General features: G+C 40.4%; 1 protein-coding gene across 2 annotated transcripts; it reads right to left on the reverse strand.

The window, feature by feature from the left end:
* Nucleotides 1-13,409: 13,409 nt before the first annotated feature.
* FBN2 (fibrillin 2) lies at nt 13,410-204,521 on the reverse strand. 2 transcript variants are annotated; one of them, XM_068422045.1, is made up of 66 exons: nt 204,301-204,521; nt 203,370-203,452; nt 199,481-199,579; nt 198,800-198,895; nt 196,314-196,409; nt 157,461-157,658; nt 147,417-147,542; nt 136,367-136,492; nt 134,165-134,317; nt 133,202-133,435; nt 131,556-131,693; nt 121,625-121,744; nt 120,929-121,054; nt 120,144-120,266; nt 118,929-119,051; nt 111,992-112,144; nt 111,039-111,092; nt 108,185-108,310; nt 105,638-105,763; nt 96,316-96,435; nt 91,045-91,182; nt 89,755-89,805; nt 87,986-88,111; nt 84,821-85,048; nt 83,809-83,934; nt 81,320-81,448; nt 79,050-79,175; nt 78,212-78,337; nt 77,275-77,397; nt 77,031-77,156; nt 74,274-74,399; nt 73,127-73,249; nt 71,507-71,629; nt 69,737-69,862; nt 66,874-66,996; nt 66,366-66,488; nt 61,544-61,705; nt 60,410-60,478; nt 59,643-59,768; nt 58,382-58,507; nt 57,671-57,823; nt 52,921-52,989; nt 52,240-52,365; nt 51,292-51,417; nt 50,743-50,868; nt 49,069-49,185; nt 40,440-40,568; nt 40,014-40,133; nt 36,601-36,726; nt 36,211-36,363; nt 35,592-35,657; nt 35,184-35,309; nt 34,956-35,075; nt 33,937-34,059; nt 33,375-33,506; nt 27,125-27,250; nt 23,433-23,639; nt 22,624-22,749; nt 21,888-22,010; nt 21,623-21,739; nt 20,822-20,950; nt 19,039-19,158; nt 17,109-17,340; nt 16,242-16,405; nt 15,386-15,393; nt 13,410-13,784 (listed from the first exon to the last, which is right to left on the reverse strand). In XM_068422045.1, the coding sequence occupies exons 1-66, from the start codon at nt 204,519-204,521 to the stop codon at nt 13,410-13,412; spliced, it is 8,706 nt and encodes a 2,901-aa protein (XP_068278146.1). The 2 variants fall into 2 exon arrangements, with proteins under 2 accessions (XP_068278146.1, XP_068278145.1); XM_068422044.1 differs by lacking the exon at nt 15,386-15,393 and having other exon boundaries at nt 16,246-16,405.
* Nucleotides 204,522-288,358: the final 83,837 nt, after the last annotated feature.

The raw sequence follows: 288,358 nt of genomic DNA on the forward strand, positions 1-288,358 counted from the left end.
AGTGCTCTGGTCTTTGCTTATGCATGGTGTTGTGTGCTGGAAATGTACGTTTATTACGCTTCAGTGAAATCTTGCAAAATAGGCTCCTAACAGGAATCGAATGGCAGTAGCACCTGGACGTGAGAGGAGAAGGGCTGCAACTCTGCTCCTGCCCAGTGGGGATCTGGGGGAAAACTGGCCCTGACGAGCTGTAGCCAAAACGAATCCTAGTGTGAGGTTGTGGGTCTAGGTACCTCGTCTTCACAGTCCCTCAGTTCCCGTCCGCAGTAATAATTACAAAATCCTGCTGCTAAAACACGATTTTTAGTGAAAGAAATGGGAAATCCTTTGTCCGCGCGGTTTTCCGGGCGTTTCACCGACCACAGCAGCGGCAGGTGGCGCTGTTGCCCTTCAGCATCGCCGGTAGCGCCTGGCACGGCGCTGCCCGGCACGGCGCTGCCCGGTGCACTGTGCTCGCGCTGTCCCTTCGGCTTCGTGGGCTAAGCGACTTAGTGCCTTGGATAAACTTAATGCGTATCAGCAAAATAATGATACGGGGCCATCCCAAGCACAAATAGAGGCTGGGCAGAGAATGGACTGAGAGCAGCCCTGAGGAGAAGGACTTGGGGTGATGGTTGACGAGAAAGTCAACATGAGCCGGCAATGTGCGCTTGCAGCCCAGGCGGCCAGCCATATCCTGGGCTGCATCAAAAGCAGCGTGGCCAGCAGGTCGGGGGAGGGGACTCTGCCCCTCTACTCCGCTCTCATGAGACCCCAGCTGGAGTACTGTGTCCAGCTCTGGGGCCCCCAACATAAGAAGGACATGGAGCTGCTGGAGCGAGGTCAGAGGTGGGCCACGAAGATGATGAGAGGCATGGAGCCCCTCTCCTATGAAGACAGGCTAAGAGAGTTGGGCTTGTTCAGCCTGGAGCAGAGAAGGCTCCAGGGAGACCTCATAGCAGCCTTCCAGTACCTGAAGGGGGCCTACAGGAAAGCGGGAGAGGGACTTTTTACAAGGACATGTAGTGACAGGACGAGGGGGAATGGTTTTAAACTGAGAGAGGGTAGATTTAGATTAAATCTTAGGAAGAAATTCTTTCCTGTGAGGGCAGTGAGACACTGGAACAGGTTTCCCAGAGAAGTTGTGGCTGCCTCCTCCCTGGCAGTGTTTAAGGCCAGGTTGGACTCAATGATCCCAGAGGTCTCTTCCAACCTGGTTGATTCTGTGGATGAGGCTTTGAGCAACCTGTCCTGTCCAATTTCAGAGTGATCCATAAGATTTCAACAAGGTATTTTTGCTTCATAAGTAACAAACAAGACAAACATCCACCACCTTCTGCAAGTACAGAGGTAGGAGCAAGATGATAAAAGCTTTACATCATCCCAAAATATTCAGGTACTGGGTATTTATAGTATTTGAGGAAACTGAATAGTGAAGCACTAGGCATTTCCAAGCTTACTAAACTTGAGAATAACTTTATCACTCTGTTGAAGTGTTTTACAACTAATAACTAAATCTTGGAACATCTCTCTGCAACTAAATTTATCTCTGCAAAACAGATGGTAAAATGGAGTCACAAGCAATAGGATTTCCACAGGCTCTGGCTGAAAATTGGAGAGCTGAGATTAGCCTTCAAGTATCCTCATCCCAGCCCTGTATGGTCATTCATTCTTTCAGACCAAGATGCCTGGATGGATGGTTTAACCACAGTGTTGCAAATTATAGGGGCTCTTGAACAATTCCTTTGTACTACTGTTACCAATTACTAGAAGGACATTTAGAACAGTATTTAAAAAAACTATACATGAAGCAGGGGATGGAATATATGTGCAAAAGAATACGCCAGATAATCTAATGTTAGCCTATGTGTTTTATAAATATTTTGGTCAGTTTAATGCAACTCATCTCTGATGAAAAGTGAGGGTAAAGAAAAAAAAATCAAAACAGATGTAAAGTGCAAAAATATAAGCACAAAAGTTAAGCATTGTTACTTGTAAACAGTAAGTAACATAGTAGTAAAACATAGTAGTTTAAGAACTGGTAACCTAGAAATCATAGCAGATCAGAGCACAGTGGCTGCCAAGAGGAGCTTGCACCTCAAAGGAAATGACATTTTATGGAGTCGACCAAAAACAGCCATTCACAGTATTAACATATGAAATCAAGGCTAACCACAGAATAGTGTGGGCTTTCACATGGGATTTTGGCTAACCTCATATAGAATTTCATTTTACTTTTGATTGCACAGTTGAGCTTTGTTAATTTGAAGAGTCTTTATTCTCATTAAAATCTTTCTGTATCCTTCAACCAGCAATAGTAGTATTTTGGACATGGTATGATTTATTCAGAAAACTCAAGCTTTGGCAAATACATGCCAAACATTACTAAGCACTCTTTATCCATTATATTTTTATTTTAATTGTATTGCAGAGTTTGGAGGTTGCTGCTTTCTTATTCTTGCCATGTTTGTAAGCACCTAGAAAAATGAGGCTTGATTCTCAGCTGGGACTTGGAAGTCACCATGATGCAAGTAATACCAATGGGTAAAAAAAAAAACAGGTTATGATTACTTGGCAACTCTGGGAACGAGCATCTTCTCTAGCCAGAAAACAGATCTTTTTCCATCCTGTACTATTGGCCAGCCCTAAAACTCTTAGGTCATTCTAGAAAACTCATTCTGTCCGAGACACAAAACATTCCAGTATTAACTTATGATTTGGAGTCTGTCTTTGCACATGTATCTGTGTGCTGTCACTCCAAGTGCATCACAATCAAATTTTCACTTTCCCAGGATGAAGCAAGGTTAGTAATAAAAAGCATCTTCTCCTACTGTAGCTTTGACTATAGGTAGTCAGCCTCTAAATAAAGGGCAACAGCTTATGAGTTTGTAGTCCTGTCCTTGTTCTGACAGTAATTAACCACACTCTATGGCAGTTTTTATGCCAGGAAGTGACTTAGTGGCAGATTTGGAATTCAGATCAAATCCTGATTTCTAGGTTTTGCTGTGAATACTAGGAATATTGTCTCTTCCCTTTAATGGGAAACACTTCTAAATTAATTCTTTGTAATTGCTTCTAACTTTAACACATTCCTGTGTTGTGGGATAATTGTTACTGATAAAGACAAAACAAATAACGTAACACAGGTTGTTCATTCAATCCATAAACATAAGGTAAGATCCAAGCTATCTACTTCCCAAAGCTAACCAAAAGCAGCAAAAGATATTATGTAGTTTCACTGGCTTCACTACAATATATGTATGGATTGTTGAAATTAGTCTGTGGTGTATGGAGCTTGAAGGAATTACAAGGTTCTTCCTAAGACTTAAGACTGTCACGATGGCAATCTTAAGTAGTAGTAATGGTGGGGCTGGTCAGGTCACACTGGTTGACAGATTTTTGAAGTTTGTATTGTTCGTCCTCCACTGAGGTGAGCCACTCATGAGTAGTTATTTATGGATAGGGTGCAATTTCTTTTTCTTAACTTTAAAAAGCATTAGAGAAATTCTTTTACTCTTCCACCTGCCCTCCTGGCCCTGTGTTAGTAAAAGAGCTGTGATCTTAAGAAAAGCTATGTGCATTGTTTGTTCTTGCTGTTTTTTTAAGAACTGTTCATAAAACAAAGCTCCAGGTTCTTTTCCAGGAGTAAGTAACACATAAAAGGTTTTAAGATATCTGGCTCTATTTTTCAGGAGTTTTCACACTTGTAAACTAAATCATTTTGAGAGAGGCCTGTGGAGGCTGTCTATCCCAACCCCCCTTCTCAAAGCAGCTCCAGGTATATCTGATTGCTCAGGGCCTTGTCAGGTTGAGTTTTTAGTATCTCCAGGCCTCTCTGGGCATCTGTTCTAGTGTTCAAATTACAAGTTTTCATCATAAGAATGGTCAAATCAGACTTTTCCATGTTGCAACTTGTCTGTTGCTTCTCATCCTATTTAGAACCAGGAAGAATGCATCCCCATTAGGTTAATGAAGACATGAGAAAGATCTCCCTACTGCCTTCTTGTCTTAAGCTGAAAAAACTCAGTTTTCTGAATCTCTTCTTACATGTTGCATGATCCAGCCCAGTCACCAGGCATCTGGGTGACTGTGCTGGACTTGCTTATTTCCTTGGTATTTTGCTTCAAGTCGACTGAAGCCCATTTTATTGTTCTTCACGTGTCTCACTAGTTTCGATTCCATCTGAGCTTTGGATTTCTAAACTTCATCCCTGTACACTCGGTCACTGTACTGGTATTCTTCATGGGCAGCCAGTCCCTGCATCCACCTTCTGTGTACTTGTGTTTGATTGCATGTGGAGGTTGTTTCATCTGTGCTGGCCTTCTGCCATGCTTGCTCAACTTTCTGCACATCTGATTGGAAGGTTCTTGTGCTTTTAAAAGGTTGTTGATCAGCTGGCTTTTCTAGGTCTCTTTGCCCTGCAGAACAGTCTCTTGTGGGAACCTGCTACACAGATCTTAAAAGAAGCTGAAGTCTGCTTTGCTGGAATCCAGGACTGTAATTCTACCTTTTTTCTTGCTTACGTCTCTCAGGATTTTAAACTTCGCTTTTTGTCATAGTGGCTGCGGCCAAGAGTGATCTTTGCTGTCACATCCCTAGCCAATTCTTTCTTGTGAGAAAACAGATTCAGCAGAGTTTGTCTCTGAAAGGTGGCTTTTTGAGCAACTGCATCAAGAAATTATCACCAAGACACTCAAGAAATCTCTTGAATTTCTTTCCCAGCTGTATTGCCCCTCCAACAGATACTGCTGTGTTTAAAATACCCTGTAAGTACCAGACCTTGTGATCAGGTGGCTTCTTCCAGTTGTCTATTTCAAATACGTTCTGAGACATTTATATGTATGCTCTTAGGAGAATAGAAAGGAATATAAGGTCACCTGCAAAAATGTTAAGAAGCATCCCATGTCTCGACTTAGGAGTTAAGAGTCAAGAAAATTTAGATCAGTCTGCCACTACAGTAGCTGCGAAATTTGTCGAAGCCAACTGACAGAAGATGAATGCCTGTGAATGAGATCCTGTGTTTCTGAGTTTTGTTTTGGAGAGGACATCATAAGTGTTGTAAGGGAATTTTAAGAGGATGGGAATTTAAATGGAAACCATTAACTGGCACATTCAATTCACCTAAGGATGAAAGAAAGAACATGGATTAGAGAGATTAGTGGAGTGTGTGTTTGGGGTATGAGAAGAAAACTGGGAACTCAGAGAGTAAGGACACAAGGGATAGACTGAGAAGATGCGTGAACCATGGAATAGAATTGAGGGTAAATAGATGAGTGCTGGGAAGAGGAGGAAGGCCACATCTTTGTCACCTGTTTTTCTCTCAGTCTTCTGGAGGGAAATTAAGGTCTTGTGTGGAAAGGTAAGTTGACATAAAAAGTCATTGGAAAAGTGTTACAGGATACCTGGAAGTGCAGATGTGGGGTCTTACTCAAATGAGGCTGCATCTGAAGGAAAAACTTTGCAGTGAAGGTAATCATCTTAACATTTTGAATTATTTTTCCTGTTATTTCCATTTTCTATCGGAGCCAGTGTGTAAAGTGTATGAATGCCCTCTGTGCATACTAAATTTTTTTGGAAAAGCACAGTCTACTATGGAAGTGCTTAAAGCATTTTGCTATTTTTTTCTCACTGTTTTCCATTTCTTTTTTCTTCATAATTAACCATTTAGTTATGAAATACTTTATATTCTTTGCATCATTGAAAATTTGGGGTTTTGACAGCTTACGTGGACCATATTCTGGACTCTGCTTCCTGTTGCTTTTTAACAAATCTTGCTTTTTTTCTTGGTCACTTTAAAGCATTTGGTTTTGGTTGCTTTCATGACTACCTTTCATCCTTGTGTGCTTGTTTGATGTAGACTGCATTCTACATCTGAATGCATAGTTCTTTGACATGCACTACAGTAGCATGTGACAGAGTCTCTGTGTATTTATGAGGATTGGTGACGGGTGTGCTGCTTTTGGAGATGAGACTTCTGAATGTTACGGAGAAAAATAGGGGAGAAGTTCTGACACTAGGAAACTGAGAGGCAATTTTTTTTAAAAAATTGATGGCTGAAAGTGAAAAATTAAGAATATCAGAGTGCTTAATTAGGTAGCAATTCTAAACAAAAGCAAAAGTAAGCAGCTTTCCTAACCAGGTGATGGTTGTTTCACAAAAGAATTATATAGTATTAACCAATGGTGTTAGTCTGAAGAGAGACAAAGGACTGAGAGAATTAAGAGTGATTCCTTCTCATGCCTAAAAGACATTTCTGTTATATCCATTTTGGAAAGTATCGTCTGAGCGATAGAGAAGATAAATCTGGCACTGTAACTGTAACATTTTTGCATGTTCTGTGGATAAGTAGGTATGACCCAATTTTCTGTGGATGTCGGTCTTGAAACTTCAGAAATATTAAAACAAAAATACTGCTTTCCACAAAGAATGGGTTTGTTTGGTTTTTTTTTAATTAACCATACCAAGTTATATATGTATTTGAGGCCCAATTCATGTTCTCTTTTACCGGCTTTTTGTCTCGCAAACAACAATGTTTTGGTGGGTTTTTGATGTGACTTTATGGGAACAAGACCTTTTCAATTATTTGCTTTGCTGGTCCTCAATTCAAGCGTTGGTTACTGTGGTTTGTTTTTCTTGGCTGTTTCCTCTGGACTGTGCTTTCCTTAAGAACACATGTCCTGATGAAGGATAGCTTATTTTTCCTTTCACTGAAAGAAGCTGGGGAACATATAGAAGTAGACAGGAAGTTAAATACAAACACAAATACACAAGAGCCAGTTCAGCCCATTTAAAAAGGAAAGGATAGAGTGGGAAGACACTGAAGTGCCTTACACCATGTTGGATTCACATCAGTAATGTGACTGACTAATGCTATCATATTCTGTCCAGTGTTGCAAGTGTTGCGCCTCTTCACAGGCGAGGAGGCTAGACTGAGGAAGTGGTGGATGTAACTCGCTCCATTCAGAAGGAAACAAGGCTCATCTGTGGTTAGCTCCATATTCCACTAACTCTTGTATTTTGAAGTGGGCACATTTATAAAATTTACATCTGTGTTCTCAGCAGCTGAAAAATTACTTATGACTATGAAATTTCCTTTCAAACAGTCGTCTTTGACTTTCATCTTGGCTTTAAAACTGGATTCCAGGACAGCTACCATTTAGCCAAAAACCAGCTGTTTTGAGACTGAATGGATCCTATTATTCTGTAGGATACTTAGAAATTGTGTTACTTTGCATCATATGGTAAGTAGGCAAAGGAATTTCAATCCATTGAGTTAACAGCATGTCTGGTATGCTTGGTATTTTCCATAGAGTAATATTAATAGATGGGCTACATCAGGAGCTATCCCAATGGAAGCTGAGCTCTGATTCAAGAGCAGCTATTTAAGACCATCTTTCTGTGCTTGATCAGTGTAACAATAGCACACATTGTAAGGATTTCACTGAATTTTAGGCATACTGAGATCAAAGGCTTAAAATACTGTGCATTATGTGTCCAATAATTAAATGGATGATTCAGAAAAGTGTTTTTCTACAAAGTTCAGAGGCCTGTTGAGAAACACACCGCACTTTGCAGAGATGGGGCTACTGTTGACTAAACTGTCTGGTGATGTTAGTCTTACTGATCAAGAGTGAGAGGCACAGAGCTGAGGTATCTCAGTAGTGAGTTTGGCCTTAAAAATACTGTAGTTGGTTGTTTGTTTTTAACTTGTTTTTTCTACACTCTGTGCACCAATTGGTAAATTTAGTAACAGGCATTTCAAGCTGAATCTTGATTCTTAACTATCAATTTTCAGTCTCTCAGCTAACAAATGTCAGATCTTCTCAGGTTTTTACATTTCACTTTTGGTTTATGACTTAAAACTCCTGGAAGAGAAAAAGCCTGTTGTTTTATATCTAATTGAATTCCATTCCTTTAGATAAATCGCTTAGCAGTGTCATATGTTATTAACTTTGTACATGGCTGGAAGATAATTTGGAAAAATGTTCGTTGTTGTGGAAATAGACAACTTGTGGCCATTTAAAAAATAATTTTTCTAAAACCTATTTTATATAAACAGTTGGATCAGCTATGTTATCCAGTTTGTTTTCTTTTAAATTGATCTTTGTCTCAGTGCATTATTCATAAGTACTAGTTTACTTTTTTTGATAAACAATAGACATTTGATGAAATATATGAACAAGCACATACAGTTCCACATCAGCCTTACACACTCATTTTGGAGCATTATTACAACTGTGTAACAAGACTGAATATAGGATTTTACTTGAGAAATGCTGACAGGGGCTTCAATTACTATGGTAGCAATGGCGCCATTATGACCTATTCTAATCAACACCTGTATAAAGATATGAAAGCAATAAAAGTCAATGCCAGGAGTGAAGCATATAGGCTGGTAAATTCTAAAGTAATTTATTTTTTAACCCTCCCCTCCAAAGTGGGAATGACTGCATGAGTTTACATAAGCATAGATGATATAAACCCTAAGTATTATTTTCATTGTTAATGAAAACAGTAAGAGACAGGGACATGCATGGAAATTATAGAGGGAACCAATTCAAAACAGATGCCAGAAAGAGTGATTTGTACAGAAAAAATAAATGTTGGGCAATTCAGCACACAAGGCTGATGATATTAGTGTACCTAAGTTTATAGTAGAAACAATTAGATGAAACATCTGGTATGGTGCGAGATGTGACTGTCTACTAAAATGCAAGTTCTGAGGGAAGGTGTTTTATTTATAACTTCCCCTTTCCTTTCTTCCACTCCTTGTTGGGAACTTCATAAAAGGTTTTTAGACTAGATAGGAAATGTGGGCCATAGGGTAGATTGTTTTGTTTGGTTAATGTTGCAAAATGGACAAAAATATGATTACAGTGCGAAGTGTTCAAATCATAGTGTTTAAAGTTATTGGCTAGATTTTAGGTTCACCTTTACATGAGCTGTTAAGAATTCTTCCTTTGAGCTGAAGATACTAAGCCAAACACTAAAACAGGACATGTGGTGCTTGTCATATTGGAAGTTCTATGGAAGCTGAGACTTTGCCTCACCTGTGTGCCTGTGTGTTTTCTGAAGACATGGAAATTTTGTGGCTCTTGTAGGCTTATTGAAAAATGAGGAAAGTTTAACTGAAAGAAACTGAAAATGTAACTGAAGATCATATGCTTTTTTCATTAAAATGTCAGGATAATGCTATTAGTAGAGCTGAAATTTTCCTGCAAATTTATTAGTTGATTTTCTACCATAGTTTGACTATCCAGGTGAATAAATTTTAATTTAGAAAAAGTCTTCATTAAAAGAATCAATCTTAATATGTGCAGTGACCTAGTCTATCGGAGGCCTTGTCTAAAACTTAGAAAGGGATTTGAGAAGACATACTTAGGGAAAATAAAGACTGCAGCAAACTCATGAATGAATGTATTAGGTTCTTCAGCTGCATATTTGAATCAATGCCATGAAAATAAGGCATTCAGCAACACTGCGCCAAATAATCGCAGTCATTTTACAGTATAATGGCCTTCAAAAATGTTTCACAAATGTTTAAGTCTAGAGCTGAGGAGCTGAATCCTTGCAGTAAAGCTGGAAAGAATTAAAATACTTTCCTCAAAAAGAAATTTTAGGTTATCAATGATTTTTTTATATATATATATATAGAAAAAAAATATATATATAAAAAAATTATTTTTTTGTGGAAGTATCATAGACTTGCTAGAATAGCTGGAGTGTACTGGTGAAGTCCCCACTGCCTAGGCCTAGCTTAGATGTTACCTTCACTCACTACAATCTTGCTTCAAGTTGCCAAGAGATTTATACTGCAGCCTCTCTTAAATAGCAAGACAATTTTCATTTTACTGTTAGCAACAGATTTTGCTTTTTTGTAGCTTTCTGGAACACTAGTCTTTCTGTGCATGTGTAGTCAGCTTTCTCATTAAATGTTTAGAAATTAAAAGGCTAGAGGCTAATAAAGGGTAGAGTTTGGAGAAATGGGTACACAAATACATACTATGAAAGGTCAGGTGGAAAGGAAGTGGGTCTGTTTTGGATTTCTTGCTTGGGTTTTATTTTTTGTACTTTGTACTTACTGTATGACTAGTTAGCACATGCATTCTCTGATGATTATTTTTTTGTTTAGAAAAAAGGCTCTAAATCTACTAAGTGTGCCTACCACATGCAAATAATCTGTCTACCAATAAAATCCTCCAGAACTTACAGCCTCACAGGAGTCATTAGTAAGAGTGCTGCCACTATTTTCTTTTTTTTTGAGAGTTGGCAACAAAGGATAAAGCTCTGCTGGGTTCAGTCTGTTGGCTTTTCTTAAAGTGTTTCCTGGAAAGCTCCCATTTTGGACAAAGAGCAGCCTTCTTGGAAACTAGCTATTAAGAGTTGTTAAGCCTTAAGTCAGTGCCGTACTGGATGTATTTACCAGACCTCTAGAGGTCTTTTTATTTCTGTAGACATCAGTCATTTTACCCAGAAGCAGCTTTGAATCATAATGAAACTTGCATGACCATATCTGAAAGTAATGTCAAGTAAGTCTGGTTCCAGGCAATTTCATATTGTCTTGTTTCAATTGATGCACTATTAAATGTCAGATAATCTGAATACATATGTAGGCTTCAAGGAATACCCAAGGCAAATAACTCCCATCAAATAAATCAGTAATTATGTAAACAATTACAATGTCATAATTCCTGTTTTCTTTCTTGGGTGAAATTTAAGCGTATGATTCCTGATTACTTTCTTTCTTGAGTGAAATGTAAGTGTATGACTCCTTTAAAAACTTGTATTTATTAGTTTATGAACATTTTAGGGAAGAAGAGAGGGACATCAGGGTGGCAGGAGAAGTATGTTAACGTGGATCTTTGAAAGCATGGGGAAGAGCAGTTTTATGCTGAAAAATGTTCTCAAACACTAGGGAAAGTCATTGTTACTGTATCCAGTAATTAGAACTTTAGACCTGCAACCTGGCTTTTAATGCAATCAACTTGTGAAGTGCCACTCCTCCAGAAGAACATCAATAGAATATGTAGGGCTAATTCTGCTGGTGCAGACTAAGTCTTATATTCAGAAACTAAAAAGTACACCTAAACCAAGCATTTTGCATCTTAATTCAATGCTTAACCCAATGTGTCTGGTTTCCCATTCTCTGGCTGTTATTGCTGTGATAAAAACATACAGTCAGTATTGGCTATTACTTAAAAAACAATCACCAATTTAACTCTGAATGGAATAAAAATACAGTAGCTTATGTAATGAGGTCTGTGCGGAAACCTTGCATACATTAAAGAAAAACATTTTTTGCACTGTTGGGTTTGACTGTGTACCTCATGAAGGGCATTCAAGGAAGGGACTGCCAGCAAGCAGAAGAACCTTAATTGATGGTCTTACCAGCTTTTTGCAATTCAGGTAGAATGGAGGTTTCACAATCCTAGTCTTACAGGTATGGGGATTTTTTTTTAGAGCTGAATTATCAAACTTAAATTGTGATGGTCCTTCAGCCCTCATTACACAGATAAGCAAAACCTTCTGCAAGGCCAGCCCACTTGAACCTAATATATGACAGATTTTGAGAGAGTTGAGGCAGAGTTTTAGCTTTCTAAGGACTGTTTAATTCCTGTTTCAGCTTTTCATCTCTGTCACGATAGAGAAACTAAGTCAGCAGATGCTGTACAACCTTAAATGTGAGTGAAGAAGAATTTGCACTGTACCAGCTTTTTTTCTGCTCTGAAATCCTTCAGATTTACAATTAGATGCTTATTTTGTGTAAAGAACACAGACATTTCAAAGAAAAAAACTAACCCAAAATAAGCTTTATTGCAAGAAAAGTGTTGTCTTACTAACACAGACCTTCAAACAAAACTTTTTTTTCTTACAAACATTGGATTAAAAATGTACAAAGTTTCTTTTTCTTTTCAAAATCCCCAAACTCGAAAAGAAAAGAAAAGAAAAGAAAAGAAAAGAAAAGAAAAGAAAAGAAAAGAAAAGAAAAGAAAAATCACTGAGTATAACTTCATATAATCTTTGGTCAGCACTGATATGTGACTGAAACAATCCTGGAGTCAGCATGTGCTTTGGCTGTTTTCACGTATGAGATTCTGTTACATGACTAGTTACAGGCACCAGCTGTCAAAAAGAGCACCATTGAGACATACACTTAACACATAATGGTACGACATTAAGAAAAAAATTACTAAAGTAAACTAAATGTCAACTCATTGTACAAAAATCTCTTACAAAATAAGCTATGATAAAATGAGGCGTATGGTGTATAACTACAGTATTAATGAAACGTCTAACAAATGGGTTTCAAATACACATTTTCCTTGTCTGCACTGCATAATTAGCTTGCACATATGGCAGTCCTGATACAGCTCTCAGTTTTTTAGTAAATGCACCATTAATTCAAGCCAGCACCAAACAGTATGAAACATGACGTGTTCCCTTCAGAGAGATATCTTCTTCAGCTGCCTACAGTAATGCAAGTTTGTAGAGCACCCTTTCTGAGAATGAGGTGTGGTTGCATGTGTGGTTCCTTGAGGTTATTGGAAGGAAGTACAGTACAGTTTGGTTCTGCAATTCTAATCGAATTAAAAGCAGTCAAGGTATTTTGCTACAGTGGTTGTGCCTTTTCTTCCATTATTTGATGTGGCTGATTCAGAATATAATCCTATTGAGCTGCTGTGAAATACGATCTCTGCAGAAACCAATATTGTAATTCTTGTCCTTTAAGACTCTCTCTTTTTTTTTTCCTCTTTTTTGAATACTCAGTTTTGCAAGAGCACTTCAGAATATCCAGAAGATGTACCACCTTGCTCTTTCAGCTCTGATACATTTTAAAATTACCTATATAGTATTTCGATGACTGGCCCAAATACAAAATGAAACATCTTTCAAATCTATTTTTTTTTAAGAAAGTACCTCTAAAATGTTATAGCTCAAATTTATAAATCTAAAGAAAAACAAGCAAATTTCCCTTTTTGTTTACATAATTTGTTATTTTCTCCATATATTACTGCATTAAAAATAAATAAACTTCTATATTTTTTTTTTAATTAGGAACTATAGCAAAATACCCAAAGTGTTACAGACTGCTAACAGGAAAAAAATAGCTCACATTTTTGTACCATTTAGTGACATATGATGACTTCTTGAACTTTAGCTTTTTAATATACTTTAAATTGAGGTTATATAAAAGATACAGTAACCATGATCGCCATTGTAATCGAAGTTTGGCAGTGGCAGAGTTTAAGTTACGCCCCTGTGAGGGTGGTTCTGCAGTCTCGGCAGGATGGAAAGCGAGAGGTCTTCCCCTCTCCCTTCCTTCCCCAAAAGTCAGAGACTGTTTCAAAGCCTCTGAAAAGCAGATATGCTCAGGTGGGTAGATAGGTGAGCAGAAGTGACTGAAGAACTGGACTCAGTGTGGAAGATGGCTAGTAGAGGTCTAGCCACAGCCTCATTCTGAGAGCTTCCCTGAGCTCCCCTAGGAGGTAGCTGTCCTCATTGCTGTCTTCCAGTTTCTTTAGCTCCTTTTTCTTATATAGAGGAATGCTAGTGATTTCCAGTGTGTGAGTTCCAGGCACTGACTTTTTCTTAACTGTGTGCAAATAACTCAGTCCATCCCTCTGATGGATTCGAAAGATGCCATCATCATTGCCATGTGAGATGATGTAGCGCACGTGGTTGGTAAGGGGCTCAATGGCTGGCATGAGTTCTAGGATGTGCTCCTTGTTGTCAAGCCTGGAAATGTTGACTCTCATCTTCAAAGGACTATCCATGTCTAGACTTTCCAAGCTAATCTGCTCAACCTGAAGTAAAGGAGGAAAGATTGTTTAGAGCAGAAGAGAAACAGATATTCACTTGCACTGAGAGAAGAGTAATATGTTATTATTAACAGTTTCTGCATTTGTCAAACTCTTGCTATTAAAAGAAGCAATTGTAAATCCTTTCCACCTGGAAGAACTGCTTGATTGCATATAATACACCCTGTAAATCTTAAAGGCTTCTCACAGAGGCTTAACACAGTAATTAAAGTTACAGCATCAGGTCTACAGAGGGGGCTCAGATTTCACATTCTTTTCAGAATCTGTTTAACTTCTTCACATGGACTTTTTGCAAGCATGATGAGACCTATGTTTACTACTGCAGTAAAGACTGTATGTGAGGCACAGACTTGTTCTTATGATCAACTTCAGTGAGTAACATTATAGAAACACATACCACAACACTGAAACTTCTGGTGAAACTGTTCTAGTGAATCCTGGCTTCTAAAAATAAGCAGGCTCAGCATTTGGTGATGAGGACAACAGTGATTATAAAAGCTCTTGAAGTAAGGAGAGAACTGCTGTATTGTTAGCTTTCTACAGAAAGAGCTAGCATGTCACATTGTTCAGTTACATCCTATTTGGACCACTGAAAAGAGTGTGGAAAAAAGTCCTGGAATTGTTTTTCTGACAAATTAGTCACGTGTTCTTTTTTTAATTTGAGCTTCAGTATAGTTATGCTGCAGGTGTAAATCTGTCCAGAGGTGTTAGCTGTGAGCATACTTGGGGGCAGGGGGCAAGAACAAGTGCATTCCTAAGAAAGCCATCTTAACAAGCAACAGTTTCTGAAAGTGCTTCTACAAAAATATATAGGCTGTAGTCTTCTTTAGGAAACATGATATTAGTTAGGTACCTAGCCTACATGTCAAAATCCTTTCACGCTTGTAAAGATAGCAAAGTATTTCTCTCTCTGAGGGAACTCCAATCACGTGTGAGTACATATGCGTACTAATATTTAATGTAATTAAAAACACATGGTGAAAACAAGGAAAATTTCTGGACAGGAGCAAGTACTGTAGTGTTTTAAAATACCGCACCCCACAGATGTCATTAGTGATGAGATTTTTTTTTCTTTTTTCATGCAGTTTTATGGATGTGAAACCTTTCACTTTTACTGCTCAGTTAGTTCTAGTACTCGAAACTGAAAAGGTTGATGCTATAAAAAAAACCCCATAGTAACAAGATATAACAACTATAAGCTAGATATGAAATTAACTGTGCAATAGAAAAAATAGTTTTCAAAACATGCATGTATTTCTGTGGTGGGCTGACCACAGAATTCAGACTGGAACAGGTCCAATGGGAGTGGCGGTAGGGAGGGAAAAGGGATGTTTGTGGGAAGTGTGGATGTGTGTGGGGAAATCAAACATTTAGATTTTAAGTGCCAACACTGTATTACTTAGAGCAGAAATTACAGGATTACTGACTTCTTTAGAAACTTTGCCAATACAAGAACTGTCTTTGATGGCATCATGCAAAGCAGTGTGGAGTAAGGCATCATGCAAAGTAAGGCTGGAGCTTCTGGATCATTTTATGTCCTTACCCTTTTAGAACGGAGACTTGTTTCTCCATTCCTTCAGTGTAACTTGTGTGGCTAGCACACCTTACCATTTTGGTTGAGGGTTTGCATTTTGCCTGTTTGCATTACACAGCTCTTGTACTATAGAAGGAAAATCTGTGTGCGTCCCCACCTCTAAACTGAGTCAGTTTCCTATTACTGCAGTCTTCAAGACCAGCGACAATGCTCCAAGACAACATCCTATCATACACATAATGCAGAAAACAGATATATAGGTATATTCTTCTAATCTTTGAAAAGAAACATCTAAAAGATGTAAATAGTAGGGCTGTCCTTTCATGAATATCCCGTAACTTATTTTTATAAGACCACAAAATGTAGTAAGAAAAAAATTAAGTGTAATTCTCTAATACCCTCAGCAATTCTACAAATATTGGACTTAAGTGTATCAGCTAGGTCATGGACTTTAGTCTCCCACAATTGTGAACAACCATGGAATAGACACTTTTAGACTAAAACTATCTGCAAGAAGATATATTTAACTGTCCCAGACCATAAAATGCTGTCCATTCTCCTCCTGACAGCAAAACAGACTGCAGACATGACCAGTTCCCTACCTCTCTGTAATTATAGGAAAATTATTTCCCTGAATGTATTTTGAGGAACTAGACCACATCTCTTAGTACAAAGGATTCTTTACAAGCTTTAAAAACTTCATCCATTCATAGTTGTTGATGTCTTTCTACTTGTCACACCGTTCCTGCAAATAGAACCCAAGCGTGAAAACCACTGAGGCAGGGGAAGAAAGATTTTCGCCATTAAATGTGGCCTGTTAAAAAATTCCCTCCATTTACTTGTAGTGTTGAGTATGGTATCTCTGAAAATACCTCAAAGTATGTTATAGTGCTTATTTATCCTGGTACGTACAGTGTCATTAGCACTTCTCCTCTTCCTGCTGTCTTTTTTGGAATAGCCATTGATTTTGCACTCATAACATGCTTCAGGGGACAAAGCATTCTCTTCAGCAGTGTCTCCATCCAGTGGCAGATACTGGCCTTTGTTAAATCCCATCCCTGAGACACAGTGGCTGTTGAATAAAAACATCTGTTGTAGTTACTTCTTGCAGTTTTATGAACTGTCCTGGTAAATGGAAGGTGAGTGTATGTAATCTGTACCACCGTGTCTGTATCCCCTTCCTTTCCCTTCCCTCAGGAGGAGGTCTGTGCATTAATTTTCTTCACACTAGTGTGGCGTACTGAATGAAATACAACCACTGGCTGAAGACCTGTAGGCTTTTCTAATTTTCATTTACAAGTTTTACAAAGAAACAGAACAAAACTAGCCTACCCTGAACTTTGTAACTAAAGAATTTAGCCATTGTCATGTACTAGAACAATGTTAAATTGTATTTTATGTTCTGGGTTGATCAGTGTGGCTTTAAACCCTTAATTATCTGCTACTGCATAAGTACCATTATACGGATGGTACTTATGCAGTAACAGTCCTCATTAAGCAGGTTTGTGAAGGAGTTCTTGTGCTGATACTGGGGGAGAAAGCAGAAATAATTGGTTTTTGTTGCTAATATACTAGATTTAAAATTAGTGTCACGCTGCATGTACAGACATGTCTTTTTTTTTCTAGCTTATGGCAATTGTGTGCAAAGGGAGCAGAAAGAATGACTTAGTAGCCTGTCCTTCATTTGCATCTCTGCTCTTCAGTCTGACTAGGGTCCAGCCTTTTTATAGCCTTCTGAATGTGTCTTTAATGAATGACTGTGTGGAGATACTCACCCTTGTCCAACTCTGTAATAGCCAGGTGGACAGCCACAAAGATATCCACCTTCAGTGTTGGAACAACCATAACTGCAGGGGTTCTTGGTAGAAGAACACTCATTTACATCATGGCATGCACTGGAGAATTGGTCATAAGAAAATCCAGATGGGCAGGCACACTTGTAACTTCCAAGTGTGTTGTAGCAAGAAGCAGAGCCACATGCGTTAGGATTGGAGCATTCATTTTCATCTAGTAAGCAAACAAAAGTATATGGGTATCTTCTAATCTGATAGACATCAGGCAAGCATGATGTAGCTAACAAATCTGCAAGTCCTAGGGCTCTGCTACATCCTTGACCTCATTACCCCACAGAGACTTGGTCTTTGAAAAAAAAAGTACATTGGCAAAGGTCCCAGACACATACAGCTGGGCCTTAGAAGTATTTTAGGATACTGTTACTGTTAACCTTATATTGACTCAGTGTTTCCCCTTTCTTCAAGGTATGTCTCCTGTATTACTTAGGGGTCCTCTTTTCCCTGGCAGGGTACACTCCTACCATATAAGGGTCACACAGGACAAATGAGCTGGAACTCCAGTCATACTCCAACCATGACAGTGTTCCTGGGCACCTACCAATGGGGTGAAGTTAGCACATACTTGTAGTGGAAACCTGCAGCTCTGTGAGGGGAAAGATAATCTAAATAGCCAACGAAAATGAAAGAGAAAAGCAAGTGTTGTCTTCACCTTGTGGGTTTTGAATTAAGATACAGAAAAGATGACTCCTCCAGTCAGTGGGACTGATGAGGTTTCAAGCTGTATTGTGAAAAATCAGTGAGGAAAGTAGCTTGTTGTATGGAAGATCATTCTTTTCATAGCTGGCATGTGATGCTTAATTTATTTACCTTACCAAGGTACTGTTTCCCTCTCCAATACCATTAGTGCATGCTTTACCATTCTTGCCTGCAATTACTAGGAGACACATTCTTTTGAGGACTATCTATAACATTCAGAGACTGTAGCTGGTTTGGAGTTTTATGGGAGTTGTTCGTTCCTGTCACTCCCACCCCAGTCCTTTGCTTTCTGTGCTGTAAAGCAGCATTAAGTAAGGAGTGATGATGGTGGTTGGGACCTATAAAAAATGTATGGCAGTGCTCACAGCCATCCTCTGATTATGAAACCATTGACAGAGAACCATGAAAGCAAATTTGAAAAGGTAAATATGTTGTTATGGTGCCTTGTGAACAGTATAGGATGGGGTTTTGCGTGGGGGTTGGTTTTTATTAAAAAAAGAATTCCCACATTTCATTTGGTGTGGGAGTTAGCTTAGTTCATGAAACACAGAAAAGAATTGATGGATTGAATAGCTAAACCTACAATAAAACTGCTGAGCTGATTAATTTGTCCCTGTTCCCTGACCAAAGAACTAATGTTGGCCTTAAGACTGTATTTTGGAAGTAGGAAACCCTTAATGGTTATGTTGGTATTTTTTCTCCGCATTCACTAAAGGTGCTATTCTGTAGTATTCTCAAATTGCTAATGATGGTGAGTGATTCTTATTGATGAACGGTGGGATTTTTTTTTCCTTTTTTTTTTCCTCCCCCCACAGCAGAGGTATTTACAATGATGCTTTCAGGAATTCAATGAACATTTTTCCACCCTTCTAAGATGGGCATTTTTCTGAGGAGAAGGGAGTCAGAATTTAGGCCTTATTAGGAAAACTCCTTGTCACACAGAGTTTCAACAGGATGAGTGTGTTTTCTTGTTACCTCATGTTATTGATTTATATTGGGAGTAATAAGTGTATGGAAGGAGGGAGAGAGAGGAAAAACAGATTTGTGTCTGCATACCCTTTGTCCTGCCCATTCTTGTCCTCGCCTGGCAGTTCTCACTATAAACATTATGACACCTTTGCTGTTTAAATGTATTCTGTGCTGTTTGTTTCCTTACCAACACACTGATTCCACTGGTAATGCTGAATATATCCTTGTGGGCATCCACATCTGTACCCACCCAGGATGTTTTGACAGCCATGCTGGCACCTATGGTTTCCATCACATTCATCCACATCTTTGCAATCAGGAGAAAAGTAGAACATGAAAGAATACACAGTTATACACATTGCCAAACACATTACTCACTTTGATCATAATAATTGAAACACCAGTATTTATGACAGAAGAGTACTGCTTAAGATGAAAGCACTGTTCAGGTTGGTCTTTTGGAAAGCCTGAAAGTCAATTAATGTAGTGTTCCTTCTATCTATCAATAATCTGACTGGAGCTTTTGAGCCTTTCCATTACTCAGATTTGGAGAAGAAACACTGTTCCTGGTAATCTCACATGATGTTGCTTTGATGTAATGTTTAGAATCTGAATGTTTTTTTTATTTCAGTTTTCAAACCAACTGTGTAGGAAGCTTTCAGTTTCCTGGAACATACTGAAGTGTTCAAATATGAGGAATACATATGAAATTTGGATGTAAGTGCTTACCTGTGCAATTAAGAAGAAAAAAGCATCTAAAAAGTTTCTGAGGTATGTGTAAATAAAGGAGAAAGCCACAAAGAAAAAACAAAATGTAAAAACTCAGTCATCTGAAATAGTGTCTGCTGTAAGAAATAAGTAGATTGTAAGCAGCCTAATGTATAAGGTACAGTATGCAGTTCTAGTAGAAAAGAAAAAATCATGCATGATATCACAGATTCTAAGTTATACTCTAGTTGTCCACAGTTTGAAACAAACTTAATGGAATTGTGATGTCCCAAAGCCTGAGGTGCAGAAAACCATTGTGCCAGGAACTGAAAGCTGTCATATAGAGCAGTTCTGATGTGCTAGTTGTGTACATATCTTGTGAATGCTTTGATATGTATAATTTAGTGTTTTGTTTCATAGGTGCTGGGTAAAGCACACAATAAGGATGCACCTACTTTATGAGAACAAAGTAATCTGATAGAAGATAATGCTTTCTAAAGCTTCTGGTTGGGTACATTCTGCGCTGTGACTCTAGAAACAGGCTCTAAATATCAATTCCTGTTTTAAATGCTGTATCAAGGTAGCTGACATTTTGAGATGTCATAAATTTGTCCATGTATACCTCCGCATTTCTAATTCTCGGCAGCCAGATGGCCTACTACTGCCTTTTAATTTCTTCTTTGCTCAATACCTGAGGCTCCCTGAAGAGTCAAGAGATCTCAAATAGAGATTTCCTGACTGGGGCTCCCTTTTGGGCCAACAGAGAGAGATGAAGCTCAACAATATCATTTGTAGTTTAACTGTCGTGAATTACCCTTCTGAATGTGTATCTCTATAGTAGAAGACTTAAAGTACAGAATTTAGAATCTGATCTTAGATACCCTCAGGCTGATTACAATTAGCTGTAACAAAAATTGTAGAGAGATTCTGTTTAGACTGTATGAAAATTAAAATGAAAAAGAGGAAACAACTAGACTTTTAGATGCATAAACCTATGTGAAGTTGAAATGGCAGCCTGGATACAATTGTTCAAGAGTTCAGCTAAAAAGTCACTTTTTATTCTGATTTGTGTAAAAATTACTCATGCGGTACGTTCTTACAGACAATTATGCTGAAAATTACTCAAATACATTCCTATTTCTTTTTGATATTTTCTTTTACTGTGGCTGGTGCTCTGTTTTATGTGTCTTTGACATCACAGGATTCACTAGACACAGAAGTAAGGATCTGCACCATAAAACAAGTTGACTTTTGCTAGTTACCTTCACAGTTTAATCCAGTAGAATCCAGAGAAAATCCTCTTTGACATTCACAGGTAAAACTTCCAGGGGTGTTTTGGCAAATTCCTCTTGATCCACAAAGCAATGGCTGAGAACCACATTCATTGTTATCTTACAAATGCAAAGAAGAGAGAAGGTGGTTGGTCTACTTTGTGGCATGATTTTAGATAGGTTCATATAACATTTCTTAGGAGGCTGAAATCCACAGAGGTGCAAGTTTATTTTGAAAATGTAGCTTTTCATATTTAAATGTCGGATGACCTGATGACTCATGCAGAGCTATGAGTAATTAATAAATTGGAAGTGCAAGTTGTGTTCAGTTACGAGTGTGAAAGACCCAGGTATGTAATTGCTGACAGTGGAAAAATGCTGCACTTCTGTATTAGCTGAACTAAAACAGTTTCAGGTGGCAAGATTCATACATATACTGAAGATCTAAAGACATCTGTATCTATTAAAACAGCAAATGTGGTCTGTTTTTGTTTAACTACATTTTAAATCAGATTTTAATACCTCGCCCCTTTGTCTTCATGTGGTTATACTTAGAATATAATATCATGTATTAAATATGTTCAACTGTTTACTAAGCAAGAAAATACAAATGGTGGATAGACTGATTTTTCTTTAGCTATAATTGTTGCTTTTCAAAATCTGTTTTGTGGACTGCTGACATTACTGCTCTGTATTATTACTGTTTATACAGAGCAAAAAAAAAATGAATGAGAATTGGGAATGTTGTTCTTACAGAAAAAAATGATGCAAAAATACTGATGTTTTTCCTACCAATACAAGCTGTGTGATGTTGCGTAAAACCAGGTGGACATTTGCAGGTGAAGCCTCCAAGGGTGTTGACACAGAGAAACTGACAGTTGTGTTGTTTGGTATGACATTCATCAAGATCTGAAAGTAAGAGATGTTGTCTTAAGAAAAGTCAACACAAAAAGAGGTACATTTAGTCTAACTTGATAAAAATACCACACTTCAAAACTGTTTCATTTTAAGTCAAGGTGCAACAAAATTAAAAGTTACTGTGTATAGCTTTCTTTACCTTTACATGTCTTTCCATCTTCTTGAAGGATATAACCCCGGGGACACGAGCACTGATAGCTCCCTTCTGAGTTCTTGCAGATAAAATTGCATGGTTTAGGAGACTGGGAGCACTCATCAAGATCTAAAGAGAGAAACTGTGAAGTATCTGTTGTACTGATTTCTTTGTCTGTCTTTGAAAGATGTTTTCTAAACAGCATTATATTTAAGAGAAAAATGTTTGTAGAAAAAGTCCCCAGTTTACATTTGTTCAGAATTCCTGTTTCTTTCTCTATGGATGTGTTGCTGTGGGGTTTCTATGTGGAAGTTGCCACTACAATGACAAACCGAGTGTCTTCAAAGAGTAATACACTGGAGTGACAGTGGCATTAGTATTTTCATCTAAGGACTAAGTATTTATTTTTGGGCATACTATAGTATACTTATATGGGTTAATCAACAGGAAAGTCGGAAAATGTAGACTACAAATAAGCTGGTTTGTCAGTCAAAATGGTTATACAGCTGAAACGTGTAACCTCAGTGCTCATTCTACTGCAGGAATATTGCCAGTACAGCTTGTTTCTCAATTTCCCCAAATGAAATACAAAAACAGAAGTGTGTATTAAGAAAAGAAAGAGAGAAAATAGATGAAAGAGATAAAGAGAAAAAAACTGCTTTGATACAAAGGTTTACAGAGTTTGATAGATCATTATGTACCAACTAAAAATATAACTGAGGATTAAGATGCTGAATCTTACCAATACAAGATGTGCCACTTATGTCAGTGGTATAGCCAACTTTGCAAAAGCATTGTAAGGAGCCCAGAGTGTTGATACACTGTCCATTTCTGCATAGGTTTGGCATGACCTTACATTCATCAATATCTGTACAGAAAATATTAAATATGTCATCTTTCAGTTTTAAATTTGACTTTTTTCTTCTCTTCCATTTTTTGCACAGTTCCTCATCATCATGCTTCTGATAGGAATTTTATCCTTTCTTTCTCTTTAAAAATGGATCTGAATTCAAAGTCAAACATCCTTCAAACTTTCATTATTGTTTTTTTATAAAAACCTTCCTGCTATTTGATTGGGTAATCAGGTTCCAGTTTAGCTAACTCAAAATATAAAGCCCACAGAAGTGAATTTTCTTATGACCAGTTAGATGATGTCAAAAATTTTTCACCACAATTTAACAATGTACGTTAGCTGCTCCTTCCTGTGTGGAAATAGTAACTGCAAACATTCAGTGAGACTGTTGTTAGAACAACTGTTGTCGCCTTTGCCATGTATGCAACTTTTCAGCATACAAAAGCTTTGGGATCATTTCTAGCTTTTAGTTACTGGTTGGTACCTCCTGTTTTAGATCCCAACCCTGAAAATTCTGCACAGCTGTGAGTATTCTGTTTGCAGCTGCTGTTTAAAGGTGGTTTTAAATTTTGGTCTCTCAGCAGCATTTGAAAAATCAAACACTTGTTTTGCAGGAAACATCAGAGAATTCTGCATTTTCTTAAATACGTGAGCAGCTTCTTTTACCCTTTCCTGCCTCTTTTCAGACCTGCAAATACCTCTTCCATCTGTAGTATAGCCTGGTCCGTGTGGACAGAGCTTCTTATATTGGCTGGTTCCAGGAAGCGGACAGAGCTCACACTGGTTACCCCAGCCCCGGCCTCCATCACAGCAGCACTCAGATTTAGCAACAAGATTCTGGCTGCTTGAAGCCATCTGACACATTGTCTGTAGAACTTCAGCAAAGCAAAACCCTTGGCGATTATCTGTAATGAAGAAGTAGAGAGATCAAGAAAGAGCAGGAGACAGATAAACATCTGATCCATTAAGAATCTGATGTATTATTCTGGCTCTCTGTCAACACATGCAAGCACTAGAAGATTATTAGCAACCAGTGTGTGAAGTCTATCTTGACTTAGCCTTTCAGATTTGTGTCTTCTGATAATCTGCTGCCATTCCAAGTGTATATCCCAGACACCCCTAAAGTTCAGTACCTGCATGACTTGGATATAAGTTTTACTTCTAGGAAAATTGTGCCCTTGTTACCAGAAAAGAGTAACCAAAAAAACTCTCCAAACCAAATTATAGTTTAGAAAGCTGACATTGGTTTATTACAGCTGGGTGCATGGGGGATATCTCCTCCTATCATGCACACCTAAGAACAAAAGCTTGCCCCTTATATACAGTTCCAAGGGAAAAACCCACCCAATTAAAAAACAACTTATACATAACAAATTATGTAATGCATTACGTAATTCCTTTACACATGCGTACTGAATTGGGGAGGGGGTCTTTGGTGGTCTCTGGGGGTCGCTGGTGGTCCCAATCCCCCTTAAATCGTGCTTGTGCGCAAGCGTGGTTGTGGCCTTCTTGTTTACAAGTACATGTGTTCCCGAGAAGAAGATATCGTTTTGGACTTATCTCTCCTCTGACACAAGAGTTTATGAATCAAATTAATTTAGACATCACAAAGTTATTCTTTACAGTTTTGTTTTGTCTTTTGGCCTTATATAATTAGCAGAGACCTTTGTTTATCTAAGAGTAAGTGTAAACAGCATGAATCTTTGTTTACTATATCCTTGTTATCAATCCCATAAACAAACTTTATCTACAAAACATGTAGATACTTCAGAACCTATTATTATTATTCTATATTATTCTTAGCTAAAAGGAAGATTATTGACAGGAAAGTTTGTTCTGTATAAAGGTAACACAAAGCAAGCCTTTAGAGCCTACTCTGAGGCTTACTCTTGCTAAACTGTTGCTAACTCTGAGGCCTACTCTTGCTAACTTGAACCGTCTGGTATCACTCTGGGGCGTATCTGATGAACTTGCTTGATAGTAAAACAGGCTATGGGCCAAACTGAGCTTCCACTTAAGCTGCCTATGTTTGGCTTGCATTTGAATGATTTACTTGGAGTGGGGTTAGAAGTTTGTTTTGTTCGTTTGTTTTACTGGCCAAAATAGCATGTCTGATCATCTATAATTGTCCTGATGTGGTTTAAATGACAAAATCCTTAGCACTTAAAAGTGTCTACGCAACTCAGTACTTTTTCAGTGGCACTCCTAGTTTTTGTTGGAAAAAAAAGAAAGATTTATATGGCCTTACTGTTGATCTGTCCCTTTCTAATTCTGTTTTTCTTAATTTTTAAGCCTCTTGGTTAATACCTGTCAATCATGAAAGAGGAGCAAAACTTCAGAGTCATTAAGCTCCTACAAGTTTCCTTCAAACAAGCAGCTGAGGAGAGCAGAGATCCCAGCTTCCAGTGCTAATGGAAATCAATTTTGCAGAGGTGATATCTTCTAAATAGGCTACATCACCTGTCTTACTTGTTAATTAAAATGGAGACATTGTCAACTATGGTCTGACAGATGCTTATGGTTTTAAATGAAAGATTTTATTTTTTTCCCTTTAAGCTAAAAGTTAAAATACTTCAGATCTCTCAGAATGTGTATATGTATCAACACCCAGCTGACCTTCTCTTTTACAAGTATGAGGAATAGAATCTGTACATTTCTTACCTGAATCAGGTACCATGTGAACTCTGGCTTTAGGCAAAACTTACTTTGGGTGCCCGGTAACTGTTAACATTAAAGCTGTCCTCACTGAAAGTGTCTGTTGTGTGAGACAGCACATTTGCTGTAGTAATTCGCAAGACTCAGCAGATTTCTGTTCTCCTAGATAGCTATATTGTGCAGGTCTTTATGCACATTATGACTTGAAGAATGTATAATGTTTTGTCCCCAATTTGAGATGTGGAATAAATCTTAATGTGAACAGAATATCATAGAATCAGAGAATCATTTTGGTTGAAAAGGACCTTTAAGATCATAAAGCCCAGCCGTTAACCTCCCACTGCCAAGTCCACCACTAAACCAAACCAAATATAAAGGTTTGCACAATATATTTAAAATAATGTAATCTAAGACTTAATGTTTGTGCTTTAATTCTGAAGAAATACTTTGTTTCTTCCAAACTCATTTTTCATTGTAATTTCCGATGCAGGAAAACCTAAAGGAAAAGCAGCAATGAGCAAACTAATGCAAAGCACAGCTTCCACAAAATAATAAGAAAATCATATATTAAATATAAGAAAGCAATAATGACCTCAAAGCAGGGTATTTCCTTGGCATTAATGACTGGCTGGAGTTAACAGACTGCGGCAACCTCTTCCCATCTGGTCTTAATCCTTAGGAAATAACCCGCACTTCCAATGTTATTGCTTTGCCATGAAGTCAGCACACTACTGATGACACTTTACAGGAAGCTGGTTTTCTAATACTTACATAAGATAATATAAAAATATTTTTGATGCAAGAATACTAATAAATACTCATACAGTTTCAGTATTGTAAAACACTTTGAAGTATCTACACTTGAACACTGATCATGAAAAAGTAAGGTTTTGCAGTTCTGTTTGATTTCTAAAAAGGGAACAATTAATTTCACAGTGCAAACGAGAAGTCTGAATATATTGAAAAGGAAATGGGCTTGCCCAGGAGGCAATGCCCAAGCCATTACAGCTTGGAATGGGCTGCCCAGGGAGGTGGTGGAGTCACCATCTCCGGATGTGCTTAAGAAAAGACTGGACATGGCACTTAGTGCCATGGTCTAGTTGACATGGTGGTGTCAGGGCAATGGTTGGACTCGATGATCCCAGAGGTCTCTTCCAACCTGGTTGATTCTGTGATTCTGTGAAATAGAGGTTGATGAAAATAAAATCCCTCATGAGCATTTAATGTGCAGGCCTGCCTCAAAACTTTTTAATATATCTTGCAATTTTTTTGTGAAATCCTAGTACTTTGTATTTGTAATCACCGTTTGAATTAAAGGTACAGAAAATTCAGATGCCTAGCTGCAGTATTGTGGGGCTTAAGATCGCTTTCTGAATATGCAAACACTTAATTTTGCTCTGCATCCCAGTTTTTGATAATCTAAGGTAACTAAATTCTGCTGCTTCTTTAAAAATACATGTATTTTGTCTGGATAGTGTTGCTCAGCACCGTATTTCTGTCCTTTGGAATTTAGACACTTCTATGTGCGGCCCCTGATTGCTAGACTCAGCTGACATTCTCAAGATGGTCCTCATTCCTATCATTATTTAATATAATATCATTATTTAATTAATAAGGACCATTATTTAACTTCTGTAGATAGGAGAGCAGTTAGATACTCAGAAGCCTAATTAATTACACTTTGCATCCTTTATACTTTAATGTAAGATGAAATGTATACAAAAGAGGCATTTACCAAGACACTCAATGCCTGATGGACTTGACAGGAATCCTTCATTACATTCACATCGGTAGCTCCCAATAACGTTCATGCAACGACCATTTTCACAGATACCTGGCTTGGTGCGGCATTCATTTTCATCTTTACAAAAATATAATAAAAAAATTAAATAAATTGTTACAAGAAAATATATCAGACTCATGAATGCATTGATTATTCTGTGTAATATTTGCAAAATATTTGCAAGAAGTGGAAAACCAACAACTGATCAAGCCTGGAAAGGACTTTCCTAATAACACTATCCTATTCCATTCCTTACGTACTGCATCCTAGGATGAAAGGTTTAATCCTTGTACGCTCTTTGCAACTTATAACAAGAAGCAGAAAACACTTGCAGCAGAAAAAGTCGGCAGCAGCAGCAGCAGCAGCAGCAGCGGCAGCGGCGGCAGCAACTGAGGTGAGTGCGGGGCGAGGGTGAGATCGGGCTGTAGCGGCGGTTTCCGTGCTCTGGCCCCGCCCCGAGCAGCAGCCCCGAGACCCAGAAGTTCCCGGCAACGAATCAGGAGAGGAGGGGGCGTAGCACCACCCCCTGTGATTGGGTGATAAAGAGCCTCTGGGTGGGCAGGGAGTCCCTCCCCAGAGGGGAGAGGGGGAGTCAGCAGTGACTGTGTGTGTCCCAGGGCGGGGGAGGGCACAGCCATTTGCAGCTCTCTGGGCAGGGCACTGACTCCCTCCCAGTGCACAAGGCGAGGAAGGCGCCAAGGAGCCGTGAATCTTCTGCTGCCAGTCGGCAGCAGCGGTGGCAGCGATAGCGACTGAGGTGAGTGTGGGTGAGGGTGAGATCGGGCTGTACTGGGCGGGTTCTGTACTCAGGGCCACCCGAGCAGCAGCCCCCGAGTCCCGTCCCAGGAGAGGAGGGGGCGTAGCCGGAGGCACCATGGGAGATTTGAAGGGCCCCCTGGGGAGCGCGAGCGACCCGGAGCGTGGTGAACAGGAGCACGCAAACAGGGGCGTGGCAGTTTGCGCAGCAGTTCTCGCAGGCAGGGCGGGCGAGCAGGGTAGGCGGGCAGGCAGGTATGGTTTCCACTCGGCGGGGCCCTAAGTCCCTTGCGGGTGCCAGAAAAGACATGGCAACCCAAACGGACCTGCCACGGAAGCATGCGGAGGTGCAGGTGGCAGGCTGCAGGGAGTGCCAGAGCCTGGCCCTGGCACTCGAGGGTAACGGAGACCTCACCTGTGTGAGGTGCGAACAGGTCGACGACCTGATCTCCTTGGTGGCCCAACTCAAGGAGGAGGTGGAAAGGTTAAGGAGTACAAGAGCATCCCAGGAAGAGGATGGCAAGCAGTGCTATTCCCTGCCTGCCCTGGGGAAAACGGACAGGCCTAATGCTCCCCGGGTAGTGCAGGATCCTCTTCCTCCTCCACAAGGAGCAGGAGAAGACCTAGGGGATGGGGGACAATGGAGGCAGGTCCCTGCTCGGGGTGGCACGCGAATCCCGTCCCGACCTTCCTCCCCTCCCCACGTCCCTCTGCAGAATAGGTATGAGGTGCTGGAGCCTGAGCGTCTTCCTGAGTGTCAGGAAGACACAAATCTAGGTGAAAGACCCTCTAGGGGCTACATAAACAGAAGCAACCAAGTAAGAGGGTCGCAACCAGCTCCAAAAAGGAGAAAAGTAATTGTTGTAGGTGACTCCCTGCTAAGGGGAACGGAGAGCCCCATATGCAGGCCAGACCCAGCTCACAGGGAAGTCTGCTGCCTCCCTCGGGCTCAGGTAAGGGATGTTGCCAGGAGGATTCCTGAACTGGTGAGGCCCTCTGACTACTACCCACTATTAGTATTCCAGGTGGGTAGGGATGAGATTGAAGGGAGAAGTCCCAGGGCAATCAAAAGGGACTTCAGGGCCCTGGGGCGTTTGGTAAAGGGGCTAGGTGAACAGGTGATATTCTCTTCAATTCCTGCGGTGTTTGGTGAAAATAGGGAAAAGACTATGAAAGTACAACAGATGAATAAGTGGCTAAGAGACTGCTGCTGTAGGTGGGATTTTGGGTTCTTTGACCACGGGGCAGCTTTCATGGCACCGGGCCTGCTTATGCCGGATGGGGAACAGCTGAATCAGAAGGGGAAAAGGGTTATGGCCCAGAAGTTGGCAGGGCTGGTCAAGAGGTCTTTAAACTAGGTTCGATGGGGGAGGGGGATAAGACCAGGGCAGCCGCAAATGAACCTAGGGGCGACAGGCCTGCGTCGGGGGCAAGGCCGCTAGCCCAGCTGAAGTGCGTTTACACCAATGCACGCAGTATGGGCAACAAACAGGAAGAGCTAGAGGCCACTGTACAGCAGGAAGGTTATGATGTGGTTGCCATCACAGAAACATGGCGGGATGACTCTCATGACTGGAGTGCAACTATGGATGGCTATAAGCTCTTTAAGAGGGAAAGGCGAAGCAGGAGAGGCGGTGGGGTAGCGCTGTATGTTAGGGAGTGCTTGGACTGTGTCGAAATTGAGGAAGATGGTGAGGATGACAAGGTTGAATGTTTATGGGTGAAGATGAGGGGGAAGGTCGGCAGGGCGGACATTACGGTGGGAGTCTGTTATAGACCACCCAACCAGGATGAGCAGGCGGACGAGGCGTTTTACAAGCGGCTGTCAGAAGCCGCCCGGTCACCGGCCCCTGTACTCGTGGGCGACTTCAACTTGCCGGATGTCTGCTGGAAATACAACATGGCAGAGAGGAAGCAATCTAAGAGATTCCTTGAATGTGTGGAGGACAACTTCCTCATGCAAGTGGTAAATGAGCCCACTAGAGGAGGGGCCCTGCTTGACCTGTTGTTTGTGAACAGAGAAGGACTAGTGAGAGATGTGAGGGTCGGTGGCCGTCTTGGGAATAGCGACCACGAAATGTTAGAGTTTTCGATAGTGGGGGAAGTAAGGAGGGGCAAGAGCAGAACTTCTGCCTTAGATTTCCGCCGGGCAGACTTTAGCCTGTTTAAGAGGCTGGTGGACCGAGTCCCTTGGCAATCGGTTCTGAAGGGCAAAGGAGTCCAGGAAGGCTGGACATGCTTCAAAAGGGAATTGCTAAATATTCAGGAGCAGGCTGTCCCAGTGTGTAGGAAGACAAGCCGTCGGGGAAAAAGACCGGCCTGGTTAAACAGGGAACTTAGGCTAGAACTTAAGGAAAAAAAGAGAGGCTATTTGCTCTGGAAGAAGGGTCGGGTAACTTGGGAGGTCTATAGGGATGTGGCCAGGTCGTGTAGGGAGAAGAGTAGAAGGGCCAAAGCTCAATTAGAGCTTGATTTGGCTGCTACAGTCAAAGATAACAAAAAAAAGCTTTTACAAATACATCAACAGCAAAAGGAGGGTCAAGGAGAGCCTCCACCACTTGCTGAATGAGGAGGGTAGTGTAGTGTCAGGGGATGAGGAAAAGGCAGAGGTGCTCAATGCCTTCTTTGCCTCAGTCTTTAATGTCGAGACCGGTTGTCCTCAGGAGGCTTGGCCCCCAGAGCCTGAAGTTAGGGACGGGGGGCTGTGTGAACCCCCTGTAATCCAGGAGGAGACGGTTAGTGACCTGCTGTGCCAGTTGGACACCCACAAGGCTATGGGCCCGGATGGGATTCACCCCAGAGTAATGAAGGAACTGGCAAATGAACTTGCCAAACCACTCTCGATTATCTACCGGCAGTCCTGGTCAACTGGAGAAGTTCCAGCTGACTGGAAATTAGCAAATGTAACGCCCATCTACAAGAAGGGTCGGAAGGATGATCCGGGGAACTATAGACCTGTCAGCCTGACCTCGGTGCCAGGCAAGGTGATGGAACAGATCATCCTGAGTGCCATTACACGGCACATGCAGGACAATCGGGGCATCGGGGCCAGCCAACATGGATTCATGAAAGGCAGGTCCTGCTCGACCAACCTGGTCTCCTTCTATGACCAAGTGACCCGCTTAGTAGATGAGGGCAGGGCTGTGGATGTAGTCTATCTAGACTTCAGTAAGGCATTCGACACTGTCTCCCACAGCATCCTCCAAGACAAACTGGCTGCCCGGGGCTTGGATGGGTGGACTCTTAAATGGGTTAAAAACTGGCTGCATGGCCGAGCCCAGAGAGTGGTGGTGAATGGGGCAAAGTCCAACTGGCGGCCGGTCACTAGCGGTGTCCCCCAGGGCTCAGTTCTGGGGCCGGTGCTGGTCAATATCTTTATAGATGATCTAGACATAGGGATTGAGTGCACCCTCAGCAAATATGCAGATGACACCAAGCTGGGTGGGAGTGTCGATCTGCTGGAGGGTAGGAAGGACCTACAGAGGGATTTGGACAGGTTAGATAGATGGGCCGAGACCAACAGCATGAGGTTCAACAAGAACAAGTGCCGGGTCTTACACTTTGACCACAACAACCCCATGCAGCGCTACAGACTGGGGGAAGAGTGGTTAGAAAGCGGCCCGGTGGAAAGAGACCTGGGGGTGCTGATCGACAGCCGGCTAAACATGAGCCAGCAGTGTGCCCAGGTGGCCAAGAAGGCCAATAGCATCCTGGCCTCTATTAGGAATAGTGTAGCCAGCTGGTCTAGGGAAGTGATTGTCCCTCCGTACTCGGCACTGGTGAGGCCGCATCTTGAGTAGGTCAGACCCTCCAGACCGCATCTTGAGTACTGTGTCCAGTTCTGGGCCCCGCACTTCAAGAAAGATGTTGAGGTGTTGGAGCGAGTCCAGAGGAGGGCGACCAAGCTGGTGAAGGGTCTGGAGGGTCTGACCTACGAGGAACGGCTGAGGGAGCTGGCATTGTATAGCCTGGAGAAGAGAAGGCTCAGGGGTGACCTTATTGCAGTCTACAACTACCTGAAGGGAGGTTGTAGTGAAGTGGGAGTTGGCCTCTTCTCCCGGGCAGCTAGCGATAGGACAAGAGGACACAGCCTCAAGCTTCGCCAGGGGAGGTTCAGGTTGGACATCAGGAAGAATTTCTTTTCAGAAAGGGTTATTAGACATTGGAATGGGCTGCCCAGGGAGGTGGTGGAGTCACCATCTCTGGATGTGTTTAAGAAAAGACTGGACATGGCACTTAGTGCCATGGTCTAGTTGACAGGGTGGTGTCAGGGCAACGGTTGGACTCGATGATCCCTGAGGTCTCTTCCAACCTGGTTGATTCTGTGATTCTGTGAAGTTTTAGTCATAACTTTCACCTGGCAAGTAACATTTAACTAAAATTGGAATACATGCATGATTTGCATAACAAATTTTCACTTTATAATCATTAAGAGTCTCTGAATACATCTGATCTCTTCTGCAATCAGTCCATTTCCATCTGCACATCATTTCCCTTAAACAGTTTACAATCTTAAGTGTATTTTCTTCCATAGCCAATGGCACAATTACACACCTTTATAAATGCTTAAAATAAAACCTCAGAAAAACCTCACATGATTTAAAGACAGTATTACATGGCAAAAAAAAAGGCAAAATTGTTGATAATACAGATTACTTCCCCTGAAAAAAATCATAAAGATCTGTAAAGGAGAGTAGTCATTCTCTTGCTGAAGGAACACTGTTTTAAAATATTTTCATTTAAAGCATTCACTGAGATGGATGTTTAATTTTTTTTTCCTTCTGAGCCAACGACAGCCTCAGCTACTTCTGTCTACAGAGAACTTTGGAACAGTCTTGGGTTTTTTTATGTACCAGAAGAAAGTATAATTTGCCAAAATGTAGCTATCATTTCCCACTCAACTAATAGAGAAAACGATGGAGGAAAGCTGTTTGCTTACTTACAGCATGAAGAATTATTCTGAACTATGGCAGTTTCCACATCTTTTGCTCTTCATGGCTTTTATATGTTGTTTCAGAATCTTACAATTTTAATTCTTTAAGGAACTGCCATATTATTTCTAAACAGTATTAATGCTAAAGGAAATGTAACTTTTTACTTACAATAATTTTGCTTCCTACTCATGAGATGAGGTCTCGTTTTGTTTGGCAACTTGATTTTTTAAATCTAACAAGTGTCTGAAAAACTTTCTGATTTTGTTGTACAACAGAAGAAACAAAAACAGAGTTTTTCTTCTGAAATACTTATTAGTCATGTAGGACTACTTTCAGATAAGGCTCAAACCTTGAAACAAAAAAGAAAGTTTAGGATGTGGGCATCATTAGCTATCTTAAGTGTCCTTTATGAACTGCTATTTTCTAGTTTACTATATACAAATACAGAGAATTTTTCATTTGTTTCCTTTTTTTAATGCCAGTAGATGTCCTCTTCCCTTTCTAAGCTTTACCTGTGCAGCCTTCTCCATCAGGTCTCCGTGTCATTCCAGGAGGACAAATGCACATGAAGGTACCAATCAAATTTTTGCATATCATGCCTCTTGATTCGCAGTCATGGACACCTTCACCACACTCATCTAGATCTGGAAAAAAATATACATTTTGTGTTTGCACTTCCTTCCAGTAGCTTCTGTTACTGAAGACAACTAGCACTTTCTCAAGAAACAGGACATACAGACTTCCCTAACTAACAAGCACTGAAGAAAAATCTGAGCACTATGCTTAACTGCAGTTGTCTTAATCTTTGTAAGCCGTAGCATCTTGTCATGTTAAAGATGAACTTCACTACTGTGACCGTCTTGGCTTTACAATCCCTATCAAGGGGTACATTTGATAACAGAAACACTATATACCGGTCTTACATGAGTTCTGAAAGAGTAAATAATCATCTGTTGGGCTGTTTGCTATATTCCACTGAGAGGGAGAATGCAAGATGCACAGAAATATTTGGATTATGCTTTGGCCAGTACAGGGTGATGGAAGCTGGGTAAAAGTTTATAAGTCAGTCATTACCTTTGCACATCTTTTGGTCTTCTCTTAGTTCATAGCCGACTGGACACGTGCATTCATAGAAACCGTAAGTGTTGATACAACGAAAAGCACACAGCAAGGGATTCTGAGCACACTCGTTTATATCTGAACAGAAAGGAACAAAATAATCATTCTCCACTAAGTTTTAAAACAATCACCAGGAAGGTTTTCTTATACCTGTGCTTCTCTTGTCAGGTAAAAAGTATCAGAAATGTAATAATTCAAATCAGAAACTTGTGGATGTTTGGTTTTGAGTAGCCAGAGAAAAATGAATAAAGCTCTGCTTAAAAATAATGGCATAATAAATATGGAACTACTTAAGCTTAGAACGACAAGTTGGGACAGGTCTATTTCAGATTTTTATTATATGATCATTTTTTAATGTATTTTTGTGTGATGAGAGATGTCAGCTTACATCCTATTTTCCCTATATCCTCAGCTCTTGTATTAGAGGAGTGAACTGCAGAAAGTTAGTCATGCTTGTATGCTGAATTAGCATTTCAACTGTGAGGGATGAAATAAGGGACTAGATGGAGCAGTGGTCTGACTTCAGTTTATTACATTCAGTATAACTCACTTGTTACTATAACTGTGATGAGTGGGTCAGTTCATAACTGCTCTGTCTCAGTTATGAAAAATGCTCTGCAAATTCAAGCAGTTTTGCCATGGTTAGCTATACCATTTGTGAAGATATTTTGGGGGCTCAACAGTTTCAACAGTTACTTCTCGTGCCGTCCGCTCCACACCCCCCTCACCCCTGCCTCCTTCCAACAAACAGCTGAATAATATAACATACCACAACATGCAGTTCAGTAAATCCTGTGAGAAACTAAAAATACTGCTTAAATCAATTCAGGACTTCTTTTTTCAATGATATATTTCAAGCAGAGAAACTTTTTTCCCTCTTAGTTATTATAGCACCGCAGGCCTGGTTAATAAAATAATTTGAATACTGAGGACTGGACAAACATTAAAGGAAAAAAATAAAGAGGACAAGTTACCTTCACAATTCATCATTGGGCCTGGCTCAAATCCTTCATGACAGTTGCACTCAAAACTGCCGATCGCATTAGTGCACGTACCGTTTCCACAGGGGTTGCCAATTGAACATTCATCAGTATCTGTATATAATGAATAAATGCAAACTGAAGAGAACTGGGACAATTTTCAAACGGTGTTTTAAATTCAAGTGTTACCATTCTTATAATTCATATTTAATATGGACACACCGATGCAATGTACTCCAGTGTAATCTAAGTTGTATCCCATGGGGCACTCACAGCGGAACGATCCATCAGTATTGATGCAGTGTCCATTTGAGCAAATCCCTGGGTTTTCAAGGCATTCATTGACATCTAAAAAGCAGGAAGATATTAGAACCACTTAGCTGATGCACTTCTGTATCAAGTCTTAAAAAAGCATTTAAAAAAAACCTAAGCGCCCTATTCTGTTGGTCTCCAGCCAGGCAATTTCAAAGGTAATCTTTTAACTATCATTTCATAATGGTCCACATTATTAAAGGCTAGCCTCTTGTCACCTGGGGCTGTAAGGAGCAGGCCATCACATACTATAATATCCAAGTCTAGTTTTAAGTATAAATAATTTTTCTTTGAATTATGAGGAAAAAGAATACCTACCTTCACGTGTATCATCAATTCCAGGAATAGTTCCATGACCATATGGACACAGGTCCTGAAAAGCAACTGTAGAGGTATGTTTTTGAAAAAAAGTGCGAGTGAGAGAGACCATGACAGATGGTTAAAGCCATCAAAAAATCTCCTATATCACATTTTTCAAAACTGTCAACTGTTTAAATCACGGTCATTACACTGTCTTGCCAGGTGCAAAAGTAACACTGTCTCTAGGTCAGAGAAGCAGCACTAGAAGTCGTTGAGCTTGGTGCCTTCCCCTTTCTGTACCTGGAGAAAACCAAGAACCGAAAACTTGATTACTCCAGGGATTCTTGGCACTGTCCCATTTTGCTCTTCCCTTTTACCTAAAGCAGGCTACATCTACAGATGAAGCTACTAGTTCATTTCTCTACAGAGCAAAACCAACAACTCAGTATTTCTCTTTTTCTGTGGTTTCTTCTAATTAATTTTGTTCCTTTTGTTGACCTGAAAATGATCCTAGAAAAGGTTGTTAAGAGAGAATGCCAAAAAGATCTCTCCTTCTAATGATGAAAAAGCTACAACATAAATGTGCTTCTCCTTTTCTCACACCTAAAAAGGCTTTATTTTAAATCTTTATGTGTACCTTCTTCCTCCTTTGGACAGAGCTCACAGGGATCACCCCATCCTTCTCCTGGCATTTTACTGCAGCAACACTTTGCCTTTGTGGTGTTGAAAGCCTTTGGCACTGAGCATTTCCCATGCTCAAAGTTAGTGAAACAGAAGCTCTGGCGAGTATCTAAAAAAGAAAATACAGTTACATGGAGCTAGCACCTCATACCTGGTTAGATGATGACTGTCTAGCCCTGAAAGGAATAATGTTAGGCCTGTATTTTTCATACTATTTTGAAAGCACTTCCCAACCCTCTTAAGGGCATAGTTTGGAAGGGACCTGCAATTGTCCTTCTTTACTCATTCTGCAGAGTAGCTGTTATCTGTTAGAATAAGTCAGTACATTCCTTAATCATTAACTTACCAAAACATCTACGTCCATTATCAGATAGCACAAAACCTGTAGGACAGATGCACTGGAAACCTCCTGGAGTGTTCGTGCAAGAGCCAAAGAGACAGATGTTGGGATCCTCGTTACACTCATTAATATCTGTAAATTAAAGGAGAAAAGGTTCACCATAACCCCATTGGCTGTGTATTCCTTTGTTAAGAAAGATTGCTTATTTATTTATTTAACTTCACCTGGAGGTGCTCCTCCAATAAAGCACACAAGAGATAAAGCAGCCTGAAGGTTCCATAACTCTTTCAAATTAGTGTTACACTGGCATGCACTTCCCTCTCCAAATAGCATTCTTTGTTCTTTGTCATATTTATAATATAAACATTAAATAAATACTTTCAGACTGAAACAGAGGATAAGATATATTTCTGATACAAAAAATATTTTTCTGTAAACATAAAACATCCAAAGATGAATTTTTAAAAATCTGTATTTTGGGAGTTCTTTTTAATTAAAGGTGGGCTTTTTTTTCATGCTGATTGACTCATTCTTGAACTGAAACTATAGCTAATTATTAGTAGAGGGAGGCCTATGATTATATTTATAGATTCAGATTTATATTTACCAGTCTTCCATAGCCACTCTTGATGTTATTTAAATTTTTTCCTGTTCAGCTGCATAATTTAGAATATATTGCTATTACCATTTATCTGTGAGATTTAAATTTTTTTAAAATAGAGATCTTTGTATAATTATTAAAAACTTAAACCAAAATAAAAGAGTACTTAATATAAACACCAAGTGCCTGTAAAATTGTGCAGCTCAAACAGTATCAGGCAGAGTAAGAAAAGTAATACATTAATAGACCTTTAATTTTTCATATCTATTATTTTAAACTATAGTTTAATTTATTCTATTCTGCAAATACTGACAGAAGATATAAGCCTCCATGCTAAATTTGTAAAGGTAATTATAATTTAGTAAATTCTGAACTGTATTTTAATAATCTCCAAAGCTATACCTGCAGTACAAGCCCTCCTGAGTCTTTCAGTACAGGATATTAAAAGAATCATCACAGAGACCTATGGCTGTATAAGCGTTTTACAATAATATCCATATTGATCTTAATCAAAGTGTAGGCAGGAACAGGTATTCTCCATGAAAGTAAGCCTCATGGACACTGAGTCACAAATTTGTAGTGCCATTTTTCCTGATAGTTGTTAGACTCTCTACTATACTGAGTCTTAGAAAACTGATCTGTATTTAGCAGATAAGGGAACAATGGAAATATAGTCTTTATCACTAGGAAAATGTAAGTGCAGTGATGGAAGAACTCAGGTAGGAATAGCTTCTGTAACATTACTTCAGAAAAATATTCCCTTGAGTCCCATTTTCAGAAGTTACTGTCAGGTATAGCACATAAACAAACCAGTGTAGCATAATCTGGCATATGACCAAACTCTGCAGTAGCTTCCCATGGACAGGCTCTTACTATGTGAAGCATTTTAAATCAGCTTATTTCAGTGAAAAAAAGGTAACTAATTTCCCACTTAGTGTGGCCATTGCTAATAAACAAAGCCCAGCAATTCAGCTGCATTAACGGGATGGAAAAACTGCTCTTTTGAAGTACTGATCATTACTGTAATGAATGGCTTGGGACTAGTGGAAGAAATTATTTTTGTGGCCATGATGAACAGGTGACTAGCTAGACTGTGGAAGTATATGAGTCCTCTCCCTTTCATTCCCATAAAATGAAAGGAAACATATTAAACGGGTAGGTGAAAACTAAGAATTTTTCTGTGGCTCCCATCTGTTTTGGTTTCTCCTGCATATAATCACCCTCGGCTCAAAAAGTAATTTAGCCATTGCTGACCTTCACGTTACAGACAGAAGTAATGAATTTTTATAAAGCTGTTTGTATATAATATCAATAGAAAGTAATGGGGAACGTATGTTGCAAGAGCTGTCGTAATATTAATCAAAGTATTAGTACAATCACATGTGAATATCTGGGCATTTTCTTGGAACTTTAGCTGAAAATTTTCTAGACACATGGCAGAATGAAGAAAAAGAATGCAATTAAGTCCCTTTTACTCAGTTCAGGCAAAAATCTGTTTGGCAGTCACTGATGCTGTCAAAAACACCCAGAGATTCTGTCAGGATACTGACAGTGATTTTCCTGGAAAACCAAAAGTTTTCATTTTAAATTCATGATTTCACAATTGTAGGTGATTTGAATTCCTCTCAAACATAATTGCTAATATGGAAACAGCAGCTGCCAAAAGAAACCATGAAGCTGGCAGGCAAACTGAATATGGTGGCAGGATACAAAAGGATGAGAGGACACTGAGGCTTAGAAAATATATCTTATTGTTCAAGACAAAAATTCAGAAAGGTTCCTGTGATCAATTTCCTGCACCCATACAGATTAGGTGGCTATAAGCCAAATCTTTATGTCCTCGCTAGTGTTTTCTTCAGTCCATACAAGGCCAAGCTGCTCATTTATTTGTGGGAGTTATTTGGATGAATGTGTGTCTAGGGTGCCACACCAGCTAACCAGTCATTCAAGCGGAAAACCGGGTTTCCTAATATAGTCACAGTGGAGAGACAGGTGCTTACTCTGTCCTTTCACCATGCAGAAACCTAAGGCTTCTAGGTTAGTTACTTAAAACTAGTTGTGTGAACCTTCCTTGCCAGGTGCCCCACATAGTTAATTCACTGTAGTCCTGTGATTTGCTCTGCTGGAAAAGGGAGTTGTAACTTGGATTTATTTCTCATTCCTTGCCACACCAGATCTTCATGAATTTTGTGACATTCAGCTCGTGAATGATATTCAAGGCTTTAAATGAGACTTATATGAATGAACATGGAAACTGATGAAAGGTCTGCTCTACCCTCTTCCTCCTCCTATGAATCTCAGCACTTGAATGGCATTATACAAAACACAAAATCAGAAAACAGTTGTTAGAAGAAATCAGTTTAAGCAAATGTTCCCATCAGCTCCACGATTTTATCAAGATTTTTAAACGTCATAGCCCTCTGAAGCTTAGTTCATGCATTGATTGCCAATAATTACGTTTCTGTAAACATAATATAAATCCAGTACACGGGTTGGTTTGTTTTATGAATGACATTTAAAAAAAAAAGTCAATGAAACATAAAATACCATCTTTTTGAAAATTAAATATTTTTGTTTGCATTAATGAAGAAGTTAATGTACAAAATACATTACAATACTGTACAAAATATCTTGCCTTCTATTTTTAAAAACTCTTCCTAAAGACTTTTCCTACTTATTTATTCTGTCACCATGATTTTAAGTAAGTCAGGCAACATTCACAAACATTAGCGTGTACAACTACTTTCCACCAAATTAGAACCAGATACTTTTTCTAATTTTTAAATTGTGCAGAAGCAACAATTACAACTTGCCTTACCAATACAACTTTCACTTTTTACTTCATATCCTGGTGGACAGATGCATCTGAACGATCCTTCCAGATTCTGACAGGTACCAGGAGAGCATGAACTGGGTAGTGCCACACACTCGTTAGTATCTTTGGGGAGTAGATGGAATTAAGAAAGGTTTAGAATCATGGAATTCTTATGGTAACAAAACAGGCTTATTCATGAAAAAGATTGTAGGGTTCTTTTCTGATTTTCTTTTTCTAAGGCATTTAAATGCTTGAAGATCAACAACCATTCCAAAACCCAGTTACTTCTACTGTGTTTTCGTTAAAGTAATTGTCTTTATTAATATACTTAGATACTCAGACTGTGGTGATTCCCTTTAGATGGGAGCTAATAGTTTGATTATTTCAGCTCATCAGTACTTTAACATCTCCATGTGGTATCATACATACCAATACAATTCTTGCCATCTAGAGTAAGTTCATATCCCTCATTACATAAACATTTGAAGGAACCAATTTCATTGAAACACTGTCCGTTTCTGCACACCTGACCAAAGAAGGAACTGCATTCATCGATATCTGTAAAAAAAATAAAATAAAATCCCAAAAGTGAGAGCTGAGTCCCAGCACAGTATATACAGTATGTTATAAACACACTCAAGTTGCAATATGTATTTCTGAGGAAAAGGTAAATCTTGCAGCAACAGGGAAACAGCTGACAGCTAGTGGAAACTAACTCACTCAAGTGCATTAAGGTATATGTTCTATGTAAACAACACTCTTTTTTATATGGTATCATAATTTTCAAACTTGCAGCATTACCTCAGCTACTGCATCTGGACATTCAATGACTGCCAAGTGACTGTATGATACTAATTCCAGAAACAGAAAAGAAAATGTTACATGGAGTGGATTTACATGCGCTTCAGTTTCCTCCTAAAACCTGCCTTGTCATTTTCAAATTTTGTAATATATCATTTGCTTTCCACAGGATGATTTTTCTGCTTCGTAACAGTTCTGAAAATGAGGTTTGAAAATGCTTATTAGTTTGTAGTTACTTTAATAATACAGACTTAAAGGAGCACTGCATAACGAAAAAAAACAGATAAGAAAGTGTCAGAATCAATGAAAAGGAGATCAGATAAGCATCATGGCGTAAGAACAACTTACACTCTCCTGTTTTACAATACTTGAATTTGAATGATGAAGACTAACATCATGTTACTGAAGAGATTTTAGTCTTCTTCAGAAGCATTAAGAACCAGATCCTGAAAAAGATGTACCTTCTGCTTCAGCCACTACAGCTGCGCCTGTGTTACTGGTTTATTCCATAGCGTTTCTTCTGTGTTACACTTCTATGAGCAGAAATACCTCCAAAGTATTATACTGGGATGGGTTAAATTGCCTTTGAATGACTAGGATAGTTTGGAAGAAAGCCCTGAGGCTCTCCAAGCTGTCAAGAGGAGTGCTAACAAAAGGCCAAGCCTCTGAGTCATCTTGGGCTCCTTGGCCTCCTTGAAATCACAGACTGGAGCAGAGGCACTGGATGCTCCTGACAGTGGATTGGCTGCTATACTGCCAAGGGAAAGAACCTCCTTGGTAAATAGTGCCATTCACAGAATCACAGAATCACAGAATGTTAGGGATTGGAAGGGACCTCGAAAGATCATCTAGTCCAATCCCCCTGCCGGAGCAGGATTACCTAGACCATATCACACAGGAACGCGTCCAGGCGGGTTTTGAATGTCTCCAGAGAAGGAGACTCTACAACCTCTCTGGGCAGCCTGTTCCAGTGTTCGGTCACCCTCACTGTAAAGAAGTTTTTCCTCATATTTATGTGGAACCTCCTGTGTTCCAGCTTGCACCCATTGCCCCTTGTCCTGTCAAGGGATGTCACTGAGAAGAGCCTGGCTCCATCCTCATGACACTTGCCCTTTACATATTATAAACATTAATGAGGTCACCCCTCAGTCTCCTCTTCTCTAAGCTAAAGAGACCCAGCTCCCTCAGCCTCTCCTCATAAGGGAGATGTTCCACTCCCTTAATCATCTTCGTGGCTCTGCGCTGGACTCTCTCTAGCAGTTCCCTGTCCTTCTTGAACTGAGGGGCCCAGAACTGGACACCAAATTCCAGATGCGGCCTCACCAGGGCAGAGGAGAGGGGGAGGAGAACCTCTCTCGACCTGCTAACCACACCCCTTCTAATACACCCCACGACGCCATTGGCCTTCTTGGCCACAAGGGCACATTGCTGGCTCATGGTCATCCTGTTGTCCACTAGGACCCCCAGGTCCCTTTCCCCTACGCTGCTCTCCAACAGGTCTGCCCCCAACTTGTACTTGTACATGGGGTTGTTCTTGCCCAGATGCAGGACTCTACACTTGCCCTTGTTATATTTCATTAAATTTCTCCCCGCCCAACTCTCCAGCCTGTCCAGGTCTCTCTGAATGGCTGCGCAGCCTTCTGGTGTGTCAGCCACTCCTCCCAGTTTTGTGTCATCAGCGAACTTACTGACAGTGCACTCTAATCCCTCATCCAAGTCATTAATGAATATATTGAATAGAACTGGTCCCAGTACCGACCCTTGAGGGACTCCGCTAGACACAGGCCTCCAACTGGACTCTGTCCCATTGACCACCACTCTCTGGCTTCTTTCCTTCAGCCAGTTTACAATCCACCTCACTACCCGATCATCCAGACCACACTTCCTCAGTTTAGCTGCGAGGATGCTGTGGGAGACTGTGTCAAACGCTTTACTGAAATCGAGATAGACCACATCCACAGCTTTACCATCATCTATCCACCGGGTTACGTCCTCATAAAAGGCTATCAAGTTGGTTAAGCATGACTTCCCCTTGGTGAAGCCATGCTGCGTGCCCCTAATGATCCCCCTATCCTTGATGTGCCTAGAGACAGCACCAAGGACAAGTTGTTCCATCACCTTTCCGGGGATGGAGGTGAGGCTGACCGGTCTATAGTTACCCGGGTCCTCCTTCTTGCCCTTTTTGAAGACTGGAGTGACATTCGCTTTCCTCCAGTCCTCAGGCACCTACTCCCGTTCCCCACGACTTAGCAAAGATGATGGAGAGTGGCCTAGCAATGACTTCTGCCAGCTCCCTCAGCACCCGCGGGTGCATCCCATCAGGGCCCATGGATTTATGGACGTCCAGATTGTTTAATTGGTCCCTGACCCAGCCCTCATCTACCAAGACAGATTCCTCCTCTATCCTGACTTCTTCTGGGGCCTCAGGGGTCCGGGGCTCCTCAGGACAGCCTCCAGCACTATAGACAGAGGCAAAGAAGGCATTCAGTAACTCCGCCTTCTCTTTATCCTCTGTCTCCAGGGCCCCCACCTCATTCATCAGTGGGCCTACATTACCTCTAGTGTTGGCTTTACCTGCAATGTATTTGAAGAAGCCCTTTCTGTTGTCCTTGACCTCTCTTGCAAGGTTTAATTCCAAGGAGGCCTTAGCTTTCCTAGTTGCCTCCCTACATCCTCTGACAACAGACTTATATTCCTCCCGAGTGGCCAGCCCCTCCTTCCATGATCTGTACACCCTCTTCTTCCACTTGAGTTTGCCCAGCAGTTTCCTGCTTAACCATGCAGGTCTCCTGCTACCCTTCCTTGACTTCCTACCTGTTGGGATGCTCTGATCTTGAGCTCAGAAGAAGCAGTCCTTGAATGCTAACCAACTATCTTGGGCCCCCTTACCTTCTAGTACCCTGTCCCATGGGATTTCCCCTAGCAATTGCTTGAAAAGGCCAAAGTTGTCCCTCCTGAAGTTCAGGGTTGTGATTCTGCTAGCTATTCTGTTCCTGCCACATGAGATCCTGAACTCTACCATCTCATGGTCACTACAACCAAGGCTGCCCTCAACCTTCACCTCTTCAACCAGACCCTGCTTGTTAGTGAGGATAAGATCCAGCAGCGCTCCTCTCCTAGTTGGCTCATCCACCATTTGCATCAGAAAGTTATCATCAATGCACTGGAGGAACCTCCTGGACTGAGGATGGCTGGCTGAGTAGGCCTCCCAGCAAATATCAGGGTAGTTGAAATCCCCCATGACAACCAGGCCCTGTAATTGCGAGACTGCTCTCAGCTGCCTGTAGAAGGCCTCATCACCCTCCTCATCCTGATCTGGTGGCCTGTAATAGACACGCACAACAGTATCACCCCTGCCAGCCTGCCCCTTAATTCGCACCCACAAACTCTCAACTCGCTCCTGATCCGCCCCTGGACAGAACTCAAGACATTCTAGCTGCTCACTCACATAAAGAGCAACTCCACCACCTCTCCTTAGTGGCCTGTCTTTCCTGAACAGGACATAGCCATCCATGACCACATTCCAGTCATGCAAGGCATGACTTTGGCAGCCTCATTCTTTGGCAGCAGACTCTTCTTACTTCACAGAATCACAGAATCAACCAGGTTGGAAGAAACCTCAGGGATCATCGAGTCCAACCGTTGCCCTGACACCACCATGTCAACTAGACCATGGCACTAAAAGTGCCATGTCCAGTCTTTTCTTAAACACATCCAGAGATGGTGACTCCACCACCTCCCTGGGCAGCCCATTCCAATGTCTAATAACCCTTTCTGAAAAGAAATTCTTCCTGATGTCCAACCTGAACCTCCCCTGGCGAAGCTTGAGGCTGTGTCCTCTTGTCCTATCGCTAGTTGCCCGGGAGAAGAGGCCGACTCCCACTTCACTACAACCTCCCTTCAGGTAGTTGTAGACTGCAATAAGGTCACCTCTGAGCCTCCTCTTCTCCAGGCTAAACAATGCCAGCTCCCTCAGCCGTTCCTCGTAGGTCAGACCCTCCAGACCCTTCACCAGCTTGGTCGCCCTCCTCTGCACTCGCTCCAACACCTCAACATCTTTCTTGAAGTGCGGGGCCCAGAACTGGACACAGGATTCAAGGTGCGGCCTCACCAGTGCCGAGTACAGAGGGACGATCACTTCCCTAGACCGGCTGGCTACACTATTCTTAATAGAGGCCAGGATGCCATTGGCCTTCTTGGCCACCTGGGCACACTGCTGGCTCATGTTTAGCCGGCTGTCGATCAGCACCCCCAGGTCTCTTTCCACCGGGCCGCTTTCTAACCACTCTTCCCCCAGTCTGTAGCGCTGCATGGGGTTGTTGTGGTCAAAGTGTAAGACCCGGCACTTGTTCTTGTTGAACCTCATGCTGTTGGTCTCGGCCCATCTATCTAACCTGTCCAAATCCCTCTGTAGGTCCTTCCCACCCTCCAGCAGATCGACACTCCCACCCAGCTTGGTGTCATCTGCATATTTACTGAGGGTGCACTCAATCCCTATGTCTAGATCATCTATAAAGATATTGAACAGCACCGGCCCCAGAACTGAGCCCTGGGGGACACCGCTAGTGACCGGCCGCCAGTTGCACTTTGCCCCATTCACCACCACTCTCTGGGCTCGGCCATCCAGCCAGTTTTTAACCCATTGAAGAGTCCACCCATCCAAGCCCCGGGCAGCCAGTTTGTCCAGGAGGATGCTGTGGGAGACAGTGTCAAATGCCTTACTGAAGTCTAGATAGACTACATCCACAGCCCTGCCCTCATCTACTAAGCGGGTCACTTGGTCATAGAAGGAGACCAGGTTGGTCGAGCAGGACCTGCCTTTCATGAATCCATGTTGGCTGGCCCCGATGCCCCGATTGTCCTGCATGTGCCGTGTAATGGCACTCAGGATGATCTGTTCCATCACCTTGCCTGGCACCGAGGTCAGGCTGACAGGCCTATAGTTCCCCGGATCATCCTTCTGACCCTTCTTGTAGACGGGCGTTACATTTGCTAATTTCCAGTCAGCTGGAACTTCTCCAGTTGACCAGGACTGCCGGTAGATAATCGAGAGTGGTTTGGCAAGTTCATTTGCCAGTTCCTTCATTACTCTGGGGTGAATCCCATCTGGGACCATAGCCTTGTGGGTGTCCAATTGGCACAGCAGGTCACGAACCATCTCCTCCTGGATTACAGGGGGTTCACACAGCCCCCCGTCCCTAACTTCAGGCTCTGGGGGCCGAGTCTCCTGAGGACAACCGGTCTTGACATTAAAGACCGAGGCAAAGAAGGCATTGAGCACCTCTGCCTTTTCCTCATCCCCTGACACTACACTACCCTCCTCATTCAGCAAGTGGTGGAGGCTCTCCTTGACCCTCCTTTTGCTGTTGATGTATTTGTAAAAGCTCTTTTTGTTATTTTTGACTGTAGCAGCCAAATCAAGCTCTAATTGAGCTTTGGCCCTTCTAATCTTCTCCCTACACGACCTGGCCACGTCCCTATAGACCTTCAAGTTACCCGACCCTTCTTCCAGAGCAAATAGCCTCTCTTTTTTTCCTTAAGTTCTAGTCTAAGTTCCCTGTTTAACCAGGCCGGTCTTTTTCCCCGACGCTTGTCTTCCTACACACTGGGACAGCCTGCTCCTGAATATTTAGCAATTCCCTTTTGAAGCATGTCCAGCCTTCCTGGACTCCTTTGCCCTTCAGGACCAATTCGATTGCCAAGGGACTCGGTCCACCAGCCTCTTAAACAGGCTAAAGTCTGCCCGGCGGAAATCTAAGGCAGAAGTTCTGCTCTTGCCCCTCCTTACTTCACCCACTATCGAAAACTCTAACATTTCGTGGTCGCTATTCCCAAGACGGCCACCGACCCTCACCCTCTCACTAGTCCCTCCCTGTTCACAAACAACAGGTCAAGCAGGGCCCCTCCTCTAGTGGGCTCATTTACCACTTGCATGAGGAAGTTGTCCTCCACACATTCGAGGAATCTCTTAGATTGCTTCCTCTCTGCCATGTTGTATTTCCAGCAGACATCCGGCAAGTTGAAGTCGCCCACGAGTACAGGGGCCGGTGACCGGGCGGCTTCTGACAGCCGCTTGTAAAACGCCTCGTCCGCCTGCTCATCCTGGTTGGGTGGTCTATAACAGACTCCCACCGTAATGTCCGCCCTGCCGACCTTCCCCCTCATCTTCACCCATAAACATTCAACCTTGTCATCCTCACCATCTTCCTCAATTTCGACACAGTCCAAGCACTCCCTAACATACAGTGCCACCCCGCCGCTTCTCCTGCTTCGCCTGTCCCTCTTAAAGAGCTTATAGCCATCCACAGCAGCACTCCAGTCATGAGAGTCATCCCACCACGTTTCTGTGATGGCAACCACATCATAACCTTCCTGCTGTACAGTGTCTTCTAGCTCTTCCTGTTTGTTGCCCATACTGCGCGCATTGGTGTAAATGCACTTCAGCTGGGCTAGCGGCCTTGCCCCCGACGCAGGCCTGTCGCCCCTAGGTTCATTTGCGGCTGCCCTGGTCTTATCCCCCTCCCCCATCGAACCTAGTTTAAAGACCTCTTGACCAGCCCTGCCAACTTCTGGGCCATAACCCTTTTCCCCTTCTGACTCAGCTGTTCCCCATCCAGCATAAGCAGGCCCGGTGCCATGAAAGCTGCCCCGTGGTCAAAGAACCCAAAATCCCACCTCCGGCACCAGTCTTTTAGCCACTTATTCATCTGTTGTATTTTCATAGTCCTTTCCCTATTTTCACCTAACACCAAAGGAATTGAGGAGAATATAACCTGTGCACCTACCCCCTTCACCAAACACCCCAGGGCCCTGAAGTCCCTTTTGATAGCCCTGGGACTTCTCCCTTCAATCTCATACCTACCCACCTGCAATACTAATAGTGGGTAGTAGTCAGAGGGCCTCACCAGTTCAGGAATCCTCCTGGCAACATCCCTTACCCGAGCCCGAGGGAGGCAGCAGACTTCCCTGTGAGCTGGGTCTGGCCTGCATATGGGGCTCTCCGTTCCCCTTAGCAGGGAGTCACCTACAACAATTACTTTTCTCGTTTTTGGAGCTGGTTGCAGCCCTCCTAGTTGGTTGCTTCTGTTTACGTAGCCTCTTAGAAGGTCCTTCACCTAGATTCGTGCCTTCCTGACGCTCAGGAGACGCTCAGGTTCCAGCACCTCATACCTATTCTGCAGGGGGACGCGAGGAGGGGAGGAAGGTCGGGATGGGATTTGCCTGCCACCCCGAGCAGGGACCTGCCTCCATTGTCCCCCATCCCCTAGGTCTCCTCCTGCTCCTTGTGGAGGAGGAAGAGGATCCTCCACTACCTGGGGAGCATTAGGCCCGTCCGTTTTCCCCATGGCAGGCAGGAAACAGCACTGCCCGCGAACCTCTTCTGCCCGCCAAACTACTTGAACAAGTTTTAAATTTTCTCTTTCCTGGAAAAGGAGAGGATTTAAAACACTTATTTAAGATGTTTTAGTTCTTTCCTGAACCAGAAAGGAACCAGTAGACTTTGTCCAGTCTTCTTTCTGCAGCAGGAAGGAATATAAAGCCTTGCTCTCTTTTGGCTTATACTCTGTGCAAGGGAGAGGATCTCCAGAGACTGACAAGGCTGTTCTTCAGCCCAGGAAGATTTTAGTTGCTTTATCAAAAGTATCCAGGAATTTAAATTGTCCAAAACCATCATATATTCTGGTGTCCTGTGCTTTAGGGAATAGGAAATAGCAATGCCTGTGTAAACTCTGTATAAGTAGAGTTCATCTTCGGAGAGCACATTTGGTAGATTAGTTGTCCTGGCTTTCTTACTGCTGGTCTGCTTCCTCTTTCACACTGTGTGCAAGTGTCAAGTAACATGGGGAAATAAATAAATGATTTTAAGTTCATGAGGCAACACTGGTGGTATGATACAATATATGCTTATTGCAAGTGGTGCCTATAGACTGTGCCAGAAGTCAAGAATGTGTGCTGTAATTACCCAGGAAATCTAATGGAGGTGAGGGCTGAATTAAAAAGTCAGTGAACTGTAAGGTTGCCCCAGTGGTCCAGAGACTTAGGGTTTACATTATCTCAAGCTGGCCAGTAAAAAATATTTTTAATTAGTTTAAAAAATGATAGTAATGATTAACCTCTAGGGCTCGTAACAGTATCAGTTACTGCACTCAGTTAACTTTCTTAGCACCCTGACCTGTCTTCTGTTTAAGTATATACCATCCTTCTTGGCATACCAAGCCAGCAGCAATGAAAATAAAGTTTGGATTACATTACCTACCCATACAATCATTATTATGAGTTAATTCAAACCCTGGATAACACAGGCAGTTATATGATCCAACTGTGTTTTTACAAGTTCCATTTCCACATGGATGGTGTTCACATTCATCAACATCTGCAAAGAGAAACAAAACTGTATGTGAGAACTGATTTTCCCAGGTATGTGTTAATGTGTTACCTGTGCACAGTGACAGTATTCTAAACTTCAGTCTTTCATCTGTCACATTTTCTACTTGTACTACTGATTTTTACAGCTTCTGGGCACACATAGGAAAATGTTACACAACACATTCATGTATTTTTAAAATAAAAGATACTGTTACATGCAAAGATAAAAGTAAGTGCATGTGCAGTATCTCAAAGCATTCAGTCTTTTTATTTTCCATACTAACATTTCTTAATTTCTTAATGTATGCTAGTGATCAGAACTTAGTACAAAGGATTCAGCGTCACAGCCCTGGAACTATCTTGAATTTTATGTATATATTTTACTCCTAAGCCCATGAAAAACTGTTAAAAACGCTCTATCAAGAGTTTTGTCTCACTGTTCACAAGTCAATTTACAATGTAAATACATTATGTCAATACTACATCCAGAATTATAAAGACAACTTACAAACTCCTAGAAACATCAATTTTTAAAAGGCACTAAAATGCAATGTTTCCTGGTGTGTGTTTCAGTAATTTTGGGAGCTTCATGGGGATCTGGAAGGTATTTAGATCTTATTCTAGTTCTCGTGGACTTCCTGAAACATTTTGTTTATTTACAGAAGGTAAACATTTTGTCGTATGGATCATTTCCATAACCTGTCATTGTCTAGATTTGTATTTCATACTATGAAATTTTTACGATTAGTTTTACAATTATTTAAGTTACTGTTTTGAGTAACCAGGCTCTCAAAATTTTGCATTAACAAAAGTCACTTTTCCAAATATCCTCCTCAGATGGCTTGACAAATGTGATTTAGTCCAAATATGAGAAGACTCAAGGCGTATATGAATATGTAACACAACATGATTAGGTTTTAAATGTCTGTTTGAAGTTGAAATTGGAACACACCTGTGTTGCAGAAGACACTAAACTTCTCTATAGCTTAGAACTGACACTTAGATGATCGTTATTTCAAAAATCAAAATAATTTTCCTTTTAAAACTTTGCAGAACTGATTATGAAACACTAAAAGAACAAGAAAAACACTCTTCTTTTGCAATCTTCTTATTTCTTACATCATCTCTATCATGTCATCATTTTAATACAAAATGAGTACAGATTTAACTTACATTAAACGTGGGATTCTGTTTTTTAAATGAAACATGAACTCAATAAATTTCTGAATGATTGAAAAATCTTTGTTTAATCTCCAAACTCTATCATTCTGTGGTATCTCCTACAAACTTCTCTGTCAAATATGCTACTATGATACATTTTTGTGAAAATGGGGTTAATATATTCTTCAGTCATATGGAGCTATCTCTTACAATAATGTGATTTTTTTCCTCAAACTAATATATCCACTCCAAGGACAACTTCACATACTTTATTCATAAAAATCCAAAAATGCATGAATCAGTCTTTTAATGTCACTATAGCTCCTCTAAAATTTAGACTCATCTCCTCCCCATTTAAAACCCAAGCAAACAAACCACACACAAAAGGATTTTCTTTCCATACCCATGCACATAGTCAGGTCTTGGGATGCCTTAAAACCATTGTGACATATGCACTGGTAACTTCCTTGCATGTCCACACATAAACCATGACTACAGACATTAGGTATTTCCAGACATTCATTGCGATCTATAACAAAAATATAAACCAGATGGTACACATTATTGACTTTTATTATTCATTCATTTTACACAAACATGTTTTTACAATCTGTTATTATTATTAAAACCAGACTCAAAATTATCCATAACTAAACCTGAATCATAACAAAACCTCATTTTATAGGAACTTCTTGCCTATACACCTCGAGATCAAAACTACTGTTAGGATTTGGTTGATACATCAAGAATGTTCTTTAAAAATTTTACCCTGTCTTTTCTTTCCTTCTACTGAGAAACAGGGCTATAAAGTAAAAACCATTACATAAAACAGCAGAGTACGCAAGGTAACAGAAAATAAATGATGCTTTTACCCTTTGAGAGAATCATGCACATACCATTGATTAGGTAAAACCAGATTCAAACAGGCGATAAAAGTCAACCGATTTCTTACCAACACAGGCGCCGTTGGGTGAAAGTTTAAAACCAGCAGCACATTCACAGCGGTAACTACCAGGACTGTTGATACAGTCTGCATTTCTCTGACAGAGATTGTCTCCATTGCTGCACTCATCAATATCTGAAATACCAAGAGTCACAGTTCAGACACCAGAAACCACAAGGTAGTTACTTCTGCCTAGAATTTAGACTGTATTGTCCGTCTTGTGCAGGACGAATCTTTTGTCCTCAACAAAGCATGAGTATTCTGACCTTTGGCCTCTTGTGCCGTAAATGCAAATGAAAAGCAAAATCAATATAACTTCATCCATAACACACTTCTTGGATGAAGGAGGATCCTATGAACCCAACTTGCTACACATTGAAGTGGCTTTGCAATTTTAAATGTCTGTCTAAAGAAATTAGCTTTTGTGTTAAAAAATGTTCCTCTTTGTCTTTGAACTGAAATAGGAAGCGGCACAGTTTGTTAGCTTTTTAAGGTGCACATGTCAGCACAAGACACTTGAATACCAATGACAAAATTCCTATTCACTTCAGGACACACAAAATTTCACTATTAGCTTTTATGAATATACCTATAAAACTGTAGAAGAATAGACAAAAGATGGAAAAAATCAAGGAAACTTTTCTTTGAGAAATTTTAAGAACAAGAATTAAATTTCCTCCCTAAAATAAAATAAAATTAAATAAAAGCATTTCATTTACTTCCTATTAGGAGTCAGTGAATTGCTTGACACTAAACTATTACAAATTTTATTAAGGGCATGTGCATATGTGTTAAAGACAAACACGTCACAAACTGATTTATAGACTTGAGCCCTACAAAAAAAGGTCACAGTCTGTCTCTTAGATTTTGAAAAACATGTGAATTAAATGTTCCCCTTCGCTTTAACATAAACATGCTTATGGGGGCTAAGTAGAAAATAACGTAATTTCAAATCACCTTCACAGACCAAGAGCAGGTCATTGTAGCTGAATCCAGTGGGGCATTCACAGCGGAAGCTGCCAATCTGATTGATGCAAACACCATTTGCACAGATTCCTGGGATTTCCTTACATTCATCAATGTCTGAAAGTGAGATCAGCTAGTCAAAGTACAGTACTTCATGGCTTTATGTACTGCTTGGATTCGCAATTTCACTGTGCTTAGAACTGAGTTGAGAAGTTCCTTTTAATCTACTGAATTGTATACAGGATATAAATCTAAACATATGCCCATTATGAGAGAAAATAAACTATGTGAAGTTCAGGAAGTGATCAAAACAGAGCAATACTAAATACTAGACAATGTGCAGAACTGTTACAAATGTGCAGATTAAGTCCCACAACATTTTTGAAGCCAAAACTTTTTATCTTACTCTTTTATTAAAACTCAAAACCATGAACTAGGATGGAGTGTAAGCAAAAGACGATAATAAAATGTAGAAATAAAAAAAAAATACAAATTGGAATTATTTTACACAAAAGTTGGTCTTTTTTCAATGGTGACAATTTATGTCACCATTGTAACTCCAGGATGAAATTAGAATTTTATTATATCAAATGTTCATTTTGGTTCTATTATGGAGCTGCAACAACCTTATGCAAAACCATTTTTGGTTAAAATAAGTTTAGTGAAACTTACCAACAGCTTTTCCAGTATGAATGTCAAAAGTGAAGCCAGGAATATTCCCACATATGTTCTTGAATTCAGCTTGAGCAAAACAGAGAACAATGCATTTTTAGTGAATATTTATAAATCTCCCAAGAATTACTTATAGTCTTCTCAGCAAGAGCTGATACAAGCCAAATCTACTCAGAAGAGCCATTGCCTCCTGTACAAATTGTACTGAAAATTCAAATTGACAATAAATGAATGCAAATTGAAACACTAATTCATACTTCTCTTTTCTCAAATCTTTGCAGACTTCTGCACATGAGTAAATGTTTGGTTTGAGAAAGCAGCACTTCAGGTTTTGCTTTAAATACAACTTCTTAACTTACCTTTTAAGGTTTATTCCTTCTTTCTAGACATCCGTAAAGAGAATCTGCAGCAACATTTTCAGATGGGAGAAATAAATATAACTTACCAGTACCTATCCTTCTTTGACAATACTATCTCTGTTCCTTTCTGCAGAGATTACTCCAGCTTAGTTCCACTAAACTGTAGAGCAGAATGGACACTCTGCTTAAAAAAAAAAAGCTCCAAAAAAGCGCATTGTTTAAGTATGCTTATTTTATATCCTCTTTTCCAGAGCATCTTGAGCATGGGAAATACACAGTATAAAGTATAAAATCAAGGAATCCATGTTTTTCCAGGCAAGGTGTATGCAGTTGGGTGGATTGGCACCATATAGACAAAATTTTCTAGCATGGAATCTATTAATTATTGCACGATATAAGAAATAATTACTTCTTTTAACAAAGTATTTCCTATAAAGGATATATGCTGGCATGAGATTTTACTGGTAAAACAGTGCTTTCAAGAAAAAAAACTATTACGCATTTACAGTACATTGATAAATTTTGATTTCGGTAGAAATATGAAAAATGACAAGCCTACAACTATAACTATGTCAAATTTGTAGAATTCTGACTACCAGTAGAATTGTGTACTGAAAGCCAGCTTGTTTGAGGGGAGCAAAATAATTCCAATGTGAAGACACAACCAGCTTGAATCAACAATTTGTTTTAAGTACATGTTCGCAAACAATAACCATGCAGCTGCTATTCAGCATCTGTTTAGATTATATCACCATTCAAATTCTCAAAAAAACCAGTTAAGTATCTTTCAATATTAAGTTTCCAAACTATTGTTAAGGAAAAATTCCAAAGCATGCAGTAGATATTTGTACATTCAGGGCATTAAGCCAAGGTAAAATATCCTTCTAAAGAATGTGGATAAAATCTACAAAATGTCCCACTGACATAAAATTCAAAGGGGTTCTGGCAGTGTAATATCCGGGGACTTCCATGAGTGCTTGGTCCACTGTTTGTGCTGCTGAGGACCTACAAAGAGCCTATTATACATCCAATGAGAGGAAGCATATCGAGTCTACCTTCAACTCACCTCTAAACCTGAAATACAGACAAATTATTAGGCATCTCTTCTAGCTCCAGAAAAAGAGAGAGGAGATCCTTCTGTTTTCCTTTGAGTAATGATCTTTAATCTAGAGCGGTGACAGTTCATTTCTCTACCGGCTGTAGTTTGAGTTTCTTGATCGTCTACATTTTAATGGCAGCTCTTCAGTAGCTTATAATTTTGTAAAGTTTAACCACTGGGGTTATAACTTGAATAATTCTTGTCTGCCTTACATCAAACATTCTTATTTATTAAAACTCTAGCAAATTTAGTTGACCATGGCTCCAAATGACATTTGGCAAAATACTTTTATCACACTCAAACGTTCTTTGTTATTTCCTGTATAAGCAAATTAGGATCCAGTATACCTGAACTCCAGCATTTTCTTCTTTCTTCTGCCCTATTCTTTAATGACAGCTTAATGCCTCCTGAGGTTATTCTTACAGTACAGGATACTGGGCCATAGAAGTCCCTGCCACAGTGTTTTACTATCAATTTACTAACAATTTTCTGCTCTTTTGTATTAACATGTACAAATTTGAGGGTTAGAAAACAGTTCTTTTCTGCAAGGGGCTTTATGCCATTTACTGCTGTCAGTAAACCTATGAAACACACATACTATATAAAAAGAGGGCTTTGTGTTCACTACCGTGTCTCCGTGGGCAATGATAACCTACTCCTGTGATAACGCCTAACACATCAGGTCTGGGAGGACGAAGAAGAGGCTCTGAGGGTTGCAGGCCTTCTTTCATTCTGTGTTATGCTACCTACGTGTTCCATGCATTCCGTTTAATAGAGTTTTTCCATATTTTTTTCAGTTTGTATTGTGTAGAAAAAGAGCATGTAATTAGGTAAGGTCTGTATGATAATGCATTTACACATAGTGCTAAATTATCCATACACAAACTCACCAGAGATTTACTTTCTGAAAGCTTGACTTCACATCAATGACTCAAAAAATATTTCAAAATCCTATATACTTATCACTGTGTTATTTTTTAGGACAAAAAGATCTATCACTTAACAGGAAAAAACATCTCTGAGGTCACACACTTCTGAAATGACCAAACCATGAAAGAGTTCTGTAAATACATGGTTACCTTTTAGTGAAGCAGCTTTTTACACTTGTTTGGGTGGAGAAACAAACAAATAAGAATGATGATTTATGATTAAAGTCTGTATGGTAATGGGTATGATCTGTATAATGTGTAAAACTAAGCAATACAGTCTTTACTACCAAAAGTCATCAAACAGAGATTGATTGTGAAGCATAAATATATGAAAAGGAATAAAGAGCTCTGTTCACAAAGGAAAAAAAAATGCAAATGCATTGGCATGTGAAGTTCATTTAGAGGAACAATATAATCATTATTCTCATCAGAGCAGAATAATGCTCTTAATGAACTACTGGGCTCAGTGTAGCAAACTGGCTAAGGTCAGCGTATCATAACCCCTGTCTGTGATGCGTAGCTACCACCCAAATATCCGAACAACTGATTATACCATGTAAGTACAGCTATTCAGCTGTTTACACTTGGAATTTGTGTTTGATCCCTCATGCAGTCTCTTTTCATGGTGAAAAAAGGTTCAACCATGTCTCCAAATACAGTAAAGGCATTTAGAAGAGCTAACAAGGCAATATTGAAATATTTCAGGAAATATTTTAATCCTATAACTGCTTGCAGAATAACTGGAATTGTCTTAACAAATCTTTAAAAGCTGCAGAAGTTTTTGAGAACTTCAGTCTTCCAATTTAAAAGGAGAATTCTTTCTTCCATCCAAGAATATTAATTGCATGAATTCCTGCTAGTACTTTGCTGTATTTTTCTCATCATGTTGTCATCATGATGACAATTTTATGGCACTGAGATGAATGACTATGGGAAAGAATTTTATGAGCTCTCTGTGACAGCAAACATGTATTTCCTCTCTCAAGCTTATTTCCATCTCCCATTCCTCACTGCTAGGAACATTCCTTCATTCTCCCTTCTCCTACTTAAGAAAGAAAAGGAAGAAGCTGTTTCTTCTTTTCAGTCCCATTTTCCTCCTCTATACTGCTTGTGGGGAAAAGTCTTTTTTCAATTATCTGCTGTTTTCCTTATGTCACCAGGATAAACCACTTGGAATGAAAGTAATACATTCTTCACACTAACATCACAAATGATGCAGAAGCAGACGTATGGGTTTAGCAGCAGTAAAGTTGGGGCAAAGTCAATTAAGCAATAAAATGTGTTTGTACTAAAGAGGCATCTGAGTTTTTTATTTTTATTTCTGCACCTTTGCTCCTTTTACAAATATAAGAATCTTTTAATGAAGGATAGGTGCTACTGTCAGGTTCCAAGTTGGTGATTCTCCCACCAATGATTTTTCTGAGTTTAGCTTTCAAGGGTGTTTTGTTCAAGGCAAGGAACTCCATAAAGACTAACTGGAAAAGAACTGTACCTTATTATTTTCACCTCCCTTTATAGAAGAGGATTTTTACTTCCCTTTACAATGCCCTGCTTATTGAACTTTTGCAAGTTCATCACCTTCAACAGAGAAAATGTAAAAGCAACCGAGAGGATCACGCTCAGATGCAAGATGCAAGTGAAAAATCTAGAAAGGCAACATACTCAGTAATGAAACCCAATCTTCTTGTTCTGACAGATTAGAACTACCAGGATAAATGTATCCCCAACTATGCAGTAACTAAATTAAACTATGCTAAATTAATTATCCTGGAAGACAGACCAGGCAGGAGGCATCTCTTGTCAGCCAGTATCTTCAACTCCTGATGACTGCTTTTCCAGAAACCTCAAAGCGACAGCTTTAGAGACAAGAGTTCTGTATGCATTCCGAAAACTTGCTTAAGCCTACTGTGCCACCCTGGTGGGTCTTACCTACACAAACATAGATTTTTGGCATAAATCTAAATAACTGAAAGTAATTCTAAGTCCATACAAGACCTCTGAAAGCCTTAGTATTTGTTAGAAAGAATAAAACAACCACAGCATACTCATTTTACAGAACCCCATCACTAAAAAAAAAGTCTAAATAATTGGATCTAGATTAGATTTTTTTCATCCAGGGGGAATGATTGGTGACTTCAAACTATTCAAGCTGTATCTTTCCACTCAATATGGAGTGATACTTAAAAATACAGAAGAAATACATATTCTTGTTTAGCACACCAAGACTTAATCCAGCCAGTGACAGGATGGCAGGGTATTGTCACTCTGCTTTTTTGGGACTGAAATGTTAACTTTAGCTAATAGGTCAAAGGAGCAGATGAACAAAGAAAGTAACAAAATGGGATAATTATAGCAGTCTTTACCTGTTCCTGGAGCTGGACATGGTTCACAAGGTTTGTTCCAGGCTTTCCCAACATTGTATGTGCAGCAACACATCCTTTTGGTCACATTGAATGGCAGTTCATTCTCACAGGAGGTTCCATTATAGCTTCTGTAGCAAAAGCTTTTCCTCATGTCTAGATGTGAGAAAAGAATTACTTATGAAGTAACCAACAAACTAATTTAAGTAAATATCAACCCCCTACCAATCTAGAGAGTGGTTCATTAACTGTGGCTTCTGAATGCAACCCAAGCATACGCACGGATGCATTTAAAATAATTTAAGGACTGAAGTAATATACAGTCTTTGGTTTAGACTTACCTGAAATTTGACATATTTTCAGTTTTCATTCAAAGACACAAAGGGGAAAAAAGAAAATTCCCAAGGAACCAGAAGCATACTGTAGATGCTCATCAGATCCATTTGTATAGTAAACCCTACCATTTGGAAACTACTAGTGAAAATAAAAAAAGATTTCTGAGTTCTGTTAAGGAATAAGAGCACTTGAACACTGCATGTCAGTCATTGAGATCTCTTTCCTGGCTACATGACATAACTGTCTGGGAGCTAAAGGTAGGAAAAAGCAATGCAAGTCTTCAGAACTGGCTTCACCTAAAAGGAAATTTTAAGCAGAGAGGCTGGGTCCAAAAGCGTGATATTCAGACAGTTCTAGTAAAGATGACGTTTTGCATACCCATGCAGTTATGTCCTCCGTTCACCTGCATATATTCCGGTGGGCAAATGCAGGTGTAGTTCCCCAAGGTATTGTAGCAGGTGCCAGGACCACAGACACCAGGATGTGCAACACACTCGTCAATATCTAGAGACCAAGCGAAAACACTAAAATCAACATGAGAAAAGAGGACCAAATCCTAGCAAATATTTCTGAGAAACATGACCATAAGAAACCATGCTAAGACAACAAAAATGTTTCATTTAAAGGCTAGCTTGGAAAATACAGTTCAGATTTGGGTTAGGTAGCTATTGTAACAGCTGCTGAAAAGTAATATTGTTAACCTCTGTTAAGTCCAGCCAGTGAAGAGCAAGAGAATACCCTAAATAAATTCAGAGTTGTTAAATCTACCATTGAAACTAGAGCACCTTGTGCCCACTGGCTCCACAAAAGACATTCATGCCGTCTTCTCACAGGAACATTACTGTCACTTTTCAGTTCTGTTAATGTGTTCACTACTCCACTGAAAAATTACTTCTGAAGTACTATGTTTAGAAATAGGCAAGCTCAATAATGACTTAGTCTTGCTGCTCTAACCTTGGATCTTCCTATTGAAAGTACTTGGGGTGTAAGACTTTCTTCCCATACCATTTTAATTTCAAACCCAGTTTGGTCAGTTTTCTTCATCTGAGCTTAGCAAACCCTCAGGATTCACAGGCTCTGTTTTTAAAGGAGATGATTTTTTTTTTCCTCACAAAGTAAATGAAGAAGGGGAAGCTGACTTACAACACTCCAAACTAGGAGAAACCACAACAGATTCTTTAAATTTTTGGGTATATTTACAATTTCCGGTTCTAGCACTTATGACAAATCTCAAACACAAAAGGAAGACCAATATTAACTTTACGTTGTGTCAATTAAACAGCTACTCTGAAATACTGTGAAGAGGACACCTTTTCTCACTTAAAATATAGGGAGCCTAGTGAAATTAGCAGCAGATACAAGGTGTTGAAGTGAGAAGCCAGAAATCATAAATAGCCACCTTACTTTACTGAACACACACAGCTGAGATCTATCTTGTAGGAATAAACATTAGTATATTCAAGTGTTGCATTTCAAGTTTTATATTAATCATATCACTGATGCTAAAGATAACTATTTTAGAGAAGATTTTAGGTAAAGGTGTGGATACCATATCCACTTACGGATTTAAGGCTAAAAATGACAATATTTTTCATAATAACTGCACTGTGATAGAGAAGAAGATTTCAAGGGACTCAACCTTCACAGATTCTTGTCTCCTCACTGAGGTAGTAGCCTTTTGGACATTCACACTGGAAGCTGCCGAAAGTATTGATGCAATTTCCACCCTGGCAGAGACCTGGCAGTTCCTGACATTCATCAATGTCTGAAAACAGAGAAGAAAAAACCCACCGTATTTTCATTCCAAATGAAAAGAAACAAGAGACTTTAAGTACTCTCCTGAAATTTTACCAACTAGCAGATTTTAACTGTCATGTGGATTTTTTGTTTGCTTCCAAATTGCACTTTGTGAAAGCATGGATGAGATGCTCATTCTCTGCCATTTAAATAGCTCTTCAGGAGCACGTTTCAGCTTGATCAGCTCATGAAGTTCAACTTCCATTATTGTTTACAGGAATTTGGCATGTAATTCCTCATTCCTGCACACTCATTGGAACCAGAGCTTCTTTGTCCAATTAATATTTCCTGAAACTTATACCTTCCACTGATAAGCTATAATTTTCATAAATGACTTATCCTTCAAGGGCCGATTTCAAAGGCCAATTCAAGTGAGGAGGCACACAAAAGGTATGCATCAGCTTATTTTCCTACTGAAATACTGTTGTACTTCTTCAGTATTAATTTACAGTATGCCTTTTCATCATGTTGTTGTCCAATTCATATTAGCAGAGGGTTTTGCTTTGCACTAAATGTAATGATTTCTGCAAAATGTTCCTGTATACATCTCACCAAAGATGACACTTTTTTTTTATTACCAGCCATCGCAGTCATTTATGATAAACTCACCTTCTAAAATAATAGTGATGGGATTTGGTCTGAATCCTTCTCCCCCTGGACAGAGAGTATTATATTCCGCTAAAGTAATGTATAATAAGAGAGAGCATGTCAGTCATATGAAGAATAAAATGCTAACAACAGAAACATAAAATTTCATTTGTGTTTTTAATGAATCTTCTTCTCTACTTTCATTGGTTTCCTACTCTTCTTGACCTATTGACAGTAAATAAAGCAAGTGCATTAGATTAGTAGCAAATCAAGGTAAGATTAACAGTTCTGCTTAAAACATTACCATAACCTCAGATACTCTTACAGCATGCACAATGTTGTTTTCTCCATACTGTGCCTTTAAAAAGGCCCATCTTTTGCATTTTGACTAGTTCTTTAATATGAAATGTCAGTATATCATCAATAAAGATATGTGTTAAAATTGGATTTCATACTATTGTGAGACTGTCAAGAACAACATGCTTGACATTTCTGTTGCACTATTCATTCAAAGAACTTCAAAGATCTACAAAATTGTTAAATATCATCAGCTAACTGTTTTGAAGGTACTCAAGAGTGACTTAGAAATAGTTACCCAACACTCTCATTTGAGAACTACTGCAGCTCTCCAAATTAAAGGCATGATTGGAGTTCTAAGTGTTACTAATTACTTTATTTCCCTACCAATATGGACCTGCTGAGTAAAAATTCCTAGCAGATGCGTGCAAACGATTCCATTCTTAATACACACAAGCATATCTGCAACTACCTTAATTTTTTTTTGGTGGGAGAAAAGTAAAAGCAAAATAAAATAAAGTGCCCAAAACTACCCAAAGTACACGAGCCTGGTTCAGGGGGTAGTGTCTTCTAAAGTTACCACTGATTTATTACTGTGAGAATAGGCACCAAGTCAGTTACAGAAGACTAAAGGTCAGGTTTTCTGATACTCAAGTCACACCTCTGCGTCACCCCTCTGACAGCAGCAGGGAGATTTTCTTTTATAACTGTGCCAGAACACTGCCTCTTAAAGAAAATCAGTTTCTTAAATGATAAATTTATAGTAATACAGTGAAAGATTTCAAATACTTTTTCCATCTCTTGTTAGCATCTTCTATAATATGAGAGTGGGGGGAGAGTAAGAGAACATTTCCTTACTGCTGTTTACAGGGGGACACGTCTCACAGGGGTTTCCCCAAGCCTTTCCCAGAGAGCAGCAGCATGAAGAACGACTGACTCCAACCCCAATTTCAGTGTTGCAGGATAGGCTCCCATCCCCTCGTGGTCCATACTTCAGGTAGCAATTGCCGACACGGTTATCTACGTATAAAGCACATATGACTACAGCTGCACACAATGATCTGCACAAAGGAACAGCAGGCATTCATTTTAACATTTCATATCTAGAAGCAGGAATGCAGGTAACATTGTGCTTCTGAAGGCACTGGCAAGCTCAAAACACTCTTGTACACCAGCAGTTACTGATGTTGAGAGAGACAGCAGGGAAAATGGGTAGCTTCAGCTTCCTAAGTACCCAGAGATGAGTTTAAAATGTTCGCAGGTCTTCCAAACTCACACCATAATGTAGCACATCTACTATTTTCAATCTTTCACTCCAGAAAATATCAGAAACCTTGCTGCAGTTTGCTGTTAGTATTTCTTCTCCGTATTCTGATTGTGACTAGGCTATGACTCTTCCTTGTGGAATTAGAATTTACGTATTTTTCTATGGAATCACAGAACAACGCAATGTCACTGGAAGAATTCTTCCACTAGCAAAGAAATTCTCCAAAAATCATTGATATTGAAACAAACAATCTAAATGTGCAATAGGTTTGAGGAAAATTAGTTTATTAGTTTGCTCAAACTGTTCCTTAATAATTTAGACAACTGCTGGCATCAGTAGAATGAGCAAGGAATCTAAGTAAAGCTACAAGTTTTCTTACTGTTGCACATATTGTCTCCTCGTTCTTTATAAACAGAAAGTAACTAGCAGTGAGTCATAAATATAAGGAATGAGAGGATACTAAATTATAATATTTCTTATTACAGCCAAGTAAGATGAACATTAATTTCCTCGAGTAGCGTTATAATTTTAAAGATAATTTCTATGAATTGACTTACTATCAAAGGTTTCCTCTGAAAAAGCACAGAAATGCACTCAAAACTTTTTTGATAAATTAATTGTATAAAGGCTGCAGTATCTTTTTGCATTTCTACTATTTCTGTTAATGGTATGACTAAGAAACTTATAAGTGAATTTTTGAACGATTTCCCAAATGCGTATTTTACCAAGAAATATCACATTTTTGATTTAATGCTTGCAGCAAGTGCCAGACGCTACAGCCTTAGCAATTTACCTGGAGTAAAATGAACACAGTATGATAAATGTGGGTATCTCACACTTGCAAAATTTCCAGAGCTTAACAAATGTCTTGATAGACATGGGTTTTCAAGTTATCCTGAGGTTCGGGACATATCTATGAAAAAACTTTCAAGGCAACTTTCTGAATTGTTAGAAACTACTTAAGTTAGTTTAATATGTGTAATATAAAAACACAACTTCACATTAATTTTCAGACTGAACTTTTTCTTTTAAAGGATCTTAACAACAAGCAAAAGAAAACCTTTAAGCTTTCCAAAGGATTTAAATTTATTCAAATAGAAGCATTAATAGACAAGTTTGGGTCAATCTTTCTGTGGAGTTTTAAGAGCATACTGTAACAGAGATTGTGAAAAAGGACGATGTTCCTGGGCCTCACATATTCTACAACAAATTTCAGTATTTCACCATAAATGCACATTGTTGTAAAGCTAAAATACTCAGTTAAGAACTGAGTGGCAGAAGCAAGTATTCTGTACCTCTGAGCCTCTGATGGAAAGAGAGAAGACTTCAAAAGCAGGATATCTTTATCTCCCTAGAGGCAAGATTTACCTGAGATCACTGATCAGTATATGTTAGAGTGGAAGTCCTTTTTTTTTAAGACAATGATAGAAGAGAGTAAAATGAACTGCCTTTTTAAAAGGGCACATCCTGCTCTCGTTGTGGACTTGAGCTGAAACAACCCAAATGTGGTTATTCTGAGAATACCTATCGCCTCCGGTTCTCAGAGGAACGGCATGCTTCTCCCCATCCATGACAGCATGAGACATCTGCCTTTTTAAGAGAAGCCAAGAAGAGATTTGACTTCATTCTTCTTATGAAAAGTGAAAAACAATGACTGTTTTGGCATTAAGAACAACAGGAGACAATGACCTTGGAATGAAGGCAGTGTCTGGAATTCTCTAGCAGAATATTGATACTGAGTCCATCAAGACTTTTAGGTTTCGGTTTACTCCTCACATGAACGGTCTTGACACGGCACCATGTTCCTCTTTGCCAAGGATAATATTTCTGTTTCTTCTGAAAGCAACTGGAATTTCAATTCCTCTGCCTTTTTTACTCAAGCATGCAAGAGACAGTGCTATTGAAGAGAACCAGAAATTGCTATCCTTTGACAAGGATTTTCTGGAACATTTTCCTACACAACTTGTGCATTCCAGAAGCAAGAAACTTTCCTTTTTCGTGGTGAGGCCTACTAGCCTCTGTGTTTGTTTTTTTTTTTCCCCAAATGACTACAAGCTTAGAGTGAAAACTGGGTAAAGTTTTACCATGTGCCAGTGATACAAACATCATTGCAAGCAAAGCTGCAATTTGGAATTGCAGTCCTGAGACTATAAGGGATCACAAGCAAACTGAACTTCAGTTTTTCCCCCTTTGGACTGCGTAAGTCAGTAAAGTAGACATACCCAAAGCATACCAAATCTAGAACCAGAAGCAGCACAGCCGCATTGGAATGGAAACTCTTTCTGTTCCCACTTCCCATGCAAAATCATTTAACCCTCTGGAAATATGACAAATGAGAACTGCTGGTGAAAGAAAAAGAGTTCGAAGCCTAACAATGCCTGTAATCATATAAAATAGTATAACTAATACGGTTTTAGTTGCACATGGTGCCCCATCTCTTCAATGGCTCCTAAAAAACCAGGCACTAAAGTGTCATTACATTCATGGATTAGAGCTTTATTTCTATTATCTTACTCTGATGATATTTCATGGGAAGCAGAGACTTTGCTCAAAAACAAAAGCAGAGACTTTGATCAAAAACAAAAGCTGAATGTTCACTGAGTGAGTTTTTGCACTTTGTCATAGAATCAGGCTGTAGAGAGATGGAAAGTGTACACCCAAGGCTTGCAGCCCCTCCCACAGCCAGATAAGTGGATTCCAGTTCTGCCACTGTCTAAAACTGAGCTTGGGAGAAAACCAAAACCCGATGAAAAAAAACATGTTTGCTCAGGGGCCTAAGTCTTGGGAGTCTCTTTTCTGTACAGTCATTGAGAAACTAAAAATGCTTCTTACACAAGCGAAAGGAAAGAGTGTTGGTACTAGAGAAAGGGACAGCCCTAGTAGTATTTCCTCAGGATAGAAATAAGGAAGGGTCAAATAGTTTTTCTACCATTTTCTTATTCAACACTTTTTCTTCAGAAGGGGAGGGCTTGCTCTCTCATTTGGGACTCTAGAGTTGCTTAGATTTACCCTTAACTAAGTTCCCTTCCACTGTGGAGGCTTTCTTGAGGAAGCATGGGACCCCTGCCAAAAATGTCATTGGGACAACTGGTCCCAAAGTAGAGTGCCAACTCAAACTCCCATTTTTTAGCGAAATACAAATCATCTAGCAGTAGGATAATTGACTCTCATAAACTTCTTCAAAGATCACTTAAATTCTTTGGTAGTAATTCAGGGCTTGCAGGGCTGATCATACACAGTATCTGGTTGTAGGAAAAAAATGAGGATCTTAGTAGTTATATGCTGCAGATTATCTGCTGTTTATATGCTGCAGAAGGGGAGCGAAAAAGGCAGGATTTCATTGCTTCAACTGAATCTTCAGCTGAGGTAAAGCTAAAAGCTTAATTCAGACTGCAACTGCAGAAGAAAAGTGTTAAGGCAGGAATTGTCAGAAGAGTCTATGGGAAACAGAAACACAGGTTTCGAATTCAATGGGAATAGATTACATAAATTCACTTCATCTTTAAAAATCTCAGTTTAAAGTTTTAGAATAAATTGGTCAAGACTGTGGACATCTAAAGGTCTCAAACAGGACTTGTTTCTAGCATCCAGAGAAGCAACAGAGAACATTCATAGGCAGAAAATGGAGAAAAATGGAAAAGATGAGCAATAAAATTTGTTCTGAAGGAAATCTGCATTTCTTTAGAAATTATTTGCTTAGAATATATTCATTTGCCACCACACTGTAGTATTATTGTAAACGTTTTGAAAATGGGTAGAGTTCTAACTACCAATTCTGGAGAATTTGAGTCTTCCCAAGGTAATGAAATAAAAAAGCTATTTTCCAAATAAAAAATTAGAAGGCTTTCCCCAGATAACACATAAAACCTTATGGTTGAACTTTAGCCCCCCTCTCAACCCTCCTCTTCCCCAAAATTTCCCTAGACTACTACTATATACTCTAATCACATGACAGTCCTATTTCATGTACCAAGGGGGAAAAGTAATGAAAAATCACTTTAAATCTGAGTAAGCCAGAGAGAATTATGTAAACTAGAGTGAAACATGTATTTTACTTTGTTTCCAGCCAAATGGGTACCACAATCAGTTTTAATTCCAGTTGACACTTAAGCTAAACACACAAATCAGTCCCAAGATACATCTAGGATTAAAAAATTCATTTTAAATGAGAATTGTTGACTGTCAGGAGAATAGAAATGCAGATAATACATGTTTCGACAACTTTTAAAAAGGTGTATTTTAAAGAAAGTATAAACACAATCAGTTAAAATAATTAATATAATCTCTAGAAAACTATATAACAGGATATGCAGCATGTGGAAGTATAATTTTTCTGTCTTGCTACCCCAGTTTGCATCAAAACAGTCACCTTAGCTGTGATTTCTAAAGTAATACTTCAGGCCTCTTACTTACCCACACAACCCACTCCAGTAGGATTCAGCTGGAAGTCTGGAGGGCAATTACACTCATACCTTCCGGGAGTATTTACGCAAAGACCATTAACACAATTAATGGGATCGGCACATTCATCGATATCTAAAATAGGAAGGTTACATTTATAAATCTGCTCACTGGAGAGAAAAGAATAATAATTTTACTTTTTAAGACAAAATGGGCAAGAAAATTTCAAATGCCAGTGAATTTTAGCTGAAATTGAACAAAGGAATTACTAATAATTCATCAAACATTTAGGAATAACCTTTGCACAGCTGCATATTTAAGAAGCCATTCTTTTTATTCCATTCTTAAACCAACTCCAAAGCATGTAATTCTACACATTGCTTGTTTAGTGGGGAAAAATGCACTCTCATTGTTGTAAGAGAATACAAGGCTTGTTTGTTGAACTGATCTTTAACTTAGCTTGATGCAATTAAAAAAAAAAAGGTAAGTCTTGACATATTTCTGAACAGAAGAGATATACCTGTACAGTTTCCCCCGGTTCTATCTAGTTCATAGCCATCATCACAGATACAATGAAACATTCCTGGTAGATTATTACAGGTGCCAAATACACATATGTTCTGGAAGGAGCACTCATCGATATCTGAAGGAATATATTAAGAACAGAAAGTTACATATCATTACCATATTAATATTACAATAGTGTGTTGTACTACTAAAAGCAAATGAAGACACATGTAACTTAAAAGAAAGATTTAAAAAAGCAACAGAGTAATCACTTCTGGTTCTGTGTAGAACGCTATATCTAGGGATTTGTAAGGCATTCTCCATTAAGCTGCTTGTTACTTATTCCTGTTCTACCTAGTGTGAAGTAAAATAGCAAAGCTGACTTCTCAGGACTCAAAATGAAAGCTAAGTCAAAAAGCCAGTAAGTTCCTTACAAAATGTGCGTTAGACAGAATGAAGCGTAACACCATACAAGGCTGTCAGTCATTTCCTAGCTCATAGTCTACAACATTTCTTACTAATGGCAAGTAAGATTTTCAAAATACCATTCTTGTGGGAAAAAACTATACTAAGAAAGAGGAGGAGTAGGCATCGACAGTTACTTATGTCTCCTCGGAGAAAGAATATAGGGAAATGGAATATAGGAAGTAAGAATTATCCATTATTTTCTCAAGCCCACGTTAAATCAGGTACATAGTAACTACATACTGGTCAGCTAAAATGCATGTAAAGGACTGCCTGTGTGCTCATGTAAATTGAAGATGAAATAAACAATGATAGAAAATTAGATGACTCTGTCAAGTACAGTGCTAGAAAAGGAGTTAAATATTAACAGCACAGAGTGCAAAGTTATGGTTCTAGACACAAACTCTAAAGGACTTCTGAGTTGAAGGTAAGTAAGATCAGAGCGGAAAAAAACCTGCATGTACTATCTGATAGCAAGACTTTAAAGTTGCCAAAATAAAGCAGCTGTGCAAAAGGCTAACGCAACTCTAGCATGTACTAGTGAGCTATTTTTAGCAGAGACAGGAAAGTGGAAAGCATTAATACCATTTTACAAGGCACAGCTAAATCTTCATTTGAAATTCTGTGTACAGTGCTCTGTTTAAGAGTGACGAACTAAAACTGGACAAGGTGTAAAAAAGGGATGTTAAAATGGTGAGAGTAATGAAATATCTATTTTGAACTTGGCTTACTCGCCTTAGCCCAGGCTTGAGAAGTGATATAATACCTCTTTATAGGAACATATGAGAAGGGGTAACTTTTGAGGGGGAGAGAAATTTTTAAGGGAAAATGAAATTTAAGATAAATGCCTAATATCCAACAGTCCTGAGTAAATTTAAACTGGAAATTAAAGGAATGTTTCTAAGTACCTTGGAGTATAGCCACGGAATGACCTCCAAATCAGGTCATGAACATAACTTGTGTTCAGATGAAGCTTTATAAAGTTATGGAAAAGACTGTATCATTGAGAAGCGCTAATGTACTGATATCTCAAGGCAGTTCTGAAGAAATGGGATGAATTATTTGTACTACAATTATTGTTCTAAATCCAGGCTTTGGATTTTGACCCTTGATTGCAGAAATCAGCCAAGGAGTCACCTTATCATAGGAGAAATTAATATATCAACTTTAAAACAACAACAAAAAAAGATAACTGCTTTTAAGTGTTCAGCACCCAGATCTTTTAGTTCTCCAATGGCACAATTTGACCTATGGAATGCTTTCAGATCTCTGTCTGAATCACAGTAATATACCGATATACCAAGCATTTTTCCAAAATTCTTCAATTTATTTTTCAGAGCATCATTGTGGACCAATTGAAAAGCTAAATGTTGGTGACCAGTTGTCCCAACAATTAGAATCATACTGTTTTTCAAAACATTGATTGGCTGATATCTATTTGGGGATTTTTATTAGAACATTGGCATGACTACAATATGACTAACTAACCGAGCTGCACTGAGAAATTCAGTAAAGATGATTGACAATACTTGGTAACTATTAATAGATCTGACCAAAACAGTTGTGCAGCTTATTTTTCAGAAGTATCTACAATTTCTCTGCAGCTAGAAGTCTGATTCCCACATGTACACCTGAATGTTTGAACGTGACAAGTTATGGACTGAATTTTAGAGACTACATTCTGGAATCTGCTTTTAATGTTCCATCAAGAATTTTGATTTCCTAAGACATTATGCGGTTTCCACCATCAAATATGAAGTAAGTCAAAAAGCTTTGGAGCGCCAGCTAAGAAGACTTTATCTAATACACAGTTCTCTTATATTAAACAAAAAAAAAGACATAAGAACACAACAGGAAACAGAGGCTGAACTGGACTAAAAAGATGATAATTCCTTTTGGACTTCACATGATCTGGTACAATATTGAGTGAAAGCGTGATGATAAAAAAATCTCCAGTATGCATTTTAAGGAGTGTTACAAACTTGTCAAATATAGCAGTGATTTGCCTACTTCAATTTTCCTGAAAACATTTATTTTAAAATGAGGTCACTTAATGCAGTTTGTGTGTCCTATGCAAACACACTAAATAAAACAGTGATGAACACAGGATTTTCCACACACTATTCACTAGCGACAAAAAGAAGAGAAGTAATTAAAAAAACAAAATTACTGAGCCAAACCTCTACTCTGGGGTTTTTGGACAAAGGCCAGGAAAACTTCATACAAAGATGAAAGCTACCTTCCACATAATTCAGACTGCAAAATAATCCTTGCTTAAAGAAATTACTTACATGTAAAGCATGTGCTGAATATTCTGCTTCCAGGTTGAGGTCGTTCCAGCACTTCTCGTTGTTTGCTTTATGGCAGCCAACCCAAACTCAGAAAATGAACTTGAAGTACCAGTGGCTTACCTTGGCACGACCTGCTATCCGAGGCAGGAGTGAATCCCATCTCACACTCGCAACGGTAGGCACCAGGGACATTCAAACACTGTCCATTTTCACACAGATTAACATTTTCTGCACACTCATCAACATCTGTGGGAGACAGAAAATTTCTTCGAAACTATGCGTTTCACTAGCAAAATACAAATAATATTATCCTGACATTCAAAATAGTAGTGCTGTTGAGTATTGTTGATATAAAACAAAACATTTACACCTGGTGATGAAGTAAACTGAAAGAATGCAGAAAAGCAAACACAATGTAATTTCCAAAATTATTCCTTTTACCCTGCCATGATTCCTTACTCCTTGTTTTTCATTAAGAGATTTGAAATTTTTTTAATAATGCAAGGTTTTCAGATTCAGTACTATTAGCTTTGACAAGTAAGTTGAATACTTTCCTTACAAAGTCAAAATTTTGTCTCCAGCTATATATTGCTATGTTACTTTGACATAAAATACATTCAAAAGGCAAATTTTCATAAGTGAATCATACATAGAAAATTATTTTCATATGCATTTTAGAAAATATTCTTTGAGGATTATGAACATTACAACTATCATTTGCATACTACTGGAGATTCTTCTAGTATGCCCCAAAAGTGATTTTATTTTTTTTTAAGAGCTATACAAGAGCAGAATGACAAAGGCATTCACCATTCCAGTCATCATAAGTAATCATAATTTTGTCAGATATGCTTATGATTGTCCTAAAATTTTTTCAATATACTTTCTTCATTTTATTAGTCAATCCCTAGTATTCCATCTGATTTTTAAAAAACAGAAGATGTCAAACATAGTATGTTAATAATAGGATGAAAGTTCTTGTTCATGGACCACAAATTTGAAACACATAAACAAATAATATTTGAAGATCCTTATTCTGAAATAAAAAAACCTACAATACTAATCAGAAGACTGTCTTGTTAAAGTGTACATTAATTTTGATTTGAAATTAGCCAGTTAGGTAATAATGAATGCATTCACATTAGTTTCTAGGTATTTTAGTATCATTAGGATACATTCCTTCAAACATTCAAACTTGCTGACCACATACAGGATGTGTTAGACGTCACAAGTGGAGATACGGTTGCATCTCCACTCTGTAAGTGATAAAAACCACAGTAACTCAATACTCGGACATTAATGTTTAATATAAAATCTTTACACTTTATATAACCTTTACACGTCAGTTTATTCTGAATAACTTGCTGTGTGCTAAACAATGCTCATTCTTAACAGTAAGCAGAGATCATGGGCAGTATCTTTCAACTGTGATTTGTTTTTCTTTTTAAAAAGCCCTATGTTAATGATTAAATCCTGTTCAACTAACGTAGCGACAGGAAAACAGATGATGCCTTCCCTGCCAGAGATAGACCTGGCTTACAAGACAGGAACCATAACAGAGAGCTGGTGTTTTGTGTTCTTTACTAGAGAGCCTGCTGCTACAAGCAGCATATGGGCATTCAAAAAAACTGGTGTAAAGAGGAAGAGGAGGAGAAAGCAGCAGACAGCAACTTCACCCAGCAAACGAGCCCAGTGGGTCCAATTTGGCACACAAATCAAAAGAACAATCAGTTGCCTTTGTTAGCATTTCTTCAGCAGATGGGAAGAATCCTGATCTTAAAAGATACTTTTACATTTATTATCTTGCACTTCGGGCTTAGATTTAATTTGCAAAGCTTCCATACAACAGAAACAATCAGTGACAAGTGGGCTTTCACAGAAACTTCTTACCAGAACAAGTAAATCCATCCCCAGTGAATCCCTCTGCACAGGCACAGCGGTATGACCCTGGGGTGTTCACACACTGAGCGTTCACACTGCACTGGTGGGTCCCATTGGCGCATTCATCAAGATCTGCACATCAGGGGAAAAAAAGTGCAAGCAGTAACAGAGCAGTTAGTACTCTTCGCTTACAATTAACTGTCAAGCTAACAAGCACAACTGCAAAGATGATTTATGGTCTCCATAAATATACAAAGTTCTCATTAGAAGATACAGGGCTAATCTATAGTGATTTCATTTTAATATTTCTTCCTTTAAATTAAAATGCATGGGATTGGATAAAGTGTTTCCAAGCAACAGATGGAATTCACCTGACTTGTTACTTGTTTGTTAACATCCTGCTAAAGAACTTGAATGGAAAATGAGTTAAAAAAAACAGTAAACCAAAGAAATATAGTGAGGTGAAAACCTGCCATACATTTGGAGTCTTCTGAAGTAAGAGAAGAAGGTGAAAACAATGTAACCCCATGAAAGCTAATGCAAGCTTTCTTATTTACTTGAAGAAAAAGAAAGAGGAAGAGGGAAAAGAGGAAGGGAAAGGGCAAGGGGAAGGGGAAGGGAAAAGGAAAAGGAAAAGGGAAAAGGAAAAAAAAAGAAAAAAAAAAAGAAAAAGATAAAAAGAAGAGACTTTCCTTCCCCTCAAGGGCATGTTTGACGGGAATGGCCATAAGGGTCCACGACATATGAGCCACACTAGCTAGTGCTATGGGGTAGGCAACAGTCCCTTCTCACCTGTCTGCAGAACAATCTCCTGGAAGAACACCCAGGAGCTACGCTAACTACAAGGATGCTGCCAGAAAAACTTTTTAAAGTTTTCTCCTTTAAATGAGACTTTTTATTTACTTAGTAGAACCTTATATATTTTTAATTAAATTATAATAATAAAGACCAGGGGGCCTTCCCCTTTTTCTCAGATATAGCTTAAAAAGCTTAGAAAATCTGGCCTGCAGTAAAATCTCATAATATGGTACTTTTCTTTCATGAATTACACCAATAAAGCCTAATTCTTAAATGAAGCTCCTTTTCCATAGGTCCCAAAATGTTCTGAAAAAAAGGTAAATATTACAATCTTTTACACAGCAAACTAAAAAAAATGAAAGCAAGGGGACACGATGCTACTCTAGCAGCCCAGCAAAAGCAGAATCAAGTTTTCCGCACCTCAAGTCCAATTTGCTTTATATTAGGCCCTATAATCTAGATATACTACAGGACATTTACGAACAATGGTATTAAGTAACAGAAATAATATCTTACTGGCAGAAAACCACAAAACAAATTCCATTTTATTTCTGATTGTTTTTATTTTGCACATTCTAGCAGTTGTACGTAAACTTTGTAAAATACACAGTTAACTCAGTAAGATGTCACAGACAGGCTTCTGAGACAAAGTCAGTTTTTTTTCTCAGAAAACCAAACCCCTGAAACGTAAGAACCTTGCACACCATCTGTCCACAGAGTGCAGCAGATAGAATAATACTTTATTTTTAATGGAGTAATCACACAGTCACATTACATGCTTTCATTTAAAAAAAAAAAAAGAGACAAAAGCTTTATTTTCTGTATACTTACCAATACATTTAACACCATTTCCAACCCATCCTTCTCTGCAACTACATTTAAAACTTCCTGGAACATTGACACATGAGGCATGCATGTCACAGTTGTGAGCACCAATTTCACACTCATCCACATCTACAAGCACAAAATAAACTATTAGTATTTACATCAGGAGCACCGGAATACCACAAATTATGTTCCTTTTACATGTTGCTTATTTCCACTGTGCAGGTTTGCAGTCTTTTGAAAAACAAATGTTCGAGACTACAGAATAATTCAAGCAAGTTACTTCGTATTATACATTAATAAAAAATAATGACAAATGTATTTTAACATTGTTCTTTGTTTGTAAACATGACAAAATTAGTCTGCTTTCCTACAACTGCTTTTCAGTTTGAAATTAGAGCTGTTTTCCAGACATATTAAATATGCTGATCTTTATATGTCTAAAAATGGGGTGAGACCTTTGGGTGCACAGGCACGTTTCAGTTATAAAAATGATTAGTCCAAGATTTTAGTTATTATAGAACAAATTCTTAAAGACCAAATTATAGGAGCAATTTTGTGCTTCCTGAATGCAGTGGACTCAGCTTGCAGAAGACAAGGTACTGCTTAACTATCACAGGAACTCGTAGAGTTTGTAACTGACTATAATTCTTTAAATTTGTTAGCATGTGTTAAAGTATGGCATATAATTGCCCTTTTACATCATCACTTTTTTTCATTATTTTCTTTTATTTTTTTTTTCCTTTTGTCCTTGTCTGAGATTACAGGGTCATTTCCTGCAGCATTAGTTGACAGATGAGTTCATACTTTAAGAATGACAAATGAGTACTGATAAAATACTTCTAATACAAATGCAGCTGTACCCACCCAAGCTATGTTTCATACCACAGGTATTCCCCCAATCTATACTGATAAAAGCTTTGCCTTTAAAATTACAGTTAGGTAAAGGGCCTCTCATATCACATTGATACTGGTCAAAGAACGCCTTTTCAAACTCTGGATACATGCTGACAAATGTAAAATACTCTTATATTTACTATTACATACAGATACGAATCTCTCACTTGCGTGTAAACACCTGTGCATTTATTTTACCTGAAAGCCAACCAAGATATGTGCACACCATGACATATATGCTGGAAATTTGCTTTACCTGTGCATCCAGTGGATCCTTTCTTGACTGAATATCCCAACTGACAGTGACAAATGAAGGAACCTTTAGTGTTTTCACACTCGCCAAACATACAGATGTTGGAATTCAAATCACATTCATTCACATCTGTAAGTGCACATAAAGTCATTATTAGTTGAACATTACTGTCATTTAACAGCACACTTTGTCTTTTTAGAATACTTTCATTCAGGTGAAAATATGAGAAGCATTGTCCAACCCTACGACATGTGATACTTATTATTCTTCATAATGTATTTCAGCTGATCCATTCTGTATTAATTCCCTAAAAACAATTAAGGACGAATGAGTAGTTCAAATACACAGCATTTTCTCATTTGTTTAGAATGCTAATTATTGGACTATGAAGTCAATTACTTCCTACAAGATCACTTTAAAGCATTTTTTAAAAATGTTCTTGCTCAAAATATAGCTATAATTTTCTTCTAAAGAAGAAATTATACAGTAAATGGATTACTTTTTCTGTACTGATATTATTTACAGGTTTCCATTTGCACATTTTGATCACTATTTAAAACTGAATAATGATATACACATGGGTGTCGATACCTCTGAATAGCACTTGTTAAAACTATAAAAATAATAAAGTAAACTCAATCAGTTTTTTAAATAAGAATTCAACTTAGGAAAGACAATGAATCTTATGAAACAATGAAATTGGTGTAAGAATAAACCAGAACTGGGCACCTGTCAAGTGGGTAACTGAGGAATGTCATATGAGTGCTCTGAGGCATACTGCAGTGAGGCCATATGGCCCAAGAGCTTTTCAAACACCTTGTCCAATATTTCCATTTGTTCCTTGAAATGGTATTAACTAACAGTATTATATTATGACATTAAAAACAGTCACTGTACTGTGGACAAAAAGGCATTTCTAGTATTTGTAATTGTCCTTTTGAGTGAAGTAAGACGTCATGTAATGCTGCCAAAGCAGAGGCCCACATCACATATAAATTAAAAGTGTATTAATTAGGATATAATTGATATTAGCTTGCCTTAAACACCAATATAAGCATGCTACAACAGTGTAACTAGCAATAGCATGTAAATATTGTGCAATACTGTGATGGCTGAACCAGACACAGTTTTGCATAAGGATGTGAACAAGGAGACTACCAAAAGGACAAAGACAGATGGGCGTAGCTGGATGTAGGACACATCAAAGTCACAGAATTTGCCACACAAATGACAATAGCAGCACAAGGGACTGCAGATAGGCAGGAAAACCTCACAGGTACACCAGAAGAATGACTGGCAAGACAAGAAAACACGATAGGCCCTACAAGGAGTAAAAAGGATCATCCTTTTTGTGAGGGGGGCAATAACATAAAAACGTAAGCACGGAAAACTGGAGAAAAAAGAAGGCAGATGCACTTCAGTTCCAGCTTTTCTTGTAGACAATTGCTCAAGTCCGATCACCTTGGCCTTTGTGACTAAGCAACACCAAGGGCTGCAAGCCAGTCAATGCAAACTACCCATAACAGCTCTGTGGTATTGTACACTTGCATATAATTTAGACCGTGATTGTTAAAAACTAACAGTTTTGTACGTGCAGTGATAATGATCAATATTGTGTAAGAACTGACCATTAGCGAATGTGTTGTTATTAAATGGATTTAGTAAAATTTAGTTTTGTATTTTAAAACAGGGCTGATTTTGTCAGTCTTCTAAGTACTCTCATTACAGCAACCTTTATTTCCCTAGTATATTCAGTTGTCACACTATGAGGCAAAGGAAAGCTGCTATGCTCTAAGTCTCCTCAGTTGCAGGAGCTGTAGACTTACCTCTGTAGTTCTGCTTGCTGAGACAGCCCTGGAAGATAAGAATTGACCTGCTTCTACCAAAATCTCACTGGAAAAGCATGAACTATGAAGCATATCAAACAGGGAACTCTTAACACCCCAAGGAAACTTCAGACTCCTCTTAGTAGCTTATGGCTATGAATAGCTCTGGCACAGCCTTCCATTTAGGTTTTGCGGAATGCCTATGAATCACTGGCAGCTTTTTAGTACAGACTTACATCTATCACTCTGCTATGCTATTCTAAATACTTTAGAAAATGAGTAGTTAGGAAATAATTTTTATTAATCATCCCAAGTGTGTATGTGTGTGCGGCAGGGTGAATTCCTTGCTGACAAGAAACAAAGTCCCTCTGATTGTGAAAGAAGCTGAAAGAAACTTCACGACATTTCAAGAGAGGAAGAAAAATCAAAATGTCTATCAAAGCTGAGGTTAAGTAGGAATGAAATAAGAGGTCAATAACTGTTGTCCTAATGGTGTTGCTGAAAGCCAGTTTGTGAGGGGGCCTTGAGAAGAAATGCTTCCAAAAGTTAGAGCTATCTCTGGCACATACAAAGACACAAAGCCACCACAAAGATAACATTCAAGGAGAAAGCAGGCTGTAGGTGGAGTTGGGAAAGACCCTTGCAGAAAGAACAAGTGATAAGCCACAACCAGGAAAGTTTTCCCACAACCGTATTAAAAAAAAAGTCACAGGGAAAAACAGCGCATCAGGACTGTAGATGTGCTCTTGTGCCAGACTCCCTTCCCAGATACTTCAACCTGACACCTACAGTGACAGGCAAGAAAGATCTACAGACTTTTTTTTATAATATACATAGTTTCAATACCCACTTCCAAGGATTCAGCAGAACATCCTAAAACATTAGCTGCAGAGTTTTTAGACTTGCATTAAATTTGGTGCATGCAGCTACTTACCAATACAAGTTTTCATGTCCATAGAAGTCATAAATCCATCGTAACAGAGACAGCGATACTCCCCTGGAATATTAGTGCATTGCCCACCATCACAGATATCTGGATTGTTTTCACATTCATCTATATCTTAAAAAAAAAAAAAGCAGATAATAATTCTGTCACTGCTACAGATTGGCTAAAAGAATACCATGTTCATATCAGCTGAAATATATGATGCTGAAACTTTTAAGATATTAAAACCTACCTGCACATGTCCTGACATCTGGCATTAAAGCATAACCATCACTGCAGCTACATTCATAGCTGCCTTCGGAGTTGGTGCAGTGGGTGTCACAGCCTCCATTCATTATCATACATTCATCAATATCTGGGGAAGCAACATTAGTAGTAGTAAGTCTGCTTTTAGAAGGAAAAGTCATCTTTTCTTGCCATTTTACTTAGCAGATGAAACAGCTTATCAGTGATATGATTGTGACTTTCTATTCTCACTCTACTGTCTCTGATTCATATTTTGCTCAGCTTTCTCTCTTTCAACTGCATTTTCATCTATGGGAGCAAGCGGCTACTTTTAGTTGTTGCTTTTGTTCATATGTATTACTCGGAATGTAAAAAAAGTGCAAAAGACTACAGTTGGAAAGGAAAGAAAGAAAAGCCCTGAGAAACTTAGGATTCATTAAAGCTTGAAATGTAGCACAAATCTGTATTTTTGCAAAAAAATAAAACCAACAAATAAAACACCTCTCAATACCTCTGTTCTCCTTACCAATGTGATGACAACTACATAATTCAGTATTCCTATAGTGAAGGATTTCAGAGATGTGTACAATAAGGACAAAAAGTGAAAGAGAAACTATCAATGTGTGGGGCTGTTCTTGCTTGATCGAGAGACCATGCAGTATTTTCTGGTTGTTAATTCAAGCCTCTGATTTTAATGGAGTAGTACCATAAGAATATTTTTTTTCAAAGTATTCTGCAGAGTTCAGTACAGCAACAATCTTTTTATACCTTCTTTGTATTTCTAAGGTAAAAGAAGAGTCCACAATAGTTCATGATATGCCTAATAGCAGATGAGAAAATGGCCCTACTCGGTTTCAAAAGGAACATATGAAATTAAATACAAAGACAGATGAAACAGTATGTGCTGAAGCACAAATGCACAGGTGAAGGTGTACAACACTTGCCTATGCAGCCTTGTCTGTCAGGAGTGGCCTGATACCCAGAGTTACAGGAACACTGGTATGTTCCAACCATGTTCACACACTTGCCATTTCTGCAGAGACTGTCACTTAACGAGCACTCATTTACATCTGGAAAGGAATAATTCATATCAATTACTGCTATTCAGAATGCAGACGCTAACTGCTCAAATACCAGACAAAGAGGGTGAGAGGTAATATTTTAAACTGGTGGCTTTCAGGCTTTTTCAGTTTCTTTCATGTTCTTAGCATGTTCCAGTTTAAGGTATGGAGCTCTGAATGGTATGTTTATGCCAGTGTCCAAAGGCTTATCTTCTTTGTTTCTGGTCTGTGAACATTAATTGCACAGTCTGATGGTTTAAACCAACTCTCGAAGCAACTATGTATCAAACACAGAAACCAGAGATAATATGCATTATGTTCTTCGCATTTTTTTCACCATTTTTGTGAATTACATGCCAAAGGAGAGCTGCATTTCAATACAGGACAGTACTTTTTTGTGACTATAGGAACAAAGTTCACTTTGTTCTTGTATGTAATTTACTGGGAAGTTGCCACATGAGTGGCACAGTCCTTTGAGTTCCTAGATAATCACTAAGAGGCCTTGTAAAACACTCCTCTTTGAAGTCAACAGCATTAAGGGCACTGGAGATTTTACAGGATCTGTTATAAGGTTTTAATCTGAAGATACTCATATAAAGGACGAGCATTAATCTGTATATGACATTCCTGAGAACCCATCCTTTCCAGAGACAAGTTTTCATACCACAAATGACCACCCTTCTCAGAAAGCCAAAGACTAGTATTTTGAGTTGAAACTCACCTATGCATTCCTCACGTGATAGTGACAGCTCATGTCCCAAGGGACAGTCACACTGAAAACTCCCTTCGGTATTCACACACGTGCCACCTCTACACAGCAGGGGATTGCGTTCACATTCATCAATATCTGCAAAGAAACCACGATAAACAAATATGAAATCATTACTAAGGAGCAACAAAGAAAAAAAGCAATTCGCAGTGTCTGTGAGTGACAAAATCTGGAGGTCAGAAATAAAAGGATTGTTTCATTGAAGCAGTGCTGCCCCTTTCCTCATACTGCCTAACAGGGCAAACAAAAAACTATACATTATTACCTCTAAAAGCAGGTATTTTTCCCCTCAAGAATAACAGAAATTCATCATTCAAAATTAAGTATTCTAGGAGACACAGGACACAAGACAAGACAGCAACTGTTTGGATGGTTGCCATTTAGAACAACGTATTAATGTGATAAAATTTTCAAAATAGTGCTTCTTGATGCAACTATACACCCACTTATGTATGCATTGAAATTGTTGTCTATAGATGCTCTTAATGGGGATGTGTGTGTAAATTTTTAACTAAATGGTTATTCAGTTTGATAACTCCTGCGTATGTCGTTTTGTGGCTGAGAAATATGTTTGCTACAGCTTATAATGGTAAACTGAATATCTGACTCACAAACCTGATGAAAACACCTAACACTGTAGATGTGGATGAAGAGAAATAAGACCAAAAGATGTTCAAGATGCAGGATGCCTTCACACTTTTGGACTCCCAGGAAGCATTATGGCTACCTATCATTGAAATTAGAGACTTTTATTCAGATAGGCAGACTAGTGTTATCTTTCATTAGCCTGAGAATTTAGCCAAGAAATCATTGGGTTTTGCACGTTATTCACATGAGGGGAGAAACTGCCTGATGATAGAATTCAATACCTTTTTTGCTATACTCCTGCTTGGATAGCCCTCGCAGCTCCAAAATGTTTTCACTGAACATTACACCCTCCCTTTCTTAGTTCCTGCAAAATGCCATCAAGAAATCATTTCTCTTCTTATCTCCTCACTCTCTGCTTATTTATCTGACATCTGGCTTCCCTGCTTCTGTCTTACAGATAACGTATCTCCATCATACACTATTGATTCCCTGTGGTTTTACTCTGCCTCTCATGAAGACTATACAGCTTCCACAGTTTAGCTTCTTTGTTATGTTAATCTGTGATTCAGGCTGTGATTTTTTTGCTGACTTTTGGAGTCTAAAAGCATCACAATTTGCAGGAAATCGAGCACAGGTGACAGGAGGCCTGCATGGCCTCCTGGCACACAGGGGCATAGGACCACATTTGAGTTCAATTACGAGCACAAAAGCTCCTCAAAAAACTCAAACAAAAAGGAAGCATAAAATAGGCAAAAGCAGGGACAGGTGATGCAGGAGAATTACAGAGGCACTGTCTGAGCGTACAGGGATGGGGCTAGGAAAGCCAAAGCCACCAGAAGTTGACCCTGGCAAGGGATGTGAAGGGTATAACAACAGCAGCAAAAAGATGAAGGGAAATGGGGGAGAGAACTGCTGAAAAAAGGACACGGAAAAGACCCATGAGTGCTGAGAGGGAGCTGGTGAATGTCATTTTGAAGCCACTCCTGACCATTCTTGAAAGGTCATGGAAATTAGGCAAGGATTTTTAGGGTGGGAGGTGAGGTAATGTCAATCCAATCTTCAAGAAGGGCAAGGAGGAGGACCCATTCAGCCTCATCAAGATTAAAAACTCAGACTTTTCATTTTCATTTTATATTTAATGATGTATTTCACGAAGTACTACACAATACTAACTCAAGATTTTTTAAGGTGGCTAGTAACTTTTGGTGTCTCCATATCTAGTCTTAGAACTTTAGACAGATTAGAGAAATGTGATTTTTTCACGAAATGCTCTCAGAATTTCTTGAGTTCTAGAAGAATCAAGGAAAAGTGAACCACACTACTTTTGAAACTCCAGCCTTCTATTCCTAACTTTACCAGATGTCTGGATAGCTCATTAGCCATTTTTAAACTGCATGAATGAATAGTTGCTGCCATTCTACAATATCTATACAGAAATGCATAAAAGAGCAAGCAAAGCTATATGCATAATTCAGTTATCTGTTCTATAAACTATGTATCTGTCTCATTTGTTCAAGAAGTCACAATAATTATACAGATAAAGTGTTCAGTGGAGCAGACCTAGTATAGCAGAGAGTACAATCAGGCTTTGTAAAGTAAATGGACAGACTCCAGGTCATCCTGGCAACACTTACCCATACAGTTCTTCATCATCATAAATCCACTTTCATAACCATCAAAGCACTCACACTCAAAGTTTCCAGGGGTGTTGACACAAGTACCACTTCCACATAAGTCTGGGGAGATCCGGCACTCATCAATGTCTATATTACAGTAACGGAGAGGTAGAAAAATCAGAGTTTAAGGTTATCCTGCTTTTCACAGAAGTGAGCACTTTGGCTACTATAAATTAACTACAGAAATCATGTATAGTATATAAATCAGCAGAGAAAAATGAAATTCATTTCATATTTAAAGGAATATCTGATTATGTGAAACAGTTTGTAAAAGATTCATAATGCAATGCCTTCAGTGCTCTCAACTATAGATTAGACTATGCAACAAGTAGGCTTCCATTAAGTGTAATTTAAGGTTAGATTTCTAAGGAAATTACTAACTGTAACAAATTCCGAGTCGTTATTATTACAGAGGTACCAACTGACTCCATGACTACAGTGCCATTGATATTAAACTGCTTATTATGAAGACATTTATTCAGTAATAGCATTACAAGCTTACATATACCCTTTCCACTAGGAATTAAAGTAGCTCCTTTGAAAGCTAGGTTTACAGTTCGCTGGTTATCTTATTAGTTAAGTTTGAATGAAACTTACTGTGGAAAACTATAGTAGGTTTGTAGAAGGTAAAAAGAGAAGGAAGAGCTCTTTGTAAGACACACTGGTAGCGAAGCAGGAAGCTACAGAATTTGTAATATGGATACAATGCAATGCAACAGGTCAGTGTTGAAGAAGACTGGAAAGAAGAACTGGATAGCCTTTTATTTACTACCCCTCACATCCTTCCAGACTTCTTTCTTCCTTGCTCTACTGCCCATCCAGTGTTTTTGGGCTGAACTAGGGTTCAATGCGTTTGTTTCGTGTTCTCCACTATACCTCTACCTTCAACTTCATTCACTACTGTGTCATTAATTTTTACATATTAAGAAATCATGAAATCTTTACAGGGAATAAAAATAAGAGAATATTTGAAACAATGAAGATATTCGTCCAGGATATGGCGTAGGATTGGTTCTGTCATCCAAGAAGTCCAGGGAGCAAGGAATCAGAGAAGAGTATCAACAAGTTAGTGAGCTGGGCAGTAGACACATTTGTGTAAGTGGCTGATAAAAACTAGGCAAGTATAAGCTTAACTAAAGAAACTGCTAAAGATTTAAAACAGTTCTTTTTTGACCACATGCAAGAGTCTCTTTTGCCTCTTTGTCATTCCCCATGGCCAGGTTTCTGCTGGGTGAAGACAGTTCAGTCCTCACACACAGATGCGTGGAGGTGTCAGATGGTAACCCATGTGGTGGGCCTGGGATGTTACAGACTATGTGGTCTCCTGCAGGCTTTATAAAACATTTTGTTGCTAATTTAGAACAAAAAAAAAGTCTTCAACTTAATAAAACCTCGTTCTCTACAGCTGCTCAGTGGAACATTTTCATCAGAACAAACTTTCAATGGAAAACAGAACCAAAAAAAAAAGCTTTTGTAGGGAGAAGTTTTCTGACCTGTTCTTGTCAGTTTAGAAATAAAGTTTGCTTAATGCATTTCTCATCAATGCAATCACTATAAAAACAAGGAAATCACCAGTTGAGGCAACATTAATATCCAGACCAACCTCTGTTAACATGCCTTACCACCCACACTTCATATTACTCAGACTACTATTACTCAGACTCCTCGTAGACGCCTGTGTGGTACAAAAAAAGTCCTTCATTTTCAGTACGGAGCCACCTACAATGCAGGCATCCAGGTTCTCATAACCAGAAAACTATCAAGCTTATCTTCTGTTTCAGTTTCCAGGCAGTAAATAACAAAATATTAAACTGAAATTAAATGCACGTCTCCTCTTGAGTTAACATTGCACTGATGTCCGAATTGCAGAGCTGCCTCTGTGTGTGCTTGGCTATCAAATCAAAATGAAAATTAATTTGCAGTGGAGTCTCTAAGTTCATTTGGTTATACAATGACCAGAGAGTAAGTAACGTAAATTAAGTCAATGTGTATGTTAAAACATTGGACTTGGCTTCACTGGTGATCCTTATTGATTTTTCAGGTTGTACTGATAGAGCATGACCTGAGCAGATTTAACACCAATTTAAAAAATGCCTAATGTACATGTGGAAGAAGAATGTTGCATTTATTAAAGAATCACTTTCTCAAAGGTAAACTTAAGACAGTTGGCCATTCTGTCCAAAGAATAAGCTCTTAGAAACTGAAGGAAATAATGACATCGAGTTTCCAGATCACCAAGCTATGCAACAAGTGCAAGTTCCTTTAAAATGCCCCAGGGATGTGGTAGAGTCCCCATCACTGGATATTTTCAAGATGGACAGGGTGCTAGATAATCTCATCTAGTTTCCTTTTCCCACAAAAGGTTGGAGCAGATCATCTTCTGAAGTCCCTTTCAACCTGGAGTATTCCATGACTCTAGGAAAAACTGGGGAAAATGCACGACTTACCTGTACAGTTTCTTTCTTCCATATCTAAAGTAAACCCACTGTTACATCTACATTTGAAACTTCCAATTGTGTTTCTGCATTTACCATTCATGCACATACCAGGGAACACTTTACATTCATTGATATCTATGAAATAAAAACAAAATAAAAGAGCATTCTTAAGCAGAAATATATATATAATTAATGGCAATTTCCTGTTCCTTACGGATTGTATTGGGCATAAAAGGCAGGGTTTGGGCTGCAGGGGACTGGTGGGATGACCTCCTCCTACACAGGTTAGGAGAACGGAAAAATGACATTACCAGATCACCTCAGCTTCTGCACACAGAAATTTACAGTTTTTCCTCTCACCTCTCAGTCACTTAAAATATCTCAGATCTAGTTTCTTAACATTTCAGCCTCTTCAGTTTTGTTTTTGTTCTACAGGAGCTGAAGCTAGTAAAAACTGGACAAAACGTTTTTGTTCACTTCTTTATCACTGCAGTGCCTTGTTATCATTGCCCTCATAATTTTAATGCAACAGACAACCTTCCCTTTTAATCACTTATTAATTCTGCGAACCATAGAAAGAGCTCATCCTTCTTCAGTCTCTCAGAGAACCCTCGCCAAATTTTAGTAACATTTTACATTTACATCTTAATTTTTTGACTTTATGGAACTTCATCTGACTTTCAGTTCACTCTTTGCAAAGCACTACCTTAGAAAAGGTGCACATTTTCTGTTATTCTCATCGTTTAGAGCTCCCCTTCTTTCAGTCCTGTCACAGTCATTTCCTTTTTCTCCTTTCCAAATTCAAACTTTGCACCTTTTCCTATTAGGCTCCTGCAACACTCTTGAGCACCATGCAAGCAGAGAGTTTCCCACCTGTAAGGTCAGCTCTTTCAAGCAAGCATCTTTATAACATCTCTCATCTCAAGTACATAACAAATATAGACACAGATCCCGGCATTTTCTTAGAATCTTCACTCAGATGTACCTATAATTCATTTTCAGATCCCAGAATGAACCTTACCTTTATAAAATGGCCTGCCAGTTAGAATATCTCCCCTGTTGGAAAAGCCAGGACCTCTGGGGCACAGAGCCTCATATTCCTTGGTGCCAGGCTTAGGACACTCTTCGCAGTCAGAGCCCCAGGCAGCACCCACAGCACAGCAGCAGGCATCCATACGGAACTTGCCAGGCACAGACTGAATGCACTCATCTTCATCCCATTTCAGGTAGCATTGCTCCATGCGAATATCTGCTCATTTTACAATAACAAATAGACATTTCACACTTTGCTAAAGTGTTCTGTTTTTCAGAAGCACCTATTTCTGAGGCACAAGTACATACGAGGCTCAGCTTCTGGGAGACAGGTTTCTGCTCAAGACTCTGCACAACATTTAACCATTTGAAGCTGCTAATATTGCACTACAGTTAAGTTTCTGGCTCTCTGTTGTACCACATAAAAGTACAAGCATTTCTTTAGTTGTCTTGATTGTGCTTTTTAAGTTTCTACGTGTATTTGAAAGGACAGAGACATATATTTCTTCACTTTATCAGGTATTCTTATTTACAAATTAACCTGCATTCATGGTTAAAAAAATATTCCTAACTATGTTTATATTATTAAATTACTTTAATAATACAAGGAATATAGAAAAAAAATTGCTGACCATAGTTAGGCTTACTTTAACACCAGTTAGCAGAAGAAAACAATATGGTTTCCAGAAAAATTAATTATGGTTATACTCAAGGGTACCATTTGCAGAAAAGCAGGTCAACCAAAACACAGATCAACCAAGTGTGCAGGCAAAATCTGTACTTGCATACCCCACTGTCAGGAAAAGTACCACACACTGGTTTGTACACAGAAAATATCAGCTTTGTTATATCTCACACACAGTAAAAATAACAAAAATAACCCATTTGAAAGCATCAGTACATTCCACACTTTTCACCTATATGTATTTCAGTGAAGAAAAATAGTTTAAAAGTTTTAGAAAAAATATTAGTATTTGTTAAAATATAAAATTAGTATAAACATGGGTTGTTAAGTCTTTACACACTGATTTCTACAACACAGGAGAATTTCTATGCCCAAATTCCAAAAAAATGGTAAATAATACAATTACAGCAGTGCTAGAGAAGATGTCTGTGATACTGTACAGAAAATTTACTGGTAGCCTAATGCTCTCCAGGAAAACAGTTATTTTCAGTGTGCAAGGAAGCTCACAAGGACATACCATGTCTGATAAAGTAACTTCTGGACATATTCTAGAGCCTCCTGACATGACTGAAATGGACTGAAGGTCAAGCTGTAGTTTCAGAATAAATATAACCATTAATGTCTCATATGATATACTGGACTAGAAGTTAGGCTTCAGCAAATTAACAGAACTCTTAAATACTCAGTGCAAAATGCTTTGGAGAAGCTGCAAGATCTAAAAGTAACACAAACAAGCTGCTGAACTGTTCTCCATACAAGCCCTTCGAAGTTGTGCAGATTTATAACATAAATTTACCCTATACACATCTGAAGTTAAACAATTTAGAAGCAAGCATAAGAAATGGAAATTGTTCAAAGAACACTCATGGTTTCCTATAAACTCTTCCACACCAAGATCATATTTATTTTCATTTCCAGAGATTCAGCAAACATACTGCTAATAAGTATTTGTTTGCACTAAAATCACTGTAGTGGATCCTGCAGGAAATAAACATATTTCAGAAACACATGACATAGTGCACAGTGCTTGTGTAGCATAGGAGAATGCACATACCTTGTAATAGAAAAGGCCATTTTTTCATTAAAATAAGAAATAGGAACATGGTTTTGAGGGTAAAGGAATCCTGTGTCTTGCTTGAAAATGACTCCTTTGTTCCAACTTTTCATTATTTCTACCAGTCAACCACAATTTAATTCACAGCTGTCCTTATCAAATTTCTCATTGAGAAATAATACAGGGTTGATGGCCAGTAACTGGCAACAGAATTACTAAGTTTGGGAGGGTTGGGGGGGAGTGGAATATCAAGTAAAACCTAACATGCAAAATTGCATATGATATCCACAAACATAACAGATATGTGCATTGGTTTTGCATGGTTACTTTTTTCTGAGACATTTATACTGATTGTACACATCTACTTAATTTCAAAATTCTGCTTATTTTAAAAAATATCTCTAGAATTACATTCACAATAAAAAAAACCACAACCTGGTAACTGTTTGTATCAGCTATTGGTAAGGCACAGAGCAAGTAAAGCAAAAGTGTTTCCATAAATTTGAATCTGCTTGAGGAAAGAGGACACTGTTGAAAGAAAAAATAAAGGTTAGAGTAGGAAAATCCTTGACCTGAAGCAAGGGCTGAATTTTTTTTTCTGTTCTGCTGCACTATTTTCTTAAAAGAAATCAACGCTGTCAGTAATCATATTTTTATAGTCCTTAGAACTCGCAAGAAAAATTAATATGGATTCCAGAATCTATTCTAAACTACTAATACCCTGAATTTATCTTTTTTCATCTCTGACCATTGATTCCAGAAGATGCAGATTAATAACACTTACTACACTTGCTACAGGATACTTATGTTTTCTTGAGCTTACATAGGTGTTCGGTATTTTTTATACCTGAAGTCTTTTCTAGAGAAATGTATGTCTTCACAGACATCATGTTTTGTCAGTAGAAGATACTAATCTGTACAACAAAGATGAAGTCTTATTTTTATCTATAGTCATTTTGATTACTCTCAAACAAATCTGCACCAGCACCTTCGTGCTAGTTTCTGAGTTTCACAAAATGACTAAATAGCAAGAGAGAAGAGCACTGTTCACACCGCATTACAAGTTGCCGGCTGTCCAGCTGACTGCTTACCATCTAGCTCCCAGGAGTCAGACACTTCTGCTCATGAACAGAGTCACAGTAAGGGCAGCAATCTAGCAAAACCTATTCGTTGCATTGTGGGTAAAACAAGTCTTAACACAAACATTCATATTCCCCCAAGGTATTAACAGCTCTTCCCTGAACTGGCACAGGCACTTGATATCTAAGCAAGCATAAACTAAAACGTATGCTTCACAAACTGCTTTTGGAGGGAATTTCGAAACAAACCAAACACCCTTTCACACACCTTTGACAATAATTCTGGACACCTGTTGGACACCGCTAACAAGCTGGCAGAGTTGAGTGTGCACTTACCTAAACACACTCGCCCTGTTCCATCCAGTGTCAGTCCTTCAGGGCACTCACAGTGAAATGAGCCTCTGCTGTTAATGCACCGCCCGTTGGGACAAACCCCTGGGAAAACATCACACTCATTTACATCTGTTGGGGAAACAAAAAGAGTTGAGTTATATGCTAATTTGAAGGAGACAGCTACAGCTTTATTGAGAATTTAAACTATGTGAAAGAAATCGAGAGGCTTTCATTCATACTGTATTAGGGTCTGAGCACTGTTCTAAACAAGCATCTGGCTCAGTGAATGGAAAAACTGAAGGGATTAAACGTAATTTGAAGGAGCAGTTCCATTCTCTTTCTATCATTTTGATATTCTCCAACAGTGTAACATAACACTTCTTTGTGAAGGCATTCATCTAAGGTCAACATGATTATGCCTGACAAAAACAACAACATAATAGATCTCAACATAATAGATCTTGGCTTCACCAAGGGGAAGTCATGCTTAACCAACTTGATAGCCTTTTATGAGGACGTAACCCGGTGGATAGATGATGGTAAAGCTGTGGATGTGGTCTATGTCGATTTCAGTAAAGCGTTTGACACAGTCTCCCACAGCATCCTCGCAGCTAAACTGAGGAAGTGTGGTCTGGATGATCGGGTAGTGAGGTGGATTGTGAACTGGCTGAAGGAAAGAAGCCAGAGAGTGGTGGTCAATGGGACAGAGTCCAGCTGGAGGCCTGTGTCTAGCGGAGTCCCTCAAGGGTCGGTACTGGGACCAGTACTATTCAATATATTCATTAATGACTTGGATGAGGGAATAGAGTGCACTGTCAGCAAGTTCGCTGATGACACAAAACTGGGAGGAGTGGCTGACACACCAGAAGGCTCTGCTGCCATTCAGAGAGACCTGGGGCAGGGAGAAATTTAATGAAATATAACAAGGGCAAGTGTAGAGTCCTGCATCTGGGCAAGAACAACCCCATGTACCAGTACAAGTTGGGGGCAGACCTGTTGGAGAGCAGCGTAGGGGAAAGGCACCTGGGGGTCCTAGTGGACAACAGGATGACCATGAGCCAGCAGTGTGCCCTTGTGGCCAAGAAGGCCAATGGCATCCTGGGGTGTATTAGAAGGGGTGTGGTTAGCAGGTCAAGAGAGGTTCTCCTCCCCCTCTACTCTGCCCTGGTGAGGCCGCATCTGGAGTATTGTGTCCAGTTCTGAGCCCCTCAGTTCAAGAAGGACAGGGAACTGCTAGAGAGAGTCCAGCGCAGAGCCACGAAGATGATTAAGGGAGTGGAACATCTCCCTTATGACGAGAGGCTGAGGGAGCTGGGTCTCTTTAGCTTAGAGAAGAGGAGACTGAGGGGTGACCTCATTAATGTTTATAAATATGTAAAGGGCAAGTGTCATGAGGATGGAGCCAGGCTCTTCTCAGTGACATCCCTTGACAGGACAAGGGGCAATGGGTGCAAGCTGGAACACAGGAGGTTCCACATAAATATGAGGAAAAACTTCTTTACGGTGAGGGTGATCGAACACTGGAACAGGCTGCCCAGAGAGGTTGTGGAGTCTCCTTCTCTGGAGACATTCAAAACCCGCCTGGACGCGTTCCTGTGTGATATGGTCTAGGCAATCCTGCTCCGGCAGGGGGATTGGACTAGATGATCTTTCGAGGTCTCTTCCAATCCCTAACATTCTGTGATTCTGTGATTCTGTGATTCTGTGATTCCTTTTATCTCATTTTCCAAGGAAAAAAAAGTGACATCTTGAGCAGGAAGCAAAAACTTCACCTTCACAGGTAACACCCTTCACTCTGGCAAATCCTCTTGAGCAAGCTGTGTCTGGAATCAAGCCAGAAAGATAAATCACTGCTTTAGAATGACAAAAATATAGGAGTAAATAATTTAAAAGTAAATGTATCTTCACAATTCCCTAATAATTTGACTGTATAAGGTGTTCTAGCTTCGATCAAGAAAAGTACTGACTCATACATGTTACTTAAAATAAGTGAATAGTTGAGGAAAGGAAATCTTAGACAATTACTTTCTCATGTGCTTTCCTTAATGGAGACCAGAATGCTCAGCATCTAATCATATGTATCTCCGCACTCAGATGTAGCTGAAAGGTAAATTTCCAGTAAAGCTGTCTGAAGATTTAAAGCTTTAGTGATGCCAGTTATCACTAAAGGCTTTTTTTCCACTGCAGCTTAATAAAGAATCTGAAAGATGATATTATTTTAGGATATGCATGTAAAATATAGCATGATGTAGTGATATGAAAGCTTGCTGAAATTTAACCAGTTAAAGAATAGGAAATTAAATGGCCAAATACTCCTAGTCTGAGCTAATTAGGTCTCTAGATTGATCAGTTTTTGGTTAGCTTTACCAGTCAAACCTGACCATGCTGCTTCCTAAAGTCCAAAGTAATATTTTTGCTTGATGCTGCACTGCACAGTTAAGAGCTCTGTTGGATGTTGTTTGCACCATGATTGCTAGATGGGATACATGTGCCTACAGTTACTGTTCCAATTAAAAATGAAACGTTAAAAAGTCCTGACACTGGTTCAGTTGCAAGTGGCATTATTCAAACCTTATGGGGAGAATGCGGCACAGTATTTTTTCCACAAACTAGAGCACACAGTTAGCATTCCTGCTTCCAAATTCTAGACCTAGCCCTGTAATCTAATAGTAGTACTATTCTGCAATCAATAATTGTACATAAGATATGTGTTTGAAAACAGCTGGAAGAAGTGTTAACAGCCCACAACACAAAAAGCCCTCAAGACTTTTACCAGATATGTCACTTATTATTGTAGTCCGTATTTACCCACCCCAATGCACAGTCCTGTGGAGATGAAACACATGTAATTATTAAAAGATATATTCACAGGTTATTTCCTGGTAACTTCAAAGTTATTAGAATGATTTCTGATGGTGGAGATTACAAGTGATGCTAATTAAGACAATTTCATTTCATAGTTTTTTTGTGTTGTCTGTTTGTTTTCTATACAGAAAATAGTGAGAATCTATCTAGTGGTACTTCCTCTCTTCTCCCAAAAGATGCAGGATATGAGAGCATACCTAATTCACATCGCTCACATGGGCTGCCCCAAGCGGCTCCTAAGGTAGCACAGCATTCAGATTTCAGTGTAGCACCATTGATGTTGACTTCACAGCGACTATCTTGGATGTTGAGCCAGCAAGTCCCCTTCAGGCTATCTGCAGTGAAATAGAAAACAATATGGAATTGTCACAGCAAAAAGAGCTGGCATGCCATGTTCATGCCACCAGCAAACAGAGTACCAAGGGAGTGCAGGCTCTCTTTTAAAAGAAAACCTTCCATCAGAGTCATTTTCCACACATTTTAGTTTATAAGTGGTGCAAAGAAATAGCACTATCACCAAAAGTGAGCAATAGAGCACACTGCTTGAGGCATTTTATAGTTCAGGTCTCACAGCTAGCAGAAGTCCTCCAGATACTGTGGTGGATTCATTTATTTATTTTATCTAGTGACTGATCAATCTAAAAAACACAAGTTACAACAAAAGCAGAGATCATAACCTGGGACTCCCCCTTCCAGCTGACTGCCTGAACCACTGGGTTATGAAATCTAGGTGCTCTTGCCTCTCTCTCACTCAGTGAACCTGCAAGGCTGTCAGGAAGGAAAAAAAGATAAAAACGTGTGCTATAGGAGTGTGCTATGTTCTTTTAGGGGTCTGGTTCTGCTGGTGCATTAGGTATCCTTTGAACACGGCTGTTAGGTTATAGTCCACTCTGTGCTCCTGAGGACTCAGCCCCAGCACACCCAGCTCCTGAATCACAAATTGGATTGCCAGGCTGGGAACCCAGACCAGCTCAGGTCAAACCCATTCTAGTAAGTGCCCAGCCATGTCAGACAGCACCTTCTGACTGCTGCCCAGGCTAGACAGCCACTGAGCAGAGGGAAGATTTTCAGCCACAACTGTTGTCTCTGCTGCCTGGAATTCTCTGAAATTCTCTTTTAGGTTCCCAAATCTTCAAGTCTTAAACTCTACGCTTTCAGTGTCCAAGACATTTTTAAAAAAAATATTAGTTAGATTCTAAATCAGTTACATACTTTAAAGTTGTACCTACAGCACCTTTGCTCAATACCTTTACAATGTTACACTCAAATGGTATAAAATTTCTTGAAGCAGACAACAACCTTTGTGATCAGACAGCAAAAGCAGTCTGAAGATCTAACCCAGATTGGGAGATCAGCCTGAATAGTTTAAATGCATGTTCATACTCACAGTTCAAAGCTAAGCAAGTGGCCCAGATGAATTTAATATGAAGAATAATGAAAGAGGAATAGGATTTGGCTTTGAGATTTATGTATATTATATATACAAAAAGCCAGACAATCTATTAGGTACTGTTGATCAATATTACTAATAACTTATGTTTAGAAGCAATGTACTTAAGATAGAATCATTCCAGCTTATATTTTTCAAACAACTTCACCGTTTCTACAAAACTGTCATGTTATAAAGTTATGTAGACCACGGAGAGCACAACCCTTCTTTGGCTAAAGTAACAGGAAAAAAATTGGCCCAAGAATGTGACTGGAATCAGCCCTAGAAACTGGGCAATGTACTTCATTAACAGTTAACTGTAAAACAGTTGTATTATTTAGGTTAATGTTGGTCTCAAACATGTGGGGCAGAACACCACACTTAAACAAGTGCACAACAAACAAGGGGTACAGAAGAGTGGAAAAGACACCTTTTCCACACCTTGATCAGCCTTCAGCTAACAGTCAAGACTTGGCTTAAAATAACAAGACCAAAGATGAAATGTGGCCAGTCATTAGCTGGGTCAGCTCTTAGCCAGTCATGGGATGGGTATGTCCTTGGTCACTGTATGTCCCAAATTCAGGGACCAACATGGGGAGAGGGAATATAGGTTCTTTAGCTGCTCTTTTATGCCACGTCCAGCTTGCTGCCCATATGTTGATGTCGCTGCTTTATGTTATCACAATGTAAATGCTTCCACTGCTTTATTCACTAGAATTTTCTTGAGCTCAGTATTGTTTATTTTTAGTGCCAACTTTACAGGATGGAAAAATCAAACTAATATCTCAAAAATTATTTAAACTATACAAATTAGCAGGTGACTTTCCTCACACCAGCTGCACCTACATTATCCTGTCAAAGTCTGCTTGTCGTATCTTTTTCAGGCTATGACTTAATTTCCTCTATTTTACATAGTCTCTCTTGTCCAGACGAAATCTCCAATGGGCAGTCACTGTGACTTCTGCTTTGGTGAAAAAGTTATTATTCAGCATCAAAGCATTCTTTCTGTTGCTTGCATCTCTTTGATTCTGACTTGAAGAAGGATATATGCATACTACAAGCAGATGGCAGCCTACTTATTGTGCACTGTATGAATTCCACAGACCTTGACTAAAACATGCATAAAAAGCATACATTAGGTGCATATTTCAAAAAGCACAAATGGCAGTATCCCTACTGTATAAGCAATTCCCAAAACAGCAATGCAACACTTGTACCACAAGAGATGTATTTCAAAAACAATTCCACTTTTTTTCTGTAAGAGTACAGCATCAATATTACAGAAACTGTCAGTGTGCAAGTAAAACAAATGCAAAATATGTCAACATTTTTGCTAAATGCTTTTATTATAACTGCTGAACTAACAACCTTCATTTGCTGGAGGCTGAGCTTAAATTTGAGCACAAATGTTATGACTGGAATTCTGACTGTAATTTCAGCAAGTCATTTTTTTCTCTACCCAGGAGAGCTCACAGAAAGAGACAAATGGCTCACATCTATACTCCATTTTTACAGGTAATATGGATGCAAATAGCTCAAGCCACCTGGTTCTTTAGCCTTGAGGCTGAGCAGACTGAGCAAAGGAACCAGAGAAACTGACAGACTGAAGTCTTCTGTCCACAAACTGAGTAGAGAACATGAATCAGCCATATAGCTTCTCCACATCACTCCAATGTACCATACATGACCTGAGTCCACAACCTGAGTGAGAACCAGCAGTAAGACCCGAGTAGCAACAAACTCATTGGAGCAATAAATTGTAAAAATAAAATTAACAGTGACATTATGTTAATCCTTTCTTACTCTAATATTGTTGTCATGTGCTTTTACTTAAAAATTTTGTGCCATTTTTAAGTTCAATAACTTTAATCATCATCATGAGAGAAAGAAAAATAACTTATATTGTAGGACTGATTCTGTTTCTGATATGAGAGCAAATTTGAAATTAAAGAAAAACCAAAGAGGGGTCAGAATCTGACATTACCTTACTGTGATCATTCTTATGAACATGAGTACAACACATTCCCAAACTACAACACTCTTTTAGCCATACATCTATGTTTTGGCATATGTTTTTCATACCTGATGCTACAGGAATGCCTTACGGGAGCAATCCACTAAAAAAAGTAGGGCAAATACTTTCAATATACAAGTCTTTCACTGCAGAAGTAATGGGAAAAAAAAACTTGCTCTATTTTAGTGATTTTAAATGGCATACATTTGATAAGAGCATTTGCAAGTTTCTCCACACAGTGAACTACCTGTAACTTCCAACTCTTTACTCACTTTTCAATAATCCAGTCTACCCTCCTCCCATCACTACCAATTCTAATGGAAATTTTGCCCAGGTAGAGAAACATACAACTGGGCTCTAACAGTATAAATTTGTAGGTCTTGCATTAGCTGTACTTCTGACCCTTCTGTCCTAACATATTTTCACCTGTAACACAGAAAACTCTTCCTGAGACAATTTTGGTCAATGCAAAAAATTAATGATTAGGCTCACAGCATATAGGTGGCTCCTATTCTTCACTTCTTATCTGACTATTCAGGTATTTTTTTTCTTTACATTTTATGTTACTTATCACTAATATTCAGGCCAAATGGGACCTCACACTGTAAACATTTAAATGGAAACCATTTGCAAAGTAAATCCAGAACATTGTTATAGTTAGGCCCTTAGTGAACTTGCAGCACCTTTGGAGAACACAACAAGATTAAAAATAAGCAGTACAAAAAAAGGATAGGTTAGTGTGGTCATATCAAGAAATTAGCAAAATGTAAAAAAGAACAAAAACAATACTAAACTTTACTGGCCAGTGATGCTACAAGGAAATCTAGGAGAAGGTTTAGGCACAAAAGTAGCATTCACTTAAAAAACATATTAAGGCATACATAGACTCCATCATTGAATGGAAACTTAACTTAAGTCTTTGCATTCAGTTTCCTATCTTAAGAAAATCTTGGCAAGGCAAGAAAGTTGAACCAAGAACACCAGACAAATCCATCTTAAAATAAAAGAAACATTTAAAATTAGCATCATCCAGTTATTAATGACACCCCAATCCAAATTATCCCACATATTCTACAATGACTTCAATTGCGTTACACAAATAACATGAAACAATGGCAGCTTGTGATCACCTGAGAAGTACAGTTGTCTCCAATCCTTTGAGTTTTCTTGGAAAGGCCAGAAAAAAAAAATAATGAATGGCTTCCAAAGATAATGCCAATGACATCTTGCAGACAACTGATGCTGATAGCTCCAATAAAATCTGTGCAGTGCTCTGCATTTTTTCAATGCAACAGAATCCTCAAAGGATGCTAAAATTATTTACTTTTTTATATATATATAGTGTGTGCGTGTGTATATATATAAAACCAAGACAATACTCATGTGTCTGCTTCAAGGCCGGGATCCTGACAAACTCAGATCTGTGTTACTCACCTTTACCAGCTTCCTACAAAAGAGGTAAAGTATGAGATTGTGCTATAATGCAAAAGCCTTTAACATTTCCTTATAGCTACGAAAGTCAGACTTCACAGTTTATGAAGAATGTCCTGAACCCTAGAAGCCATGTGCTTTCCTATCACTATTTAAACAGATGTTCCTCCAGTTGTACTTGCTTTCTTGTCTCAGATTTAAAAGTGGCCAAACAACTGAGTGGGCATTTCTGCTTCACAATTTCTCAACTACCAGACTAATCACCTATAGCTTTACTCATATTCTCATTCTCCCAAAGGACAAGATAATTCTTATTAATAATAAGACATCTCCACTCCAGTTGATACCTGCATTTCACCGCTTTCACCATAGTTTGGACATCTTCATGAATTATGTTTCTCTCAGTTTATTCCTGACCCATCGAAGCAATCAAATTAGTGCGTGTTTGTTTGGTCTTACCTACAGAACTAGACACACTATCTGCTCTCATGGGGATATTACCCAAATACACTGTTTTCTTGCTTAATTAACCAATATGATCAATGATTTTCAAGTTAGTAGGAAAAACGGAAAATAAGAGGAGGAAATACCCACCAATACATATCAGTCCTGTAGAGTCCAACTTGCTGCCAGGTGAACATTCACAATGGAAAGATCCAAGATTGTTCCTGCAGGCACCATTGACACATGGGCTGCTTTCACATTCATTTATATCTATAATTCAGAAACAAAAGACACTGTTAGAACTACCATGTGCTTCTGGAAAATGTTATACAGTATAAATGCTGCTGTGGACCATAATTTGCCAAGACTGCCTGGTATATTTGCCCCCCTTCCTCCTCTCTGCATGACATTCAAAAGATACAGGGCCAGGCAGGTAGCATGTAAGTGCATGCGTATAGGAGCATACATTTTGAAACTGTTCATTAAATGGCTCTTTTCTGCAAAGATAGTTATTTCCAACAACTTGGACTATAAAGTTTTCCAGCATCAATTATAACTGTCCTGTGAGAAAACAAAACTCTTTCTTCATAGAATGCAATGCATTCCCAGCCACAACATGCAGTGCACAAACAAAGGCTTTATTGTTTCTGTCATTTATGGCTCCATGAGGCTTTGGAAGAATTAAGAAAACCCTGTCAGAAGCAAAACACTACAATGCTGGCTGCAATTCTCTAGTTCTGGAAAGTGTTCAAGAAATACTAGTTGATACTGAAATACTGTAAATGGTACTTCCCTCCAGCCCCCAACTTCTTCTATTTATTACCCCTGTGAGTTTTTTAAGCCTGTTCACATATAAGAATAGGACCCCTGCAGACAGTATTATTTGCTGATTTTTTTTTTTAAATTAAATCAAGTTTAAAGATTAAAACAATTCTAGCAAGCTCTTTCAAAGAACAATTGCAGATGCATTTCTTCCTGAATTCAACCAATTTCATTTTTTGATTTGGGTCCTGAACCAAGCCATACATTCTAATACAACCAGACAGTTCCTTTGGTGGGCCAGAAAAAAGAACTGTTTAGTGCTTGCTTATATTTGCTAGTAGTGCTTGAGGAATAATCTCATAACCATAAACCAAAACAGCCTGATTTAAATTAATTATAAATTAATGCAGGATCTAGTTAAGCACAGGAAACATTAATAGCATCAAGAGATCATTTTCAAGACAAACTAAAATATCTTCCTTACTTTTTAGAAGTCATGAAAAAAGTACCATTTGCTATTTGATACGTTATGATGCATCACGCCTTCATTTCACTAGACATGTATTCTTTCATGATCTTCTGGGGTCATAGGAAGAAATATGTGTTTAAAATACTCACCAAATTATGTATATATTATTTTTAAAAAAAAGAATGAAAAAAGAGAGATGGAAAATGCCCAGAAATCAGTAAACTTAGGAAACTGTGATCTCTCTCTTCATGACAAAAGCAAGCACTTAATTTAAAAGCCAGTTTTCATAGACCCTTTACTTAATGGAATTACCTACAAAGAGCGTGTCCTTGAACGCCAGCAAGTTTTTGAACAGTGACAGAGCTTTACATTTGTGAATTCTACTCTTAAACTTATGGATTACCCAGCTCACACATTAATCATATACAGATGCAGAGATACAAAATCTAGGAGGCCTTATCAGGTCAAAACAGTGTGTTAGATGAACACACTCACACAGCTTCGATGGCTGGCTGTACTAGGCTAACTGCAACGGCAGCACCCAAGCTGGTAAACCCCATCCTACTATGGGCTGGTAGTCCAATAGGGCATTACACAGAGCTTCCACATTTCTCTGCAAACAGCTTGCTTAGACACAGTTTGTCATGTTGTCTCAGGTTTGGTCCTGAGCCAGCTTACTATGAAGAGTGCAGCACGGTGCACGAGCAGGTAGGGCCAGGCTGCATCTATTGTACTGACTTGATGTGCTGGGAAGTGCAGTACAGAGGTAATCAAGTAGATCTAGAAAGACAGTTAGTTCTGACAGAGCAAGCTCTAAGTCCCTCTGTATCCGAGCTGGCAATCTGGAGGGCTCGCCAACATTTATCTGCTCTCCATCCCTTTTCCTCCCTGTAAAAACATTTCCCACTTTACTACCTAAGGTTTTATTATCCTAGGTATGCTCCCTGCCTCCTGCTCTCTCCCCCGCCAGCCATTTCTGGTACTGGAGAGCAGTCTCTGCTGCTTTTGTCGAGAAATCAAGTATCTGGTTCCCACAATTAGAAACATCACACTGAGACAAAGAAGTCATCTTAAATATGCACTATGTATGTGTCAAATAATTCTCTGTATAGAAATGCTCTTGGAGACAGATACATTTTCCTTTCCATCTGCCACCTTGCTTTCAACCGTTTGGCCAGCTTTAAAAGAATGAGAAAAATTGAAAAGATAAGACAAATTAACTGAATTTAAGCTACATATAGTTTCTCCCTGACAAAGGCATCAAATGTTCACTGTCTCTTAAAGTCCAAGAACAAAGGGACATCCAATGAAGCTGGCTGGTAGCAAAAAAACGTAAAGAAACAGTTCTTTACACAACACATAGAGAAACTGGAAATCCTTGCCCTAGGATGCTGAAAGCTTACATTAATCAATGGCAGTCTGGACAAGTTCACGGAAGATAAGTTCACCAAGATCTGCATAAGGTAAAGATCCTACTTCTGGTGTTAGAAGTCCCCTAACCACAATTGTTGGGGATTCAGAGATACTTGTGGAAAGTAATGTTGTATACTTGCTTTGTCGTGGGTCAGAGGGATCTTTGATCAGTCTCTGCATTTATGTCTTTGCTTTTATGCAGATATGATTCTCTGTCCAGTCAGTTGCAAATGCTCTTCCCTGCTTTTAGCTAAGATGCAACTTCAGAGAAGCTCCCATGAGGGATCAGGCATAATCTGTGCCACAGAATCTTTGGAGCTTTTGGACACTAAAACCAGTCTCCACCAAGCACATGCAAAATGAGACTGACAACTTAGCCGTATCTGAGCACATTTTCAGAGTAAAGAAACACCACCCTGACACAAAAACTACTCAAGAAATTTCAAGCTGCAACAGCATAGAGGAGCAACAGCTTTTTAAAGAAAAGGTCACAAGGTTTGCACATTTCTAAATACAGAAATCAACATTTTATTGGAAATGAACAAAAAGTTTTGCCTAAATTTTTAAAGACAAAATTAAAATCTAGTCTGACTCAGACACCCAGTGAAGAAAATTACAAGTCAAGTGCTTGAAGACTGCTGAGATATTTATAGCTGAGAACAGGTAATTTTCATGTAAAGTGTTACATGGTTTTAACAGCTGGCAGCCCAACCACACACAGGTCTGCACATACACAACCAATCTGCAAGACAAAACACTGTAATAAGCAGACAGTTGCCATTACCCAAAACATCACTTCAATCATATTCAGAATATAAAAAAATGCATGAAACTTAAAATACTTCACATTTCTAGATGCAATATCAGGTTATCACGCCTATCTTTAATTCTCCATGATACTCAGCAAGTTAGGTTTACAGTCAATTTTCTTCTAGGAAAACACATCTTGTATTTCGGGTTTTCAGAGTTAACAAGAAACTCACACCTAACAAAAAATAGTTGAGGGCTACACCTGGAAGTCAGTGTCCCCAAAACTACAACCAATGATAAGTGAATAAGTAGAGATGGAGGGGCCCAAGCATCTAAAGTTCAACACCTTATGAAGAGTGAAGCAGCTCTCTTGATCTCATGGGCCATGTTCTTCATTCTCTGCCCAAAGACAGTGAAAGGAGAGAAAAAGACTCAAACTGAACATACAGGTGAGCAAAAATGGGGAAGAACAGAAAGGTGATACACCATTGTCAGAGCTGACCACTTTCTAGACTGCAATAACTGCCTGTCCATTTCAAGTCAAAGTCAGATGATCTGGTCCAAATCCTCACTCAAGTTTGCATCAAACATGTTCCTTGGCAAAACAGCTGACTGATCTGCCAACGTTGCTGCTGTCCACAGGGCATGTTCCCCTTTCACCCTTCCTCCTCTTTTTTCTCCCAGTCTCAGCTTCTACCCTTCTCAAGTGCCAGTGCCAGATCCTCACTGACCCCACAGACACAGACACAATAAACACAGAATGTTAGGGATTGGAAGGGACCTCGAAAGATCATCTAGTCCAATCCCCCTGCCTGAGCAGGATTACCTAGACCATATCACACAGGAACGCGTCCAGGCGGGTTTTGAACGTCTCCAGAGAAGGAGACTCCACAACCTCTCTGGGCAGCCTGTTCCAGTGTTCGGTCACCCTCACCGTAAAGAAGTTTTTCCTCATATTTATGTGGAACCTCCTGTGTTCCAGCTTGCACCCATTGCCCCTTGTCCTGCCAAGGGATGTCACTGAGAAGAGCCTGGCTCTATCCTCATGACACTTGCCCTTTACATATTATAAACATTAATGAGGTCACCCCTCAGTCTCCTCTTCTCTAAGCTAAAGAGACCCAGCTCCCTCAGCCTCTCCTCATAAGGGAGATGTTCCACTCCCTTAATCATCTTCGTGGCTCTGTGCTGGACTCTCTCTAGCAGTTCCCTGTCCTTCTTGAACTGAGGGGCCCAGAACTGGACACAATACTCCAGATGCGGCCTCACCAGGGCAGAGTAGAGGGGGAGGAGAACCTCTCTCGACCTACTAACCACACCCCTTCTAATACACCCCACGATGCCATTGGCCTTCTTGGCCACAAGGGCACATTGCTGGCTCATGCTCATCCTGCTGTCCACTAGGACCCTCAGGTCCCTTTCCCCTACGCTGCTCTCCAACAGGTCTGTCCCCAACTTGTACTGGTACATGGGGTTGTTCTTGCCCAGATGCAGGACTCTACACTTGCCCTTGTTATATTTCATTAAATTTCTCCCTGCCCAACTCTCCAGCCTGTCCAGGTCTCTCTGAATGGCAGCAGAGCCTTCTGGTGTGTCAGCCACTCCTTCCAGTTTGGTGTCATCAGCGAACTTGCTGACAGTGCACTCTATTCCCTCATCCAAGTCATTAATGAATATATTGAATAGTACTGGTCCCAGTACCGACCCTTGAGGGACTCCACTAGATACAGGCCTTCAACTAGACTCTGTCCCATTGACAAACACTCACTTTCCATCTTCTGAGATGAGAATGGCAGAAGTTGGTCACCGAGACCAGGCGTGAAGGAACATCTATCATGGAACTAGACTCCTCCTTATTTCACTTCACCTTGATGCATGTGAAGGAATATTCATCCCACTTCTATCTACGGAACAGGGAGAGCAGCTTTCACTGAAGATTAGGGTACACGTATCTAGAGGCATTAACTTCTGGTTGTTTCTGAAACGATCTTGTGACTATGCTCTAGGCCTCTAACCCCCAAAAAACCACTTTATTCCTTTCTGCATTTGACATACTTCAGCACTATGCTAAGAAAAAAAAGAAAAAAAAAAGAAAGAAACAAAAAAAGAAAATATCAAGCCCAATGCTTTTGTGCATGAACAGGTTTATAATATTGCATTGACCACCTCCCCAAAGCCATCATTTAGGAAAAGAAAAAATTAAAGGATGAATGCATTTCAGGTGAGAACGTATCATATGCACAATGTAAACAAACTCCCAAAATTGTTTCCATATGCCTTCTTATAATAATATTAAATAATAATTTTAACAAGAGTGAGCAAGAAAACAAATTGATTTTGATACTGTTTTACATTTTAAAATAAAAGCCACTATGTATGAAAGTATTTATCACGTTTTTTTTAAAAAAACATTTTTTTTTCTTAAGTGAAGTGAGTGTACATTGTAAATGTCAGAGAAACAAAAACTGAAACAGTCCACTATACATTCCTGGAAATGAACTTTAAAGCACATCTGGTTTACGTTTAACTAGTTATGTCACTGGAAATACAATCTAAACCACAGAGCTTATTGTAAAAATCTAACTTTCACAGACTCTGGAGCCTCAGACAACTCCTTCACTCCCCACAACAAATTGATAAAAAATTTTAATTGAACTATAAATGAGAACAGTGAAGAGTTTTGTTGTTTCTTCACAGTTACTAATGAGAGCTATATAAATTAAAAATATACTGGTGAGTAATACGCATCAGAGCATTTTCAGAGCACAACACAAAGCTTCTGGCTACAGAGGTTTTATACAACCGGTGAACTTGTAACTCCAAACCGAATTACGTAGTGTTTCTTTGAAAACAGAATTCGGACAGAAAGAAATTAATTTATTCCTCTACTGCCAACCCTCTCAACATTAGAAAAAATGCAATACATTTAATATATTTTATAGACAGTTTTATGACAAACCCCTCCTGATCAGCTTTTCGTACCTGATCAGCTAAATTTAAACGTCAATCTAACTATAAGATTCAAAATGAAGATGACAGATGCTTCTTGACCTATGTTAAGTAAATTAACGTAGATAACAATATTGAAAGAAACTGAAAATCCTTCAGATTCTGCTGTACAGACAATAAAAAAATGAGAAGTATTTTAGGGGGATTACACTAAACTATGTTCAGAAATGAAAGAGTCTTACAAATGTGAATTTTTAGTTAATGATCAGTAGTTTGTTGCTTTTTTCTCCCAAAATGAGAAAACAGGATTTTTTTTCTTCCATGAACAAAAGGTTTCATTATTCAATCACAAGCTTATTGCTCAGAGTTCAGCAGACACACAGGATTATGAAATGCAGCTGAGAAGCACAGACATCGTTATTCTACAGAGATGGCAAAATATCCTCCTTTTCAGTAACAAGGTAAACCTGATGACCACCATGAAATGGAGATGAGACAGGGACAGATCTATCCTTTTTCAGAATCTTTTGGAATATCAAATATTACTTTTTCATTAGTCTTTGCAGCAGCCACCGTACAACTATTGCAGACATGTACTGATGTATGTTCTTTCATGAATAGCTAAAAAAAAGGTTAAAAAAAGAAACGAGATTAAATGCATTAATTAAAATCTCAACAAACCCACCAAATAGAAATCCAAACAGCCTTACTTAATGACATGTTAGTTTTAATAAATCATACCAGTCCTTTATTCATGTTTTTAGAATTGATTCATAAACTGGTAATTTGGGAAATGCACCTAATTCCCTTAGACAAAACCTAAAAGTGGCTGCATTCCTTAGAAAAATGCACTACGGTGCCATTAAGAGGGGACATGCCTGCCCTTTGGATTTCTGCTATTATCTTCTCTTCATTTACTTTCTTGTAAATTCTATTTTATCTTAACTGTAACTTCTTTTTTTGATACTATGGTTTTACAATCATTATCAGATGGCAATGCTATCTAAAGAAGTCACTCTCTCCTCAATGAACTATTAATTCAAATGAACTACAACATTCATTTCCCCCCCAGATAACTCTCCCTCATGCTATTCTCCACTTACAAAACCCTCACAAAACCCCCTAAGATACAGGACTCTGAGATTTGGTTCACTATATCATGATCCCCAAACTTCTAGCACATGACAAAACACACTGCAATGATGATGAGGATGTCCAGAAGACAGAAAAGATCACTTTTTTCCTAAAGCTGTGGTAGCTCAATGCAACCATGAAACCACTTTGTTGTTGTTGGCAAATCCTTATTTTGAGCCCTCATATTGTCATTGTTGTTGTTGTTATTATTATTATTATTATTATCATCATCACCACCATTAAAAAAAAAAATTTACATTTTATATTTTAAAATCTAGATAAATTTTATTGCGATAATTTTGGCTAGGTTGTTTGCATTCTTGCATCTCATTCATCTACCTTTCGGTCAGTGTTATGCTCTGAAGTTGATGGTCTTTTCATCTTGGTAATGAACATCTCCCTTTGCCATACTATTCCAGTTTTCCTGTCTAGAAGATTCCTTAAGAAACATGCACATTAAGGGCACATAGTAAGCTATTTTCACAGCTAGAAATCTTTCAGTGCACAGAAACTAAACATATAGACAGACCCTGAAGAATAAATTTCACCTGAACATTGTGGATAGATAGCAGGCATTGAGACAACTTAGCAGACAAAGCACTATAAATCCATGGGGGTATGATATAAGAAAAGCCGTAATCTGAACAAGTGCTACTAATTTGTAACATACAGGGAGGGAAGAAATTTTAACTTTTAGAAGTGACCTCTGAAGTACACATGTACTAAAATATAAAGGAACATAACTTCTTTTGAACAGAAGGGGTGAAGAGGTGAATGATTTGATAACGCCAGAATTTAAACCATTTCATGAGGTGTTTTGAATGTAAACACATGTTCATTTTCCACACAGCTGGAGACATTCAAAACACTATTGCCCCCTCATGTTGTTTGCTTCCACTCTTCTGCTGGAAACTGGCAAAGAGCACGAGTGCTCCTTACCCACTTCAATGCAAAGTTAGCCCGTTCAGCATATGCTGCTAAGGAGATGGTTTAAGTTAACCTGACTGATCTTACACAGCAAGAATGGTTCACAGAGTTGCTTCCACCTTCCTTTCTATATGTTTGTTTAGCTGCATGGCAGTAACTTCTGTATGATCAGTAATAACAAGCAGCTGAGGACAATAATGTCTTCCACTGCTTCAGACAAATCTGGACGATGACACTGTTTCACATAACAGGTATTCCGTAACAAAGGATTATAGCTTCCCCATCATTCACTCAAATGCAAGACTAGTTACTATAAAAACTTTCTAATGATAACAAATACTGAGATTTACAGATCACAGAACCAACTGAAAAATAATGCAAAAGACCAGTAAAATTCTACTACTCTGAATAATAATTAAAAATTGAGAAAAAAGTTAATGCTTCTATTTTGACTTTTTTTGTACATCCTTAATTTTTTTATAATTAAAAGTTCTCACTAGTTTCTGCTATGTAACATTTTCATTCATCTAACATCTGTGTTCATTAGTAATCTAAGAAAGCAATTTTGATTATACTGTAAAAATAAAGGAAAATTTTAGTATCACCAGGCAGTAATATCCAAATCCTGGAATTCAAACATCACATAAAGCATCACAAATACCAGAATTTGATCTAGAATTAACTATTGGCACAGATGGAAGGGAGAAAGGAAAGAAGAGACTCTGTGATCAAAACAGACGCATTTCCCTAAATGACAGACTAGGTGTCCCTGCAACATGATCAAAGGCAAGCAGATATTCCCCTTTATTCCAGTTTAAAGATGTTTTATCTAAGGAAAGGAAAATATTTTCATATAAAAGTGAATTGATTACTTTGAAAGAAATTGAATGTCAAGACCCAACACATTAAAAAGCACTGCAGAGAAATTACAAGAGGAATGCAATGATTTATGCAGTATCTTAGTTCTGTCTTCTCTAGTATTCATTACCACTCTGAATCTTTTGTGATCGTTTAGCTTTAATGTTATATAATAGGCAATAAAATTAACACAACTTGCAGATTTTTCACCTTCACATGTGTCTGTCTCAGTGCTGAACACATAACCCTTTGGACAAGTGCAGCTGTAACTTCCAGGGGTGTTTCGACAGAGCCCATTATCACACAGCAGCCTGTTCACTGAACATTCATCAATGTCTGCAAAAAGATGAGTTAGACATACCAACGAGTGCAAATGCCAATGAACAGGAAAAACACATGAATTAACATCACTCCCTGAACTGCAAATAGTAACTGCAAATAATGCTAATAAAAAGCAATCGATCTTCCTCACTGCCCTATTGTTTATCTTTAAAAAGAAAAAAAGTATTGTAATTTTAAGCTACTTTCCTTTAATGCCCATCACATGTCACGAATACTTAAGCTTATAGAAAAATACTGACAGGATAAGCCATGATAAACCTGATACTTTATCCTGCTTCAGAGTGTCTCCTGTACTTTAACTGCTTGGTTTCCCAAACTTAACATTGCAACTGAAATCTTAAATCAACTAGATATTTTAGAGAGTGTAGGTTTAAAAATGAAGAAAAACAAGAATGCAATATAACTACAATCTGGAGGCTTTTGGTTTCCCAACTACACTAGATCTTGCAAGCTATGCTTATAAATTCCTTCAGGATTCAGACAATAAAGTCTAAATTTCCCCAAACAATGAATCTGAGATTTAAGTTTGGCAGCTGTAAAGAGCTCTTCTAAACTAACCTATCCTTAATCTAACTTCATCTGATTTTAACTAAGTAAAGGAGGATGGATTTGGAATTTGATGTTTTCAAGAGCAATAGACTAATTTTGAGTTTATAATCCTTTAATTGAAACTAGCAGTGTTATGAACGTATTATTTCGTTAGAATCTCACAGAATAACTTCAGATTTGGACTGTAATCTATTGTGACATACACTGTAAAAACACAGAACAATATAGCTCATGCTCTAAAAACACTTAAAACTGACAAAAATACTGTCTGCATTCTGTGTGATGACCATTTTTATTTCCTGGCAGCTCGCAATCTGTATCATTAATTAAAACATTTCAACCCTTTATTTGGGTCTTCATAATTAAATTATTTTGTGCAAAAATTCTCCTATCTAAGAATAAATGCATCCTCATAGTATTTTTATTTAAATAATTATACAGACATATACCTATACACTAGCACTTACATAATCCCAAGTGTAACTAGACAAATAAAATCCCTTGACATAAAATCTATTTGTAAAAGGAATATTATGTGAAGTCTTTTTAAAAACCACCAACAGTTTTCTACAGCAGTGCCTTTCCTGCCAAAAGGTCATATTTAGGACCTTTAGAAAGTAATTAGCTGTAAAATTCCTTAAGTCAAGTAGATTAAAAGAAACACACTTATTACTTGGTGTTTGCTTTGCATAACTAGATAGGAATGTTTGGTATTAAAATTACACCACAGTTATATAGTCCGGGTTTTCCCTACCAAAAATGGTGGGGTTTTGTTGACCACAAATAGCAGTGATAGGTCAGTAAACCTTTAAGTGTAGAGAGCAATTATTCCCCCAAATAAACATATCAGACAGTAGGATGATACTTAAGACTTTCTAATGGTTTCAGATAGATTTCCATTAGCTTTTAGTACAACCAAACTTCAGTTTTCTGTTTAAAATTACGGGACCGTAACAGGACTATAAGCAATATTATCGTACAACATACCTGTGGCATAATACACTTCTTTTTGGATGTAAAAATTCCCAAAAGAAAAAAAATACTGACTTTCATGTATGACCATGAGTAATAAAATTAATTAGACAGAGAGTGAAATGTATAACATAGGTTATCTTCTGTTGAGTGTTCCTAAACACTTGCATAAAATGTATCTAGATACTGCAACAACAGTCTGGTATAAACCTAAAGGAAACTACAAATGACAATTAAAAGTTTCTGAAGTTAATCATTCCTGTATACCGGTGACCTACAATTCTGAGCCCACTGTTCAGACGTGATTTGTGAAATCCTAAGAGTGGGTCATTGCTTCCTTCACGAGTTGAAGCTTTCAGAAATTAGAGGACTGAGCGTGCAGCAATCTCTTCTGCTGTACTCATGTAACTCATGTAACTTGGGCACATCATGAATTATTGCATACTGCAGAGACTGTATACACAGGCCACCAGTTATCATTCATTATTATAATGATAGCCATCTGTTACATTTTATTATGCAAATTGTGACCTTCAGCTCTTGACAAATTATCATCCAGCCTTGAAAGGGACACATTTTAGGTGGTCTTGACAAATGTGATATATTAAAATGTAACACAAACTGATCCACGCTTCTGAGAAAATTGATTCCTAACCTGTAATATCTCCTGCTTACATTTCCCAAAAAGTAATACCCCCTCACCAAATAAGAGAAAAATACACCAGTAAGAATATTAGCTATGCAGTGACTGAGAAAAGCAGTTTCATTAAGAGACTTCTTGCATTTTCATTGTAGCTTTAAGAAGCAGATGTCTGGCAACCTAAATTCTGTCAATTCAAATTAGCATCAATATAGTGATGAATTATTCAACAATAATAAAATCAAGCAACTTACCCACACAATTCCTTCCAGAAGGATCAGGCTCATAGCCACTGTTACAGTTACAACGATAGCTGCCACGTAAGTTTTCACAAATTCCACTGGAGCAAATATCAGGGTCCAATGCACACTCATTAATATCTGTATTAACACAGCATAGAAGATAACCAGATACTGAAAGATACGAAAAACCTGATCCTGTGAGAGATGTGGATGTTGGGGCTGCCATTCAGAGCAAGGGTATAGCAAATTTTCCAAATTCCACTGGGCAAGGCCTTGAGAAACCTGATTCAACTTTGAAGTTAGCCCTGCTCTGAGCAGAAAGTTAGGTTGGATGACCTCCAGATATCCTTTTTAACCTAAATCAGTAGGGAACTATGTGTTTGTAAGAATACCTTGATGCAAAATATCTAGCCTGTGCACTCAGTGTCTGTGGTTTAAGGATCTAGGTAAGAAGTTATGAATTACTATGTGACACAAATACTTTTCCTAATACAGGACTAATGCACGGGTCAATATCACAGAATATTCGGTCTTACAGAAATCACAGCACTTGCTGGAAATTTAAAATTTTTCTCAGATTGACCAAATAGGATGATGAATGAGATATATACCCTGAATTTACAGTCCCATATAGAATTTCTGTTGTACTTGGAAAACACCAAAACATTCATACGAACCAGAAGAACGGGAACAGGTTAGTTTTAATATTTTTGCCTCTGAGGAAAAGAGGGTTTTTCAATATGAAGTTATTTCTTCCCATACGGTAAGCCCATTATGTTAAATAGTTCCCTTTCCAAACCCTGGAAAGAACAGTTCGGGGTGCTGGCCTAGCTGTGCCTTCATAAAAAGCTTGTTTTATACTTGTACTGCTCAAATTTTTATAAAGGACATTTCCTCTTTAATCATAGTGCAGCTTAGATCATGATTTACATATACGCCGATATGCATTTGGAAAAATCATGTTCTCCCTGGATTAAACAGATAAGACATCTGAAAATTTCATAAGAAAACACAAATTAGTGTAGTAGTTCAGCTTTATGTTTTCTTTTGAGTAAGAAGTTTTCTGTACTTTACTAAACTTGTTTGTATATTGCGACAAGCCACACAATTTCATGACTCTTTTCTCTCCTTATCAACTTAATGATTTCCAAAGGTCCAGCCCTCCCTGCTACTTTTTATATTGAACCAGACTGCAAAATCTTTGTCCTCACCTGTGTCCACATTTCTCTCACCTGAAGACATTAAGGTTTTGTGCTTGTTAGCCACAAGCTGAATGAGAGGAACAGGGATTTGGTGATGGACTACAGTCTAGTTAACAAGCTATGTATCAATCAGAAGTCAAATAAAATCTCTACGACAAGAGCTTCACTGATAAAGTGTATTCCCACTCACTCTGGATAATGAGAATGCATGAGGAACACAACAGAACTTTTATTAGGGATCGAATTTGGGATCAGTATTCCTCTCCTTTAGGAAATGGAATTGGCAAACAAAGTGCATTGGTATAAGCAGTGGTAGGAGTAGCAGCAAGAAAATTGTCTGCAAGGTCACTGCACAAGATGTACAGAAAATACCAGGGTTTTCTTTAGAAACCCAAAGAGGGATTTTAGTTGAGACATGAACCCCCAAGAGATAACAGTCTTCATCACACAGTTGGTAGAGACCACAACTGGTTTTATGTTTTTAGTGAGAAATTGTATTTTCCATGTATCCAAAAGAATATATAACCTCCCTACCAGACTACATGCGAATTCTCATGGTAGGATGCTGTTTGTACAGCAATATTATGGTGCACTGACATTATTTCTCCATGAGATTTAGAGATTCTTAAAATGATCCTTGTATAATTAACTGAAAACTGAGAGAATTTACTAACTCTATGGATTTCAAATTCCTTGTAAGTTTGGCAACATGTTAAACAATGAGCTCACAGGGAAGAAAAAACTATGCATATACACTTACAGTACTAAACAGAAACGGAATTTATTTTATTATAGTACAATTTTTAAAAGTTATGTAGACTGTTACTAAGTATAATGATCAGAGGGTCTCATTCTGTTCCTGCTGAACTGAATAGAAGCTTTAACACTGACAAGGATAAAAGCTACATAAATTAAATGCCTGGAAATATTAAATGTACAGTATCTGCTTTAATTTGGCTGCAACTTTATTAACTCATCAGGGAACTATCTAGCAATAAATCATAATACTGTGTTCCGCCATTCCTTCTGCAATCCACTTTACTTATTTGGCAGCTGCAGCATGTGTCGCCCCACTTCAGGCCTGGCTCAGCTATTATTTTTTAAAATCCCTCTCTCTGTGGTGCTAGAAAAAGGAGCTGGAGCTTTACAGTTTCCAGTACTAAATCCAAGTGCTCACTTTCAGGACTTTTTTTAGGAAGATCTTTTTAGTAAACTCCCTTCCAACTCTAACTCACCAGAGAAATGATCCCTCCGTGGAAATAGTTCATGTAGTGAACACTAGATATGGAGCGAAGAACTGCTATATTACTACCCCAGCTCACTGAAAATCAACTGCAAATGCAAGTGGCTCCTGACATTCCCCAAATGAGGGAGAACTGTCTTATGCTTATTCTAAAAAAAATAAACTATAAGTCAAACGTTTAAAATGGATGACCTCTTTTTTCTTGTCAAGGTCAGGCAAAATCCAATGCTGCAGAGAATTAATTCTGGCCTTTTCTTTCGACAACATTTAATTATTATACTTTGATAATGAAAATACAAAAATCAACGTATTAATCTTGAGGCAAAAAACCCTGCACCCTAATATGATAAAGAAAAACATTATTCTGAGTATACTTTTTTTAACCCTGAATCATATACATTAAAGAAAACATGCAACATACCTCTTCCATCCACAGTAATACCTATTCCACTGCTACAAAGGCCATGGAATTCAGCTATTCAAGTGAAGCAAGAGATTTTGGGGAAAAAAAGAAAATGTTATTTCCAGTGTTTCACCTTCTTTAATCCTAAACCAAATCCATCTGACCTTTTTCCAAAATATTTTTTCTACAATGTAGCTAATAAAATGCCAAAGTTCACATGAAATAACCATTTATAGTTAATATTGCTAAATATGTCAAGTAGCATTCCACCCTGAACTTTCACATATATACAAAACTGAAATTTGATAATAAGAATTAAACACTCAAGTGATTTCATTATATTCTTGACAGTACTCCTTAAGTTACTGCTTTCAACCATAATGCAGTTTCACTTAATTTCTTCTAAATAGTTTTCTGCTATCTCAGAAAACGACACTGAATGGAAATACTGTCCGAGATACATCATCTCAGTTCTATATTCAAGATATTTTTTTCAATCAACACCCAAGTTTATTTGGAGAACTGATTCATATAAAATGAAATACAGATTTCCAAAATTAACACGGGCTTCCCTTTTAAACTGGATTGCTTTGACTATGAAATTTACAGATTCATCAGAGAACTCTGCTTATTCTGTTTTAAAGTATTACTACTCATAGCCAACACTTAATTCAGGGACCCAAGTTCATCCATAGCATAGGCATGTCCTTCGTCTTGAATTTTGTCACAGACTGGCCAGCTCTGGAACCAGGTCACCTCAAACAACAATGCATAAAAACACAAATATTCAACACAGAATACCAGAGAGTTTTTCTTTAAAGGAGAAACTGTTTCCAGAATCAGTGTACAACTCCATTAAGTACCCTATTCACTTCTCTTTAAGGTATGAAATAAATGAACAACCTGATATGAACAAGATTTTTTTAACTCTGTATGTTCACTGTAATATTTAAAGAAACACAAAATTTTACCTGAGTTTTTAGCAGGGCAGGGGTGACATGGCTCTCCAAAACCATAGTCAGGATTGGCACAGCAACACTCAGACTTTGTCACAGCACCAGGGAAAGGACGAACACATGCTCCTTTTTTGATGCCTCCATAGCATGTGCTACGCATGTGAGTATCTGAGGAAGGGCAACCAAAGAAATAATTTATTTCCTTAGGCTAAGGGTGAAAAGTATGCATACTATCTCAACAAGAGCTAAAAAAAAAATGTTGTTCCAACAAAATCCACATTGCTCTGCTATAATAATCCTGATGACATCAACGCCAGGTCTCAAAATGGTTAGCTCCCGGAGCTCTCTCCAGAGCGCTTTAAAACCACCTAAACTAGCATATTGTGGGCAAATTTAAAAGCATTCACAGAATCACAGAATCGTAGAATCAACTAGGTTGGAAGAGGCCTCTGGGATCATGGAGTCCAACCTTCGACCTAACACCATTGTGTCAACCAGACCACGGCACTAAGTGCCACATCCAGTCTTTTCTTAAACACGTCCAGGGACAGTGATTCCACCACCTCCCTGGGTAGCCCATTCCAATGCCCAATAACCCTTTCTGTGAAGAAATTTCTCCAATGTCTAACCTGAACATCCGCTGGCACAGCTTGAGGCTACGTCCCCTAGTCATAGAATCATACAATCATAGAATGGTTTGGGTTGGAAGGGACCTTGAAGATCATCTAGTTCCAACCCCCCTGCCACAGTCCAGTTGCTAGTTGCCTGGGAGAAGAGGCCAACCCCCACCCCGCTACAACCTCCTTTCAGGTAGTTGTAGAGAGAGATAAGGTCTCCCCTCAGCCTCCTTTTCTCCACGCTAAACAATCCCAGTTCCCCCAGCCACTCCTCATAGGACCCAGCAAAGATGACCTACACACGAGAGCAGCTTTGTAAATCCGTCAACACATACCTCAATAAGAAACACAGAATCGCTCAAATCAGCATGTGGTGACAAATTCTTCCCTTGGGGAAATACTACAACCCTAACCTGGACACACAGATCTCTTATTTACTTCCAAAACGGTTCCTCATGTAGGATAACTCACCAGCAGCCCAGGGCTGGTAATATCGGAGACTACCTATTTCCAAAATAATGACCATAGCCTACTACTGTATTTACAAATTCTGAACAAAAATGCATTCCAGCAGATTGTTCAGACCAGAATTTACGTGACATGGCTATCTTAATAGGTTCATATGTAAATTGGCACCAGTGCTGAATTAGGGTTAGGATATCAAAGAGGTCCCAATATCTAGCTAGCAACAGCAATTTAGCAATTCTTACACATGACTAGGTAGTGGGGAAAGCAGCACTACTGCTTCGAGTGTAAGAAATTTCTGTAGGCTTGTGGTTAAAAAGCCACTATGGAAATTACAGTGTGATCCCTAGGTAGAGGGCTGGAAATGATGGCCAGGACAAACCACCACTTATTACACAAAGAAAACAGATAATACCTGGAAGGTCTCCAACGTCATGCCATAAAAGACAGCAGAAAAAATACACAGGACAGCCACACAGCTATAGGACTCACCATGTGCATACTGCCAATCTTGCAGTTGATTTAGTCATATAAATCAATTTGACTGACTTGACCAATAAGATGTAGGAAGATGCATCTTCCAAGGCAGGCCTTTAGCCCTACCTTTGCAGGTATAACCATCTGCTAAACTTACCCAAGAACTATGAGAATGTCTCTTAAACGGCTTTTTATGTGTTTTGTTTTGTTTTTTGTTGTTTTGGGTTTTTTTGGTCATTCCAGGGTTAGATGCCTTTTGCATATTTGCTTATAGGATAATATTGGAGATCTTCTAACAAGCATGTGACTGGACAGTCCACTCAAATGTGTGGTTGAGAACTGCAGGATACAGATGGAGTAAACAGCCATTAGCCTTGACTCCTATACTTCTACAGACACTTGTTGAAGCTACAAAAATACTCTTTGTTTCAGGCATCTTGATAGACCAGGCCAGAACATGGCTTTAATTTATGCTCCTTGTCAACCTGCCTGTAAAACTACCATACATTGTGGCCTGGACATGAGCCTGGGTGCACTCAGAAACTGAGTAGGGTCTGAGGGAATACAAACAGTTACCTACTTAAAAGATGATGCCAAAATAACAAAGAAAAGTTGCATGAAAAATCTTACAGTGGATGTTGAATATCCTGTGCCAATCTGAATAAGAACTGGCAATTCCTTCTGTGTTCTGTCTGCTCTTTCAGTGTTGTAAACTGGCTCCTATAAAACAGGATTGCCTGTACATAAATGTTTTCTCTTACTTTTGGTATCCCATGGAACAGATAGTTCTGGAGCACAGTTAAATGTGGCCCAGATTTCAGGGCTTATTTCTTGCCAAGAGTCTAGGTGAAGCCAGTACAATTTGCTTGCACTCGACAGCAGGGAAAGATTATTATGCTTGACAACAATAAAAAATTTTTGCACCAGAAATGTCTGTTCATGTACTCTGCATAATAGTTAGTTGCATCATATCTTTCCCCTCCACCTCTGACAAATCCAGATGCCACTCTACCATGCTCTGCCATGAATAAAGGGGCTTTGATCACTGCCCTGTCACTGATGGGAAGGCTTCCCCTATAGTTACGTGTCTGGGAGAGAATGGAGAAGCAATTCAAGGGAAGGAAATGGCACCAAAGGAAACTGCAGGGGGAAGAAAAGATTGTAAAGTGTGAAAGAAATACTCTGTAGGAAGGTCTTCAAAGATGTGAAGTGTGGGAAGCAGCTGGAGGAAGCTACAGATGTACTGAGCAACTGCTCTGCATAAGAAGAGAGCAAGTTCTTTTCCATATAAACCAATGCTTTTATAGAAGAAGCACAGAGAATTTGGGGAGGATTGCCTAACTAGTTATAGGAAAACAGCCTTATCTACACAGTCAGTAATTCACAAAGCCTGTGCAGTATGAGGAACCAAACTGGCTACCCCAGAACCAAAACAGAGATCGTATGACAGGAAGAATGTCCTCCCTGTGCTCTGCTTCCCATGCTGATAGAAAGGATGAGAAAGACAGGCACTGGTTTGTCCATGGCTTAGTTGCTGTAGGCACCTCACCAAGCTCAGGTTCCCCATGTCATGACAGTTCTGAGCGTGGACCTTACTGATGAACCTGCGCTGCTCCCCATTTATAGTTTGATCAGCCTTTGGCTATTAATTTCAGAACACTGGAGAACTTATTTTATGCCCTGGATCAGAGTTTAGTATTGGTGCTGCTGTAACCATGTATCAGTTTATGGGAAACTCCACTGTTTCCCAGAGAATAGCATTTCTAGACTATTACATTTTGTGGTGTAGCACTTCAACATCCGCAAATATTACCACCGTCATGCCTGCGGTGAAAGTCTGGTGGACCAGTGGTTGACCTATTGTCACTGTAAGTCACTGCACCTATTCAGGTGCCTTAGAAGGTCAAATCATGCAATGCTCATGATAGACACTTTGAGGTAGGGTTCTGCAAAATAACCAGGGTAAAATAAAACTTAGCTATTTTGTCCTGTATGGCTATAGCTTTGGGCAGAGATGTGAACTGCAGACTGAATTATAATTAAAAGTGTCTCAGTAGAGAACAAACCACATTGTGCAAAGCTATAGCCATACCTCAGTACAAGTACAAACACTCATACACACAGAGACAGCTGAGGTATCCGAGCACGGAGCTGCAGTTAGAAGTACAGCCAAACCTGAAATGCCTGCAAATACTAGCTTGGCTCTGAGCATTTATCTAGCTGTTCCTTTTCCAAACATTTGTTCCCCCTTGCAGAATTTTTTTTTCCAAACTTGTATAACATTTGGTGATTGACTATGCCATACTTATTAATACTAAATAAAAAAGCAATTTATTCTATGAATAGTCCCACCAGAATCAATGGCACTATTCAGAAGTAAAAGACAGCTCAAAGTAAGAGTGAGAGAATTGGACTGTAGGCTCTTTGATTTTGTATTTTTGCTAATTGCCTAGCACATTTGTGGGAATATTTTTAAACGGAAGCCCAATGAAACGTATTAACTATCAGACTACAAATACTCTTCTAGCAGCCAGAATGTCTGAAAAGCATTATTTAGCTCATGTAATATATAGGACAGAATAGCCAGACAGAGAATTCCTGTAGTTAACACAGTATTTGTATGTATATATAAAAACATATATATACACACACACACATAAAATCCTGAACAGCAGATTGGCTCAGAAATTCTATTCTAAAGGTCATGTATGAGGATATCTTTGTTATGCAATATTTGAAATTTCCTATGTTACTTTATGCCTGGAATAATTACATCATCTTTTTAAAATGAGTTTTCCAAATAAATCATGATTCTGCCTTACGATTTTTGTCATATCAAGGATATTTCCTGTTGAAAATTTAAGCATTTATGGTAAACCTTAAAGCTATGTGACATGTGGAGATGAACATTTTCAAATTAAAAAATAGTGTTCACAGCTGAATGGCCAACTTGTGAAGCCTTTAGCTTCTAGAACTGTGGTAGCATTAGGTAAATAAAAGCACAGAAAATTGAGCACTACATTGATTCCTTGCAGCTGTATCACTGACAGGGGTAAAGACGCAGCCAACTTGGACCACTAAAAAGGTACTGAACAGCTTGTACTCAAATCTGGTTTTGCTGCTGTGCCACTAAGCAGTGAAATTCCTATATTAAAAACGGCACACCAAGCCTTTTCTCACTGTTTTATCTTTTCATTGCTTTTCTCCAAAAATTTAATAAATCAGAAGAAAACAACTTGGCTACTATGTAGGAGAGAACAGACTTTGCTCTTGTTGGTTCAATCTTTAGTACAGTTTTGCTTACTGAAAAATCTAATTTATTTAAAACAACAGATATTTGTGTTCAAGCTGGGAGACTGAGAAGGTGTTTTGGCTTTTTATTAGCCTATTTTTTAAGCCATTCTGAGTTTTTAGAGTGTATTTTTTAAACTGAAGTGGTAACTGAAAGGGCCAGCTTTCACAGGCACTTGATATGAACACTTGCACTAGATTTTATTTTAAAGAATGATGAACTTCTGCACAATTTAAGACTCTATTTTAAATTAAATGATAATAGCAACACAAGGTTGTAGTATCTCACATCCCTTTGGTGCAAGATAACCTCCAAACATTGTGATGAAGCCTGTTTTTCCTTTATCTGGACACATGCAGATAAGGCACAGGCAGACACCACATATATGCATCCATCACCAAGAACAGCCATAGCACTGATTAATATATACAACTATGGTAGAGCTAAGCCAATGGTTTACTCTCTGCCTTTACTGCTTCATGAACCTGTCAAAACATCATGACATAACCAGCTGGCCTGATCTAATATCAGTTCCAATGGCAGTCCAGTAAACAGCAGCATCTAGCACATAAGGCCACGTGACAAAAGTGAAGCCAATGTGTCGTGATGCTGCCAGAGGAGTGCTTTTCACTCAAGGAGGCCCCATTCCGCCCACATTTGCCTGCTAAAGCTTAATGCCCTGCCTATCCACTAACTAAGCCTTGAGTCACCCATATGCCTGATGACAGATACATTCATGAGGTAGAAGAGAAGAAACTTAGGGTTTACAGAACTGATGTTCTAATATGCAGAAGAAGGGAAAGACAGTATCTCACGTGGATCAAATTGGTTTCAGGAACTTTGCAGTATCGCAGTCCCTAGTGCATGTAGTCCCATCACTCTCAGAAATTTTTGTGAAATGTATATTCCTCTCCACCCTCTTCATCAGCAATCAGCAGAAAACAAGGGACTGAATACCTCTTGCCCTCTACCCTTTTTTATTCTTCACCAGGATGAAAATGCTCCATTTTTCTCTGGTGCGCTCTCTGAAGCTATGCTAGAGCTTCTGGTGGGAGTTGGGTGAATAATCTCTCAACTGTCAACCAGTAATATTTGAGGGGATAAGAGGCTGCAGTTCAGATTATATGACAAAAGATTATTCACAGAATCACAGAATCACAGAATGTTAGGGATTGGAAGGGACCTCAAAAGATCATCTAGTCCAATCCCCCTGCCGGAGCAGGATTACCTAGATCATATCACACAGGAACGCGTCCAGGCGGGTTTTGAATGTCTCCAGAGAAGGAGACTCTACAACCTCTCTGGGCAGCCTGTTCCAGTGTTCGGTTACCCTCACTGTAAAGACGTTTTTCCTCATATTTATGTGGAACCTCCTGTGTTCCAGCTTGCACCCATTGCCCCTTGTCCTGTCAAGGGATGTCACTGAGAAGAGCCTGGCTCCATCCTCATGACACTTGCCCTTTACATATTTATAAATATTAATGAGCAGATTATAAACTCATCAGCAGACTAGAAGATGGCAGGAAGAGTAAATACTGTAAATTTAATTTATAGGAATAACAGGTAAACAAGATGTGGCGCCACTCCAATTCCACAGAGGAATTTAAGCTTCTTGTCTTTTAACACTAAGTTTATGGGACAGCATAATGCAGTATTCCTAATAATTCTTAATAATGATATTTGAGTTAACAGAAACAAGTCTATCTAGTTTTCACTGTTTCTCCTGCTAGAACTTTTTCTTTTTTAACACTATTGTACAGGGAGAGTAAAATGTTTTCAGATTAAAGAACGAAATGCCGAGCGCAAAAATATCAGTGTCTATCAGTGTCTCAACCAAGATACGTACCTGTTTTAGTGATTTGGAGCGGATGATGCACAACTGAATATATATATGAATATATATATATATATATATATATGCACATACATGAACACAAACACATAGCAGAACAAAAGACAAATATGCCAGATTTATCCTAGAACAGTTCCTTTGTGGTTTAATGTCAACATTACCTAGAAGGATGTCATTTGATGCATTTCTTTAATTTGACAACCTGGTAATTCCACTTGCTTTTCAATGAAAAAAAACAATCTCACTTACCTACACACACACGACCATCAACTCCAACAGCCAAGCCAGGCGGGCACTCACACCGAAAGGATCCTTCAGTATTTATGCAATGACCATTCATGCAAATTCCTGACATCTGACATTCATCAATATCTATCAGGAGGCAACACAATTCAACAATCTATTTGCTGTTTTTAAGTAAGATTACAATTAATATTTTTAGAACATCACCAAATGACTTTATGATAGCAGATGAATCATCAACATATCCTTGTTTTGTTTCTAACACAAATCTCATCTTGGAATTACACTGAATAATGAAAATTCCAGCTACACATTAAAAAAAAAAAAAACAAACCAAAAACCAGAACAATTTTAGGATTAGAGGCACTTCAGATTCTACATTAAGGAAAATTAATGATAAATTTTCCCATTTGTCCATCCCATGATATTATAACTTTGCTTTAAAGTGTGGTTAAGGAAGCACTAATCACAGAATATCCATATGATGGTAAATTTTCATTTCAAAGAACTTTCCAGTGGTCATGAATTTCTACCTAAGTCAACAGACCAGCTGCACGTACATTAAAAAAAACTACAATTAACAGAAAAGGTTCAACTTCGAATTAGAAAAACTAACAATTTACATGATTTTGCACTTACTAGAAACGACTCAAGCCCAAACCTACTTCTACTGGCAGCAACAGGTATCTTCCATTAGTTACTTAAACTGAAGCTAAATCAGACTTTTTTCTTAAAATGTTTAATGTAAGTTTTCAATGACCTCATTTTAAAAAGTTTGCAAAGCTATGTGGCAAATACGATGTCTTACGTATCATGCACTCTGAATTGCCAGAATACGGATGTGAAAAACATACCTGTGTGTACTCATCAATGTAAAATCTTTTCAACCTTTTAAATGTCCCATATTGCTGCTCACTTTAGCACTTCACGAAGGGCCTGCTTATTTTACTGCATTTACAATGCTCTAAGACTTTTCAAAAGCTAATTTATCATCTGTTGTAGCTGTCACAATACTATTAAATAATTCATTATTTCTTTCTGTAAGTTAAAGGCCTATTTCTATTCTAGGCAGCTTAAGATATCCACTGTAAGGAGTTAGTAAGGTATTAGGATGATGTTAAATCCATGTGATGAGATCACCATTCTCGCATGAATGAATGGACCAGAAAAGCCCTTTTCAATCAAGATTGTCTTAATGCATTACCCCTCAGATCTACATACCGGTACAGTAACGCCCATTTGGAGCCAGAACAAATCCTGGTTTGCAAATGCATTTAAAACTCCCGTCTTCATTTATGCACATCCCATTTAAACACATGTTTGTAGTGGTACACTCATCATGGTCTGCAAAATATTGCAAAGAAAACTGCTTGTAGTTCCTCGGCTTCCATAAGATGACACAATGAAAATAAACAATCAGGACTGATGTGACATATTTCTTCACTTGAAGATTAAATTCTACTCATAAATCTGATGAAGTATCTGAAGAGCTTTAACTCTACAGACAAAGCAGCAAATTTTTTTCCTGCTGTGATCAGTTACTTTGCATGTTTCAGCAGACTGTGTACGGAAGATCAGGGTGTGTCTTTCTTTCTTATATGAAAGGATAAAAAGCTTCAATCACCTGACAGAATTAAGAGCTTGCTGTTTATCTAGGAAATGTTTTTTGATGCAGTATAGTAAAAATCAAAACCAGTTATTTCTTCAGCCGTGCTGATATGTGGAGCACTTCTTACGAAGTTGTAGGCAAAAATGTTATTCCTGGCACTGAGTTACCTGGGACTCCTGAGGAGAGATGTAGCTTCAAAAACAAAAACTACCTCAAATTTTCTTTGAAATCACGCAGTTCCATACAATAACTATTTAAATGCAGGGGCTATTAAGTTCACTCAGGTTGTACCTTATTTCTACAAAGGTAATCCTTAATGATCCTTAATTGTAGTATGAAGAACAATTTCTAGAATCACCAAGGTAATGCCTGCCCCATTATTTAGAAGAGTTCTTACCCACACAATTTTTTCCATCTGTAGTCAGTTCAAACCCAGCATTGCAAATACACTGGTAACTTCCATCGGTGTTCACACACCGGCCATTTTTACAAAGAACACCATTCTGGATGCACTCATCTATATCTACAGCAAAAAGAAAATCATACAATCAGAGAATTAGTGTAAGATAAAAATGTATATAGTCACAATTATTGCTTTGAAAAATACTGCCATGTTATTTAAATATTAGAAAAAAATTTCCAAAGATGGTTAAGAATTTATTCTCATTGCATCAGAGATAGGAAAAATATTATTTTACAGACTTGCACAATAAATGCTACAATGCTACATTTTGTGATGCTCAGCAATTACTTTATGAATACTTTTAAAAACCTACTCACACATTCATCATTGTACACACACAAATACACACCCGTGGTCTATATAGGAAATAGCCTATTTCCTGACTTTTTGTAGAACTCCTGGCTGGCAAATTCCCTGGCCAAGTGACAGATATTCCAGAATAACGGATAAACGTTAAAAGTCAACAACAGAATGAATGGAATGGTAGCCCAGAACTAGAGCTCCAATTAATATAACAACTGTTGGGATTTACTAAATTTCATTGCTAACTATTTTTTGAACTCCAATGCGATCTGACATAAGGGGTCAGAACATCTGCAACGTCAGTAGACATGAAGGAAATTTTCTTACCAATGCAAGCTTGCTTGGTAGGAGTTCTCTGGAAACCTGCATGGCACTTGCAGTAATAGGAACCAGGTGTGTTGACACAGTCTCCATTAGAGCATGGGTTTGATGTGCATTCATCAACATCTGTCGGCAGCACAGAGGAGCATTACTGACTTCACAATGTATACAACATTTTTTTCAAGTCTACAAGTTTCTAAGTGAAAAAGATGGTAACTAACAGTCAAATGCTAAATACTAGAACTTGTTATTGGTGCAAAATCATTACTTTCCTAAAAACATAGAGCTGTTCTTAGTGCAACTAGGCAGACATTTTTAAGACATGAAATGCTACTACATCATTTATATGCATCTTGAAAGACAAAAGAAAATATATGTGTGAGGATTTTGAGACATGGGATCTGACAGTTGCCTAGTGAAAGTGAACACTGTATTCAACATAGTTTCATTTAACTGAATGACCATTCATTCCTCTTCAGAATAAAACCACTACAAATCAAAACTGGCATTTTAAAATCAGAGCAAATCATGGCATCCAAAAATCCCCCATTATATTACATTATTGTACAAATGTGAGGAGGGGGCCACACACTAGCAGGAGAGGTTCTTAATGAGACCACAGACTGTGCACCACATCTCAATTATTTATGCCCCACTGCATCCTCAACACCAGTCTTTGCATTTGAGTAATGGCAGACTTAATCTAGTCCTTCTCTATAATGTACCTTACTCTCCTTTCCAAAGTTTTTTGGTGTTTGGGTGCAACCAAACACACTTTAATGACCTTGCAAGAGAGGTCAAGGACAACAGAAAGGGCTTCTTCAAATACATTGCAGGTAAAGCCAACACTAGAGGCAATGTAGGCCCACTGATGAATGAGGTGGGGGTCCTGGAGACAGAGGATAAAAAGAAGGCGGAGTTACTGAATGCCTTCTTTGCCTCTGTCTATAGTGCTGGAGGCTGTCCTGAGGAGCCCCGGACCCCTGAGGCCTCAGAGGAAGTCAGGATAGAGGAGGAATCTGTCTTGGTTGATGAGGGCTGGGTCAGGGACCAATTAAGCAACCTGGACGTCCATAAATCCATGGGCCCTGATGGGATGCACCCACGGGTGCTGAGGGAGCTGGCGGAAGTCATTGCTAGGCCACTCTCCATCATCTTTGCTAAGTCGTGGGGAACGGGAGAGGTACCTGAGGACTGGAGGAAAGCGAATGTCACTCCAGTCTTCAAAAAGGGCAAGAAGGAGGACCCGGGGAACTATAGACCGGTCAGCCTCACCTCTATCCCCGGAAAGGTGATGGAGCAACTTGTTCTTGGTGCTGTCTCTAGGCACATCAAGGACAGGGGGATCATTAGGGGCACTCAGCATGGCTTCACCAACGGGAAGTCATGCTCAACCAACTTGATAGCCTTTTATGAGGATGTTACCCGGTGGATAGATGATGGTAAAGCTGTGGATGTGGTCTATCTCGATTTCAGTAAAGCGTTTGACACGGTCTCCCACAGCATCCTCGCAGCTAAACTGGGGAAGTGTGGTCTGGATGATCGGGTAGTGAGGTGGATTGTGAACTGGCTGAAGGAAAGAAGCCAGAGAGTGGTGGTCAGTGGGACAGAGTCCAGTTGGAGGTCTGTGTCTAGCGGAGTCCCGCAAGGGTCGGTACTGGGACCAGTTCTATTCAATATATTCATTAATGACTTGGATGAGGGATTAGAGTGCGCTGTCAGCAAGTTCGCTGATGACACAAAACTGGGAGGAGTGGCTGACACACCGGAAGGCTGAGCAGCCATTCAGAGAGACCTGGACAGGCTGGAGAGTTGGGCGGGGAGAAATTTAATGAAATATAACAAGGGCAAGTGTAGAGTCCTGCATCTGGGCAAGAACAACCCCATGTACCAGTACAAGTTGGGGACAGACCTGCTGGAGACCAGCGTAGGGGAAAGGGACCTGGGGGTCCTAGTGGACAACAGGATGACCATGAGCCAGCAGTGTGCCCTTGTGGCCAAGAAGGCCAATGGCATCCTGGGGTGTATTAGAAGGGGTGTGGTCAGCAGGTCAAGAGAGGTTCTCCTCCCCCTCTCCTCTGCCCTGGTGAGGCCGCATCTGGAATATTGTGTCCAGTTCTGGACCCCTCAGTTCAAGAAGGACAGGGAACTGCTAGAGAGAGTCCAGCGCAGAGCCACGAAGATGATTAAGGGAGTGGAACATCTCCCTTATGACGAGAGGCTGAGGGAGCTGGGTCTCTTTAGCTTAGAGAAGAGGAGACTGAGGGGTGACCTCATTCATGTTTATAAATATGTAAAGGGCAAGTGTCATGAGGATGGAGCCAGGCTCTTCTCAGTGACATCCCTTGACAGGACAAGGGGCAATGGGTGCAAGCTGGAACACAGGAGGTTCCACACAAATATGAGGAAAAACTTCTTTACGGTGAGGGTGACTGAACACTGGAACAGGCTGCCCAGAGAGGTTGTGGAGTCTGCTTCTCTGGAGACATTCAAAACCCGCCTGGACGCGTTCCTGTATGATATGGTCTAGGCAATCCTGCCCCGGCAGGGGGATTGGACTAGATGATCTTTCGAGGTCCCTTCCAATCCCTAACATTCTGTGATTCTGTGATTCTGTGAAATCTTAGGTACCTGCTCAGAAGTAACTCCCATTTGACACACAGCTCTGAAAACTTTAAACTCCTTTCAAGAACTCTTCCCAGATTTGATCCTCATTGGTTACCAATGAGTCAGCTGTGTCTTTGGCCCAAGACAGCTATTCCCAACTCTAAAATAACACTGATTGTTCCTTCCCTTTATGGTCCTCTAAACAACCCCAGGATCCTTGACCTCTGTGATGCAGGGAGTGAAGCCAGTGCATCCCTCCGGTCTGGCAGGCAGGACTGCTGGCTCAGTCTCTCCTGCAGCTACCAGAGGATGACCTGAGCAGCTCGTTTCTGCTACAGCTAAATTCACAGGTTACAAACTGAATGGATTCCTTGATGAAATCTCCCTTTCTTCATCAATCACCTTTGCTAATTTGACTTTTTTTCCCTCCAGCTATGCCCTCCATTTTACTTACAGGTCTGAAATTACTCATCTCTTCATTTAGGTAGGCTTTAACACCACAAAGCCATTGCTGATTTGTGGGGGTTTTGGTATCTGGCTGTAAGCTGCCATAGGAAGCTGGGGCTACATAAAGCCACTGCTGCTCAGTTCCTAATAATGATGATTTTTCCATGCATTTTTCAGTGTACGCTACCAGGAATATCAGGAAAAACCCAAGGTAATTTTGCTGAGCATTTGTACTCACCCTTTATCAGATCTAGTTCTAAAACTTAGTTCATTACATCTTGGAAGTAATGGGATGGAATGAGAAATTAAACTTATAAGAACATTTATATGTTAAATAAATGTGTACTTCTAGAAAGTGTTGTGCCATGAATGACTTGATTCTAAAAAATGGCAAGGGGTTAGTTCTGTTCTAATTTAACCATAAACAACACCATACATTTCATAGGATTTACTGTGTTAATACATACACAGTTAAAACCAACAGCACCAATATACATATCAAAGAGATCTGGGTTTACCCAAATCACTGATTTTATGAGCTGGTTTACAGCACTCTTGGTGCCTAGATACAATCAGGCTGTTTTAGGTAAACAGTTAAATAAATAAAGGCAAAGCAAATGGAAGAAACAAATACCTCCTCTCACGCATATTTATCTCATTCACATTTGCATAGCAGCTGATAGCACCACTTCAGTAAAACCACAAGAATGAAGCAAGATAAAGAAAAGAGAAATTCAGAGTGTTAAATACAATGAAGAAAACAGTAACTGTATCTTTATACTGCAGTAGACTTCTATGAAATTATAGTAGCTTCCTGTTCTCATGCTTCTCTACCATGCCTGGCTATTGGGATGCTCTTTCTCATGAGTGCTAGATTGAGTATTTTTTCCTCAGTGCTCAGCTGATATGGGAGGTCAAGGAGGATCACACATAACTCCTTCAGAACAAAGTCCTCAGCTACCAACAAAGCATCAAACTCTAAATCACATTTTCACATTAATGTTTTGTCAAATATCTTAATTCGAATGACTTGGGTGGTGTCAGGGCAACGGTTGGACTCGATGATCCCTGAGGTCTCTTCCAACCTGGTTGATTCTGTGATTCTGTGACTTTACTGTATATTTATCTTGCTTTAGTATAGGGGAGGACAGGGGAACTTACAAATACTAGATATGGCATTCACCTATTTTGTTTAGTTTTCCTACAGAGAATGACATTTATGACTTCTTTTATTATAGGCTTCAACTTGCTTCGTCTGTTGAAGAAAACACATTCATGCTAGAAATGGATCTCACTGTAAATTAATTTAAAAATTGTACAGCAGGAATGCAGTGTTCCTCTATGAAACAGCTGACTTAAGCTTAGAAAATCCATCCAAAGCCATGTGCATCAGATGATTTCCATATAAAATATGCATCTTAAGATGCTCTTATTTTTATAAGCTCTTGATAAAAGAGGGAAATGGCAAATATATGTTAATATAAAGGAGTTGTTGGCTTTCAGTTTGCATTGGAAGCATGCATATTCCAGCAGTATAAACACAAAACATCTGAGACAGAGATATTTAACCCATTTATTCTGTCTCCCAGCACACACCTCGTCAGTGTCAAATATTTCTCTTTCACCACTTGCATCACACTAATCTCCACTTTTCAGTGTTTCATCTGTAACACTTGTCAGAATTTCACTAGACACAGTATGGAACTTCCAAAACCCCCTTAAGACTTACTGCGATGAGACTGAAGATATATTACTAAATTTAAAACATGGAGATTTGTATGCCCAAAACAACTAAAATGCAACGCAGCACAGCTACGGGGTTACTGCCACTTTCAAAGTATCTACAGTTTAATCCAGAGGTTTTATCAACAGATTGAAACAAGGAAAGGTAATTATATTACAGCTGTCTATCAGTCTGGGGAAAGGGAGTGACCATTCTATGTCAGATCACTTCCTTGACCCATCAGGCATGTTCCATCATGAGAGCAGCATAATACAAGTTTATGTCAGAGCGCAGTACGTTATGCCATTATTTTTTTTATTTGGCAGGATAATTTTGAAATAGGACTTTACTTTAACTCTATACAAAAATATCTATGATTTCTGGCTTCTTAATTTATTGCCTGGAGAGCAGGCAGCCAGAGAGACAGAGCAGTATGGAAGCAGTGTCCATTTATATACCATTAACCTTACCCTACATAGTGCAATGTAACTGTTTCCAATGCTCCCAATGTTCTTTGAGAAGAGTATCCAAGTTAAATTCAAGCAAGCCTTTAATTTCTTTTAATATATATCAGTACACACAGAAATTCCATGCACAGAATCACAGAATCACAGAATCAACCAGGTTGGAAAAGACCTCAGGGATCATCGAGTCCAACCGTTGCCCTGACACCACCCTGTCAACTAGACCATGGCACTAAGAGCCATGTCCAGTCTTTTCTTAAACACATCCAGAGATGGTGACTCCACCACCTCCCTGGGCAGCCCGTTCCAATCTCTAATAACCCTTTCTGAAAAGAAATTCTTCCTGATGTCCAACCTGAACCTCCCCTGGTGAAGCTTGAAGCTGTGTCCTCTTGTCCTATCGCTAGTTGCCCGGGAGAAGAGGCCAACTCCCACTTCACTACAACCTCCCTTCAGGTAGTTGTAGACTGCAATAAGGTCACCTCGGAGCCTCCTCTTCTCCAGGCTAAACAACCCCAGCTCCCTCAGCCGTTCCTTGTAGGTCAGACCCTCCAGAGCCTTCACCAGCTTGGTCGCCCTCCTCTGCACTCGCTCCAACACCTCAACATCTTTCTTGAAGTGCGGGGCCCAGAACTGGACACAGTATTCAAGGTGTGGCCTCACCAGTGCCGAGTACAGAGGGACGATCACTTCCCTAGACCATCTGGCTACACTATACCTAATAGAGGCCAGGATGCCATTGGCCTTCTTGGCCATCTGGGCACACTTAACTGCAGTTAAGTTCCTGCCTATATTTCTAAGACAAATTTCTGTATGATTTATAGCAACTACCATTCACAAATCACTGATTCAGTGTGGCACTGAAGATACTCTGGGTACTTCTTTATGATACAATTTGAAAATAACAGTGAAACAAAGCTGTGTATCTAAGATAAATAGTCATAAAGTATACTCTTATAAAAGTCTGCTGATACAAGCAGCCACTCAAAAGGCAAACCACTGAAGAGTAAAAATAATTAGTAATGACTGATTTGTTTCACACAGAAAATAGGCAAAATGACATTCAAACTTGCTGGAAGCTATTATTGGGATTTTTTTCCCCACTTTCGATCTAGGACATTACTGTAGCTGGCACAGCATCCTCTGCTTTTGTTAAACCAGTTGAAATTTTTGTTTTGATCCCAGTGCATCCAGAACTGCCTCAGTTTTCAGACTACTGTTTCATGCTGAGATGTGCATTATGAAGTCAAGACTAAGTTCTCTAAGTGAATACACCTTTTTCCTAGGCACATACTGTGTGGTTAGAGAACTAAACACGTCAACAATTTTTTTTTTCAACGCACCTACCAATCTAGTCCCACAGTTTTCAGGCACTTTAACCTCAAACTGAAAATCAGATGCAACATCACTATTATCACAAGCCTGGATGGAAGGTGAATGGCAAGGCTGGTGGCCCACAGGGTGACCCCACAGAAGAGAAAGGGACAGAATGCCAGCCAGCTGTTCAAAACACACTTTATCTTTCTGTCAATCAATTTCAGGACCCAGACATGTAAATCTTAGGGGTCTTTTAAACCACAGATGGTTGTCCTACTTCATTTTTTCATGCACGATTTCTTCAATGAGAATTGAGAAAAAGAAGTTTAACTTAAATCCGTATAGTTTTACTTGCTGCAACCTAAGCATAAAGGGGCACAAAGATAGAGTAAATGAAGCATTTCACAATAGGCTCAAGAAGAGTTTGAATCCTGCTATGGACAAATCCCAAAAGCCACTCTCAAGATGAAATCAGTAGATTAATACCTCGTCATTTAGGCTGGAAAGCCAAAAAGGAGCCAAAGGCACCATTTCTTTTGTGCCAGTCACTGTTGAAACTGGTGTTCACTAAAAGCAGAAGTCTAAAAGGTCACCCAAGCTCAGGTGAGGCCTTTGGTTTATCTACTTAGCTAGTATTTCCTAGTATTATTAATTCCTAGTATTTAATCTGGAGTTACCTTTTATTTAGGAGTTAACCTTACTACCTGCATCAAGATTTGCTTTGGTTTGACTTTATTTTCCACAATTCATTTTTTCCTAGAGACTCAACTTACATATGTCACATTATCAATATATGCATTTGATTAACAATCAAATGCTTATAATAGTATCAAACCATACTCATTTTTACCTCGGCATTGCCATTTATTTTCCATGCTTCACAAATTTAATAAAAGGGCTTTGTGAGTTTAACAGCATTCAAAACTTATATACCACAGTGAACTGCTACTTAATCATATGGCACCTTTATGCTATCTGCTGATATGAAGCAGAAAGTAGCTCAGTCAAATTTGTCTCACCTTAATAGGAAATGATTTTAGGGACAGGTGACACTGTGCCTTTCCTTGGTACACAGGCTCATTTTTTACAGCTATGTGCTCTTTCACTATCTTTCGTCATGCAGAATAACTCCTTATAAGCCTGAGCAAGCTTTTATTATAATCATGCTCTACCATGATGTTATTCATCACTGCTTTTTAATGATTCGAACATAGGATGGTTGCCTCAAAAAGTACAGTTTAGAAAGGCCTTTCACTTTTTCCAGTTGCTAGCTTTGTAACAACCATATATTCAGATTTTTATCATTACCCATGTTTATTTCTTCATTGGAACTTAGAAAGCAAAAATGTAATAAAATGTAATAAAAATGTAATAAAAATACTTCGCGTTCTCAAATAGAAAACGAACATCTGTGTGCTTCAGATGATATTTTCAACTTGCTCCCCAAGTAACAAACAATATCAATACAAGCTGTGAATTACATTTCATCAAGAAACATTAGTTCAATATGCCAGCTTTCAGAAGATGCTCAGCACTTTTCAAGACAGTTCCTCAAGAGTCAATGTCGACCATAGTTAAAAATATTATTGATTTCAGCGATGTAAAATTTAGTTCTGGGAGTAAAAGTGCCAGGGCTCTCCATACACTGTAAAGAATAGCCATGCAAGACAGATTTATAGTAAAACTCCCACCCTCCACTTACAATGCACTTATAGCTCCTGAGGCTCAAGGATGTAGCAAGAGACTAAGTCTCTTGAACTTCCCTGCCAGAGATCAAAGGTACAGCAAACTCTCACCGAAACAAAAAAGCTGAAGAAGCTGGGTTTGCTGTATCGTAGAGGACAACTTGGAAGAACTGCAACAGTCTTCAAGTACACAAAAGTGCAAAGAGAAAGGTACTGAACTGCTTTCCTCATATACTCTGGATAAGACAAGAAACAATGAGCTGAAATTTTTTGCAAAATAGTGTTTAAAAGTAGATTAGACGTTCTGAAAACTTTCTGGAAGTTTGACTATTGGAGCACTGCAACTGCCTGGGGAAGTGGTGGAATCTCCATCAACTGACATTTCAAGAAGAGGGTGTACAAACAGTTGTCAGGAATGATGTAGCTATAACTGACTTCTCTGGTGCAAGAGAATGGCCTAGCCAAGGGGACTCGCAAACTCTCAGGTCAAGTATACCAAGTCGATTTGAGAAAGGGAAACAGAGAGATTAAACATGGCAAAAAAACAGGGACATCAAAGGAAAAGTACCATTCAACAGTTGTCGCATTTCAATTTTCCAGAAAGCAGGGTGCCAAGCCAGACAGGTCCAAGTTTGCAATTCAGCAGGAGGTGGAAGAATTTGCAACTCAGAGACGCAGTGTTCGCAGCTCAGCTTCTGGTTGATACCCACTCTGCTGCATGTATGTCAAAATCTGCCTGTACTATTCTCACTTGCAAACCATCAACTGCGTAGTCTTGGATTAGAAGATTCTTTTAAGGATTCATGTAGCTACAATTTTCTGCGTTCTTTTGTTTCTGTATTTTCCTCTAATCCACAAGTACACTAGAAATTGATTCTAAAAGCACAGTTTCAGTGAGAAAAGCCTACAGCTAACAAGCTCTTGTATAATATTTTTCATTCACAGATCTCAAATCTCTTTATAAAGAATCAGTAAGCAAAAGTTCAATCAGAAATATAACCAGACCTTTCTGTTTAGGATCCTGTGTTTACTAAGCTGTATCCTGCATACAGGATTCTTCTCCACACAATTACCCCACAAGAACCCCCAAATTTTGCATTTTCCCTGAAATACCTGTTGAGCCTTGATACTGCAAGAGTGAGGTCCACAGTAATTGAATAGAAGTGCAGAATCCCAAATTCAGCTCTTGTTATAACAAGTTAGTATTTAATATTTTCATATGAAATGCAAATATAATGATTTGATATCTTTCAAACTGTCATTCATCCTTAAGAGTAGGTAAAACATAAATTCTACCCTTCGTTATCTTGAACATAACTCAACACTTAACTTCTGTAGCAAAAATGGAACTATGTAAGCATAACAAAAGAGAACATGGAACAGAACTTACTTTACTGCATGTGAAGACAAAAAATGTACAATATCCAACAAGTACAGGAATACTCAATACCAATATTTGCAAGTAAAGATTTCTTCTTTTTTTTTTAAGGGAATAGATAATTCTCTTGAAGATTTTAGATTATTCTAGTGTAAGTAATATTATGGTCTTTGTACTCGCTCACAAGAGCAACATCATTAGAATTAATATGTATGTGGGGGAAAAAGAATATGAGCTTTTTTTTTTAAACCAGATTTAAAGCAAAAAAAATTATCATTTTAAAAGTGAATAACGGATTTTAGAAATGTGCACTTACCAATACAATCCCCATTTGCATCCTGCTTATATCCCATGTTGCACTCACATCGGTAACTAGAAAGGGTTGGTATACAACGTCCATTTAAACAAAGGTTGGGATGGTGCTTACAGATGTCTATTGTCTGATTGAGTATTGCTAATAAAAAAAAAAAACAGAACACGAGACAAATATTCATATTTTCAAATAGAAGTAAATATGAAGATTATACTTGGCTTCAGAAAGTATGCTATCAAGTGCACAAATACATCCATCAAATCAAGTATTTTTCCCAAGTGCTATCTGTTGGCATGACAGTAAACTGACAAAAACAAGTAGCTCTCAGAAACAAAAACCACATTAGACAAACAGTCTTAATTATGATTTACCATTTATGTGTATACCTGATGAGATTATCAGTGGCCTCATGAATAAACCACAATTTGGGTGAAAGTTGAAGCAGTCTGTTTCTATATGTTTACTATTTTTAGTGTACCTGTCTTAGTAATACTCCTTGCATTTCATTAACTTTATGGTTCTGATCCTAGAGACATGCTTACACATGTTATAAGAAACTTTATATATATGAGACTTTCCTCTGAATATTATTCACCTTTGGCTTTCAGTCAAGGAAGTGTTCCTGCAGAACAGGTAAGTTTTACATTTGGAAGATGTCCTGGTTTCAGCTAGAATAGAGCTAATTTTCCTCTTACTAGCCAGAATAGAGTGTTTTGGATTTGTATGGGATTTTGGTATGACAAGAATGTTGATAATACACTCCTGTTTTTAGCTGTTGCTAAGAAATCAAGGACCTTTCAACTTCCCATGCTTTCCTAGAGTGCAGGTGCACAAGAAGCTGAGAGGGAGCATAGCCAGAGCAATGGATCTCAATTTGCCAACAGGATATTCCATATCATGCAACGTCACGCTTAGTATATAGATGAGAGTTGTCCTGGAAGTCTGGCTCTGTCTCTTCCTGGATTGGAGTTTCGGGGTTTCTCTCCTCCAGGATCAGTAGCTAGGGACTGGCTGGGCATTGGTCAGCAGGTGGTGAGCAGTTGCACTGTGCATCACTTGTTTGTATATTCCATTATTATTAATATTATTGTTGTTGTTGTTATTATTATTATTGTTGTTGTTGTTGTCGTCGTCGTTGTTGTTATATTTTATTTCAATTATTAAATTGTTTTTATCACAACTCACGAGTCCCTTTACCTTAACCTTCCTGATTCTCTCCCACATTCCCCAGGGGGCAAGGGGAGAGTGAGTGAGTGGCTGTGTGGTATTTAGCTGCCTGCTGGGTCAATCCGCAACAACGAACAAGGAAAGAGAACAGTTTATTTTAAATCCTGGTGGTTTTTTGAAAACACTTAGAAATTTGAGTTTTATTAGTGCTGACCAAGACAGATCAGCAGGGACAGCATAGGCTCAAGGACTCTATAACTGCAGTGAAGAAAAAAATCTCTACATCTGAAGTCTTGTTTATAAAAGGGCTCCTGAACTTCCTAATGTATCAGCTGAGGTCTCTTAAATGTGCTTGAATACAGAAGTATTTTTGTGTTTTAAGAACATCATACCATTTCCAGACTAAAAACTAAGCAGAAAAAGAGGAAAAAATAGAAGGAATTAAAAAGACAGAATCAAGTCACAACAATGCAAGTACTTACTTAGCCCTGTAATTATTGGGACATTTCCAGTGGGACTTTGACCACCTGTCCCTACCCCTGCTCCACCTACACCTGGGGAGAAACCATTGCTTCCAGGGATGGGAATGAATCCTGCTCCTCCTGGGCCGTAGCCATTACCATTGCCACCAGGAAGGAATCCGTTTCCTCCTGTTCCACCACCTCTGGAACCGCCTCTAGCAGAAGTGGTATCCACACAAAGTCTGCGATGTTCATCTATTAAACAGGAATGCACAGAGAAGCAAAAAGTAAATCAGCCCTTCAGAGTCAGCTTATAAGGAAGATACAGATCTTTGTATGCTACAAAAAACAGAACACCAACCCCTCATTTCTTTGATGTTATGTGTTCCCTTTCCCACTCCTAATCTCAGGCAGATCCCATGACTGTGACAGGTGTTATTTAAGGAAGGACACTAAAAATAATAAAAGGAAATACTGTAATTTACAACTATTTGTTGAAACCTTTTTGTTGCTGTGTTGCCAGCAGCACTGTAACTCCCTGGTCTCTCAGAGATCTGGATATACATACACCGAAAAGACATTTCACTAGGGATGTAGACTATCGTTCTGTGAGCAGAGTTGAAAGAATAAATGAAATACTGATGCATTTCTAGTTCAAAGTAACTCAAAATTTAATGGAACAATAGAGCAGCTGTTCCTTTAAATCAAAATGAACTATGGACCCTCAAGAGTCATTTCCTCTTGAGCTTGACCACAAAATCTTTCCCATTTCCCAAGAACTATTTCCAAAGTCAACAAAAGGATGTTAAAAAAACTAGTCCCAAACAATCATGGACCAGAAAAAAATATTTCACAGATGGTAACATCAGTATTAAAAACACAAGAATGAATAATAATGTAATTCCTGACTTTCTTTTTCCATTTAGCCTACATTCCAGTGACCTCAAAGAAGAAAATAAACCAACCAACCAACAAGCCACTCACCAGATCCTCTGACAGGACACATCTCTGGAACAGACGCGATGGCCCAGCACCGGCCAGACTCACAGCAGCACTGCCTTTTGGTGAACCTACCGGGAAGCTCCTGTGCACAGCGGCCATTCACTATGTTGGAGAAACATGTACTTGCCCTCTGATCTGGAAGTTAATTTAAAAAGAAAAGCAAAAATAGTAACATGAACTCTCAGAATTACTCTCCCTTATTCAATTCATGTAAGGACTAAAATGTTGTATTAAAACAGATGTTGTATTTAAAAAGTTGTATTAAAACAAAATCAAAAACAAACCCCAAAATATCCCAAACCACATTCAATAATAATCTGAGGTGACCAGCACCAACGCATTCCACATTTGGTTTACTGCAGGATCATATATTTACAGTGACACTAGTCTTGCATTAATCCAACATGCAATCTTAAAGTCTGCTCAAGCTAACATGAAACATGGATGATACAAAAGATACAAAACAACACAAAAAGAAACTAGATATAACTATATAAAAAACCTACAATGGCAAAAATTGAGACATTTCATCTAACAACTGCAACATCAGTGAATTCATTTAATGAATTTTTCCTTGATGTAGATGTATTCAACTGAAGAAATGCTATCCAGTCTGCTCTGCTCAGTAGACTGAATGTACAACAGTACTTTTAGTAGTGCTATGTGAAAACTACTCTATATAAATATGTCAATGTTTATTATATTCCAGTTCCTTCAAGGACACCTCCTAAATCTTCTATTGTCACACTCTTGAATGCTGACTAGGAGAAAAGCTCAATGAATTCGGAATGACATGGTACTAACTAACATAACTGAGCACATCCTGATACTTTGCTTAAAAGCAAGTATCTACCTTAAACTGGGAAGGATAAAATAATTTTTATTAATAAGGATTACATTCTTCACTTTTCTCCTAAGTAAAGGAGAAATTATACTTCTAGAGTATACAAATCATACTCCAATACTATAAACATTTGAGAGCACAAGAACTTTCAGACACATGTTCATTTAAGAGGAGGAGACTCTGTGACATAAGGGCCTGCCTTAACGGACTAAGGCATGTGATTTGCGTGCAATTGCTTTTGGGAGCTGGCTTTAGAAACCAGACTGTAAAACATGCCAAAATCCATAGAAATTTTGATCATATTGCAAATCATGGGTTCTCAGTATTCCTGAGGCTAGCCACAATGTATTTGAAGTTTGGCACTCCTCAGATGAACCTGGATAACAAAAGTTGGCTACATTGTGCAAAAAACTGTCCATGTGAAATCACTTGTAGGTCTTGTGTTGCTGCTGGCTTATATCATTTATCTGTAATAATGCAGAAATCCTTTCAGAATTCCCATCCCTTTCCCAACATGAGAACAAAGTGCTTTGAGATGTCTGAAATAAGAAGGACCACGAGATCTAGAAAAGACACTATCATTAGCAATTGTTAATGTTTTTTACACACGATATGCAGTATTTTTAGTTAATTCAATGGTTTATACCATATATTTGACTCACACAGCTGTATAACAGAAATTACCACGTGTGAAAATAAGCACACATCTTTTTTTATAATACAGGAACAGGTTTTAAATAAATCATCCTGTAAAAGCTGCAATCTACTGAAATCTAGTATCTGGTTTGTTTTATTATCTGTTCCAGCCAAATTAGAGGCACCTCAGCATATACTGTTTAATGCATTCTGAGTTTATGTATGTGCCTTATACTGGTCTCTAAAGGTTAAATTAACCTATGTGAGATGGAACTTGAAATACCAAGTAAGGATAAATGTTTGCTCCTTTAGGACCAAAGTGAGCTTAGCTTTGGGTTTCATTAGATGCAGGTTAGAGAAACAAATATAATTAACATTTCCTATGTTTGCCTAGACAACAGAGAGATCTTATTGCTTTTTTCCTAAGAAGACCCAGATCTCAGGTAGTTCTCAGGCTACAATACAGTCGACACAGAGGGATCTACCATCTACACAAAGATGGATGCAGTGGCAACCATCATCAGAGGAAGATGTTATAAATCTTAAGTAGCTGGATCAGAGATACTAGTGAGTTAGCATATAGGGAGATCCTGGGGCAGGTGGAGGGAGCACTAGATGACTGGGACAGAAGTTCTGCTGCTGCTGTGTATAAATTGCCTTAATAACCTTGAGAGCTCTAAAAGCCTGCAGGGTGAAATACCTACCAATACAGCGGGAGCCATCTGTGGATGTGACATAACCCCGTGGGCAGATGCAGAAATAACTTCCCACGGTGTTAGAGCATTCACCCCCTTCACAGATTCCTGGGATGATGCTGCATTCATCAATATCTACTCAAAAAGGAAAGGACATAGGATAATTAGCAGAGCACTTGAACATAGTGTATTAAAAAGAGAGAAAGAGAGCTTTTCTGAAATGAAGTTATTCAACTCGGACTGAAGAATATATTGCTGGTGTTTGCACACTACAAATAATTTTCTTGCCATCTAATGGAGGTTTTCCTTCTACATTCAAGGGGTGCACCACTTCAAGTCGCAGAGTACGTGAGAGCAGTCTGGGATTTCACTGAGTGACATCTCTAGGAAGCACACAACAGCTATAATGCAATACCAAAATACACATTGTGCTTTTGAGCTGAAGGAAGGAGGATGGTACTGCAGCCAAGCATGACAGCTCCGGGCTTCTGCAACAGAAATATGGCTCATCAGATCTGATTGCTTCCTGGCCTTCTAATACTCTAACTGTAAGCAAGAATTTTGGCCAAGCTCTTCAAATGCGACCAAATGTTGCTTTTTTTTTTCAGAAATTTTTAATCTATTCAAATATTTCTGCTAACTAAAAGCAGTGGCCTTATCTGAACACTGAAACAATTTTGTATGTAAATATGTATAAAGCGAGATATCATGAAGTTGGTGAATGAGCTGCTGTATATAACATGAGGTTGCTAAGGTACTTGCACCAGGACTGAGAGCACCATGTGCTGCCCCAGCACAAACTGGAAGAAAAATGAGGAGCTGAGGCAATGAGAAGCAATAGGAGGAAGCAGTCTGTCTGTATTGTTAGAGATGTGAAGCTCAGCAGAGCAAACTGGAATGGACGAAATACAAGCAGGAAGAACAGCATGAAAGTAAAGACTATGTCATGATCATTTTTACAAACTAGCCATTTTAAGTAACCACTTCATTCTACAACTTGTGACAATCTTAAGACATATGAATATCTTTAGCATCATTTTAGTAACCTAATTTTGCTTTGAAGTGACCTCTGCACATTAGCTTTTCGAGTGGCTTTCTGTGAATGTGAAATGTAGCCCAGGTTTAACATGGGAGGCATTCTGAGAAAACCTGGAAAAACATGGGCCAACTTTCTAACTAGCTTGAGATGGGTTATGTTTTCCAGTTGGAATGATATGATACCACAGGTTTTGCATGGCTTTATATCAAAGGTAGTCACAGGTACAAGACTTTGGCTTAACTTGTTTGTAAAAATCTGGATGCAGTATTAATTTAAATTAGCTTTCATACTGCAAAACAAAAATCAAAACAGAAAAGTCAGACTGTCGAACCGAGACTGTCTCATGTCAAATAATGCAGCAGAAGCATCAAAAAGAGCATATGACAGAAATGATCTTGTCATGACACTGTGAAGGTCTTCACATTCCTTGTAAGAAAGGGACGTGACCCTGTGCAACGTGCTCTAGGTGAGCCTGCCTTGGCAGGGGGTTGGACTAGATCATCTCCAGAGGTCCCTTCCAACCCTTAACCATTCTGTGATTCTGTGAAAGCCTTGGGACCCCACAGACCATTCCTTGCACTTTTACACAGACCTATCATTTCCTTGGACCTGTCACTCTAGAAATTCTCTTGAGATGAATGACCACTTGAGAAATAAAGTTTAGCAGGTGCTATTTCTTAGGAAGCTTTTATGTGATGAATACTTTGCTCCCCTCCCTTGCTACATTCTGCACACTGAAAACTCAAAGAAAAGGAGGAGAGCAAAAAGATCTGGTGTGCACAGGGACTATATTAAAAAGGTAACTCCCCACTGTGGGAAGGTCCACACATGCAGAACTCCCTTTAGATATGAATCTACAGAAGACATTCAAGTATGGAAAAGAAAATTTTGCTACAAGGCCGCTAAGAATGTGAAAACTTCTTTGTAAAGTGAAGGAATGAATAAAACAATCCCTCTCCCACTGGCATGTCATTTGGAGTGTCATTGTAGAAAAGACAATTTATCTTACAGGTAACATGTCTTCAAACTTCCCAACTAGTCCATACATATAAGCATCCTGTGGCCTTTGTTGTTTGTTTTACATTATGAAGCAGAATCAGAGGAAGTTAAAATTTTGTCTTTTTAATAAGGTTATTTAAGCATTTCAGAGGGTGCAAAAAGTTTAAATTTTACATTAGTTACAAAATGATGACAACTATTCCACACATCTTAGACATCTGTTCAAGTGTGTACAAAAGAAAGCATCATTGTTGCTAAACTAAAACACTTCTAAGAAATAATGCTTTCACTTAAGACTTCATAGTTACCCACTGCACAGATTCCAGAATTCCAAATGATGGTATAAATCAAAACCAAATAATTCCCCAGGAAATCTCTGAAATCTTGCATTAATTTACTATATTAAAGACAATATATATAATGTGGTGAACTGCTTACCATCTGATTTAATCCAATGAAATGAAACCATGTGTGTAAATCAAAACAGAACCGGAACCAGCTGCATGCCTTGTTGAGACCTTTCATGCAGTACAGGTCTTTCACAACCCATAAGTCTTTTAAACATGAATACTGTTTTCTGTATACACACACAGTCTGAAACATCACATCAGAAAGACAGGCAAGAAAATTGGACAAAATGAGAGCTCGCAGGAAGAGCTTGCTTTTTCTGGAAAGTGACACCTTCCTGACAGCAGAGTCACTGGATGCTTATGCAAGAAAACTCCCTTATTTTACCATCCCTTGAAGCACACCTTCCATCTCAAGGAAATACTAGACTACACTAGTTCAACACTACTGTAGTGGTTCCAAAAATAAATTCCAAGACTGATTCTGAAGTTCAGAGGCACCAAAACTTTAATAAAGGTATCACCAGCATGGTGGTCACAGTTTACCAGCATGAAAATACTGTCAGAAGATGCAAATGCTGTACACATAATGGCACAAAGCTGGTAGCAGCCACCACCAGTGATACATGAGCAAGTTAAATTTAAGAATGCCTGTGCTAGGAACTAGTTACATAGCATTTTCAAAATATCTGTTTCATTCAGTCACTCTCTTAGAGAGTGGGTCTTAAATCTTGTAGGTTTCATAGCATTTCTATTTTTTTGTGGTAACTGAGGTACAACAGCAGCTACTATACATAAGAAAAAAACACACAAGAAAAATTAATCTATGAAAATCTGACTATTAAAACCAGCAGACACTTGAAAACTGAAAATGTCCCCTTCATTTTCACTCTGTTTGGCACAGACTGTAAGTATAGGCATATAAAGTACCTGCTACTTTAAAGGCAGTAATCTTAATTACAAGAACATAACACTTGATCTTCTACCAAAGGAAACCTAATTCCAAACTACTTTGTCATACAGTACAAAGCCCATTGAGGAAATGAGTAGGTGGAGTTTGTAGGGCTGGCAAGTGAAAGACGAAGGAAGTAGTTAGCCACTTCTGCAAAGCTGTGGGATGTAGACCATCCTTCTCACCTGGCTACGTGCACAGGAGTTTAACACTGTCTAGGGCTCTTGTCCAAGAATGACAGGGAGCTGGGAAGGGAGGAAGTCCCTTCCTGAAATCTGCGCAGTGACCAGAGCAGAAGGAAGACTCCACAGTCTTCATGAGGAGAGAAAACTTTTTTTAAACAAATTAACAGAGAGAACCCTTGTGAAAGAATAATTTTCTTACTTACTGGAGCAGTACCAAGTCAGTGGACTTTTTGTTTCACTAGTTTTTGAGCTAAATCTCTGCCTTTCCTTCTGCCTCCCTGGTTCTTATATGTGCAATTCTTTCAACAAGATCTCTGTTACCTCTGACTGGAAATTCTGAGACTTTACCTCAGGAAGAGCTATTTTTAGGATGGCTCATTGAAAAACTTACTCAATTTCCTCCCTTCCCCCCTCCAAAATACATGTTAATGGTCTCAGGGAAAATGCTTCAAAGATAGTAAGAGGAGATGGTGTCTTAAGGCTGAAAAAGACTGGTGGCATGAATGGCTGCGGTTCCAACATTGCACACGAGATGAGAAAGCCAGTCTCAATGTGAGACCTAATTTAAATGTGTGGCATAAACTTTGCAGGTGTGAGTATTAATAGGTGAGCTTCTGCCAAAAAAAAACAGCCTGGCTACCTGTCATCCAGAATTCATGACTTTTACTTCTACAGTAAGCAGGATTTTATGAATAACTGCATTAAAAGTACCAGAAAAATGGGCTCTCATCTGCTGAGTTCTGAAAAAGGGTTCCCTGAAAACAGTTTTAGTCTTGTCACGGTTTAAAGCTGGGCCAGCTATTAACCAGTGGCAGATGCTCTCTGTTAACCCTCTCCCCCACCCCCCCACCCCGCAAAGGGAAAGGGAAAGGGAAAAGGGAGAGAGACTTATGGGTTGGAAAGTTAAAACAGTTTTAATAAACTATAATAATGAAAAAGAATATAATAACAATAATAATAGAAATAACCAAATATATACAAATATGTACAAAACCAAGATCAAGAGCTTGGAAATCCTCCTCAGGCAGAGTTGCTCCCCCCAGTACAGACAGAGGGGAAAAGGCAGTACCTCCCCCCAGCACAGACAGAAGGGAAAATGCAGTAGCTCCACCCAGCACGGGCAGAGGGCAAAATGCAAAAGCTCTCACTGCCATCACACCTGCAGGCTTTTAACTGGAAACTGGCAAAGCTGGTACCAATCAGTGGGAGACAGGAGGGCCCCTCCCTCCTGGGCCCCACCTCCAGGAGGCAGTGGGTTAGTGATAAATAGGAGAGTGAGAATGACGTGTGTGGGATGGAATACCTCGTTGGTCAATCTTGGGTCACCTGCCCTGTCTGCCCCCCCCTGCAGCTGCGACCCCCCTTTGGCTCTTCACTCATAAGCAGTGAGGAATTCAGCAGTGACCTTGGTTTCTCTAAGACTAATTGGCCTGGTTTGGGCCAAACCAGGACAAGTCTATAGTAATACCTGGTAGTATCAAATCTGAATAACACAGTGTAATGAAATTACACATTAAAGCAGGAAAACCAGAAATAGAACCGTTTCTTTTAAAAGGTTCTTTGCATTTTGGTGCCATGTTTAAAAAAAAAAAAAGGAGTTAGCCTGTGTCATATAGTCCTAGCCCTTTGATGTCAATAGTACAGCAACATTATCTTTTCAGACAAGCATCAGAGGCATCCTACCTCCTAGAGTACCTTTGACTGTACAGAGTGGCATAACTAACTATATTTAGGCAAGGAGTAGGATGTATTTTCAATTTGAGAAGACTGAGTGGAAAACATTTATTAGATCCTTTCAGTAATAATAAGTAGTAGTCTACCTCTTACGCAAACCAGCAAGCACATCTGAAAGCTTATTTCTCCTCTCAGTTTATCTATATAGAATCCATCTCCGAACAACCCATAGGTGCATGTTCCATTAATTCTGGAAGATAACATCCTAAAAATGAACAGAATTTCATTCCTAAAAAGGCAACGAAAACTCAATACATTGTAGATCAAAACTTTTAGGCCAAAAAAGAGAAGGGTTTGGGGTTTTCTTTTGTTTAGTTGAAACATCACACCAGTGCTTCGCATATCTGGAATTTGGTACAACCCCTGTAATGGCCTTTTCCAAATTTTTTCAGCTCTGTGCCCATTCCTTGAATCCTATGATTTACTCAGTAGTGAAAGGAGTTGTCCTGATTACTGTGGAAAGTCTATAAATCAGGAATATAGAAAAGCTTATAAATAAAACCAGTAATGTTGAACCCTGAGCTAGATTAATTTTAAAGGTTATATTTTCCCAAATAGCTTAAGCTACCTAGTTACATTTCTACACGAGGGTATGCATGCACAGTTACACATACAAGCTGTTTTCACGTGCTTTGGAAATCCTTCAAAGCCTCTTTACTGATACACAATTGCATTAATTTCTGAAAGGTCAGTGTCAGTAAACTGTAATCTGAGGCTCAAAATAAATCCGATAAGCCAAATATATGCCTTTTTACTGATTTTTTTTTTAAGAAGAAACACAAGAATATAATGCAAGCAAATAGCCTAGCAAAGCAATGTTTACTGGTTAGCATAGTTCTAGTAAAATCCATTATGGCACAAAAAGCACAACACGAACATTCCTATTTATTCTAACAATAGCTATTGTTTTCAGGAGGAACAGGAGAAAAAACCCTAACCCACAAAATACATCTAGATGTTTAATGGCAAAGAATATAGGGGATCTCAAATCCCTCCTTCTTAAGTAGAAGACTTGCTGTTAAATAAAGAAGGTCTGAATAGTTAGTGTAAGATTCCAGCCTCTGCCTCTGAACGCTGGAGCCTTGCCTGGTTACTGACTCCAACTTGGATTTTGTCCTTTGTAGCCAGCAAGTAATATTTGACCTGATTTTCCATACTTAAAGAAGGGAAAGGAGTGAGCAGAATACTCCATACTACAACGCTTCTACGTAATGTTTTAAATAAAGAAACTTCATTAAAACAATGCAGTTTCTGTTAAATAATATCTCTGTACACAGGCTCTAACTCATAGGAAGCCAATTCCTTATATCCTTCCCAATGGCCCCATCCATATACATAAACAATATAACTTTACTCAGATGACCAGTCCTACTAACTGCAAGTGTAATTGTTTGATGGACTGGCTATAGTTTTATCCTATAAATCTCACACTGACAGATTATGAACTCTCAAAGCCTTTCTTAAAACAAAAAGAAAAAGCCTGAATAAAACTAGGCTAGGCTTTCATTCTCCGCTCCATTTTTTGAATAATGTAAGCATGGTATTACCCTGGTATAATTTTGGCATTACCACCTTGGCTGTGAAGCATGGGGAAATGGACAAGTAGCAGTCTCATTATGGGGTTTTTTCCCAGAAAAAATGGTACAAATTGGGCAATGTAGGTTGTTATCTCCATAATTCCCCGTGGGGTATTATGTGACTAGGGAAGCTAGTGAGGAAGTTGTGACCAGGGATTAATTAGGGCCTAATTTCTGCCACAGACAGAAGTGGCAGGGACTTAGAAGAAACAAAGCCAGGGCATATGACCTGGAAAGCATATGACCATAAAGCAAGAAATGAAAACACATTGACTACTGAACTATAACAGCAAATATTTCAGACTGCAGATGAAGTTTTACTTCTATTACGCACAGTCCCATAAGCATCAGAGAATTTTAAGCAGATATTTGTTAAAAGTACGTTCAACTTTTCCTGTGGATACCAGCAGGGAGAACTGCTGAACAACATTTTTAGCAATTAAAGCAGAGCTTTAGATAGGTTAAAGAAGTAGAACGCAAAGAATGCTTTATTTTTTTCAGAAGGAAGGAAACATATCACTGAATAAGTTCTCCTTTTGGTATCACAGCTGGAGTGCAGATGCCAGGCAGAAACATAGTATATACAAAATGACCTGCATTTTTTGGATCTCTATGAAAACATCTATTTGATGTATTTTAACTGCATCCTTCCTTGTGAGGAAGTATCAGGTCTCCTTCACATGGGGCTCTTCTAGGGTTAACAGCAGTAAAGCATGAGCACTGCCATGGGCTGATTACAGACATCAACAGCACAGGGACGTCATTTATTGAACTGAGACAGCAGTCCATCGTAGCAGATATCCAAATGCTGTCTTTGCTCTCATTATATATTTACCACATTAGAAATGCCTTTGTTTTAGGACCAACACCTCAACAGCTGGCTTGGGCAAAAGCACTATTGCCCTACCCCTGCTGTACAAGTCTCATGGAAGAATAATAAATACACCATGATCGAGAGATTCAAAAACTAAGTGCACTTCTAATGAACAAGGATAAGTAACTATTCATCAAAAAATGTAAAAGTTAACTCTCTAACATTAAAGTAATCAGTGCATTTAATACCATTCTAAATAGTCTCAAGCTGAAAGAGTCCTGCCAGAATAAACAGATATAATTCAAAGAATATAAATTTGAATAAAAGCCTTCCAGTGAAATGTCCTGGAACTGACAACACAAATCCAAGATGAGTAACAACAAATCATACATTTCTAATCTATACATTGCCTACACAATCAAATACACTACACATTTGTTTAGCAATTACAGCTGGTTTTGCTTCAGCTTTGAAATGAGGAGCTGATTATGGTTCTAATGTTTTCAAATCCACTCTTTCACATGAGGCATCACAGTCACATTTTGGAAAACATTCAACATTAGCAAATTTTTTTTGCTGATAGCTGTTTATATTTGATGGTATAATTACAAGAAAATGTTTCTGAATTTTGTGTACTTTATATTGTGATGCTCAGTAAACTTATGCTTGAATTCTACTGAAAGATAAACTGTATTGCTAGAATTTTTCAAAATCATAGCTGTATTTACCGTTTGATATCCCACATAACACAAAATGATGGTAAAAATAGCCAGTTATCCAAAGACAACTGCAAACAGTAGATGCTTATTCACTTCCTAAATGTTGTGTAACCACTGCAGAAGTACATTGCTTAGAAGCCAGTGACAGCATTACGATACTAACAAAATTAATCATGTCATGCACATGTCAGATTTAAGGTGGGTATAGGCAGCTGTTAAGTTCACTGTGCCTGTGCTCTGAGCTTGCAGGATACAAGTTAGCTCTGGTATGCAGGTTACATATCCACATCAGTACGGCACCACGTCTGACCTGATAGCAGTACCAGATGTTGTTATATAAACTTAGTCATAAACTAAGTTGCGTGAAATTGTTGATGATATCTGCCAATTTACCTTTCCAGATGATGAGAGTTCATTATCAGAAAAAAGCAAGTAGTGTTGGATTATTACTACACACCTTCGTACTTTGTGTTCGGATTCATCTATTAATAATGTCCCGGCAGCCGTCGTCACTACTACTCAATAAGGAAATAAAAAGGAAGTCATAATTTTAAGAACCAGTGATGGAGCAGCAGGCATTTCCAACAGCAGCTGGGGTTTTTGCAGTTAGCAATGAATGGAAAGGGATGTTTCATCCTTTGGGCTTCTTTCCACATAGATGAAGAGGAGAAAGACACCAAGTAAAGGGTCACAAACTGGTAAGTACCATGTCCTTTTCTAAAAACAGCAGGAGCAGTGGATACGTGTCCACTTTTTCCAACATGGGCAAGCCCACAAGAGGGCTCTTGAGAAGGGAAAACAAAGCACCCTGCCCTCTTCCTTTTCTTCTAATTACAATTCTCCTTCCTATATGCTGATGCCTCATAAACAGCCTACAAATCTCTTGTACCCTCCCAGCCACTCCTTCCTGTTCACCTTCCTGGCAAGAAAATTCCCACTACCTCTTGCCTATGGTTACATTCCCATTCTGTTTCCCATAAAAAATGAAAGATTTTACTAGGATGTGCTGCCCACTTTATGCTTTGCCCTGTTCCACACAGGTTGCCATGCAGCACAGGGCAGATTAAATGCCTTGGCTTTAATTCTCCCAAGGAAATTGGCTCTGACTACAAATTTCCCTTTCAGTCATCTTCTTTTGTAGGATTCCTCGCTCCACTTGGTGCTTTCTGGTTTCTCCCTCCATCCTGCAGAAGGCTGTGGAGATGGTGCCATACTGTTCTATTGCTTTACAACTCTTCTACTGTTCTATTGTCTTCAAGGTATGGAGAGATTCTTTTTCCCAGTGTCTCAGCAAGGCTCCTGGTGTTCCCTTACTTATAAAATGGTTCAAATGGACCTGCTTTCCCTGTGAACATGATTGCTCCCTGCAGAGCCCTAAACCTATGTGCATATGCTGGATACCTATCAGCACTCTCTTGTATATAGTTAGGTAGATATACATGTGCACATGCACAGACAAGCTGCTTCCATTTCTCCTCAACCACAGTAAGAAAAGCTCTATTTCTACGGTTGCAACTCTATTTCTTGCAAACTGTTTCTTGGGAGGATTTAACAAGATATAGCCAGGTTTCCCCCAAAAAACTCATGACAGGAATATCATTGTGTTCTGAGCAGATATTGAAACTAGTCAACAAAAAAAACCAGAATAAGGTGGAGGACAGGACCAGAGAAAAATACCTTTGAATTTTTTTTTATTTATTCTTCAGTATTGCAACAACACCAGATGTAGTATTTTCACATACAAAATGTGATTTTCAAACTGATTGTATTACTTAATTTTTCTGTGAATTCTGTATTGTAGGCAAAACTAAGGAAAACTCTGAGACTACTTTCAAAATTGGCTACAAAACATGTATTGGTTTGTAACTGAATACTGAGTATAATGTAATTTGGTAACATACTTAAATTGCTGCCTAAACACAAGCCAAAGCCTTGAACAAGCAGTTCTCTTATCTCTGTAACTTGAATGTGAAGGCACCCACTGGTTGGGATAAGTTTGAGAGTTCTAACTTCTTTCAAAAGCATGTCAAACTCACTCAAATGAGTGAAGTCTTCATCAAACCCACAAAAACTCATCAATTTTCTACTGAATTACTTCAAACTATGTAGAATTGATGTTCTTAATTGTTCTAACATGTTTACCAAATAAAAATGGACTATGTTTATTAAACTAAGCTTATTAAACATGGTCTATTTCTTTTTTTATCTAAAAAAGGACATTTCCTATGTATTTTTTACTTACCCAGGCTCTTCGACACAAATTGTACATAGCAGTAATTTCTTACATCCATTACCAAAACTGCCACATTTGCTTTTCACGCTGTTGTCAGTAGGCTGGAAATACCTACCTGTACTAGAATATTTTGGACGTTTTTGAGAAAACAAACAAAATCTTAATAACTCAGTTGCAGTTATATGCTGCTCACAGATGCACTCTTTATCAATAGTTCTAAATTTTGAAACAGCACAGTCTTTACCCACATGAGTCAGACAGAAAAAAACATCTAATGAAAAATATGAACAGCAAAGTAGAAACAGACAATGCTGTGAAGAAACAAAAAGCACAGTACAATGATGTTATGTCCATTCAGATCAGATACTGCAACTATTCAGAACCTTTTCTTTCATTACTAAAGTGCTCTAACGCTTTACTTAACCACTTCTTAGGTATGTTCTCTGACAACATCACTTACCATCACATTTCTGAGTTGCCTCATTCTGTTTGTGACCAGCAGGACACTTGCATTCATACGAACCTACTGTATTAATGCAGTTTCCTCCTTGACAGACTCCCGGGATAGCCTGGCATTCATCAACATCTACAAAGACAAAAAAGGATTACTTGACATAAAATACAAAATTTCATCATGGCTTTTGCTGATAGACAGAGAGCTCTGAAATTATTCTTGAAAATAACCACAGCAAACACCAGCACATTTCTCCACTTCAGTACCAATGTAAGATATGGCTATAACAGCAGTGTGACTCAGACGTTCATGAGTGTTATATTCGACTCCATATAAGCTCAAAATGAATTGTGTATTGACTTATGACTTACATAGCTTTAAATATTTAAGAGGTGTACTTAAGTCAAATCTGTACAACTTGTTGTTGGTATCCCATGCCCTCAGATTGTTCCTTATATATGGCCATTACAAAATGCAGATTCTTATTTTGAAGGATCTCTACCTGTACATATGGACTACCCTCCTGTCTACCTTAACTAGATAAGGTAATTCTTGCAGGATATTCTTTCTGGACAGAAGTCAAACTACTTAAGTCAATAGATATTAGGTGCTATTCAGCCAGGGTAAGCTGTATGGCAAATGATCTGTGTAACTCCATTTACTGAAGTAATAAGTAGGACTAGAATGTGATAGATTTCTTTAGGCTGGACCATCAATGTCAAATAAGTGTTCTTAGAAAATATAGTGCCATTTTTGCTTTACATCTTACTTTCAGTAACTTCCTGCTATATTTCACAATGTGCTATTTCCAGTTTAAATTGTGTTGGGTGTTTTGTCCCCCACTCTCATTTGTTTGTACACAAAACATCCTGTATTTCTGTAGGTTTTTATAAAAAACTATCACATGACTCACTGTGTACATGCAAACAGGCAGTTAAAGTAATACCAAGGATCACAGAGGCCTCTATGAAATAACCAGTGCTAAAGCAGAATGAAATTCTTTGTACACAAGGGAAGGGAGAATAGGCTCTACACTAGTGCATGATGTACATGTTATATATGGGTATTTAGGTTCTCAGTAGCTCTTTTTAAATTCAGTTAATCTATAGCTATCAAGAGAGTTCAGAATTAAGCAACTGTATTAATTCCCCCATAAAAAAAAAATCACATGCATACAAATTTTCATAGAGGAGAGAAGGCATGGAAGTTTTGTTCCAAAACCTGCAGAAGCTTCTGTGAGATTTCAGGTAATATTTCTTGTCAAGCAGTTTGCCCTTCCACAGAAGAGGCAAAAATCAGCTGATTTTTTTAGTTCTCCACACTGTGAAACAGAAATAAAGTGTCCTTTGCAGGTTGTAGAAAAGGAAGCCACATGGCTTCCAAAGAGCTTCTTCTATGCAGAGGTCAATTTCGTACTATTTTCTCTTCTTAGATTACAATTAAGTATGGAATTCTATAGTAGAGTTAAAGCAACAGACTGCCTATTTTTAAAAACCACAATTTTAGTTCACTCCTTTCTCCATTATGATTAAAATACCTATTTAAGATTACAATATTTTTAAAGCATTTAGGAAAAACATCTTTCATCTTTTTTTCCGCAGATTTTTCATTAGTGCCAAATAAACAAAGAATGTTAATCATTACCCTATTTTCCATTTTCAGTCAGTTTTCCTGTTAGCTTGCACGCATTATTAAATGAACTTAAGATGCAGAAGAAAGCATCTCTTTCCTCTTCACGTTCATGTTCATTTTCTTTCTCTCTGCCTTTTCCCTTCCATAACCACCTCTTTGCCAATATGAATGCAGAGAATAGCGAGATATAGATGGGGCAGAACAAACATATTAATAGTAGAATACAGCACTCCTTTTCAGGAGAACGTTCATTATGTCAAAGACCTTACAAGACACTAAAATTCCACCTGAGTTTGTGGATTATATTACTTCCTCAGTTTTTTTTACTCCTGGTGTTTCTGCTATAGATAAAACCTATGATATATGCCTTGTCCATTCACCCACTTTTTCATTTAAGCAGGTATTGCTCATAGTCAAGGAAGAAGGCAATTTTTTTTTTTTCTTTTAACCACTGGACGTGGTTTTAAATACATGTACTGAAGAAGATTGTATTTAATTCCTGAATCTGTGCTAATTTAGTCAGCACAGTACCATGTCCAAATGCAACAGTTAGACTGTAAATGGATTAAGCACTTTATTAGAGGCATAAACTTTCTGCAAGCATTTTTCTTCTAAATAACCAGTGCATGGTGCAACCTAGTTTACCTGGAAAGCAAACTTTTAACCTCTGCAGTATTTTAAGGAATTTCGACAATGATTTAGCAACATCTAGACAGAAGATGGGTTCCGCCATTTATTCACACCAAGCCCACCCAGCCCAGCTCCCTTCTGAGTAAAACTAACATGGTGTTTGTCTTTTGACCCTTGGGCCTCAAAATGCATTCATCACATGCAGTATGACTGTGCCTTGTGTCATTTATTAATGCTTATTTAAATTAAGCCAACTGTGTCAGCAGATCAGTGGTTAAAAACAACCACCGCTTATCTGTCACAGTTTTGTAAGTCAAAGGTGTCAAGTAATAGTAAATTAATGGCAGCAGCAGCCAGAAACAGAAAAGCTATCACTGAAGCCTTGAAGTGAACAAAATTTTAAGATCTATTGATTGCATTCATTTCTTTCAATTACAATTCTATGGTTTTAAAAGGACAAATAAATGTCAAGCTCTGCTGAAGTCTGAAGAGTCGATCCCAATTATGCAACACAGTGCAGTGTTTGTCCAGTGAAGACAACACAAATGGTATCACTATGAAAGGTGACATCCTGCAAATCTTTGAATCACATGCACTATTTTGCTTTTCTCTGCTAATATCAAACGTAATTTGTGAGGGCTTATATGTTAACTATTCTAAGTCATATTTAAGTGTAAAGAGAATAAGTATATTCAACTTCAATGTTAGCTTAAAAACACATATACACACTACAAGCCTGATGCTTTTTTTTGGTCAGTATCACCTTTTGATGAAAGCCAAGTTTGTTTTATCATCAGTGTTTCGCAACAGAGAAAAGTCAGAAAGGACAAAAGTATTTTCTTAAAAGGGCGTATTTTATGAATTGCTTCCTAAATGCCATTTTAAGATATAAGAATATTTTTTCTGAAAACACAACAAATTTGAAATTAAGCATATTTTTATTTAATTTTTTATATCTTTGACAGTCAGGCTAACCCACACAGCATTTTAGCATTATTAATTATCCATTTACTCATGCTTTTAAACGCCAACAACATTAACACAATAAACTTTTTGCCATAGATAGAAAATTAGATTAATAACTCTCTAGATACAGTTCTGTATACAGAGGTTCAATATGCTACAAATTAGGTGGAATTTTTCTGTGTGTTCACAGCCTTGATAATATGTGGCAAATGAAAAAAAAGTTCTTTGCTTTTGCAGCATTTTCTCTGCAAAATGCCTGTCGGACTTGCACAGCTAACTTTAGACATGTACCTTTGAAAACACAGCCAAATTCAGCTTCCCTTTCTGACGAGTGGACTGTTTCTCAAAAAACTCTGAAGAATCAAAAAACCCACGAAAAATAAATTTTCTCAGATTTTATACAGAAATTTTGGAGACCGTGCTTTCTAATTACAATGGTAGTAACAACAATTACCCAAATGCAAATTTTCTCTTCAATTCTACCTATAACATGCATGAGGAGTTTCTTTCCAATGGATTTGACCTGTGCGAACTAAAAAGTAAACTGGTCATCACTACAATGGAAAACTGTTGGTTCTTGCTCTGCATCCTAGGTAACAGAAATACTAAAATACAAACATATGACAGAAATAATACTAAGGGGTTTTTTTCCTGTTTTAATACTTATTTTCATGACATCAGGATGGGATCCTAGATGACACTGTTAATACTGTCAGTAAACCAGACACATGAATTCCAAACACTAGATTATCTAAAAATTAACATCTATCACTCTTCATTGTGAATTTGAACCTTCATCTGTCTTCTCTCTTTTGTCCAGCCCATGCCACTGCCTTTAATATTCAGTACAGTATATTCCTACTATACTATCTCCTGTAATGGCTATATATAGTGAACAATGTCAGCAATGTAGCAGGAAGAACATTCATATTTTCAAAAGCTATACAGTCAGGACTATTTTTCTCTCCTTAGTGCAAAAAATTAACTATCTGAAGGGGAAGGGTGGAACTGAGAAATCGACTGTTGAGAAATGCAGGGAGGAACTGAGAAAATATCCAGCACAGGATTTCTGCCATTATGCTATTCCTAAGGCCATGTAGCAACTGCAATAAAGTACTTACACGTGGAACATTCTTGGGAAGAGGGATGTCTGAACAGCTACAATTCCTGTTTAAGCAATGACTGAATAGAAACTGCTGGGGGCAGGAGGGAACAAAACCAAACAATTTGAATTTTGAGTGGTTTTGCTTCTTTAATTTTTTAAAGACTGTTCATTGTAATAATGAAACAACAATACTACCATAATGTTCTATACAAGCACATTAGTCAGAGAACATAATTAATCCCAAAAAGATGCTAAAGAGCTATTTAAGATACACCAAGACTGTAACATGCATATCATGTGAAGAGCAAGACTTCATACTCAGTAGTTAAATCTCGTCACACTGCCATCTAACGCATATTGAAATTATGACCAATTTTCTAATAGTAAGGCTTGCAGGTTCTACTGATTTCAGCTTCTTCATATCAACTCTCAAACTAGGCTATCTGCAGATATAAGCATTCACTTCAAAAATGCCAAGTATTCAAACTATGGACTGAGTGGGTCTGGTCTAATCAATATGTGACAAAGATACAGTTTTACTGAATACCAAGGGGTTTTGTGCTCCATTAATAAAAGTCTCTGTAAATCTGATGTCAGCAGCAGAACGAAAAGCATTGCAAAGCATTAGCCAGATCCCTGTATTTGTATCTAAAACCCTCGGAGAAAATATTTAATGCCAGTTTCATCTGACCTTTCTATTTCATGAAATGAAGCCTCCTCAGGCAGGAGTTATCATACTTGGAGAACAACTGTTCCCTGAACTGCTAATACTCCTCTCTTGTTAAAATTTTTGTAGCACCCCTCCAGAGCTCCATCTTGATGTCTTTATTTTCTTCTTCACAGTTTACCTGTGCAGTCATGCCTGCTATTGTTATTGCAGCTTCTATCTATGCACAACTCACAGATCTACCACCCTTTACTCCTTCTACATTAATTAATCTCTCCATTCACCTTTCTCTTCCAGGATGAGTTTGGCACAGAAATTTTAAGAGCTGATTGTATTTCCTTGCAGTACTGCAGTGTAGAAGCAAGTACCTCAGTGTCAATTTGTCTGTTCAATGTACTCCTTCGCTGCCTCTGAGAGTTTCTGCTTTAACTGATTGTTAAACCCTGTTAACACAGGGGGTTTTTGCCCCCCTGTGAACAACACTTCTGTATCGCTTTTTTCTAAAATTTTCGTAGCTAGCTGTAGTGAAATCCTGCAGCTTATTTCTACAGACTACATACCCTAATATGGAGTCTGGAATGGTAAACAGTGTCTCCACAGTGTCAAGTGCTACATGCAGTCCCTTCCTCCAGTAAAGTGGTCTGATAATTCAGAACGGAGTAGACAACATGCTATCAACCTGGAAACACCACAGAACTTAGGTCAGGAGGAATTACCAGTACTCAGAGCTTAAAAGGGACTGTCTCTACTGTTGGAAGTAAAGGCAATGATTTTGTGGAACAAAGAAATTCTTCGTCTCCAGGTTGGATGAGGCTTTGAGCAACCTGGTCTAGAGGAAAGGTGTCCCTGCCTGTGGCGGGGGGTTGGAACTAGATGATCTTTAAGGTCCCTTCCAACCCAAACCATTCTATGATTCTATGATTCTATGACACGTGGGAGACCTGCCTGGGATATGGTTAAGACCATTGCCTTTACCCTTCTTGATCTGACCAAGTTACAGAGGGACTTGATTAAATGCCCCAGTGAGTCTGCAATGAAGTAGGTCAAACGAGTTCATGAGATGGGAGGTGATCAAATAGTTTTCTATCAAGAGGAAGCTCAGGGGGGAGGCTGGGGAGCTGGCATCTTTCTCAGCACAGGTCCAGCATCACTATCATCCCTGGCTGCCTGAACCACCTCATGGGCGGGGGTTGTTCCTACACTGGAGAGAGGAGAACAACCATGTATTCATGCTCGCTCTGCTCAGGAATCGTTTAATGGACAAGTGCAGTTGGCTGTTGAACAGTTTGTTGATCAAAGGGGATGCAGTAATGACAGGGGAGCTTCAGACTCACCACTGTATCTGATCCCAAACCTTAATAAATTAGGATCGCTCACAGAAAAGTTGGGACCCAGCCCTAAATTAATTTAATTAGTACTACCCATGCAATGCAAAACAGGCAAAACAATTGGGGATGGTTCATAAACCAATTAACCTAGAAGGTCAGAATGATAAGGTGCAATGAAGATGTCACCTGACCAAAACCCCTGAAGGAGGCCAGACTCCTCAAACAAGGTCCTGCGGGACCTTGGGTTAAATCCTCAAGTGGAACAAGAAACAAGAAAGACCTCACAACCAGGCTGTGGAAGAAAGGTTTAGACCTAGGTTTGTCACTAGAATTAAGCATTAGAAACCCCCTAGCAGTTTTAGGGACCATGGTCCAAGCTGCCTGTGAAGCTGGCCAGCTTGGCAAGGATGCAGACTGCCCGTCCATCAACCTGTTTTATAAAGACACCAGAGAGGCTCTAGATGCCATTCGGCATGCTACCGCCCCACTGGCGGAAAACTAATAGCACCCATACCCTGTCTGGTGTCTCAGGAACGGCAGCTTAAAGTTTTTCAGTGGGACACCAAGGGGGGTCCACATGTCATTATCAGCCTGGGCCTTAATAGATTCCCTGTAAGATGTCTGATTGACACTGCAGCCCAAATTTCTTGTTTTCCCTCTGCTTTAGTGGCAACCCTGGGACCTCTCCTCATGCACGTGTTCATGTTCAAGGCGTGGGCAGCCAACCTCTCAGTGTGCCCACTGCCTGAGTGGTGTTTCACCTTCCTGATGAAGAGACATCACTGAGTTAAAAGTTGCTTTTCTTCCTGACCTAAAACAAGCACTAGTCTCCACAAGCCTGACTAGGGAAGCTGCTTGTGGACAGCCCTGGCCAAAATAAATTTCCACTAGAGCACAAACGGTCAACCAATTGGCAAGGCTTTTCCACCTGGACTGCCCTTGCCAAACCTGTCGACTCCCCCAGGAGTGCCTCGAGATCTGCAGACTGGGAAAGAAGTACCTTTTAACCACCTCACCGAGGGGCTTAAACAAGGCCTCCTTTTGAGCATGCATAATAACATCTGGAGCATCCAGACTCCTGACAGCAAGACACTAAAAACTCCCCATAAGTGGATCCAGGGATAACCATCTGGCCTTTCCCCACCAAGACCATTTTCTTTTCTGTTCTGCAGGAATGTCATGGATCAATTCACAACTCAGAATGGCATCATTTGGTTCACTTGTATGGTACACAGTCCTTGTATTCTGCTGAGGCCCCATTGCCAGCACAGTGAGAATACTGGGTGGTGTTAATTGACTTATTGCAGGGAGTGGAGAGGTTTGCCCCTAGTGACCAGGTCAGTATGGGTTCGTGTAGGTTTTTTGAATTTTTGGTGCAGATGTTCGGTGTGCAACACCACACCTCCAAGACAGAGGCAGCAAATGACACTACCCCCAGTGGCAATCTAGACCAGGCTCTCCACTGGGTAGGATTGGTGTAGGGTTGCTGCTGGTAGCATGTGGCCAACCAGTTGCATTTTAGGCAGTGTCGCAGGTGCCTGAACCATGCCAACATGAAGTGGCTTGCTCTCTTTTTCTTTATGGTCATTAGCACAGCCCCACAGACAGATACTTCCACTCAGGGAGGGCTTAAAAGTAATGTAGTCTTACAAATGGCAATGGATTTTGCACGAGATGTGGGCATTAATGATGGTCCATTTTTCTGCCTGTATTGCCACTCCGACATCAGCTGAGAGCTCGCCTTTACACCTTTATGGCTCAGGCATTGACGTACCAGAATTAATAGCTAACATTTCCAAAACAGCAGTTCCCCTCAATACCACTGAAGGTGTCCAGGTGTGTTGTATACCTCTAACTTCAGGTCCCATGCGCTTGAGCCTACATGACGGTGAAAGCTGCCTGGGAGGGGTTGATGGCTGGACCACCAACACCACCACCCACACTTGCACCTGGGACTGGACCACTCCAAGCAGTGGATTTAACTTAATCCACTTTAATGCATCAAAGCCTAACATCTCTGTTTCCTATACAATGCAAGATTGTGATATGACAAACGCAGGTGAAACATGCAACGGTACTCTGTGGGACACTGACTGGTTCAATTTAGAAGCAGTAAAACAGCGACTCCCACACTCATTTCAAATACCTTAGTTTCAAATACAAGATGTTTCCTGGTACATCCAGTCAGGAGGAAAACGAAATCTAAGTGGGCCCACACAGTGAATTACTCTATGGTCCCAGAGCTTAAACTCATCGACCCACTTCATGTGGGCTCTCTGGACTCATACTCATCAAGCTTTTTTCATGTGGGAAAAGAATGCTTCCATGGTGGTATGGACTCCCCCGGGTATAGTATGGCTGTGTAGTGGTGAATATGCCCATTCCAACTTTAATGTGCAGAAAAATGAAAGCTGGGAAACTGCCAGTCAGCCAGCCGCCTTCACCCTAGGTACCATTCTATCTTGCCCTAGGAAATGTATGCCTCATAGGTTGCACTCCGTAACTGGGCATAACTATTGGGCAAAGCAAGAAACACTTGGGAAGAAATGAGTGTGGGCCAACGGCTGAAATCTATGATGGGATGGCTGGCTGACTGGTTTATTCCAGATAGCAACATTAAGACTAACATTATCATCAGAGATACTCTCGTCCAACTGGAACGTCTGGCCAACAGCGCCAGAACATCCTTCACGCTGGTCCACACACAATTGCAAGCCACCGTCAAGATGATACTACAAAATAGACTGGTGCTAGATGCCCTCTTGCTCAAACAAGGTGGAGTGTGCTCACTCATGAGCACAACAACAGGCTGTTGTACTCAGTCTGTGAACCTTATTCCTTCAAAGGGTAGACAGTGGCATAGGGTCTGACTGTGGCACCTACTTGGTTTCCATTGCTTCTTGGGAAGATTCTAAGACAACACAGCCTGCAAACTGACCACAGGCACCAGCCTGTAACAGAAAAGTAGTACATTCTCCTCCGGGAGTTCTAGTATCCTCTGTTATTACATTCTTTATGCAGTTTGTTTTAAAATTTAGCCAAGCAGCTAGAGCAGAACCTATCTTTCAGACAGGTGGACTGCACTGACAACAGAAATGAGGAGCAGCAAGTCTCTTAACATCATGAAAAGAGATATTGGATAAGGCAAGAAGGTTTTCCCGTTACTCAAACATTTTATGAGTCTAAACATAGAAGACTGCAGTCCTTCCTTACTCATGCATTTTTCTAGCCCTGTACAAATAATTCAAATACAGCATCCAGAGGCCCACTATGTGCTTCATCTAAATGATGAAACTGAAAAAATAAAAAGGTCTGTATAGTAACTCCCAAGCACTTCAGAAAGAAACCAACTCAGTAGCAAGTAATAGTGAATTTTTCAGCAGAATGAATGAAGTATATATTACCTAAGGGCTACAGCAACAGCTCCCTGGTTGGTGCTCTACTGTAGTATCTTATGGCTGCGCTCAATAGACATTCTGACTTTTTCATACTCTGTATTTATGGCTCCTTGGTTGGCATTCATTTTTTCCAGGCACTTGAATTTTGTTCTATATGTACACTAGCTAAACTCTAGAAGCAGCGAAGCATATCCAAATTTTATCAAAAGTAAGACCCAGAACACACACAGGGAAACCAATTATTTTGTTTTAAGTGGACACAAGGTTTTCAAGATGCGTATCAGCAACACAACAGTCATGCACAATTTAAACCAGAAGGCTTACCTTGACATGCTCCATTGCGAATATTAGGGATGAAGCCACGACGGCATGGCTGAGGTTGAGCAGGGCACATTTCACAGGGGTGACCCCATGCACGCCCAATGGTTGCACAACAGAGGGTTTTTGTGCAAACAATTCCAGTTAGCTGGCCCTGACACATCTGGTTGATAACTTGTGTGAAACATGGACCTGTTCTGTAATCTGGAAAAAAAGGAAAGATCATTGTATTATACTGCGTCCAGCTCTGGGGCCCCCAACATAAGAAGGACATGGAGCTGTTCGAGCGAGTCCAGATGAGGGCCACAAAGATGATCAGAGGGCTGGAGACCCTCTCCTATGAAGACAGATTGAGAAAGTTGGGGCTCTTCAGCCTGGGAAAGAGAAGGCTCCAGGGAGATTTTCTAGCAGCCTTCCAGTACCTGAAGGGAGAGGGGCTTTTTACAAGAGCAAGTAGTGACAGGACGAGGGGGAATGGCTTTAAACTGAAAGAGGGTAGATTTAGATTAGATATTAGGAAGAAATTCTTTACTGTAAGGGTGGTGAGACACTGGAACAGGTTGCCCAGAGAAGCTGTGGCTGCTCCCTCCCTGGCAGTGTTTAAGGCCAGGTTGGATGAGGCTTTGAGCAACCTGGTCTAGAGGAAAGGTGTCCCTGCCTGTGGCGGGGGGTTGGAACTAGATGATCTTTAAGGTCCCTTCCAACCCAAACCATTCTATGATTCTATTCTATGATTCTACAAGACAGTGTACTAGTAACTATAGAAGGAATCAAATTTTAATCCAGTATATACCTATATTAAGAAAATTCCAACACAACCTGGAAATTTAAGTTATGTTACTGCTTACAGAAGTAGCATGACACCTTCCACTGAAGGTAATGATTTTCACAAGGTTATCTTATCTTTCAAATTTATTTCATTCTGATAGATGCAAGTAATGAAAGGCAGCTGGACCCAAAACTGATCTGTGCACTGACAATATATCCAGTAAAATCCAATATGTGAAAGAGTTGTACAAACAAACAAACAAGCGAACAATAAAAAAGGGCAGATCAAAATAAGCAAACAAGGACTGGGAACTGGTTTTCTTGTTCCTAAGTTACTTCATGGCAATTCATGGGAGGGAACTACAGACCACAGGAGCCACACATTCGTTCACACCACATTGATCAATGCCCATGCCAGAGACCTGGATACAGAATCAACATTCCTGCTGGAATGCTTAGTGCAAAATAGTGCTACCTACAGAGGACTAATTGGTAAACTACCTTTTATTTTCAGAAGAATAACATGAGACAATACAACATATTCCAGCTATATTGAATATGCACATAAAAACTATATGAAAATAATACTCCTAGTCAAATTCCTGTGAATAGTTAACTCATTAAGGTTCAACCTGTTTACAGAGAAAGATTTTTTGACCTTATGAGGCAATACAAACTGGGAACAGCAATTAACTGAAATGCTCTAGGAACAAATGAGAAACAGATGGTTGCTCTATTCCAGATTTCATATCCTTATGGAAACTTTAAGAGGGTGAAAAAAAAAGAAAATGCAAAGCTTCCACTCAGACTCAGTCATGTGATAGAAGGAATAACAGTGGGGTTACAGCTGCTCTCCCTGCTATGTCCTATTCTCCTTTTTTTTCCTAATGAAAACAAACTCCAATACTGGTACGTGAGTCACACACTGTCTTCCACAAACTGCAACTGGTCTCACAACCAAGCTACAAAAGGGACAATCACTGTCTTGTGTTAATGCGATACTTTCACTCTGAAGAATAAAAAGAGCTTTGACATGTTTGAAAAGGGAGAAAATGGTCTTCCCAGTAAGACCTCATATTAAGTTTTCTTTGCATTACAGTACAAGGCTCATTACAGTACATTTACAAGGCTCTTACAGTAAAAGCTAGCTCAAATTGAAATAAAAGTTCTGCTCCCTATCTTTGATAAGGTTCATTCAGGTTAACAGTCTGAGAAAGACTTTTGCACACAGTTTTTATACACATTGGCAGTTAATTTCAACTGCGTTGTTCACTTTAAATAAAGTTAAGCAAGCACATAAGTATCTAAAACAAAAAAGCCTAACAATAAAAGGAGATTAAAAGATCTTAAATACTCAGTGAGGACTATGAATTTTAATCTTTCTTGATTTTCATTAGAAAATAATCTTCAGAGTTATACCTTTGAGCTTCCCCTGTGTCCATCAAGCCACAAAGAGAGTACTTGTAGTAAAATACGTACATTATAAAAATAAAATTCTGTCCATTAGAAAAAGGTTTCAGTGATCTTTCATCCAACATACTGGAAGAGACGCAGCTTTGCAATGGTCTCAGTTTAGTTACATCCAAGGCCTTTGCCAAATTGGAGAGAACTGAATTTTTAACATAAAATACAGATCCTGATGACTGATAGCAGAAGACAGTGATCTCATCAAGCTATAGCCTCATATGAAAATGACAAATATTTGAAACACAAACTCAACCATAAAAGATTTAAATTCCAGTAACTCATTGTAATCTTGCCTGGATTTTAGTTAAGGGGTAAGGGTAAGGAAAAGACTCCATCACAGATTATGACTGTATACTTCTTTCATATAAAGTTCACTCAGGTGTCACAAAGATTGAGGAGAATACGTGATAAGACTGCATTTAACCTGCAAATCATCAGGAATGGTCAGCCTGTTATCAGAAGAAAAACAGAACTGCTCAGAATTTAAGAACTGAAAGAAATGGAATTAAATTCTGACTCCAGTGAAAACAAATGGAAATTTGGCTACTGAATTCAATGACATCACTATTTCATTCTTGGAAAACAGTACTGCGCTCTTTAGCATTGTCACAGTTTAAAGCTGGGCTGGCTATTAAACCTGCGGCAGATGCTCTCTGTTATCCCTCCCCCTCCCCCCAGAGGGAAAGGGAAAGGGAAAAGGGAGAGAGACTTCCGGGTTGGAAAGTTAAAACAGTTTTAATAAACTATAATAATGAAAAAGAGTATAATAACAATAATAGAAATAATCAAATATATACAAATATATATACAAAACCAAGATTGAGCTCCCCTGAAGTCAGCCACGTCACCACCGGCACTGCAGGGCAGGCTCCGGGAAGGCCCAGGCTGGGCCTAGCGATGGTCGAGAGCTGGATTCAGGGACGCACGGATCGGGATCGGGGGCAGCAGGAAAACAGACGGAGTCCTCCTTGGACACCGGCCATAGCAGAAAGAGAGCGAGACCCTCGTTATCCCCCTGCTTTATACTGAGAATGACGTGTATGGGATGGAATACCCTCGTTGGTCAATTTTGGGTCACCTGCCCTGTCCGCTCCCCCCTGCAGCTGCGACCCCCCTTCAGCTCTTCACTCGTAAGCAGTGAGGAATTCAGCAGTGACCTTGGTTTCTCTCAAGAACAAGTACAGCAAGAGCCTTTCTGCACAACATCCCTACCGGTGCCTCAGTGATAACTACAAACTTCGAGCGTTATCAGTCCTGGAAGCAGACACTGTCTGCAAAACATGCAGTTAGTTTCAGAAAGTGCAGTTACTTAGAGGAGACTTAGCTGAAAGTAAAAATCACTGAAAGGAAAATCGGCCTGGTTTAGGCCAAACCAGGACAAGCATATAGCTGTATTATAATTTATTGCCGAATACTATCTGTAAAGCATTCTCTATATCACACAGCGAAAGCAATGAGCTTCATATGCATGGAAAAAGCTTTTACTACTGCTCAATGAGCAAACTCCCATTCTAATGTCAACTAAGTTACCTACACCTGTAACATGACAGTAATACAAATGATTAAAGAGTCCACTCACTTCATTTTCTCATTAATGACTTAAATACAAATAATAGGCAGATTCTGAGAAAGTCTGTGGTCTACTCTGTATTGAGAGCTGATTGTTTGACTGTAAGCTGCACATTGCAGAATTTTTGCCCAAGTGATGACTGCAGTCAGATCAATAAAGATTGAGTCTTTCCTGAAAATTAAGATTGATTTTAGACTCCTCATGAATTAGATTCTCAAAAACATGAAGCTGAAAAAGACAAAAGGATGTTTGTGGGTAAACCTGAAATGATCATTTACGAGCCACTAGCAACGCTGAGAGTCCCATTATAAATTATAATCACTATCAGAAGGAAGTAAGGTTACCAGCAGGGCAACGGAGCATGATCTCTGGATCTACACAGATCTGTATGGGAATACCAAATCCTGTCCTACTTCTGAAGTTGTACTCTCCATCAGCCCAGGAAGGCATGGATCTCTTACTGGAGGGCTACTCAACGTGCAGTTCCTCTGCAGAACTTAAGTGTGATGGCTGGTCCCGCATTCCTTACTCCATGCCCTCAAACGGAGTCCAGTTCTTCGTGGGGGAATGCCCCCTATAATGAAATCAAATGATTTATTATGCATCTCTAAAATTTTCAAAGCTTGCATTTACCAGGACTGACAACCTTGACATCCCAGCTCATTTTGGAATTCCTATTCAGAAAAAAAGTAGCTCTGCTGGACCATATGGTATTTTTATAGCATCTGTTCTCTGAGGTACACTTTTTTATAGGATGAATCTTTGGATAACATGAAGCAATTACAGTATGAGTAGAAATACAAATTACGTATTTTCCTGTTTAGTGGTTGGTGATCCACAGGAATATTCAGGCCAAAGATCTTCCACGTTAAGAAGTTTGGAATTCAAACAGACAAGATTACACTTCGAACTTAAACTTGAGTTGTGAATTGTATTTGAGTTCCATTACCTTCCTGTAAGACATAAGGTGATAATGTGTATACTCTGTCAACCCTAGTAACGAAAAGTTCAGTTTGGAAGGTGTGTTTGAGAGAAAAAATTATAGAATATAACCAGACAACAAAGAGTGTTTGTGCAAGAGAATAGGAATGAGTCAGATACAAGAAGGAGTGATACCAATACACCCATTGCTTAATATATCCTATTAAGTAAGAAACATATGCTCTGGAAATGTATATGTATGTGCCTACCCATGCCTTAATAAACGGAGAATGCATAAATAATAATGTTCAGGTTCTATAAAAAAGCAACTTTCATCAGTGTAAGTCTGCAGGACGGCATTTAAAAATCTGACTACTGCAACTTAAACAGTAGAAGAAAAAATCAAACTATTATTAAACTTTCAGGTAGATTTACAAATAAAAAATTCAACCCAAAATGCTGAGATCCTGAATGACACTTCAGAATAATGACATATAAACAACAGAACCTAATCTTCTAAGAGAATGTGTGCTTATATAACCTTGGGCTACAGAAGCAGAAACCTAGCAGCAGGTCATTTCCAGATAGCAACAGGGAAGTACCTGCTATCATCTGCACCTGGCAAGAGTGGTTCTTTGCACAGCTACGGCAACTGCATTTCAAACGTGATGCTGGAAAACTGGAAAAATTATGCGAAGAGCCAGAAGAATAACTTACAATTTCAGAAACATGCTTTATAGTAATATTAATGTTTTAAAATAATATGTAATTAAAAATATTATCCATAACAAATGTATCCATTTTTAAAATCTTTATACATTCAGTTTAACCAAATGAAGTTCAAAGGTAAAGAGTCTGACCAGAGGCTGGTCTTCTAGCCTAAGAGGAAAACGTAAGATTTTATAATATGAAGTGAAGGCAGGCGTGTTTGGGCTAATAGTAAAGTACAGCTATTTACATAAAGGTCTCTAGTCAAATAGTATATTTTTACTCACAGGAAGCAAATATACTAAAACTAGATGCCATTCTGAAGATACTTTGTAGTTTCAAAGGAAGCTGTGGATTTGATTCAGAAATTACCATGTGAGATTCTATGGTCTGTTTTATAGAGTCAGCCAGACTATATTATTATAATGGTTCATCTGACCTTAAAAACCCTGAGTTTATGAATCAATCATCTTTTCCATGTTGGTTTTCCTGTCTTATTGTTAGGTGTTTCTTCATTTGCTCCTTTCCCAGCATTGCTGCCGGAATAATTTTGCCAGAAAGAACATATGTTAGAACATATGTTACAAATCATTTGTTGCTTAGAAAGGGTAACTGTTTTGGTGAAAGAAAGTGATTTTCAGCATATACGTGTTATGCATTTTTTTTTAACCTCAGAAAATTATATTCAATATGCACCATGACTTGAAGAATGACAACCTTTATCAACAATCCAAATTGTTAATATAATTAAATTTAATAAGAAGTACTGTTTTCTTGGTATCAACATAAAAAAAACCCCTGGAAATAGCACACTGGACTTCTAAATTTAACTATACTACAGCTTTTTTATTTTTTCATAGAAGTGTGCATTCCATATTCTCAAATAGGACTATCCAACTAGCACAGTTCTTGGGATCTTTTTAATTAATTTCTTTTTAAAAAAACCTAAGTCTATTCTAATTCTACCTGTAATTTAAAAAAGGTTATTTGCCAGGGAACCTGCCACAAGGATTGGAAACATAAGAATTCTAGTATTGGTTATGGTCCAATATCCATCTATTTTGTTTTCTTCCTGTACCTCTGACCAAAACAAGATGATTCAGACGAAGGTGTAAAAAGCCTGCTGTAAGTAGACATGGGATAATCTGTCTGCCACATTAAGTTTCCTCCTGGTGTCTAACACCCACCAAGCTCAAAACCTGAAACACAGTGTTTAACATCCCAACTACCATTTGTTGTCATTCAGGACAAAACATTAAAATATTTTGGTACACATATAAGGATCCAATTTCTATCTGAATTTTGTCACAGTCTTAGCCTCCATAGTTTCATACTATGTTAACTAACTACTCCTGCCCATGAAAATGTTACCTTTTCTCAGGTAACTAAAGAGAAAACGTGAGACATAAAGAAAAAGAGAAGTTAAAAGGCACCTAGACATGTGTGAATATCCATTGCAAGTTATCTGTAATAATATGAAAACTTGAAGTGTCTTTTCACGGGAAAACACAGACTGAAATTTTAACTGAAGGGTCCCAATACTAAAATATTGTTTCTGTGTAAAGCCCAACAGTACTACTCGTGGTGCAGTGGCAGCCTTCTGCACCTACATAAAGCCTATGTAAAAGCTCTGGAAGGGTAAAAGGACACAGACTGCAGTGCCGTAGCAGCATATTATCACAAATTCTGTATTTCATGTCTGTGAGTGCTAGAAAGATTAGCAGGAAGGAACTGTGAAGTCTCTTCCATCATTTGTAGTTAAACAAAACTCCACAGAACTTTTAACTAAAAATGGAAGCAATGTGTCAGGAAGTAAATATTTTTAACTATAAGCTGTTTGGACTTCTGATACTTCTATTACTATAAATAAAATACTGAAAACATTAAGTATGTTGATCAGTATGAACTACATGAGAAGTGAGTAAAGGAGGAGGTCTGAGATATGCCCTCCCACCCCTGTCAATTAAAGAACAAAACCTAATACTTGATAAATCTGTTTCACTTCCTTACAAAGCAAATTCGCCTTTCATGAGGACTTTTTACAGAACCACTTTCCCATAAGTATGATTTAGAAAATATTAACGAAGGGATGAGAAAGTAAGTAATTTCAACTTCTACCACCTCACTTGCAGGCTCAAGTATAGTAAACAGATTATTATTATTAATGATACCTCAAAAATCTATTTCATACATCAGCATTCTGAGATAAAACAACCTAATACATGGGACCTGAATGCTGGAAAGTAGTACCTGCTGTTAGGGTTACCAGGAACTTTATTCCCTTCCAAAAGGAAAATTAGCACAGTGGGTGAAAGTCCAAGAGACTGGACTCCATGTCAGGGAACATTCAGAGTGGAGAGATTAAGTCTATATCGGCAAAGATGTCAAGTTAACTTCACCTTGCTAGAAGATGCTCCAACAGGAAACATGCTGGAGAAGCAACTGTCTTTATTACACCTCTGACAGGATGCTGTGGCAAATTTCCCCGTAATTTCCACTAACATTCAGAGGTTTCCAGAAACCTGAAACTTACTGTTGCTGCTTGCTGCAGCACCTGCTCCTTGATGACTAATGAGATTTTTTCAAAGAAACTGTATCTGAATTTTCCCCTTTGCCATGTGAAATCTAAATGTTTCAATAATTAAAAGTACAACTGAGCTCCATCTTCCTGCAATGGGCAATCCCACAATGTGTGACTCTTACCATAATATCAGCAGGATTGATATTCTACCCATTCTACCATTGATTCTGAATAAATGACAGCATTGCCCAGACCTTGTGTTTTCAAAAAATGGGAGATCAGGGCTTTCCTTGATTAACTTTTCATCTGAGTATGAAAAGACTTGCTAATACTCATAGCTGTACTTAAGTTCAGACCACAAATCTGAAATGTATGCATATGCAAATATTATTCTTCTTGTTCAACATCTGCAGATCATAAGTCACAGTATGCAAAAAGATATTTAAAAATTACAAAGGTACCTATGTTTGTTTTATTAAAGATTATCTAAAATTGTTTTTCCTTTATTATTTTAATCATCCTAATATGGAAAATTGTTCTTTTTGCAGTAATGCTTAGCTTCCAACATTGAGGGTTCACCATAAGGGAGGTTTCAAAGGTAACAAGAAGTTAGATGAATTGTACTGATTCAGGCTTGATATAAATAAATAGCATTTTTTTCAAAGGTGACATCCAACAAGTTACGGAAAAAAGACTGTTGGCTGAAAATGAGAGCTAGTCTCCTGGAAAAAGAAAGAGACTTGGCAAAGCTGTTAATTTCTCTTGGAAAAAATAGTCTATGGGCAGTACAGCCATTTGGACTAAGGAGTTCACATAAACCAAAGCCTGAACAGTAAAGTCTGAGAAGTCTGAGCCTCCTTCCCCTGACTTATTTTTTTTAAGAAAACTTGTGGGTCAAGTCCTTATTTAAGTATTTAATACCATTAAGTTTATGATTAACACAAACAGTGAACACCAAAGTCTTTTAAACATTTCAAGTTGTGGATAACTCAAAGCTGAGACACGTTCCCAGACAGTTCTTTAGTCATTCTCTCAAGCAATGATATTTATAACATTTATTTTGATATGTAATAGTGAAGAAGAACAGTTTAGTTGAAAAAGGTTTTGAACATTTATGTTAAATATACCACGAAGGCTTGAACATTTTTATACAGCTGATGATAGCTTTCATTTTCATGTTGAATTTTTACTACTGTTCTACTGGTCCCACATGACCATTTCTGACCAGCTCCTGTGATGCAATACTTTCCATCACACAAACGCCTGTGACTGATTAGGCAACTTAATATACACTTAATATGGTAATTAAAAAGGGAGTGGAGGGCAGCTCTAAATGAAAGAAGAAAAAAAAGCATGTTTAATGCAGCTGTCTATGTGGGCTTTGTAGCTTTTAGCAAAATTCCAGTTTCCACCAGTACTGCTGTCATGTCCATTCTAAGCACATTCTCATTTTCCTCTTGCTGGAACAGAGAAAGCAGCTCTTTTCCAAAAACAACATTCCAGGGTTTGCATGCCCATTTTAATATAATTGATATTATGTCAGTTTTAAGCAGATAAAGTATTAGTATAGTATTATCTGCAGACCTTAAAACTCTTTTTATTAATTAAAAATAATTCATTCTTATACACCTAAGCACACGGGAAATGATGACCAAGTACCAGGTAATCAACAATATTTCTGAAATAAAATGCAATTTTCTGTAATCAATCTGAACAGTGAAGAAAATGCTTCTAATATTTTAAGACACAAAACATTCTGAAAAATATACAGACGAAAAAAAAGCAGAGAAAGATAGAAACATGGAAGTACTTTGCTTTTGTCATTTATGGAATTTAGCTGCTTTCAGAAGCAAAGAATTTCCATATATTTACAAACTTCTTGGAAGAAACTGTTGCCATGTGCAACTGCAGTATCATATACTGACTGCTAAAAATTTTCAAGTGTAGAATAAAAGCTGGGAAATAAATATACCTGAATCTTGGTTCCAGCAAGGTCTCCAATTTGGGTTTGTTTGGAGCTTCTTGTAAATGTATATACTTCTTTATACTTCCACAAGCCCTGCTACTACATAAAGTTTGCATCTGAGTTTGGATATTGGACTCTTAACGAAATACTTCTATGAGCAGATACTTAACACACAAGCTGACACAAAACAAAATATTAATCATCAGTTATTACAAGAAGTTACAGGCTGAATTACTCCTATGTACATGGAGATACGAAATCACAAGGATAATTTTTTGCATGGTTCAGCAGTTCACACCTACTAAGCTAATATTAGCTTCTTACATCTTTACTTTGCCGAGATGCCTACAAAATTCAAAGCAGTGAAGTAACTCTGTGTATCATGCTGCCTACTGCTCTCTCCTCTTATGTTTCTCCTTTGATTTAGAGGAATTCCCAGCATACGGGCATTCTGGTCCACAACTAGGCTCCTTCAGGACTACAGCACAACAAATAATACCTGTCCCCAAAGTTACAAGCCCCAGACCTCAACACTTTAATGGAAGGGAAGGCAGAGATTTTCCTCTCCACCATACAGTCAAGGGTAAAACTTAAGTTCACCAAGAACCAGAAGACAAGAGTGAAGCCAAGGCCATTTAAACCCTCACTGGAAGAGCACACTGTACTACCAACAAAGCTTCATAGGTGGAACAGGGGAGTGCAGAAAGATTTTCTGTTACAGTCTGACAGCTGGATGTTTGATTTTCAATGACAGAAAGGATTCTCCTTACCTCTGTTGAAACTCTGTACCCTGCACAAAACCTTGTATTCAGATTTCATTGACAAGACAAGATTTGCCCATATGATGAAAAGAAAAAGATGCTACTCGTTAAAACTTGGACTCTGGGAAGCCAGACAAGTGCACATTATATTCTTTAATTCCTTCATATCCCAACAATTAAGAAGTCAATACCTTGCTATATGACTGCAAAGAAAATATGCTACTTTTCTGGACCATAATACGAAAACTTCAGTTGCATCTTCCACAGGTTTTTGGTTCCCCGCCCCAGGAAATCAGTGCTCTTCAGTTCAACCTCAAAGGAACAGAATCCCTTGTCAGCAGAGAGGAAATTTAAAGATTCAGGTCTGCAGATGTGATAAACTTCTAAGAGTATTGAAGAATAGTGTAAAGAGCACCATGTAGACTCCCCCACCCCACCCTGACCCCCCACCCCCACCCCGCTTTGGAGTTCAGTGTCATTATTCATGCCAGAAACCAATCCCACTAATGAATGTGAGGCATTTTATACTGGTTAAGACTACCCACATGGAGAAGGGTTTGCAGAACACATCCACAGTGAATACTTAATTGTTCTCAGAAACTCTGATCTCAGCATGGTATGTTGGGACATATTTCAGTTAGCTGAGTGCGGAAGAGCAGTCAGGACAGTTTAAAGGTGCCAATGTAGAGTTTTCTATAGCTGCAAGACTTAAAAGCAGCTAAATGTAACTTAAACTTTTGTGGTAGGTGGAAAAGTGGTCTGATTTTTTTTTCCAGTCCTCTGGCAATCTGTGTACTACTTTGTGAGGTCAACAATAAGAAGGAAGACATAAAAGGAGATGATGTTTATATGTTAGCCCCCAGCTGGCCACAACCCAGAGCCAGAACAAAGTTAGGTCCCATAACGCACGCAGGATGGAGCCTCTGCTGAAGTTAGGTAAAGGTGAATGACTGCAGCCACAGAGTCTCTGCCATTAACTGTATTCCTCTTAGTAGCCATTTTAGGAAGACCTGCAGAATGCATCCATACTCACAAAAAGAGGAGGGAAAATATTTCATAACCAATTCCTGCGCAAATTAAGAAAAACAGGCAAAAAGCCTCAGCAAATCAGAAACCCTATTAAAACCACGCACATGCAGCAGCATGCAATGTTGTTAATTGTTAATGTAAGTAGGAAAAACAACTGTTTCACACATTGCTCTTAGGAAAAAAAAATCATATTTAGCTTGCAAGAAACATTTCCCCAGATTACTCTCTACACTATCCTGGTACTTTATTGCAGTTGACAATAAACTAAAAACCCAGACAGCTACTATTTACTAGAGTTCTCTCTGTGGAGAGGCAGAAGCATAGTTTCCTCTTCTTCAGATCTTCTTCAGATCTCTGTTTTTTGTTCAGACAGAAAACAAAAGAGCTTTAGAGATTTACCTCTTTGGTTTACACAATATTTTCAGTTGGATACTATAAAGCTGGGTATCTTTCAACAATCAAAATATGGAACAGAATACAGAGGATTCATCTCTTCTCTCAATAAACAACTTACTGCTGTTTCTCATATACCAAGCTATTACTCTGAAGCTGAATAAACCAGCTTACTTTTGGCACTCCAGTATTTTACAAGCCTGGATGCAAAGTGCTCTCGACTGGCTTCAGCAAACTCTATCCCTGATATTACCTCCTTTACTCTTTTCCATATAATTTTATCAGAGTAACTACAGCTTTTAAGACATTGCATAACTAATGAAGTCAGATATGATTGAAAATTTAAAGCAGATCAAATTTAAAGAATTTTGAACCTTCATATTTAATTAATTTTAAATTGAACAACAAATTTTAAATTGAACAATTGACTGATGCCCCCCCCGCGAGCATCAGTCCCGAGCTGCTTCCCCCCACCCCCGGACCCGGAGGTTCCCGGCAACGAATCAGGAGAGGAGGAGGCGTAGCCGGAGGCACTGTGGGCAATTTAAGCGATTTAAAGGCACCACCCCCCTGTGATCGGGTGATAAAAAGTCTCCTGAAGGACAGGGACTAGTCCCTGCCCAGAGGGGAGAGGGAGACTCAGCTGTGACTGGGTGTAGGATTCTCTCTATTAATGCCTGGCTACGAGACTGGTGCTACAGGCAGGGCTTTGGGTTCTTTGATAATGGCTGGTTTGATAAGACAACAGGTGTGACGGTAATACATGGGAAAGGCTTATGTCGTAGGGGCAAAAGGGTTCTGGGACAGGAATTAGCAGGGCTCATTCGGAGAGCTTTAAACTAGATTCGAAGGGGGATGGGGTAGTAGCTAGGCTTGCACCACTGGGGCAACGCTCTAGTGTTGAGGTAGACCAGGAGGCCCCCCATCCCCCTGGGGTGAAATCGGTGTGCCCAGCTCGCTCCCTGAAATGCCTGTACACCAATGCACGCAGCATGGGGAATAAGCAGGAGGAGTTGAAAATCCGTGTTCGGTCGGGGGGCTGTGATCTAGTGGCAATTACAGAGACTTGGTGGGACACCTCGCATGACTGGAATGTGGTCATGGATGGCTATGTCCTGTTCAGGAAAGACAGGCCGCTAAGGAGAGGTGGTGGAGTTGCTCTTTATGTGAGTGAGCAGCTAGAATGTCTTGAGTTCTGTCCAGGGGCGGATCAGGAGCGAGTTGAGAGTTTGTGGGTGCGAATTAAGGGGCAGGCTGGCAGGGGTGATACTGTTGTGGGTGTCTATTACAGGCCACCGGATCAGGATGAGGACGGTGATGAGGCCTTCTACAGGCAGCTGAGAGCAGTCTCGCAATTACAGGGCCTGGTTGTCATGGGGGATTTCAACTACCCTGATATTTGCTGGAAGGCCTACTCAGACAGCCATCCTCAGTCCAGGAGGTTCCTCCAGTGCATTGATGATAACTTTCTGATGCAAATGGTGGATGAGCCAACTAGGAGAGGAGCGCTGCTGGATCTTATCCTCACTAACAAGGAGGGTCTGGTTGAAGAGGTGAAGGTTGAGGGCAGCCTTGGTTGTAGTGACCATGAGATGGTAGAGTTCAGGATCTCATGTGGCAGGAACAGAATAGCTAGCAGAATCACAACCCTGAACTTCAGGAGGGCCAACTTTGGCCTTTTCAAGCAATTGCTAGGGGAAATCCCATGGGACAGGGTACTAGAAGGTAAGGGGGCCCAAGATAGTTGGTTAGCATTCAAGGACTGCTTCTTCCAAGCTCAAGATCAGAGCATCCCAGCAGGTAGGAAGTCAAGGAAGGGTACCAGGAGACCTGCATGGTTAACCAGGGAACTGCTGGGCAAACTCAAGTGGAAGACGAGGGTGTACAGATCATGGAAGGAGGGGCTGGCCACTTGGGAGGAATATAAGTCTGTTGTCAGAGGATGTAGGGAGGCAACTAGGAAAGCTAAGGCCTCCTTGGAATTAAACCTTGCAAGAGAGGTCAAGGACAACAGAAAGGGCTTCTTCAAATACATTGCAGGTAAAGCCAACACTAGAGGCAATGTAGGCCCACTGATGAATGAGGTGGGGGCCCTGGAGACAGAGGATGAAAAGAAGGCAGAGTTACTGAATACCTTCTTTGCCTCTGTCTATACTGCTGGAGGCTGTCCTGAGGAGCCCCGGACCCCTGAGGCCTCAGAAGAAGTCAGGATAGAGGAGGAATCTGTCTTGGTTGATGAGGGCTGGGTCAGGGACCAATTAAGCAATCTGGACGTCCATAAATCCATGGGTCCTGATGGGATGCACCCACGGGTGCTGAGGGAGCTGGCGGAAGTCATTGCTAGGCCACTCTCCATCATCTTGGCTAAGTCGTGGGCAACGGGAGAGGTGCCTGAGGACTGGAGGAAAGCGAATGTCACTCCAGTCTTCAAAAAGGGCAAGAAGGAGGACCCGGGGAACTATAGACCGGTCAGCCTCACCTCCATCCCCGGAAAGGTGATGGAACAACTTGTCCTTGGTGCTGTCTCTAGGCACATCAAGGATAGGGGGATCATTAGGGGCAGTCAACATGGCTTCACCAACGGGAAGTCATGCTCAACCAACTTGATAGCCTTTTATGAGGACATAACCCAGTGGACAGAAGATGGTAAAGCTGTGGATGTGGTCTATCTCGATTTCAGTAAAGCGTTTGACACTGTCTCCCACAGCATCCTCGCAGCTAAACTGGGGAAGTGTGGTCTGGATGATCGGGTAGTGAGGTGGATTGTGAACTGGCTGAAGGAAAGAAGCCAGAGAGTGGTGATCAATGGGACAGAGTCCAGTTGGAGGCTTGTGTCTAGCGGAGTCCCGCAAGGGTCGGTACTGGGACCGGTTCTATTCAATATATTCATTAATGACTTGGATGAGGGAATAGAGTGCACTGTCAGCAAGTTCGCTGATGACACAAAACTGGGAGGAGTGGCTGACACACCAGAAGGCTGCGCAGCCATTCAGAGAGACCTGGACAGGCTGGAGAGTTGGGCAGGGAGAAATTTAATGAAATATAACAAGGGCAAGTGTAGAGTCCTGCATCTGGGCAAGAACAACCCCATGTACCAGTACAAGCTGGGGACAGACCTGTTGGAGACCAGCGTAGGGGAAAGGGACCTGGGGGTCCTAGTGGACAGCAGGATGAGCATGAGCCAGCAGTGTGCCCTTGTGGCCAGGAAGGCCAATGGCATCGTGGGGTGTATTAGAAGGGGTGTGGTCAGCAGGTCGAGAGAGGTTCTCCTCCCCCTCTCCTCTGCCCTGGTGAGGCCGCATCTGGAATATTGTGTCCAGTTCTGGGCCCCTCAGTTCAAGAAGGACAGGGAACTGCTAGAGAGAGTCCAGCGCAGAGCCACGAAGATGATTAAGGGAGTGGAACATCTCCCTTATGACGAGAGGCTGAGGGAGCTGGGTCTCTTTAGCTTGGAGAAGAGGAGACTGAGAGGTGACCTCATTAATGTTTATAAATATGTAAAGGGCAAGCGTCATGAGGATGGAGCCAGGCTCTTCTCAGTGGCATCCCTTGACAGGACAAGGGGCAATGGGTGCAAGCTGGAACACAGGAGGTTCCACTTAAATATGAGGAAAAACTTCTTTACGGTGAGGGTGACTGAACACTGGAACAGGCTGCCCAGAAAGGTTGTGGAGTCTCCTTCTCTGGAGACATTCAAAACCCGCCTGGACGCGTTCCTGTGTGATATGGTCTAGGCAATCCTGCTCCGGCAGGGGGATTGGACTAGATGATCTTTCGAGGTCCCTTCCAATCCCTAACATTCTGTGATTCTGTGATTCTGTGTAATAGTTTTAAATTGAACATTTTCTTTCAAAACTCCCAGTAGCTTCTCTGGGATTTCTGCCAGACTTAGTAGTGCAGGACTGAACCCAAAAGGTCTATTTTCATTGGCTTCATCTGCTCCCTGGGAATCTGCAAAGACAGAAGACTCTCATCTCTCTGTCAGCCGAAGAGAGAGTGATGACTGCAGCATGTGAACGGCTTACCCCGCTTCCATTGTGGGGAAGGCTGTACACAGGGAAAGACAAGGAAGTCACAGCAAAGAAGGAAGTACATACACACTACACATTTCACCCTCACCAGAAATAAGTGGGAAAGATACTTGAAAGTCAATACTTCTAAAGACTAGATCTGCGAGCTGCTCAGAGCCCCTGCGTTTTGTAAAACCTGATCTCGAACACAAAATTTGTCAGGGAGCTGGTAGCAGAACAGACATAGTGAAAAATATCAGGGCATGAAAAAAATGCAGGAGGAGAAAATAGAAAAAGAAAACTATTTCTGAATATCTGGCATCTGTCTAACCCCCACTCATAGAGACACACAGAGTTTTGTGTCCTCCACACTCATCCTCCTGGCTCAACATTTAGACAGTTTTATTAAACTCCCTTTTTATTAATCAAAAGAAATATAAGGTTTACAGTGAATGACTATGCCCTTTAAGGGAAAAGTAAACAAACAAACAATCAATCTTCCCATTTCTTATTTTTCAAACTCAAGTTCCATGAGAAGAACTGTTCAGGTGTTATTAAACAATGTATTTATAGTTTTCCTCTTTTACTTCTCGTTCAACCATTGAGCCCCAGTACAAAAGACAACACAAAAGAATATTCAAAGCCCTCTTTTCACTCTCTCTCATCTCTTAATTTTGTAGTTCTGTGTACACAGAACATGCATACACACACCCAAGATAAAACAACAATTCAACAATTGGGTTGTATGATGACCCTCTTCATGGGCTTTCCAGGAGTAAGTTAGATCATTCTATGTGACAGCAGTGACATAAAATATGTAATTATTTATATAAAAGTATGCAGAAATATAAACAAATATAAATATACATTTATATTACTTATATTAAAAATATATAAAATACCCTCTTCAGATATATGCGTATATAAACATGTAGAGTTACACATACACAACATTATCAACAGTACAGCAGGTCAGAATATCTTTAATATGCTTGCTTGCACACTCCTGTGTAACAATTTGGGAATAATAATATATAATTATATATATTAAAATTTGGGAATAATTATGTAGCTATCAAAACTACAACCACGAAAAATACCCAGCGCAATGATGTAACTAACACTACCAATACACCCCACAAGCTTGAACAGTTTAAAAACAGAATTCTCTTTAAGACTACTGACGATGTGGAAAAATGTTTTCTAATTTACATTTCCTATTTCTCTTCCAAAGGATATTTTTTTAAATACCAGACTGACAACAAACAGTGCAGATTATTGGAAACTTGCTACCAATACCGGGGCAGGTAGAGGTAAAAGAGAGAGAGTAAGAGGAACCTCCAAAGCCTACTCAAAGTATCAAGTCATTTGAAATTTTAATTGCTTGTGTACTACTAATAAAGGCTTATATTTGCTTTTTATTTTCAATTGAATTTTTTGTCTATGACCCCTTCTGCTATAAAGCAATTTCAGTTCAACAATTCATTAACATAGCATGGTTCGAAACTTCCTGCCCTTGTTTTAAATATTAAAACCAACTATGACTACAAAGTATCTATTAAGTCCTTACTTAGAGCTAAAATATTCAAGGGACAAACACTAATCCCTCATACCACTTCAATTATTATGAGATTTCCATCTCTTCTTGTTTTGAGCTTATAAAAGTGAACTAGAACTCCTCATGAGGACGGGTTGGCTCCTTGACTGTTTTGTCCAGAAAAGTAGCTTCTAAGAACTGGTACTACTATAGCTTTTTTACGTTAGATCCATCATTTTACCTAAAACGAATACAAAACAGTAAACTCTTTTATTAGATAAAGCTTAAACAGTTGAAGAAAAATAGAAAACTGGGATGTGTGTCTCCTTAGCACATCTGAAAAGACTCAGTCTGTCTCGTTTGTTTAATTATGTAAACCAGCCTAGTGAGAGGTTTCTTTCCCTCCAGCCCTTCCTTCAGAAAGCACCTCTGTAAGTGTGCTTAACTGGTGTCTGTATGTCACTGTATTTTCAGATGTTACTATAAACCAATGCAGAAGCAAAAGCACCATGCATCCAAGCGCTTTTCCTTTCCTCTCTGCAAGGCCTTAGTTAACCTGACTGAAATGAATAGAAATCTTTCCACTAGATTTCCATAAAACTGGATTTGTTACAAGTTTCTGGGTTAGATTTCTTCTGCTTCTTTTATAGGCAGTCCCCACCCTTTCCTCTCCTAATCCATTCTACGCATTTTCCTATGTTTGTTTTTTTCTTCTTAAAGTGTAAAATGTGAGGAGAGGCAGAGTAAAAAACATCACATAGCTGTATTTTTGAAGTACCCACAAAATCTTAACAATATATGATAGCATTAAAAAAAATACTGCGTGTTATATTTTTGAAATTGGCATGCATCACAAGTAACTATGCTTTTGGTTCAGTTCATTGTAATTTTGAACCTTATATGTTTGATTTAGACAATAACAGAGTAACTTCAGGCAGAGGACTGCAACAGCGACAGAAGGGAATTATAAAAACATAACACTATGTAGCAATAGAATTACACCTTTGGAGTGTAATGGCATTAATAAAAAGGAAATTTACAGAAATGCAATCACACCAGAAGAACACTGCTCTACTTCTTTAAAAGCTACTGTCACAGAAAATGAAATGAAAGTTCTTTGGTTAGAATGGTTTTTGCTTAACTAATGTGAAGATTTGTAGTTTAAGTAGCTTTTATATTGTTTTATATTGTAAGATACTCATCAAATTATAAAAGCTTTCATCATCTAAGATACTCTAATAGAAATGAAGTGAAATGATTCTCTAGGCAGAAGAGAACAAAGGACTGCAGTTATTCCTAGTGCCACACTCAAACTGTGTTTTGGCTACCTTGTCAAGAGGAGATAAAAAGACAGCTTTACTCTGGTCATGATGCTGGCCCATCTGTGAGCAACCTGATGTCGCACAAAGTTAAAACAGCATTAATGATCTTCCCTATACTGGTTTATGAGTGAGCACGATTGCTCCAGCAACTGTCAGAAATCACAAGCATCACTTACTAAAGCCCCTTCTTCCACTTCAATCAAGACATAGGGTTACACAAGAGCAACATCAGTCACTTTACAGTAATAAACCAGTAATTGCCGCTTGCCATGAAAGGATCCTGATGGAGAGCTCTGCAGTGGTACAAGGTGGCACAGCTCAGTCTGCATTTACAATAAGCAAATAAAAGGGTCCGAAAATGGGACTGAAAACAGAAACAGTAATTCCTGTTCTACAAAATTGCAAGAAGAGTGAAAATTTTATGTAATTATGCTGAAATTAAATTTGTCAGTAAAGAACTTGGCATTATACACCTTAATGCTAACATGAAGAGTGAACACCTTTTCCCATATATGCCTAAATTGTCACATTTGCATACAGCAGTCAAATAACCAAAGGAAGCCTCACCCAATGAATGCAAGATTAGATTCTACATTGTACCATCTGAGACTTAATTTTGTGACACTGATCTCCAGCTTTCAATCAGCAAGGGTTTCAAAAAAAAATTGTTTCTCAGGAAAGAAAACATCTTACACTTTCAAATTATATAATTTCTATACTGGAAAATGTCTCTTCCATTGTTACATTTTATTATTTTCAGATGTTTTTGGTTTAGCTGGGAGGCCTTGCTTAAACTTGCCATTTACTGTAGATATTGCAGATCAAGCTTCCATTCTACGAATATTCAGAAGCAATTAAAGTTTTGGGGCATCACACTGCTAAGTGTGAAGTAGGTACATGATGTCTCTGGTAATACAATGTTTAAAAGTCACATTACAGGACGATCCATCAGTTAAAGTAGTTGAAATTAGGTGAAAAATTAACAAGGATTCTGTCTTTATATTTTCCCTCTCATTTATGCTACAAAGGCTGAAAAGATCAGAAAATACTCTCTATATCTAGCATATAAATCAGGTTTTAAGTTTTAGCCACAAAGAGGAGACACAGCTCAAGTTCCTGAGGCAGGTGAAGAGCAAAATTTTAGCTCACATACGAAGGTCACTTACTGTCTGTCCTAATAAGAAAACTGCGGATTCAGAGTAACACAGAGTTAGGGACTGAGGAATGATACACCCACTCTGGAAATACACACCTGCCCTGAAAGTATAGGGAGGATAACAGGAAGAGCCTACTGTGTCTTACCCCAACATGAGAGGATAATTAGGGAGGAAGAGCAAAGCAGAAAGCAAAAAGCAGGCTACAGGGCTGGGTATCATGACAGCAGGGAGATGAGTCTTTTTAGGCATGGCATGGAACTGTTTCTCTGAAGCCAGAGATTTATAGCTATAGAGAAAGACAACAGAAAGATTCTTGCATGAGAAGAAGTTTAATCTGACAGTTTTAAGCTCTGAAGAGAAGGTCTGAATATCAGCTATAAATGTGTTTTTCCTTGATGAGTTGCACTTATTGAAAGCACAATGAACTGGAAGTACTTTGCAAGCCTGTTAGTTATATTAGAGCCTGATTTCCAAGAAGCACCTGGAGCTCCTAATAAAGTCAGTAAGAGAAATGTTCTTCACCACCTTTGAAAAATCAGGACACTTAATCTTACTTGATTCTTGCAGGCTAAGAATCAGTATAATGCAAGACAGATGTAAAATAGCTTTTCTTGGTAGACAATGTTAGCTACCGTAATGCTGTACTCACATTAAAATGGTACTACACACCTGCCTCCCAAGAGAAAAAAATCAAGCAGAGAAGAGACCATACATGGTCACCAGACTGAAAAGTTTTCTATCCCTCCTCAGTCCTGATTAATAGACTATTAAGCCACTGACTGGAACGAGGAAACCTTTTGTTATCATCCATTTGTTTAGGACATATATTGTATGACTTACTCTACTTGAAAATCAGCTCAAAGTTCACATAAAATACAAAGCTGTGCACATATGGGAAAAGTGTGAATTGCGTGTTAAACTCCAGAGGCAGAATACAAACCTCAGGAAATGTTTTCTTAAATCTGAAGATGACAAAATGTCCACAATAGTGATTTACCCAATAACCTGCCACATAAGTAGTCAACAGTTTATTTTTCGAAAAACAAATTTCATACCACAATGGCAAAACACACAAAGATGCTAAAAAAATAGTAAGATGGTCACAGTACGCCAAAGCCACATGCTGAGGTGAACATCCTTAATGGGGCACATACAGCAGCTGAAGATTCAGAGAAAAGCAGGCACACCTGTGCTGCTATTCTTCTAGTAATATTTCCTTTATAATGATTATTACTACCTCTTCTTCTTTTTCACTTTATATTTAAGATCAGTAAGAACTGATCTTAGTGATACCTCGCCTGCTTTTTCTCAAATTTGTCCAAAATCCTTGTTGCACAGCTTTTAACACCTCAGCGAGTTTAGCAGCATGTCAAGATTTCCAGCCAATACCTTACCACAGCTTTTTCAAATGTGCTGATAGTGTTACAATGCATATGGGTCCACTGCTGTGAACCGACAATGTGTTGAAACTTGGCTATGAACTGACCTTAAGCACTAATGTCTTCATGTTCCACAGGGCTCATCAAAATGCTTCTTGTCAATCCCTGTCTGATGCAGGTTTTACCGTTTACCAATGCTGCTTTTATTCGATTCAATTGCATTCCTGTTTTCCTTCCACTGTTTTCAACAGCTCATTGCTTCATAAGGAATATTTCAGCTCCCACTTTATTCATTATTTCCATTTACTTTTCTTTTGCTGTTCTTTTGGGCTTTTCATGCTTTAAACACATCACATATCACTGGCTATTAGTTGGCTAATTTATGACAGCAATTAAATAATGAAAAATCTTATTTATAAAGAGACATAAAAAAAAAGGTTGGCAACAGGCTTTTACAAACCAGTGTTCCTAAGGAGATATTTGCCTGAAAACGTCATCGTTTTCGTCTACCTTTACTAGACCATGAAAAGTCATAACTACACTAGAAAGATACTTAACATTGATCGAACAACACTTAATAGAAATATCAATTATACTTAAATCACATTTTATTGTTACCAGCCTAGTTAACACTAATAAATCAAGCTATTTTAGGTTTCTGCTAGCACTTTGCTTTCCATTGTACGGAAAGATAGATATCTGTCATCTATGTCTGTCTATCATTTACAAAATGTCAAGTTCTTAACTAAGAAACTTGAGCAAGTAACACCCTCCCTTCGTTGCATTTAGAACCACCAGCAATGCCAGACCACTAGAACCTTCATTGGCTCTTTGGGAGGTATTACAGAGCAAAACAGCCTAACCACGCAACTTCTGAAGGAGGAAAAATTAGTGTCCTCCCAAAGGACTCATGGCAAATCTCTTTCTTGTCAAACATTCCTTTGCATAACTTTGATAACATATTTGTTATCAAATGCTTTGTGCAACATTTTTTTTTTAGCCTTGTTCTTGCTTCTTGCCAAACAACGAACACGATGTAGTTAATTCTTCCTTCACTGATTTTCAAATTATGATGAAGATTTCTATGATTATATGAATTATTAACTAAATCCTTTCAAATAATTTTAATCTTAGTATACATATACACACTGATTTGTTCTTTTATGCTATGCAACTGGTTATATGGTATTATTCCTGTTTTAAAGGTTGGATGACTCAAACATTTTTTATCAGGAAAAAGAAAGAGGAAATGCAACTTTCCAGGTTAAAAAATTACGTTCTTTAAACAGGAGTCATTTGCAAACACGCACAAACCACGTCACAGCAGCCCCAATGAGTGTATAAGAGCAACATGAATCAAAATCTGGTTTTATTCTAAAGAAAATATACATTTATTTCTATTGAAACAACTCTGTTGAATTATTCATACATTTCCTATGTTGACATAAGGCCACATCAGCATTATGGCCACACATAAAAATGGTGACAAACATTCACTAAGGGCAAAGAGCATCACACCATTTTGGTATGCCAGAAGAACAAGAAGGCTTATGATGCTTCAGGGCAGTTATTCATCAGTATCTAAAGCCATAGGTAAAATGTGTTGACACCATACACATACAGGTCATAGAACAGTCAACTATTTAATTACATAAGCTGAGCAATCTACAATAAATGTTCACTAGATCATTTGGACATCTTATTGCAAAAATGTTGTGGGTATGGCAAAACCCAGAGGGGTTCTGGGTGCTCTGGAAGTTACAGGAAAGAGAACAGGCCCAACATCATCTCACATAGCCTTGAGAACTTGTAAAAACGTGTGCAATGTCATTATTTCACTATTGCCAGAACAGCAGCTTTTCTCACTGTTTTCTCACCTGTTTTCATAAAAGAACTCTGATGAACTACCATGTGGCAACAACTGGAACAACAAAGCTTACACACACACACCCCCCCCCCTTCAACGATTCTTTGTGCATATAAATGTATGACAAATCATGCATACAATGCTATTGGACCTGTAGTTATGACACAAGCTGAAACTGTGAATACAGGACAAACAATCCCGGACATCAATGCTTAACACAGTGGAATCATACAAAACCGTCCTACAGAACTTCAGTAAGTGCTGTCCTCTAGTGATGGCATTATGGTTTATTTTCAATTTGCTGCACTAATAACTAAATATTTAATTTGAATAATTTGAATTTCAAAAATTAATGTGAAATTCAATTACAGTTTAATTCTGAAAAAAATCCTATCCATTCCTTTATTTTCTTAAATAAAAAGTCCACTATAAATCTATATTGTCTAAGAAACTTTTTCAGAGGTGTACTGGGGCTGGCTGGGATGGAGTTAATTTTCTTCACAGCAGCTGGTAGAAGTGCTGTGTTTTGGATTTGTGACTAAAACAGTGTTGGGAACACACCAGTATTTTGGCCATGGCTGAAGAGTGCTCACACAGTGTCAAGGTTTCCTTTCTTTATCCTTTTCCCACTCCGTTCTCCTCAGTGAGTAGGCTGGGTGTGGTCAAGAGGCAGGGAGTGGACCCGAGCTGCCCAGAGGAATATTCCATACCACATGACTTCATGCTCAGCAAAAAAAAGCTGGGGGAAGAGAGGAGGAATGGAGAAGGTTTGTGGTTATGGAGTTTGTCTTTCCAAGTAACTGTTACGCATGCCAAGACCCTGCTTTCCAGAAAATGGCTTAACAGCTGCCTGCCGATGGGAAGTAGTCAATAAATTCCTTATTTAGCTTTGCTTGTGTGCACCACTGGGCTTCACCTATCAAATTCTTCATCTTGACTCACATGTTTTCAGCTTTTGCCCTTCAGTTCCTCTCCCCCATCCCACTGCTGGGGGAGTGAGCAAGCGGCTGTCTGGGGGCTTACCTGCCAACCGGGCTCAACCCACCACAGGAGCTGTTTGGTTTGCTTTAATAATTTGTATATGCCTCTGTCCGGTTCCCTTATTTGCAACAATTACTTTTTGTGGATGCTGTTAGCATTGAGGTCAATGACTAAGGACGGGTGACAAAACTACTTTTTGATTCACCCAATCAAGACTTGAAAATCTTCATAAAACTTAAACTGGAAAACAGTGAAAATCTTGTTCTTCCATCTTCATGCTGTACTCTAAGGACAGTTAAAAGCTTTCCATTTAAAGACTTCTTTTCAAAACTTGATATTAATAACAAAGTATGTCACAAAGAAGAATTGAAGGAAGTGGAACATTCCCAAGAAGATTATTTGTTTCTATACAAAGAATCCATGACTGCAGTTTAAAACCCAGAAGATTAATATAAGCCAATAAAGCAGATTAAGTCAGAGGGGTAAAGGAGAACATAGGCCCCACAGAGCCAGAGCATGACTTTATTACCAAGTTTACAGAAATTCATGTATCTTCACATAAAAAAAGGCAAAAAATTGCATAATTCCTGTAGTTTCCATTTCTAAACCCATTCCCACACCAATCTGAATTTAAAAAAACATTTGGAGTCAAGAAGTACGCCCTAAGCCTTTTTTTTTTCCAACAGCTAGGTTTTAACTGATGTAGGAATACTGATAAGTATAGCATTGTGGAAGAATCAGTGTGGCTTTTGTGAAGGAAAACCCTATATACCTAGTGTAGTTCTTTAATGAACCAACACACCTATTAGGTGGAAGCAGATACAGTCTAGCGGGATACCAAAGGACCTCAACCATAGGCTCTTCAAGAAAACCAGCCATGAAATAAAAGGGAAATTCCTTACATGGGTAAGAAACAAGAAAGAGGAAATGGGGAGTATGTGACTAATTTTCACACTGGAAGGAATGCTGGGACCCACGCTGATTCACGTATTCCTAAGTGATCTCAGGAGTGAGGAAAGGGACAAACAAAGCTGGTCACAAGCACTGTGAAAAAATGAATGACAAAGTGTTAAAAGTTATTACAATGCCACTTGCTCAGAAAAATCCTGAGCCACAAAACTATCTGACCCTGGGGAAAAACTCCTGGAAATGCCACTTGTCCTGTTAAACTGGCTACTGGCAGCGATGGGATCCTAGGCTAGACTGCCCCTTTGGTCTGATTTTGTATGACAACTCTCCCGTATGCTGTGACTTCCTCTCCAGGCATTTTCAAGAGCTTCTTTTCATTCATCTGATATTCTTGGATAATATAAACATCTATACAACATGAAGAGTGTTTAAAATTGTACCTCAGCAGGATCTCTTTACGTGTAGAGCTTTACAAGTTTTTTCAAGTTTTATGCAAGTACTTACAAGCAAGACAGAAATCTAACACAATTTCAAACATTTGTAACCATTAGAGAAATAAACAACTTTCAAGGTTCCTGAATTCCCAGAGGATCTCTCAGGCCTCCTCTAACACAATATTTGTAAATCTGTCACTAAATCTATTTGTCTAATTTGTCCTAATACATTCTACAGTCACAAAAGCAAATAATTTAATTTTTTCTTCATTTTTACAGTACTTCAGAACTGGGTTCTTTTAAGTTATTTCTGCTTTTTTCCAACTTTAAAATTTGCCCACAATGCCTACATAAGCGTTATAAAACATGAGGACTTGCTGAATTTGACAAAAGCTTTCCTATTCACTTCAATATTTCAGGGGGCTTTGCACTTTCTTTGTTAAAGACAATCCCTGTTGACAAGTGTCTCAATTTTATTGTGATCTCTAACTTACCTAGGTATTCTGCAAATATGTCCAGGGTTTTTTTTCCTGGATATATTACAAATTAATTAGTTTAATAAAATTAATAATTTTCCTCATTTTTCTAAAGAAATTATTTTCTTCTGAAACTCTAACAAAGCCATCACAGCTTTGCTCAGCTCCTGTAGTCTCACCCTCCAACTAACTAAAAAAAAAAAAGTCATATTCTAATGCATCTGACAAAGGTTAAAATTTTCCCTGAGGAAGGAAAGAACTAAGTCTAGAAAGAATTTTCAAAAGACTTCATCTTCCCTCTCCTCTGCAACACATTCCCCACTCACGATTTTGGTCCATTGCTCTATATTATCAGACTCTTGTTTTACTTTTCAGTGAACAGTCTCTAGATGTGGAACATAACCCAGTCTAACACATAAAAAAAACATTTTATGCTCTCCTGGACTTGTTCCTCCTGTAGGTAGTAGAAAACACTACTTTTCAAATATAGATTTTAGAGAGAGAGAGAGAGAGAGAGAGAGACAGAGATGAAGAAAATATATCTATCTGCCATAGAGTATAACAACTCTGCTAGTTCTTTCTTTCATTTTACAGCATGGAGTAGCGTAGCTAAAGTGCTTCCCTTTTAAACCCTGACTTGAAGCGAAGAAGCTTTCCCTGTGCCTGAGTTGCAGGAGAGCTCCATTTCACTCGTGAAAATTCTCAAGTCCTTGGAAAAGGTTATTCAAATCTATATTTTCATCTTCCTTTTGTAGACCTAGCTTAAAGGCATAAAATTCTGCTTTTATTTCTAACACAAAGTGCAATAACCCCACATCTATTAACACTTTAATACTTATCTGTCATATGCCTGAACTAACTGAAAAGTATTAAAGATTTCAAGTGCTTCAAAACCAGCTACAGCAAAAGTAGCAAGGCTGCTTTACTGAAGGATTTTTACCTTTTTCTTTTGCTGGTGCTTACTGTTTGTGGATAGAGACACAGGGTCATTCAGCTTTGGGGGCTCTTTTGCTTTTTCCTGCTCTGGAGGAACTTCTAACTGCTCTATTCTCTTCAAGAGAGTTTCTCAGGGCTTTTGGAATTGGGAGGTCAGACAGGGACCAACATTAATACAATGTCTTTGTATTAATCCAGAGAGTAGCACTGAAAATTTTGACTGTAAAGGAAAAGGCAAAAGTCAGTATTGACCTATTAAAGAAAGAGGCCTTTGCAGTAGCAGAACAAGACACAGCAGGCATTAACAAAAGAGATGGGCAGAGGCTACTTCTGATAAACTGTGCTGTTCAGAAGTCACTCCGAACTAAGGATGACCACAGCTATCTGCTTCCTGCAAGGTTTGATTTCTCCACAAAAGAAAAGGAAGAAACCAATTCTCCAGTCACACCATATCCTTTTAAAACACACGCTTCCCTACTACTATTGGCTTCCCATGAAGACCCACATTCAGTTTAAGCATCCTTCCCTCTTCTCATTCGTAGTAACAGGCCACAGGAACTCTCGAGATGGGAGATGATCTTTGTTCAGTCGATTCATACAATGGCGCTTTGATCCTTGACATGGACTTTAGCTCTTACCTAAATGCCTGTGCTGCCATTGCACATATGCAAGTATATGCTACATATTATAAGCATTCAAGCATGAAGTGACTGATTGCTGTACCCATTGCTAGATACTTACCTAACAGACTGACTATGATATCACAGCCAGAGGATAAGTGGGCAAGAATCATCACATCCTGAAGTACCCAAAGAAAGGAAAAGAGGGATGCAAGAGAAAGATACTGACTGGAACTACACTACTTTGTTAATCATTACTGCCAAGGGCATGTTCAGCATTATCCACGTCTTTTTTTAAATTGCAAAATGTTAAATCTTTTGCACATCTAGAAGAATCTTCAGATAGCTGCTAACAACAAATAAAGATATACTCTGTAGACATCTTGTGGGGTTTTTAACGCTTTAGATAGATAGTTACTTGTCAGCTTGTGAAAGGCAAGGTAAGGAAAGTCTGAAAACCTTATTATTGGAGATAGTGACTGATGGCAAAACAGGTAATATAGTGCCAGAATCCTGTAATCCTAGCAGCTATTGACATTTAAGAGCATGAAAGCAGCTTTCTGAATTTGCCCTTCAGAACTACCATAATCTGTCAAAGACTGATGTACACAAGTATCTACAAGTCTGAACCTGTAGAAAGAAAAGGAGTTCTCTGAACAGGGACTGCACTTAACTGTATGTACTATAAACATCTGATGACACCCCTAGTCTCAAATAAACAATGAAAATAACTAGCAAGTTCTTCTAACAGATAATCTGACCTATTTTCCTGAATCAGGTACTTACCTGTCAGATAAAATTTTACCTCTTATTGCTGTAGGTATTTGCAGTACCTATCTACAAGAGAAAACAGAGGTGTGCTTTTTTATTTTGAACTGAAGCTTTTTTTTAAAAATACCATCACTGTGGCATTTTGCTTATAATCAACTTTCCACTATGTGTGGAAAAAGCTGACAGAAACATTTTTTAAGAGAAAATTTAGAAAATAAAGTAAGTAGGAAAGCATGGTGGAAATCGAAAATTTTAGAAGGATTCACATTTTGTAGAATTTAAACTACTGCTAACCTATTTTTAGTTAAATTGATTAAACTTAATTGATTTTAGTTAAATTAGACTTCAGGTTGACGATGTAACTCTTGTATTTACCCCAGCAGTGATGAACGCCCCCTGATGAACACGTAGAGTACGCTACAGTGAACTAATTTTTTTTCTTCACTCAACAGGCCCTGAATGACTCTTCTACAAATTCACAGAAAATATGTCAAGACCACATGCTCCACTTCCCAATGGTTACAAGCAGACTGAAAATTAATTAAACTAGTGTTTAGCAGGTAAGTATCCCACTTACTCTGCACTGAAAAAAAAAAAGACACCAGGACACATAGCCCTGTGGCAAGAAGAAAAGAATAACGCTGGTTGATACCTGAGAGCAGCATTTAGTAATTATTTTTTAGTTAATCTTACTGCCTTTCTTTCTTCCTGCCTTCTCCTAAAATGGTCTGCATTTTCATTTATACTCACTCCCAGAGCATGCAAAATTCAACAGTCTTACACCACCTTAATAAAACAGGCAGGATGACCCCCCTAGTTAAAACCTTAGCCTGAAACTCAGGATATTTGGTTGATTGCTAAGTCTGCTGAAGCCTCCCTGCTTAGCCTTCAACAAGTAACAACCTCACATGCCTCAGCCTGTCTTGGGGGCAGGGAAGAGAGTAATAATACTTCCTTTGTCTGGTTAGCTCTTCAGAGCGGGGACCCGCTTACACGTACACACACACACATCCTATACCACATAAAAAACCCTCTATTTCAGTTCAGGCTAATAGTAGCCAGTATTAAGCAATAACCAGCAAAACTAAAAAGTTACATTCCCACAACTCCTATAAAAAGAGCAGAGCTCATTGATCAAAAGAGCATTTTTGTTGTTAAGCACCTGAACGAAGTTTACAGTCATTGGGGGACAGCTAAAATAAACCAAGCAACTTGAGAAAAAGTACAGGTTCTTTTATAACCACTCATAGAATCATAGAATGGTTTGGGTTGGAAGGGACCTTAAAGATCATCTAGTTCCAGCCCCCCTGCCACAGGCAGGGACACCTTTCCTCTAGACCAGGTTGCTCAAAGCCTCATCCAGCCTGGCCTTAAACACTGCCAGGGAGGGGGCAGCCACAACTTCTCTGGGCAAGCAGTACGCCATAGCTGGCACACAGGAAACCTCTTGAACATAACCTGCCATAGCCTGCATGGCAAGAAGTTCTAAAGTTCATGAGATTACAGGGGTAAGACCAAATATAAAACATCTGAATACATCCCCAAAAAGTTTTCACTACTTCTTCTCATGGTACTGCTACCATCAACAGATGCGGAAAAGTTGTGTAAAGTTATAAGATCTTTTGAATACCTGTCAGAGGCAAGAGCAGTTTGTTAAAGAATTTCATTCCCTCCTTGTTTCATTTACACCTAACCCCTGTCACTTAAGCACACACAAGCATCTTCAGCAGCACTACAAACTAAATATGATTTGTATGATTTCTTTATAATAAAAATATATTTGAGAAGTATTGAGTCCTATATAAAATTGTGTCAGTTTGCTATATAAGCTTAATTTTATTCGTATGTATTATCCCAAAATATCTTTATAACTTTTAAATGCCAGTTTCTTCAGTACAGTTGCACTACAGTTCTGTTTTCTTTGTTCTTTCCTCTTTACTATTAACACTTTCATTGAGAATGCTTTTTGCTTCCTCCTACCTCTTGCTCTGTGCCGTTGATTAGCTTCTCCATTCTCTTTCCAGCTTGAATAAAAGCTTTTTTTCCTTTTTCTCTTTTTTCCCCGCTTTTTCTTCTATTGTCCTTAGACACAGGATCATCACAGATTATTTTCCTGTTGAGGTGGGTCAGATCCCACAAAATGAATCGCTATTTCAGTTATATCCTCTGCCTCAACCCTTTTTCACTGTCCTCTGCAATATCTTGTTCTCCAGCCTCAGGGACACTTCACTTACTCTGTTGCTGTCCCTCCTAAGTCTCTTCAACTGCATGGGCCAAGTTCTTGTAGGCATTGCAGAACTGGCATAAAAACTGCTGCCTTGCACAGAGGAGGGTGTTTACTCACTACCTGGCTGCATCTATGCAGTCTTCTCTATTAACCCAGTAAGAAGCTGCAAGGAGGCAGCTGCCCAGATCATTGATTTACTGCATCTGTCATGAGGTATGGGCTCTAAACTCAATCTAGGAGGTTCCTAGAATGTGTGGAGGACAACTTCCTCATGCAAGTGGTAAATGAGCCTACTAGAGGAGGGGCCCTGCTTGACCTGTTGTTTGTGAACAGAGAAGGACTAGTGGGAGATGTGAGGATCGGTGGCCGTCCTGGGAGTAGAGACCACGAAATGTTAAGAGTTTTCGATAGTGGGGGAAGTAAGGAGGGGCAAGAGCAGAACTCCTGCCTTACATTTCCGGCGGGCTGACTTTAGCCTGTTTAAGAGGCTGGTGGACAGAGTCCCTTGGGAATCGGTCCTGGAGGGCAAAGGAGTCCAGGAAGGCTGGACATGCTTCAAAAGGGAATTGTTAAATATTCAGGAGTAGGCTGTCCCGGTGTGTAGGAAGACAAGCCGTCGGGGAAAAAGACCGGCCTGGTTAAACAGGGAACTTAGGCTAGAACTTAAGAAAAAAAAGAGAGGCTATTTGCTCTGGAAGAAGGGTCGGGTAACTTGGGAGGTCTATAGGGACGTGGCCAGGTCGTGTAGGGAGAAGATTAGAAGGGCCAAAGCTCAATTAGAGCTTGATTTGGCTGCTACAGTCAAAAATAACAAAAAAAGCTTTTACAAATACATCAACAGCAAAAGGAGGGTCAAGGAGAGCCTCCACCACTTGCTGAATGAGGAGGGTAGTGTAGTGTCAGGGGATGAGGAAAAGGCAGAGGTGCTCAATGCCTTCTTTGCCTTGGTCTTTAATGTCGAGACCGGTTGTCCTCAGGAGACTCGGCCCCCAGAGCCTGAAGTTAGGGACGGGGGGCTGTGTGAACCTCCCAGGATCCAGGAGGAGACGGTTAGTGACCTGCTGTGCCAGTTGGACACCCACAAGGCTATGGGCCCGGATGGGATTCACCCCAGAGTAATGAAGGAACTGGCAAATGAACTTGCCAAACCACTCTCGATTATCTACCAGCAGTCCTGGTTAACTGGAGAAGTTCCAGCTGACTGGAAATTAGCAAACGTAACGCCCATCTACAAGAAGGGTCAGAAGGATGATCCAGGGAACTATAGGCCTGTCAGCCTGACCTCGGTGCCAGGCAAGGTGATGGAACAGATCATCCTGAGTGCCATTACACGGCACATGCAGGACAATCGGGGCATCGGGGCCAGCCAACATGGATTCATGAAAGGCAGGTCCTGCTCGACCAACCTGGTCTCCTATGACCAAGTGACCCGCTTAGTAGATGAGGGCAGGGCTGTGGATGTAGTCTATCTAGACTTCAGTAAGGCATTTGACACTGTCTCCCACAGCATCCTCCTGGACAAACTGGCTGCCCGGGGCTTGGATGGGTGGACTCTTCAATGGGTTAAAAACTGGCTGCATGGCCGAGCCCAGAGAGTGGTGGTGAATGGGGCAAAGTCCAGCTGGCGGCCGGTCACTAGCGGTGTTCCCCAGGGCTCAGTTCTGGGGCCGGTGCTGGTCAATATCTTTATAGATGATCTAGACGTAGGGATTGAGTGCACCCTCAGTAAATTTGCAGATGACACCAAGCTGGGTGGGAGTGTCGATCTGCTGGAGGGTAGGAAGGCCCTTCAGAGGGATTTGGACAGGTTACACAGACGGGCCGAGACCAATGGCATGAGGTTCAACAAGAACAAGTGCTGGGTCTTACACTTTGGCCACAACAACCCCATGCAGCTCTACAGGCTGGGGGAAGAGTGGTTAGAAAGGGGCCTGGTGGAAAGACACCTGGGGGTGCTGATCGACAGCAAGCTAAACATGAGCCAGCAGTGTGCCCAGGTGGCCAAGAAGGCCAATGGCATCCTGGTCTCTATTAGGAATAGTGTAGCCAGACGGTCTAGGGAAGCGATCGTCCCTCCGTACTCGGCACTGGTGAGGCCGCATCTTGAGTATTGTGTCCAGTTCTGGGCCCCGCACTTCAAGAAAGATGTTGAGGTGTTGGAGCGAGTCCAGAGGAGGGCGACCAAGCTGGTGAAGGGTCTGGAGGGTCTGACCTATGAGGAACGGCTGAGGAAGCTGGCATTGTTTAGCCTGGAGAAGAGGAGGCTCCGAGGTGACCTTATTGCAGTCTACACCTACCTGAAGGGAGGTTGTAGTGAAGTGGGAGTCGGCCTCTTCGGGCAACTAGCGATAGGACAAGAGGGCACAGCCTCAAGCTTCGCCAGGGGAGGTTCAGGTTGGACATCAGGAAGAATTTCTTTTCAGAAAGGGTTATTAGACATTGGAATGGGCTGCCCAGGGAGGTGGTGGAGTCACCATCTCTGGATGTGTTTAAGAAAAGACTGGACATGGCACTTAGTGCCATGGTCTAGTTGACAGGGTGGTGTAAGGGCAGTGGTTGGACTCAATGATCCCTGAGGTCTCTTCCAACCTGGTTGATTCTGTGTGAACTCCTTTGACAGACAGAAATTCCAAAATTCAGACAGTCAGAGAAAGTGTCAGGCACTTGTACTGGGAATACCAGGTGCAACAAATACATTGGGCTAAGAGATATTAGCAGCAATTTTCTTGAGAACAACCCAAAAGTTCCCCCATTTCGGAAGTTCCCACACTATATTTCTTTATTTTTCATCTTTTCTCACCTGCCCAAGCTTGACAGCTTTGTCTGAAATCCTTTCCCTTCTTCAAAAGAATATTCTTCCCAAGGCATGCATTTTACTCAGTCCAAACCCTTTTGCTTCCCATTACAAGCCACTTATGCCCAGAGTAAGCAAGCACTGTTCTTTCTCTGTCTACATGGGATGAAGGCAAACTTAAATCAATGACAGGATTCTCCTTTCCCACTGCTTCTTCCTCCCTTTAACCCACGATAAAGAAGGCAGAAAACATCATTGCTTTTCCACACCTTCATACCTCTGCAGGTCATCAATTAAAAAAATGCACAGGCCACGTGCAGTAATACAAATATCATTTGCTCAGGTAGTCTTGAGAAACTGAAAGAACTGCTCATGCTAGAAAAAACTGCTCTTATGTGTACAACTGAGGATGAGGCCTCTTAATCAACCTCTTTCTTCTTTTTCAATTATTTTTGACCGGAAAAAATTCAACAGCAAAATTTCAACCCCTATTTTTTTTTCTTTAAAAAAAAAAAAGCACAATAAAACAGAAAAAAAAAATCAAATGTTTGAATCTTGTGTGTTTACTAATCAAAGACAAGAAGCTGACCAAAAGAACAGACTTTGATAGCTAATATAGAAGGTCATTATCTATATCAGAAAGAGTAAAGCATGAGCTCCCAAACAGGTTCTGCTTTCTTGTTAACCCACCATCAAGTCTCAAGTTAAATGTAATCATGCCAGTCATTAGTTACTGTTCAGCCTCCTGTCTCCAGCCCGGAAATTAGTCTGCTCTGAGCCCAGATAGCTGAACAAGCAGTCACGTTTTATCATATAATTGAGACTGGGAGGCCAATCTGAAGGAAAGCTACATATGTTCTATATTAGGAAGAAAATAGCTAATTTAAAAGAACTTAATTTACAGAACAATAAAAAGTATGCATTTAAAACAAAGTGATGTGAAAGAGTAACGAAACAAAATCTCTTATAACTCTGATGTGATTTGCAAGGGAAGTTCGCATAACCTTAAACTATAAAATTTTAGTTAGAGAGTTATGAACTGTTACTAAACTCAGCTTAAAATTAAACTACAGAGGCATTTCTTACTGTAAAGTATTACAGGCAACTATTGCAACCAACAGATGAAGAAGTCATTGCCTTTTGCATTTTGTTGGAAAGTATAAACTTCTTGTTAGGTTAAAAGCATAAATTACAAATTACTATTGAACAGAATAGGCATTTAAGGTTATCTTTCACAGTTTTTTCATGTACACCAGCTCACGTAAGGCATAAAAAAAATTTAACACAGTTACTATATTAGAGACTTTTTATAGTCATTACCAAGGTATACTACAGGGGTCATCTTTCTTTAACTGAATAATAGTACAATAAATTAGTAGCTTCTTTTTTTGAATATGAGGAAGTCTAGGCAACACCAAGATAGGAGACTAGGTGAAATTTTACTTAGCTCTGTCCACTGCTGTAAAAGCGTATCAAACTATATTATATTAGATATGCAAATTGTATACGCAATTATATATATTACATACTATATTTCTGTGACAGTGACAGAAGCAAATGTGGCTTACTACCACTAATTTCAAGTAAGAAAATGTAAACTTTTAATTATAATAACTTAATTTCCAAATAACCATATAATGTATCTTATATCTCATATAACAGTAGCATTCTACACATAGAATTGAAAGGCTAAGACTTTCAAGGACAGCTAAGAAATATGGATGCCAAAATACTGGTATTTAATTCCTTTACGTGCCTTGAATTCTGCAGCTTAAAGTTTCACAATGAACTGTAAGAAAGCAAACTTCACTGCTTTCATCACCACAGAAGTTAAGTTACAATACCCATATGTACTAGCATCTTTTAAACAAGCCAACCTATTTCAGGTATAAGGATTGTTATTAAAAACTCTGAGCCATCATCACAGTTGGAGTCTGTCATATGTATTAACGTGATTCCAGCATCCTGAATCTAGTCAGAGAATAGAAGCACATCTTAACCAGGAACAATTGCTTCTATGTGGGGCAAAAAAAACAAGCTTGCCAAGTTGTCTAGCAATAAACAAAAAATATCTGAATGCAAGCAATCAAAAAAAAAAAAAAGAAATCCATTTGCAGTATTACAATTCTATCGTGCTATAGTTCAGCTATAACTATCACCCATATTGGATACATAGCTTAGACTGTTGAATTTGGACAGAGGTGAGCTCCTTCTGAACGAAGGCTCAAACTACAAAGCAACCTAACATTGCCCAATCCCTTAAAAGCCATCTTAAACTGACAGACTTGGTAGTCTCTTATTTTAGCTAGAAGGCAGCTGTACATTCTACAAAGACATATTTCTGAAAATGGGTGTAGTTATTAACAGAGTTTTTAACAGAATAATGCTTCCTATTTCCCCACTGAGCAAAATATAAAAGATTTGAGTCCTTGCACTTGGTTCATAAGAAGCAACTACAGGGAATGGGCTGGATGTAACATGTAACAGCAAAAAGCTAAGCCAACAGTGATGAACAGAAGTCCATAAATCTGGTTTTAAGAATGAAAGTGACAAGCAATTAGAGACAAAGAAACTAATTCATCCTTTACATTTCTCTGTTGCTTGTGACATCTAGTGGGTATACAAAACAGCCTGGAATAGCAAATAGAAAGTCCTCCTTTTCCAATGTTTGGTTCCATTACTTCCTTCATCTACATGGAAACTATTTCTATTTCACAGTCAACAAATGTAAAAAAAATGGTGCAAAATATTTTCACAACTTATATACAGCTTTGAGAGATGAATTTGAAACAGAGAATTTCATAGGATTCCCTTCAGAAGCCATTTCTAAACACATGAATGACAAGAAGGTGTTTGGGAGCAGCCAGCATGGGTTTACCAAGGGCAAATGTCATTGCTTTCAACCCTGAGGTCACTGGTGCCAAGGACAAGGAGAGGGCAGTGGATGTTGCTTGACTTGAGCAAGGTTTTTGAGACAGGATCCCACAGAGAGATTGTGATTGGTGAGATATAGGCTGAATAAGTGACCAATAGATAAGGTGAGTGGAAAATTGGCTAGACTGCTGGCTGAGAAGAGTTGTCATCAGCAAAGTCCAGCCAGAGGCCAGGAAACTAGTGCAGTCTCTCAGAGATGAGTACTGGGACAAAAAACAGTTTAAAGTCTTCATTAACAACCTGAGTGATGGTGCAAGAGCGCACACTCAGCAAGACTGCAGATGATACCAAATTTGGGATACCAGTCAATACACTGGAGGGCCGGGCTGCTACTCAGAATGATCCAGACAGCTTACAAAAATGAGTGGACAGTTATGTCATGAAGTTCAGCAAAAGCAAAGGAAGTCTCACATCTGGGATGGAATAATCTGATGGAACAACACAGGCTGGAGGCTAACTGCCTGCAAAGCAGCTCTGAGAAAAGGATTATGCGGGTCTTAGTAGACAACAACCTGAACACAAAGCAGCAGTGTACCCTTGCAGCGGAGACCAGCTGCATGGGCTGTATCAGGATGAGTGTAGCATCCAATCCAGGGAAGCAGTCATTTACCTCCATCTGGCACTTGTAAGGCTGCATCAGAGTACTGTGTCCAGTTTTGGACTCCCAATACAAGAAAGAAATAGACATACTGAAGAAAGCCTGAGGAGGGCCACCAAACTGGTCAGGAAGCTGGAAAAACTGCCCTGTGTGGAGAGGCTGAGGGACCCGAGTTCACCCAGCCTTAAGAAGAGAAGGTTTCAAAGGGACTTTATTGCTGCCTGTAACTACTTGCTCAGAGGACACAGAGGAATTGAAGTAGACTCTTCTTGCAGGCTCACAGCAATCAGACAAGAGGCAACAAATACTAGTTGGTATTAGGGATTTTTTTTTTCTTTTTTTTACCAGAAGGGTGGCCAAGTACTGGAACAGGTTGTCCAGAGATGTTTTGGAATCTCCATCCTTGAAAGTGTTCAAAACCTGGCCGGACAGGGACCTGAGCAGGCTGATCTGATTAGACCTGCTTTGAGGGGGTACTGGACTAGATGGCCTGTGGAGGTCCTTTCTGATTTAAATTATGTTATCAATCTAAGAAGTCTACTTCTGCCCTGAGTAGGTGTCTCGTCCACTGCTAATGTAAATCAAGAATGTGACTTTCTATTAATGCAAATGATCCCATCCCCCTTTTTAGTATTGGCAACCTTTTGAATATTTTAAAGGAGTAAGATAACAACACATACTAGCATTCAGAATTTCACACTATGGATGCTCAGTTCTTCAGTACCATTTTTGATGAGAATACGTATTGACAAACACACCAACTTGGAGAAAGACAAAGAATAATATTTCTGCTAAGCTATTCAACATCACCTTTGATTGTTCTTTAAAACTTCATGCTAAAGGATGCACAACATCATTGTTTTGATAAGCAATCCTCACTATATCCATTCATTAAAAATCCACTCTAAATAGACAGTAATTTGGGCTACACTTGTCAGTTTGATCCACATAGAATACATTCTACAATTATATCTAATGTTGAGCAGTTCTACATTATTATATTTCCACAGTCTTGGTTTCAAAATACAAACAATGCTCTGATTTATTAAAAAGCAGGAAATATAGATTTCTGAGAGTGGAAGCACGTTTATTCTAAATCACAATACACAGATTTAGTGCCTTAATTATTTGTTTGCTTATCATACAGTGTAACACTGAAAATGTTTTGTTCAGCATCATTAAAACTGACTTTGTCAGTGTATCTAAGCCCATAAAAGAAGGCTGAGGGATTTCTCCATAAAATTTTAGAATTAATTCCTAGTTTAGTCCCCAATTCATGAAAGCACTATAAGTCAAACTATGTCTAAGATGTTTTCTTGAATAAGAATGGTTTTAGGAACTTACCTCAGTATTACGGTAATTGGTTATTTTTTCACTCCAACTCTTGACTTTCTCCTATAGGATAGAACCAACCAGAGCAAACAACTTCCCAAGTTCCTCTTATGAAAGACATGTTATACAGAAAAATAATCCTTCAATTAGTTACACTTACGCAAATCTAACACGCCCAGCAATTTTGCTGTAATGTTATTTCATGTAGCTGAGAGCAAAAGATAGCTCATCTTTTAACTATTATACAAACAAAATAAGCAGCCTAAGTTAGCTCAAATTCCTACCAAGTGTGATAGCTTTGTACTTGCCAATCTGAAATGCTACCAGCCTAAAAAGGAAGATGCTTTCTACAATTATAAATAATAAATGGTTTACTGGAAGCTTACTAGCTCAGCCAGAAAATATGCAGCATAAAACATGTACATACTGTATTGTTGGATATAACCGCTCATCATTTCCTTATTTATTTACCTCTTTCACACTGAGGGCCAGTAAATCCGTAGACACATGCACAGCGATTAGGTCCAATACACCGTCCTCCATTCTGGCAGCCATTTTCACAGATAGCTTTAATTAACAAAAAAAAGTTTTAAATGTTATAGTAATGATATTTCAAAGATTACCATATGCAGTATTCAAAAACAATTTTTTTTCCTTTCAACTGCTCTAAGTCTTTCTGGACCTGAAGATCAAACTGATCTCCTTCCGACCCATCATCCTCAACAATAATGATTGTTCAAGTCAAATTCCATTAGCCCAAATTCCATTAGCACCTGTTTAATGCTAATTGCAAGCAGCTGCTTAATTAATAATATTCAGCACAGATTCTTAGCAGATGTTTAACTTAACGTATATTTTTAAACAGCTGTGCAGCTCTAGTCACTAAACATAAGAACTTATATCCATCAACAAAGTTAGCAGATAAAAACTACTTCGAGGTTTTTTTTGAGCATATTAAGTTGTGCTATTCAGTCACAACAGCAACAAACCTCTCAAGAGGGGAGGCTTGGTGAGTCCAAGACGGATAATTCCGCGCTCAGAGTTGATACTGCTGGTGGAAGTGATGTTTAGAGCAAGGGAAAAGAATTACTGGTTTAACTTATCTTTGAGTACCTTCAGAAACTGTGTTTCCTAAAAGATCCCATCAAGAAATAAAACTATTTTGGGGGGATATAAATCCACAGTATATATAGATGGAGAAGGTACTTTGCAGTTGTGGGACTTTGGAGCACCCATTCATGTTATTTATCAACGGTGTGAATCAAGAACAAAGCCTCCTCCTGCCAAAGCACTGAAATCTTCTCAAACTGAAAGGAAGGCAGTTCTTCAGCGAGGTTGAAAAATACCATTAAAAGAGTGCTTTAACTAACTAATTCTGTCTATTTTCAGGCTCATTGCTTCCAGGACATATAGCCTTGTTCAGAACTAGCACATGCTCCAAATCAAAGTATTTCACCCTAAAGTACAGCCCCACCATTTTTAAGTGGCTCTGAACAACAGCAAAGATATTTTGGTCTAGAAGTCTCTAGCATGCCTTCCTACGCAGGTCTCCCCAGTTTGAAGGTGGCATTTGTAACATATTTGAGTATCCAGTGCAAAAGACCCTCAGCAATCTAGAGAAGGTAAATATTTCAAACTGGAAAAAACGTACTTATGCCTCCTATATCACACTGGCGAACATAAAATACACCACTATGTGCAAATGTGATAAAGCCTTACTTCTTATCATGAACTATAAAACTGAATTATTTTTTACTGAGAATGCATATTGTATTCACAAAATGAAGATACCTCTCTGCATGTGTTACATTACTGAATTAATGGATGATGACACTTTAGTGAAACAATTAACTACAGCAGATTTAAGACACAATTACATTTTAGTAAAAAGAAATAAAGACGTATTTAAGTTTTTCAGACATTTATTCCATACTGTGTCTAGAAGACAAATACTCAGTCTTACTTGAAATTTTAACTATCCTATACACTGAGACCTATCTCTACAGTTTGCTCAGATTTTCTGGATTGCTTTGGAGTCACTGCTTGCAAATTCAGTCCTCTTTTCATTCATTCACTGGAAGTATGCCCTGTCTGAGAGCATTCAGGTGTTGATCCAATACCTTAAAATTAGCAGGAAGGAGACAGCAACTCTTAAAAGTAAATCTGTGACTAGGGTCACATTTTAGGATTACAATTATTACCTAAAATTTTGCAGCATTTTATCCAAGTAGAACTAAAGCAAGAAGAAGAGTGCTCTCTAGCATTTGCAAAAATTACTAAAACAAAAAGATGTTCTTCCACACCATTCAGTCTGTTCTTTGCATAGCTGCCTTTTGTTTGTGTCTAGTTCCTTCAGACTACATTCAGCAATTAATTTATCAGCTAATTAGTAGCCAGCTGGCCTCAGAATACACTTGAGTGTCTTCATCCCTGCAGCCTCGAGTGACTTTTATTGTTTGCTAAATTTGTATAGCTTGTAAACACTATACTGTGATAGGTAGAGCTGTGCAAATAATTGACTTTCTAGCTTGTCTGCCAAACCAAAAAGGTATTCCAAAGCTTTTCCTTAGTCAAGCAGAAAACAGAAAAATATGCTTTAACTTAGCAGTTCAGCTGTTCTTCTGAGATGGAGAAACTTCGTCAAAGAGAATTAAAAATTAGTGATCATCTGGTAAGAAAAGTAAGGATGTATACTGCCATTGCTCCAAAAGGATTTTCCAAAACTATTTGGTGACATTCGATCCCTAATTTGAATTTGAGAGATTACAAATGCACTTCATGCATGAACTGACTTTCAGCTAAACACTATGTGCCAAAACAGCATTAAATTTCTCACAGGCTTCTCATTATATTTCAGTCTATTAGCTTATTTATCTTCCTGCTCTACCTAAAGTAAGAAGGCTAACTTGCAGGACTTGCGTGGATTTAATTTTAGATGCAACAGAGTAGTTACTTACGCTGCCCACAGTAAGTTCCGACATAGCCCTTCTGGCACTGGCAACGGTCGTCTATGCATGTGCCACCGTTCATGCACCTGATGCTGCACTGTTGTACTGCAGCAGAGCCGAGGCAGAGAGACACCAGTGTTAGGGAAAAACACCATATTGGGAAGCAAACGTGGATAAAAACAGAGACATCTGAAAGTAGACACGAGCCTCGTACAATATATGCTATATGTACTTAAGCGTACACTCGGGTATTCTTGTAACCAAAGCTGTCCAAGCTGTAGCTATTAGTCAGCCATTACTTTAAAAGCAACCACAAACAGGTTTTTTAGAGTTTTCCATGACTATATTTAACAACTTAGAACTTTTAATTATCTTGGAGGCTGGACAATCTTCATTTCTTAAGGAAAATGGACTTGATGAAAATGTTAATACCACACACATTTATATTTAAACTTGCTTATCTCTTTAAACACATATTTTTTTCAATTTGTCACACAGAGTAAATATGCACACATGGTATATCAAACTTTATCAAAAACTAGAGATATAACAAAGTGTAAGTTACACGCGTGTATGCAATAATGACAAGTTATTTTAAAATAATTTACACAGTAGTTATTTTTGAGTTGATATTGAAAGAGACCTACTTAAAATGAAATCTCTAATGACAATAAATATATAAGTCCTTACTAGATTTTGATCCACAAGTAGGTGATATTTGTCCACTTGCACAAGTGCACATGTTAGGACGGGAACAAAATCCATCACCGCAGCTATTTCTACAAATTGCTGAGGAAGAACACAATTAAAAAGACAGTGATTAACAGTAATCTTAGTCTTAAACTACAGGGGAAAAGGCTAAAAGTATGTTAACAGCTTCTTTTAAAAAAACAACAAAAACCCCAACACTTGAATGCTCAGTTCATTGGGACAGTTAATATACATGCAAAAGTAACTGTAAGTTAAATAAAGCAAACTGAACTTTGGTATAATCAGTATCTCTGACAAATTTAAAGACAAACAGAATCAAACACAGCACATTCAAACACTGGCCTGACCACTGAAACCAGATAATCAACTCTTTCCCTAATTAGAAATACCAGCCTATTACACAAGTAACATAAAATCATTAAAATTACATATTTTAGACCACAAGACCTGTAGAAAACTTTACCAAGTATCCAAGATTTGAATGAATATAAACAATAGAGATTATAAATGCCAATTTATGGTATGGCTTCTCTCTTATAGTCGCTATTTTAGATGCATTTTAGGGGCTCTTTTTTTCTAAGATTATCCATCCTTTACACAAAGCTGTTTTGTGGGAAGTCAATGTCCAAATGCTGGGCTTTCCAGATTTTGTGTAGTTTCGCTAAATACAGTTTTCTGTACTCAAATTTCCACATTGTCATTTAGAAACTAACTTTATATAAATCTCAGGGAAACCTGTCCGCACCGTATTACGTGTGCATAAGTTGCATGCCATTGCGCTATCCCCTGATGCATTAAAGTTGCACCTTCCCTTCTCACTCACGAGCCAGGGAGCTACACTGCACAAAGGAACAATAGAACCAGAAGAGAGTTAAAGGCTAAATCCAGATTCTAACGGCGAGACAACTGAATACATCTAAATAATCTTCTGGATTAGCAAACACTCCAAAAGAGAGCATTAAGAGCCAGTACGGCACAGGAGGACCTCAAAAAACACGTATCATGCAGGAGACAGCTTGTAAAGCAAAAAAACAAGTGAGAATCACAGTTTCTTTGGGAATAACTCTGAGGTTTTGAGAGAATCAAAGAATCTGGAAGCACATCTCCACTAAAGTACTACAAGGAACAAACACCTCTGGTAGGTAATTTGCCAAGAATATAGCGACTACCTAAAAAACCTGTCTACATACATTAAAAGAAAATTTAAAAAAAACACCTGGCCATACACATGGGGAAAAAAAAAAAAAAAAAAAAAAAGAAGCAGAGATAAGACCTTTCCCAGAATGCTTATGCTCCACTTGTGATTCAGAAAAACATGCATAAATGAGATGCAACTCCCATAAGGAAGCAAATAGTTTTCTTGCCCCATTATAGAATTCAAATATGCCCCCTGCAAAATCTACATGCTCCCTTTTACCCTTTCTCCACCAAATCAGCTCTGTACTGATGCTGAACTTGACCAAACCAGACCAGATTTTGTAAACTGGTGTCCTACTTGACATACTCCAATAAAGGCCACATCTTCTTTACAGGAGAGGAGTAGACAAAGCCACATTACTGGTCCACTGACATCACTCTTTGGGCATCGAAAAGATGCAATGTGTCTCATCTATATGTGTCGTTAAACTCCTCTACAACTATGTCCTAAATAGGAAGGCATGAGAGGTGAAAGAGTTTGTGGGATTTTGCTATTTAGTTGAAATACCACTAACTGATACAAAATACTTTTTCCATTAGCAGATGTTAAAGGGACTTGGATTTAGAGCACTTCACAAACACAGGGGACAGGGCTGTTTTCCTTATATCGCTGTTCAGTCCACCTTTGTACAACATAGCTCAATCTCCCAGTTAAGTGAGGTCTACGTTTATACCATTTTGTTAGTTATTATCTGTTATGGAACAATTTTTTATCAACTGAAAGCCCTATAGCTGAAAGCATATTCTAAATATGGCTTCATCAGTACAGTTTATTTTATCTAAAGTAAACTCAACCAGACCTTTGTTTTTTAGATAAAAGATCACTTTTAATTATAAATATGTCACAGACTGCCAACGACCATCATCATGTTACCACTGAAAACACCACAAGGTCAGAATGGTTTCCTGTTGACCTACTGTTAGCTCATAGACTTCTCTTCATGAAATAATACTTTAAACCATCAGTTACAATCTGCGCTACTTATAACCAACGCATCTCCAATAAAAAGTTTGCCAGCTTGTCTGTCATCCTGTGCAGAAGGCTTTGTCTAGCTAAATAGCTCTTGCTAGAGGGACCATCATCTCAACAAATGTTTCATGTGAGCATAGAAATCTGTACTCTTAAACCCACCAAAACTACAAACAGAAAAGCATCCACAGCCAATCTTACAGATGGTCTGGCAAAATCATTTACCCTTCAAACATTTTAGAGAGCTGCAATTAAGCTCCAGTAAGTAAACAGGAGGTAAAAGATGTCCTTTGTGCACAAAAATTAATAGTAAGTTAAAAATTATTCTGAATGCGAAGAGACTTGAGACCAAAGTCTTTAAGAGGCATCGAGAGTCACAATTTAAGGATAATTTACAAGGATTTCTAAAGCACCTAAATCATTGTCTCTTCGCAATTTCATTTGAGCTAGATACCCAGATGAATTTGAAAAACCTATCAACAGCATATTAGGCAGCTTAAATCCATTTTTAAAACTCCAGTTTGCATTTAAGTAAGCCAATATTGTAAGAGATTATAAATGTGAACTGAACATTTTGAGGATCTCCTCTTATTCCACAGTGGTATCGACACTAGCATCTTCCCCTGAATGACATGGTTAACCCTTGCTAGGAAATGCTAGGTCAGCCTTAGATGAAAATCAGTGATACATGGTGCAGTTATAAGAAATATTAGCAGGTCAAATTTACTCAGGTAAAACGAACAGATGTGAACAGGCTGATAGTCCTGAATCATAAGACAACAGCCCAAAAGTCACCTTTAAGTTTGGAAGATCTTGGCTGGCCACCCATTCCTTCCCTAGTTTAGTCCTGGATGTCTATAGTTTGTTAGATGAAGGATTACAAACACCTGGGCAACACGTAAAGGGCAACATGTTCTTGAACCTGAATTCTGAAGTTGAGCATACTTATTAGCGAAAGAGATGATGACAGACTAGGATGAGTGGGAACAGACTCACATTAAAATTAAAGGACTATAATAAGCATGTGTCTAGTATCAGCTTGTATCTAACAGACAGAAAATTCAACTTAATTCTCTTATTTCCTTCCCAGGTAGACAACACTCCCTACCCAGAGTATTGAGCAGATATGCCCCGCCCCCCCTTTTTTTTTTGCCAAGTCATGTCAACAGCCACATCTGTCAGCACAGTACCTATTATCACCAGGCAGTAATCTGAGTCTACATGCTTTATAGCTATTAAAACACAACTAAAAATGACAGGCAAGAGAATAAGCACCCCAGATGTACAAAAGTTTTCCATTTGCTTGTAATTCCAAACCTAGCACACAAGTTTCACAGAACTTCAGATCTGATTTGCTTTATATCAAGACCTTTTGGCTTTTTTTTCTCCTGTTCCTATAGTTGATGATTTATGGAAGGTTTTTTCCTTCACTGTCATGTTCTTCTTTTTAAAAAACTAAGTGGACTCATGCCTCTTATGAGCACACCAAAGAAAATACAGCAATTTGCCAATCTTTCCATTACAAGAAACATGGACCTGTAAATCCACCATTTTTTTCCCCCTTTTCTTCTTTTTAAAAATAAGGCAAAAGACAGAGCTGAATTCTCTTTTCTTGTACTGGATGGAGCATTAACTCAGAGAAGAATATTTATTTTTATTATTACCCCTAGGGCAGTAGAAACTTAGAAGTCAGACACTTACGAACAATGCACTGATTTCCTCCAGGGAGCGTTTTCCATCCAGGGCAACAGTACGAATGGAATCTAGAGCCACACACATTTGGCCTGTCACACAAAAAATAAATATATATACAAAAATATAAATCAGAATAGAATAAATAGAATCCAAAGTTTTATGTACACACGATGGTAGAAACCAGTCGCATGAAACAAACAAAAAAAAGTGTATAGCAAAGATGCCTCCAAAAAATCCTCCCCCAAAGGACAAAATCTTTCTCCACTCTAAGTTCCAAGGCATTTTATTTTGTATTAGTTCGACTTGTTAGTATAAAGCAGAGAGGCAGACTAGGCAACAGCAGGCCACATTTATCCCTGGTGGAACTATCAAGGATATGCAAGGGATGAGTTTGGCTCTGCATTCATACACAGTCTTATAAGTCTTGCTACAAAAACTGGCTTCATGCTGCCGCCTGCCACAAGACAGAAGGGATGACTGGTCATGAAGATTAATAAACTAAATCAAATTACCAAGAACTCCTCAAAACATTAGAAAAAACAGATCTTGTATAGTTTCTCAGTAGAAGCTGAAGTGAATGTCAAAGTATATTAATATTGTAACATGCTTTAATAAAAAGCCCAGTGTGGTACATCTGTTAGTTGTAATGTAGCCCCACACAACGTCTGCTTCTAATATAATCGCACTAATTAGAAGACCGTATTTCACAGACAAGGACAAAACACCAAGTTCAATTAATCACAATTCGTTAGTCATACAAAGGGGCTGGAGGGTGGGATGTACTGAAGGTAAAAATGAAGACCACAGGCGTGTTCGGGTGTGAGACGGGGAGCAGGCTGCTCGCCGCTGCGCGGAGGGCCGCCCGCGGGGCCAGGCGGCAGCGGGGACGGGGTTTCAGGCTGCGGAAGGCGGAGACCCGAGCGCGGCGCGTCCCTACCCGCGGAGCACGTCCTGCTGTCCTCGCCTGCGGACCAGGCCGGCGGCGCTGCCGGCCCCCTCCTCCCGGTACGCGGCGGCGGGGTAGATGCCGCCCGCTCCTCCCGCCGGGCGGACCGGCGGCGGCGGCTTTTGTTGCCCGGCTGCTCCGTGCGCCCCAAGCGCCAGGCAGCCCAGCCACAGGAGGCAGGGCTGCACCCAGAGCCACCGCCGTCTCTCCATCCTGCGGCTGCCCCGCTAGGAAACGGCGGAGGCGGCGGCGGCGGGAGGGGAGCCGCGGAGAGGTGTGCCTGTCCCGCACCGCCGTCAGCGGGCACGGCTCCGCTCCTTGTCGGGGGAAGGCTTCAGCCGCGGAAACTCTTTCTTCTCTCCTCCCCAGCCTGCCCTGGCGCTGCAGCCGTCAGCGGGACACAGTGATACCAACCGCGGGGTCCACGTTGCATCCCCTCCTCCTCTCTCTCCAAAGAGAGGGGGGGAGAAAAAGAGGGGAGAAAACAGAAAAAGGAGTTGGTTGAGATTTTCTTTCCCCCCTCCGAAAAAGGAAATCCAACAGAACCACCCTGAATTTCCCTAGAAAAAAATAAGAACAAGATGATAATTAACAATAACCGCGTCCACAGAAACGTGCCGAGATCGACTGCGTGAGAAGACACCAAACGCCCTTGCCCACCACAGGGGGCGGTTTTAGAGCTGGCTGGCGGTGCGGGAGAGGCCAGGAGGCGGAGGCGGGGCCGGGGCCGGGGCCGGTGCCTCCCGGGCGGTGCTGCGGCGGCCCTGGGGGGAGGGGGCGAGGGGCTCTGCGGGCGAGGGATGCGGGCGGCGCCGCCGCCGGGCCGAGAGGAGCGGAGCGGGTGCCGCTGCCCCCGCACACGTGGGGCTGCGGCAGGGGCCGGGAAGAGGGGGCGGGCGGGCGGCTGTCAGAGAGCCGTGGAGCGCTGAGCCCAGGGGGGAAGAGCGGAGCAGATAAAGTGGGCCCAGAAAGGAATTCTGTTTTTTTCCTTCAGCGCCCCTCCCCCACCTCTGGGAACGGTACCATGAAATGTGTACGGTTCCGCGTTTGCGGAGAGACTTGTAAATAAAACCCCTCCACGGAAGAGCTCCTAGGGTTCAAAAGAAAAGCTGCAGGATGAGGCCCGGCCCGGCAGGGTGAAGCCTGGGGATGGACCTTTCACCTGGCCTGGCGAGGGCTTGGGGCAGGCGCGGGAACACAGCCGGTCAGCCCGCACCCCGCCGTGAGCGGGCGGGGGCCGCGCCGGGGTCAGGCACGGGAGCGCCGGGCAGAGGCGCCCGAAGCGGGAACACATTCCCCTCTTGTGTCGGTACAGCCTCGTGTGTTGGTTATTTTTGTCAGCAAGTTGACAAATTTTTGCAAATACTTGAAAACACCAAGAGCTAAGGGACTTTGTACTGTATTACTTTGCAGTTTCCTTCAAGAGTAGTTTTTGAAAGTTCACATCTTAAAAGTTTTGTTTTCCTCTTGCAGTTTCTTTCCAGATAAGCACCTTAAAATGAATGTAAAAAAACAAAACAAAACAAAAAGTTGGCTAATTTCGTACTTACTTTTTAAGGCCAAAACCATGCGTTTACCTAGATGAGCTGAATAGTTAGCCACCAGTAAAAAGCAAACAAAAGCAATGAAGACACTCCCCGCTGAAAGGCCCCGAGTGCTCCCTGTGGGTCGTTCTGATAACAACAGGATGCAATCTGGTTTTGTCATCTGAGAAGATTTATCGCTTTAAATTACAGCTATACGGTTGAGCACTTCACCATACATACCATAGATACTGTGGCAACCAGGAAACTTTTTTTTGTCTTTTAAAACAAAACAAAACAAAACACATGTAGCAGCTTCTTTTAGCTCCATGTACATATTATCTGTCACTTCTGATTCTGGAATGAGAAGCAGGAGCCATGTTTTGTTGTCTCTGAAATAAAACCCACGAGCTAACAGGTCATGAAGCCATTTCCTTAGTCAAGCCACTGCCCTACTTTGATGGTCCACTGGCTCTAATAGAGGCTTCGTTTACAGATCTATACTCTGACTGATCAGAAGCTAATTTTGTTTACGTTTGGAATGTTAGCAAAAGTAATTTTGCATGGGAGGATCTGAATCTTTAAAGGTAAAACCTTGAGAAATTAAGGGAGGTATTTTATGAAGGAGCTATTTAATGAAGACAACTGCGTAGAAGAGTTCAGGAACCTCATGAGTGTAGGTGAGGTTTGGAATTTCTTCAAAACAGAAGCTGTTAAACCTGTCATGAACGAGATGTGCCTAACAAAGCCAGGGAGAGAGAAGCATTCCATGCCTGTTTGGGTGAATAACTATCTCAAGAAAAATGCGAGGAATAAGCAGGCAGGCTACAAAGATTAAAAAGGGAAGAATTGACCTGAGATAAGCTTAGGGCCTTGGGTATCAGGAAGCACAGAGATAAAGAAGTAATTCCCAGAAGTTAAATACAGCTACATCTTGAAAAGGACAACGCAAGAAAATCTTAAGAAAAAAAAAAAATCAGTGAAACAAAAATAGTGGAACAGTTACACAACAGGGGTGGGCTAGAAATTAAGGGGGAAAAAAGTTATGGTTCAAAGCCAAGATATATATACTTTTTGTTCTTTGTTTGTTTTTTTTTTTACTTTGAAACTGTAGATATTGAGTATAGCAACAAAAGCAAATGATCAGCTGCTACCAGTGATTCTTCAAGTGATTTCTAAGACTCAGAGACGCGATTGCACTCAAACCAGGAGAGGACTAGGTAACACCTTTCTAGAATTTTGAAAGGAACTAGCGCACAAAACTACAAAACATTCAATAGCAAGGATACTTAATTCTGATAAGATTGCGACAGAAATTGTCCATGTAAATATGCATATAAATTAAGTACTTACGAACACAGCTGTCTTTGTTAGAAAGGAAAGCATTAATAATTTTTATGAGTATAAGACACTGATCAGACATCACCTAAATTCATGATTATGTTCTGGTCATTCACGTTAGAAAAATATGTGTTAAAATTGGAATAGCTGCACATTAAAGCCACTAGTATGGTCAAGGGAAGAAAACCACTGCTAAAGAGTTTGGGTTCTTTAGCTAACAGCAGTTCTCTTAAAAAAAATAGTGAAGGAAAATAGTTGAAGAAAAAAAAGTATAAAGTGGTGATAATTCAAATTAGTGCTACAATTAGAAGAGTTTCTTAGATAAGACAGGAGTACAGCTCTGCATTAGAAAAAATAGAACCCAGAACTAGAATTACTTTTGGGATGAAACTAGATTTCTTCAGGAAAGATGTTATAGGCTGTATCTCCCAACTCTTAAAAAGCCTTTGAATTCGATGATCCCAGAGGATCCCTCCCATCCCAGTCCATAGCTGTTATAAAATGGAATAGCTTCTCTCACAGAGGATGCCATGATATATTGAAATCATGTGACTGATGCAGAAGGATGAATGATGTCTACTTTGCTGTAGCTGAGCTTCCACTTCAAGTCTGACCAATTCTGATAAAAGTAGTTCAAAATGTTATATATAGTGGATGTTCAGGAAACATATAAGTGTGCATTTACATACAGAAAATATTCCCAGAGAAAAACTCATAATGCGGATTATTTTTGAATCCACACTTTTCCCATGTGCTTGACTTCTTTTCTTCCCAAATGAGGGTGGGAGTTATTTTTAAGTAAAGGCACTCCTACTATTCTGACACTCAGAAACGAAGTAAAAATGTGGATTATTACTTTGCTAAAGCAGGATCCAATTAAACTAGATTTCTGGAATGTAAATCATTTCTTTTAGTCCTAAAAATGATGACTCTCAATGACCACATTTGATTGTCAATTAGAAACATTCTCAGCTATTCATTACCCTGAATCATTAAAAGCACCCAATGGTGGATGCCTAGATCAGTACAGGTATTAAAAGTACAAATTACAAGAGAATGTCAGGATTAAAAAAACCCAATATTTTCTTCTCCTTGCTGCTGTCCAAACTGCTGTCATGTTGTTCTCCTTTCACAGCATTAAGAGGAGTTGAATCTATTGTAGACTGGTTCTGTCCTACAGAAAGTTAATGAAAGAGGCTGCAGTATTGGGCCCATCTGTTTGCCCAAGGCCATAGATTGAAAGCATAAATCACATAAATTACAAAACATACTTGATATAAAGGAATATAGTTGTCTTAAAGGGTTTTTCAGTACCATAAAGCTTTCTTGTTTGTTTGGGGGTTTTTGTTTGGTTTTTTAGTTGTTTGGTTTCACAGCTAAGACACTATAGTACAAATGACGTGATTACAACTGTGTGAGCTTGTGCTTCTGTACATTTCAGGAGCACGGCCCTATCTTTTCAGTGTTAAGTGCCAGACACCAGTTTTAGGACCTTAGCATATGGTGTGGTACAGAGTCACCAGCTCACAGATCTAAGCACTTGGATATATGCAGGTACAGGTTGTGGTTTGCTCATCCTTCCATGCAGTTATACTGGTAGCAAGGGATGTACCTGAATGCCTGGCCATACCAAGTGTAACAGGAGGCATTCAGGTTTTGGGCATCATGAGCAATACCTCCTGCTTCCTCCACGGAAAAAGTGCTTGAGTAATTCTTTCAAGGTGGTCTGGTTTTATTCTAGATAAAAAGTGGTTCAAATGATAAAAATTGGTTGGAAGGGAGCAGATAAACTAAAAAAATCTAGTCATTCAACAAGGTGTAAATATTTTGCTTTTTATTTCTCTTTTTCTAATTACATCTCAAGTTCCACCTGCACAGCTGACTTGGCTAAAAACAAGTTCCTTACTTGTTAAACATATGCATCTTTTCAGTGTTATTTCGGTGTACCTTGTTTTGACAAGAGGGAAAATGCTCTCTCCTGACTTCTTACTACGACTATTTTGGACCATTCCAAACATAAACATTTTTTTAAATGTGGCAGAGAACACTGAGAAATAGGAAAATACTGGAAAATGTTAATTTGTGATGTTATAAACATGTTGAATGGAATGCCTGTGAAGTGGAGTTTGATCTTTCTTCTTTTTATTCCACTTTTAATAAAGCAAATTACAAAATACCTGTTGATTCCCAATAGACCCTAGGCTCCCAAGTACTAAATCCTGTGGAAGACAGGCGAGAGGGGAACTTGGGTTCTGTAAGAACTGAGGCGTCTGAGTGAACACCGATATGTATGCTGTGACTTGTATACACCACTCATTTCTGATGAACTGTTTTCCTTCAACCAGTCTAACATGTCATCCTGTCCTTCTGACATCTTCCTGTCAGTGTTTAGGTGTTGTGTTTAAATAAACGTTGTAAAATTGGGTTTTTGGACTTGTCCTTTTAAGCCAGTCCTCCTCTGCCTGTATGAAAACAAAACCCAAAACAACACAAATCTTGGAAACTTTCTGTTGCTCAGTTTCGTAACTTCCATATAATTCTTTACTATGTCCTCTCTCTCCCCAAAAGTACACATTCAAGCCGTAATGTCTACTCGGATAAAAAACTGATTCCATGGGTCTAATTTTGCACCTTATTGCTGCCTCCTCCTTTCTGGCTTTACCTTATATAAACCTGTTTGAGATTACTGCTGACAGTAATATCTGTAACTACAGAAGCTCTCGCTCTGACTCGTTTCAGCTGTTCCCTCTTCCCCACTGGATATGCTCTAATATGTTTTGTTTAACCAATTATATATTCACTGTGTAATTTAATCTAGACTGTAATTTCTTGCTTGCTTAGAAGAATGTCAGATGAGGCTGTTTCAAAACCATTGCTAAAATCAGATAGACCACATCTTTCTTTTTTGTTCTGTCCATCTGCCCTGATACCTGCCTGTGTCTTTCTTGCTTTTAACAAATCTCCCTTGGTTGTTTTTGTTGTTCTTGTTTTCATATGAAAACTTGAACTATTTCTTCTTCAGCATTATTTCAGGCCAGTTTCACGCCTGGTGTTTCAGTGCTTCATGAATTTTGCAGAGGTTGTTCGTGCTGTCTGCAGTCACCCAGGCAGTGATCACTTTGGGGTTAAACTGGCAGTTCTAAGAAGGGTTTTGAAACATCATCGGGGAGACCCTGAGAACCCCGAGGTTAGCTGTTTGTACTTGCCCTTCCCACTCCCAGATACTCACAGCAGTCAACAAATCACACTTGTATATTTCCTTTTCCTTTGTATATTTCCTTTTAACTTGGTGTTTCTTCTTTCTTGCAGGTTGCTTCCTTAGTAGTTCTTTGAGCTCTTTATGCAGTTTCTGTAGTAATCAGAAAGAGCTCTACTTCTTACCTACTAATGTTGTGTCCATCAGTGGTTCTGAGCCAAATGCCACTGAAACACAGGAGGAATGTCTGTAGCATCTGGTCACTGTCTTACTCCAGTACAGGCAGGTGGTTTCTATGTTTAAGATGTGGTAGACCCGCTGAATGAGCAGAGAAAGTTCCTGAACAATCATATTGTGTCTCCTGTCCAAAAGCGTAATTCTAAGATGACGAGTATTTCCTCCGCTGTGAGTGCATTTGATGCCTCTATGAATCAGGAGTGGAGAGAAAGCTGGGGGTGAGGATTGTGTCATTTCTCTAGCAGAATAGTGTATGTAAGGATCCAGCAGAGAGTGCGAAGAGGGAGCACACAGTGTTGATATTAGTGCCTCTTGCTGATCATGCTAAAGCTTTCCTGCCACTGAGTCTCCATTTAACTCACCCAGGGTGAACAGAAAGCTTCCACTAGGAATAAAAATTTAAAACTCTTTTACACATTGATGAGATCTTCCATGAGCCTTCTCTTCTCCAGGCTCCAGTCCCAGCTCACTCAGCCTTTTCTCAGAGAAGACGTGATGCTCCCTCAACTTTGTGCCTCTTCACTGGACTCTCTCCAGTATGTCTGTGTGTCTCTTGCACTGGGGAGCCCAGAACTGGGCACAGTACTCCATGTGTGTTCTCACCAGAGCTGAGGAGAGGGGAAAGATCACCTCCCTTGACCTGCTGCTGACACTCCTAATGCAGTCCAAGAGAGCTGCCTTTACTGCAAGAGCACATTGCTGTTCATGTTCAACTTGGTGTCCACCTCCAGGTCCTTTCTTGTCAAGCTGCTTTCCAGCTGTGTGGCCTCCAGCACTTATTGTGCATGGGCTTGATCTTCCCCAGGTGCAGGACTTTGCATTTCACCATGTTGAACTTCACAACGTTCCTGTCGTCCCATTTCTCCAGCCTGTCGAGGTCCTGCTGGATGGCAGAATGACCCTCTGGTGTATCAGCCTCTCCTCCCATTTTTGTGTTATCTGAAAACTTGCTGCAGGTGCACTCTGCGCCACCATCCACATCATTAATGAAGACTTCGAACAGGAGTGGAGCCGGTATAGAGACCTGGCCTGTTTGGGATGAGTCACATTGGTTGTGCTTTACTCATTCTTGGCTAAACCAATCTGTCTTCAAAATAGATGTTTCTGCTTCTTATTTCAGACATAAAATCTGTTGTTACTTCAGTAAGAAATTGCAGAAATTTGAAATAAAGAACCATACCCCACCTGTAGACGCATCTTAGCCACACAATTTCTACAGACTTAGGATCCACACAGTTTTTCTTCTTCCTTCCTTCCTTCCTTCCTTCCTTCCTTCCTTCCTTCCTTCCTTCCTTCCTTCCTTCCTCCCTCCCTTCCTTCCTTCTTTCCTTCCTTCCTTTCTGGTATTGCCTCAGTGCTGTGGTCTGCATGTAAAGTTGGCTTTTGCTTTTTCTTCCCAGTGCTACAGTGGAGCTCAAAAGCATTTCTCTTCAGCCTTTCTGGACCTCAAGGAACTTTCTCCAGCCCATCACTTGATATTCTCCTTTCTGGCATTCAATACAACTTGTCTTGTTTCCTTAAAGAGAGACAGACCTGTTAGTAAACAACTAGATTCCACCATTTAAAAAGTCTATTGATTTGCCATTTCACCATCAGTGTGGTTAGTTATAAGAAACTGGACAGCATGGGACATTCTGAAATTATGTTTCTCAAGTATGCTGGACCTGCTTCAAAAGTGAAGTGCTCAGTGATGAAAAGGCATCTTTGTAAGACAGCTCTGTATTTCACTATGAAATAGATAAAAAAAATCCTCTTCTACATACAGTCTTAAATAAAATCATATGCTGAGAAGAAAATTTAAAGCAGGTGTGACTCTCCATTATCAGGTAACAAATTTTATACAGGACATGGTCATGATCGGCCATCTTTCCATGACTAGGGGGAAAAAAAAGCAGTCTAATCAATATTCAGCAAAAGTTCAGTTTTGAAGCTCACTGTACTGTTTAATTAATCGGAACAGACGAAGATGTTTGTCTGATTGAGGCAGAGGGACAGAGAAGACAACTTCAGAAAAGTGTAATGCAAGCAAATAAACGAATTAGTCTAATCTGACTTCAGACACATACTGTGGACATTGTTTTGTTTAAAGAAAAAGAATTACCTATAAAGAAATGCAAACATAATTTCGCTAAGTTTATAAGCAGTGCTTTTCCCAGCATCCGAATGATATGTAAACAAATATTTTCTTACCAACTTTTTGATTTTATAGTTTGATTATTGTCCTGTATTCAGGTAGGTGCTTTCTGCGCCTGTGTATCACTAATCGGAAGGTTGCAAGGGTAATCTGAATATGTTCATTGTATCCAAGCCGATGTTTTCTTGAAGCTCCACACCTGTAGTGTTTCACTGGTGACTGCATGCCTAGACATACAGCTAGAGACTCCTTTCTGTCTCCTGGATGTCCCAGGTCCCCTGTTCTGTAGTTCCTCAGCTTTGCAGCTGTCTTCAAGCCTGTGAGTGAACGGGAATCGGACATTGTACCTTGGAGCACAGTGTGTTTGCTGGCTGGATTGAGAGTTAAAAGAGAAAGAAGTCAATTACGCTCTGCTGGTTTATATGCTTAAAAGGACCATAAGCAGCAAGACATAGAGTTACACCAAAGGAAAGGACTAATCTGTTGCAATGACTGTTTCAGTGTGATAGAAGCAGCTTAGTGGCATTTCTGTATACTCCTGCAAATAATACATTCAGTAGACACCAAACATTTCTATAGCATTTCTCTCACATTGTCATGCAGTCTCTGCCATAGCTACAAAAGCCTTATTAGGCTGAACAGTATTTTCTGAGTAACACATTTTGTAAGCTTACTCGCACAAACCTGGAAGGTCGTTCTTGTTATAGAATGTAAATGCTGAAAAAGGACGCTATAATATATGTCACTGTCTGCCTAATGGCTTGAAGAAGTAGATAAGATCACATGAACACAGGAAGGCATATACACTGTTGGCTGACAATTTACATCATATGGACCAAGCCTTCAATTGCTGAAACTCAAAATTACAATCAGAATAGCTTTTGAAAAAGGTTGCTAAATGCACATGGGCTGGCTGCATTCCTGTTTGTGTCCTTTTAATGTTTTACAAGAAATGTCTTCTATATCTGTATGAATGTTTTCTGAGGCATAATTAAGGTATTCAGTTTTTAGGAAATCTGTAGGCCATTACTTTTTTTTCCTACAATTTATTTTATTGACTAACAAATAGATTACATTATTTGATTAGATGAGATTAGATTATTTTAACTTACAGACTTTCATTCCATACTAAATTTTTTATTTTGTTTACTCTGTCTGGATGACATCATTCTGGGCTGGGCGTATGATACACTGGCACTTTATGGAAGGATTGGACAACTATCTTGACTGGAGGAAAAGGTTAGAGATGCTGTAAAGGAGAGAACATGACTATGGAGTAGGTTGCCTGAAAACACGAATGATCTGTTAGAGAGCAAAAGAACATGAACCAAAGAGCTAGGAGTGAGGGTCAGGCAGAGGAACAGTTTGGTTTGTTTCTAATAATGGAAGTAGTGAGGTGTGCTTTCGCTGTTGTTGCTGTTCCCTTGTGAATAATTTATTTTAAAGGTGTTTTCTTTTAATCCTTGAAGGCAAGTACAACACTGGGAAGTACTCACAAGGTAAGGTCAAGAAGACAGATCATCTTCTCAAGTCCACCTGCTCCAGCAGAGACAGCTAGAGCCACTTAGCCAGGATCACATCCAGACTGCTCTTCAGTATCCCTTCTCCTATCACTGGGCACCACTGGGAAGAGCCTGGCTCCATCTTCTTTGCAGTCGCCCTTCAAGCTTTTTTCTACATTGAGCAGATCCCCTCTGAGCCTTCTCTTCACCAGGCTAAACACTCCCAGCTCACTCAGAGAGAAGAGATGCTCAGTGTCTTAATCACCTTCATGGCCATTTGCTGAACTCTCTCGAGTACGTGCATCTCTCTCTTGTACTGGGGAGCCCAGAACTGGACGCAGTTCTGCAGGTGGGGTATCAGCAGTGCCAAGTAGAGCGGAAGGATCATCTTCCTCGACTGGCTGACAGAACTCCTCCTAATGCAGCCCAGGACACTGTTAGTCTTCCTTGAGGAAAGGGCACGTCGTTGCTCATGATCAGCTTGGTGCCCACCAGGACCTCCAGGGCTCTTTCTGCAAAGGTGCTTTCCAGCCGGGCAGTCCACCGCGTGTGCTGGTGCCTGGGGTTGCCCCTCCCCAGGTGCGGAGACTTTGCGCTGCCCCTTGCTGAACTTCTTGGGGCTCCTGCCTTGGCCTGGTGCGACCCCAGGGTGATGCAGAGAGCAGCACCAAGTCATGACTCCAAGCAGGAGGAGGGATTTGGGCACTGCCGTAGCGAGGCTGCACCGGGCAGTGCAGGCTGGTAGGAGAGCAGAGCCCCAGGACGTGGGGACAGAGGGTGCAGTGAGGAGGAGGCCAGGCCTGGGGTGATGAGCGGTGGGGCATGGGCTGGCCCTGGAGACCCCCTGGCTGGAAACATCTGATCCGGAACCAGCTGCAGAGATGGAGGCCTGGAGCTGGGCAGCACTTGCGCTTCTAGGCTACCGAGAGCCTTCTGATGCACTTGCAGACTGGCATGTGCCCCAGCCACTGGCGTGGCCGTGGTTTCGGCATGTCCTTGGGCCTAGGTCTAGTTTTGCCTGCAGGGTGGCCTCTTGCAGGCTGGGAAGACTCCTGGGAGCTGCCAGCCCTCCTCTTCGGGACTTGCCGTGGCCCCCAACAGGAGTGGTCCATGCCCCAGCTGGGAGTGGAGGGACCTGCCACAGCGTCCCCCAGATCCTCTTGTACCTCTTCCTCTTCCTGTTCCCTGGATGGGAACAGGGACGTCGGGGGTGCTGTTAGGACTTCCATGAAGAGCAGCGGCTGAGGTGCTGGGGCGCTCCCCTTCATCAGTTGCAGAAGCGCTGCTGGATGGGGCTCAGCCAGGAGCAGGAGAACCCCTACAGGAGGCAGCAGGATGGGGTGCTGTGGGGGTGCAGGATGTTGAAGAGGAAGTGTAGCAACGTAGAAGACGGCATTGTGAACACAGAAGATGGCACGTAGAGTGGCTGAAAATCAAGAAGTGAAGCAAGACAGCCGAGCTGTCTTCATGTGGACAGCGCATGATCAGCATTGTGATTGGACTGCTTTGCGCGTGTTTGACCTATGGGATGTTGCAACGTCCAGTTAGCTTGAACGTGGCATACTCATGCATGTTGAATGCAAGTGGGAAAGTACCGAGCGAGAGAATAAAAGGCGAGTGAACAAAGGAATAAAGGTCTCCGCTTTTGCACAGCTTGGAATCCATGTCGTCAATCTGCTACAGGGTGCAGCGGTGGGTCTGCGCTGCTGCTCCTCGGCAGCATGGCCATCCTCGAGGTCCAGCGGACGGTGGGCCTTCCCACTGCAGTGTTGCACGGCGATGTTGATGAGCTGCTGCACAAACATCGCCACGTGACTCCAGAGGCTGACCTACAGCAGCTGGACCAGAGCCTCTTCATGCAGCCCAAAGAGGCCCAGGACAGAGAGGATGAGGTCCTCCAACTCACCTTCCATTGAAGCCTCCTCTGCAAAGAGCAGCCCCAACTGCTGTTGCAGCCAGGGCAGAAAGTGTTGGGGAAGGGCTGGGTGGTCATCAAAAAGGGTGGTCCAGGTGTCAGGCTGGAGGCCACCCAGGGGAGCCTTGGGCACTGAGTCCACTACCAGTGGCTGGGGTGTTTCAGGGCGAGGGAGTATGTGGGTGGCTGGGTGTCTGGACGCTACTCCTGCCTGTTGGGTGCCATGTGATGCTGATGCCAGCCCCAATGGTCTGATGGTGACCTCTTCGAAGTCGTTGTCTGCCTGCACCAAGTGAACGATGGATTGCGCTGTCCTCTTGCAGAGGGGGCACTCGGGCTTGCTCTCAGCCCACCGCAGGATGCACCCGTAAGAGAACTGGTGGAGGCACGGCATCACACAGGTCTCCACATGTGCTGGTGCCTGGGGTTGTCCCTCCCCAGGTGCGGGGACTTTGCACTGCCCCTTGCTGAACTTCTCGGGGCTCCTGCCTTGGCCTGGTGTGACCCCAGGATGATGCGGAGAGCAGCACCAAGTCATGACTCCAAGCAGGAGGATGGATTTTGGTGCTGTCATAGCGAGGCTGCACCAGGCAGTGCAGGCTGGTAGTAGAGCAGGGCCTCGGGACGTGGGGGCAGAGGGTGCAGTGAGGAGGAGGCCAGGCCTGTGGTGATGAGCAGTGGGGCACAGCCTGGCCCTGGAGACCCCCTGGCTGGAAACATCTGCCCTGAGACCAGCTGCAAAGATGGAGGCCTGGAGCTGGGCAGCACTTCCCTTCAGGCTTCGAGAGTCTTATGATGGACCTGTGGGCCGGCACTTGCCCCAGCCGCTAGGCCAGCCCTGGTGTTGGCAGCTCCTTGGGCCTGGGTCTAGTGTTGCCCACGGGGTGGCTTCTTGGGGGGCTGGGAAGGTCCCATAAGGGTTAAGGTTTTTCATTTGTGAGGCAGACTCCCTAGGAAACATTGGATTTCCTCAGAAATGAGTTGCTTTTTTCTTTGGTAATGATTTCCAAGCGTATGAGAGGCAATGTAACTAACTTTCGCTTTGACTGTGAAATTACTGTGCAAAGCATTTTTGCTGATACTCATACACAGCCCCACTAAGAACGTTCCCTCATTCCTCACTCTGCCTGTTTTCTCTCTTTTCTCTCTGTGTTGAACTCTGCATCTGGCCGTATGGGCAGGTACCTATGTGTTATACAGGTGTGTTTCTATGTGTGCACCTGCTGGGGATGCATGTTCAGCCTTGCTGCTGGCTGGACCTGCGGCACTAGAAAAGGGCACTTGAGCAATTATCTTGAAATAACTGAGTAACTCCTTCAGTCTTGTTTTAATCAATGGGCAATCTGGTATTTCCAGTCCTTAGTCTTCATTTGTTTATCTGACGAGAATCATTCTATGCCAAAAAGTATTACTCTAATGAAAACTGACTGCCAGCTCTTCTCAGTCTGAACTCCCTTTCTTTTTGCCTGGCTCTGGTCTGGCGTTATTATCTTAGAAAAAGGGAAAACAAAAGAAGAGCTGCCACCTCGGACACAGAGCTACTACAGATCCACGGCTTCACAGGCACATGTAGAGTAGCTCTGGGAGGCAGGGGACGTTCTGGAGAGAGAAAGAACACGGGAAGCATACAGTCAGTTACAGAGCACGTAAGACTATCCAGAAATGTTCACAGAATCACAGAATCAATAAGGTTGGAAGAGACCTCTGGGATCATCGAGTCCAACCATTGCCCTGACACCACCATGTCAACTAGACCATGGCACTAAGTGCCATGTCCAGTCTTTTCTTAAACACCTCCAGAGATGGTGACTCCACCACCTCCCTGGGCAGCCTGTTCCAATGTCTAATAACCCTTTCTGAGAAGTAATTCTTCCTAATGTCCAACCTGATCCTCCCCTGGCGAAGCTTGAGGCTATGTCCTCTTGTCCTATCGCTAGTTGCCTGGGAGAAGAGGCCGACTCCCACTCCACTACAACCTCCCTTCAGGTAGTTGTAGACCACAATAAGGTCACTTCTGAGCCTTCTCTTCTCCAGGCTAAACAACCCCAGCTCCCTCAGCCATTCCTCATAGGTCAGACCCTCCAGACCCTTCACCAGCTTGGTCGTCCTCCTCTGGACTCGCTCCAACACCTCAACATCTTTCTTGAAGTGCGGGGCCCAGAACTGGACACAGTACTCAAGATGCGGCCTCACCAGTGCCGAGTACGGAGGGACGATCACTTCCCTAGACCAGCTGGCTACACTATTCCTAATAGAGGCCAGGATGCCATTGGCCTTCTTGGCCACCTGGGCACACTGCTGGCTCATGCTTAGTCGGCTGTCGATCAGCACCCCCAGGTCTCTTTCCACCGGGCCGCTTTCTAACCACTCTTCCCCCAGCCTGTAGAGCTGCATGGGGTTGTTGTGGCCAAAGTGTAAGACCCGGCACTTGTTCTTGTTGAACCTCATGCCGTTGGTCTCGGCCCGTCTGTGTAACCTGTCCAGATCCCTCTGTAGGGCCTTCCTACCCTCCAGCAGATCGACACTCCCACCCAGCTTGGTGTCATCTGCAAATTTACTGAGGGTGCACTCAATCCCTACGTCTAGATCATCTATAAAGATATTGACCAGCACCGGCCCCAGAACTGAGCCCTGGGGAACACCGCTAGTGACCGGCCGCCAGCTGGACTTTGCCCCATTCACCACCACTCTCTGGGCTCGGCCATCCAGCCAGTTTTTAACCCATTGAAGAGTCCACCCATCCAAGCCCCGGGCAGCCAGTTTGTCCAGGAGGATGCTGTGGGAGACAGTGTCAAATGCCTTACTGAAGTCTAGATAGACTACATCCACAGCCCTGCCCTCATCTACTAAGCGGGTCACTTGGTCATAGAAGGAGACCAGGTTGGTCGAGCAGGACCTGCCTTTCATGAATCCATGTTGGCTGGCCCCGATGCCCCGATTGTCCTGCATGTGCCGTGTAATGGCACTCAGGATGATCTGTTCCATCACCTTGCCTGGCACCGAGGTCAGGCTGACAGGTCTATAGTTCCCTGGATCATCCTTCTGACCCTTCTTGTAGATGGGCGTTACGTTTGCTAATTTCCAGTCAGCTGGAACTTCTCCAGTTAACCAGGACTGCCGGTAGATAATCGAGAGTGGTTTGGCAAGTTCATTTGCCAGTTCCTTCATTACTCTGGGGTGAATCTCATCCGGGCCCATAGCCTTGTGGGTGTCCAATTGGCACAGCAGGTCACGAACCATCTCCTCCTGGATTACGGGGGGTTCACACAGCCCCCCATCCCTAACTTCAGGCTCTGGGGGCCGAGTCTCCTGAGGACAACCGGTCTTGACATTAAAGACCAAGGCAAAGAAGGCATTGAGCACCTCTGCCTTTTCCTCATCCCCTGACACTACACTACCCTCCTCATTCAGCAAGTGGTGGAGGCTCTCCTTGACCCTCCTTTTGCTGTTGATGTATTTGTAAAAGCTTTTTTTGTTATTTTTGACTGTAGCAGCCAAATCAAGCTCTAATTGAGCTTTAGCCCTTCTAATCTTCTCCCTACACGACCTGGCCACGTCCCTATAGACCTCCCAAGTTATCCGACCCTTCTTCCAGAGCAAATAGCCTCTCTTTTTTTCCTTAAGTTCTAGCCTAAGTTCCCTGTTTAACCAGGCCGGTCTTTTTCCCCGACGGCTTGTCTTCCTACACACCGGGACAGCCTGCTCCTGAATATTTAACAATTCCCTTTTGAAGCATGTCCAGCCTTCCTGGACTCCTTTGCCTTTCAGGACCGACTCCCAAGGGACTCTGTCCACCAACCTCTTAAACAGGCTAAAGTCTACCCGCCGGAAATCTAAGGCAGGAGTTCTGCTCTTGCCCCTCCTTACTTCCCCCACTATCGAAAACTCTTAACATTTCGTGGTCTCTATTCCCAAGATGGCCACCGACCCTCACATCTCCCATTATTCCCTCCCTGTTCACAAACAACAGGTCAAGCAGGGCCCCTCCTCTAGTGGGCTCATTTACCACTTGCATGAGGAAGTTGTCCTCCACACATTCGAGGAACCTCCTAGATTGCTTCCTCTCTGCCATGTTGTATTTCCAGCAGACATCCGGCAAGTTGAAGTCGCCCATGAGTACAAGGGCTGGTGACCAGGCGGCTTCTGTCAGCCACTTGTAAAACGCCTCGTCCGCCTGCTCATCCTGGTTGGGTGGTCTATAACAGACTCCCACCATAATGTCCGCCCTGCCGACCTTCCCCCTGATCTTTCACCCATAGACATTCAACCTTGTCATCCTCACCATCTTCCTCAATTTCGACACAGTCCAAGCACTCCCTAACATACAGCACTACCCCACCGCCTCTCCTGCTTCGCCTGTCCCTCTTAAAGAGCTTATAGCCATCCACAGCAGCACTCCAGTCATGAGAGTCATCCCACCATGTTTCTGTGATGGCAACTACGTCATACCCTTCCTGCTGTACAGTGGCTTCTAGCTCTTCCTGTTTGTTGCCCATACTGCATGCATTGGTGTAAATACACTTCAGCTGGGCTAACGGTCTTGCCCCTGATGCAGGCCTGTCACCCCTAGGTTTGTTTGTGGTTGCCCAGGTCTTATCCCCCTCCCCCATCGAACCTAGTTTAAAGACCTCTTGACCAGCCCTGCCAACTTCTGGGCCATAACCCTTTTCCCCTTCTGATTCAGCTGTTCCCCATCCGGCATAAGCAGGCCCGGTGCCATGAAAGCCGCCCCGTGGTCAAAGAACCCAAAATCCCACCTCCGGCACCAGTCTCTTAGCCACGTATTCATCATCGGTTGTATTTTCATAGTCCTTTCCCTATTTTCACCTAACACCAAAGGAATTGAGGAGAATATAACCTGTGCACCTACTCCCTTCACCAAACACCCCAGGGCCCTGAAGTCCCTATTGATCGCCCTGGGACTTCTCCCTTCAGTCTCATCCCTACCCACCTGCAATACTAATAGTGGGTAGTAGTCAGAGGGCCTCACCAGTTCAGGAAGCCTCCTGGCAACATCCCTTACCCGAGCCCGAGGGAGACAGCAGACTTCCCTGTGAGTTGGGTCTGGCCTGCATATGGGGCTCTCCGTTCCCCTTAGCAGGGAGTCACCTACAACAATTACTTTTCTCGTTTTTGGAGCTGGTTGCAGCCCTCCTAGTTGGTTGCTTCTGTTTACGTAGCTCCTTAGAAGGTCCTTCACTTAGATTCATGTCTTCCTGACGCTCAGGAGACGCTCAGGTTCCAGCACCTCATACCTACTCTGCAGGGGGACGCGAGGAGGGGAGGAAGGTCGGGATGGGATTCGCGTGCCACCCCGAGCAGGGACCTCCCTCCATTCCCCCCCATCCCTTAGGTCTCCTCCTGCTCCTTGTGGAGGAGGAAGAGGATCCTCCACTTCCCGGGGAGCATTAGGCCCGTCCATTTTCCCCATGGCAGGCAGGGAACAGCACTGCCCGTCAATCTCTTCCTGGGGTGCTCTAGTGCTCCTTAAAATTTCCACCTCCTCCCTGAGTGGTGCCACCAAGGAGATCAGGTGTCCTGGTTTGGCCTAAACCAGGCCAATTTTCTTTTCAGTGATTTTTACTTCAGCTAAGTCTCCTCTAAGTAACTGCACTTTCTGAAACTAACTGCATGTTTTGCAGACAGTGTCTGCTTCCAGGACTGATAACGCTCGAAGTTTGTAGTTATCGCTGAGGCACCGGTAGGGATGTTGTGCAGAAAGGCTCTTGCTGTACTTGTTCTTAGAGAAACCAAGGTCACTGCTGAATTCCTCACTGCTTACGAGTGAAGAGCCGAAGGGGCATCGCAGCTGCAGGGGGGAGCGGACAGGGCAGGTGACCCAAAATTGACCAACGAAGGTATTCCATCCCATACACGTCATTCTCAGTATAAAGCAGGGGGATCACGAGGGTCTCGCTCTCTTTCTGCTATGGCTGGTGTCCAAGGAGGACTCCGTCTGTTTTCCTGCTGCCCCCGATCCCGATCCGTGCGTCCCTGAATCCAGTTCCCGTCCGTCGCTGGACCCAGCCTGGGCCTTCCCGGAGCCTGCCCTGCAGTGCCAGTGGTGACGTAGCTGACTTCAGGGGAGCTCAGTCTTGGTTTTGTATATATATTTGTATATATTTGATTATTTCTATTATTGTTATTATACTTTTTTTCATTATTATAGTTTATTAAAACTGTTTTAACTTTCCAACCCAGAAGTCTCTCTCCCTTTTCCCTTTCCCTTTGGGGAGAGCGGGGGGGATAACAGAGAGCATCTGCCGCAGGTTTAATAGCCAGCCCAGCTTTAAACCGTGACAGATTTATTGGCGCCCAACGTGGGTCACGAAAGAAGCTCCGACAGGTTGCTCTGATAAGTCGAATCCCAGTTCCAGTGGGAGGAGACCCGGAGAGCTCAGCCAAGAGAGTATCGGATTTCTTCCTTTGAGATTTACGAGGGGTTGGAAATTAAAACAGACAGCGAAGATGGTAATGTCATTTTTGAACGCTGTGTTACCTCTTTTCTTTATAAAGCTTGTTTTAGAGTTAAGTGTAATAATACCTTATTTGCCGTATGCGCTGTGTGTTAGTGCTTTCATGTGGTTTAACAGGGCGTGCTGGTCGAAATGTGTCGTTTTGGTATGGGTTGTGATACTGATTTACGTCGTGATAAACTGGGCAGTTATTATTCCGATCTCTTATCTCTATGATGCAATGATGGGCAGCTTTAATCGCGAATCGGTAGCTGCGCACACCGGGCGTCTTTTAACTGATTTTGATAGTATCTGCTCCTTTTTTGCCAAGCTGATCCCTGCAAAATTCGAACAGGGCATGTTGTTCTTTTTGGGTGTCCTGAATGTATTTCTGGTGTGGTATGTGATTAGATGTCAGTGCAGTAACAGCAGTAGTTATTATGCTGCCCCTGTAACCAGGAGAAAACACTGAAAGAAATCAGCTAGTAAAGTGAAGGATGATGACTCAGAGGCTTCTAAGGCAGAGCCAGCACAGGACCCAGGTGAGGGCCCTTCTCAGTCAGAGTCAGGGCCTGACACAGATGGGGGTTTCCTTGATCGTCTTTTTAAAGCAGTCCCATCACACAAGAAAGATCCTTCTAAAGCAGAACAATCACAGGAGGACTCAGACTCGGACGTAGAGATAACCTACCACTCCTTATCCCTGAAAGAACTGCGAAGTATAAGGAAAGACTTTAGTCGTTATGACTGTGAGCCAATTATTACCTGGTTGCTCCGATGCTGGGATAATGGGGCAGATAGCATAGAATTGGATGGTAGAGAAGCCAGACAGTTGGGATCCCTGTCCAGAGACGGTGGTATTGATAAGATGCTTCCAAGAAGGTCAAACACTATCAGTCTCTGGAGGCAACTCTTGTCAGCTGTAAAGAGCAGGTATCCCTATAAAGATGATGTTATGAGCCACCTAAGCAACTGGATCACTATAGAAAAAGGTATTAACTACTTCAGAGAACTAGCTGTGCAAGAGATCATTTATAGACACCCACGGGACATTGTAGATCCTGTAAATTCCGATGAAGTGGAACGCAACTGATCCATGTTCTGGAAGGTTGTGAGGAGTGCTCCACCGACATATACCCATACGTTGTCAATATTAGTATGGGGAGAAGATGCTATGGCACGACCTAGTGTGGGCGAAATGGCTAACTGTATGCGACAGTATGAAGATAGTATTTCTTCCCCACTGCAGGCCCATGTCTCAGCTGTGGGAAAAGTGACTAAGGAAGACAAGGACTCATTTAAACAACTGTCAGACAAACTGTCCAGGATCGAGAATCAACTTAAATCTCTACCTACACAGGCCCACGTTGCAGCCTTTAGGAGGAAACGCCCTCCTACTGGACCGGCTCAAAGGAAACGGAACACGTCACGAGGTATCCTGTGGTTTACCCTGCGTGATTATGGGGAGGACATGAGCAGATGGCATGGACAACCTACCAGTACCCTACAGGCACGAGTACGTGAGTTGCAAGCTAACAGAAATACCAGAGAGAATTTTCCTAGGAGGATGGCTGCTCCAGTTACCAATGAGCAGGACTCCAGTCACGGTAGATGGGCCTCAGGTCCCTATTTCCCAAATATGAATAGGGGAAATGAAGGTCCAATCCCCATGAGCTGCACGAATCCAATCTTTAATTAGAGGGGCCCTGCCTCCAGCCAGGAAGAGGAGAGGGACAACCGAATTTATTGGACTGTGTGGATTCGATGGCCTGGCACATTAGAACCACAAAAGTATCGAGCCCTGGTAGACACTGGTGCACAGTGCACCCTAATGCCATCGAATCATAAAGGGACAGAATCTGTCAGTATTTCGGGAATAACAGGGGGATCTCAAGAGTTATCTGTATTGGAGGCTGAAGTGAGCCTAACTGAAAATGAATGGAAAAAGCACCCCATTGTGACTGGTCCAGATGCTCCATGCATCCTTGGCATAGACTACCTTAAGAGAGGGTATTTTAAGGACCCAAAAGGGTATAGATGGGCCTTTGGTGTAGCAGCTGTAGAGACTGAGGACATTAAACAGCTGTCTACCTTGCCTGGCCTCTCAGAAGATCCTTCTGTTGTGGGGTTGCTGAAGGTTGAAGAACAACAGGTGCCAATTGCTACTGCCACGGTGCACCGACGACAATATTGCACCAATCGAGACCCCCTGATCCCCATTCATAAACTGATTAGACAATTAGAAAATCAAGGAGTGATTAGCAAGACTTGCTCACCCTTTAATAGTCCTATATGGCCAGTGCAAAAGTCTAATGGAGAATGGAGATTAACTGTGGACTATCGTGGCCTAAATGAAGTTACGCCACCTCTGAGTGCTGCTGTGCCAGACATGCTAGAACTTCAATACGAACTGGAGTCAAAGGCAGCCAAGTGGTACGCCACCATAGACATTGCTAATGCATTTTTCTCTATTCCCTTGGCACCAAAGTGCAGGCCACAGTTTGCTTTTACCTGGAGAGGTATCCAGTACACCTGGAATCGACTGCCCCAGGGGTGGAAACACAGTCCTACTATTTGCCACAGACTGATCCAGACTGCACTAGAAAAGGGTGGTTCTCCAGAACATTTGCAATACATTGATGATATTATTGTATGGGGTGATACAGCAGCAGGTTTTGACAAAGGGGAGAAAATAATTCAAATTCTTCTGCAAGCTGGTTTTGCCATAAAAAGAGGCAAGGTCAAGGGACCTGCCCGGGAGATCCAGTTTTTAGGGATTAAATGGCAAGATGGGCGTCGCCAGATCCCGATAGAGGTGATCAACAAAATAACAGCTATGTCCGCACCAACTAATAAAAAGGAAACACAAGCCTTCTTAGGCGTTGTGGGTTTCTGGAGAATGCATATTCCAGATTACAGCCAGATTGTATGCCCTCTTTATCAAGTGACCAGAAAGAAAAATGATTTTCAGTGGGGCCCTGAACAACAACAGGCTTTTGAACAGATTAAACAAGAGTTTGTGCATGCAGTAGCCCTTGGACCAGTCCATATGGGACAAGATGTTAAAAATGTGCTCTGCACCGCAGCTGGGGACAATGGTCCTACCTGGAGCCTCTGGCAGAAAGTGCCAGGGGAGACTCGAGGTCGACCCCTAGGATTTTGGAGTCGAGGATACAAGGGCTCTGAGGCCAATTACACCCCAATTGAAAAAGAGATACTGGCAGCATATGAAGGAGTTAGAGCTGCTTCAGAAGTAATCGGTACTGAAGCACAGCTTCTCCTGGCACCTCGATTACCAGTACTATGCTGGATGTTCAAGGGTAAGGTTCCTACTACCCATCATGCAACTGATGCTACATGGAGTAAATGGATTGCATTAATTACACAGAGGGCTCGAATAGGAAACCCTAATCGCCCAGGAATCTTAGAATTGATCATGGACTGGCCAGAAGGCAAAGACTTCAGAATGCCACCAGAAAAGGAGGTGACACGTGCTGAAGAAGCCCCACCGTATAATGAACTACCAGAGGATGAGAAGCAGTATGCCCTGTTCACCGATGGATCCTGCCGTCTTGTAGGAAAGCATCAGAAGTGGAAAGCTGCTGTATGGAGTCCTATACGACGAGTCACAGAAGCTGCAGAAGGACAAGGTGAATCAAGTCAATTTGCAGAGGTAAAAGCCATCCAGCTGGCTTTAGACATTGCTAAACGAGAAAAGTGGCCAAGGCTGTATCTCTATACTGACTCATGGATGGTAGGAAATGCCTCATGGGGGTGGTTAAAGCAGTGGAAGCAAAGCAACTGGCAGCGCAAAGGTAAACCTATTTGGGCTGCTGAACTGTGGCAAGATATTGCTACTCGGCTAGAGAAACTAGTCATGAAGGTACGTCACGTAGATGCTCACGTACCTAAAAGTCGGGCAACTGAGGAACATCGAAACAACCAACAAGCAGATCAGGCTGCTAAAATGTTCCAAATAGATTTGGACTGGGAACATAAAGGTGAACTATTTTTAGCTCCGTGGGCTCATGACACTTCAGGTCATCAAGGGAGAGATGCAACATACAGATGGGCTCATGACCGAGGGGTGGACTTAACTATGGACTCTATTGCACAGGTTATCCATGATTGTGAAACATGCGCCACAATTAAGCAAGCCAAACGGTTAAAACCTCTGTGGTATGGGGGGCGGTGGTTGAAATATAAGTATGGGGAGGCCTGGCAAATTGACTACATCACACTCCCTCAAACCTGCCAGGGTAAACGTTATGTGCTTACCATGGTGGAGGCGACCACCGGATGGCTGGAAACATACTCTGTGCCCCATGCCACTGCCCAGAACACTATTCTGGGCCTCGAAAAGCAAATCTTGTGGCGACACGGCACGCCAGAGACAATTGAATCGGACAATGGGACTCATTTCAAAAACAGTCTCATAGATAACTGGGCCAAAGAGCATGGCATCGAATGGGTATATCACATCCCCTATCATGCACCAGCATCTGGGAAAATTGAACGATACAATGGGCTGTTAAAAACTACCCTAAAAGCAATGGGGGGTGGAACCTTTAAAAACTGGGATAAGCATTTGGCACAAGCTACCTGGCTAGTTAACACCAGAGGATCTATCAACCGAGCTGGCCCTGCTCAGTCAGATCTTTTACATACAGTAGAAGGGGATAAAGTCCCTGTGGTGCATGAAAGGAATCTGTTGGGAAAAACTGTTTGGGTTCTTCCTGCAACGGGCAAAGGTAAACCCATTCATGGGATTGCTTTTGCTCAAGGACCTGGATGTACTTGGTGGGTGATGCTGCAGCATGGTGGAGTCCGATGTGTCCCTGAAGGTGATCTGATCTTAGGTGAGAATACTTAATTCTGAACTGCATGATGTTAATTGCTGCATAATACTAACAGTGTTCATAAGTGTCTTTCAGGTTGAAGCAGTGGTGATGAGACCGGAGCTAGCTGCAAGTGACGTCCAGTAATCTCCTCCAGACTGACATCTTTAACCTGCAACCCGTGGGCACGAACTGTGACAAAGCTCATACCATCTCTCCTACCCTGGGAGACTCCTAGCCAGATGGAAACCCACAACCTGAACTAAATGAACTTGATGAACTTTTTTTTTTTGTATAGAGATGAATCATAAACTAATGTTATCTGTATATATTTTAAAATGAAAAGGTAGTGGTGATCTGAGTATGACGTGAATGGTATGGAATAAGGTGTGGAATGTCCTGGTTTGGCCTAAACCAGGCCAATTTTCTTTTCAGTGATTTTTACTTTCAGCTAAGTCTCCTCGAAGTAACTGCACTTTCTGAAACTAACTGCATGTTTTGCAGACAGTGTCTGCTTCTAGGACTGATAACGCTCGAAGTTTGTAGTTATCGCTGAGGCACCGGTAGGGGTGTTGTGCAGAAAGGCTCTTGCTGTACTTGTTCTTAGAGAAACCAAGGTCACTGCTGAATTCCTCACTGCTTACGAGTGAAGAGCCGAAGGGGCATCGCAGCTGCAGGGGGGAGCGGACAGGGCAGGTGACCCAAAATTGACCAACGAAGGTATTCCATCCCATACACGTCATTCTCAGTATAAAGCAGGGGGATCACGAGGGTCTCGCTCTCTTTCTGCTATGGCTGGTGTCCAAGGAGGACTCCGTCTGTTTTCCTGCTGCCCCCGATCCCGATCCGTGCGTCCCTGAATCCAGTTCCCGTCCGTCGCTGGACCCAGCCTGGGCCTTCCCGGAGCCTGCCCTGCAGTGCCGGTGGTGACGTAGCTGACTTCAGGGGAGCTCAGTCTTGGTTTTGTATATATATTTGTATATATTTGATTATTTCTATTATTGTTATTATACTTTTTTTCATTATTATAGTTTATTAAAACTGTTTTAACTTTCCAACCCAGAAGTCTCTCTCCCTTTTCCCTTCCCTTTCCCTCTGGGGGGAGGAGGGGGATAACAGAGAGCATCTGCCGCAGGTTTAATAGCTGGCCCAGCTTTAAACCGTGACAGGGGTCCTGGGCAGGAGGGAGGCCGACATACCAGAGGGGCTCAGGGGAGGCAAGGAGGGTCTGTGGGGCTGGGGCAGGTTCAGCGTGGAGCACAGAAGGTGTCGGGCGCCTCACAGCACATCCCAGTGCCTATGGGGCAGGCATCAAGGGGACAGGGACAGGCTCTTGCCACCACTGCCTGGCAGGAGGGTGAGAGACGGTGGCACCTTCTGATACTAGAGAGGTTCAGGCTGCAGATAAGGAATCAGCACCAAAATCCTTGTCATGATAAAGAGGCACTGGAATGGGTTGCCCAGAGAGAAGGTGGGATCACTGAGCCTGGAGGTCAATCTCCTAGACCTGAGTAGCCACAGCCGAGAGCATCCAGGTCTATATTCATTGCTGACCCTGCCGTGAGACTGTGGTTGGAGAAGAGACGTCCTCAGTCCCCTTCTAGTAGGTGTGGTTCAGTGCTTTGGTTATTGCTATGACCCAGCACGAAGGGGAACACCTGAGCGCGGAAGCCTCCAAACTGGCAGAAAAAGGGCTGTGAGAATGGCAGGTGTTGATGGCCCTCACACGAGTACTTCCTCAGGATCACACCCACATGCAGCTTCTCGGGGCACCCAGGCAGGGACAATCCAGGAGACATGAGGAGGCCTCTAAAGGTTGTGTCTCGTGGCCTCTGTCTCACCTCAGGTCATTCTGTCCAGACTAAGTGGAAAAACACATTTAGCTGCTTGCAAATAGGTGGATACGACAGCATGCACGTGGATGGGTGAAATCAGTTTTGATTTGCAATAAAAATCTCCCTCCTTGCTTTGAACTTTGCAACATTATTGAGATTTGTTGATAGAGTTTGCAACAGAGGTTTTGGGCTGCAAGGCCCAGAATGCCTCGGGAGACCCTCACAAACTCTGCCTACCGACCAATGGTGTAACATGATCTAAAGAATTAAAGGATAAGATTACTTATCGTATTGCATGGCCCTTCTTGCTCACACAGGATTTGGGACTGGGGGGCACATTGCTATTCAGGGGTTAAAGCCGTTCCACTTACACACGGGTACAGTGTGCTATAGGGAGTGTGAAAGAATAGCGTGGCCTCTAACTATTATATAGGCACATACCTATGAAAGCAAACCTGGTAATTTTCACTCAACTGCAAATTGAAACAGATGGGTGCTAAATTTATGTAAGGTTCAAATCAGCATAATCTTGATATATAAAACTCTGATTGTTATTCAGGACATTTTAAAAGGTTCCATACTCAAAACACATAGAGAAATAAATATATATTCTACTGTAAAAGTCTAATATATAATATTATATAAAATATTATATATGTAATATGTATTATAATTATGGAATACTTCAAAAATCTGTGATGGCACTACATATAGTAAGAACAATTCAAACTTCACATTAACTTATTTCAGCAGCACTATGCCAGCATATTGTGATTATGGCATGTTATATCCAGCACAGCCTTTGTATAGACTAATTGAAGGAAAAAGAATAGGTCATACACCAATGCAAACTCCATAAGAAAACTGTCAGTCAGCAGAAATGTTTGTGATGTGGCTTTCCAAAAAGAAGGATTTTTCTGAATATACTGATGGTCTTGTGTACTGATGGTCCTAGATCCAGCTGTAGTGCCTGCAAATACAGGTATGTGGTTTGGTATATGGCCTGCTACACACAGCCTCTTAAACAGATATCTAAAGATGCAAGGGCTTAAAAATACTATGAAACTGTCTGCTTTTATTTTTATTGTCTTAAAAATGTAATTTTAGTCTTTTTAAATATTAGACCCTAAGGTACAATTAGTCCTGATGTTTTTATTAGGTAAAACAAATCTGTACTCACGATTATAGACTCTAGGTTTGCAGTCACGTGAATCTCAATGTATTAAGGAGAGAAGCCATGCTAATTCCATACAGATGTGCTGATTTTCAGACTGAAAAGGAAATGCTAGTTATACCCCTTTCCCCTTCAGCCTACAGTAGAACATTTCACAGATTGCATGTGCTTTGCTTTCAGAGAAAAATAGTCATAGATCTCTTTGACCAGATACTCTGTTTTTAACTTGCCATTGCCATTATGAAATCAAAAACCTGTGTTTGCTAATTCAAGCATCATATCTATGATGTATATATATTTTTAACAATCTAGGAAACCTAGCCTTTGGGCCTCAGATTTTTTTTCAACATGCACACACAAAGATATGAACAGCTTTAGTCTCTAAAATGTTCTCCTTTGCTTATGAAGAAAGCATATTTATATTTTTATATATTTGCAAATATACAGATATGGTTTTATATATGTAAAATGTAAGTATTTTGTAGGAGGACTTGGTATCAGATCCCCAATTAGAGCTAAGAAAACCGAACAAAGAAAATGTGTTAGTACTTACTTTAGCCTAGAAAGCACTTTTCACAGAATAAAAGCAAAGACTTGTAAGACTACCATGGTAGAGCTTTTCAGACCCACAGCTAAAACAAAGCCACATTCTCCACTGATTTCCATTGGCACAAACCTTAAAGAGACTTTCAGTAGTGGAAAATATATGTGAGTGTGACATCTTCCCAGCCTGAGAAAACTCATAGACCCAGCCAGAGATGAGAATGACTAGAATAACAGAAGAAAGGCAGAATATGCTGCTTTGGGTGAACCTGTTACATACTTTTCAAACTGAAAAGTCATCTTTGCACATCACAGTCCATCTTTGAAAGAATGCAGATTTCAACATAGTTTCTTTGTTCAAAACATTCATCCTTCTCCATGCTGTGTACCAGGTCTTGCCAGTTATGGGCATGCTTCAACAACTGGTAATATGACTCCTATTTGTAAACATGGTGTAGTAAAACTTCTCCTAAATCACTGCTCAAGGGATTCACAAAGTTCTGTTGCCAAACAGAAGTGGTCTTTAACTACTGGTCAAACAAAATTTGTACTTGAACCTGTGAGGATCCTTCAGGCCACTTAGAATGTGGTTGAGGTCAGGAGGGACACCTACTTATGCAGCAGATCCTCTCTGTCATTATAGTCTTACACACTGCATTATAAAACACCTTTTTATTATGTTATAGTTCAGTTAACTTTATTGAAAGAATGTTGTTGTGAAAGTGTTTTCTAGAATGTTCTTTTTAGCGAGGTAATGCCAAAGGCAGAAGGAACACAACCTCTATGTAATATTCTTGTAACACATCTTTTTTTCTCCCTAACCTGTTGATATCTGTTTATCAAATTACTTGAGTTGAGTGTCATTCAAGATCATCTTAATTGTAAAACAATTCTGCTACTATTTACAATTTTTACTGGTTTTTATATTATTACAGTGACATCTAGGGGCTTTATTAATGGATCGGGACTGTGTTCTGCAAGTGTGGGATAAACACATGAATTAAACTTTCTTGATAGCAAAATATTACGATCAATATAAAAGAGGCAGGAATTATCTAAGAGAGACTGCACGGAAGAAATATTAATAAGCTTGACAGTATTCATTATGCATGTGGCATAGGTATTTATTAAAAAATACAGAGATACTAATGAGGGAAAAAAGAGAATGTTTTACAGATACCTTCAGGATTTATTTTTCCAAAGAGGAAAAAGAGCAAGAAAGATGCAGAAACATATCAAGTTTTTAAGCATGCTTGTCTATGAAGGTTTGTTCCACATGCCAGACAACAGTCAATCTCTTGATCCCAAAGAGGAGTGACTGCAAGAGTCTTAGAAAGTAAGATCACATAACCTATATTTGATGTAATAGCGAATGTGAAATCAGTGAAACCATGGAAGAAGTTTATCTTTGTATTAGCAATCTGGATATACATTGCATTTTGAAGCACTAGTCAAAGGGTGATCGTCATTGGCATGTGAGATGACAGGCAGAACAAGACTTTTAGTCACATACATGGAACATCATATACAGTGCAAATGATGCAAATTGCAAATGATGGTGAGAGTATGGGCCTGAATGACAGGCAGGATGGCAATCCTACTAAAAATATTTAGAGAAAGGAGTTGGGAAAAACATGAAGCTAAGTTTTGTTTTATACTTGCAGACGTTGCACTAACAGCCCGAATTCCAAGGCAACGAATTAGAGAAACAGGCCCAGATTTAATTTAGAGGACAAAAACTTTGATCAAATGGGGAGACTAGAACCAAGAAGGAGACTATAGCTTCAATTCTTTGGAAAAGTGTTAATCTAGATGAAAGACAGAGCATGGAAAAATAAGAAAGCCAGAAACATAGTTCTGAGGTTTTTAAATACAGTAGGAGGGCTAAAGAGTGCATTTTATCTCATCTTGTCTTATCTCAGATACCTTAATCTCAGAAATTTTAAGATTCATGTCCACCAATAGTTCCCCAAGCTAGATTCAGGGGGTGTGGGGGTTGTTTGGGGTTTTTTTTGAACAATCTTAAGGCTGTAACATGATGTCTGACTGTTTCCTGTAGCCTACTCTCCTGACAGGCAGCAAATTATTTGCAAGACTAGAATGTCTGCCAGTTGCTGTATTTGCTATTTCAGCATATTCTCAACTGCATCAATATAACGTCAAATTCTTTTGTCCCATTTTGACAGCAGAACTAGTATGCCCCCTGTCCCCGCACACCCTGCACCCTTTGTAGCCAGCCTAATTACTGGGGATAAATTTGTTTCCTTTCTTTTTGTAACTGCAATGTGACATGTTCCTTTGGAAGATGTCATTAATCTAATTTCTGGATTTTCCTGGCATTTTAAAAATACAGTACCAGAACCTCCTGAATTCTCTTAAATGTGATGTACCTAAAATCTGTAATTTGAAACTTCAGGGAGTTTATGCTTTACTTCACCAAGAAGTAGCTAAATTGTTAATGTTAAAAAAACCCAAAACAAACAGGCCACAGTTTCAAACAGTTAGGCTGAATCAAATTTACACTCATCTCCAGAAAGAGATGTTATAATGATTTACGATTGGTAGTAGTATGGCACTGGTGATACTGACTGCATGAGACTTTTTGGTAGAAAAGTGTTTTCATGCAGAATGCTCTCTCTTACTTTCAACTATTTGTTTAAAATAAAGAAGAAAACAGTCAGAATTTTTACTTTTATTAAAAGTGGTTGTCTTTCCCATTAAATGTTAAATCCATTAAATCATTGTTCACACAAAGAATATTACATTTCTTTCTATGTACTCTCATCAAGATTAAAATGACTAAAAGTTTTAACTAGCCCAGAGTCTCACTCATTTAAACTATCACAAATCCAGCTTTCCTTTAGACTTGCCAGCAGTATCCATACAAACAAGGTACAGGTACAGAGAAAGGAGAGGGAAAAGAAAGTACAAAACATGCTGAGAGAAGTCAACAGATAATTCATGTTTGCTGGAAAAAGACTGTGGATGAGCTATGGATATATTGCTTTGTCTAGAAAACAAAAATGTTCTTCAATACAAGTTACTCCAGATTTAACCTTGGAAAAACTGAGAGCAGAAATTGGCAAGTGTGATTTTCATGGGTCTTCTTCTTAATGTTAATTGAATTATCAAATCTACACTACGTTAAGGAAAAGTAGTTTGAAGCCTTTTTCATTTGGTGATGTAATGCGACTCAAATCCAGACTTCCTCACCCCTTTGCTCTAATATTATCATTCTTTATGTTATTGGGAAAATAGGAATACAAACAAGGTAAAAAATTAAAATGTTTCCAGCCACTGCAAATTTGATCACCAGCTATTACAAAATAGTTCAATCCTGCTTATCTATCGAAGTAAGAACATACATGTATCCAATCATTTTCTCAGTTTTCCCTTGTCTAATACCATATTTTTTCTGATAATATGGAATAATAATTTCTAATTGGAATTATAAATTTAATATTTTGAATTCATAATTCCCTACTTTATAAAGATTTTGAACTCAGTCTACTGAAATTACTTGTGAGAAAACTCTGGCACCTGAAAACACAGTGATGGCTAGGACACTGGTCACCATGGACAGAAAGAGGTAAAGATATAGGGCAGTAAGAGGTGTTCTAAAGGAGTCCCAGTTCAGTATTTGAAAATGTCTGGGCAGCTCTTTTGGTCACCTTTATCATCCTAATCAAAATAAAACTGAAGAGGAAATTTGGTTAAAGTTCTCAATAAATGATCATTACATAAACTGAAATATATTTTAGGTATGTCGAGACAAATCAATTTAAACTCTTTTAGGCTTATGAATAACAAGCTGAATAGTAGCATCTGGGTAGAAAATGTCTTTGTATTAATCCAGAGAGTAGCACTGAAAATTTTGACTGTAAAGGAAAAGACAAAAGTCAGTATTGACCTATTAAAGAAAGAGGCCTTTGCAGTAGCAGAACAAGACACAGCAGGCATTAACAAAAGAGATGGGCAGAGGCTACTTCTGATAAACTGTGCTGTTCAGAAGTCACTCCGAACTAAGGATGACCACAGCTATCTGCTTCCTGCAAGGTTTGATTTCTCCACAAAAGAAAAGGAAGAAACCAATTCTCCAGTCACACCATATCCTTTTAAAACACACGCTTCCCTACTACTATTGGCTTCCCATGAAGACCCACATTCAGTTTAAGCATCCTTCCCTCTTCTCATTCGTAGTAACAGGCCACAGGAACTCTCGAGATGGGAGATGATCTTTGTTCAGTCGATTCATACAATGGCGCTTTGATCCTTAACATGGACTTTAGCTCTTACCTAAATGACTGTGCTGCCATTGCATCTGTGGACTGTAAATTCAGACTCACTGTGTCTGCTACTGTGGTCATTTTCTGTGCAAAACACCATAACCAGCTTTGGTCTTCTGCGTTCAGAGACAACATGTATAATAATAGCAGGCTGTAAATGCTTTCCAGATCAGAGATTATTTCCATGCAGATTATTAGCATAATGATGCTTTGATCCCTGACATGGATGACAAAAACTCAGCTGATAGAAGTGTTTTATAAGCTAGTAAGTAGCAAAATGCTATTTCTTCCTCCCATCTCCAAATAAATTCATTTAGGCCTCAAATGGTAAAAATTAAGATATGTAATATTTATTCCAAGTTTTCTGTGCTTTTATTGTAACTCAATATGACAATGTCTTCTGTTTTTTTCCTTTAGTTTCCACAAACAAGAAAACCAAGCAAACAATAGAGGGACATACAAACCCACATTTTTCCCCCATGGGTAAAAATTCTGAAAATTTGACACGATTAAAAGAAATTAATGGATGTATTGTGCAATGTAACTGTTGCTCTTGCTGACTGCATTGAAATCAGCATTTCAAACATTCTAGAGTCAGCGAAATCAATACTTTCCAACATGATCACATATGCTAGGCGCATGGGAATTCACTGATGGACCTTGAGAAATACACTGAACAAGGACAACTGGAATTTCTGGAATGGGTGAAATGCACGCTGTAGAACAGATACTCGAATCAGTTGTGCAACTGATTATAGATCTCTCATATGTTGCCTACTTTGGCAACTTCACAGTTACATTAGACTGGCATAAGCACTAGGACAGAAGGAAACAGATTGTTAGCAAAAGCTAACCAGAATCCACCAATAATTTGACCTTGCCACCTTCCCTAGTTTTCTTATGCCTTCCTTCAAGCCTGGTATGTACATGTGTCAGCTAAGTCTCTGTTCCACTATATGAGTATTTCTGTTGTGTACCAAACACTTGTCTCTCGGAAATGGAAAGGAATAAGGCTAAGAGTGCAGTGAACTTAGAGTGGCACATCTGGCCACTTTTGCATTTGTTAATTAAATTTTCATGAAAAAAGAAAACTAAAGCTCTTCCCTGCATTTCATCTTCCTTGTACTTTGTCTCACCTTTGCAGTCATGTGAACAAACTCTGCTGCCTACAGCTGCTTGGCAGAATACCTCCTGAGCGCAGCAGACCAACCAACAAGAGATACTGCCCTGACAAAGCAGACACAGTATGAGACTGAAAAAGTTTTTGACAAGAATTATTAGCGTTTTGTCCTGAGGATTATATGAGAATTCTGGAGCAGGGAAACATGTATCACAAAGAACAAGTTACAGCAATTCCTGAACTTGCAGCTGCCAGAATTATGAAAATCAGGCAGGGGAAAAAGCTGCCTTCTGCTAGACAAATCAGAGTCTGGCTCATAAGGAACATGGACTGAAAGATGCATCTGAAAATCACACTTCATTTAATGCCACAAAGCAAAGCTCCTGAAGAATGCATTCCCCATTCCAGCTCATGTTTGGTCTCTGCTACTTCTTCGCCCCTGGTTACATGCTGTTTGGTCTGAATCATCCAATGCAAAGAGCTTGCATGCATGTGAAAAGCACGATTATGTTGCTACATGTTGCCAAAGATAGGTTTTTCCACTGACTTCTGTCTCGTTTGACTGTTGAAGTGAATTTTCTGAGCTGATTCAAATACATCACTTTCATGGAGACTTTTAATCTGTTTTTTTTTTTTCTTTAATCTGAAAGGAAATAATTCAGATGAAGTCTTATAGTATAGCATTGTTTCACTGCAAGTACAGCTTGCTTTTTTTTCATTTCCTTATTTTGGAGCGTATTCTCTCCATTCCTTCCATAGCTACAGATTGTGCAGGTGGAGAACACAAGCTATTTTCCTAGCCTTTCACAGGACAGCCAGAATTATACACTTTAACCTAAGCACAAATTTATATATGGTAGTGTTGAATAGAAATGGAGTGTTGGAGAAATGCAAAGAAGTGATGTAGCACTTGCTCTGGATCTAAAATATGCTTGCACATTGCTTCAACCATAAAAACTCCATATATGGCATTACCTAAATTACAGGTGGAAGAAAATTTAAAATTTTATCAGTAAAGTTTTTTGCACTGATTAATTGATGCAGTTAAAAAAGTGAACATCAGGTCTCGTATGCGGAGGATTAAAGCCTAATATGAAAAAACCCGCTAGACTGGTCTAGAACTGTGGTTCCCATACTTGATCTGTAAAGCCATGGTAACTAGTTTGTGGCTGCCCTACAGAACTGTTTTAAGCACTGAAATGCCCAGATTTTAATTACACTTAATTAACTTTAGTTGCAGTGTAAAGTTGGACAGTGATGCATGAAACATAATGAGGTTTAAGAATGATGTTGGTGCAAAGTATTTGGGAGACATTGGTCCAAAAATTAAATTAATTATCCAGGTTAAGTGAAGTTCAAGTACCTTTGGCTATTAAATCTGACAAGTGACTGTGTAGCTAATACTGCAGTATTTTGATTCCATCATGATGTGGTGTATCCCCAGCAGGCAGCTCAGCCCCACACAGCCTTTCATTTATTTCCCCACAGTGGGACATGGGAGCGAATTGGAAGGGTAAAAGTGAGAAAACTTGTGGGTTGAGATAGAGAGTTTCTTAGGCAAAGCAAAAGCTGCGCAAGCAAGCAAATCAAAGAAAGGAATTCATTTACTACTTCCCATTGGTAGGCAGATTTTAAGCCATTTCCAAGAAAGGGCTTTATCACATGTTACTTGGGAAGACAAATGCCACAACTCCGAATGTCCCCCCTTCCTCCTTCTTCCCCCCCAGCTTTATATGCTGAGCATGATGTCATATAGTATGGAATATCCCTTTGGTCAGCTGGGCTCAGCTGTCCCAGCTGTGTCCGCTCCCAGCTTCTTGGGCACCACCAGCCTACTCACTGGTGGGGTGGTGTGAGAAACAGAAAAGGCCTTGATGCTGCAGAAGTACTGCTCAGCAGTAATGAAAACACAGGTGCTTATCAACATTGTTTGGTCACAAATCCAAAACAGAGCACTATATGACCTATGATGAAGGAAATTAACTCTATCCCAGCCAAAACCAGCACACATAATCTTTCCTGTATAAGAAGCATATTATTTGGAATTTAGGAACTAGTTATTGATGAACATTATTGTAGCTGACAGATACAAAACAATTGGATTAATTTAAGTCTTCAAGTTTTTTACTTCTAAAACTTTTAATTCATGCATAGGTAAAAGAAAACCAGGAAATCGCTTACCTGTTTCCAACAGAGAAACCTATGTACACACAAGGTTCCACAGTTTAGTCTTACCTGTGGGGAGGCACTTCCTTTTGATGTTTGCTAGTTCTATGCACAATGACAGACTATAGAATACTTGCACAGCTTCAGGTTTGTATCATGCTATCTGTAGATGCTTTTGCCAGAAGTTTTAAATAAAAACTCTTTCTAAAACAAATGCAGTCATGCATGTGGATATCATAGACCAAAGTAATTTCACATCTTTAACCATCCTGCATATATCATTTTAAGAGGCAGCTATCAAATGGTGACCACATACAAATTCTTGTATTAAGAAAATTCTCTTCTGTACACTCAATATTAGTGTGCTGTATTTTACCAACAGTCCTGTACTGAAGTGTGAGATGTGCATTAACACAGGACTAAGACTTTAAAAAAAATCTGTTTCTCAGCTAACAGTAACAGAGCTGGTAAAAAGAATATTCTTATTTTCTTGTCCTACAGAAAATGTTATCGACATTAACAGATTATACCCGTATTTTTTCTTAATGTACCTTCAAATAGTTCAGCAAAGCTTAAGATACCAAGTTATATTTAACTGGATATAATGCAATGATATTTCTAGAATGATTTTATCCCTCTGTACTTGTGAACAGGAAAGCTGACACTAACAAAGGCCCTGTCCGTAGCATATCATAGGTGGGAGATATAATGCCACATCTACACACAGAACTCTTAACAAAAAGGAAAACAGAGACATTAAATGGGGGAACTACAGCCAGCCTCCCTTTAGAAGATAACATTCCAGTATTTCTAAATCAAGGTATGTGCATTCAGATTACTATTATTTTAATAGAAACTCTCAATGTTTTCAATAACAATAAAATGCTTCTAAGAAATTTTCATGCATATTTTTTGAAAGGAAAAGTTTTGGATGAAAATACTCTGCTCTTTCTGGGATGCATCTATACTTTGGAAGGATTGATCACTCAAAATATGTCAATATTTCAAATCCCACAATTCCTCACAATATATTTATTCGTCTTGAAAAATAAATCATTTAAAATATTTAAAATTTTACTTAAGTATTGAAGATCTTCAGCCTGGAGAAGAGAAGGCTCCAGGGACATCTTCTACCAGCCTTCCAGTACCTGAAGGGGGCCCACAGGAAAGTGGGAGAGAGACTTTTTACAAGGGCATGTAGTGACAGGACAAGGGGGAAAGGTTTTAAACTGAAAGAGGGTAGATTTCGATTAGATATTAGGAAGAAATTCTTTACTGTGAGGGTAGTGAGATACTGGAACAGGTTGCCCAGAAGAGTTGTGGATGCCCCCTCCTTGGCAGTATTCAAGGCCAGATTGGATGAGGCTTTGAGCAACCTGGTCTGGTGGAAAGGTGTCCCTGCCTGTGGCAGGGGGGTTGGAACTAGATGATCTTTAAGGTCCCTTCCAACCCAAACCATTCTATGATCCTAAGATTCTATGTATGAAATTGCCATTGAAATCAGCATTTCAGAGGTGAAATTAAAACAGGAGAGCTGCTGGAGGCCTTTATTCCAGATTCTAAAGTCCAGTAAACAAAGTGAGTATACATTATTGATAGAACAAACACAGGTAAATCTTTTGCTTCTGACAAATCCGCGTGGTTTCTTTCAAATTGATACTAATTTTTGTTTGTGCATACCAAGTGGAAGTTTGAGATTTTTAAGAAAGAACAATTTATAATGTATTTTCCCTTCTTATAACCATAACTTCAGTAAAGTATGGGGAACTGATATAAGGAAAAATAGAGTCAGTCCCATCTGATCTTTGTTTAGGGTCTGTCCTGTCCATTGCAGGTGAGAAGGACTCTGGCCTCTTTAGGCAATAATCAACTTTACCCTTTACTGGCAGTTCTTACTCTATTCTAACTGCAAGACCCACCCTTTCTCTTGCTCATAACTGGAATGAAAAATGTCTCATTGATGTTTTTCCCTTTCCTTTGGGTCAGGTGCTGGCATATTGACACAAGCTGACCTATAATCATATGAACAGCCATAATCATTTCAACAGGATTACTCCTGGAGTACACTAGTAGCTAGCATGAAGAAAAGTGGCAAGATATGAACCTTCTGGGTTGTCACGGTTTAAAGCTGGGCCGGCTATTAAACCTGAGGCAGACGCTCTCTGTTAACCCTCCCCCCCCACCTGAAGGGAAAGGGAAAGAGAAAAGGGAGAGAGACTTCCGGGTTGGAAAGTTAAAACAGTTTTAATAAACTATAATAATGAAAAAAAAAGTATAATAATAATATTGGAATAATCAAATATATACAAATATATACAAAACCAAGATCGAGCTCCCCCGATGTCAGCCACGTCACCACCGGCACTGCAGGGCAGGCTCCGGGAAGGCCCAGGCTGGGCCCAGCGACAGTCGAGAGCTGGATTCAGGGATGCACGGCTCGGGATCGGGGGCAGCAGGAAAAAGGACAGAGTCCTTCTTGGACACTGGCCAAAGCTCAAGCCGCAGAAGCAGCCCGAAGCAGCAGAAACACCCAAACACCAGCAGGCAGAAGGGGCAGGGGGCAGAAGAAGGGGGTGAGACCCTCGTGATCCCCCCGTTTTATACTGAGAATGACGTGTATGGGATGGAATACCTTCGTTGGTCAATTTTGGGTCACCTGCCCTGTCCGCTCCTCCCTGCAGGTGCGACCCCCCCTTCGGCTCTTCACTCGTAAGCAGTGAGGAATTTAGCAGTGACCTTGGTTTCTCTAAGACTAAGTACAGCAAGAGCCTTTCTGCACAACATCCCTACCAGTGCCTCAGTGATAACTACAAACTTCGAGTGTTATCAGTCCTAGAAGCAGACACTGTCTGCAAAACATGCAGTTAGTTTCAGAAAGTGCAGTTACTTAGGAGAGACTTAGCTGAAAGTAAAAATCACTGAAAGGAGAATTGGCCTGGTTTAGGCCAAACCAGGACATGGGTAGTAACAGCGGCCACTCTGTGACCTCACCTATGCATCCTCTTCCTGCCCATTCCCCACCCAAATGTACCATTTAATGTCCATTTAAACCTTAAACATGGACAAGTGTACTCAGCTTCTAGTTTCTCCCAGGAGAACTGCTGATCCAGAACTAGAGAAGCTTGGATTCGGTTTCCCTGCTCTTCTAACAGGGCAATAGTGTAGCTAAGCTGAAGAAGGGTTTTCATAGATTGTTGCAGGTTTTTCATAATTAACCCTTTCACAATTAACCCTTTATTGTCCAAAGGAAGGGTGTCTTAAAGCAATGTCAGCAGTACACTGCCCTCGATTTTCCTTGTTCAGTCTTCTGCTGAAGTACATAAGTGTGCCAACAGCTACTAAATACAGCTGCTTAGTGACCTCAGAGCTGAAGTCTAGACATAAAACTAAGACACATCTTTAAAGAAATCCTTTTAATATCATCCAAACCAACACAGTTTAGTTGGTTACAAAATGCTTTAAGCCAAAATCTTACATTATGCAACTTTGCCCAAAACAGGTGCTTCAGTAATAGAGATATTCAAAGATATTTTTTTCCTTTCCTTAAATTGAGTGAAGCGAGTTTTCCATCTCTAAGTGATGCTTAGATTCCTACAAGTATATTAGCCAGCAAAGAAAAGCAAAGCGGCGGCAGCAGCGAAAGCGGCGGCAGCGACTTGTGGTTAGTGCGGGGGCGAGGCGACATCGGGCTTAACCGGGCGGTTTTTCGTACTCTGGGCCCCCCCTGAGCCACCTGCGAGCATCAGCCCCGAGCTGCTTCCTCCTGACCCCGGACCCGGAGGTTCCTGGCAACGAATCAGGAGAGGAGGGGGCGTAGCCAGAGGCACCGCGGAGGCACCGCGGGCGATTTAAACGCGGTGAAACCAGAACAAACAGCTGACAGCGGCGGCAGCAGCGAAAGCGGCGGCAGCGACTTGAGGTTAGTGTGGGGGCGAGGGCGACATCGGGCTTAACCGGGCGGTTTTTCGTACTCTGGGCCCCCCCTGAGCCCCCCGCGAGCATCAGCCCCGAGCTGCTTCCTCCTGACCCCGGACCCGGACCCGGAGGTTCCCGGCAACGAATCAGGAGAGGAGGGGGTGTAGCAGGAGGCACTGCGGAGGCACCGCGGGCGATTTAAACGCTCCACCCCCTGTTATCGGGTGATAAAAAGCCTCCTGGAGGGCAGGGACTAGTCCCTGGCCAGAAGGGAGAGAGAGACGGAGACTCAGCTGTGACTGTGTGAGTCAGCAGTGACTGGGTGTGTCCCAGGGCAGGAGAGGCTGCAGTTGTTTGCAGCTCGTTGGGGAGGGCACTGACTCCCTCCCAGTGCACAAGGCGAGGAAGGTGCCAAGGACCTGTGAACCAGGGGTGGCACCAACAGGTATTTCCCAGCTCAGTGAAAGAACAATGGTATCTACCCGGTGGAAGAAGACTAAAATGGATGTGGGAACCCAGACAGAGCTCCCACGGAAGGAGGCGATGGTGCAGGTTGCAGGCTGCAGGGAATGCTACACCGTCTCTGTGGTGACAGGGGGCTGTGTGCGCTGTGAGCAAGTAGATGATCTGCTCGGCCGAGCGGCACAGCTGCAAAGCCAGGTTGAAAGGCTTCAAGCCGAAGTAGAAAGGCTTAGGAGCATTCGGGAGGCTGAAATGGAGATAGACTGGTGGAGCCAGGCTCTGCCCTCCCTGCAACAAAAATGGGAGCACCTGCCAGAGAGCTCCCAGGATCGAGGGACCCCTGTACTCTGCCCCTCTCAGGTGGAAAACAATAACCTAGAGGAGAGGAGTGAGTGGAGGCAAGTCTATGGCCGTGGCAAAAGGCGAGTGCCCTCCTTGCCTACCTTGCCTCCACAGGTGCCTCTGAGCAATAGATATGAAGCCCTAGTGGAATACAGCCGGTCCAACGGGGATGTGGTGGAGAGGCAACCTATATCAGAGGTCCCACCACAGTCAGAAAAACCTGACGGGTGTATAGCTACCTCCTCCACAAGGAAGAAGAGAAGAGTTTTAGTGGTTGGAGACTCCTTCCTAAAGGGATCTGAGGGCCCAATACGCAGAGCTGACCCCCATCACAGGGAGGTCTGCAGCCTGCCTGGAGCCCGAATCAGGGATATCACCAGGCAACTCCCCAACCTGGTGAAGGCCACAGACTACTACCCCCTGCTGATCTTCCAGACAGGTGGGGAAGAAGCTGCATCCCGTAGTCTGAGGGGGATGAAGAAAGACTACAAGGCCCTAGGACGGTTGGTGAAAGAGTCTGGAGCACAAGTTGTTTTCTCCTCCCTCCTTCCATTTTCGGGTGATGACGTGGGATGGAATAGTAGGATTCTCTCGATTAACGCCTGGCTACGAGACTGGTGCTACAGGCAGGGCTTTGGGTTCTTTGATAATGGCTGGTTTTATAAGACAACAGGCGTGACAGTAATACATGGGAAAGGCTTATGTCGTAGGGGCAAAAGGGTTGTGGGACAGGAATTAGCAGGGCTCATTCAGAGAGCTTTAAACTAGATTCGAAGGGGGATGGGGTGGTAGCTGGGCTTGCACCACTGGAGCAACGCTCTAGTGTTGAGGTAGACCAGGAGGCCTCCCATCCCCCTGGGGTGAAATCGGTGTGCTCAGCTCGCTCCCTGAAATGCCTGTACACCAATGCACGCAGCATGGGGAATAAACAGGAGGAGTTAGAAATCCGTGTTCGGTCAGCGGGCTATGATTTAGTGGCAATCACAGAGACTTGGTGGGATGCCTCGCATGACTGGAATGTGGTCATGGATGGCTATGTCCTGTTCAGGAAAGACAGGCCGCTAAGGAGAGGTGGTGGAGTTGCTCTTTATGTGAGTGAGCAGCTAGAATGCATTGAGTTCTGTCCAGGGGCGGATCAGGAGCGAGTTGAGAGTTTGTGGGTGCGAATTAAGGGGCAGGCTGGCAGGGGTGATACTGTTGTGGGTGTCTATTACAGGCCACCGGATCAGGATGAGGACGGTGATGAGGCCTTCTACAGGCAGCTGAGAGCAGTCTCGCAATTACAGGGCCTGGTTGTCATGGGGGATTTCAACTACCCTGATATTTGCTGGGAGGCCTACTCAGCCAGCCATCCCCAGTCCAGGAGGTTCCTCCAGTGCATTGATGATAACTTTCTGATGCAAATGGTGGATGAGCCAACTAGGAGAGGAGCGCTGCTGGATCTTATCCTCACTAACAAGGAGGGTCTGGTTGAAGAGGTGAAGGTTGAGGGCAGCCTTGGTTGTAGTGACCATGAGATGGTAGAGTTCAGGATCTCATGCGGCAGGAACAGAATAGCTAGCAGAATCACAACCCTGAACTTCAGGAGGGCCAACTTTGGCCTTTTCAAGCAATTGCTAGGGGAAATCCCATGGGACAGGGTACTAGAAGGTAAGGGGGCCCAAGATAGTTGGTTAGCATTCAAGGACTGCTTCTTCTGAGCTCAACATCAGAGCATCCCAGCAGGTAGGAAGTCAAGGAAGGGTACCAGGAGACCTGCATGGTTGAACAGAGAACTGCTGGGCAAACTCAAGTGGAAGAAGAGAGTGTACAGATCATGGAAGGAGGGGCTGGCCACTTGGGAGGAATATAAGTCTGTTGTCAGAGGATGTAGGGAGGCAACTAGGAAAGCTAAGGCCTCCTTGGAATTAAACCTTGCAAGAGAGTTCAAGGACAACAGAAAGGGCTTCTTCAAATACATTGCAGGTAAAGCCAACACTAGAGGCAATGTAGGCCCACCGATGAATGAGGTGGGGGTCCTGGAGACAGAGGATAAAAAGAAGGCGGAGTTACTGAATACCTTCTTTGCCTCTGTCTATACTGCTGGAGGCTGTCCTGAGAAGCCCCGGACCCCTGAGGCCTCAGAAGAAGTCAGGATAGAGGAGGAATCTGTCTTGGTTGATGAGGGCTGGGTCAGGGACCAATTAAGCAATCTGGACGTCCATAAATCCATGGGCCCTGATGGGATGCACCCGCGGGTGCTGAGGGAGCTGGCGGAAGTCATTGCTAGGCCACTCTCCATCATCTTTGCTAAGTCGTGGGGAACGGGAGAGGTGCCTGAGGACTGGAGGAAAGCGAATGTCACTCCAGTCTTCAAAAAGAGCAAGAAGGAGGACCCAGGTAACTATAGACCGGTCAGCCTCACCTCCATCCCCAGAAAGGTGATGGAGCAACTTGTTCTTGGTGCTGTCTCTAGGCACATCAAGGATAGGGGGATCATTAGGGGTACTCATCATGGCTTCACCAACGGGAAGTCATGCTCAACCAACCTGATAGCCTTTTATGAGGATGTTACCCGGTGGATAGATGATGGTAAAGCTGTGGATGTGGTCTATCTCGATTTCAGTAAAGCGTTTGACACGGTCTCCCACAGCATCCTCGCAGCTAAACTGCGGAAGTGTGGTCTGGATGATCGGGTAGTGAGGTGGATTGTAAACTGGCCGAAGGAAAGAAGCCAGAGAGTAGTGGTCAGTGGGACAGAGTCCAGTTGGAGGCCTGTGTCTAGCGGAGTCCCTCAAGGGTCGGTTCTGGGACCAGTTCTATTCAATATATTCATTAATGACTTGGATGAGGGATTAGAGTGCGCTGTCAGCAAGTTCGCTGATGACACGAAACTGTGAGGAGTGGCTGACGCACCAGAAGGCTCTGCTGCCATTCAGAGAGACCTGGACAGGCTGGAGAGTTGGGCGGGGAGAAATGTAATGAAATATAACAAGGGCAAGTGTAGAGTCCTGCATCTGGGCAAGAACAACCCCATGTACCAGTACAAGTTGGGGACAGACCTGTTGGAGAGCAGCGTAGGGGAAAGGGACCTGGGGGTCCTAGTGGACAACAGGATGACCATGAGCCAGCAGTGTGCCCTTGTGGCCAAGAAGGCCAATGGCATCCTGGGGTGTATTAGACGGGGTGTGGTTAGTAGGTTAAGAGAGGTTCTCCTCCCCCTCTACTCTGCCCTGGTGAGGCCGCATCTGGAGTATTGTGTCCAGTTCTGGGCCCCTCAGTTCAAGAAGGACAGGGAACTGCTAGAGAGAGTCCAGCACAGAGCCACGAAGATGATTAAGGGAGTGGAACATCTCCCTTATGACGAGAGGCTGAGGGAGCTGGGTCTCTTTAGCTTGGAGAAGAGGAGACTGAGGGGTGACCTCATTAATGTTTATAAATATGTAAAGGGCAAGTGTCAAGAGGATGGAGCCAGGCTCTTCTCAGTGACATCCCTTGACAGGACAAGGGGCAATGGGTGCAAGCTGGAACACAGGAGGTTCCACTTAAATATGAGGAAAAACTTCTTTACGGTGAGGGTGACCGAACACTGGAACAGGCTGCCCAGAGAGGTTGTGGAGTCTCCTTCTCTGGAGACATTCAAAACCCGCCTGGACGCGTTCCTGTGTGATATGGTCTAGGCAATCCTGCTCCGGCAGGGGGATTGGACTAGATGATCTTTCGAGGTCCCTTCCAATCCCTGACATTCTGTGATTCAGTGATTCTGTGTAATTATATGAATGAATGTTTCTGTAAAACTGAAGCCTTTAATTCTGGCAAATAAAGTCACTGAATTTCCCAAGTGATTTCAACATGCCATAAAAATCAGGATCTCCTTAAACATGAGGTGACTGGTGAATGTGGTGAGCATCTCTTTAAGCACAGGGTGATTTGTGAATGTGGTATTCCCTTCATGCACAGCTCCCCCCACCCCCATGTTCCTTTTTTCACCCCAGTTTGAGACTGGCACGAGCACTACTTTTGAGTGAAGCAGACAATCCTTAGGATGTACTGCCAAAAATAATGGAAAGCTTGGTACAATGGAATGGTATAAAATGGTACCTGAAATGCTTAGAAAACCATAAAACTTAATGTTGCACAGCTCTCATAGTCAGTGCCAACTACTGCAGCTGCTAAGACGTACGTGAGCAATGTGAGGATTTTTTTTTCCTTTTTCTGTGGACTCCCACAGACATCTGTCTTTAAGAAACTTTGTTTATAGTATCAACAGTTACAGCCTGTGAAATGAGCCAGAAAAAGGCTTCTGTGCATACACAAAGGAATGAAAAAGATGACAAACAGCTCCTAACAAATTCCCTCACAAGAATTAATTGTGGAATGAAGCATAGCATCTTAAATATTCTTCAGTAACTCTTCCAAATATCATTTGTAACCCTGACTTGTTGCTAGCCACAATACTGAACAGAAGAAAGCAGAAGAGAACTACAACCCACACTGTGTAACAGGGGTCTGAAGTGCAACACCATGGGTACAGACTCAAAGTTTCCTAAACACCATTAGGCAGACCCCGCTAAAACTGTACAACATGCTGTGTGTGAAGAACAGAGACATGCTCAATCTGTCTATAGCATTCCCTCCCCCTGGCCTCACCATCAAAGACAGACAAGAAGCCACAGATCAGCTGGACCATGAACTTCAGAGAGCAAGTATCTCCTCTTCCCATAATCAGAGTTACTTGCATACTGACTTAGAAATAGTCCTGTAGATGATCTAACGCAGAGTCAGAAAGTGTGATGGAAAGACAGGTTTCTCCCATGCTGCTGTTTCCCTGAAGGATAAAAGATAAGAGGGTTTCTCTGCAGTTTTCTGGGCCAGGTGCTTGAACAGGCCCAGGAGGATTGTGCTGAACACTGCTGAATAGTAAATAGGTTCACCTTTTCCTCACCTTTTATTGCAATTTTATTTCAATAGTCCCAAGACATAGGAATTAGATCTTTACAATCTTACAAATAACATTTGAAGATAATCAATTAAATAATAGTTATCATTCTTCTGAAGCAGATGCTATCATTAGTGTAGGCTGTCTCTGCCTATGATACTGTGGATCGACTCAGCACTATTGTCAGAAATTCAGTGTAGTAGAAATAGGGCTGCAGAAAAGCTTTGTAGTACTTTTGACTCTCTTATCTGAAACTGCAGATTCTGATTTAGACTTGCAAAGAGTTTCAAGAAGATGTACCTGGGACTGAAACTGCAAAGTGTGTACCACTCCTCCTCAAACAAAGAATGGATAATCAAGACCAGATGCGAAAACAAGATAAGATGTACTTGGGGAAACCAAAAGAGAGAGAAAGCAAGTAATCAACTGTCTGAATGTACTGGGGACAGATCTCTGGATCATAAAATAATTTTGGAAATACAATAAATTAATGAAGGATTACAATCATAGAATCATAGTATCATAGAATGGTTTGGGTTGGAAGGGACCTTAAAGACCATCTAGTTCCAATCCCCCTGCCATGGGCTGGGACACCTTGCACGAGACCAGGTTGCTCAAAGCCCCATCCAGCCTGACCTTGAACAATTCCAGGGAGGGAGCATCCATAAGATTCCCATGGTGTCTTTTCTCCCACTGTTATAGTGTTTGTATGCAGATTATAATATTTAGCCCAAATAGAGAAGTCATCAGCAGTGAATTTTTATATACCAAGGGCAAGGAAAGGTGCAAAGCAGGTTTATAAGAAACTGAGAAATTCACACTATCCTCTCCCTGGCAATAAGCCAGGTTTCCAACCTGAAATATATGCGTAGTATATCAAATTGCTTTTTCAAGAGATGATGAACAATTTGACAAATTAAATTTACTGGTACATAACTCTAAACCAAAAATTTTCTATCTCTCTTTGTAATAATGCCTTCAATTATAATAAGAAAAATAGTTCATGAACTCAAAATAAATTTGTGGAATTCTTGAATACCGTAGTCTGGAAATTTAGTAACTCCTCAGGTTTGGTCACCAAACGTCACTCCTGAGAAATGATCTCCATTCCCAGTAGTATTTGAAGCCCGAAGACACTGCTTCCTTTTGCAAATGTAAGGTTAAGAAAGAATTTATATTGAATGTGAATTATATTTTCGAAGAAAAGTCTTACGAACTTTTGAAACTCTCTGGAAAGCTAAAACCAGTTCCAATAATGTTATTGGGCATGAAGCATTTATCTTTATTATTATTATTTACTAAGAAGTTATAGTTATTTATCCATAAGAGTAACCTGCAAAATTTGCATGTTTTTGAAAAACCTTACGTGTGTTCTGACTGCTGACATCTGTGTGTAAGTATACTATCAAACTTGCTTGGTAGTGACGTTGTGCTAGAGTTAACTTTTTGTTGTTGTTGTTATTGAACAAAGAGAAGGCACATATATATAGGAAACAGTTATCCAACTTTTCCAGGGAAGTCGCTTTGGAAAACTACCAAGTAATTTTACATATAAAATGACACAGCTGATGCCATGGTAATGTGGCCAACTTTTAATAGACGTTTCTATCTTTTACAGATCTGAGAAAATAGTGTCTGTAACTTTGAAGGGGTGTTTGCATGTACGCTTTGAACATTCACGTATATGGTAATACTGTGTTGCATGTCATTTACATGCAAAGTTCAAGCCTGGCGTAGGTGAGAGAAGCTTATACCCAGGCATACAGCATACTCTTGCTATCTCTGAGAAAATAATTGTATTCCAAGGCACAAAGTGAAAACTACTTGTTGACAATTTTGCTTTGTTCAAAACAAGTAAAAAGAAACAGACAATCAGTATCCGCACACTGTAATGACATAATGCCACCACCTTTTGGTACTTACAGGACTGCCATAACTTACGCCTTTTTGTAGTAAAGACAGTCCATATTGCAACTATGTAGCCTAGGCCCAAACATACATTTGAACTACACTCTCAGAGAGCTGTACTCTTAAAGCTGTGATTAGCGCAAGTTTAAAACCTATTATGGCCAGCTTTTGAAAGTGTCCTGCCTTTTTTCCATGTCCTAAAATAAAATAAATTAAAAGATATGTTGCTTGGATACATTTGCAGGCATGCTATGAGCTAGACATAAATTACTACACAGCTGTCATCTGTGATCTTATATGAAACTATGTGGTAATTTTTCTGTGTAGCTGTTTTTCCTATTTTGTGCCCACTAAACCATCTCCAGGGTGATAGACAACAAACTTCTAAACTCATAAATAACTTAAATAGTTGTCATTTAAAACAGACAACATGAAAGAAATGTTTAATATCTCACAGCTTTGCAGAGCCAGAAGAGGAAACTTTGCATTGTTAGAAAGAGAAGATTGCCAAGTCCTTTTCAGACACATATGTAGTTACTTCTAAACATAGATGACTATTGATAGACATTAAGTAATTCATTCATAAATGGAGCAAATTATTTGGCATTTCTTTAAAAGAGGTCTTATGCTTTTCTATAAGCTTGCACTCATGGCAACTAAGACACCTTCCTTTAATAGGTGGAAGACAGGAAGGAAAAGTATCAATATATTTAATGAACTACACAGAATATTCCTGAACTCCTTTATTTTATACAAAATTCATCCACAAAGACCCTCATAACAGAGTATGACTTCTTTCTTTGCTTGTAAATTAGGCAACCACTTTAACCACAATCCAGTAAACGTGTCATGTGTTTCTCCATTTCCCTCACAGACGCAAATGATGGGAATATAGAAGCTTTTCACTCCACCAACTATGATGGTTGCCTAATCTTATGTGGTCACATCAAATGAGCTCCCCTAAAATTTTTAGGCTACATTAATCTCTTGAGGCGACATTTCATGGAAAACTGTTCTACCGAGTTGCAAAACAAGTACGGTTATTTTTCATATTTCTCTTGTAGAAAGCTAAATTCCTTCATATCATAAAGGTCATCTTAATGTATTCCTAAGGCCACTACATAGACGATGATTTATTATATTGCACCTCAAATGTTAGGTTCTGACAATGGTCTGAACTACAGGGTACTCCTGAGATGCCGCACCTTTCATCCATATTATCCAGGTCGATTTAACTCAGAATACCAGACTTAAGAAACTCTGATGAGTATCAGCTTGCTGGGGCCAGTCAATACAGCAGAGATATGGAGGCTGCAATGGTTGAGGTATACCTACTTTGCCTCATTTTCACACTGATATGTCAGTTTTCTTGCCCAAAAGACAGCCCCAAGGAAACAGGCAGTACTGGCAAGCAGCACAACTGGCTTCAAATCTGCTTTTTTTAAAATGTAAAAATTGCCTGCACAAAATCCTTCATACAACAATTTCAGCCATAACATAAGAGAAAATGTCTCTGGCAGAATGGATAAACATCGTAATAACAGTGATCTAATTTTTTATTTTCCATCTTTGAAAAGATATTTGCTATTGCTTCTAGCAGGACAGCTATAGCAAGCTATAGAAATTTTGCTTTTACTGCATATACAATAGCCATAAAGGGTATAAGTAGTTTCTTTTTTTGCATTGTTTACTATTTCAGCTGAAGGAAATACATTTCTTCCCCTCAATAACAGAGGATTTAATGTTTTATGGTTAAATCTTGCTGGTCAGCTAGATGTTACTGTTTTGGTAATATGCTTCCAGACTGCAATTTTTAATTTTTTTATAGAGGAAGCACTTACTAATGCAGCTTCCCTGAAAAACAAAAAAACAAATGATAAAAAAACCCCAACAAAACCAAAAAACAAACCTCAAGCATCTAGCAACTAGATTCCTTTATATTAATAACAAAAAAAGAAATAAAATAAAATTCAACTACTCCTAGCTTTAATTTCACAGACAGGAACTGCGAAATGACCAGGCATCAAGCAGCCTCTTTGATAATACAGAAATGAATCATATTAATTTTCACATACACAGGAGAGAATACAAAAGCCTTATTTCTTGATTTATGTACTGTGGTAACCATGAAGAAACAAATGATACTACTTTCTCGATTAGAGCCTTGAATGGTTTAAATCATGGACAGTGTAGAGATTGCTCTTTCTTGTGCCAGCAAACTGCACTAACTCCAGAAAAGGTACTCATTCAGAAACAGTTGCCAACAAGCCCTTACACCCTGGAAAGTGTTTTCCCTGCAGAGCAAGACAGTGGATTGTTAAACTTTTGATGCTACAATAAAGCTGTCACAAGACTTCAGGCTGATGTTGATGATATGATTTACAGTGCATTACATTTATTGAAAGAAACTGTAATTATAATTATAAAATCCCATGAAAATTATATAAATAATTTTCTAGACAATGTATTGGTTATTATTACATTTATGACTTTAAATAATAATTTTTAATAGTACCTACTAGCATACCACAGCATAAAGTCAGTGAAACCAATCTGCTTGTTCAGTTTACTTATCCAAATCCCCTCATGCTGTGGCAAAGCCTGAGTTAAAGACTCCACACCCACCACTTTGTGGCTCTCACAGAGCATTTCTGTGAGAGAAACAGGAGGGAAACAAGTTTCAAACCCTTGGGCAGACAGCACTGCCCACCTCTGGGCTTGCTGCATAGCCAGAGGCTGGCGTGTTGCACGGGAGAGGCAAATCCCTCTCTGATACCATAAAGCGGAGTCCTTTCCTCTTCCTCCCACCCAGAATGGCCTTGCAGCTCGTCTTTCAGCCATCTCGTTGTAGCATGGAAGGGAACTATGACTGAAGTTCAGTACATATTTCCAAGTTTCAGCTTGTGGTTTTTCAGTACATTCAGCTGCAAGTAATGCCACAGCACCCATTTTTTACTGCTGAGCAGCCTTCTAAAATTGACGTTTATCAAAAAAACAAACATTTTCAGATTGTATAACTTAATTTTATTAAATTACAATGCACTTGTATTATATACAGGTAGATCTTAGAGGTGATGGTGATTATTTTTCATTAATGCATCCTAATCCTTAGCAAATTCTTGATAACAGTGATCTTTACCACTGTAAACTCTGGAAGCAGTTAATATTAATGTACCAAGTAGGGTACACTTAGAAGAAAATCTGCTGTTTGTTCACAATCTGAGAGCACTAATTAAACATTCAGTCATTACACTGATAACCAGTTAAAATATGGAAAAAGAAAATATCAAAGAGAATTAACTTTCAGTAAAGTAAGCATTGCCACACCAGTTTGGCTGTCAAAACAATAAATATCCTCACTCATAATTATGTAGGACTATTTATTTAGTTGTCATATTTTTAGTATTTCCCTTTCCAACAGGTTGAATTTCTAGTTTACAAGTTTATTAGACCCTCTGGAAACTACAGCACTCAGTTTGCTTTGAGTCTACATCATTGTAACAAAACACTGAGCCTGACTTTTTCTCAAGGAGTCTTTATAGCCTAGGCTAAAATTTCATTAAGCTTTTGTGTTCCCCAGGGCATCCAGCTACATATTCTTCTGCAATAAAAGAGTGATAATATTATATCACTAAATATTTTTTATTACAGCAAAATATGTAACAGGATCTCTCACAATAAATGAGCAATAAAACTTAATTTAGCCTTATAAAACTTAAAATTACAAGTGTTCATTCATTCTCAAGAGGCATAGTAAAATGCCATACTGCACCAGACGTTCAGAAACTCTGAATCTCTAACTACTTCAATTTCTAACTTAGCAATTTGCTTTTCACTCCAAGGGCACATTTACACTTTGTGTAGCACAGCGCAGAGACCGAGTCATTTCTCGCTTGGGTGACTTTGTGCACACAGTGCAGTATTGAATCACGCAAACGCAAACTCACATGATGAAAAAGTGCAGTGATGCAATTAAACTGCACCTCATACTTGAACAGACTTATTTAGCTCCAGTTCCAGGCTGGAATCACTAAAAAGCTATTATGGTTAAAAATGTAATGTCAGGCCACAAAATCAGCTTAGACCGTCCCCCCCAAGTTTTAAAAGTATTCTTTACAGATATAAAAAATATGGATTTCTGACTTTGGTGCTTGTCACTTCCTATTTTGAAGCAATTTTCTTTTCCTTATCTTCCCCCAACCCCCAAGTCTGACACACTTACACTGTTTCTGACTCCATTAACTATTTTAAGAACTGTGACAAAAATCATGAGATCATTGTTGCTAACTCTTTATCTATTATGATGCTCTATTTGTATCTCTTAAAAAAATTTCTTAAAACTGGCTCTCTGCTGTGAAGCCAACAGACTACCACTGTCTGGTCATTTTTCATTCAGCTGCCTAGCATAATTATTTTTGTATATTAACTAACTACTAAAACAGAAGTATTCTTTCCCAGCTCTATGCTGTAGTTTCCATTCCAAAGCCTGCCTTGGAGAGAGTGTATCATTGGTCTGTAGATGAACAGGATGTCCTAGTGCTGCAGGGAGGCTGGACACAGTGAATTTAAAGAGACACATTCGTTGCAACATTGCTCGGCCTGTTACTCCAGCATCATGGGAACACAGGCTGAGTTTGGAATAAGCTAGTTTAGGGTGCAGATTAGCAGGCAGTTGCAAAATCGATTTTGACCTGTTATTCTAGAATAGGAAGGAAAAAGATAACGAGAGGGGTCATATGTGCGTTGGAAAAAGCATTGTAATGGCCAGAAAGAGGATCCTGCAGTCTTTCAAGCTTGACAGGTTATCAGCTAAACTGACTTCCAGCAGACTCCACAGTCTTCCAGTGCAAGGGTATTTGGAATGAGGAACACCAGCAGCAGTAACTGAACAGCTGGTCAAGGTTGGTGAAGGTTTTGTCTGTCTTGAACTTATGTGAAGAGAGAGTACAGAACCAGCCAAAGAATTTAAGATTTGGCCTTATCCAAAACCCACAACTATTTGTTACAGCCAGCAGAAACTGAATCTTCAAATTTAGTATTAAAATGTTAGCAGAATGTCTTGTTTTTGCTGAAAACAAACAGTAATTTGGCAGAAGTAAGTAAATAAATATTTTACGGCACTTAGCCTATCTTTGTGAGCAAGTTGATTCTGGCATTCAAATTACTCAAACAGATCGGTAATAAGGTTTGGTGGAGCTACCAATTTGCATTTGAAAAGATTTTACTATAGGACTACTATTTATTCTTTTAAGATGTCTCTTCCTCACCACCAAAAGCAATTCTTTAAAATCTCCATTGTGCTATTTTGAGGAACAAATCTGGTCACCAACATTTTACTGGTTTTGTTAAGGGAATTGTTTCACAGAATCACAGAATCAACCAGGTTGGAAGAGACCTCTGGGATCATCGAGTCTAACCGTTGCCCTGACACCACCATGTCAACTAGACCATGGCACTAAGTGCCATGTCCAGTCTTTTCTTAAACACATCCAGAGATGGTGACTCCACCACCTCCCTGGGCAGCCCGTTCCAATGTCTAATAACCCTTTCTGAAAAGAAATTCTTCCTAATGTCCAACCTGAACCTCCCCTGGTGAAGCTTGAGGCTGTGTCCTCTTGTCCTATTGCTAGTTGCCTGGGAGAAGAGGCCGACTCCCACTTCACTACAACCTCCCTTCAGGTAGTTGTAGACTGCAATTAGGTCACCTCTGAGCCTCCTCTTCTCCAGGCTAAACAACCCCAGCTCCCTCAGCCATTCCTCATAGGTCAGACCCTCCAGACCCTTCACCAGCTTGGTCGCCCTCCTCTGGACTCGCTCCAACACCTCAACATCTTTCTTGAAGTGCAGGGCCCAGAACTGGACACAGTATTCAAGGTGCGGCCTCATCAGTGCTGGGTACAGAGGGACGATCACTTCCCTAGATGGGCTGGCTACGCTATTCCTAATAGAGACCAGGATGCTATTGGCCTTCTTGGCCACCTGGGCACACTGCTGGCTCATGTTTAGCCAGCTGTCGATCAGCACCCCCAGGTCTCTTTCCACCGGGCCCCTTTCTAACCACTCTTCCCCCAGCCTGTAGAGCTGCATGGGGTTGTTGTGGCCGAAGTGTAAGACCCAGCACTTGTTCTTGTTGAACCTCATGCCGTTGGTCTCGGCCCATCTATCTAACCTGTCCAGATCCCTCTGAAGGGCCTTACTACCCTCCAGCAGATCAACACTCCCACCCAGCTTGGAGTCATCTGCAAATTTGCTGGGGGTGCACTCAATCCCTATGACTAGATCATCTATGAAGATATTGACCAGCACCGGCCCCAGAACTGAGCCCTGGGGAACACCGCTAGTGACCGGCCGCCAGCTGGACTTTGCCCCATTCACCACCACTCTCTGGGCTCGGCCATCCAGCCAGTTTTTAACCCATTTAAGAGTCCACCCATCCAAGCCCCGGGCAGCCAGTTTGTCTAGGAGGATGCTGTGGGAGATGATAGTGTTGAATGCCTTACTGAAGTCTAGATAGACTACATCCACAGCCCTGCCCTCATCTACTAAGCGGGTCACTTTGTCATAGAAGGAGACCAGGTTGGTCAAGCAGGACCTGCCTTTCAAGAATCCATGTTGGCTGGTCCCGATTGATTGGCCCCAAGTTTGATTGAACTCAGTCTAACTACAGAAATTATCTGAAAATTTTCATCAAATACATATGTCTACTGAGTATATTCAGAATCTAGGAAGGAGATGTGTGTGTATATATCTATATGTATTTTAAATACACATCGTCAAAAAGATTAAAAAATCTGCTTTACGTATATACAAAGCTCAGCTCAGCTCAGCCTTAGGTCAACAGCCATGACTGATTCCCGCATGAAGTCCTGTGTGTGTTGGTTTACTTTCCCATATTCTCCTGAAGTTAATATAAAACTGGAAAAGTACAATACAATACTGTATAACTAAAAAATTGGAAGCATTGCGATAAAAATCAGCCCAAAGAAATCAAATATAAAATTAAATTGCCTAGTTGAGACATACTATGGCAAACATATCAAACTACAACACACAGCACTATTTGTTCCTTCTAGTAGTTCACAAGCAATGGATACCATCACTAATACTTCTGAAAATCAATATTCCTTTTAATAGAGTATCCCAGGACTGAATAAATAAAACGGGAATTAAAAAAACTAAGTAAACCTGGAATTGAAATTTGTTCTATATATAAAAACGAATAACACTGAGAATATTCAGTTTCATTTGTAAAATATGTTTAAAAAAAAAATCATTCATTGTAGTTTGCTTTCTTCCTACCAAGAAAACAAATGAAAGCAACAAAAATATGAAAGCAACAAAAATACAGAAGACTAGGTTCTAATTCTCCAATAAACTCCAAGCTGAGTCTCACTTGCTTCATGGAAATTTTGTCTTGCTACAGAAAGCTGAAGAAACACCATCCTTTTTTATCACCATCTTAAAGAAAAACAATAAATGAATGAGCATGGTAAAACAGATGGGCTGTAGTAACACTAGCAGTGACTGAGTTTGGGTATATATCTGTTCATTACTTTTGCAACGTGTTTCGTTGTTCAGTATGCAAGGTATGTGCACTAAGAACTGTCGTACTACAATAGATTAAAGCAGAGAAACATGAATGAGACTGAAATAAACTTCAGGAAATTTTGTAAAGCTGGATTAAGACTTTTTATATTATTATACTTTGTAAAGTCTTGGAATGTGTCTTATTTATTATTTTCTGAAAAGCCATAAAGCGTTATAAAGTGACAGGAAGAGAATGAGGGCAGGGGGAAGGAGGAAGATCTAGACTATGTTTACTGTCCATAGCTTACTTTCAACACTAACTGGAACCAGTAACTCACCTTATGCATATCAAAATATATCATGTGTCCCTATGGGTTCTAAAACATGTACCTAATAAGGTAGGAAATACTAGATTATCCTCTAAGGAGCCTCAGATATGAGAATATCTGAGGAGCCTCAGATATGCCTGTGCTACAGGCAGGGCTTTGGGTTCTTTGATAATGGCTGGTTTTATAAGACACCAGGTGTGACAGTAATACATGGGAAAGGCTTATGTCGTAGGGGCAAAAGGGTTCTGGGACAGGAATTAGCAGGGCTCATTCGGAGAGCTTTAAACTAGATTCGAAGGGGGATGGGGTTGTAGCTGGGCTTGCACCACTGGAGCAACACTCTAGTATTGATGTAGACCAGGAGGCCTCTCATCCCCCTAGGGTGAAATCGGTGTGCTCAGCTCGCTCCCTGAAATGCCTGTACACCAATGCATGCAGCATGGGGAACAAACAGGAGGAGTTAGAAATCCGTGTTCGGTCGGGGGACTATGATCTAGTGGCAATTACAGAGACTTGGTGGGACGCCTCGCATGACTGGAATGTGGTCATGGATGGCTATGTCCTGTTCAGGAAAGACAGGCCACTAAGGAGAGGTGGTGGAGTTGCTCTTTATGTGAGTAAGCAGCTAGAATGTCTTGAGTTCTGTCCAGGGGCGGATCAGGAGCGAGTTGAGAGTTTGTGGGTGCGAATTAAGGGGCAGGCTGGCAGGGGTGATACTGTTGTGGGTGTCTATTACAGGCCACCGGATCAGGATGAGGACGGTGATGAGGCCTTCTACAGGCAGCTGAGAGCAGTCTCGCAATTACAGGGCCTGGTTGTCATGGGGGATTTCAACTACCCTGATATTTGCTGGGAGGCCTACTCAGCCAGCCATCCTCAGTCCAGGAGGTTCCTCCAGTGCATTGATGATAACTTTCTGATGCAAATGGTGGATAAGCCAACTAGGAGAGGAGCGTTGCTGGATCTTGTTCTCGCTAACAAGGAGGGTCTGGTTGAAGAGGTGAAGGTTGAGGGCAGCCTTGGTTGTAGTGACCATGGAATGGTAGAGTTCAGGATCTCACGTGGCAGGAACAGAATAGCTAGCAAAATCACAACCCTGAACTTCAGGAGGGCCAACTTTGGCCTTTTCAAGCAATTACTAGGGGAAATCCCATGGGACAGGGTACTAGAATGTAAGGGGCCCAAGATAGTTGGTTAGCGTTCAAGGACTGCTTCTTCTGAGCTCAACATCAGAGCATCCCAGCAGGTAGGAAGTCAAGGAAGGGTACCAGGAGACCTGCATGGTTAAACAGGGAACTGCTGGGCAAACTCAAGTGGAAGAAGAGAGTGTACAGATCATGGAAGGACGGGCTGGCCACTTGGGAGGAATATAAGTCTGTTGTCAGAGGTTGTAGGGAGGCAACTAGGAAAGCTAAGGCCTCCTTGGAATTAAACCTTGCAAGAGAGTTCAAGGACAACAGAAAGGGCTTCTTCAAATACATTGCAGGTAAAGCCAACACTAGAGGCAATGTAGGCCCACTGATGAATGAGGTGGGGGCCCTGGAGACAGAGGATAAAAAGAAGGCGGAGTTACTGAATGCCTTCTTTGCCTCTGTCTATACTGCTGGAGGCTGTCCTGAGGAGCCCCGGACCCCTGAGGCCTCAGAGGAAGTCAGGATAGAGGAGGAATCTGCCTTGGTTGATGAGGGCTGGGTCAGGGACCAATTAAGCAATCTGGACGTCCATAAATCCATGGGCCCTGATGGGATGCACCCATGGGTGCTGAGGGAGCTGGCGGAAGTCATTGCTAGGCCACTCTCCATTATCTTTGCTAAGTCGTGGGCAACGGGAGAGGTGCCTGAGGACTGGAGGAAAACAAATGTCACTCCAGTCTTCAAAAAGAGCAAGAAGGAGGACCCAGGTAACTATAGACCGGTCAGCCTCACCTCCATCCCTGCAAAGGTAATGGAACAACTTGTCCTTGGTGCTGTCTCTAGGCACATCAAGGATAGGGGGATCATTAGGGGCAGTCAACATGGCTTCACCAAGGGGAAGTCATGCTTAACCAACCTGATAGCCTTTTATGAGGACATAACCCGGTGGACAGATGATGGTAAAGCTGTGGATGTGGTCTATCTCGATTTCAGTAAAGCGTTTGACACAGTCTCCCACAGCATCCTCGCAGCTAAACTGCGGAAGTGTGGTCTGGATGATCGGGTAGTGAACTGGCTGAAGGAAAGAAGCCAGAGAGTGGTGGTCAATGGGACAGAGTCCAGTTGGAGGCTTGTGTCTAGCGGAGTCCCTCAAGAGTCGGTTCTGGGACCAGTACTATTCAATATATTCATTAATGACTTGGATGAGGGAATAGAGTGCGCTGTCAGCAAGTTCGCTGATGACACGAAACTGTGAGGAGTGGCTGACGCACCAGAAGGCTCTGCTGCCATTCAGAGAGACCTGGACAGGCTGGAGAGTTGGGCGGGGAGAAATGTAATGAAATATAACAAGGGCAAGTGTAGAGTCCTGCATCTGGGCAAGAACAACCCCATGTACCAGTACAAGTTGGGGGCAGACCTGTTGGAGACCAGCGTAAGGGAAAGGGACCTGGGGGTCCTAGTGGACAGCAGGATGACCATGAGCCAGCAATGTGCCCTTGTGGCCAAGAAGGCCAATGGCATCCTGGGGTGTATTAGAAGGGGTGTGGTTAGCAGGTCAAGAGAGGTTCTCCTCCCCCTCTACTCTGCCCTGGTGAGGCCGCATCTGGAATATGGTGTCCAGTTCTGGACCCCTCAGTTCAAGAAGGACAGGGAACTGCTAGAGAGAGTCCAGCGCAGAGCCACGAAGATGATTAAGGGAGTGGAACATCTCCCTTATGACGAGAGGCTGAGGGAGCTGGGTCTCTTTAGCTTAGAGAAGAGGAGACTGAGGGGTGACCTCATTAATGTTTATAAATATGTAAAGGGCGAGTGTCATGAGGATGGAGCCAGGCTCTTCTCAGTGACATCCCTTGACAGGACAAGGGGCAATGGGTGCAAGCTGGAACACAGGAGGTTCCACATTAATATGAGGAAAAACTTCTTTACGGTGAGGGTGACCGAACACTGGAACAGGCTGCCCAGAGAGGTTGTGGAGTCTCCTTCTCTGGAGACATTCAAAACCCGCCTGGACGCGTTCCTGTGTGATATGGTCTAGGCAATCCTGCTCCGGCAGGGGGATTGGACTAGATGATCTTTCGAGGTCCCTTCCAATCCCTAACGTTCTGTGATTCTGTGATTTTAATGTATATTGTTAGTGATTATAATGTTAGAAAGGCAGGTAACATGGACATCACCTTCGCCATAGCTGGTATGTTTACAAATTTTATTTACTTTTTGTGCTGACATTTCAAACTAGCTGCCAAATCCAATTGTAAGCATAAAAAAAACTTTTGTGAAAGCTCTCAGAATGTGATTTTGTACCCCACAATTCTCACTCACTCTCAATTTACACTGTTTTCTAGTGCTGGCTTTGCTGACAATTTCTGTTTACAACATGTAGATGTTTTGCTTTTATAGACATATGAAAAATTCATTTATATCTTCCAATATATGCAGGGGCTAGTCCACAATGTCCTTGTTCAAGTTTATCTCATGTTTTACTTGACCTAGAACATACCTAATGAGAAATCCAACTCCTTTTATGAGCAGATTTTCACTGGGAAAAATCTTCCCATCAATATTTCTGCCAAGTCTCGTGAGAATATGTGAGAATAATATACAGTCTTCATAATGGCAGATAAACACCATGCCTGTTAATATAACCAACAGAAACGAACTGTAATGAGTAAGCATCTCCAAAGCTTGTTACTATGTGAGAAAGCTCATTGCATGGAGCTTTGAAGATACTGTTGCGATCCTGATAAAATCGTCTCAAACCCTGCCTGTGTTTACTTTTGGAAAGGCAGGCAAAAGGTGCCAGAAGTCTGCCAGAATAATTAGTTCATAGTTCATTGGACAGTATTATTTCCAGAAGATCCTGAACTAGTGATTTCTTAAGAGAATACGCAGTATTTCACACTTGTCTGATTATAGCAGTCAAAATATTATAAGATTTCAATTAGAATAAAGAACAAAATTTTGTGGGTGATGACTCATGGCAATAAGAGTGTTATTTTGCTGCAGCGTTCTTAGAAGGCACCTCATATTAGTCAACAGAAATACAAATCTTACAGGTTGTCAATATTAGTGGTGCACAATATCACCTACATTGAGCACACAGGTAGTAAATAAATTGCTCACATGAAAAATGGATAAACCTAATCTGTTTGCATTTACTCTTGAATACACTAACAGATAAAAACATATGTGAATGTCATAATCTCATGGTTCATTACCCTGTGCAACTTAAACTGGTTCTCCCCATTCTCTAAGGGAAAGCAGGGCTTTGGAGAGGCTGGAGGGGGGCGATGGACAGGATGCATGTGACCTCCTCCCAGCACACATTTATCACTCACAGAAACACACAATTGTCATCAATATTCTGAAATATATGACTATGTTAGCATTCTTCTACACATACAATAATTTCTATTTCAGTGTTAAACATGCATAAAATTTAATACACTTGCTTCCTACTTAGCATATAATGCAGGTCAGTACATTGACATTAAAAGTTCTTGCTGGTTAATATCAAGAGTATGTTTGGTGATGTGGCAAGAGACATCCTCTAACTGAAATGGTCTCCATCCATCCACAGAAGCTACAGTACCTCATCTACTTCACTGTACAGTGAGGGTACTTGGAAGGAGCTGAAAATGCAGTGGGCATTGCACTCATGAGTAGCTTGCTATTCATCCAGTTTCATTGGTCTCAAACAGGGTATTTACACCTAAACAGAATTTCGGATGGTTTGCCTCTTCTTCTATTGAGATACATCACCTAAGCTACCTTACACGGCCTCCAGAATTTAGACCACTTGGAATCTGAGCAGCTTGAAAAGGGAGTAAATATTTAATACTGGATAGGTCCCCAATTGTTAACATTTATTTGGAAATTAATTTCCTTGAAGGTAGGACTATATATTAGCCTGTGAGTAATAGAGAACAACAATTTCTATCTGCAAAATTAAAACTGTACTTCCTAAAGATTTCTTTTTAGTAAGGGTACTTTGGTTTAGATTAAAATGATACGTCTTCCTAATTTGTTTCTGGAAGCCCTGATTAGAGTTTATCAGTATTTGCTTGAATTAAAAATGCCAACATGACTCATACTTCTAACAGAGAATGTGAACTATCATTAATATAACAGCTGCTAACAACCTCTACTTAGCACTCTCCAGTAATAAACTCTAAAAATTAAACCTTTTATTATTTTGTAGACTAAAGCAAAGGTTTCAAAATCTCAGGTTAGAAGTACGTAATGAAAAATACTTTTTTTTTTTTCAGAGCATAAGCCCCACTTTATGTCCCAGGGCAAATTCAATGTTAAAAGAGTATAAATTCAGCTTAAGGAAGGGCATTTTAAAAAAACACTATTCCTACATTTACAGTAATGAAATTCAGAACACTTAAAGTGCCATTGTTACAAAAAGGAAAGGTGAAGAACCTCTGGAAATCGAAGAGCGGCTTGCAGACTTTTCCTTGGAAATGTGTGAAGATCTATCTTCTGGCTTTTTTAAAATTTCTGAAAGTTCCTTGTCAAGACTAGAACACCATTTATTGTGGCAGTGTTCAGTGTAACATGTAAAATTTGTAATGAACTATATCATGTTTTTGTAATAGGATTTTCACATCATATTTTCAGTGTTTGGGGTTCTCAGGTGTCACGGTTTAAAGCTGGGCTGGCTATTAACCAGGTGGCAGATGCTCTCTGTTAAACCTCTCCCCCCCCCGCAAGGGAAAGGGAAAGGGAAAAGGGAGAGAGACTTATGGGTTGGAAAGTTAAAACAGTTTTAATAAACTATGATAATGAAAAAGAGTATAATAACAATAATAATAGAAATAATCAAATATATACAAGTATATACAAATATATACAAAGCCAAGATTGAGAGCTTGGAAATCCTCCTCAGGCAGAGTTGCTCCCCCCAGTACAGGCAGAGGGGAAAAGGCAGTACCTCCCCCCAGCACAGGCAGAGGGGAAAAGGCAGTAGCTTCCCCCAGCACAGGCAGAGGGGAAAATGCAAAAGCTCTCTGCCATCACACCTGCAGGCTTTTAACTGGAAATTGGCAAAGCTGGTACCAATCAGTGGGAGACAGGAGGGCTCCTCCCTCCTGGGCCCCACCTCCAGGAGGCAGTGGGTTAGTGATAAATAGGAAAGTGAGAATGACATGTATGGGATGGAATACCTCGTTGGTCAATCTTGGGTCACCTGCCCTGTCTGCTCCTCCCTGCAGGTGCGAGCCCCCTTCGGCTCTTCACTCATAAGCAGTGAGGAATTTAGCAGTGACCTTGGTTTCTCTAAGACTAATTGGCCTGGTTTGGGACAAACCAGGACATTCCACCCCTTATTCCATACCATTCACGTCATACTCAGATCACCACTACCTTTTCATTTTCAAATATATATATACATATCACTAGTTTATGATTCATCTCTATACAAAAAGTTCATCAAGTTCATTTGGTTCAGGATTGTGGGTTTCCATCTGGTTAGCAGTCTCTCAGCAGTCTTTCTGGCTAGCAGTCTCTCTTTTGTCATGGTTCGTGCCCACGGGTTGCAGGTTAAAGATGTCAGACTCGAGGAGGTTACTGGACGCCACTTGATGAAGCTAGCTCCAGTCTCATCACCACTGTCTTAACCTGAAAGACACTTATGCAGCAACAACATACAGTTCAGAATTAAGTAGTCTCACCCATAACCAGATCACCTTCAGGGACACATCGGACTTCACCATCTTGCAACATCACCCACCAAGTACATCCAGGTCCCTGAGCAAAAGCAATCCCACGAATGGGTTTACCTTTGCCCGTTACAGGAAGAATCCAGACAGTTTTTCCCAATAGATTCCTTTCATGCACCACAGGGACTTTATCTCCTTCTACTGTATGTAGAAGGTCTGACTGAGCAGGGCCAGCTCGATTGATAGATCCCCTGGTGTTAACTAACCAGGTAGCTTGTGCCAGATGTTTATCCCAGTTTTTAAAGGTTCCACCCCCCATTGCTTTCAGGGTAGTTTTTAACAGCCCATTATACCGTTCAATTTTCCCAGAGGCTGGTGCATGATAGGGGATGTGATATACCCATTCGATGCCATGCTCTTTGGCCCAGTTGTCTATGAGACTGTTTTTGAAATGAGTCCCATTGTCCGACTCAATTGTCTCTGGCGTGCCATGTCGCCACAAGATTTGCTTTTCGAGGCCCAGAATAGTGTTCCGGGCAGTGGCATGGGGCACAGAGTATGTTTCCAGCCATCCGGTGGTCGCCTCCACCATGGTAAGCACATAGCGTTTACCCTGGCGGGTTTGAGGGAGTGTGATATAGTCAATTTGCCAGGCCTCCCCATATTTATATTTCAACCACCGCCCCCCATACCACAAAGGTTTTAACCGTTTGGCTTGCTTAATTGCGGCGCATGTTTCACAATCATGGATAACCTGTGCAATAGAGTCCATAGTTAAGTCCACCCCTCGGTCACGAGCCCATCTGTATGTTGCATCTCTCCCTTGATGACCTGAAGTGTCATGAGCCCACGGAGCTAAAAATAGTTCACCTTTATGTTCCCAGTCCAAATCTATTTGGAACACTTTAGCAGCTTGATCTGCTTATTGGTTGTTTCGATGTTCCTCAGTTGCCCGACTTTTAGGTACGTGAGCATCTACATGACGTACCTTCACGACTAGTTCCTCTAGCTGAGCAGCAATATCTTGCCACAATTCAGCAGCCCAAATAGGTTTCCCTTTGCGCTGCCAGTTGCTTCGCTTCCACTGCTTTAACCACCCCCACAAGGCATTTGCTACCATCCATGAGTCAGTATAAAGATACAGCCTTGGCCACTTTTCTCGTTTAGCAATGTCTAGAGCCAGCTGGATGGCTTTTACTTCTGCAAATTGACTTGATTCACCTTGTCCTTCTGTGGCTTCTGTGACTCGTCGTATGGGACTCCATACAGCAGCTTTCCACTTCCGATGCTTTCCTACAAGACGGCAGGATCCATCGGTGAACAGGGCATACTGCTTCTCATCCTCTGGTAGTTCATTATATGGTGGGGCTTCTTCAGCACGTGTCACCTCCTTTTCTGGTGGCATTCCGAAGTCTTTGCCTTCTGGCCAGTCCATGATCACTTCTAAGATTCCTGGGCGATTAGGGTTTCCTATTCGAGCCCTCTGTGTAATTAATGCAATCCATTTACTCCACGTCGCATCAGTTGCATGATGGGTAGTGGGAACCTTACCCTTGAACATCCAGCCTAGTACTGGTAATCGAGGTGCCAGGAGAAGTTGTGCTTCAGTACCAATTACCTCTGAAGCAGCTCTAACTCCTTCATATGCTGCCAGTATCTCTTTTTCAGTTGGGGTGTAATTGGCCTCGGAGCCCTTGTATCCTCGACTCCAAAATCCTAGGGGTCGACCTCGAGTCTCCCCTAGTACTTTCTGCCAGAGGCTCCAGGTAGGACCATTGTCCCCAGCTGAGGTGTAGAGCACATTTTTAACATCTTGTCCCATACGGACTGGTCCAAGGGCTACTGCATGCACAATCTCTTGTTTAATCTGTTCAAAAGCCTGTCGTTGTTCAGGGCCCCACTGAAAATCATTCTTCTTTCTGGTCACTTGATAAAGAGGGCGTATAATCTGGCTGTAATCTGGAATATGCATTCTCCAGAAACCCACAACGCCTAAGAAGGCTTGTGTTTCCTTTTTGTTAGTTGGTGCGGACATAGCTGTTATTTTGTTGATCACCTCTATCGGGATCTGGCGACGCCCATCTTGCCATTTAATCCCTAAAAACTGGATCTCCCGGGCAGGTCCCTTGACCTTGCCTCTTTTTATGGCAAAACCAGCTTGCAGAAGAATTTGGATTATTTTCTCTCCTTTGTCAAAAACTTCTGCTGCTGTATCACCCCACACAATGATGTCATCAATATATTGCAAATGTTCTGGAGCTCCACCCTTTTCTAGTGCAGTCTGGATCAGTCCATGGCAAATAGTAGGACTGTGTTTCCACCCCTGGGGCAGTCGATTCCAGGTGTACTGGATACCTCTCCAGGTAAAAGCAAACTGTGGCCTGCACTTTGGTGCCAAAGGAATAGAGAAAAATGCATTAGCAATGTCTATGGTGGCGTACCACTTGGCTGCCTTTGACTCCAGTTCGTATTGAAGTTCTAGCATGTCTGGCACAGCAGCACTCAGCGGTGGTGTAACTTCATTTAGGCCAAGATAGTCCACAGTTAATCTCCATACTCCATCAGACTTTCGCACTGGCCATATAGGACTATTAAAGGGTGAGCGAGTCTTGCCAATCACTCCTTGATTTTCTAACTGTCTAATCAGTTTATGAATGGGGATCAGGGAGTCTCGATTGGTGCGATATTGTCGTCGGTGCACCGTGGCAGTAGCAATGGGCACCTGTTGTTCTTCAACCTTCAGCAACCCCACAACAGAAGGATCTTCTGAGAGGCCAGGCAAGGTAGACAGCTGTTTAATGTCCTCAGTCTCTACAGCTGCTACACCAAAGGCCCATCTATACCCTTTTGGGTCCTTGAAATACCCTCTCTTGAGGTAGTCTATGCCAAGGATGCACGGAGCATCTGGGCCAGTCACAATGGGGTGCTTTTTCCATTCATTTTTAGTTAGGCTCACTTCAGCCTCCAATACAGATAACACTTGAGATCCTCCTGTTACTCCTGAAATGCTGATAGATTCTGCCCCTTTATGATCCGATGGCATTAGGGTGCACTGTGCACCAGTGTCTACCAAGGCTCGATACCTTTGTGGTTTTAATGTGCCAGGCCATCGAATCCACACAGTCCAATAAACTCGGTTGTCCCTCTCCTCCACCTGGCTGGAGGCAGGGCCCCCCTAATTAAGAAATGGATTCATGCTGCTCACAGGGACTGGACCTTCATTTCTCCTATTCACACTTGGGAAAAAGGAATTTGAGGCCCTTCTCCCCTGACTGCAGTCCTGCTCACTGGTAACTGGAGCAGCCATCCTTCTAGAAAAATTTTCTCTGGTATTTCTTTTAGCTTGCAACTCACGTACTCGTGCCTGTAGGGTACTGGTAGGTTGTCCATGCCATCTGCTCATGTCCTCCCCATAACCACGCAGGGCAAACCACAGGATACCTCGTGATGTGTTCCGTTTCCTTTGAGCTGGTCCTGTAGGAGAACGTTTTCTCCTAACAGCTGCAACACGTGCCTGTGTAGGTAGAGAGTCAAGTTTATTCTCGATCTTGGACAGTTTGTCTGACAGTTGTTTAAATGAGTCCTTGTTTTCCTTAGTCAGTTTTTCCACAGCCGAGATGCGTGCCTGCAGTGGGGAAGAAATACTATCTTCATACTGTCGCATACAGTTAGCCATTTCGCCCACAGTAGAACGTGCCATATCATCTTCTCCCCAGACTAATATTGACAATGTATGGGTATATGTCGGTGGAGCATTCTTCACAACCTTCCGGAACATGGATCGGTTGCATTCCACTTCATCAGGATCTACAGGATCTACAATTTCCCGTGGGTGTCTGTAAATGATCTCTTGCACAGCTAGTTGTCTAAGGTAGTTAATGCCTTTTTCTATAGTGGTCCATTTGCTTAGGTGGCTCATAACATCATCTTTATAGGGATACCTGCTCTTTACAGCTGACAAGAGTCGCCTCCAGAGACTGACAGTGTTTGACTTTCTTGCGAGCGCCTTATCAATACCACCATCTCTGGACAGGGATCCCAACTGTCTGGCTTCTCTGCCATCCAATTGCATGCTGTCTGCCCCATTGTCCCAGCATCGGAGCAACCAGGTAATAATAGGTTCACTGTCATAACGGCTGAAGTCTTTCCTTATATTTCTCAGGTCCTTCAGGGATAAGGAGTGGTAGGTTATCTCTACGTCCTAGTCCTCTTGTGATAGTTCTGCTTTAGAAGGACCTTTCTTCTGTGATGGGTCTGCTTTAAAAGGACTATCAAGGAAACCCCCATCTGTGTTGGGCCCTATCTCTGCCTGAGAAGGGCCCTCACCTGGGTCATATGATGGCTCTGCCTTAGAAGGCTCTGAGTCATCATCCTTCTCTTCATGAGCTGATTTCTTTTGGTATTTCTTCCTGGTTACAGGAGCAATTGGTACAGGTTCAATAGATGCTGGAGTCTGAGTAGATGCAGTGGCTGTCGTGGGAGTGCTGAGAGTCTGAGTAGCTGCAGTGGCCATCTTGGGGGGTGTAGCAGCTGTGGTAGAGGCTGCCGAGGCTTCAGTGGGTTTAGTGGCTGTAGCGGCAGTACACACTGTAGGATCTGAGGTGGCTGCATAACACCTACAACTGTCCCTGCACCGATATTTAATCTTATCCCACATCAGAAACACATTCAGGACAACCAAAAATAAAAACATGCCACCTAGACAGCACCATCCTAATTTCGCAAAATCTAGTGGAATCAGCTTGGCAGAAAAGGAGAAGGTACTATTTCCCAAAGTAAAACTGGAAGTGTAATCATTAACAGAATCAGCTAAAGGACGCCTGGAGCGTGCAGATGAAGTTGCTGCTACTGATTCGCGATTAAAGCTGCCCATCATTGTGTCATAGAGATAAGAGATCGGAATATTAACTGCCCAGTTTATCACAGCATAAATCAGTATCAAACCCCATACCAAAACAATACATTTCGACCAGTGCCCACTGCTAAACTGCATGTAAACATTCATAAGAAGCAAGCAATAACACAGTGCCCACGGCAGGTAAGGCATCATTGCAATACTCAATTGTGAAAGAAACTCCATAAAAAGATGAGATAACACAGCATTCAAAAATGACATCACCATCTTCACTATCTGTTTTAACTTTCCAACCCCTTGTAAATCTCAAAGGAAGAAATCTGATATTCTCTCAGCTGAGCTCTCCAGGTCTCCTCCCACCAGAGCCAGGATTCAACTTATCAGAGCAACCTGTTGGAGCTTCTCTGGAGCCCCACGTTGGGCACCAATAAATCTGTCACGGTTTAAAGCTGGGCTGGCTGTTAACCAGGTGGCAGATGCTCTCTGTTAACCCTCTCCCCCCCCCGCAAAGGAAAGGGAAAGGGAAAAGGGAGAGAGACTTATGGGTTGGAAAGTTAAAACAGTTTTAATAAACTATGATAATGAAAAAGAGTATAATAACAATAATAATAGAAATAATCAAATATATACAAGTATATACAAATATATACAAAGCCAAGATTGAGAGCTTGGAAATCCTCCTCAGGCAGAGTTGCTCCCCCCAGTACAGGCAGAGGGGAAAAGGCAGTACCTCCCCCCAGCACAGGCAGAGGAGAAAAGGCAGTAGCTTCCCCCAGCACAGGCAGAGGGGAAAATGCAGTAGCTCCACCCAGCACGGGCAGAGGGCAAAATGCAAAAGCTCTCTGCTATCACACCTGCAGGCTTTTAACTGGAAAATTGGCAAAGCTGGTACCAATCAGTGGGAGACAGGAGGGCTCCTCCCTCCTGGGCCCCACCTCCAGGAGGCAGTGGGTTAGTGATAAATAGGAAAGTGAGAATGACATGTATGGGATGGAATACCTCGTTGGTCAATCTTGGGTCACCTGCCCTGTCTGCTCCTCCCTGCAGGTGCGAGCCCCCTTCGGCTCTTCACTCATAAGCAGTGAGGAATTTAGCAGTGACCTTGGTTTCCCTAAGACTAATTGGCCTGGTTTGAGCCAAACCAGGACATCAGGTAAGAGATTCTTAATAAGATGTGCACAGAATATGATTCCAAGGTCCATAAATTCAATAAAATAACCTTGTTTATGGCTATATAGCATATAAACAATCTTGAGAATTTGGTATATAGACCAACTGACCAAGAAATGATGTTCAGTAGACTATACCTGGCAGTGACATATCGTAGTCAGCTAACATTATGAAAACAAGGAGTCAAGTCTACAATTATCAGTTAAGTTTGCAACCATTATATTGCTCTACTGGTTCTCTAGAGACCATCATAAAAGCAAAATAATGTGGGAAACTTCGGGTTCTATTGTAGTTCTAAGTCTTGTACACAAAGTCTTCATTTTCTGGCTTGAATACTTTTAAATAGCTTGGAATTTTAACAATAGTTTTCAAAGCATCCAAACTGTGAACGTTATACCCTTAGGCTGTCAATTCTGACTCTAAAATTGCTTAAGCCTGTATGTTCTCACAAATGTAATTCTCTCCCTTTCCAGCTTATAGAATTTACCACTTGCTTGTGCAGGAAAAGGATACAGAACAGGTAAGTCAAACTAAATCAGAACTATTATCAGAGTTTTAGTTGTTGGAGACTCGCTCCTAAAGGGAACTGAGGGCCCAATATGCAGAGCTGACCCTCATCACAGGGAGGTCTGCAGTCTATCTGGAGCCCGAATCAGGGATATCACCAGGAAGCTCCCCAGCCTGGTGCAGTCGACAGACTACTACCCACTGCTGATCTTCCAGACAGGTGGGGAGGAAGCTGCATCCCGTAGTCTGAGAGGGATGAAGAAAGACTTCAAGGCCTTAGGACGGTTGGTGAAAGAGTCTGGGGCACAAGATGTTTTCTCCTCCCTCCTTCCATTTTCGGGTGATGACATGGGATGGAATAGTAGGATTCTCTCCATAAATGCTTGGCTACGAGACTGGTGCTACAGGCAGGGCTTTGGGTTCTTTGATAATGGCTGGTTTTATAAGACACCAGGCGTGACGGTAATACATGGGAAAGGTTTATGTCGTAGGGGCAAAAGGGTTCTGGGACAGGAATTAGCAGGGCTCTTTCGGAGAGCTTTAAACTAGATTCGAAGGGGGATGGGGTTGTAGCTGGGCTTGCACCACTGGAGCAACACTCTAGTATTGATGTAGACCAGGAGGCCTCCCATCCCCCTGGGGTGAAATCGGTGTGCTCAGCTCACTCCCTGAAATGCCTGTACACCAATGCATGCAGCATGGGGAATAAACAGGAGGAGTTAGAAATCCGTGTTCGGTCGGGGGACTATGATCTAGTGGCAATTACAGAGACTTGGTGGGACGCCTCACATGACTGGAATGTGGTCATGGATGGCTATGTCCTGTTCAGGAAAGACAGGCCACTAAGGAGAGGTGGTGGAGTTGCTCTTTATGTGAGTGAGCAGCTAGAATGCATTGAGTTCTGTCCAGGGGCGGATCAGGAGCGAGTTGAGAGTTTGTGGGTGCGAATTAAGGGGCAGGCTGGCAGGGGTGATACTGTTGTGGGTGTCTATTACAGGCCACCGGATCAGGATGAGGAGGGTGATGAGGCCTTCTACAGGCAGCTGAGAGCAGTCTCGCAATTACAGGGCCTGGTTGTCATGGGGGATTTCAACTACCCTGATATTTGCTGGGAGGCCTGCTCAGCCAGCCATCCTCAGTCCAGGAGGTTCCTCCAGTGCATTGATGATAACTTTCTGATGCAAATGGTGGATGAGCCAACTAGGAGAGGAGCATTGCTGGATCTTGTTCTCGCTAACAAGGAGGGTCTGGTTGAAGAGGTGAAGGTTGAGGGCAGCCTTGGTTGTAGTGACCATGAGATGGTAGAGTTCAGGATCTCATGTGGCAGGAACAGAATAGCTAGCAGAATCACAACCCTGAACTTCAGGAGGGCCAACTTTGGCCTTTTCAAGCAATTGCTAGGGGAAATCCCATGGGACAGGGTACTAGAAGGTAAGGGGGCCCAAGATAGTTGGTTAGCATTCAAGGACTGCTTCTTCTGAGCTCAACATCAGAGCATCCCAACAGGTCAAGAAAGGGTACCAGGAGACCTGCATGGTTAACCAGGGAACTGCTGGGCAAACTCAAGTGGAAGAAGAGGGTGTACAGATCGTGGAAGGAGGGGCTGGCCACTTGGGAGGAATATAAGTCTGTTGTCAGAGGTTGTAGGGAGGCAACTAGGAAAGCTAAGGCCTCCTTGGAATTAAACCTTGCAAGAGAGTTCAAGGACAACAGAAAGGGCTTCTTCAAATACATTGCAGGTAAAACCAACACTAGAGGCAATGTAGGCCCACTGATGAATGAGGTGGGGGCCCTGGAGACAGAGGATAAAAAGAAGGAAGAGTTACTGAATACCTTCTTTGCCTCTGTCTATACTGCTGGAGGCTGTCCTGAGGAGCCCCGGACCCCTGAGGCCTCAGAGGAAGTCAGGATAGAGGAGGAATCTGCCTTGGTTGATGAGGGCTGGGTCAGGGACCAATTAAGCAACCTGGATGTCCATAAATCCATGGGCCCTGATGGGATGCACCCATGGGTGCTGAGGGAGCTGGCGGAAGTCATTGCTAGGCCACTCTCCATCATCTTTGCTAAGTCGTGGGGAACGGGAGAGGTGCCTGAGGACTGGAGGAAAGCAAATGTCACTCCAGTCTTCAAAAAGGGCAAGAAGGAGGACCCAGGTAACTATAGACCGGTCAGCCTCACCTCCATCCCTGCAAAGGTGATGGAGCAACTTGTCCTTGGTGCTGTCTCTAGGCACATCAAGGATAGGGGGATCATTAGGGGCAGTCAACATGGCTTCACCTAGGGGAAGTCATGCTTAGCCAACTTGATAGCCTTTTATGAGGGCATAACCCAGTGGACAGAAGATGGTAAAGCTGTGGATGTGGTCTATCTCGATTTCAGTAAAGCGTTTGACACGGTCTCCCACAGCATCCTCGCAGCTAAACTGAGGAAGTGTGGTCTGGATGATCGGGTAGTGAGGTGGATTGTGAACTGGCTGAAGGAAAGAAGCCAGAGAGTGGTGGTCAATGGGACAGAGTCCAGTTGGAGGCCTGTGTCTAGCAGAGTCCCTCAAGGGTCGGTTCTGGGACCAGTTCTATTCAATATATTCATTAATGACTTGGATGAGGGAATAGAGTGCACTGTCAGCAAGTTCGCTGATGACACGAAACTGTGAGGAGTGGCTGACGCACCAGAAGGCTCTGCTGCCATTCAGAGAGATCTAGACAGGCTGGAGAGTTGGGCGGGGAGAAATGTAATGAAATATAACAAGGGCAAGTGTAGAGTCCTGCATCTGGGCAAGAACAACCCCATGTACCAGTACAAGTTGGGGACAGACCTGTTGGAGAGCAGCACAGGGGAAAGGGACCTGGGGGTCCTAGTGGACAGCAGGATGACCATGAGCCAGCAATGTGCCCTTGTGGCCAAGAAGGCCAATGGCATCCTGGGGTGTATTAGAAGGGGTGTGGTTAGTAGGTCAAGAGAGGTTCTCCTCCCCCTCTACTCTGCCCTGGTGAGGCCGCATCTGGAATATGGTGTCCAGTTCTGGACCCCTCAGTTCAAGAAGGACAGGGAACTGCTAGAGAGAGTCCAGCGCAGAGCCACGAAGATGATTAAGGGAGTGGAACATCTCCCTTATGACGAGAGGCTGAGGTAGTCTCTTCAGCTTGGAGAAGAGTAGACTAAGGGGTGACCTCATTAATGTTTATAAATATGTAAAGGGCAAGTGTCATGAGGATGGAGCCAGGCTCTTCTCAGTGACATCCCTTGACAGGACAAGGGGCAATGGGTGCAAGCTGGAACACAGGAGGTTCCACATAAATATGAGGAAAAACTTCTTTACGGTGAGGGTAACCGAACACTGGAACAGGCTGCCCAGAGAGGTTGTGGAGTCTCCTTCTCTGGAGACATTCAAAACCCGCCTGGACGCGTTCCTGTGTGACATGATCTAGGTAATCCTGCTCCGGCGGGGGGATTGGACTAGATGATCTTTCGAGGTCCCTTCCAATCCCTGACATTCTGTGATTCTGTGATTATTAAGTTCAGTGGGAAACATGATTTCATTGAAAGTAGCACTTACATCAAATGGTATTTTCCATCGTTTTCTTCTCTGCTCACATAACCAATGCATATCTCACAGCAGTTATGAGCGTATCTGTCTATATAAGAAAATCAGTGCTGGCTCAGCACATTAGATTCTGTATTTGCATCTCCATCAAGCTTTATATATTGCAATAAACAAAGCCACAAAGGTAAAGTTCACAAAGGAGATGAATGCCACAGTGATTTACAAATACTTCTGTCAGTCTGCTGACAGCTGTTGCATTTCGCATAGCCCCTATTGCCAGACTGCTTCCTGTAGAAGTGCTCTACTCTGAAATACTGAATGCCACCTAGTTCAATTCTTTGCTATGCTTGAGAAGACAGAATTCACATAGTACAGAGCTATTAGGATATTGGCTGAGGAGGAATAGTTTATTTTAGACCCAACTCAGTCATTTACAAGTATCTAAGGAATGTTAGTGCCACACCGTTAGTTACTGTGATAAGGATATGAAACAACTAATGGAAACAACTAGGGAAAGAACATTTTATATTTTCATAGGATTTTTATTACATACTAGTCACTCTCTACTACATTATAGCTGCTCTGTGAAACCAAAAATAGCTAACAATCATTTCTTTCCCTATTCGTAAAATGGTAGCATCATTTTTAGTAAATGTGATCTTTCATTCTTTTAATTGAAGTTTTATGCAGTTGTGTAGAAATTAGGGTTAATTTACAGAACACCCTTCACTAGTTCTTGCTGCTAATTAAAGCGCTTGTCGATGTCAACAGATGCATGTTGGTTTTTTTAAACAAAGAAGATAGTGTTGTTGCTCCATAGATAATCCCTACAATTAGATAACACTTCTATACTACCTATTCTGCTCTAGAGCACTTGACGTTCCAATAGGAATATGGCAATGGTGCATACCAGTCAGCTTTCCTATTGCCTTTTCAATGTTGCTTTTAAGGTAAAGCCAAGCTCTGTTTAAAATACAAACTGGAGTAATTTTAAAAGCTTCACTGGAGATACTCCAAATATATACAGCTGTGACAAAATAAGTACAATTTAATATCTGACATTTTTAGTAGTTTGATGTATCACTAAGTTCAAAATGGTGATGAACTTGTGCAAATGCTGCTCTGCAGTTAAGAATACACTGGATATTGCTTACTCAGACACTTAGCTAATGAAGAGATTACGGTAAAGAGAAACACCACTGTATTCAGCATTTATATGTTTTCTATGTGAGATATTCTGATCTCTTACAACTTCCTTCTTGTCTCTAATTCTTTGATTTTAATTTTTGATTCTGTAATTGAACCAGAGATAAACCCACTCTGGCAGGCAAACAGATGCTCTAAAGAAACAAAATCTTGCTTGCTCACTCTAGGTATAACTTGCCTTGCCTACACTATAACAGTATGATGTTGGTAAAATGGTCTGAACAAATAAACAAAGAAAAGTGTGACAAAGGTGGCACTGCTAAAGGAGCTCTGCCACTGTCCTTTAGAAGAACCTGTATTTAATTTCAGTAGTCTTATATAAACCTCTTGTTACACATGATTAAACTTGACATGATTTATTCTTCAGTTAAAGGAAGAGTTTAATAAAATGGCTTTGCGGAACAAACTAGGGGAGAAGAAGAAAATAAATGTTGATTTTTATATGTAGAGAGATGTGAGATCAAGTATTTTAGAACTTAGTCACCTTATTTTTCAAGTTTAGCTTCTTTCTAATAAGAAAAGGAGAGTAAGCAGTTAATATTTCAACAAGAGCTGAGATTTAATAGTAATGTTTTTCCTACACATGCTTTAAAACAGAAGGTCATCCTTTATTTACCACCCTGAGAAGGGGTGGTTAATCTAACTACATGTTCAAAACAGAAGCCTATAAATATCTTCCTGTTTGGAAAGCTGGGGAGGCTGGGCATAGGGAAGAGGTAAGAAACTGAAGAACTTAAAGCATTCCTTAGGAAAAGCTCAACTGAGCTCATGTTGCTATTGGTATACCACACTCAGCAAGTCACTTTTTATTGGTAGTCAACCTGTTCAGAGAAAAGGGCATGAGAATTTGGCTGCCTACAACAGTTCCAGCCTCTCACACAGCTGTAGCTATGGTCAGAAAGGTAGGGCTAAAGCAATGAATTGCCTATAGAGGAAGCAACAATAGCCTAAGATACACAGATTCCAACCGGTCTCATAATACAGCAGTGTAGACCAATGTCTCATAAAAGCAAATGGGTTACTCACAGCTAGTTTGATTTTTGTTCACATCTATTTTCTCTTCCCTTGCTGCCCTCCCTTCACACCACTTAAAACAGTACATATATCCAAAGCTGTTGAATCTTACCATTACCCTAAACATATAATGGACAAAAATCTCAAAAAAAACAGCAGTGTAATTTAAGTTTAAAGGGCCCACAAGGCAAAGTGTTCCTGCTCACCTTGACTACCTTTTCTTTTTTTTATTTTGTCATTTCTGATGTGTGAGGAGGTTAGTGTTTCATTGCTCCTTTTCAGGCTAATGGCATCCACCTGACTGGCCTCTTGCCCAGCTGCTGCCTATCACCCTTGCCAGCCTGGAGCCAGGGGGTGGCTGTGTGTCCTTTTTGATCTCCAGGCTTGTTCCTACACACCTTCAAGAGCAATTTAAAAACACACATGAAAAATAAAAGACTGAAAATGGAGATACCCTGTGTCTTTTGTTGTTTCTCAGATAGTTTCATACATACGAGGGAATGGCAGGAAGATATGCCAGGGGAGGTTTAGGTTGGATATTAGGAAAAGGTTCTTCACCCAGAGGGTGGTAGAGCACTGGAACAGGCTCCCCAGGGAAGCAGTCATGGCACCAAGCCTGACAGCATTCAAGAAGCATTTGAATGCACACCTCAGACACATGGTGTGAATTCTGGGGTTGTCCTGCTGGGACACGAGTTGGACTCAGTGATCCTTGTTGGTCCCTTACAACTCAGGACATTCAGTGATTCTATGATCTCAAGTGTTAACTCCTACAATAAGAAAATATAAACAGAGCCTGATGCATTGTGCCTTTTTGTCCTCATTTATGCAGGCACTGCTCGGGGTGTGTAAAAGCTTTCCTGAATGCTCTTGCATGCCATGTCAATTACTGTATGGTGCAGAAAGAAGGCCAGTGAATATCACTTAGACATGGAGCCCGTGCAGGGCAGCTGAGCAGATTATAGAATCAAAGAGCACTAGCAGGTGCATACTATCAGTTTGCTGGGCTATATTTACTGCCAGGTTTTCCACTATCTGCATTATTCAAATGCTGCAAAAGGAAAACAAACCACTTACGGTTCTTATGCCAACATTCGGGCACACCAGGACTTCTGTTTGAGCTTCTCAGAGCGCCTGAATAGTAGCAGATATAAAGACTGCCAGAGATTCCCTCCCCAGTTTTGAAGACCCCGTGCTTAGCAAGACAAGGAGAGGACACACAGCATTAAAAAACAAGAAGGAAAGGACAACAGGCATTAATGACCACTTGCTCGATCTGTTGCTGGGTAAGCTCCATGCTTATAAAGAAAATGGGTAGACCCTGGCCCTCATTATTTTGGTGTAGCAACTGGGCTCTTTCAAATACTTCAGTATAAAAACTGTATAATTTATGCTTCATTGCTTTCCTTTCCTATCTGAATTCTTGTCTGTGTGGATCAGAAGTAGAGGATACTGACAGCACACCGTAAGCAGGCACTGTGCAGCACACCACCAGAGGCAGAACTGAATGCTATTTGCCCCCCAAATACAGAGTCTGCCAGTGTTCAGAGTTACAGCTCAGCCATATCCTCACTCTTCTCTGAAAATCTAGCATAAACCTTTGTAGTATCACTGTATCAGATTTTACCTAAATACAGTAGTTCTTCATCTGAAAGCTGTTTTGAGCAGATGCAATTTCTAAATTTGATTGGAACAGTTCTTCTAGTATTGTTTCAAGTTTCTGCCTTATGTCATGGAATAGAATGTTTAACGAAACATTTCACCTGTTGTTGCTAGTTCTTTTAAGTGTGGGTTGTTTTTATTTCTAATCTGCTTTTCCTGAAATAATCCCTAAATGAATCCGCCACTTCCTTTAAATACATGTAAAGAGATCCATCAGGATGACCCCGAGAGGCAAATGAAGCAGACCTTGTAGCAAACAGTGTTTGATTTAACCTTTTTGTGTAAAAAAAAAACTCCAAGGTACAATTTCTTGGTGTTCGATGTGGCTTCTTGGGCTTAATATCATTGCTGAACTATGGATTGAATCAGAACTTTGACAGAGTTTATTTTGCAAGAGCTGGGAATATGTTGCCGTACTCAGACAAGCTAAGTTGTGGCAGATTAATTTCTCATTTTCCCCTACCTTTGGGGAACAAAGAAAGAAAGAAAAAAAAGACTTCTGAGAATATGATCTCTGTGTCTTAATCCATGTGGAATATCCTTTAAATCCACAGAAAAAGAAAACGGTGACTCTGTTTTACATAATTAGTGTTGTCATTTGAATTACAATTCTGAACAGGACCTGTCTAGGCAGCTCTTTGTTCTTTATTTACTGCCTTGACTCCTTTTTCAATGCCCAGAGCCACACAGATGAGGTGCTGTTGGCATCTTTCCAACAGCAGCATCTGGCTCTGGCAAACTGGTCCACTAACTGTTCTGACCAACTGACAGCTCTAGCACTGCTAATGAACACTGTGTAGGTTGGCTGGAGTACATATGGGTCATCTCTTTCAATTCTTCCTCTTGGGAGTTATTTTTATGTCAGTAGCATTTGATTTTGAGGAATTTAATGGAATGACTTTGGTATATCTGAAAAGAAAAAGGCAAATTATGATTAATTCAATATTTTTACACTGTAAAGGGGGAAAAAAAAAGTACTATGAGTTTCTTTGGTACCACTTAAATGCTAACATTCCTGATCAGGATCAGCCATTATACCTCTGTTTCCCAAAGTAAGACTAAAATTCTTGTGCTGTAGCTCAGTGAGAGGTAGGAAAGTTTGCAGAATTAAAAGTTTTTTCTAAGAAGTTTAAAGTTTTCTTAAAGAAGTCAATAAAAATACGTATTTAGTATAAGCAAGGACAGTTAAAGGAAACATAGATAACTTTTTTTTCTCATTGAAAGGGAAGGACAGCATACAGTTCTCAGAATTCATGACAGCATTTACTGGCACAGATAACGTTTACATCTCTCTGAAACCACTGAAATATTCTTTTTGTTTCAGCTTGGTACGTATTTCTCAAGTTCCTGCATTTTAACTGCATGAGGTGTCCTCAGCATCTGTGAATGTCACTGGACCTCAACAGATAAACCATAAAGTCTTTGGTGAAAGCATAAGTGGCTAATATGTCACTGGCTTTTATCTGTCCTTTATACTTTAATAACAAATATCTATTTAAAAACAAACATGTCTGTTTCTCATTCACATTAATGCTAGGGTTGTGCCTTATTGTTACAAGTTCTGTTGAAAGTGGATAAAATAATAGATGGTAACAGTGGTATGATATATGATATATATTGTATGAATTATCTCATGAAAACACAGAGCCATACCACTTATTTAGAAAGGATCACTTGTTAGGATTCAGGAGTGGTAAAAATTGCTCACTGGAGAAAAGTCATCTTTTCTGTCCTAAAACAATTTTTTGGTCCTTTTAGAAATCTAATCTTGCCTACTTATTTGTTTTACAGTTTGAGTGTGTTCAATTCTCCTTCACAAAGTTTTAAAATGAGAAACTGAAAATAAAGTTATTTCAATACATAGTCAATGACTCTAGTAAGGTGCCTAAGCTTGTATGAATGTATATTCCAATCCTTCCCAGGCATTAAAGAAGGTATTGAAAAGTATGAGTACTGATATTATTCAAGCGAAGCCCTGATATCTTAATGTACTTAAGGCAACTGTGTATTTTCTGTATTTCCCACGTGACATCTATCTCTAATCCAACCTGATAAAGCGTAGAAGGGAGAAAAAAATCTCTGTGAAGAATATTAATCTGAATTTGTTACAGTTTTTTTTCTTATGATAATTTATAGATATTTCACCACATGTGCTGCCAAAAGTTGTGTTTAATGAATGACCCAAATCTCTTCCCCATATGTCTTGTAGTATTGTCTCTGAATGAATATTATAAATCCCTAATATCTGAAGAAAATCAAAGCAAATAAAGTCTGTGACTTCATGACAAAATGTCTTCAAAATAAATCTGGGAAAGCGGGAAGTTTTTATTATTATTTAGTGAGGGGCCAAACACTTTATTACTGTACCTACTCTATCTATCAGATTGGTAGAGCAGTAATCATCTAATTTTCTGTAATGCCTGTGTATACAGAAATAATTTAGTAATTTAGATACCTATACATTTATAGTTTAAAATGTCCTAATAGACTATTTCTTTCCTTCATTTGAAAATTGACCAGTTACTACTGTATTCATAAATAGAAAAAGATGCTATACTTCCTGAAGCTGCCTCAACTGCAGAAGTTCATTCTCTAATTAAAAAAACAAACAAACATGTAATCTAAATCTCACAATGTCTTACGAAAGCAAGTAAATCAAGTTCCTGCCTTTGATATATACGGTATCATTTTATCACAAAGTAAACATTTTTATTAATATTTTGGGTCATTTGTATTTATTTTGCAAAGATTTCACAGAATTTGAAATCTAGATTATTAATATATATTTGTTAAAGTTCTTTCTAATAGGGCAAATGAAAGCTAATGTGATACCTCACCAAATTTTATGGTGGACTCTTTGGTTTACAAGTTGAGGTTTCAGGAAGATGTTATACTTATTGCCCTAAAAGGAATTATTTCTTTCAGAAACAAAAAATCTGGGAGCACATATATGTTGAGTCTTGCCACACAAAAATTTGATAACTACACAGAAGTCAGCATCCTAGCTTTCCAGAAACACTGTAGGTAAGAACATTGAATAGATACACTGCTAAGGTTGATATCCCATCTGTAGCCCTCGTTGTCAGTAAAGCATCAGTCGGTTTGTGTAGGGGTGGAGTCCTGTGGCCGTCTGGGCCCCTCTCTAAACTTAAACAGGTGCCTGAATTATGAAGTTTTTGAGTTTTCACCTTCATTATATTTTTGTGGAGTCTTCTGTGTTAAGATTGGCTTATGTGTAGTTTTCTGAGGCTGGGCTTGTTAAAATGTAGTGTAACTACTGCTAAAATTAGCACCTTTCTTTATGGCATTCCTCTTTAGTAAAATCAGTAAGTCATTGTTTGTGTTACGCGGCTCCAGAGGAGATGGAAACCCTAAAAGCTTTGAGCCAGTGTGAAGGTTTTGGTCAGGTTTGATGAATCTTTCTCTGTTTTCACAATGCATTCAAAATAACCTGTTGGTGTAATTGCTGCTCAGAAACCACTGCCCTGTTTTCCTTGCTTGGGTTACCAGTCTTCTTTTTAAATATACAACTGTGCAGTACATGTGTTACAATTAAATTTCACAGAGGGGAAGAAAAAGAGAGAGTGTTTGTACAAGAGTGCAGAGGTTGTAAGAATGGGAGAGATTCCAACAGGTTAGCTTTTTAGCTTACAGTCAATTTTCCTACATGGAAAGTGTGGAAAGGATGTAAGTGAATGTATTAAATATAGATTGGTTTCTCAAAATTATTGCCATCATGAGGAGGTGGTGATTAGGTGTCTTCAAAATTCTTCAAAATTTAGAAACCTAGTTCTGAAATTTCCCTTCAAAGTGAGTTTAATGATGAGCAGTGGACTAAAAGAAGGTCTATATTTTTATTCATTAGTCAGGTGTTAAAATTTTTATGTGTTTCACTGTGAACATACCTGAACATGCATCAAAGAGTGATAATTTTTCATCATTGTTTACCTAAGGACAGCTAATGTGCAGCAAATGGATAGTAACCTCAAAACTCACCTCATCATTGAAAAAACATTCAATTCAACACTTAACTGTTACTTTCAAGTATATAAGAAGTTCATTGTGAGATGTTGATATCTCAATGATCAAAGAATTGATACAATGAAATTAAACTACATAAACATCTTTAAAAAATAAATTCTTACAGGTATTTTCTTTAGATACATATCATTGATATGTAGCTTTAGCTACTACAACCTCTTTTTCTAACCCCTGTCACCACAAGGGTGTGCAAGCAACATCTACATTATGCAGAGAGCAGGCAGTCATCCTGTGCAATCCCCATGGAGGTCTTAAGCACTATGAAGAATATTTTGCTGAAAACCTTGCTAGAATAATTTTACCAATAAACATTATTATGAATACTATCTTAAATTATTTTAAAAGGCGTTAAGCACTCAGAGCTGCCTTAACAACTTGACATGCAGAACTGATAACTCACTATATTATGGTGTGAGACAGATTATCTACTACTTTCTTTATAACATAGCAAGAAGTTGGACAGGCAGTGCATCAACTAAGTGAATTACGAAGCGCATCCCATACTGGGGGAAGATAAGAATGGAAGGTATGGGTAGACTTAGAGAAATCATAGACTATATGGGTAGGATAAGGATATGATACTCTTCTGAATGATCTTGAATGGTGTAAAGAAGGAAAGAAATGAATGGTGTAAACAATGAAAGAAAGAACCTGCAGAAACAGTGTAATAACATTAATTGAAAAGAGAACTTAATCTAAACACCAAACAATATTTCCTGAGATATCTACTAGTGGAATAGTTTATTAAGGGAAACTCTTTTGCTTGTGTCGTTTAGAACTAGACTGGAGCAAAGGCTGACATGGTAGTGGAAAAGATGATCTAACTCCTGTGATTCTGTAATTATTTTAAATGGAAAGTTTTTGGTTTTGTTTATTTAGGGCACCTTTCCTTCATGGTGAGGCCTTAAAAACCTTGTACAGCTGTTGTCTGACTTTATTCTGTCTGTCACTCTGTGTAACTTAAATAAAACCTGTCACATGGCACTTGGAACATGCAGTGTTTGTGTAGCTGTTCTGCTGTTTTAAGCCACTACAACTCTACCAGCAACACCGCGCTCCAACTTTAGCCCTGAATAAAAAAAGAAAAGAAACTGTAATGTTTTGCCACTTCATGTTAGCCCTACTTTAAAATATTATCTAAAAATAAGTTGTGTTAATACATTTGGTATCTCAGAGTGGGAATGAATTAAGATTTAGGGATGGATTTTTAACATTGGCCTCATTTTCGTTCCAGCCATCTACTTCACGTTGGCTTTACAAAAAAACCCACTGTATTACTTTTACACTAATAGTCAAACGTAAATGAACACAGTGGGATGGATTTTGAGAAGTACCCAGTAAAAGTTATCCTAACTTCAAGAGCAACGGAGTGAAGCCAATACTGGGTGCTTTTGAAAGTCCTAGACAGCAAGTTTTGCAAATATACAGCAATATACAATACTAGCTGTACTGTTGCTATGTAGTGGGAAAAAGTGTAATTATATGCCATCTTAATCCCATGCATATATTTCTGTTGAATTCTTTGGAGTGGATGCACTATGGTTTGTCATGCCAAAGGCTGAAAAGCACTTAAATGCACTGCACACTACTATGTTCCTTTGATTTCAGCTACACTGATGTTAATGTTTTCAGGAACAGCCCCTTGTTTTGGACAGTTAGCAAAGAGTAAGTAATAGAGGCTCTGTTAGATCAACCGCTTGTTTTTCTGTTAGGTCTAATCTCCATGCTCAGCATTCTATTTTCCTAAGCCCTTCTTCATTCTCTTGTGGCTTTCCCCGATGCTGAACCTTGTCATTATGCTGGATAGGTATTTGAACAGAACGAATCAAATACACACCAAGGATGTGTTTGTCTTCACATGGGAAGGCAGCACACCATAAAGCAAGTAGGTTTATCTTTTCTCAATGTAGCTACTGTAACTGCTCTTGAAATCATGAAGTCAATTCAACACATACATGAGATGAAAGCTACTAGCAAATCAAAGGGGGGAAAAAAGATAAAAATGTCTTGAGAACTTAAGTCTTGACTGGTGACAAAAGATATGAAGTATTAACTCAGCAGAAAATATGGGAAGAGTCTGTAAATAGCTGAAGCACGTGAATATCAAGAATACCATGGAATCACTAGTGCCATAGATAAGGACATAACAGATGCAAATGAAAGGGGAAGATGTAGACTGAACTTCAGGAAGAGAGCTACTAGCCAGGAGGATGGACAGAAAAACTAAGTAAGTCGTTTTCTTTTCTAACTTACAGGTTTTAAATAGGTAGATTTTCCTGCTCTGATTTAGGGAGGATAAACTGGCTGTGACTCAACTACATACATAAATAATAGTTTTGCTCTAGAAAGAAAATTACATACTCCGTGATTTATTAGGTTTGTAGTTTTGTATTGGACACACTATAAGCAGACCTTTAGATTAAAGACTTTTTCCAGCTAGACAACTGGTACATTTTATCTCTCCTTTATGACTGCTCGTGCTTTGCATTTGTGCTTCACATTTTTTGAAGCCTTTCCATGTTTCACACAGGCTGTGGGATAAAAGCAGAGATCATATGTTCCATGATTACAACAAGAGATTTTAACTAGTTGTGAAAACTCTGCTTGCTAACACTTTCATGTCATTTAAATATTACATTAATAAACACACAGAGATTGTCTGAGTTTCTCCTCAGAGGTCAGTTATCAGAAAGCAGAATAACACCATCACTAGTGCCAAAACAAAAATGAATTTTAGTTAAAAAAAGGATGATATACTGTTAAACTTGGGCCTTAGTGCATATCCCAAAACTGGAACAGACATTTCTGGGATTACTCAGTTCTACTTGAAGTGCACTGTTCTGTTGCATCAAACGCTGCGTTTAGGTAACCATCACCAACATATGTAGGAAGCATATACTATATATTTTTTTCTGACAAAGATCTCCTTTTTCACTCTGTGTGTGCATGGAGTTGTTTTCTGTTGTTTGCTGACACTCTGCTGGCAGTCTGTGGGATCTACCAAAGGTAACTAAGAACAAGTTATTACTAGCAAGCTTAAATTCATTTGGAAAAATGAAAGGATTTAGAATGTGAGAAAGAAAACAAATGCTGAATGAACAAGATCTGAGGAACAGGTGACAGAAGGTTAAGAGAAGAAAAAATCTTTTGTTATCAGATTATCCTGTCTGTTAGTGTTTGTTTAACTAATAACCTATTACTAGTACTAATAGTTAATTGATAAATCAAATGAAAATTGCTAGCTGCTGCTGAATTTCTAAAGGATTCTCATATCAGTCTTACACGCCTAACAGCTACTGCAACTGTAAGCTATCATAACTGAGCCATAATAGTGAAGATCTAATCTAATCTAATCTAACTGGTATATTTGTTGTATAACCAATTTGTTTTTATAAAAATTACTTAAAATAGTAGATTGTTTCACTTTTTAGGAATTTTCCAGACTATATCGAAAAAAAACAAAATAGTCTTACAGGAGCTGGTTTGCCTCATATTATTTAACAAAATTTAAATTAATGTCAATATATTAGAAGAGTTAAGAGATATCTGTTTTTCTTGTTACAGAGAAAGAAAAGGATTCCATGATCTTTCACAAGTTAAGGATATCTGTTTTTCTTGTTACAGAGAAAGAAAAGGATTCCATGATCTTTCACAATTTGTGTAGTATTTATCAGACAGCTGCAAGAAACATTTCTGGGAGGATTCACTTGAGAAGTGAGGCCGTGAAGAAAAGGGGAAGTCGAGGGCGCGGCTCCTGGGTGCTGGGCGACGGTTCCGGAGTAACGACACAATCCCAATATGAGTATGGAAGTTCTCCGTTTAATGATTACACATACAGGATATATATAGACTCTAAGCAGAGAGCACGCTGATCACGCACTAAAGTCCGCGTTTCCATTGGTAAAGCCTTGCTGTCCACGCGTACTAGTAGCATATATGATTGGTCTATAAATTTAGATACACAGAGCAATGAGCACCCCCTCCCCTTTTCCTGTTTCTTTTATCTGTTTGTTACAGCTGCCAAGTCCTTGTTTTGTTGCATTTTTGCAGTGTTCAAGGAGAGTCCAAGGTGACTCGCTCTGGGCCTAACTCTTGCTCAAAGCCTGGATTGCTCAGACTGCTCAGTGGCATGAAATCATGCCCTTTCTCACTCAACCAAGCCTCCACAATTCCCCCTTCTTGTTTTTGAGCAAGCCAGGCCTGATTAACAATTTTCGTTACAGATTGCTGCAAGCAGGAAAACAAGCAAGGCACTATTAGCAGAATAACCATGATTATAAGCGCTCCCATAATAAGTATTTTTATCAGGTCCATCAACCACCCTCCAATTCCAAAATTCCCAAGCCAATTATCCAGAAACCCATGACGTTCCTTCAATTTGTTCGTCGAGCTCATCAAGTCTTGCATCTGTCTATGAATGGACTGTGAAGAGTCATTCAAATTCATGCAACACATCCCATCAAAATCCTGACATCCATGTCCATGCATAAGCAAAAGAAAGTCTATGGCAGCTCTATTTTGCAAGGTTGCATGTCTAACACTATCAACATCATTTGCCAAGGCTCCTAAGACCTTGGAGGTCTCATTGACCCTTTTTCCACTCCAACAAGTCAACCTTCTTAACTGCGCTATTGCATGCGCCGAAGCAACCCCCGGTGCAAGGAAAGACGCGAAGATTGCTTCCGGTTTTGACCATAATTCTACTTCCTCCTGACAATCCTCATGAAAAGAGGACGTACTCCGCCTTTGTCTAAGGCGATGTAATTGAGTGTGATTTAATATCAATTTCTGAGAGGGCATTAGTAGGCTTAACTTACCCAATGTACATGGACCTCCTATCTTTTTACTGGGTAGACCAGGCCAGGCCCTGTCTCCACAAATTAGGAATAGGCCTTTTGGTAGCTTTCTGGGAAATTTAATATCTGGAATCTGCCACTGAGTGCCTGGGTTCGGTCCTCTCCCCTTTTTTCCATAGGTCCGGCGACACCAGACAGAGTCATTTTTCCATACTTCACCACTAGGGGTTACATTTTGTTTCCCGGTGCCGTTGTTCCAGTCCGTATAGTTACGACCTTCAGAATAATTGAAAAAGACACAAGCCTCCGGCCCTAGAGTCCCCAATATATCAAGTTCCTGGGGTTCTAGTGGACTGACTGGTAAATAGTCATCTCATATATCTCAATTGTCAACACATTTTACTGTTGTCTTATACTTTGTTTGTAAAGCCTCACTTCATCCTGACAACACCTCTTTACTCTCTTTTGGCCCATCTTGTCCTTCGCTTCTTACACTCCTTTTTCGTCTTCTCCCACTTCCCTCTTTCAACTTCCCACTCCACTGGTATACAATTACCGTTACTACATTCAATAGCCACCAGTAAGACTATTTCCCCAAAAACACGTATTATTAAACCACCCTGCTTGACAGAATTGTTATTCTTCCTCAGTTAACGGTTTCGTACCTGCTTTTAGCACTTCGTTTCCTAACTCTATCTGTTCTTTCAGACACCTCCTATACCATCGACATGCATATGACGCTCTTTTCCAAAACCTCTCATCACACGTAAAACACCTACGCAAAACCCACGG

Source organism: Nyctibius grandis, chromosome Z, assembly GCF_013368605.1.
Source record: "Nyctibius grandis isolate bNycGra1 chromosome Z, bNycGra1.pri, whole genome shotgun sequence".
Taxonomy (NCBI): domain Eukaryota; kingdom Metazoa; phylum Chordata; class Aves; order Nyctibiiformes; family Nyctibiidae; genus Nyctibius; species Nyctibius grandis.

Coding starts and splice junctions, on each gene's coding strand:
- FBN2 (XM_068422045.1), bottom strand. CDS start 204,521: ATGGAGAGACGGCGGTGGCTCTGGGTGCAGCCCTGCCTCCTGTGGCTG. Junction 111,093..111,991: donor CTGCCCTGCTAAAAACTCAG/GTAAAATTTTGT, acceptor TCACTTGAATAG/CTGAATTCCATGGCCTTTGT. Junction 89,806..91,044: donor ATGTGAGCGATGTGAATTAG/GTATGCTCTCAT, acceptor GCTTGATTCCAG/ACACAGCTTGCTCAAGAGGA.